This window comes from Budorcas taxicolor, chromosome 14 (assembly GCF_023091745.1).
Source record: "Budorcas taxicolor isolate Tak-1 chromosome 14, Takin1.1, whole genome shotgun sequence".
In the NCBI taxonomy this organism is placed as follows: domain Eukaryota; kingdom Metazoa; phylum Chordata; class Mammalia; order Artiodactyla; family Bovidae; genus Budorcas; species Budorcas taxicolor.
The window spans coordinates 10,390,476-10,678,833 of NC_068923.1; positions in this window are offsets into that span (position 1 = coordinate 10,390,476).

The window sequence follows — 288,358 nt, forward strand, 5'->3', positions numbered from 1 at the left end:
GGTTCAGGATTGGGAACATGTGTACACCCGTGGCAGACTCATGTTGATGTAAGGCAAAACCAATACAGTTGTATAGTAAAACAAACAAACAAACAAACAAAAACTTTAAGTCTAATACTTTTGCAATAATCCTAATTTATTTTAATCACTGAAAAATTAGTAAATGTTCAATATATTTGTACCATGTAAAAATTATATTTTCATTAAATAACTAAACATGCAAATATGATAAATCAATAATATTTTAAAAATTCTTATTTTTTTCCATAAGACTTTGTAAATTTTAAGATGATAAATCATATAATTTCATAGTTTATTTTCATCTAATATAAATATTATGTAGCACTAGTTAGAATTTAATTATTGAGATATATTCTGGATTATTTTTACCTGCTATATTTAATTCTGGCCTCTCAAAATCCTTTTACAGTCTATATAAAATATAAATGTACTGGGATTGAGTAGAAGCTATGCAAATTCTTATCTAAAAAAAAAAACAAAACAAACAAAAAAAACACTGTTCTATTTTATTCCAAAGCATAATAAGTTGAAATCAAATCTCAATTTGAAAAAGAAAAAAATATAGAGTTAAATGAATATAAAAAAAGATGGTTGAAAAACATTGATTTATTATAAATCCTTTTCAAAAAGTTAGAAATAAAAGGGAAATATCAAACATAGTGAATACGGAAATTAGAAGTGTTTAAAAAGAGTAAACAAAGAAGCAGGAAACAAATATAAAACATAGAAATACAGAAATTATCAAGCTTTTGAACTGTGGTTTTGGAGAAGACCCTTGAGAGTCCCTTGGAATGCAAGGAGGTCCAACCAGTCCATTTTAAAGGAGATCAGCCCTGGGATTTCTTTCGAAGGAATGATGCTAAAGCTGAAACTCTAGTACTTTGGCCACCTCATGCGAAGAGTTGACTCATTGGGGGCAGGAGGAAAAGGGGACGACAGAGGATGAGATGGCTGGATGGCATCACTGAAATAAAAAGTTTAACAAAGGCATTAATATTTTACAAGAATGATCAAAGAGAAAAAAAATCAAAAAGAACAGAAATATCAGGAACAAATTGATGAAAAAAATTCTAAAATGTTGCTAATTGCAAAAATACAAAGATATTAAACACCTGGAAATATAACTAAAGTGGTATAAGATCTCTAGAAAACAATACAAAAATCTAAACATGTTTAAGAGAAATTAAAGACTAACAAGGATCATGGATTCATGAGTTTGAGTGCAATATTGTAAAGTTGTTAATTTTTGGTGAAGAGCCTAAAGATTTAATGAAATTCACAATGAATTCCCAGTCAGCTCAGTTCAGTTCAGTCGCTCAGTCGTGTCCGACTTTTTGTGAACCCATGAATCGCAGCACGCCAGGCCTCCCTATCCATCACCAACTCCCAGAGTTCACTCAGACTCACGTCCATTGAGTCAGTGATGCTATCCAGCCATGTCATCCTCTGTCATCCCCTTCTCCTCCTGCCCCCAATGAGTCAACTCTTCGCATGAGGTGGCCAAAGTACTAGAGTTTCAGCTTTAACATCATTCCTTCCAAAGAAATCCCAGGGCTGATCTCCTTTAAAATGGACTGGTTGGACCTCCTTGCATTCCAAGGGACTCTCAAGAGTCTTCTCCAACACCACAGTTCAAAAGCATCAATTATTTGGCACTCAGCCTTCTCACAGTCCAACACTCACATTCATACCTGACCACAGGAAAAACCATAGCCTTGACTAGACGGACCTTAGTCCGCAAAGTAATGTCTCTGCTTTTGAATATGCTATTTAGGTTGGTCATAACTTTTCTTCCAAGGAGTAAGCGTCTTTTAATTTCATGGCTGCAATCACCATCTACAGTGATTTTGAAGCCACCAAAAAAAAAGTCAGACATTGTTTCCACTGTTTCCCCATCTATTTCCCATGAAGTGATGGGACTGGATGCCATGAGCTTCGTTTTCTGAATGTTGAGCTTTAAGCCACCTTTTTCGTTCTCCTCTTTCATGTTCATCAAGAGGCTTTTTATTTCCTCTTCGATTTCTGCCATAAGGGTGGTGTCATCTGCATATCTGAGGTTTTTGATATTTCTCCTGGCAATCTTGATTCCAACTTGTGTTTCTTCCCGTCCAGCGTTTCTCATGATGGACTCTGCATATAAGTTAAATAAGCAGGGTGACAATATACAGCCTTGATGTACTCCTTTTCCTATTTGGAACCAGTCTGTTGTTCCATGTCCAGTTCTAACTGTTGCTTCCTGACCTGCATACAGATTTCTCAAGAGGCAGGTCAGGTGGTCTGGCGTTCCCATCTCTCTCAGAATTGTCCACAGTTTATTGTAATCCACACAGTCAAAGGCTTTGGCATAGTCAGTAAAGCAGAAAGAGATGTTTTTTTGGAACTCTCTTGCTTTTACCATGATCCAGCAGATGTTTGCAATTTGATCTCTGGTTCTTTTGCCTTTTCTAAAACCAGCTTGAATGTCAGGGAGTTCACAGTTCACATATTGTTGAAGCCTGGCTTGGAGAATGTTGAGCATTACTTTATCAGCGTGTGAGATGAGTGCAATTGTGCAGTAGTTTGAGCATTCTTTGGCATTGCCTTTCTTTGGGATTGGAATGAAACCTGACCTTTTCCAGTCCTGTGGCCACTGCTGAGTTTTCCAAATTTGCTGGCATATTGAGTGCAGCACTTTCACAGCATCATCTTTCAGGATTTGAAATTTTGTTTTATAAAAATTGCATACTAATTCTACCATATACATGAAAATAAAAATTACTGAAAATAATAAAAAAATAAAAATTATTTACCACTCTTGCATATGTAACAATCTTATGAAATTTCGAATATTAAATAACAGAGACAAAATCCAAATCTATTTCTGTCTCCTGCCAACTCTCATGTTTTTAACCACCATTTATATAGCAATCTCTCTAGGATTTTTCCGAACTGCTACATTAATGGATATAAAGTACCTGAATGATGAAAGAAAATCAAACTGCTCTTTCCATACCTCAAAGCACATGGAAAATTTCTTAAACCTGAAGGTTATTAACAAACCACTGGGTGACTTAAATGGAAAAGGAATTTAAACCGCCCATTCTGGGACATATTCAAGGAAGGAGACACTTTGTAAAGAGAATATAGAAGGACTCCTTGTAGGAAAGTTATTAGAATTACTTGAATTCATCCCAAAATATAGGACCAGGTCTTGTGGTGGAATCTACAGATAAATGAAATGACTCATTGAATCACCAAAATACTGTAGGATATCAAAAGTATTCCATGCCTGGGGTTGTATAAGCAGTCTGAATAATTATCTATATCACATATTTTCAGTGAACCACCTAGTTGATTAGGATTCTCAGGGCTCTAGGGAAAACAGAAAGCTTGTTTAAAGAGCATTGCTTGCAAAGTAGGGTATCATTTCATTACCATCAGATTCATAGGGATGCTTGAAAGAAATGGTGATATAGGAACCCTATCTAAATCCATGAACTTTCCTGGTAGGTCAAATGGTAAAGAATTTGCCTTCAATGTGGAAGGAGAATCAGATTCTATCCCTAGATTCAGAAAGTACCCTGGAGAAGAGAATGACAACCAACCCACTCCAGTATTCTTGCTGGGAAATCCCACAGAGAGGAGTCTGGTGGACTACAGTCAATGGTTTGTAAAAGTGACTAAACCACTACCACCATTAGAATATATTAGCTTTTCCTGCTTTAGGGAGAATTGACTACAAAAGTGAATCATATTATTTTGAAATTTAAATATCATTTATATTAATTCAAAACATTTTAAGAGCTTGGAATTCTTCTCAACAGATTTTTTTAATTCAATATTGTTTATTGTCCTATAGCATTTTTGTTTTTTTTAATATAAATTTATTTATTTTAATTGGAGGCTAATTACTTTACAATATTGTATTGGTTTTGGCATACATCAACATGACACAAATGTGTTCCATTTTGTGGCTAAATAATATTCCATTGAATTGTACCACATTATTGTACCACAGGTTCTTTATCCATTCATCTGTCAATGGACATGTATGTTTTTTCCATGTCCTAGCTATAGTAAATACTGCTGCAATGAACATTGGGATACATGAATCTGCCACAGGTAAGTACAAAAGTTTCATATGGCTCCCATAAGCCAAATTAACACCAACCACTGATGTGAATTATCTGTACCATGTACACTCAGAGTGTCTGTGTGTGTATGTGTGTATATATATATATATATATATATATATACACACACACATAAAGGTCAGTTTTACAGTAACTACATTTAAAGATTCATCATTATTTAATAAGTAAAACAGAAAAATTCTAAGATTTACATGTACTTCAACAACATAGAAGAATAATAGTCTTTATAAAGTGTGACTTTTTTGAATGACTGAAAACACCTTACTTCAAAAAATGACAACTCAAAAAAAAATTCTGTCTGCAATGCTTGTGAGCACTAATATCCATTTGCTTTCATATTTAATGCACTAATTCCCTTGCAAAGAAAAAAAAGTCTATATTTGATTCTGAAATCAATCAGTATTCAACTGGTTAATAAACTATAACCACCTATCATAGTTTATTTTTTGCCATCAAACCAGTATACTTTGAAACACCTTCTTTAGAAATTATAACTACTATTACTTTGAGTTGTAAACTAATATGATTACATTATAAAATATTTTTAAATAGGATGAAAAAAAATTGAAGTAGAAAAAAACTAGCTTAGCTTACCAGAAATAATCTTCTCCTCTTCCCTACCTCTTAACCAGAAAATTTGCCACACTAACAGCTACTTAAGGTGTATTAGCATTGCCATAGTGAAATGGTGCTGTATTTCAGCAATTGGAGGAAGAACAGTCAAGTTACAAAATTCTGTCTCCTGCTGAGTCTTGTTCACTTTTGACCCCAAACTGTCCATTCCCACCAATCCCAAAACAGTTCTTGAGAGTGAGCCCCTGTGTCCTCAAACAGTAAACCTCTTTTGTTTGTTTATTTTCTCCGTCTTCTCATGATATTACTTAATACAAGAATCTCAGAGTCAGTCTCCATTTTTTCCTTCTCTTCACCTTCCTCATCCAGGTCACCAAAACCCCTGTTTATTCTCTCTCCAAAACTTAGATCAAGTTGTCTTGTTTTCCACACTTCCAGTGCAAGCCGTTAGCCCAGGAAAACAGAATCTCTTACCTGAACTTGGAAAGGAAATCTTGCCCGGGAGTCTGCACCTCTCATCTCCTTCATATAAAACTGTATTTCCCTGCCTACACTTCTAGTATCTTCCCATTTAGCTTTAGAAATAAAGACCAAAGACACATTCTGAATTGCTTATGTTTTTTTTTTTTTTTCCTTTTGTAGCATTTTTCCTTTAGTTACTAAATACTGCATTATGTTATATGATTATTTTAGTATGTCTCCCAAAATATAATGTAAGTTCCTGAAAGCAAAGATTGTTTTTGTCTTATTCACTCTGTAGATGCTCACTAGTTTTTCTGTTTATTTATTTATTTTTGCCTCATCTCATGGTATTCAGGATCTGAATCTTAGTTCCCAGAACAGGGATTGAACCTGTGACCCCTGCATTAAAGTCTGGAGTCTTTACCACTGAACCGCCAAGGAAGTCCTAATCCTCACTAGTTTTTGAATTATAGTTGAACGCACGATGACTTCTAATACATTTGCATATTTAATCCAGTTTTTCTCCTTGTTTATATTTCAAGTATTCTTGTGGTCATGTCATAATATATGTTCACTTAAACTTTTGAGCTATAAAAATGCTAATAAATATCAATTATAGGTGACATATTGGTTATTCTGAATACTATGCATAGAATATATTTTTAGTTTATTAACTTATAATGTTTCCTAGTCATCTGCATACATTTTAACTTTAAAATAATTTGTAAATTACAGCATATTTGAAAAAATAATACAGAGCTCCTGTATACCCTTACTCGACTTATCCTAATGTAAAAATTTTATATAACCATAGTAAGTTTTATTCTAATTTCACCATTTTTTCCACTAATATCTTTTTTCTATTGCTGAACATAAGAATCCAACATTGCATTAAGTTGCTATGTGTTTTGATCTGCTATAATTTTTTATAAACGTTTATTTTGTATTGTTTGTAACAAGCAATGTTGTGACAGTTTCAGGTGAACAGCAAAGGGACTCAGCTGTACATATACATCTCTGTTAAAAGTCATGTAGCAGTGTGTATGGGAAGGGGATTTGGGGGAATGGATATCCTACAGTTTTTGACACTCTGTTGGCCTTTGACTTTTGAGAACTTAATACTTTTGAAAAAACTTTAGTCAGTTCTTTTACAGAAGGTGCCTCAATTTGCTTTTGTCTGATGTTTCCTTGAACTTAGATTGAAGCTTTGCATTTTGGCCAAGAATGCCCTAGAAGTCGTCACTGTAAGAACAAGTCATATTACTGGTAATCTTAATCATTTGAATAAAGTTATAATCCAGTGGTAACATTATATCATTTTTATTATCATTATTATTATTACCATGACTACTATTGCTACTACTACATACTACATAGAGAGTTATATTTATGACCTTTGGAAGCACTTTGAGTTCGGATCCTATTTTCTGTAGACAAGCCTCCATCCTTTCTTAAAGAACTCCCTCAATGTTTGGCACTACATATGTTCCAGACTCATATGTTAAGGTCCTGCTATGCATATATGTATATATAATTTTTGAGATTCATATGTTTCTAGTGATATTAGGGGGCACAAGCACAAAAAATATAACTTTGTTCTTCTTACAACATAATCAACAACCAGAACAACACTGCAGCATCAGTCGCTTAAAAAATGACCCAAGAAGAGCTGAATACAAAAACCTTACCCAGGTCTAAATGCTCATCTATATTTCATTTCTGTATGTATCTTTCTATTTGTCTATCTATCTATGCTTGATTCAACACTATAAGTTCCTTCCAGCATTCCTCCTTTGTTTATTTTCAATTTCATTCTCTGGCAGTGAGAAATCTGGTTTAAAATTCTTTTAATGTTAACACTATTCTTGGTATAATAATTTTTAGCATAGCTACAAATATCAATAATTCCTAGATTGAAGAAAAACTTAGAAAACTAAGCACTTACACTTGTTAATTTTCCCAATTAAGGGCAAAGTTACTTATATACTCATGAAACTCAAGTTTAAAATTACTAGCAATTACTTGGGGTTAAGAATTTTCTTGTCTTAAGCAAAGGGTACATTATGGCATTTATAATATAATGTGACCTTTTTTATGTAGGCAACCATCTACTTTATTTTGCAGCTATGTCTACACCACATTGGGCCTCCCCTGCTGGCTCAGTTGGAAAAGAAAAGCAGGAGACCACAATCAATGCAGAAGACAGCGAGCAAAGCAGGAAACCTGGGTTGGGAATATCCCCTGGAGAAGAACATGGTAACCTACTCCATTATCCTTTCTTCAAAATTTTATTTTGTTTACAATTGAAGTATGATTATTTTTCAATAGTGTTATGGTTTCTGCCATACGTCAACATCAATCAGCCATAGACATACATATGTCCCTTCCTTCTTATTTTTTTTTTAAATTTATTTATTTTAATTGGAGGCTAATTACTTTACAACATTGTATTGGTTTTGCCATACATCAACATGGATCCGCCACGGGTGTACACGTGTTCCCAATCCTGAACCCCTATCCCACCTCCCTCCCCATACTATCCCTCTGGGTCATCCCAGTGCACCAGCCCCAAGCATCCTGTATCCTGCATCAAACCTAGACTGGCGATTCCTTTCTTATATGATATTATACATGCTTCAGTGCCATTCTCCCAAATCATCCCACCCTCTTCCTCTCCCACAGAGTCCAATAGACTGCTCGATACCTCTGTATCTCTTTTGCTGTCTCACATACAGGGTTATCATTACCAGCTTTCTAAATTCCATATATATACATTAGTATTGTCGCTTCCTTCCTGAACCTCCCTCCCACCTCCCTCCCCATCCCATCTCACTAAGTTTTCACAGAGCATCAGTTTTGGATTTCCTACTTTATACGTCAAATTCCACTGGCTATCTATTTGACATATGGTAATGTATGTTTCAATACTGCTCTCTCAAATCATCCCACCCTTTCCTTCACCCACTGTGTCCAAAATCTGTCTGTATATCTGCGTCTCCATTGCTGCCCTACATATAGGATCAGTATTATCTTTCTAGATTCCATATAAAATTCCGTGGACAGAGGAGTCTGGCAAGCTACATTTCATGGGGTCACAAGAACTGGATACAATTTACCTAGTAAACCACTACCACTATGCCACATTGAGCCCCAACACAGACGTGACAAAGAAACCAATGATCCTGTCCCAGAAAGGAACAGGTCCAGTGTAGGTGACTTTTTTTTTTTTTTTTTGAGAGTGTGGGGTGGTGTCGGGTGTTAGTTTTCACAGTGAAGGGGAAAGGAAACATACTGAAGAAGAATAGACATTCCTCGTCACTCCTGTTTCAGAGTCTGAGTGATGCATGTAGAATTTAAGCTCTCCTTAACTCTCTTTTCTCAGTCATTCGATGCTCAAGTATGAACTCTGGGGTGGATGGGTCAACTGAACTTGGGCAAAACAAGAGAGCATTGTTTAAAATAGCATCCACACAGTGCTGCCCAAAATAGGCAAAATGTGGTTTTCCATTGCTCTTTTTTTCTTTTTTTTACTTGTTCTAGGAACTCTTAAAAGTTTAGATGGTATCAGAATTATACCACCACAATCACTTCACAGCATTGACTCAGTGTAGAATAATCTTGTTTAAGAAAGACAATTCACAAAATATACAGGGCACAATAGACTACATTGGATGATACAAATATAAAAACACAATTAAAGTTCCTTTATGTTTATTTCTTTTCAATTATGACCCCACAGAACTATGCAATATATAATGAAGACTGAGAATATCTTCTTTATGTTAAAATCAAATATTTAAATCTAGTTCCTTCTTTAAAATTGGCATTTAACAAATTGATTTTTGCTCCTGTGTTTTATTTTTGAGGTGTGTATGTGCATGTTCAGCCATGCCCATCTCTTTGCAACCCCATGGACTACAGCCTGCCAGACTCCTAAACCCTTATGCACTTACTTCAGTACTTACCTCTTCCCAAAAGGGATGAGAAGGCTGTAAGCAGTCTTTGTCTGGGGACTCACCAGGTCCACATTCTGCCTCTCTTTGACCAGTGTGATAATGACAACCTCAGGCAGATTTAAAGGCATAGAGTCATAGCTGGGGGTCAGGGTAGTTGGCAGGAAGGCCCCCTGACAAAATTTGGTTGTATGCTGTTCCTAAAAGGAGAAAAAGCCTTCATGCAATAAGGGAGGCATTTTTTTTTTTTAATTTTAAATTGTATTTGTTATTCTATTTTTTAATAGAAGGCACATGTTTAGGCTTTTCTTGTTATCAGAAGTAAACAGGTCCTTATGCGGCCAGTAGTCTGAGAACCAAGAATGGAATGATTCTTGTAAATATGGAGATTTATAGATTAAAAGAAAAAAAAAAAGTGGCCATCCTCATCTGGGTGGGCCAAACATGGCCTCTGCTGGTAAATTTCCCTCTTGTTCAGGAAACCTCAGCAGGGGGCTCCCAAGCTGTCAGGGAGCTGCCAGGATGTAGTGGCTTTGGCAGTTTGGGAAAAGAAGCTGCACCTGAGAGAGCCCACTCTCTTGACTGGATGCACACTGAGATACTGGAGCCCAGTAATGGACATATGTGGATGCCCAGAGGCCATTTCCAGCTTGAAGAAGGAGGCCACATGAAAGAAGAGGGTGCTCTCTGGGTTCTGAAGTTTAGATTCTTTTCCAGAACTGTGTAAGAGCTCAGCCTGGCCAACATTTAATTTCAATCTCATGAGGCCATATACAGGGAACATATCAAGCACATCCAGTTTCTGACCTACAGAACTGTGAACTAATGAATGGATGCTTAAGACAACAAGTGGTAGATAATTTGTTAAGCAGTAGTTGAAAGCTAATACAAATTGCCTCTTAGCATTCCAGCTGTGGCTTCATCTAAGAAAATTTCAATGGCCTAGGATTTTGGTTCAAGCCGATAAACCATGTGGCAGGGGAGGGAGTGAAGGTGAGGTGTAAGGAAGAAAAAAAAAAAAAAAAAACAGTCTAGTTACTCTGGTGTGAAATAATTATATATATATTGATCTCTTGACATGATCTTGATGCAGAGCTCCTAAGCTCTTTATAAAGAAGGCTGACAGGAGACTCTTTCGTTCTAACTTTTAGTCCTTCATCCCAATTGTTGGCACAGAACTCATGAGACTGTTGAGATTTCCTGAGTGATAAGAACATCTGACACCATGCTCCTAAATCCCTTGGAGTTTCCTGGAGTGTCTTTTGTTATAATGAAGTGACTCTTCCTAGGTTCCTGGAAGGGAGTTTGTCACCAGAAAGACCAAGCTATAATTAAAAATTTGGGTCTTTCAGCCCCATCTTTCATTCCGTAGAGAGAAGAGAGGGATTATACATGGAAATAGTAATTGGTCATGGCTCTGGTATGAAGCCTCAATAAAATCCCAATAGTATGAAGTTCAGAGAACAGCAGGGTTGTTGAAGACATCCCTGTGCCAGAAGGGGGGCAGCCCAACCCACTTGCTGAATGTCAGCTTCTGTGCTCCTGAGAGGCTCAATGTATCTTTTATCTAACAAGTCCTTATGCATCCTCAATGTGTTCTGGGCTCAGCAAAGAAGATATAAGCCTTCCCTGCTGGCCTGCCATCTGGGTAGGTCACAAAGAGGATGCATTCCTTCTCTCCAGTGATCAGGACATGCTTTCCAAAAAAGGTTCCTTTCTCAGATGTGCCCATGGGAGAAAGCCCCACACGCAGGCAATGACTTGACATTCCTTGCAAGAGAAATCGAAGAATGTCTACAAGAAATTCTTCACCTGCTTGCATCATAAACCCAACTGTAAACTTGTCACCCCATGCAATATCTATTGCTGTGCAATGCCAGGTCTCTGAACTCCTCACTCAAACACCTAGCTAGAACATCTCTACTCCTTTAATCCTGGGATTTCAAACTGTTGCACTTCCTTTGGCAACTTTGAGTTCTTTTAAGAATTCTGAAATATCTTGACATGAAGGCTGCCAAGATGAACTCAAATCATTGACTATAGTCTCATTATCAATAACCTTGCTGCAAATACCACTTTCATATTTATAATTTACTTTATCTGAATCTGAAATCCTGTGATTATAAGGTTCGGAAACTATTGCTTAGATTAAGTTCCTCAAGTTCCTCCACCCACTGTCCACTCATCCTGCACCTGCATCAGTTTAGTTTAGTTCAGTCTCTCAGTCATGTCCGACTCTTTGCAAACCCATGAATCACAGCATGCCAGGCCTCCCTGCCCATCACCAACTCCCGGAGATCACTCAGACTCACGTCCATCAAGTCAGTGATGCCATCCAGCCATCTCATCCTCTGCCATCCCCTTCTCCTCTTGCCCTCAATCCCTCCCAGCATCAGAGTCTTTTCCAATGAGTCAACTCTTCGAATGAGGTGGCCAAAGTACTGTAGTTTCAGCTTTAGCATCATTCCTTCCAAAGAAATCCCAGGGCTGATCTCCTTCAGAATGGACTGGTTGGATCTCCTTGCAGTCCAAGGGACTCTCAGGAGTCTTCTCCAACACCACAGTTCAAAAGCATCAATTCTTCGGTGCTCAGCCTTCTTCACAGTCCAACTCTCACATCCATACATGACCACAGGAAAAACCATAACCTTGACTAGACGGACCTTAGTCAGCAAAGTAATGTTTCTGCTTTTTAATATGCTATCAGGTTGGTCATCACTTTTCTTTTAAGAACTAAGAGTCTTTTAATTTCATGGCTGCAGTCACCATCTGCTGTGATTTTAGAGCTCCCCAGAAAATAAAGTCTGACACTGTTTCCACTGTTTCCCCATCTATTTCCCATAAAGTGATGGGACTAGATGCCATGATTTTTTTTTTTTTTTTCCTGAATGTTGAGCTTTAAGCCAACTTTTTCACTCTCCACTTTCACTTTCATCAAGAAGCTTTTTTTTTTTTTTTAAATTGAACAAAACATAATGAAAGCTTTTTAGTTCCTCTCCACTTTCTGCCAGAAGGGTTGTGTCATCTGCATATCTGGGGTTATTGATATTTCTCCCAGCAATCTTGATTCCAGCTTCTGTTTCTTCCAGTCCAGTGTTTCTCATGATATACTCTGCAAATAAGTTAAATAAGCAGGGTGACAATATACAGCCTTGACGTACTCCTCTTCCTATTTGGAACCAGTCTGTTGTTCCATGTCCATTTCTAACTATTGCTTCCTGACCTGCATATAGGTTTCTCAAGAGGCAGGCCAGGTGGTCTGGCATTCCCATCTCTCTCAGAATTTTCCACAGTTTATTGTGATCCACACAGTCAAAGGCTTTGGCATAGTCAATAAAGCAGAAATAGATGTTTTTCTGGAACCCTCTTGCTTTTTCCATGATCCAGCATGGTGGACCCCAAAATGCTGGATCCCGAGGAGGCCTGGCTGAATAGAGACTTGGTTGGACCTGGAGTCCCTTGCTTATTTCAGTACCAGCATCACCACCCTCAAAACCACACCTATGAAATTTTAAGAAACAAAAACAAAAACATAAAGTATCCGTCATTCAAAAGAAGAAACGGAGTGTCTATAACTATTTTCAATTCAAAAATCCTAGATTCATATTCATCAGGATTGTGAGTATTGTCTGGGTATTATATGTGTGTGTGTTGTCTTAAACTGTGACAGAAGTAAAGGAAAAATTAAGCTTGAAGTGGCTACAGGGAGCAAAAGGGATATTAACCTTAAAACAGAATGGAAATGGAATGGATTATGTCTTGGCAGGCCAAGATTTCTTACTGCAGTAAATAGAAAAGAGAAGAACACATTAAAACAAAAAAAAGAAAGAAAGAAAGCATTTTAAAAACATTAGAAATGAAAGTTAGTAACTGTCCATGGGATCATAGAATTGGATATGACTTGGCGACTGAGCAAGACATAAAGGAAACCCCATTCATGAAGGGTTCCTCTCATGATCTAATCACCTTCTAAAGTCCCCGCCTCCTAAGACAATCACCTTGGATAGTAGCTTTTTCACATATGAATTTGATGGTGGGGGGTAGGGATCATAGCAGGACACATCTGTGGATTTGGAGAAGAGACAGTGCTCTGAGTCTATCCTGAAAACCTGCCTAACCCTGTTCATTTTCCTTTTAGAGTGCCGTTATTGGCCCTTATCCTATCTACCCCATCCTAGAAAGTGTACACCCTACTCTGGAGGTGATCTGAAGCCTCTATAGTCAATTCTATGTATGTGGTTGTTGATTCTACATCTGAGTCAACATGTTAAATGTTTTTGCTTCTACTTCTTATTAGTATCAGAAGTAATTCCTCAAACTGAGAAAAAAAAAAAAAAAGGCACATGTAGACAGTTGCTGGGAAATTTGGGGTTTACATCATTAAATGAAGATTATAGGTGTCTTCTCTGGGTCCCACTGCTCTCACAATCCTTAGAGCTGTGAGTCTCTGTGCTTGATGATGTTGATGATAGGCACCTCAAAAATGGGAAGGAGTCCCTGCCTTGAGGATCTGAGCTCATTATATCCCTGGCATGACAAATGGTCACATTCATTTTCAAAGTCACCCATTAGCTTATTATTAAGCTTTTGTATAAACAGAGCATGCTTCTCATGTGGTGCATTGGTAAAGAATCCACCTGCCAATGCAGGAGATGCAAGAGATGCAGGTTCAATCCCTGGATCTGGAAGATCTTTTGGAGTAAGAAATGACAACCTGCTCCAGTGTTCTTGCCTGAAAAATTCCATGCAAAGAGTAACCTGATGGGCTCCAGTCCCTGAGGTGTCAAAGAGTCGTACACAACCAAGTGACTGAGCACAGCACAGCACAACCTGAGCACATGTACCATGGTCTTGCAACTGCTGAGATGCAAGACCTTTTTGAGATGCATTCCTTTCTGGGGATAGATCAACTCAGGCTCAGTGATTAACAAAGAAACTAGGACCAGGAACTTAGCTAGTCAAACAGAAAAGTTATATTCAAAAACACTTTATTTGGCCCCAGTGACTCCTCAATATTTTTTGTGAAAAAGTGGCAACTATCTTATGAAGGAAAATTTCATGTCCATTCCATTGACTGGAGCAAAGCTGGTCCTCAACAAGGCCCTTAACTCACAGAGCTTCACTGTGCTTTGGCCAAGATGGAACTTGATGGTGTCCACTAGGCTGCTGCACTCTTCTATTCTACACAGTAGAGAAAGGCATGATTTTTATTTAACAAGCCCAGTCTAAGGCTGTTCTTATTTATCTGGCCAATTCTACCCTTGATTAGCCTATTATGTGTTTGGTGTGCTTGAGCTATTTCCTCAGAGATCCAGTTCCAGTTTAGTTTCACACTCAGCAAACTACAGATTGGGGAATTAAAGATACCACTTTTGGAAGACGCATATGGCCATCTTCCAAAAGATGAAATTCCACATGTGAGATAAATGTCAGAGTTATTAGATCATCACATAATGGCCACACTAAGAGCTGCTTAACTGAAGAGGCCAAATGCAGTCAAGCTCCTGATCAAGAGACTTAAAATTCAAATTGTTGCCACTATTGTCTTATGCTCATAATTGTGTCAGATATGGCAACAAAACTACTCTCCTAGACTAGGCACAAAGTAAAGAGATCTGTGTGTCTGATGCAGAGGCCAGCAGTGCCTGCCAGATGTGTGGCTCCTGCCAGACTTGTGGCTCTTTTTTGATCTATTTGTTTCCTAACAACATGATAGATTGTGGCCCTGGTCACTCTTGACTGCCAGAATCTGATCACCCTCATGACTGGTGAGGTCACACCAAAATGGGCACTTATTCAAGTCATGGCGCTGCTGTTCTTGTGTGATCAGCTGACTTTGGCCATATTATCTTGGCTTTCAAAACATTTGTTTTCAGTTTCCTGACAATCTCATGTGCTAATGAATCACGCTTTTTCACAGAAGCTAATGAACAATGGTCTGGTAATCAACATTTTCAATAAACTTTTCATGTACCTTAATAGCTTGATTATTGAAGCATCCTCCTCAAAATTCATAATAATTTATGGCTCTGTCTCTGTCACTTGCTCCTAGTCTACATACCTTAGTAGGGCAGATTGGTCATGAATGGAGCTGTCCTCAGAGAAAGGCCATCTCCACTCAGTGACTTTCTAGATAATGATCAGAATGAAAGGTGTGGGATTTCATATATACCTATTTTGATTTGGTAGAATGGCATTGAAACATGTATAATATCATATATGAAACGAATTGCCAGTCCAGAGTCGATGCATGATACTGGATGCTTGGGGGCCGGTGCACTGGGACGACCCAGAGGGATAGTATGGGGAGGGAGGAGGGAGTGGGGTTGAGGATGGGGAACATGCGTACACCTGTGGTGGATTCATGCTGATGTATGGAAAAACCAATACAATATTGCAAAGTAATTAACCTCCAATTAAAATAAATAAATTTACATTAAAAATAAGAAAGTCTGGAATTTTTCTCTGCTTGATTTTGGGCAGATCCTTTCTCTACCCCAATTTCTTCCCTAAGTGGAACTGGGTGGTAACTTTTCTGACTGGCAGCTCAGCTAGACAGTGGCAAAAATGCTAAATGAGCTACCTGGATCCTCATGATGACTTGATATAATAATAGAGCAAAAAGAAAAGGAACACTTGATCATGTATGATGATTGCTACCCCCTCAAAAAAGTGGCCTAAACAGAAAAGGGACAAAAACATATTCTTATATGTTGTTAAAAAAATATTTTTCCTTTCCACACATGGTTTTGGATAAAAGAGGTCATTTCCAGTAAATGCAGATTGAAGCTATTGGGGCTTGAGGATTTGTGGTCAATAGAAGAAAAGCAACATTTCTGATTCCTGGAAAAGGAATACCTCATGGAGTTACAGGAGAGTGAGGAAGTATTGATAACCTTTTTCTTTTGCAATCATCATATAAAGGAGAATACCCTTGGGCAGCTCTCCCAAATCACAGCAAGATCCTTATATTTAACAGGTTGCTAGGTCTACCATCTCTAACTAAACAACTTTGACAAGAATTAATCAGTATTTTCCTTAATCTAACTGAGATGAACATTACAGACAGAAAGAGATAGGCCCAGATTAGTCATCCTCTGAAATACTTGAGGGAACATCACCTGTCAATCATGCATTTGAAGCTCTCTGCAAAATTAAGCAAAACTACCTTTGGTTCTTTAGGGAAGACTCTGGTAGAATGTGTGTGCTTTAAGCATCAGTCTCTCCCTTTCATATTCTCCAAAACAATGAGAGACAGCAAAAGAGACACAGATGTATAGAACAGGCTTTTGGACTCTGTGGGAGAAGGAAAGGGTGGGATGAATTGGGAGAAAGGCATTGAAACATGTATAATATCATATATGAAATGAATCACCAGTCCAGGTTCGATGCATGATACTGGATGCTTGGGGCCGGTGCACTGGGACGACCCAGAGGGATAGTATGGGGAGGGAAGAGGGAGGGGGGCACAGGATGGGAAACATGTGTATACCTGTGGCGGATTCATATTGATGTGTGGCAAAACCAATACAATATTGAAAAGTAAAGAAAAAAGAAAGAAAAGAAATAGGATGAGTGACCATGCAGCAGATTGTAGAAGAGAACTGAAAATAAATAAATAAGATATTCTAACAAAAATAAAATAACATAACATAACATAAAATAAAATGTATCCCTAATAGTGCAAAAACAGCATTGTTCTTAATGAAATAAATATATTAACTGAAAGAAAAATGATTAAAAATAATTACTTGAAACTGTAAACACACTTCCCATAAAAATGACATTATTAAAAATAATAATAAAATGCAAGACGTGTGCCTATTGAAACTGGGTCTATGACTAGTGGCTAACTGCTTGCTTGTTTGTAGCCAAGGAGTCTTGAGGCAGAAGGAGCGGAGGAGTTGGAAAAAGATTTTGCCAGCACAGTGATCCAGGGCTGGCCACTGGTAGCAACCTAAATGTATACAGATCGTCTTTGACATTCAGAAAGAAAGATTATAGGGAGGCATGTGACTTTCTCACCTTGGGCATACATTTTAAGAAGTTGTCTAAAACTTAAAATAAAAGACATCATTTAAGGAAGTTTTTTTTAATTGTTTTTATTTATTAAAATATACATCAGATTGACAAAGTAATGTCAATCTGCTGGACACTGATTCTCATAATGAAACTTATTGGGATTGGGGGTAACCTCCCAACTAAATGCATAAGCTTCTTTCTCATCTCCTGGGAACAAAACACTGTAAAATTCAGCCTCTTAGATTGCCCCAGGGTGGCCAATGGCAATGGTTAAGCCAGAAAACACTCCCCTCCTGGGCATTCTCCAACTTCAATTGGCAGCAGCCAACAACTCCAGCAGGGCCTTTGCCCAGGCCTCCAGACAGCAGCACATTGACCAAGACACAGTGGCCACTGAAGGTATACACACTCAAGAGGACCAGCTGTGGAACAAACAGAGCACCAGGCATGTCCTCTGGATACAAGAAGCAGCTGAAAGGCTTGTCCCTGCTAGTCAGTGCCTGACAAAATGTGGTTCAGTAGAGAAGGGAACGGCAAGCCACTTCAGTATTCCTGCTTTGAAAACCCCATGAACAATATAAAAAGACAAAGATATATGACACTGAAAGATGAGCCTCCCAGGTTGGTAGTTGCCCAATCATCTACTGGGGAAGATCAGAGAAATACCTCCAGAAAGAATGAAGAGGCTGAGCCAAGGCAGAAAGGACACCCAGCTGTTGATGTCTCTGGTGGTGAAAGTAAACTCTGAAGCTATAAAGAACGATATTGCATAGGAACCTGAAATATTAGGTCCATGAATCAAGGTAAATTTGACATGGTCAAACGGGGGTTGGAAAAAGTGAACACTGACATTTTAGAAATCAGTGAAATAAAATGTATGGGAATGGGCAAACTGAATTTAGATAACCATTGTATCTACTACTCTGGGTAAGAATCCCTTAGATGAAATGGAGTAGCCCCATAATCAACAAAGGACTCTAAAATGCAGTACTTAGCTGCAATCTCAAAAATGACAGAATAATATCAGTTCATTCCTAGGCAAAGCATTTAACATCAAAATAATCCCAGTTTATACATCAATTATTAATGCCAAAAAAGACGAGAGTGAATGATTCTATGAAGACCTACAAGACCTTCTAAAACTAAAACCATAAAAGGTGTCCAGTTAATCAACAGTTAATACAGTTAATACAAAAGTAGGAACTCAAGAGATACCTGGAGTAACAGGAGAATTTGGCCTTGGAGTACAAAATGAAGCAGGGAAAAAACTAATAGAGTTTTGCCATGAGAACACATTGGTCAAAGAAAACGTGCTCTTCCAACAACACGAGAGACAACTCTATACATGGACATGACCAGATGGTCAACGCCAAAATTAGACTGATTATATTCTTTGCAGCCAAAGATGGAGAAGCTCTATAGAGTCAGCGAAAACAAGACCGGGAGCTGACTGTCACACAGATCATGAACTGTTTATTGCCAAAATCACAGTTAAATTGAAGAAAGTAGGGAAAACCACTAGAACATTCAGGTATGACCTAAATCAAATCCCTTATGATTATACAGTGGAAGTGAGAAATAAATTTAAGGGACTAGATCTGATAGACAGAGAACCTGATGAACTATGGATGGAGGTTTGTGACATAGTACAGGAGACAGGGATCAAGACCATCGCCATGGAAAAGAAAGGAAAAAAAAGCAAAATGGCTGTCTGGGGATCCCTTACAAATAGCTATGAAAAGAAGAGAAGTGAAAAGGAAAGGAGAAAAGGAGAGGTATAAGCATCTGAATGCAGAGTTCCAAAGAATAGTAAGGAGAGATAAGAAAGCCTTCCTCAGCGATCAATGCAAAGAAATAGAGGAAAAGAACAGAATGGGGAAGACTAGAGATCTCTTCAAGAAAATTAGATACCAGGGGAACATTTCATGCAAAGATTGGATCCATAAAGGACAGAATTGTTATGGACGTAACAGGAGCAGAAGATATTAAGAAGAGGTGGCAAGAATACGCAGGAGAACTGTACAAAGAAGAAATTCACGACCCAGATAATCATGATCATGTGATCACTCACCTAGAACCAGACATTCTGGACTGTGAAGTCAAGTGGGCCTTAGGAAGCATCACTACAAACAAATCTAGTTGAGATGATGGAATTCCAGTTGAGCTATTTCCAGTCCTGAAAGATGATGCTGTGAAAGTGCTGCACTCAATATGCCAGCAAATTTGGAAAACTCAGCAGTGGCCACAGGACTGGAAAAATGTCAGGTTTCATTCCAATCCCGAAGACAAGAATGCCAAAGAATGCTCAAACTATGGCATATTTGCACTCACCTCTCACGCTAGTAAAGTAATGCTCAAAATTCTCCAAGCCAAGCCTCAGCAATACATGAAGTGTGAAATTCCAGATGTTCAAGCTGGTTTTAGAAAAGGCAGAGGAACCAGAGATCAAATTGAAACATCGGCTGGATCATGGAAAAAGCAAGAGAGTTCCAGAAAAACGTCTATTTCTGCTTTATTGACTATGCCAAAGCCTTTGACTGTGTGGATCACAATAAACTGAGGAAAATTCTGAAATAGATGGGAATACCAGACCACATGATCTGCCTCTTGAGAAATCTGTATGCAGGTCAGGAAGCAAGTTATAACTGGACATGGAAAAACAGACTAGTTCCAAATAGGAAAAAGAGTATATCAATGCTGTATATTGTCACCCTGCTTATTTAACTTATATGCAGAGTCCATCATGAGAAACGCTGGGCTGGAAGAAGCACAAGCTGTAATCAAGATTGCTGGGAGAAACGCCAATAACCTCAGATATGCAGATGACACCACCCTTATGGCAGAAAGTGAAGAGGAACTAAACAGTCTCTTGATGAAAGTGAAAGACGCGAGTGAAAAAGTTGGCTTAAAGCTCAACATTCAGAAAATGAAGATCATGGCATCTGGTCGCATCACTTCATGGGAAGTAGATGAGGAAATAGTGGAAACATTGTCAGACATTATATTTTGGGGCTTCAAAATCACTGCAGATGGTGATTACAGCCATGAAACTAAAAGACACTCCTTGGAAGGAAAATTATGACCAAACTAGATAGCATATTCAAAAGCAGAGACATTACTTTGACAACAAAAATCCATCTAGTAAAGTTTAAGGAGAAGGCAATGGCACCCCACCCCAGTACTCTTGCCTGGAAATTCCCATGGATGGAGGAGCCTGATAGGCTGCAGTCCATGGGATCACTGGAAGTCGGACACAACTGAATGACTTCACTTTCAATTTCCACTTTCATGCATTGGAGAAGGAAATGGCAACCCACTCTGGTGTTCTTGCCTGGAGAATCCCAAGGACGGGGGAGCATGGTGGGTTGCCATCTATGGCGTTGCATAGAGTCAGCAACCACTGAAGCGACTTAGCAGCAGCAACAGCAGTTAAGGCTATGGTTTTTCCAGTGGTCATGTATGGATGTGAGAGTTGGACTGTGAAGAAAGCTGAGCACCAAAGAATTGATGCTTTTGAACTGTGGTGTTGGAGAAGACTCTTTAGAATCCCTTGGACTGTAAGGAAATCCAACCACTCCATTCTGAAGGAGATCAGCCTTGGGTTTTCATTGGAAGGACTGATGCTAAAGCTAAAACTGCAATACTTTGACCACCTCTTGCAAAGAGTTGACTCATTGGAAAAGACCCTGATGCTGGGAGGGATTGGGGGCAGAAAGAGAAGGGAACAACAGAGGATGAGATGGATGGATGGCATCACCAACTCTGTGGACATGAGTTTGAGTAAGCTCCAGGAGTTGGCAATGGACAAGGAGACCTGACGTTCTGTGATTCATGAGGTTGCAAGGAGTCGGACATGACTAAGCAACTGAACTGAACTGAACAGTGTTTCTACTGGGCAGTGTTACTTGAGATGGCTGAATAAGAAACTCTTGAAACGTATGTATATCCACCTGAAAGTTTTGTTCTTAGGTTTTGACTGTATAACAGTAAAGTACTGAGTTTATGGCTTTATTAAAGGGAGATGAATGTCCTCTGAGCCCACACAGTTGGGTAGTATTTTGGTTTAACATACATAGAAATCAACCCCAACTTTCAATCTATTTCCAGTACATTTAAATCTCAGGTTTTTAATTCTTCAGGTGCTATTTTGAAATTTTCACATTTCCTAAAATCTGGAGTTCATGTGGAGTTGTTGGTTTGTTTCTGCAGCATTTATCATGGCAAAGGCAGCAGCAATATCTCTGACATGAGGAGTGAGGGAAAGGACCAGATATGAATTGTGGTTGGACATGAGGATTTGTAATTTAGGAGTTTATTTGAGTAAGGCCCTTATAGAATACCTATTTCTACTGTGACCCAATGGAGCTTAAGGAGTGCAAATTAGTGAATGGAAATCCACATTGGTGTTACTTATGAAGACAATCTGGTGATTACAGGTTTGCTGCACATCATTTCTATTGTAAAATCAATGTTTCCTCTATGTGTAATGACACCGGCAGGAAATCTCATGAAATGCTGCCTGGTAAACAACAATGAGAGGACTAATATTTTTTTTCTACTACTAAAGATTTGTTACCTTCAGTATTAAGGCAGTAACTACATTAGTATTAGTGAAATAATATCCTTATGAGTCCTTTTTCTACAATTGTGAGGGCCTCATATATATATTTTTAAGATTGTTATATTTTTATTGGATTGTAAAATAGCCATCCTGGAGACAAGTGGTAAAACAATTTTTAAGGTACTGAGACTTATATCACATGTCAAGTGATTATTTTTCAAGGAGCAAAAATCAAATTCAGTCTGCTATGCAGCAGGATGGTATTTTATGATAATAGAAAACACTTGCAAACATGTCATTGTCACTTTAGAAATTAGAGAGTTCTCTACCTCTACCAAGTCAGTGGCATCACTGACTCAATGGACATAAGTTTGAGTTAGCTCTGGAAGTTGGTGATGGACAGGGAAGCCTGGCATGCTGCAGTCCATGGGGTCGCAAAGAGTTGGACACCACTGAGCGACTGAACTGAACTGAACTGCCTCTGAATATCACCTTTATAAATGATCCATCAATGGCTGTTGCAAACATCCTCTCTCCCCACTTATTTAATTAGCCGCTTCTCAGTTGCTTTTGATTCTGGTATCTAGCAATCTTATAAAAACTTGAGGTGCTGCAACTGTTAGAGGCTGACATGTCTATAGGACCAACCAAAACACCACATGTCCTTGTAATTCAGCCCTTTGGTCATCCTTTTCCAAGGACCAGAAGAATTATTTTCCATCTTTCTGTGTGGCCTAGGAACTTAAAAAAAAAAAAAAAAAAAAAAAAAAAAAAAAAAAAAATTCTAGGGAAAAAAAAAAAAAAAGTAAAAGATTGATTCATGAAGAAAGACAAGAACCCTAAATGGAGAAGTAAAGATACTTCATGTTCCCAGAAACCTGTACCAGACTAAATATGACTATATTCTACATGTATTTATGATTAGAAAACATGAAAGAAGAGGAATAATACATATATTTGGGAATGAAACTGTCAGTAAGATAAGACAAAATACTGCCTGGGAAACTCATCCAAGTCAACCTGAGTTACTATGGAAATGAATCACAGAAAAGTGTAAGTGTGGCTTCTTCTTAAAAAAATAATATGAGTGAGAAACTATGAGTTATCCTCAGAAAGTGAGACCAAACAACCAGGTCAGAAGCAGCAACATTAGCCTCATTTAGAGAGCTGGAGTTGACGCAGATATGATTTAGTCTGTCACACGGTAATACCTTCCTGTAGGAACAACTACTTTCCCATCCATCAGAATACTCCTTAAACTTAAACCAAGGCCCTGGAGTGTGTTTGTGTATGTGTGTTTCTTTGTGGAAATGTATATGGAGTCACGATTGTTTATACAGGTTAGAAGACAGGAAACTCTCCAACTTACTTGACTACAATGAAGACGAATATCACAGTGGCATGAACCAGCAAGAGTTTTTTTCCTCACTTGTGAAAGGCATGTTAAGGAGGGTTAGTAAGATATGTATTTTTGAACCCATATAAGAAAATACTCAAGAAGACTCCCAAACTCATGCTACCAGGCCACAATCACCCTGATACCAAAACCAGACAAAGATATTACAAAAAAGGGAAGTTACAGGCCAATGTCACTGATGAACATAAGTGCAAAAATCTTAAGCAAAATATTAGCAAACAGAATTCAACAACACATTGAAAGGATCATGCATCATGATCAACTAGGATTTATCCCAGGGGTACAAGGATTCTTCAATTTATGCAAATCAATAAAATGTAATACTTCATATTAAAAAAATTGAATACTAAAAGCTATATGGCCATCTCAGTAGATGCAGGCATAGCTTTTGATAACATTCAACACCCATTTATGATAAAAGCTCTCTAGAAAGTGGACATAGAGGAAACTTACTTCAACTTAATAAAGGCAATAAACATCATTCACAACACTGAAAAACTGAAAGCATCTCCTCGAAGATCAGGAATAAAATAAGGATGTCCTCTCTAGCTACTCTTATTCAACATCATTTTGAAAGTCCTAGCAATGGTAATGAGAGAAGAAAGTGAAATAAAGAAATCTAAATTGGAAAAGAAGTGAAACTGTCACTATTTACAGATGCCGTGATACATAGAAAATCCTAACATACCCCTAGAAAAATGCTAGAGCTAATCACTTAATTTAGTAAAGTTATAGGATATGATATTAATACATAATTTTGCATTCTTATACACTAACAAAGAAAGATCACAAAGAGAAATTAATAAAACAATCCCTTTTACCATTACAACAAAAAGAATAAAATTCCTAGGAATAAACCTACCGAAGGAGACAAAAGGCCTCTACTCAGAAAACTATAAGGTACTGATCGAAGACAACACAAACAGACAAACAAATATACCATGTCCTTGAATTGGAAGAATTTATATGGTGAAAATGATTGTATTACCCAAAGCAATCTATAGATTCAGTGCAGCCATTTCAAATTACCTTTTTTTTTTTTTTTTCCACAGAATCAGAACCAAATATTTTACAATTTGTGTGGAAACACCAAAGACCCCAAATACCACAATCTTGAGGCAGAAAAACAGAGCTGAAGGAATCAGATTCTGCATCTTCAGATTATACTACAAAGCTACAGTTATCTCTACAGTTGATTACTACAGTAATCACTACAATATTTTACTGGCACAAAATGAAATATAGATCAATGGTACAGGATAGAAAACCCAGAGGTAAACCCATACACCTACGTATGGAGGTTCATCGACTGTAATCTGTGAAAAAGGAGGCAAGACTACACAATAGAGAAAAGACAGCCTCTTCAATAAGTAGCTCTGGAAAAACTGGACAGCTGCATGTGAAAGAATAAAATTAGAAGATTACCAAACACCATACACAAACATAAACTCAAAATGCATTAAAGACCTAAATGTAAGGCCAGACACTATTAAACACTTAGAGGAAAACACAGGCAGAACATTCTTTGACATAAATAAATCAGAGCAAGATATTTTTTACTCACCTCCTAGAGTAGTGAAAATACAACTAAACAAATGACACCTAAATTTAAAAAGTTTTTGCATAGCAAAGGAAACCATAAATAATATGAAAGGCAACCTTCAGAATGGGGGAATATAATTGCAATCCAAGCAACTGACAAGGGATTAATATCACAAGTATACAAACCACTAATGGAGTTCAATATAAATATAAATAAATAAACAATCCAATTTAAAAAATAGCAGAAGACCTAAATAGACATTTTCCAAAGAAGATAAACAGATGACCAATAAACACATGGAAAGATGCTCAGCATTACCAAATATTATCTAGCTGCCCATTAAATGAGCAGTGGATAAAAAAGATGTGGTACCTATATATATATAAGTGTTAGTCATTCAGTCTTGCCTGACTCTTTGTTACCCCATAGACTGTAGCCAGGCAGGCTCCTCTGTCCATGGTATTTTTCAGAGAAGAATACTGGAGTGGGTTGCCATTATCTTCTCCAGCGGATCTTCCTGACCCAGGGATCAAACCCAGATCTCCCAAATTGCAGGCAGACTCTTCACCATCAGCACTAGTAGGGAAGCCCATATATAAACAATTATGTGTGAAATAGATAGCAGTAACCTGCTGTATAGCACAGGAAGCTCGATTTGCTGCTCATTGATGACCCTGCTTATTTAACTTATAAGCAGAGTCCATTACGAGAAACGCTGGACTGGAAGAAACACAAGCTGAAATCAAGATTGCCGGGAGAAATATCAATAACCTCAGATATGCAGATGACACCACCCTTATGCCAGAAAGTGAAGAGGAACTAAAAAGCCTCTTGATGAAAGTGAAAGTGAAGAGTGAAAAAGTTGGCTTAAAGCTCAACATGCAGAAAAGGAAGCTCATGGCATCCGGTCCCATCACTTCATGGGAAATAGATGGGGAAACAGTGGAAACAGTATCAGATTTTATTTTTGGGGGGGCTCCAAAATCAATGCAGATGGTGATTGCAGCCATAAAATTAAAAGACGCTTATTCCTTGGAAGGAAAGTTATGACTAATCTAGATAGCATATTCAAAAGCAGAGACATTACTTTGCCAACTAAGGTCCATCTAGTCAAGGCTATGATTTTTCCTGTGGTCACGTATGGAGGTAAGAGTTGGACTGTGAAGAAGGCTGAGCACCGAAGTATTGATGCTTTTGAACTGTGGTGTTGGGGAAGACTCTTGAGAGTCCCTTGGACTGCAAGGAGATCCAACCTATCTATTCTGAAGGAGATCAGCCCTGGGATTTCTTTGGAAGGAATGATGCTAAAGCTGAAACTCCAGTACTTTGGTCACCTCATGTGAAGAGTTGACTGATTGGAAAAGACTCGGATGCTGGAAAGGTTTGGGGGCAGGAGGAGAAGGGGACGACAGAGGATGAGATGGCTGGATGGCATCACTGACTCGATGAAAGTGAGTCTGAGTGAACTCCGGGAGTTGGTGATGGACAGGGAGTGCTGCGTGCTGCGATTCATGGGGTCACAGAGTCGGACACGACTGAGGAACTGAACTGAACTGAACTGAACTGATGACCTCGAGGGATAGGATGGGGGTGGGATGGGAGTGAGGTCCATGAGGGAGGGGATAAATATAAATATATATTTATGTGTGTGTGTGTGCTAAGTCACTTCAGTCGTGTCTGACTCTTTGAGACCCTATGGACTATAGCCTACCAGGCTCCTTTGTCCATGGGATTCTCCAGGCAAGAATACTGGAGTGGATTCCCATGACCTTCCCCAGGTGATCTTCCAGATCCAGGGGTTGAACCTGCATCTCTCATGTCTCCTGCATTGGCAAGTAAGTTCTTTACCACTAGTGTTACCTGGGAAGCCATATAAATATGAATTTGGGTTTATATTAGACATGGGTTTATACACACACACACACACACACACACACACACACACACACACATACATGCCTATAGCTGATTCACTTTGTCATACAGCAGAAACTAACACAAAGCAATTGAAAAACAATTATACTCCAACTGAAAATAAAAAAAGAAATTTGTCAGTAGACAAAGCATCTCACTTGTTTAGTCAAGATCAATTAGTTGTTGACAGTCTAGAACTATGTTCCAGGCGCATGACCAAGTCCCTGGGGATTTGATAAAAAGCAACAAAAATAAATAAAAAACAGTTTACAGCTGATAAAACTTTTCCATTCTCATGGGAGTAAACATGTCTTCAGGAGTTCTTTCACAAATATAATTATTTGTATTTAAAAAAGAGTCTTTGAAGATTCTTTTAGAGTAGAAGATATATTGCATATATATATATACAGGTTTTGTAAACCGAAAGAAAGAAATTAGGGAAACAGGTTTTTGCAGAAGTCTGTCTGCTTTATTATTCTTAGAACTCCTTCAACACAGAATAATGTACAGAAGTCATGAAAAGTTTCTATGTGTGCAGAATTTTTGTCATGAAAACCAAAGACAAAACCAACCTTTGGGTCTGGATGACACACACACTGAATCTGAGACAACCTTCACACAGAAGAGTGCAAAAACAAGGAGGGGAAAAGATCCAACTTTGGACACAACAACACAACCACAGAACCTCTCCCTGATGAACTGCATGGCCAGGGTCGGTGGACTCTCCTTCAGTCATTCTACCTGGAGCCTCCCCACCTTATTTTTTGTTCAGTAATCCCTCAAACAGATTAAAACACTGAGAACAAAGCCTTTTCTTCCTTTGTGGATGACACTTAGGAACTTCTGAGCTAAATCCCTACAACTTTTCAATTTGTGAAAATATTATTCCCAAATATTTAGTGCTATATATGTTCCAGCCTGCTTTATTTGTACAAATAATAAAAAGTTTTAAAGTAGTTCCCATCTACTAAATAGCCCATGAGACAATTAATCTTCTGATGGAGATAAAGGTGTTTTTATTATTTTATTATTTTTATTTTTAATATAAATTTATTTATTTTAATTGGAGGTTAATTACTTTACAATATTGTATTGGTTTTGCCATACATTAACATGAATCCGCCACAGGTATACCAGTGTTTCCCATCCTGAACCCCCCTCCCTCCTCCCTCCCCATACCACCCCTCTGGGTCGTTTCAGTGCACCAGCCCCAAACATCCAGTATAATGTATTGAACCTGGACTGGTGAATCATTTCATATATGATATTATACATGTTTCAATGCCATTCTCCCAAATCATCCCACCCTCTCCCTCTCCCACAGAGTCCAAAATACTGTTCTAAAGGTGTTTTTTTAAAGCAAGACAAAATGTTAGGTTTTATACATAAGTTTATAGCTCTTCAAAATCATTAAACATTATTTTTCTCACTTCATAAAGAGTTTTTATTTTATTTTAATAATTATTTTATTATTTATTTAATTGTTGCTCTCATGAGACTTGAATGTATCTTTATGATATATACAAATCTTCAAATCGATTCTCAGAAATTTGATTCTAAAAGCCTAGTACTGTGACCATTAACAGGTTTCCTACATTATTCTTGATGTGGCTAATTTAAGTAACACATTTTAAAGTATACTGAAATCCTGATCATTTTACTTACAGTCATAGGTAGGAATATTACAGTGCCCTTTCCACCAGTTATACAATAGTTGATTTTCTTTTTTTTTTTTTTCCACACCACTGAAATTGATGATCTTCTTTTTCCTGAAGGCATTATGAAATTGCTATTATTAAGAAAGAATTTTCTTACTAAAAAGTTTAAAATGAAAAGCCACAAATAAAGAAATCTGCTAGTGGTTTTATTTGTTAGCATATAAAGTTTCTAAAATATTTCTGAATGAACTAAATTTATTAGCAAAGCTATAAATGGCCTTCTTTAACATTCCTTCTTGTGTGTGTGCTTAGTCACTCAGTCATGTTCGACTCTTTGTGGCCCCATGGGCCATAGCCTTCCAGGTTCCTCTGTCCATAGGGATTCTCCAAACAAGAATACTTGAGTGGATTGCTATGCCCTCTTCCAAGAGATCTTCCCAATGCAGGAATCGAACCCAGTTCTCCTGCATTGCAGGCAGATTCCCCATCATCTGAGCCACCAGGGAAATCCAGCATCCCTTCATATGAAAGCCTAAAATCCGAAAAGTTCACTAGACATAGGTCTGTATCTTATTAACTTTAAAGCAAAATCTATGAATACCTTTAAATAGTGTAGGTAAGTACAATAAATGTATCTTTAACGAAGGAAGTGTTGACTTGTAGAAAGAGGTAGAAATTAATCTCAAATTCAATCCTATTCCTTTGAAGAGTGCAAAGTGGTTAAATTAGACCAGTCTAGTATAAAAATGTTTATAATATTCATACAAAAATGATAAAATATGTGTAGAATAAAAACATTTTATTTTAGTAGTCCTGTAATAATAAATCATATTTATTTGTTTTATATTTATAATCTATCTGTAGTTCTATAAATGATTCTAAAGCATTTCTTCCAATTTTTTTTATCAGTACTATACCTTTCTAGTACTTAAGTATAGTACTTAAGACCCTTTGGTCTTAAGTATAAATGATCTATTCTCTTATTGAGAAATGGCAAAGTTTAGATTTTATAGTCTCAAGCTTGGAAAGGGCATTAGAGAACATCTGATCTAAAGTTCCTTTGATATTATAATCCCTTTCACTATATTTGTAGGAATTTTGCACAGTCTTGTTATGGATTCAAATTATAAGAGTATCTCCACTGATAAAAACTCCCTGAAAGAACCTACTTCACCTTTTAACATTGCTGAAAGTTAAACATTATATATATATATATATACACACACATACACACATGCATATGTATATACATATATACATACATATATAATTTTTGTTTATTTTTACTCACTTAGTGCCAAGATCTGGCTCTTTTTAGAGCTTTTTCATTGAGTCCTGATTTTGTCCTTTAGAAAATATAGAAAATGTCTCATTCCTCTTCCCTTTGAAATGAGATCAAATGTTTGAAGACAGCAATATTATGCTACCTCTTCTCTCCAGCTTCTCATTTCAAGACAATTCCTCTTTAATTCTTGCAATACTATATTATATTAGGTATCTCCAACTTCTAAGGGAAAGGGTAGATTTTGGAGTAAAAGAAGGCTACCCTGGGATTTAAGATTAAATGACTTGAAATTTCATAAAAAAAGGAACTACCTTCTACAGATAAAAGTGTTAGCTTCAGCAGTATGATTAGATATCTGAGAAAAGAAAGAAGATCTTAGGTAACAGATGTGACAAATGCAACACAGAGGCCATTACAGTTGACTAATGATTGTTATCAGAAGTGAGTTCTCAGAGACGACTTGTTTGTACTGTGCATCTTTGATGCTGTTACAAGTTATCCCCTGAAAGTCACAGTATCTAAAACAAAGGAGAGAATGAAAGAGGTTTTCTAAAGATGCATATAAGAAAGTGCCTGAAATAATTTTCTTATGATCATGAGCTTTACCACAATATGTATTTTAGGACAAGATGATTTAGACTGGTTCCTCTGTTCTCCTTTGCACTAACTACTACAATAAAGTCTAGAACTATCAAAAGAGACAAGCTGAAGAGAACTCTGGGAGCCTGTGTACTGGTCAGTCAGAGTTCTCTGAAGAAAAAGAGAATTGATGTAATTGAGTCCACTTCTGAATTCCTGCCATTCAGGTATGATCTAAATCAAATCTGTTATGATTATACATTAAAGGTGGCAAATAGAGTCAAGGGATTAAATCTGATAGAGTACCTGAAGAACAATGGACAGAGGTTTGTAACATTGTTAAAGAGGCAGTGAACAAAACTTTCCAAATGAAGAAGAAACGCAAGAAGGTAAAGTGGTTCCCTTAGGAGTCTTAACAAATAGTTGAGGACTGACGAGAAGAGAAAAGCAAGGGGGAAAGGGAAAGATAAACCAAACTGAATGCAATGTCCCAGAAAAGAGCAAGGAGAGAGAAGAAAGACTTCTTAAATGTACAGTGCAAAGAAATAGAGATAAACAATGCAATAGGAAAAACTACAGATCACTTCAAGAAAATTGGAGGTATTCAGGGAACATTTCATACAAAGGAATAGAAGAAATTAAGAAAAGGTGGCAAATATACAAAGAAAAACTATACAGGAAAGGTCTTAATGACCCAGATGACCACGACAGTGTGATCACTCACCTAGAGACAGACATCTTAGAGTGTGAAGTCGAGTGGGCCTTAGGAAGTATTACTATGAACAAAGTTAGTGAAGGTGATGGAATTGCAGCTGAGATATTTTAAATCCTAAAAGATGATTCTGTGAAAGTGTGGCACTCAATATGTCAGCAAACTTGAAAAACTCAGCAGTGGCCATAGAACTGGAAAATGTCAGTTTTATTTCCAATCCCAAAGAAAGGCAATTCCAAATAATGTTTCAAATACTGTGCTCATTTCACATGCTAATACAATTATGCTCAGAATCCTTCAAGCTAGGCTTCATCAGGATTTGAACTGAAAATTTCCAGTTATACAAACTGCATTTCACAGAGGCAGAGGAACCAGAGATCAGTTGCCAATATTTGTCAGATCATGGAGAAAGCAAGGAAATTCCAGGAAAATATCTTCTTCTGCTTCATTGAATATGCTATTCCCTTTGATTGTGTGGATAACAACAAATAGTGGAAAATACTTAAATAGATGGGACTATCAGACTACATTTTCTGTCTCCTGAGAAAACTGCATTCAGGTCACGAAGAACAGTTAGAAATGGACAAAGATCAACTGACTGATTCCAAATTGGAAAAGGAGTATGACAAGTTTGTATATTTTCACCCAGGTTATTTAAATTATATGCAGAGTACATCATCTGAAATGCCAGGCTGGATGAATCACAAACTAGAATCAAGACTGAGAGAAATAGCAACAACCTCAGATATGCAGGTGATACCACTGTAACGGCAGACAATGAGAGGAACTAAAGGACCTCTTGATTAGAGTGAAGGAGGAGAGTAGAAAAGCGGGCTTGAAACTCAACGTTAAATTAAAAAAAAAAAAAAAAAAAAAAAAAAAAACACTAAGAACATGGCATCTGACCACATCACTTCATGGCAAAAAGAAGAGGTAAAGTGGAAACAATGATATTCTTTTCTTGTGCTCCAAAATCACTATGGATGCTGACTGCAGCCATGAAATTAAAAGACATTTGCTCCTTGGAAGGAAAGCTATAAGAACACTAGGCAGTGTATTAAAAAGCAAAGATCCCTTTGCCAATAAAGGTCTGTATAGTCAAAGCTATTGTACTGATGTGAGAGCTGGTCCATAAAGAAGGCTGAGTGTTTAAGAACTGATGCTTTTAAACAGTGGCAACTGAGATGACTCTTGAGATTCCCTTTGACTGCAAGGATATCACACTAGTCATTACTAAAGGAAATCAACCCAGGATGTTCATTGGAAACACTGTTACTGAAGCTCCAAGACTTTGGCCATCTAATGGGAACAGCTGACTCATTGGAAAAGTCCTCAATGATAGGAAAATTTGAATTGAAAGAAGAAGCAGGTGGCAGAGGATGAGATGGTTAGATAGTATCATTGACTCCACGGACATGAATTTGAGCAAACTTTGAGAGACAGTGAAAGTCAGAGGAGCCTGGTGTACTGCAGTCCATAGTGTTGCTAAGATTTAGACACGACTTAGAGACAGAACAGCAGCAATAAAAATAGAAAGAAAATTAAAATACAACAATTCAACATATACAGAGTACAGCTAAAGTAGTACTGAGAAGGAAATGTATAATACAAAAATGCTTACATTAGGAATGAGAAGAGGTTTCGAAAAAATAATTTACTTCAGGAAACTAAAAACTGGTAATAGTAAAGCAAGGTATATCTATAAGAAAGAAGGAAGGAAATAGTAAAGATCAGAGCAGAAATCATTGAAAATGAAAATGGAAAACAGAGAAAATGAGTAAAAACATAGCTTTTTGAAAAGTTAACAAAATTGACAATTGTTGCAAGATTTAAAACAGTTATATTTTTATATAACAGTTATAAAATCTTAGCAGCAATTAGTTTACATAATAATTGGCCGTGCATTCAGTTCAGTTCAGTCGCTCCGTCGTGTCCAACTCTTTGCGACCCCATGAACAGCACCGCGCCAGACCTCCCTGTCCATCACCAATTCCCGGAGTTCACACAGACTCATGTCCATAGTGTCAGTGATGCCATCCAGCCATCTCATCCTCTATTGTCCCCTTTTCCTCCTGCCCCCAATCCCTCCCAGCATCAGAGTCTTTTCCAATGAGTCAACACTTCGCACGAGGTGGCCAAAGTACTGGAGTTTCCGCTTTAGCATCATTCCTTCCAAAGAAATCCCAGGGCTGATCTCCTTCAGAATGGACTGGATGGATCTCCTTGCAGTCCAAGGGACTCTCAAGAGTCTTCTCCAACATCACAATTCAAAAGCATCAATTCTTCGGTGCTCAGCCTTCTTCACAGTCCAACTCTCACATCAACACATGACCAAAGGAAAAATCATAGCCTCAAATAGATGGACCTTAGTTGCCAAAGTAATGTGTCTGCTATTGAATATGCTATCTTGGTTGGCCATAACTTTTCTTCCAAGGAGTAAGTGTCTTTTAATTTCATGGCTGCAGTCAACATCTGCAGTGATTTTGGAGTCCAAAAAAATAAAGTCTGATACTGTTTCCACTGTTTCCCCATTTATTTCCCATGAAGTGATGGGTCCAGAACCCATGATCCTCATTTTCTGAATGTTGAGCTTTAAGCCAACTTTTTCACTCTCCTCTTTCACTTTCATCAAGAGGCTTTTTATTTTATTTTATTTTTAATTTTTTAATTTTTATTTTTGCTTTATTTTTCTTTTCAATACTGTATTGGTTTTGCCATACATTGACATGAATCCACCACGGGTGTACATGCGATCCCAAACATGAACCCCCCTCCCACCTCCCTCCCCACAACATCCCTCTGGGTCATACCCGTTTACCAGCCCCAAGCATGCTGTATTCTGCATCGGACATAGACTGGTGATTTGACTCTTACATAATAGTATACATGTTTCATGCCATTCTCCCAAATCATCCCACCCTCTCCCTCTCCCTCTGAGTCCAAAAGTCCACTATATACATCTGTGTCTTTTTTGCTGTCTTGCATACAGGGTCACCATTGCCATCTTTCTAAATTCCATATATATGTGTTAGTATACCATATTGGTGTTTTTCTTTCTGGCTTACTTCACTCTGTATATTCGGCTCCAGTTTTATCCATCTCATTAGAACTGATTCAAATATATTCTTTTTAATGGCTGAGTAATACTGCATTGTGTATATGTACCACAGCTTTCTTAGCCATTCATCTGCTGATGGACATCTGGGTTGTTTCCATGTCCTGGCTATTATAAGCAGTGCTGCGATGAACATTGGGGTACATGTGTCACTTTCTATTCTGGTTTCCTCAGTGTGTATGCCCAGCAGTGGGATTGCTGGGTCATATGGCAGTTCTATTTGCAATTTTTCAAGGAATCTCCACACTGTTCTCCATAGTGGTTGTACTAGTTTGCATTCCCACCAACAGTGTAGGAGGGTTCCCTTTTCTCCACACCCTCTGCAGCATTTATTGCTTGCAGAGTTTTGGATCGCAGACATTCTGACTGGTGTGAAGTGGTACCTCATTGTGGTATTGATTTGCATTTCTCTAATAATGAATGACGTTGAGCACCTTTTCATGTGTTTGTTAGCCATCTGTATGTCTTTTTTGGAGAAATGTCTATTTAGTTCTTTGGCCCACTTTTTGATTGGGTCGTTTATTTTTCTGGAATTTAGTTGCATAAGTTGCTTGTATATTTTTGAGATTAGTTGTTTGTCAGTTGCTTCATTTGCTATTATTTTCTCCCATTCAGAAGGCTATCTTTTCACCTTGCCTATATTTTCCTTTGTTGTGCAGAAGCTTTTAATTTTAGTTAGATCCCATTTGGTTATTTTTTCTTTTATTTCCAGAATTCTGGGAGGTGGATCATAGAGGATCCTGCTGTGATTTATGTCAGAGAGTGTTTTGCCTATGTTCTCCTCTAGGAGTTTTATAGTTTCTGGTCTTACATTTAGATCTTTAATCCATTTTGAGTTTATTTTTGTGTGCAGTGTTAGAAAGTGATCTAGTTTCATTCTTTTACAAGTGGTTGACCAGTTTTCCCAGCACCACTTGTTAAAGAGATTGTCCTTAATCCATTGTATATTCTTGCCTCCTTTGTCAAAGATAAGGTGTCCATATGTGTGTGGATTTATCTCTGGGCTTTCTATTTTGTTCCATTTATCTATATTTCTGTCTTTGTGCCAGTACCATACTGTCTTGATGACTGTGGCTTTGTAGTAGAGGCTGAAGTCAGGCAAGTTGATTCCTCCAGTTCCATTCTTCTTTCTCAAGATTGCTTTGGCTATTCGAGGTTTTTTGTATTTCCATACAAATCTTGAAATTATTTGTTCTAGTTCTGTGAAAAATATCGCTGGTAGCTTGAAAGGGATTGCATTGAATTTGTAAATTGCTTTGGGTTTTATACTCATTTTCACTATATTGATTCTTCCAATACATCAACATGGTATATTTCTCCATTAGTGTCCTCTTTGATTTCTTTCATCAGTGTTTTACAGTTTTCTATATATAGGTCTTTAGTTTCTTTAGGTAGATATATTGCTAAAACCGTGGGACACTATAAAAGCAGTGCTAAGAGGAAAGTTCATACCTCAAGAAACGAGAAAAAAGTCAAATAAATAACCTAACAATCAAGAGGCTTTTTTATTCCTCTTCACTTTCTGCCTTAAGGGTGGTGTCATCTGGATATCTGAGGTTATTGATATTTCTCCCAGCAATCTTGATTCCAGCTTGTGTTTCTTCCCATCCAGCGTTTCTCATGATGGACTCTTCATAGAAGTTAAATAAGCAGGGTGACGATATACAGCCTTGACGTACTCCTTTTCCTATTTGGAACCAGTCTGTTGTTCTATGTCCAGTTCTAACTGTTGCTTCCTGACCTGCATACAGATTTCTCAAGAGGCAGGTCAGGTGGTCTGGTATTCCCATCTCTCTCAGAATTTTCCACAGTTTATTGTGATCCACACAGTCAAAGGCTTTGGCATAGTCAATAAAGCAGAAATATATGTTTTTCTGGAACTCTCTTGCTTTTTCCATGATCCAGCGGATGTTGGCAATTTGATCTCTGGTTCCTCTGCCGTTTCTAAAACCAGCTTGAACATCAGGAAGTTCACTGTTCACATATTACTGAAGCCTGGCTTGGAGAATTTTGAGCATTACTTTACTAGCTTGGAAGATGAGTGCAACTGTGTAGTAGTTTGAGCACTCTTTGGAATTGCCTGTCTTTGGGATTAGAATGAAAACGGGGCTTTTCCAGTCCTTTGGCCACTGCCAAGTTTTCCAAATTTTCTGGCATATTGAGTGCAGCACTTTCACAGCATCATCTTTCAGGATTTGAAATAACTCAACTGGAATTCCATCACCTCCGCTAGCTTTTTTTGTAGTGATGCTTCCTAAGGCTCACTTGACTTCACATTCCAGGATGTCTGGCTCTAGATGAGTGATCACACCATCACGATTATCTGGGTTGTGAAGATCTTTTTTGTACAATTATTCTGTGTATTCTTGTCACCACTTCTTAATACCTTCTGCTTCTGTTAGGTCCGTACCATTTCTGTCCTTTATCGAGACCATCTTTGCATGAAATATACCCTTGGTATCTCTAATTTTCTTGAAGAGATGACTAGTTATTCCCATTCTGTTCTTTTCCTCTATTTATTTGTATTGATAGCTGAAGAAGGCTTTCTTATCTCTTCTTGCTATTCTTTGGAACTCTGCATTCAGATGCTTATATCTTTCCTTGTCTCCTTTGCTTTTCGCCTCTCTTCTTTTCACAGCTATTTGTAAGGCCTCTTCAGACAGGCATTTGGCATTTTTGCATTTCTTTTCCATGGGGATGGTCTTGATCCCTGTCTCCTGTACAGTGTCACAAACCTCTGTCCATAGTTCATCAGGCACTCTATCTGTAAGATCTAGGCCCTTAAATCTATTTCTCACTTCCACTGTATAATCATAAGGGATTTGATTTAGTTCATACCTGAATGGTGTAGTTGTTTTCCCTACTTTCTTCAATTTCAGTCTGAATTTGGTAATAAGGAGTTCATGATCTGAGCCACAGTCAGCTCCTGGTCTTGTTTTTGTTGACTGTATAGAGCTTCTCCATCTTTGGCTGCATTAAACAAATTTAAATCTAGACCTGTATGTCATTCAGAACATGGATACACATACCTTCTTTTGGTTCTTTTTAAAACGATTGAATGAGTCATCTCTATAGCAAAAGCAGCCATTGTATGTGTTTTCAGTTACATCTATTCACAGCAGAAATTTAAAGCATATGGCAAAATTTGTAGAATATTGCAGCTTTTTCTAGAATATCTGAGTATAATTTATGATTCAAAATTTGTACTCCTCAATTGTCAAGTCATGCCGTAGTCTCTGAGACCCCATGAACTGCAGCATACGAGACTTTCCTGTCCTTTGCTGTCTCCTTAAGTTTGCTCAAACTCGTTTCCATTGAATCAGTGATGCCATCCAACCATCTTAGCCCTTGTTGCTCCCTTGTCTTCTTGTCCTCAATCTTTCCCAAAATCATGGTAGGTTCTTTGCATCAGGTCGCCAAAGTATTTGAGCTTCAGCTTCAGCATCAGTCCTTCCAATGAATATTCAGGGTTAATATCCTTTAGGAATGATGCAAATATAAAACTACTATAAATAAATAAATAAATTAATTAATTAATAAAAGGCCTAAATGCTAAAATGTTAAAAAAAATTAAGGATATATATTTTTTGGGAATGTTTACTTTATTAGTTTATCCCATTTATTTTCAGTACCAAATATACTTCAGTCTTTTAGAAAGTAATTCTTATAAAATTCTATTTGAATTTTGAAATATTCAAGTCTATTTGTCATGACAGTTATCATTATTATACACAAATAATTTTGAAACCTTAAATTACTTCCACTACCCCTTTCTTTAGCATTTAATTTACCAGAAAATTTAAATTTATTATATGGTTTTAATTTACCTGAGTCAAATAACTACCATATTTGTAATCTCTCCAGTACTGCTTATATGAAATCTTCAGAAATATGTCTCTAGTTATGCACAATTAAAAAAAAAAGGCTAGGTAAAATAAAAACTATAAGACAATTTGGTTCAAATATTCATATTTTGAAACATTCATTGTCGAGAAAAAATTGTGACTTTATTCTTCCAGATAAATATAAATTAGAAGTAACTGTTAAACAAGGGTAATGTATTCACACATGAGGCAAAGAAGACTGGTATCTGAGATCTGAACAGAATGCCCTCTGGCAATAAAGCTTCACCTTTTATGAGCTGGAAAGGAAAAATGACTTTTCAACCTTTACAAATTGAAAACTCCAGCTGAAGTGATGCATGGCCAAACGTCCTGGAGCTCCATTTTTCTCCTTCGGTTAATACACTATGAGGAAATAGCTGACAGATTTTCAAAGCCAAACTTTCAATGTTGTATTTGTGCTTTCTCTTTTCTATGAATTGTATCATTTTCTGCTTCACTTTTTTTTTTTTCTGTATGAGTTATGTTGACTGATTTAAAATTTATGGAAGCTTCAAATACATGTGGAAATGTTAAACACCATGTAAAACTGTTTTCTGTAAGGAATTATGCTATGGGATGCTTCTGGTATTCTTATTTTTTTAGAATATTTTTCATTTAACAGTGCCAAGATTTATTCTTTGTAACATTATGTTTGTAAGGATGTACTTAAGTATAGCATGAAAGTAAATATGAATTTAAACATGCTATTTTCAAGTAGGACTTCTCAGAACCTTTATTTTGTATTAATTTTTGTTTATCAGAGTATAGTTGTTTTTGTTTATCAGAGTATAGTTTTTTTTTACCCTCTTGTGTTAGTTTCCTCTAGAGCAAAGTGAATCAGCCATACAGATACACATGTTCGCACTTTTCAGATTCCCTTCCCATTTAGGTCACCACAGAGCACTGAGCAGAGTTCCCTGTGCTATACATTAGGTTCTTATTAGTTACCTAATTTATACAGAATACTGTGCATGCTGGTTCACTTCAGCCATGCCTGACTCTGTGCAAACTTATGGGCTGTAATCTGGAAGGCTCCTCTGTCCATGGATTCTCCAGGTGAGAATATTGGAATGGGTTGCTATTTCCTACTCCAGGGATTCTTACCCACCCAGGGATTGAACCTAAGTCTCTTATGTTTTCTGCATTGGCAGGCGGGTCATTTACCACTAGTGTAACCTGGGATATATAAATGTCAATCCCAGTCTCCCAATGAATTCCACCCCTCTTCTTCCATTGGTATTCATACATTTGTTCTCTATGTCTGTGTCTCTGTTTCTTCTTTGAAAATAGTATCATCTTCACCTTTTTCTGGATTTCCACATATATGTCTTAATATATGATATTTTTTTTTCTTTCTGACTTACTTCACTCTTTATGACAATCTCTAGATCCATTCATGTTTCTCCAAGTGCACAATTTTATTCCATTTGCCTAAGTAATATTCCACTGTACATGTGTACCACATCACATTTATCTGTTCCTTTGTTGATGGACATTTAGGTTGCTTCCATGTCCTGGCTTGGAGAAGGCAATGGCAACCCACTCCAGTAATCTTGCCTGGAAAATCCCAGGTACAGGGGAGCCTGGTGGACTGCTGCCTATGGGGTTGCACAGAGTCGGACATGACTGAAATGATTTAACAGCAGCAGCAGCAGCATGTTCTGGCTATTGTAAAAAGTTTTAACATTAACCTTGGGTTGCATGCATCATTTGACTATTATTTTCTCTGGGTATATTCCCAAGAGTCAGATTTCTGGGTCATAAGGTTGTTTTATTTTTAGTTTTATTAACCTCCATATTGTTCTTCATAGTAGCTGTATCAATTTGCATTCCCACCAATGTAAGACAATTCTCTTATTTCCACATTCTTTCTAGCATGTATTGTTTATAGATTTTTTGATGATAGTCTTTCTGACCAGTGTGAGGTGATACTTCATTATAGTTTTGATTTGCAATTCCAGTAATATAGTGATGCTGAGCATCTTTCCATGTGTTTGTTGACTATTTGTAGATCTTCTTCAAAGAAATGTCTAGGTCTCCTACCCACTTTTTAATTGGATTGTTTCTGTTTTGATATTGAGCTCCAGGAGCTGTTTATATACTTTTGATATTAATCCTTTTTTGGTTGCTTAATTTGCAAATATTTTCTCTGATTCAGAGTTATTTTTCACCTTGTTTATGGCTTCCTTCGCTATGTAAAATTTTTATTATTTTATTTTTTTGTAAAAGCTTTTAAATGTAATTAGGTCCCATTTGCTTAGTTTTGGTTTTTATTTTCATTGCTTTAGGAGGTGGATCAAAAGTATCTCACTGCAGATATTTTTGAGACATCAAAAATATCTTACAGAATACTTATCAAAGAGTGTGTTGCTCATGTTTTCTTCCAAGGCCTTAATAGTGTCTAGACTCCATCTCAGTGTTCTATGTGTTTTGAGTTTATTTTTTTGCATGGTATTAAGGAACGTTCTGAACTGAAGGAATGTTCTAATTTCACTCTTTTACATGTAGCTGTCCAGTTTTCCCAGTGCCAATTATTGAGGTGTCTGCCTTATCTGCACTATATTACCTTGCCTCCTTTTTCATAGATTAGGTGATCATAGGTGTGTGGGTCTCCCTCTGATCTTTGCATCCTGTTTCATTGATTGACATGTCTCTTTTTGTGTCAGTATAGTACTCTCTTAATTACTGTAGTTTTATAGAATAGCCTGAAGTCAGAGAGTCTGATTCCTCCAAATGTTGTTTGTTTATCATAAGACTGTTTTGGTTATTCAGGGGTTTTTGTGGTTCCTTATTGTAAAATATTTGGTTCTAATTCTGTGAAAAATGCCACTAGTAATTTTAAAGGGATTGAATTGAGTCTGTAGACTGATTCTTCTAGTCCAAGAACATGGTATATCTCTCTATTTGCACTGTCTGATAAGTATCTTATAGTTTTCTGAGTAGAGGTCTTTTGCCTCCTTAGGTAGGCTTATACCTAGGAATTTTATTCTTTGTGACAATGGTAAATGTAATTTTTTTTAATTCCAATTTTACATATTTATTTTTGTGACATTTCCTTGTTGCTATATAGGAATGATAGATTTCTGTGTATTATTTTTGTATCCTGCAACTTTACTAAATTAATTGATTAGCTCTGATAGCTTTCTGGTGGCATGTTTGGATTTTTTATGTATCACAGCATCTGTAAACAGTGGCAGTTTTACTTCTCTTTTCCAATTTAGGAGGCTTACCTAATGGCTAAGTAGGTAAAGATTCCACCTGCAATGCAGGATATGTAGGACATGCTGGTTTGTTTACTGGGTCCAAAAAATGTCCTGGAGAAGGAAATGGCATCCTGCTGCTAAGTCACTTCAGTCATGTCTTATTCTGTGCGACCCCACAGATGGAAGCCCACCAGGCTCCCACATCCCTGGGATTCTCCAGGCAAGAACACTGGAGTGGGTTGCCATTTCCTTCTCCAATGCATGAAAGTAAAAAGTGAAAGTGAAGTCGCTCGGCCGTGTCTGACTCCTAGCGACCCCACGAACTGCAGCCCACCAGTCCCCTCCATCCATGGGATTTTCCAGGCAAGAGCACTGCAGTGGGTTGCCATTGTCTTTTTTCCTGAAAAGTCCTACAGACAGGAGAACCTGATGGGGTAATCTGTGAAGAGTGGCAGTTTTTCTTTTCTAATTTATATTCTTTTTATTTAATTTTCTTCTCTGATTGCCATTGCTAGGACTTCCAAAATATGTTGAATAATAATGACTAGAGTGGACACCCTTGTATTGTTTCTGATCTTAGAGGAAATGTTTCAGTTTTTCACCATTGAGAATAAAGTTTGTTCTAGATTTGTCGTGTGTGGCCTTTATTATGTTGAGGTAGTTTTCCTCTATAGGCATTGTCTATTATTTTCTTTCTTTCTTTCTTTCTTTTTTTTTTTTTTTTTTAATGATAAATGGGTGTTAAATTTTGTCAGTATTAACAGATGCTTATCATGCATCTATTGGAATAACCATGTGTTTTGTATTCTCCATTTTGTTAATATGATTCATCAGATTGATTGATTTGCATCTATTGAGGAATTCTTACATTCCTGGGATAAATCCCACTTGATCCTGGTGTATGATCCTTTCAATGTGTTGTCAGATTCTGCTTTCAAGTATTTTGTTGAGGATTTTTGTGTCTATGTTCATCTGTGATATCAGCCTGTAGTTTTCTTTTTTTGTGATATCTTCCTCAGGTTTTGGTATCAGATTGATGGTGACCTCATAGAATGAGCTTGGGAGCTTTCCTTCCTGAAGACATGAAGCTTCCTCTTCAATTTTAGGGAAGATTTTGAGAAATATAGGTGTTGGTTCTTCTCTAAATGTTTGCAGAATTCACCTGTGAAGTACACTGGTGTTAGATTTTTGTTTGTTGGAAGACTTTTGATCACAATTTGAAATTCAGTAATTGTGATTTGTCTTTCCATATTTCCTATTTCTTGCTGGTTCAGTATTGGAAGATTGTACTTTTTTAAGAATTTGTACATTTCTTCCAGGTTGTCCATTGTATTGGAATATAGATGCTTGTAGTAGTTTCTAATGATCTTTTGTATTTTTGTGGTGTCAGTTGTAACTTCTTTTTTATTCCTAATTTTATTTGTTTGAATTGTCTCCCTATTTTTCTTGATGAATCCATCTAAAGGTTTATCTATTTTGTTTATCTTCTTAAACATGCTTTTATTTTCACCAGTATTTAATAATTTTTTTTTCCTCATCTCTATTGCATTTATTTCTGCTTTGATCTTTATAATTTCTTTTTTTCTATTAGTATTGGGTTTTGTTTGTCATTTTTCCCTAGTTGCTTTGGGTGTGATGTTAGTTTATTTGAGCTTTTTCTTGTTTTTCTTTTTTGAGGTAGGATTGCACTCCTATAAATGTTCAATTTAAATCTACTTTTGTGGTGTCCCATAGGTTTTCCATTGCTGAGTTTTCATTGTCATTTGTTTCTAGGTATGCTTTGGCTTCTTTGATTTATTCAGGGATCTCTTAGTTATTTAGTAGCATATTGTTTAGTCTTCAGGTGTTTGTGTTTTTACTGCTTTTCTTTTCTGCAATTGCTATCTAATCCATTAGCATTATGCTCAGAAAAGATGCTTGATATGACCTCAATTTCTTAAATTTACCAAGGCTTGATTTTTGACCAAATGTGTGATCAACCCTGGGGAATGTTCCATGTGAACTTGAGAAGAAGGTGCATTCTGTTGCTTTTAGATGAGATGTCCTATAAATATTAAGTCTATTGGATTTAATGCCTTTTTTAAGGGTTATGTTTCCTTAATAATTTTTGTCTCTTTAGTCTACTCATTAGTTTATGTGAAGTTTTAAGTCCTTTATTATTATTATGTTAATGTTGATTTCCCCTTTTATGACTTTTAGCATTTGCCTTATATATTGAGGTGCTCCTATTCTGGTGTGTTAATATTTACAACTGTTATATCTTCTTCTTGGATTGTTACTTTGATTATTAGGTAGTGTCTTTCTCTGTCTCTTGTAAAAGTCTTTAAAGTCTATTTTGTCTGATATAAATATTGCTACTCCAGCTTTCTTTTAATTTCCATTTCATGGAATACTTTTCCCATCTGTTCACTTTCAGTCTATATGTGTCCCTAGGTCTGAAATAGGTCTGTGATAAGACAGCATATATATGAGTTATGTTTTTGTATCCATTCAGCCAGTTTCTCTCTTTAGATTGGAGCATTTAATACCTTTACATGTAAGTTAATTATCAATATGTATGTTCCTATTAGCATTCTCTCAATTATTTTGGGTTTGTTTTTGCAGGTCTTTTCTCTTCTGTTCTTTCCCATCCAAAGAAATTCCTTTAACGTTTGTTGTACAGCTGGTTCGATGATGCTGATTTCTCTCTGCTTTTGGTTTTCTGTGAAGCTTTTGATTTCTCCACTGGCTTTGAATGTGATTCTTGCTGGTTAGAGTAATCTTGACTGTGAGTTTTTCCTTTTCTTAATTTTAAATATATCCTACCATTCCCTTATGGCCTGCAGTTTCTGCTGAAATATTAGCTGATAACAGGATGGGAATTTCTTTGGACATTATTCGTTGCTTTTCCTTTTCTTATTTTAATAGTTTTTATTTTAAATTTTTTGCTAGTTTGATTAATATTTGTCTCAGGTGTTTCTGCTTGGGTTTATCTTGAGTGGGACTTTCTGTGCTTCCTGTACTTGATGGCTATTTTCTTTCTTATGTTAGGGAATTTTCCACTAGAATCTCTTTGAATATTTTCTTAGACACTTTCTATTTCTCTTCTTCTTCTGAGATTCCTAAAACATGAGTGCTATGCTTTTAGTGTTGTCTCAGAGGCTTCTAGGACTGTCCTGATTTCTTTTCTTTCTTTCTTTTTTTTTTTTTTAATTTTACTCTGTGGCAGTTATTTCCACCATTGTAGCTCACTTATCTATTGGTCTGCCTCAATTATTCTGGTCTTAAATGCTCCTAGTATATTTTTCATTTCAGTTACTGTGCAGTCACCACTGATTGTTTTGTTCTTTAATTCTTCTGTCTTTGTTAAACATTTCTTATATCTTCCAATCCATGGTTTCATTTTACTTCCAAGATCTTGGGTCATCTTCACTATTAACACTCCATATTATTTTTTTGAGTAGATTGCCTATTTCCTCTTCATTTATTTAATCTTGTGGCTTTTTATTTTGTTTCTTCATCTGAAACATGTTTTTCTGTCATTTCATTTTGTCTAAATTGCTGTATTCATGCTTTTCTTTCTGCAGGCTACATAATTCTTTCTGCAGGGTCATAGTTCTTCTTGTGTCTGTTGTCTGCCCCTTGGTGGGTGAGTTTGGTCAAGGGGCTTGTGTAGACTTTCTGGTGGTGGGAACAGTGTCTGTACTCTCGTAGATGGGGCTGAGCTTTTCCCTCTGATGGGCAGGGCCACATCAGGTGTCTTGTTTAGAGTTTACATGAGCTTAGTATGATTTTAGGCACCCTGTCTATTGATGCATGGGGCTATATTCTTATCTTGCTGGATTTGGCATGAGATGCCCAGTATTGAAACCTGCACACAATTAGGTGGAGCTGGGTCTTGGTGTTGAGATGCACACCCCGAGAAAATCACACTTCAAATAATATTCCCTGGGCACATGGATTCCTGGGCAGTCTTGCATCCTGGACTTGGCAGTCCTACCTAAGAGGCCAAGGTCTGATTCATGACTGGGAACAAAGAGTCATGCAACAAGGCCAAAGAGAAAATAAATGAAAAGAAAAATAAAGAAAGAAAGTGCCGGGAGCCAGCATGAGGAACTCCGCCCATGGCAAAGGTCATGAGGAAGGAGGCTTGGCATACGCAAAGGCGTGATCAAGCCTCAGGAAACTCCCTGTTCCCGAGCATCTACACCCAATACCAGAGTCTATCTACTTTACTGTTTCATGCACTCGCCCACACCTCTGACTTTATGGGGGGCTGTTCCCCACCGGTTCTCTCGGAGAAGGAGTAAACATGCAGCTCCAAGTCAATAAAAATTCCTGGGCGTGACAAGAGTGTTTCAACTTACGGACTCCTCTGAAGGTTATCTAGCCCACCAGTGTAGGTTTGTCCAGACACATGTGATTGTTTACAGCCTCCCAACCTGAGAGGCACGAGATGTTTTAGACTTACTAAAGGCAAATTCTTTTGGAAAGTTAGAAATTATTAGTATAGTGGGTTGGTTAGGAATTATATTGGTGAAGGGTTTTTCATTTGTTGTGCCAATAATTGCTGCTAATTCCCTGCCATGGGTGGGACAAGGGTGTCTCAGGTCAAACCTCTCTGCCAAAAACTAGCTTGTGTGACAGGATTATCCATACCCCTGCCAAGCACATGATTGTTTACTACCTCTCAACCATAAACAGCACAGAGAGTTTGGAGTATCTTGAGAATCTTAATTAGCATAGGGCTTTTCTCATTGTTGAGTCAATGATTGCCACCAGGCCTCCATATCCTTAGGCACCTGGGAATATATTAATCAATGTATTTGGAATATAGAAAAGGAAATATAGTAGTTTTTAAGGTTAGAAATACTAGACTTTTTGAGTTAATGAATTTTCTATTTTGTAATAGATCACTGTACTTTGTTATAAATCACTGTGCCCTTGCTATGTAAAAATGTAACTTTATCACTATCTTAAGACTAAATAGATCTTAAGGGGAACATTGGTGAAAGGATTTTCATTTGTTGGGCTGATGTTTGCTGCTAAATCTCCATATTCCCTGCCCTTATAATGAATATAACTAGCATATAGGAGAAATAAGTATTAACCTTTAAGATTGATCATGTTAACCTTGGGTTAAATAAATTCCTTTCTTGATTGTAACTCACTACACCCTCACCCTATAGGAAAGCAACTTTATTTGGAGGGTGGTGCCTAGTTTGAGAAAAAACACCCTTGGAAAAAAGTTTTTGGTTATCAGAAAGAAAGGGTCGTAAAATGTCAGCAGGCCTCATGGCCAGAAGATGATGTAAAACCCCTAAGATCTTTTTTTATGTAAAGCACCTGATTTTGATAAAGGTCAGGACTGCTGACCCCATGTGACTCTGTATTCATCCCTATGTGTAACAAAAGGTATATAAGCAAACCCAAAAATAAAGAAATCGGATCAGTTTCCGGAAAGACTGATTCCCCCATGTCGTTCTTTCTTGCTCCCCATTTTTCTGGCTGAATTCCCATCTGGAGCGTGGGTGCTCACCATGTCTACTTACTTGTCCCGGCTTTCAAGCCCACGAGAGAAGGAGCCCAAGGAGGGGCACCTTCTGATATTCAAGTGGAGCCCATGGCCCAAAGTAGATGGTGCAAATTCCTTGTCTTGGAACTTTATTGGTATCCCACATAAACCAAGTTATTCAGCATCTTTTTCTCTCCTACTATTTTCTGGCTGAATTCCCATCTGGTGCATGGGTACCCACCACACCTGCTAATTTTGCCTGGGCTTCTAAGATCAGACTGGGGGGATGGGGCTCAGTGCCTCCTCTCCTTCAGGAGAACAGGAAGACGCCTGTGGCCTACGTAGGTGGTGATTGGTATTCCATGTAAACCAAGTTATTCAGCCTCATTTTCTCTGCTAATTTTCTAATCACTCTCTATCTGTAATTAAATAAGTTATTTCCAAGGACACCAATTCTGTCCCCACCTTCGAATCACCCTGGATCCACCAGGGCTGGACCCTGGCAAGAAAGAAAAGAAAAGAAACCTATAAACAAAATCCAAAATCAAAACAAACAGAAACAATAACAACACACACACACACACACACACACACACACACACACACAAATCAAACTGACAAACCAACACCTAGGCAAATGAAAAAAAGTCAAGCAGAAGCAAAGAAGCATACAGAAAAACAAATAAATAAAACAAATAGGAAAACAAACCAAAGAAACTAAAAATGAAAACAATTGATAAATGCTATACTTATAAAAACAAAAAAATGAAAAATGGAACAAAAGTAGAAAGCAAACAAAAAAAAAGAAAGCAAATGTTAAAAAAAAAACAAATATGGTAAAGAATGAAAATTAAGAAAAAATACAAAACAACAGCAACATATAAATATATATTTAAACTTAATAAAAATTAAAAAAAAAATTAACAACATCAACAACTAAGCAAAATGAAACAGACAGGAAAGGTATGATAGTGATAAGATTTTCCTGATGTCTTATCTATCAGTGTCCTAGTTCCCATAACATCCCACAGCCAATCCCTGCCTCCTCAAGAGGCCCTCCATTTTCTCTATAGAGGTCTCTGAACCTGCTGTGGGATCTGTGGCATCAGCTGGCACTCTGACTTGGCCTAACTCCCACATGTATTTGCCCCCAAAACCCACTGCTGCTAGAGCTAGACTGGTTTCAGATGCGGGAACACTTATTGTCTATTTAGATATCCCACAGATGCATGATTTAACAATCTGATAGGTGGAACTTAATCCATGGCTTGTGCAGCTGCATCAAGAGATTTCTCTTCCTTTCCTTAATTGCATTGCCTGTGGGGCTCAGGTTTGATTTTTGGTCCCATCTCTGCATATGGGTCACCCTCAGATATCTGTTCACCACCCAGGCAAGAGACAAGAAAAGTAACAGCAGATTGGGCCTCACTCAGGCTGAGGAGGATTATGGTGGCCACAGCTGTTGTGTGTGGGAGTCTCCTGCAGCAGTGTAGGCTGGCAGGCAGTTGCGATAGTCTGGGGTTTGCTTGCTCTGGTGGGATTTTCTCACAGTGCTTGTGGAGACAGGGACTGGGGTGTAGGAGTCGTGGTGGTCTCACTTCCTGCACACCACTCAATACTGACACCTTGTTTCCCAGGCAGATTATATTTACTCTAGGGGTATTTCAGGCGTGGTGGAACCTGTCACTCCTGTTCTTTCTGTTTTATCCGAGCAGCCAACAGTGGTTTTCTCCCTGAATCTGCTCTCTCAACCTCATGTTTTAGCACACAGCCACTGCCAAAACTGGCATTCCTGTCTCAGGCAGCATTCCCAAGAAGGCTTTGGGATGGACAGTACACAAGACCCCAGAGACTACATAGGTGGGAGAGGCCTTGCCTTGAGGAACAGGTGAGCCTGCTTAGATGGGTGTCCCTCACAATGATCTTGGAGGCAAAAATCAGTGAATGGGGAAGGGCATTAGAGTGGTGCCTGGCCCAATCCCTTGCATACTGCTCAACTATAACACCTTCCTTCTGTGGTATCCTGACTTTTTCTGCAAACCTTCCCAGTTGTGGAGTTCCTTACTCCTGTCCCTTCAGGCTGTCTTTTCACAGCCAACAGCTGTCCCCTCCCTGGGTCTGTGCTCCAAAGCCACTTTCTAGCACCTTAGCCCCCTTCCACAATAAGAGATCCATGACTCAGGTTGGGGTGCACTGTTCTGTAGTACAGACCATGCACATAGCTCTAACTTTGTCCTGCGTTCTGCAGACCTTCTGCAGAAGGTCTCCTTTGATCTTCCAAAGGTCTCTTTCAGCTCCAGCTGATTATCCCACTGTGAGGGCATTTTTCTCCTTCTTACCTGCAGTTTCACATCTTGCTTTTTCTGACTTTTTTTTCTTTCTTTCTTTCATCCTACCTGGCTGCAAGGGGTTTTTTCTTGTCCCTTTAGGTGTCCAAAGACTTCAGTTAATGCTCAGCAGGTGCTCTGTGAGAACTGGTCCATTTGCAGAAGTATTTTTGATGTAGTTGCGAGGAAGGATGGATTCTATGTCTTCTTATTCCATCATCTTGACTCCTCCTGTAATATTTTTAAAACCCAGTGTTAAAGGTAAATATTTTTAAATCGGTATTCAACTAGACTGTGTTCTGTTGAAATATGACTATTTCTGCAGGTTAATTTAAAAAATTTAAAACTAGGCAAAAAACATTTTAATTCTTTGTAAAAGAGAAAATGAAAACCTATTAGCTTTAATTGAAAATGGAAATTCAGAAAGCTCTTTAATATGGTCAGTGATTTCTGCAACACAATTTAAAAATGAAGAGAAAGGCATTAAGAGGCATTTTTTCCATGACCTTTGAATAGGTAATTATTTCATCTACTTACATATCTATTTACTTTTCTAACTTTTGAAGTCAATGTAGAATATCCACTTCATTAACATTAAGATTCTAACAATAATAATCAGATATGTGTAATACTGGGCTAAACATGTAGATCATTATTTTTATAGTCCAAATATTCCTTCATGTTTTTTGTCTAAATTTAGTAACAAAAATCATTATGTGAAAATATATAGCCACTTTCTATTAAATATTTTTGAACACTACATCATTTAAGATATGTTTTATAAATAAAGATGGTCTCAGTATAGGAAGAGGGAGCTGGAGCTTGGTCTATGGTGTATCAAAATTCTCCTTTATTTCATGTTTTGATTGCAATTATGATTAGGGAGGCATGCTCTGCTACACTTAACACTTTTGACCAAGGGGAAGCTCTGATAAAAATCCCCAAACCGCTTCTGACAGCAGGCTGAGTGAACAGCTTATTGAATGCTAGCAAATAATGAACAGCAAATGCTTCTGGAAAATTTGACTGTTGGGCAAACAGTACATAACCAAACGTTTACGTTTCTGAAGTCCCCTCCTATCCTGTGGGATCCTAGGATGTGTCCGTACTGTGGAAGAAAAGTAGCTTTTCCCATAGTATAGAAGGGTACTGAGAAATGCTTCTTGAACATGGGTTGTATCTCTAAACTTTGCATCTGGATGGGGCTATTTGAATAATATTTCACTAATAGTGGTTGAGGAGAAAATTCATGCATCACATCTAGTTTTGGGTCAATAGCATCTCCCACACTACTCTCCTTTTTCTCCAGCCAATAAATCCCTCAGTACATTCTTACTCTCCTCTCCTTAAATCCACAGTGCTACCTGTTTGCCTGCCCTGCCTCATACAGCCTATACTTCCTTATGTGATCAGGTTATCATAACACAATGAAAGGTTTGGTGCTGTCTTTAACTTGATTAGATCTTGCTCAGTCCTTGAAGACCAACAAAAAACTGATACAAATCATGTGTCTATCAAGGTTCTGTGATGAAAAACAAATGTTATTTATTAACACATATATATGGAATCTAGAAAAATTATACAGATGAACCTATGTTCAGGACAGGAATAGAGATCCAGATATAGATAACTTCATCAACAAAGGTCAGTCTAGTCAAGGCTATGGTTTTTCCCAGTGGTCATGTATGGATGTGAGAGTTGAACTATAAAGAAAGCTGAGTGAAGAATTGATGCTTTTGAACTGTGATGTTAGAGAAGACTCTTGAGAGTTCCTTGGACTGCAAGGAGATCCAACCAGTCCATCCTAAAGGAAATCAGTCCTGGGTGTTCATTGGAAGGACTGATGTTGAAGCAGAAACTCTAATACTTTGGCCACCTGATGCAAAGAGCTGACTCATTTGAAAAGACCCCAATGCTGGTAAAGATTGAGGGCAGAAGGAGAAGGGGATGACAGAGGATGAGATGGTTGGATGACATCACCGATTCAATGGACACGGGTTTGGGTGGACTCCAGGAGTTGGTGATGGACAGGGAGGCCTGGTGTGCTGCAGTTCATGGGGTCACAAATAGTCAGACACGACTGAGTGACGGAACTGTGCTGAACTATAGAGAACAGACACATAGACACAGAGGGTGGGCTGAAGAGGAGGAAGGATGAATTGGCGGTTGGGATTGACAGGTGTACATTGTCTTGTGTAAAACAAATAGCTAGTGGTAACCTGCTTTGTAGCACATGGAGCTCAGCTCACTGCTCTGCAATGCCATTATTGGGAAGGATAAGACAAAGTTGGAAGGGGATCTAAGAGAGGAGATATTTGTGTGCATATATATGTGTGTGTGTGTGTATGTGTGTGTGTATCTGATTCATTTTAAAAAGCAGAAACTAACTCAGCATTTTAAAGCAACTATTCCCTGACATTCTAGAAATCAGCGAATTAAAATGGACTGGTGAATTTAACTCAGATGACTATTATATCTACTACTGTGGGCAGGAATTCATTAGAAGAAATGGAGTAGCCATCATGGTCAACAAAAGATTCCAAAACACAGTACTTTGATGCAATCTCAAGAGCAAAATAATGATCTCTGTTTATTTCCAAAGCAAACCATTCAATACCACAGTAATCCTAGTCTATTCCCCAACCAGTAATGCTAAAGAAGCTGAAGTTGAATGGTTCTATGAAGACCTACAAGACCTTTTAGAACTAAAACTCCAAAAAGATGTCCTTTTCATTATAGGGGACTGGAATGCAAAAGTAAGAAGTCAAGAAACACCTGGGGAAACAGGCAAATTTGGCCTTGGAATATGAAATGAAGCAGGGCAAACACTAATAGAGTTTTGCCAAAAGAACACAGTAGTCATAGCAAACACCCTCTTCCAACAACACAAGAGAAGACTCTACACATGGACATCACCAGATGGTCAACACCGAAATCAGATTGATTATATTCTTTGCAGCCAAAGAAGGTGAAGCTCTATACAGTCAGCAAAATAAGACCAGGAGCTGACTGTGGCTCAGATCATGAACTCTTTACTGCCAAATTCAAACTTAAATGGAAGAAAGTAGGGAAAGGCATTAGACAATTCCAGGTATGACCTAAATAAACTTCCTTATGATTATAAATAGATTTAAAGGAATAAATCTGATAGACAGAGTGCCTGATGAACTATGAATGGAGGTTCGTGACATTGTACAGGAGACAGGGATCAACACCATCCCCAAAGAAAAGAAATGCAAAAAAGCAAAATGGCTGTCTAAGGAGGCCTTACAAATAGCTTTGAAAAGAAGAGAAGTGAAAAGCAAAAGAGAAAAGGAAAGATATAAGCATCTGAATGCAGAGTTCAAAAGAATAGCAAAGAGAGATAAGAAAGCTTTCCTCAGAAATCAATGCCAAGAAACAGAGGAAAACAACAGATTGGAAAAGACTAGAGATTTCTTCAAGAAAATTAGAGATATCAAGGGAACATTTCATGGAAAGATGGGCTCGATAAAGGACAGAAATGGTATGGACCTAACAGAAGCAGAAGATATGAAGAAGAGGTGGCAAGAATACACAGAAGAACTGTACAAAAAAGATCTTCATGCTCCAGATAATCACGATTATAGTACTATAATTGTGCAACCTAGATAGCAACCTAATTATGCAACATAGGTAGCATATTCAAAAGCAGAGACATTACTTTGCCAACAAAGCTCCACCTAGTCAAGGCTATGGTTTTCCCGGTGGTCATGTATGGATGTGAGAGTTACAGTGTGAAGAAAGCTGAGCACTGAAGAATTGGTGCTTTTGGACTGTGGTGTTGGAGAAAACTCTTGCAAGTCCCTTGGACTGCAAGGACATGGACAGATTATAAAACTAAAGTATAGTATATGATATATGTTTGTGTGTGTATATATGCATTTCAGTGTTAAAATGCTCATAAAATGTGTGGTCAACTATAACGTCAATCATTTTACTCTCCCAACCACACAATCCCTTGTCTTCACAATCTCTCCTGTAAGGTGAAGTGAAAATTATCTCAACAGGTGACATTTATATTTCTAAGTCTTGATTTCTAAAGACTATGAGCATAAACTACCTAGAAACAAGAAGTCATTCTCATAGCCACCTTATCTTTTTCCTCTCTTTCACTCTCTCTCTCACCCACACCAACACCCACACATGATTTTACTCAGAGAAAATGCTCTAAATATAGTAGTAAATTATAACAGAATTCAAAAATCATCTTACTGTTTTTGAGGCTGAATAGGGACAGGGACTCTGGGTGTGGGTATGGCATAAGTCCTCTTGGAGGAGGTCACTATTAGGACCACTATAGAGCTGCCCAAACTTACATAGGACTGGGAAATAGAGTCTTGGAGGGCACAACAGAACCTTGTGCACCAGGACCTAGGAGAAAGGAACAGTGACCCACAGGAGACATGCCTGTGGGGTTTCTGGGAATCTCCAGTGAAGGTGTGGGTCGGTGGTGGCCTGCTGAGGGGTTGGGAGCATGGACAATAGTAGTACATGCCTGGGATCTTTTGAGGGAGGTCACCATTATCTTCACTAAATCCATCATAGTTTGGTGGTGGTTTAGTTGCTAAGTTGTGCCCGACTTTGTGGCCCCATGGACTGTAGCCTGCCAGACTCCTCTGCCCATAGGATTCTCCAGGCAAAAATAGTGGAATGGATCGACATTTTCTTCTCTAGAGAATTTTCCCAATCCAGGAATTGAAACTGGGTCTCCTGCATTGCAGGCAGATTCTTTATCAACTGAGCTTCAAGGGAAGCCAACCATAGTTTGGCTCCAGGTAAATAGCAGGGAGGGAACACAGATCCACCCATCAACAGAAAATTGGATTAAAGATTTACCGAATATGGCCCTGCCCAGCAGAACAAGACCCAGTGTCCCACACAATCAGTCTATACCATCAGAAAGCTTTCATAAGCCTCTTACCCTAATCTGTTATACCCAGCTGTGGATGTGACTGGTGATAGAAGCAAGGTCCAATGCTGTAAAGAGCAATATTGAATAGGAACCTGGAATGTCAAGTTCATGAATCAAGGCAAATTGGAAGTGGTCAAACAAGAGATGGCAAGGGTGAACGTCAACATTCTAGGAATCAGCGAACTAAAACAGACTGGAATGGGTGAATTTAACTAAGATGACCATTATATCTACTACTGGGGGCAGGAATCCATCAGAAGAAATGGAGTAGCCATCATGGTCAACAAAAGAGTCTGAAATGCAGTACTTGGATGCAATCTCAAAAATGACAGAATGATTTCTGTTCATTTCCAAGGCAAGCCATTCAATATCATGGTAATCCAAGTCTATGCCCCAACCAGTAATGCTGAAGAAGCTGAAGTTGAACAGTTCTATGAAGACCTATAAGACCTTTTAGAAGTAGGACACAAAAAAGATGTCCTTTTCATTATAAGGGACTGAAATGCAAAAGTAGGAAGTCAAGAAACACCTGGAGTAACAGGCAAATTTGGCCTTGGAATAGGGAATGAAACAGGGAAAAGACTAATAGAGTTTTGCCAAGAAAATGCACTGGTAATAGCTAACACCCTCTTTCAACAACACAAGAGAAGACTCTACACATGGATATCACCAGATGGTTAACACTGAAATCGGACTGCTTATATTCTTTGCAGTCAAATGTAAAGAAGCTCTATACAGTCAACAAAAAGAAGACCAGGAGCTGACTCTGGTTCAGATCATGAACTCATTATTACCAAATTCAGACTCAAATTGAAGAAAGTAGGGAAAACTGCTAGACCATTCAGGTATGACCTAAATCAAATCCCATATGATTATACAGTGGAAGTGAGAAATAGATTTAAGGGCATAGATCTGGCAGATAGAGTGCCTGATGAACTATGGACAGAGATTCATGACATTGTACAGGAGACAGGGATCAAGACTATCCCCATGGAAAAGAAATGCGAAAAAGCCAAATGGCTGTCTGCAGAGGCCTTACAAATAGCTGTGAAAAGAAGAGAGGTGAAAAGCAAAGGAGAAAAGGAAAGATATAAGCATCTGAATCCGGAGTTCCAAAGAATAGCAAGAAGAGATAAGAAAGACTTCTTCAGCGATCAATGCAAAGAAATAGACAAAAAGAACAGAATGGGACAGACTAGAGATCTCTTCAAAAAATTAGAGATACCAAGGTAAAATTTCATGCAAAGATGGGGTCGATAAAGGACAGAAGTTATGTGGACCTAACAGAAGCAGAAGATATTAAGAAGAGGTGGCAAGAATACACAGAAGAACTGTACGAAAAAGATCTTCACAACCTGGATAATCATGATGGTGTGATCATTCACCTAGAGCCAGACATCCTGGAACGTGAAGTAAAGGGGGCCTTAGAAAGCATCACTACCAACAAATCTAGTGGAGGTGATGGAACTGAAGTTGAGCTATTTCAAAACCTGAAAGATGATGCTGTGAAAGTGCTGCACACAATATGTCAGCAAATTTGGAAAACTCAGCAGTGGCCACAGGACTGGAAAAGCCCTGTTTTCATTTCAATTCCAAAGAAAGGCAATGCCAAAGAATGCTCAAACTATCGCACAATTGCATGCATCTCACATGCTAGTAAAGTAATGCTCAAAATTCTCCAAGCCAGACTTCAACAATATGTGAACTGTGAACTTCCTGATGTTCAAGCTGGTTTTAGAAAAGGCAGAGAAACCAGAGATCAAATTGCCAACATCCCCTGGATCATGGAAAAAGCAAGAGAGTTCCAGAAAAACATCTATTTCTGCTTTATTGACTATGCCAAAGACTTTGACTGTGTGGGTCACAATAAACTGTGGAAAATTCTGAGAGATGGGAATACCAGACCACCTGACCTGCCTCTTGAGAAATCTGTATGCAGGTCAGGAAGCAACAGTTAGAACTGGACATAGAACAACAGACTGGTTCCAAATAGGAAAAGGAGTACGTCAAGGCTGTATATTGTCACCTGCTTATTTAACTTCTATGCAGAGTCCATCATGAGAAAAGCTGGACTGGAAGAAGCACAAGCTGGAATCAAGATTGCCGGGAGAAATATCAATAACCTCAGATATGCAGATGACACCACCCTTAAGGCAGAAAGTGAAGAGGAACTAAAAAGCCTCCTGATGAAAGTGAAACAGGAGAGTGAAAAAATTGGCTTAAAGCTCATCATTCAGAAAACGAAGGTCATGGCATCTGGTCCTATCACTTCATGGGAAATAGATGGGGAAAGAGTGGAAACAGTGTCAGGCTTTATTTTTTTGAGCTCCAAAGTCATTGCAGATGGTGATTGCAGCCAGGAAATTAAAAGACTCTTACTCCTTGGAAGACATGTTATGACCAACCTAGATAGCATATTCAAAAGCAGAGACATTACTTTGCCAACAAAGGTCCGTCTAGTCAAAGCTATGGTTTTTCCTGTGGTCATGTATGGATGTGACAGTTGGACTATGAAGAAGGCTTAGCATTGAAGAATTGATGCTTTTGAACTGTGTTGTTGCAGAAGACTCTTAAGAGTCCCTTGGACTGCAAGGAGATCCAACCAGTCCTTTCTGAAGTCAGCCCTAAGATTTCTTTGGAAGGAATGATGCTGAAGCTGAAACTCCAGTACTTTGTCCACCTCATGCGAAAAGTTGACTCATTGGAAAATACTCTTATGCTGGGAGGGATTGGAGGCAGCAGGAGAAGGGGAAAACAGAGAATGTGATGGCTGGATGGCATCACTGACTCGATGGATGTGAGTCTGAGTGAACTCTGGGAGTTGGTGATGGACAGGGAGGCCTGGTGTACTGTGATTCATGGGGTTGCAAAAAGTCAGACACGACTGAGCGACTGAACTGAACTGATCTGATCAGAGGGCAGACAGACTGAAAACCACTGTCAAGAAAACTGACCAATCTGATCACATAGAACAGAGTCTTGTCTAACTAAATGAAACTGTGAGCCATGGCCTCAATGGCCACCCAAGACCCTCGGACAGGTCATGTTGTAGAATTCTGACAAAATGTGGTCCACTGGAGAAAGAAATAGCAAACCACTTCAGTATTCGTGCCTTGATAACCCAATGTACAGTATCAAAAGGCAAAAAGATAGGACACTGAAAGATGAACTACCCAGGTCAGTAGGTACCCAATATACTACTGGAGATCAGTGGAGAAATAACTCTAGAAAGAATGAAGAGATGGAGCCAAATAAAAAAAATGACATCCCATTGTGGATGTGACTGGTGATGGAAGCAAGGTCTGATGCTGTAAAGAGCAATACTGCATAGGAACCTGGAATGTTAGGTCCATGAATTAAGGCAAATTGGAAGTGATCAAACAGGAGATTACAAGAGTGAACATCAATATTTTATGAATCAGTGAACTAAAATGGACTTGAATGGGTGACCCAGGGATCAAACCTGGGTTTCCTGGTTCCAGGAAAATTCTTTACCACTGAGACACCAGGAAGATAATTTTAATACTTAATATTTATTGATTATCTACTATATGACAGGCTGTTCTAATTTTTTCAATTGAATTATCTCTGAAAAATATTTATCTTCATTATTCCTACTGTCTCAGCTGAGAGAACTAGGGAACATGGAGTTAATAAGTGATGGAGACTGATTTCAAAATCTGAGCCTAATCCAATATTGTTTTCAACCTATAGTCCATTCTCACATGTTGGATTTTCACTTTCAACTTTCTGGAGAGAGATTAAAAGAAAGTCTATTTGCTTGGGGATTTCCCAAGTCACTCAGTTGTAAAGAATCTGCCTTAGTGAAGGAGATATGAGTTCATTCCCAGGATCAGGAAGACCCTCTGGAGGAGGAAATGACAACACATTGCAGTATTTCTGCCAGTATAATCCCATGGACGGAGGAATCTTGTGGGCTATAGTCCATGGGGTCACAAAGAGTCAAATATGATTGAATAACTGAACATGAGCACATATTACTTTTATATACTTACATAGAGGTCAAAATGAGTGATAAATCTAGATCTAGCTATTAATATCTGTATCTCAAGAGTGGTACTGAAAAACAGAGCAATAACTTCACATAAAGATAGAGCAATGGTAATATTTAACGTGAATTTGAAATAATAGTATCAAGTGGTGAGTGTCTAAGAAGAAGCATTATGGGTTCAAACAGTTATTCAGAGGCAGCATCCCAACAGAGTTGGCATTCCAATAATATTCTTACATTTCATTATTGTTAAAGCAACATGTTATCTAGCATAAGCTGTTATAAGATATGCATGTGGGGAATTCAGGACAATAAAATACAATCTGGAAGGTTCAGTGATTTAAAAAAAGAGAGAGAGAGAGAGAGAGAGAGAGAGAGAGAGAGAGAGAGAGAGAGAGAGAGAGAGAGATGGGAAAGCAGGTCCATGGGAATCTAAAAAAGCTCTGAAAAGTCTCAGGCATGGGAGACCAGACTTACATTATACATTGGCATGTATGGGAATATTCCCTACAGTATCCCAGATCCTGTGTAATCTTTTTATTATGAAAGTTATTATGGTTTTAAATCAATTTTACACAGGGATTCCTTTGAGTTTTTAGGAATTTGATCTCCTTTGGGGGAAAAATTAATTACTTTTCCCTCTTTCAACAGACATTTTCTACCTGATATAAAACACTTCAACTTTCTGGGAACCAAAAGGCAAAATATAGAGGTCAAATAATTCATATTCAGTTTAGAGTTTAAAAAAAGAAAAAAAAAAGTCATGCTCTTTGTGTCAGGTAAACCTTATATTCACTCAAAAAAACTTTACTGCAGGTCACAAAGTCTAATAATGTTAGTGAATCTTATCCCCTAGGCAGAAACCTGCAGAATTATCTGCTGATGGAGAGTCAAAGAGCTTTAAAAACAGTGAGAATGGGATATCCTGGGATAGTTCAAAAGTCATTGCCACCCCACGTGTCAGACTTTCAGCTAAAGATCCCTGGCTGTGGCAGACCTGAGGAAGAGATGAATTTTCAAGTGCTACAGCACATCCATTCCAGTATTGGAGGCTATTTCCTCTACATAGTTTAATTTAAATAAAAGAACAAAGGAAGCCCTTCTCAGTGATTTTCAAACCTTAAAATTTAAGAGAAGTATCTTTTAGTTCCTTCAGGCTGACTCTGGGAAATGTGAATCCCATAAGGTTTTAATACTCATTTTCTTCATTTAAAAAATGAAGTAATTTACAGATTCAATGCAATTCTTATCAAGCTACCAGCGGTATTTTTCACAGAACTAGAACAAATAATTTCAAGATTTGTATAGAAATACAAAAAAACTCAAATAGCCAAAGCAATCTTGAGAAAGAAGAATGGAACTGGAGGAATCAACTTGCCTTGACTTCAGGCTTTACTACAAAGCCACAGTCATCAAGACAGTATGGTACTGGCACAAAGACAGAAATATACATCATTGGAACAAAATGGAAAGCCCAGAGATAAATCCACACACATATGGACACCTTATCTTTGACAAAGTAGGCAAGAATATACAATGGATTAAGGACAATCTCTTTAACAAGTGGTGCTGGGAAAACTGGTCAACCACTTGTAAAAGAATGAAACTAGATCACTTTCTAACACTGCACACAAAAATAAACTCAAAATGGATTAAAGATCTAAATGTAAGACCAGAAACTATAAAACTCCTAGAGGAGAACATAGGCAAAACACACTCCGACATAAATCACAGCAGGATCCTCTATGATCCACCTCCCAGAATTCTAGAAATAAAAGCAAAAATAAACAAATGGGATCTAATTAAAATTAATTGCTTCTGTACAACAAAGGAAAATATAAGCAAGGTGAAAAGACAGCGTTCGGAATGGGAGAAAATAATAGCAAATGAAGCAACTGACAAACAACTAATCTCAAAAATATACAAGCAACTTATGCAGCTCAATTCCACAAAAATAAACGACTGATTCAAAAAAATGGGCCAAAGAACTAAATAGACATTTCTACAAAGAAGACATACAAATGGCTAACAAACACATGAAAAGATGCTTAACGTCACTCATTATTAGAGAAATGCAATTCAAGACCACAATGAGGTATCACTTCACACTAGTCAGAACGGCTGCGATCCAAAAGTCAGCAAGCAGTAAATGCAGGGGAGGGTGTGGAGAAAAGGGAACCCTCCCACACTGTTGGTGGGAATGCAAATTAGTACAGCCACTATGGAGAACAGTGTGGAGATTCTTTAAAAAATTGCAAATAGAACTCCCTTATGACCCAGCAATCCCACTGCTGGGCATACACACCGAGGACACCAGAATAGAAAGAGACACATGTACCCCAATGTTCATCGCAGCACTGTTTATAATAGCCAGGACATGGAAACAACCTAGATGTCTATCAGCAGATGAATGGATAAGAAAACTGTGGTACATATACACAATGGAGTATTTCTCAGCTATTAAAAAGAATGCATTTGAATCTGTTCTAATGAGATGGATAAAACTGGAGCGTATTATACAGAGTGAAGTAAGCCAGAAAGAAAAACACCAATACAGTATACTAACACATATATATGGAATTTAGAAAGATGGTAATGATGACCCTGTATACAAGAGAGTAAAAGTGACACAGAGGTGTATAACGGACTTTTGGACTCAGAGGGAGAGGGAGAGGGTGGGATGATTTGGGAGAATGGCATTGAAACATGTTTACTATCATGTAAGAAACGAATCGCCAGTCTAGGTTCGATGCACGATACAGGATGCTTGGGGCTGGTGCATGGGGATGATCCGGAGGGATGATGTGGGGTGGGAAGTGGGAGGGGGATTTATGTTTGGGAGCTCATGTACACCCGTGGCGGATTCATGTCAATGTATGCCAAAACCAATACAGTATTGTAAAGTAAAAATAAAAATAAATAAAATAAAATAAAAAAATGATTCAGTTACCTTACTGAAAATACTGGCTTGTTGTATGTGAGATGATGGTATTTTTTTTTTGGGGGGGGGGGGGGCTTCTTAGGACAATGCTTTAACATTAAACTCTTTTTAGTTCCTTTGGACAACATGAGAACAATAAGCAGCCAGCAGTGACCATTTTCAGCCATTTTCAAATCTTAGTCCTTCTCTCCTCCATTGAAGGGATAAAATGGGCAGTCTTATAAATGTCTATTTAGTCTCATTGCTATGTTGCTTAGCATAACATCCTTTGCATATTTAAAAACACTGTGTATTATGTGATAGCTATCTTAACAAAATATCCCTCTAGTAGTCTATATGCTGCCACCTTTTTTGCTTAGTGAATACCTGCTATATCATACACGCCATGACAGAGCAAATATCTGGAGACTTTATCATGAGCGTCTGTCCTATTCAGTCACCTTTTGGATAAAATAACACAAATAAAAATAGCAATGTTTAGAAACTCACCAAATGACCAAGCAAGTGCTTTGGCATGTATGTATATGGATTTACATTAATATGAAAAATATAATATTTATTACATGAGCATACAGAACCTTCCCACCAAAATCACAATCTAGTTAAGCACTGAGTCAAAATTCAAACTCAAGTTGTTTGACACAGTCTACCTTTAACTTTTATGAAACTGTATCTCTAAATTCAAAGTCCTTACTATTTCCTGTAAACGCACCTGCTTCATTTTCTCCCATGATGCTTATCTCATTGTTTTTTCATCACTACTCTAATAATGTGAATATAATAGGCACTCACATTTGCTCATTGTTTTGCTTTTTAATGGAATAATGCTTTAAAACACATACTTTCTTCTTCTTTTTATTTTTCTCCCTCTTAAATCTTGTCTCCTTTGGAAATTTTAAATATTCCAGGTTCTCACTACTCTCAAAACCCCAGAACATTTAGCTTATGATTGTGAAGGAAAAGATTTAGAGAGATGACAAAAAAAAACCAAAAACATTTAACTGTGCCATCAATCGCAGCATCAAGGAGCCAATCAGAAGAAAGAGGTAGGAAAACAGACTTCCAGCAGGGGAGTGCTGCCCCAGCCCTGCTCCTGGCTCAGAGCTCCCTCCGTGGTCCTCAGTGCCTTACTCATTGGGACCCTGTGGACTGTGACCTGCCAATCTCCTCTGTCCATGGTACTCTCCAGGCAAATATAATGGAGTGTGTTGTCATGCCCTCCTCCAGGGGATCTGTCTTCCCAACCCAGAGATCAAATCTGGGTCTCTTGTATTACAGGCTCCTGCAGTGGCAAGAGGATTCTTTACCAGCTGACCTGCAAAGCCACCGGGAATACACACCCACCCACACCTCCACCCCACCACTGGGAAATAAAAATAAGAGGAGCAGTTTGCTTCCTGTCCATCCCACCAGGATAAAAAAAAGGCAGGTAAAAAAGGAGCTCCAGAAGCAACCTTAGACTACAGTGAGATACTAACTAGCCTGAATTTTTTCAGTGGTCAAGACATTTTGGTCAAGGTTTTATGTAGGGTCCAGGGTACAAAAGGAATGAAAGTGCAGCCCCAGGACCTGAGCCAGTACACAAAGGCAGCAATAGTGAATCTGTAGCATTTGTGAGACTAGCAGCCCAAGAACGGAATCAGCATGGAGGCCCAGTGTCTCTGGAGGGCAACACCGTCCACAGTGGTGGCAGCATCTGGGCAGAAGGCTCCCAGGTAACCTGGAGCTCCAGGCAGAAACACTGGTAATGCCAAGGATTCTGAATTTGGACCAGACTGGGTAAAGGAGAGACATTACTCTGCCGACTAAGGTCCGTCTAGTCAAGGCTATGGTTTTTCAGTAGCCATGTATGGATGTGAGAGTTGGACTGTGAAGAAGGCTGAGCGCTGAAGAATTGATGCTTTTGAACTGTGGTGTTGGAGAAGACTCTTGAGAGTCCCTTGGACTGCAAGGAGATCCAACCAGTCCATTCTGAAGGTGATCAGCCCTGGGATTTCTTTGGAAGGAATGATGCTAAAGCTGAAACTCCAGTACTTTGGCCACCTCATGTGAAGAGTTGACTCATTGGAAAAGACTCTGATGCTTGGAGGGATTGGGAGCAGGAGGAGAAGAGGACGACAGAGGGTGAGATGGCTGGATGATATCACTGACTCGATGGACGTGAGTCTGAGTGAACTCCGGCAGTTGGTGATGGACAGGGAGGCCTGGCATATTGCGATTCATGGGGTCGCAAAGAGTTGGACACTACTGAACGACTGAACTGAACTGGGTCTAGCTGATACTACGCTATGGTAGAAAAATACATTTTGTTACAATTTTCCACCTCAGTTTCTACCTGACAGAGACTGATAGAAAACAAACAAACAGAAATCCTTATTACTGCTGCTGATGAAGTTCATGCACATTTTGAATGCATTTACACATCCATTTATATGTTTTGTAAATTTTGTGAAAGTCATAGCCATATTTCATTTATTTGCTCATTAAACATTTATTGAAGTCCTACTATGGAATAACTATATACACAGTAGTTATATGTTTCCTGTTTTTATTGAGACTAAAGTCTAGGAAACAATCATTGTAAGTACATACATACATTAAATATAATCACAAATTGTGATAAGGTGAAGTGAAGACCTCAGTAGGAGAACAGGGAGCAGTGATGAAGAGAGAAGGTAGGAGGTATTTGAATAAAGACATAAGGATGTGGTCTCCAGGCTGAGAATGGTGGCTTTGGAGTCAAGCATTCTAGGCAGGATTAGGTTAGGAGAAGAATGGGGCACTGTGCCTATGAAGAGAAGAAGGATGCTTGTGGAGAGGAGAGCCCGAGAGGGTAAGGACGAAGTGCAGGTGGTGCTGAGTGCTGCAGGGCCCAGGGTACCAGAATAAGGATGGTAGATTAAGTGGGAGAGGAGCTGAGGGCACACACTGACAGCAGACTTTGCAAGGAAAGCCCACCACTGTTAAGCTGTGTAACTTTTAGGAAGTTACTTAACTTTTCTGTACTTCAGATTTTTCACTTTTAAGTATGAGAATAGAAATAGAAATGAAGCGGGACTTTATGATCCTTGCCACTACCCACCCCCCAACCCCACCATGTCTTCTGCCTGCCTTTTGCCTGTGGAAAGCTTTAATCAAAGAATAACTTTAATCAGATAAATGAGAAATGCTGAAACAAAGGAAAACAAGTCTAAGGAGACTAAATAATAATAATTTGGTCATAGTCAAGGACTTTTAGTTCTTTCTCAAGTGCTATAGATAATATTCTGAGACATATCATGTGAGCTGTCTTATAGATACCAAAACACCAGGTGGAGAAGTTACCTACATGATGACTAGGCTATTCCCAGAACATGAGGGTGCAACAATTCCGAGAACTGACCACAAAGAAATGGTGCACCACAGAACTGAAGATTAACTGTTAAGATGATTCTGGTCAGATCACCGATGCCAGTTTGAAGACAGCTGTTAGAGATGGCTATGTTTTGGCATGCAGTGCCTTCCGCTCCCTGACTCTGTCCGTAAATGCTCTCACCCCTGCTTTTTGGCTGGGGTAGAGGAGTGGGGGAGAAGGGGAGTCAGCCTTTGGACAGATGTCTGCCACTCTCCCCCCGACCCCCATTGCCATTATCTAAAATGAAGGAAACTTTCTTTTCCACCTTTTGGCCTGTTTACTGGCTTTTGAACAGTGAGGACCCAGACCCACTACACCTAAATTTCGTTAACAATAGCAACTACTTCATAGAGTTGATTTGAGTAATATTTGAGTTAATAAATGCAAAATACTTAGATTAGTGTGTTACTCATTTCTTGTGTGTGTGCATATGTGTGTCTGTGTCTGAGAGAGAGGAGAGATGGAGACACAAAGGTTTTAATCAGGAGGGTGATAGATCAGAGTTGTGTTTTAAAGGTAGAACCTTGCCTGTTGAGTGAAAATGGATAGGGAAGTGAAGAATTGACTTGAGAAAGGTAAAAATTTGATCACAGTGTCATAATAAAGTGATCAGATGGCATTCACTAATTATTCAATATATTCTAGTTCACATTCTCCCTTTTTTTCTCTTACTCTAAATACTTTTAACTTGCTTGAATATTTAATATGTCATAGAAATAGTATAGTGACAAAAACATTTTGAATAGTTTTGTCAGCTTTAGAAGAATGATTGTACAGACTAGTATTTGTTTTATTAAAATGAAAATATTGGGAGCAAAATCATTCCTAATTAATTCATTTATTCAGCAAATATTTGTTGAAAACTAATTACATTAAATATGTCAGGCAATCTTCTAGGTGTTTAGAATGTTGAGCAAACACAAGCCTACCTTATGAACTTTATATTATCTTTGGCAAGCAAAGCAGTGAGCTGACATAGTTGAAAACTCAATACCTGAGAAATAGTGCAGTATTAATATTTCACTCTATTTGATAAAATTTAGATGGACTTTTTCCTGAGTCTGAACACTTAACTCTCTTTTCTTAGGACATTTTCTTTAGAAAACTTGTAAATTTAATATTTTTCTCTGAGCCTTTTAGGTGCAAATCTTAAGAGCCATTTTGACAATTTTATGACCCATGTATGTCTCTCTCTCTTGAACCTAGAAGCCATTTCTTTGAAATGTAATCATCAAGAAAGGCTGTGACACCGTGTGAAGGGTGGGAGCCTTGTTTTTGACCAGCAAACACTGATGGTCTCAGCACAGAGAAGAATGTTTGCAAATGCAGGAATATATCAATGTGAGACATGCATCTCATTGGTCAACTTCTTTCAAGAACTTTATCACTAGTTCCCAGCAGTTGAACCTTTCCACTTTTACCCCAACAGAGGTGGATTGATAGGGGTTCTGCTCTCTCTTCTGTACTGCTGTAGCCTTATAAAGCCTTTCTTACTGATTTAAATTTATCTGGTGCAAGTTTTCCCTTGACATACCTACATAAAGCTTTAGCACAATTTACAGATGATTGAGGAAGTGCAATGTTGTTGAAGAAGTTAATACAATTAACTAAACACGAGATCTGGGGAAAACTTGTATATATATTTATGTGTGTTGGGGGAATACATAGTGTGTAAAACATGATCAAAGTATATTAGGAGAAATAATTAGTTGATATCTGAATTTTCTGGAGAAAAATTGAAGTTTAATAAAAATTAAAAGGAGTCTTTATTGCTTAAAATAAGATGAAAAAATTCCAAGAATTATTTAAAACTGCACTTGAAAATATCTGTCAAAAATGAAAACTAAGAAAAACATATCTATAAAGAGAAGTTGCCATTTATGAGGATTTTTTAAAAATTATCTTTCTAGGTGTCAATGTACACCAAAGCATCCTGGAAGTGTGGTGTCTAAATTCTGCTAGCATGGGGATAAAATGTTTCCAGGTATTGAGAGTAGTTTTAAATCAATGCATTTGTCCAACAAGTAGTCAATGGGAAAATTTAATCACAATTAAATGAATGCTTATTATCCTATCTTAAAATGAAGTCTATGTAGTACTCTGAGTCAAATTTCCATATACATTAGACCTTATTCACATGGTAGACAAAAAGTACATTAATTTGTCCTTTGGGAGATAATTTCAGGATCTAACTTTTTAAGTTAAAAAAAAAAAAGCACATCCATAAATTATAACATGAATGATAATGGGTAAATAAACTTCAGTGTTACATGAAAAAGAATCCAAACCATAAAATATTATCCATTATCTTGCACAGCCAGGTTATTAAGATTCAGTTGAAATTAGCTAAATAAACAAACATATACAGAAAGATCCAGGAACTAAGTTTTCCTTCTTTTAAGTGAGATGACTTTTCAGGTGACATTACTGATTTAATATCTAACAGATATTTCTGTAGTGCTAGTGATTTATCTCATCTATCAGTGAGGAGTGGAAAAGTAAATAAATATTATATCTGCATGACAGTGATAAAGACAATTCAATTTCTGCATCTATGATGAGAGTAGAAAGACCTGGTAGAAACTAAAATTAGACACTTATTTACATGAATATGTCCATAAATGTAGCATATTAATTCAACTGTGTTCTTTTCTGAGGAATTCATTGAATTAAATTGTATTGAAAAGATGTTTTTCAAATGTTTATATCTTAGTTATTTTGTAATCTGGTGTTTAAATAGTATTTAAATATACATCAAAATCAGATTGGACACCTATTAGGGAAGAAAGTATTCATGATATCCTAAATAAATCATCAAAACAAACTAAAAATAAATTTTAACAGATCTTTTCATGATGAGGAAAAACTGAATATAATCTTATGTGTACATGTGAAAACTAGAGATTATTTGTGACCTTCCATTGCTGCATTACATTTCTTAATACTGGTATTTTGCTAGAGTTTGTCTATTTGTTGTATGTTTATTTTACATTAAAATCTACTAAGAAGAAGCCCAGTCATAAAGGTCTTCCATTGTGCATTGTCTATAATACTTTTAAAATCTATCAAAAAATCTCCTTCAAATATTAATCCATAACCATAAAATTGGCTCTGAATTGCATTATTTAAAAAAAAATCTCCTAGACATAAGAAGCTCACAAGCTAGACATTGTTAGCTAATCTAGTTTTCACCACATTAGTTTCAATATGAAAGAGAGGATGACAGATGTATAGCATGGAGAATCACTGTGGATGAACGTGATTCTGTAGGGAACAACCTAGTGGTAGGGAGCAGTAAAGAAGAGGGTGATGGTTTGGGAAAATGGAATTAACTCAAGGTGGGGTGGATGGTGAAGGAGGGCTTTACAGATGAACATGATTCACTGAAAATGCTTAATCATTTTCCCGAGATTAGTATCTAGCTAAATACATTTTAACTTTTTTGTTTATGTTTGTGTATTCATCTTGGAAAATAATATATGGTTTATCAAACAGATTAAGAATAGGCTGTGTAATTTGTGCCTTCCTGATACAACGGGAAAAATATAAATTCCATAATCATTAACATGAAGGTTAGAAGTTCCCTTTATTTTTGAAATAAGGCAATATTAGGAGAAAATTATCTTCCCCAGAAGCTTGTAAATATTGTGATTATTATTTTCATGGCTAGGAAATCCCAGATGGATGCATTCTGGAGATATTTAAAATGTAGATAAAATTACATAAAACACTTCTCATTTAAAATGTATAAGCTGTACTAATAAAATTAACTCTGATCATTTTCCTAAAATTGTATAAATAAGTAAAAACATAGTTAAAGAAATGACACTCTGTTATGGGGTATATGTATATTTTAAAGGAATGTGTGTGTTAGTTGCTCAGTAGTGTCTGACTCTTTGTGACCCCATGGACTGTAGCCCACCATGTTGCATTGTCCATGGGATTCTCCAGGCAAGAATACTGGAGTGGGTTGCCATTTCCTTCTCCAATATGATAATTTAATATAATCTATGCATTGTAAAATGGTTACCACAATCAAGTTAATTATTACATCTATCACCTCACATACTTATATTTTTCTTAATGTATGGTGAGGAAACTTTACGTATACTCTTTTAGCACATTTCAAGTGTATAGTATGATATTATTTAGTACATTCACCATGCTGGACAATAGATCACATGAACATCTTATAACTGAAAGATGCACACTTTGATCAGTCAGTTCAGTTTAGTTCAGTCGCTCAGTCTTGTCTGAGTCTTTGTGACTCCATGAACTACAGCACACAAGGCCTCCCTGTCCATCACCAACTCCTGGAGTTTGCCGAAACTTATGTCCATTGAGTCGGTGATGCCATCCAACCATCTCATCCTCTGTTGTCCCCTTCTCCTCCTGCCCTCAATCTTTACCAGCATCGGCGTCTTTTCTTTTTTTTTTTTTTTTTTTTTTTTTTTTTTTAATTTTTATTTTTTTTTTAATTTTAAAATCTTTAATTCTTACATGTGTTCCCAAACATGAACCCCCCTCCCACCTCCCTCCCCATAACATCTCTGTGGGTCATCCCCATGCACCAGCCCCAAGCATGCTGTATCCTGCATCAGACATAGACTAGCGATTCAATTCTTACATGATAGTATACATGATAGAATGCCACTCTCCCATATCATCCCACCCTCTCCCTCTCCCTCTGAGTCCAAAAGTCCGTTATAGACAGCTGCGTCTTTTTCCTGTCTTGCATACAGGGTCGTCATTGCCATCTTTCTAAATTCCGTATATATGTGTTAGTATGCTGTATTGGTGTTTTTCTTTCTGGCTTACTTCACTCTGTATAATCGGCTCCAGTTTCGTCCATCTCATCAGAACTGATTCAAATGAATTCTTTTTAACGGCTGAGTAATACTCCATTGTGTATATGTACCACAGCTTTCTTATCCATTCATCTGCTGATGGACATCTAGGTTGTTTCCATGTCCTGGCTATTATAAACAGTGCTGCGATGAACATTGGGGTACATGTGTCTCTTTCAATTTTGGTTTCCTCGGTGTGTATGCCCAGTAGTGGGATTGCTGGGTCATAAGGGAGTTCTATTTGCAATTTTAGTCAGCTCTTTGCATCAGGTGGCCAAAGTATTGGAGTTTCCACTTCAATATCAGTCCTTCCAATGAACACCCAGGACTGATCTCCTTTAAGATGGACTAGTTGGATCTCCTTGCAGTCCAAGGGACTCTCAAGAGTCTTCTCCAACACCATGGTTCAATAGCATCAATTCTTCAATGCTCAGCTTTCTTTATAGTCCAACTGTCACATGACCACTGGAAAAACCATAGTCTTGACTAGATGGACCTTTGTTGACAAAGTAATGTCTCCGCTTGTTAACATGCTGTCTAGGTTGGTCATAACTTTCGTCTCCAATTAGGAGATACTAATCAGACACTTTGATCAGCATCTCCCAATTCACCCTAATGCCTGCCACCAAGCTCTTAGAAGTTACCGTTCTACTCCTTGTTACTATGCTGCTGCTACTGCTGTTAAGTCGCTTCAGTCATGTCTGACTCTGTGCGACCACATAGACGGCAGCCCACCAGGCTCCTCTGTCTCTGGGATTTTCCAGGCAAGAACACCAGAGTGGGTTGCCATTTCCTTCTCCAAGGCGCAAAAGTGAAAAGTGAAAGTGAATTAGCTCAGTCGTGTCTGACTCAGCGACCCCATGGACTGCAGCCTACCAGGCTCCTCTGTTCATGGGATTTTCCAGGCAAGAGTACTGGAGTGGGGTTCCATTGCCTTCTCCCTGTTACTATGAGTTACACCTTTTTAGATTCTACTAATAAAGTGACATCAATTTGTCTTTGTCTTGTTTATTTCAGTTAGAATAATTTCCTCTAGGTTCATATATAATGTTGCAAATTGAAGAGTTTTGTTTTCTTTTTATGGTTGAATTTGTCATTGGATTCATGTGTCCTTAGCTTAACTGTTATGGCTAATGCTTCAGTGAACATGGGAGTACAGATAGCTCTTTGAGATAGTGATTTCTTTTCCTTTGGATATATACAAAAGAGTGGGGTTGCTGTGTCACATGGTATCTCTATTTTTAATTGCTTTTGAGAAGCCACTAAATATCTTTAACAGTGACTATACCAATGTACATTCCTAACAACAGTATAAAAGTTAGCCCTTTTCTTCTAATCTTCAACAGCATGTATCTCTTTTCTCTTTGACGGTAGCCATTCTATCAAGTGTGAAGTGATATCTCATTGAGGTCTTGATTTGCATTTCTTGGATTATTAATGATATTGAACACATTTTCACATTTGGGCATTTATATGTCTTCTTTGGAACAATGTCTATTCAGGTTCTTGTTCATATTTTAATGTTTTTCTCGGCCTTTGGCTGAGATTGCAGACAATAAAGCGTCTGCCTACAATGCGGGAGACTCGGGTTTGATCCCTGGGTTGGAAAGATTCCTTGGAGAAGGAAATGGCAATCCACTCCAGAACTATTGCCTGGAAAATCCCATGGACAGAGGAGCCTGGTCGGGTACAGTCCATGCGGTCGCTAAGAGTTGGACACGACTAAGAGACTTCACGTTCACGTTCATGTTCACGTTCTCTTGAATTATATGAGTTTCTTATATATTTTGTATATTATTGCTGAATGAGATATATGACTAGCAAACAGTTTCTCCCAATCCATAGGCTGTATTATTGCTTTGTTGATTGCTTCCTTTGCTGTACAGAGCTTTTTAGTTTCATATAGTCCCACTGTTCTGTTTCATTGGTTTATGTACCTCTTTATCAGCTAGCATTATAGTGTTTTTGATACCATAGCTTTGCAATGTAATTTGAAATTAAGAAGTGTGATGCCTCCAGTTTTGTTCTCGTTTCCCAGGATATCTTAGGCTATTTGGGTCCTTTTGTGGATGCAAACATATTTTGGGATTTATTTTTCTATTTCTGTGAAAAATGCTATGGAATTTTGATAGGGATTGCAGATTGCAATGACTCTTTAGGTTCCTATGGGCAGTATGGATATTTTAATATTATTAAATATTCTAATCAATGAATACAGGATATCTTCTCATTTACTGGCATTTTCAATTTCTTTCTTCAATGTCTCATAGCTTTCATCAGATAGTTCTTTCACCCCCTTGTTTAACTTTTCCCTAAATTGTTTATTTTGGTCAATGCTATTATATCAGTAAAGCTCATGTTTTTCCTTTTTTCTTCACTTTCCATTATCTGAATGGGAAAGCATGATTCATTCAATTGAGTAATTCTTGTATTTTTGTAAGATTCTGTGTTAATAAGATCAAATATTTAATACAATTGCCTTGAATGCTGAGTCTTCAAAATATATCCTAGAAAGGCTAGCTCATTCATAATGAAGTACATTTCATATAGTTCATAAAGATTTAATCACACAAATATATGGGGAAGTGTGCTATTTAAGAAAAAAGCCCATATTATCAAGGGAAGTGGCATAATTAGACTCTTAGATTATTTTTTAGTTAAAAAGAAAAATCCTGCTTGTTGATAAATTTAGTGGATAGTAAGGTGCTTAATCTAGACGAGAGTAAATAAACCCAAATAAGATAATTATTTTTCATAGTAATGTAAGAAAAATGTGGCTTCTCTTGACAACTGAAAAAAAGATGGTGAAAGGGCAATGCAGGAGATATGAGCAGTTACATCAAATACAGGCTGTGGAAGAGGGCCAAGAGGAAAACTTCTAAATGAAAAATGGTCAGTAAAATGTAGTATGAGGCTTACATTCAGTTTTTAATTGATGCTTATACAGCATAATGCTGTTAGTTTTCATCATTTTCCTAAAATCTTCAGTGAAATGTTGGTCCACAGTGTTGTTTCAATGGTATTTTGAAAAGTTAAGAATTGCAAATAATGTCCCCTGGTGATCAACTTGGTCTGAAAACCTAACAACAATAAAGATAAAGATATGGATGGAGCATTTAGTGGAAGTAAAAACAAACAAATGAACAAACAAAAAACGAAACCGGGGGGAGTCACAAGGAAAAAATATAAGGAATCATAACCATTCCCATTCTCAATACTCCCAGAAAAGCTTTATGGAATATTCTTGCTTTCCCAAAACATAAAATGCCAAGCGAACTTGATCCCTGGGTCAGGTAAATCCACTGGAGGAGGGCATGGCAACCCAGTATTCTTGCCTGGAGAATTGCAAAGACAGAGGAGCCTGGCAGGCTACAGCCAAAGGGTCAGAGAGAGTCAGACATGACTGAAGTGACTTAGCAAGCACCCACAACCTATTACAATAGGAATAATGAGTGACTGTTCAATATCTAGGTCAATAATAATAAATGTTTTACTGAAGCCTAATCATTACCCAACGGTTATTAGCCACAGCTCTTCCTGTATTTAGGTGGAGAGTGGAGAATAACAATATTCTTATAGAAAGAAAATTTTTCTAAAAATAAGTTAATTTTTTCTAAATTTATCAATTCAAAATATAAAAGGAATTAAACTTGGAAATCATTTTATGTGTTTATCCCAGTGAAACTTATAAGGATCTTTTCAAGTGTCAATTGTTTATTTAAAACTTTAATGATTTCACTTGAAATATTCATCCATCTTCTTAATACTCACTTTTATGCCAATGTCTATATTACATGCCATGGGAAAATTTTCTAAAAGGGTTTTCTTTTTTTTTTTTTTTTACTGTTTCTTTAAGCAATTATTTCACACTTTCATATTAAAAATGCAAATACTTGATTTTAGCATTTGGTTTTGAAATAAAAAGCATTTCAAAGCCTTATATAAATTTACATATCACAAAAACAGATGAATTCTAAATCTGCAGAAAAGATTTATGGCTTTCATTATTCATATGTACAAAGATTGCTACAATAGTACAGACTTATTGAAAATAATACAGATTGTTAAAAATTAGTTCTTGCTATTCCAAGGTTGTAATACTTGTTTGTCACTTCAGTTCAGTTCAGTTCAGTTGCTCAGTCGTATCCAACTGTTTGCGACCCCATGAATGGCAGCACACCAGGCTTCCCTGTCCATCACCAACTCCCGGAGTTCACTCAGACTCAGCTCCATCCAGTCAGTGACGTCATCCAGCCATCTCATCCTCTGTCCTCCCTTTCTCCTCCTGCTCTCAATTCCTCCCAGCATCAGAGTCTTTTCCAATGAGTCAACTCTTCGCAAACTCTTCTCAACTCTTCGGTGGCCAAAGTACTGAAGTTACAGCTTTAACATCATTCCTTCCAAAGAAATCCCAGGGTTGATCATCTTCAGAATGGACTGGTTGGATCTCCTTGCAGTCCAAGGGACTTTCAAGAGTCTTCCCCAACACCACAGTTCAAAAGCATCAATTCTTCAGCGCTCAGCCTTCTTCACAGTCCAACTCTCACATCCAAACATGACCAGAGGAAAAAACCATAGCCTTGACTAGACGGAGCTTTGTTGGCAAAGTAATGTCTCTGCTTTTCAATATGTTATCTAGGTTGGTCATAACTTTTCTTCCAAGGAGTAAGTGTCTTTTAATTTCATGGCTGCAATCACCATCTGCAATGATTTTGGAGCCCCCCAAAATAAAGTCTGACACTGTTTTCACTCTTTCCCCATCTATTTCCCATGAAGTGATGGGACCAGATGCCATGATCTTCGTTTTCTGAATGTTGAGCTTTAAGCCAACTTTTTCACTCTCCACTTACACTTTCATCAAGAGGCTTTTTAGTTCCTCTTCACTTTCTGCCATAAGGGTGGTGTCATCTGCATATCTGAGGTTATTGATATTTCTCCCGGTAATCTTGATTCCAGCTTGTGTTTCTTCCAGTCCAGCGTTTCTCATGATGTACTCTGCATATAAGTTAAATAAACAATACATTAATGAAATAATATTTAAAGGAATAATAATGTTTCAGTCACTTTAATTATAGAATATCATCAATTTTAAAAAATATAGATATGTCTATATACTTTTCCTAAATATAATAAAATATAATCTTAACATTTTATAGGAAATGAACATAATCAACTATCAACTTCTTTATAAAAATTATATTAAATTTTATTGTGGATTTTTAAAATTTATTATATTTAATTGGTGAATTATTTCTTTACAATATTGTGTTAGTTTCTTCGGTACAACAATGTGAACCAGCCATAAAGTATACATATATCCCCTCCCACTTGAACTTCCCTACCACCCCTAACCACCATCAACTCCTCTAGGTAGTCACAGAGCACCATGCTGAGTTCCCTGTGCTATGTATCAACTTCCTACCAACTGGATATTTTACACATTATAATATACATGTCAGTGTGTGTGAAATTTTTAAATGGAACATACTAGTAATGTAAAATTAGGTGGCAATTTGCAGTTAAAAAACACTGGTCAACCATTTCTTAAGAATGTTGCTAATCCTTCAACTCTGGCTCAATTCCAATTTAAATAATTGTTTATACATTTTGTTTTACAATTTCCTTCCAATGAACTAATCTTCAAAATCTGCATTAAATCACAATTGGCATTTTCTTTTTTTGCTTGCTTATTATAAGCCAAAAAGGATATTTATTACCTTGTAAAAAAAATTAAGCTAACTTCAGGCATTGATATATCCACATGATCAAAAAATAATATCATATATATATATTTTTTAATCTTTCATACCTGTTTCTTTTGTGTTGGTATTTTTTAAATTAAGAAAACAGGTTTCTTACCTGGCAGCCTATATAGATTTGTCCCTGGCATTCACTTTCCATGGAGGAACACTCAGGTTATCAAGGTATCATAATCTTTCTACTAAAAATGCAAAGAAAGCAAATCAACAATTTCCTGAATAAAAGTAATTTTAAAAATCTGTGTTTTCTTACGACTATCTACTTACTGTATAGACATTCCATTTCTAGCTGAATTACATTTACCGCTAAGCTAAAACACACATATGTTTGTTACTTGTGTTTCTAATAACCCCCCAAAATAGCTTGAATATTCTATTAAAAAACTGACAAATACAAGTCATGAAAACCAGTAAATGTCATTAAATATATGTTGGAATATAGAGAACAATATCTTAGTGAATCTTAAATGTTTAACTTCCTCCAAATAACACTGCTATTGCCAGCAAGAGAATTAGATACAACCCATATTATGAAGTTGGATTATGATTGTCCAATCAGTAGTTCCAATTTGAACTACGGCGTATTATTTAGGGTCAATTATCTGATTATTAATTTACAATGCTATTATTAATACTTACTTTATAAGATTGTTTTGAGGATAAAGTGGTATATCTTGTAAAAATGTTAGCATGAAACACGATAAAAATCACATATTGGAAATTATTCATTTTTATTTTTTTTCTTCTAACAATTTGATTTTTTTTTTAATTTTAAAATACACAACTATTTCTAAACCTCTTTCTAATATTAATGAGAATGTTTAAATAATCATATCTTTATTGAAATTTTCTTCCTAAATTACATAATTATTGATATATGGATAAGTATTGTATTTTTACATGTTGAAGTCAGTAACACAAATATTAAGGGATATGTGTATGAATGGTTGTGATGGTTGATTTTACGTGTCAGCTTGATTAGGCTACAGAATGACAACATATTTATTTATTTTATTTATTTTTTTAACTTTTTTTTTTAACTTTATTTTACTTTATAATACTGTATTGGTTTTGCCATACATTGACATGACAACATATTTAATCAAGCATTGTTCTTGATGTTTACAGTTGAGATTAACATTTAAACAGGTAGACTGAGGATTGTTCTCCTGAATGAGGTTGGGGATAATCCAATCAGCTGGTGGCCTAAATAAACAAAAAAGGCTTACCCTCTCCTGAGTAAAATAATTATTCTGCCTGATTGCCTCTGAATTGGGCCAATGACTTTCTCCTGAATTTGGACTCAAACTGAAATATTGCTCTTCTGGGTCTGTCATCTGCGATTCTTCAGGCTGAAACCACTCCATTAGCTCTCCTGCTGCTTGGGCCTTTGGATTCTGAATGGAAGTACACTCTCAGCTTCCTGGTTTCCAGCTTGCCAACTCACCCTGCAGATCCTGGAATTTGTCACCTTCTATAAGTGGAAGGAATCAATTACTTATAGTAAATCAAATCATATATATATATGATCATGGACAGAGGAGCCTGGAGGGCTACAGCCAATGGGGTCACAAGAGTCAGACATGACTTAATGACTGAACAACAAAAAAATATGATCTCATAGTGGTTCTGCTTCTCTGGAGAACCTCACTTATAAAATGATGTTTTAGGTAGTTTTTGAAAAGCCGTATTTATCAAATTATAATTTACATCCATAAATCCCAAGTCTACAAAAGAGACATGCATTCCTGTGCATGTCTCTGTTTCTGTGTCTGCCTCTACAAGTTTTCTTTTTCTTTTTCCAGAAAGTTGTTTACACAGGTTGGTATAGTAATAATATTTGAGGATGAGTAGACAATATAACTGAAACGAGATTCAAAGATGGATGACAAGGTAGTTGCACTTTATGGACCTTGGAAGCAGATGCCAAGTTTGTCTTGGAAGTGATATAATACTGCAGAGAGAGCACAGATTTTAAAGTACGTAATTCCAAAAAATGAATTAAAAGTCCTCTGTTCTTACATAGTCTGCTTAATCTTCCTGACATTCATTTGAGAAATGAGAGGAAATACTCACTATATTCTCTTAATCTATAAACATCTATCTATTGTTTAATAGAATAAAAAAATATTAAGAAGATGATTAAGTAATACCACAGGCAATGAAAGGTTGTACAAGATAATGACCACTTTGATATGGAGAGTGACCTGATGAGAACTATTCTTTAATGTAAAATTAATTTGATGCTAAGATATTGGATATTAATTTGATGTTAAGATGTTCAAAAATGCTCTTCAATATTTAATACTGATCAAATAATGACATGCTTTGTCATAGTTATACTTGGATTCATGGCAAGAGAGGAGTTGAAATAGACTTGATTAAGACTTCTATGCAAATGCCAAAAATGAAGAATTAATTTTTTATCAAGATGAAGATATTCATTTGAGCCAGATAAAATTTGAAATTATAGACCTAGATTATCAATACAGTGAAATAGGTCAATAGGAGAGAGACTGGGAAAAACTGAGGGTTAGTCACATGGTGCCATTAAAAATGAATTAACTTCACTTTATATACAAAAACAATGCTGGAGCAGTGAAAGACAGCCAAGGGAGTTAGTTGGAGGGTGTAGAGTCTGAGAAGCCAAAGGAATATATTCTCAAGGAGGGATTCAGAGCCAAAAGATTTAAGTCAAAGGAAGGAAGGTAAAATAAACATATTGAAAAAGTAATATAATTTTTTATTGGTGTTTTATTATATTGGGTGTTTTCAGATATATTTTAAAACAATTCTGAGAAGTAAAAATCTGAGATTCACAATATTGTAATAGGTTGACCAAAGTCATACAACTAATGAAATGGAGAGCTAAAATTCTATCCTAGATATTAGAGAAAGAGAGACATATAGGACCTTTTGAAGTGGTCATAAGGAGAATGTTGGACATCTTTAAAAAGTTATTTTAGGAGGAAAATGGAAGCATGAGGGAGATTTTTAAAAAATAAAAAGTGAACAGACAGTGAGAAAATGGTCTTTCAAGTGTTAAAAAAGAGGAGACCAAGATAGTTAACTCAAGGGATTAACAGTGTCAAAGGGGAGATCTCCAGAGGTAGATCAAATTATAATTGCTAGTCAAAAAGTGTCAGAGAATAAAACTTTCAGAGCAATCAAATATCATCACTTTCTGGAATGCATTTCTGTAGCTGACAATGGAAATATATATATTTAAATGTTTTTGAGACCTTGAAACAAGGGGAAGCACTATTGTTTTACCTCTTAGCATTGTTTGAGACACATAAGAAAGATCTGTGTGCGCTCAGTCACTCAGTCGTGTCCAACTCTGCCACCCCATAAGTTGTAACCCACCAGGCTCACCAGTCCATGAAATTTTCCAGGCAAAAATGCAGAAGTGGGATATTATTTCCTACTCTAGGGCATCTTCCTGACCCACAGATCAAACCTTTTGCATCTCTTGCACGGACAGGAGGAATTTTTACCACTGAACTATTTGGGAAGCCCCATAAGAAAGGCAAGGGATCCCTAATATTGTAAAAGTCCTACTTTGTTGTGGGTGGAGCCTTATTTCTTGTGTTTGCCCTGTGTCTGTTTGACAAATGTTTGCCTATATTTTAAGCATGTCTGTGGTCTGGGGGGGGGGGGGGGGAGTTGGGGGTGGGTAGTGGGAGCTTTGCTTTTTTTCAGGCAATAATTGCAGAAATGCAGGCTGAAAGAGTAGAACATAGAGACCATAGAGATGTGCCTTCATCTCACACTGTCAAGAAACCATAAAATCATTTGACATCATTCCAGTTAATATACATTGAATGTTGGCCACGTACTAAGTGCCTTTTCTATGCTTTTGCATGTTTAATCCTCTTCACAGTCCTCCAATCTAGGTATTACTATGATATCAAATTTATAAAAATTAAAAATCTATAATTTGCCTGAAATCACAAAATAGTAATTACAAGAGCTAGGCTTGAGTTTTGGACTTACAGCTTCAAAGCCAAGTTCTTAATGACTTTGACCTAATGCTTTTGGAAAACAGACACTGTAGGGAGAAGTCACAATCAGATGATTATTCTTCTGGGGCAGCCACAAAAATTTCCCATGTGTGAGAGATTTTTTTTTTTTTTTTCAGATATGGTTATTCAAGATGATCTGGGAGGAGGATAATATTGGGGTGAAAAAATAAGTTTTGGATCTACCTTCCAAATGACAGTTCCGTGGACCACATGATTGTGGCAAGATGGTTTAGTTTTCCCAGGTATTATATTAACAAGATGTAAAACTGTGACTGTACCAATCCCAATCACTCTTATGCGGAATATCCAGGGAAACTACGTAATTAATGGCAGTTACCTTGGGCTTTTGAGTTCCAAAACTCAGCTTATGAATAAGAATACAATACTTGGAAAATTTTTATATTGAGAAAGAATATTTTCCCTAACTTTCAGGCTGAAAGAGATGAGAAAGAAAATAGTTTCCTTTTAAAATTTAGGGGACAGAGAATAGAAAGCCACTCTGATCTTACTCTCATCAAAAATTTTATGCTACAACTAAAGATCCCATGTGGCTTCCCTTGTAGCTCAGTTGGTAAAGAATCTGCCTGCAGTGCAGGAGACCCGGGTTCGATCCCTGGGTTGGGAAGATCCCCTGGAGAAGGAAATGGCAACCCACTCCAGTATCCTTGCCTGGAAAATCTCATGGACAAAGGAGCCTAGAGGGCTGCAGTACATGGAGTTGCAAAGAGTCGGGCACGACTGAGCAACTAACACTAACACTAAAGATCCCATATGCCACAATAAAGACTGAAGATTCCTCATACCGCATAACTGGCACAACCAGATAAATAAATAAGAATTTTAAGACTTGTCTTCTTTACCACATCTTACCACATATGCATGGGGACATAAAGTATAGAGAGTCCCATGGATGCAAGAACAGAGCAGCATTGAAGTATTGAATTGTGCTTCCTTTGACTGCTGGGCCAGCATGGGATTCTGACCCTTTCTGCAGCTCTGCAGGATGATCAGAATGACTGTTGTCCAGTGTTCTCAAATCTATATGCAGCATATGTCACAAATTCTCCTTCTTAAAATGCCTTCTTATCCTGCCTTCTGGGACTCCACTCCTTCTCCCTCCCACTTCTTTGTATTTTCATTTTCTGATTCTTCATTTCCATCATCTTAAATGTTGCCATAATGTACAAATTAAAATTTCAATTATTCTCAGAGCTTCATAGATGATCTCCATTAAAATAACTCTTAAATTTATATCAATAGTTGAATCCCTTCTTTGACCTCCAAACGACAATATTTGTTTTCACAGCTTCATTGCTTGACAGTTTAGCAAGTTTTATCAAACTTAAAATGTCAAGAACTAATGCTTGAGTGCCTTTCCTACTCCGTCCCAAAATTGCTTTTCCCATATTCTTTCCCCACTAATAACTCAATTTCCCCATATTTCAGTTTATAAAACTTACAATCATCATTCTTTCATTTACTTATCCAGCAATATATGGTGGTGGTGGTCGTTTAGTCACTAAGCTGTGTCCTACTCTTGCGACCCCATGGACTGTAACCCTCCAGCCTCCTCTGCCCATGGGATTCTCCAGGCAAGAGTACTGGAGTGAGTTGCCATTTCCTTCTCCACAGCAATTTATATATATATATATATATATATATATATATATATATATATATATACACATGTACACACACACATATATATCGAGCACCTACTAAGTTCCACATACTGTGCTAAACAATTGCACAACAGTGAAGAAAACAAAGATGCCTATCCTCTTGATGATTATAATTTCAAAAAATAAACAGAAATATTAGTTAAGTAGATTGGGAGACCAGCAAGGGGAGCTCTCATGCCCTGTGACGACAGCTGAGTCAGTGAAAAGCATTCTTGGTGAGGACTCAGCCAGGGACCAAACCACAGATTCTTTGTGTACTAGAGCCCCCACACAACCTTTCTTTCCTCTCTTTAAAAGCCTTCTCCTTCCCTTTGCTGTTTGGGTCTTAACATGTGGTTCACCATGATTACAGATCTCAACTTGCCATTCTCTGCTGATTCTGAGTAAGTCCATCTTGCTGGAGAAATCTGTCAGTCTGTTCACTTCAGGTCAGTATTTTGCTGGCCTGCACTAGGACCCTAGAGGAGCCTGAACATCTGCTTTGATGAGCAAATGTGTGTGATCCCCACAATGGAGCCCACTGGTATTTACTGCTTTTCTTGTCAACCCTAGAGTTTGAATATGTCTAATACAACAAAGCTCACATTCTTTTTGCTTTTTGAAGCTCTCCAAGTTAAATGGCAACCTACTCCAGTGTTCTTGCCTGGAGAATCCCAGGGACAGCAGAGCCTGGTGGGCTGCCATCTGTGGGATCGCACAGAGTCAGACATGACTAAAGCGACTTAGCAGCAGCAGTAACAGCAAGTTTTATTCAAGATCTATTTAAAAGTTTCTTCTTTTTAGTTAAAGCCTTGTTCTCCATGTGAGTACTCATTTGGCACTTTGGTCTGATTTGAGACCAGATTGTTTCACTGAAGCTGGCTAACCTTCATCCCATTTCCTTCCGAACACGAACTGCTTATCCTGAAACTGGCTAGTCTTCAACAGATTCCTGTGGGAAGATGAGCTATTTCTCTGAAACAGTGCCAGGTTTTTCAGCTTTCAGCTCATTCTTTTGGAAAGGCTGTCTTCTGGAGACTTGCAAAAAAAAAAAAAAGGAAAGGAAAGAGAAAGCTTTCAGCCTGACTCTACTGGGACCAAGATCTCTCCTTTGGACTTGCTGGATTTATTTGCCAGCTGTTTGAATTAAACCATGTGTGCTGTAGGCTGTTTGAAAATTCTTCTTTACTCAGGAGGGAAAGACTCTAAGAAATGGAATTCCAGTGATTTAAATATTTTGAAGCCCCCATTCCCCCCACCCCACACAGGAACTCTGTCTTATTTTAAGCTTAAAATTGTGTTTGTTTTTATTCACATTTCTAACTTTAGTTAGACTGACCTGAGCAAAAGCAATTTAGAGTATCAGTGGCCATCATAGGGAACTTTTGAAATCGTCAAATTTAATTTCCTTAAAACTGAAATGGACTACAATAGCTGAAAAATTTTCAGAACTGAGTGAAATGCTTATTTTAATTGGTACTTTGAACCTTCCCAAAATTATCAGGAGTCTAAAGTTGCCTTTCTGAAAAACGAGATCTTAAGGTTAACCAAGGCAGACAAGTAACTAGTGAAAGATGAAATGGGTCACAAAGTCTCAGGCTCTTTTTTTTTGGATTCTCATCTCAGGCTTCCAACCTGGCACCATCTTCCTCTCCCCAGGATCCTTATGGTCAGACTCCACCTCTGGAACCATATACTCTTCCTTACTTTCTGTACTACATACACCTGTAATATATCCTTAACATCTTCCCACCTCATGCTAATTCTCTGGGCTTCCTTGGTGGCTCAAATGGTAAAGAATACCCTGCAATGAGGGAGACATGGGTTCAATCCCTAGATTGGGAAGATCCCCTGGAGAAGGGAACATCTACCCACTCCAGTATTCTGGCCTGGAGAATTCCATGAACAGAGGAGCCTGGGTGCTACAGTCCATGGGGTTGCAAAGAGTAGGACAAAACTGAGTGACTGAGCCACAGAAATTGTCAGTGAAGGCCAGACACAACATTAAATAAAAACCACTAACTGGGATAGTCTCTAGAATCAGTCTACTAATTTGTTATATTATCAGGCTTGAGCAATGGTCAATAAGGACATTATCAGGCTGATTCCTAGGGCTCTTCCAAATTCTTGTGATTCAGGCTTTCACACAAAAATTTAATAAACTAGTTCATGACTATTAAAATTGACTTCAGATTCTTTTTAAAGAAAATTTGTGGAAGGGATTACTCAGTGGTCCAGAAGTTAGGGCCCCACATTTTCACTGCCAATGTGTGAGTTCAGTCACTGGGCAGGGGACAAGTCACACACAGCAAGACCAAAGCAAATTAAAACACACACACACACACACACACACACACACACACACACACACACAGAAAATTCTGGTCTTCCTTTTCTTCCTTTAGATATTGATTCCATTTGTGTAGCTTTTAACTCTATGTTTATTAATGGACTGAACAAAGGCCTTCCCCCTTTTGATAAAGAAAGCCAGAGGGGAATGGGAAACTGTCCATCCCAGATTTCTCTCACACTCTGGATGAGCCACCTTCAATGAAAGTCATCAAACTTCTTAATATCCAACAGCATCAAATGAAGCCTCCTAAGTGAAACAAAACCCCTTCTTGTTTCTGCTATGGTTACAAAGAGCCAGGTCACTGGAAAAGCGATTTTTAACAAATTTAAGTGATTTGGACACCTTCAGCCTTTTCAGTCAGTTCAGTTCAGTTCAGTTGCTCAGTCATATCCAACTCTTTGTGACCCCAGGAATCTCAGCACGCCAGGCCTCCCTATCCATCACCAACTCCCAAAGTTCACTCAAACTCACGTCCATCAAGTGAGTGATGCCATCCAGCCATCTCATCCTCTGTCATTCCCTTTTCCTCCTGCCCCCAATCCCTCCCAACATCAGAGATTTTTCCAATGAGTCAACTCTTCGCATGAGGCAACCAAAGTACTGGAATTTCAGCTTTAGCATCATTTCTTCCAAAGAACAGCCAGGAGTGATCTCCTTCAGAATGGACTGGTTAGATCTCCTTGCAGTCCAAGGGACTCTCAAGAGTCTTCTCCAACACCACAGTTCAAAAACATCAATTCTTTGGAACTCAGCTTTCTTCACAGTCCAAATCTCACATCCATACACGACTACTGGAAAAACCAAAGCCTTGACTAGATGGGCCTTTGTTGGCAAAGTAATGTCTCTGCTTTTCAATATGCTACCTAGATTTGGTCATAACTTTCTTTCCAAGGAGTAAACGTCTTTTAATATCATGGCTCCAGTCAGAATCTGCAGTGATTTTGGGGCCCCAAAAAATAAAGTCTGACACTGTTTCCATTGTTTCCCCATTTATTTCCCATGAAGTAATGGGACCAGATGCCATGATCTTCATTTTCTGAATGTTGAGCTTTAAGCCAACTTTTTATTCTCCTCTTTAACTTTCATCAAGAGACTTCTTAGTTCCTCTTCACTTTCTGCCATAAGGGTGGTGTCATCTGCATATCTGAGGTTATTGATATTTCTCCCGGCAATCTTGATTCTAGCTTGTGCTTCTTCCAGCCCAGCATTTCTCATGATGTATTCTGCATATAAGTTAAATTAGCAGGGTGACAATATACAGCCTTGATGCACTCCTTTTCCTATTTGGAACCAATCTGTTGTTCCATGTCTAGTTCTAACTGTTGCTTCCTGACCTGTATATAGGTTTCTCAAGAGGCAGGTCAAGTGGTCTGGTATTCCCATTTCTTCCAGAATTTTCCACAGTTCATTGTGATCCACACAGTCAAAGGCTTTGCCATAGTCAATAAACCAGAAGTAGATGTTTTTCTGGAACTCTCTTGCTTTTTCAACGATCCAGCCTTCCAGCCAGGCTATTAAAGTCTTCTCAACTCTCAATGATGAGACTTGGAGGAAATCTAGGTGCTTTTCCCAATATTTCCCTTCAGACAGCTTGAAGAAACATTTTTCCACATTCAGGATCATTCTCTTCCAGTCCTGACTGACTGAAGCCACAATGTCAGTGCTTAATCCCACTACCATGAAAGAGCTCCACCTCATATTATTATAACTGCTTAAATCATGGGGATTGATCTTTAGTGAACCTCAAGATGCTCCTGTTTCTCAATCCATTTTCTCTCTCTCTCTCACTCTTTTCCCCAGTTCTTTTGAGAGACACATTCTTTCTAGTTTATCCACCATAACCTTTTATTAGGGTAAAACTTCTTAGAGAACAAGCATGCTTACATTTCCTTCTCTCAAAAGAGGTAATTAATCCTAGAATTTTATAGTAGTCATCAACATAACCAACTAAATAATATAAATGACTCTTTGACAACTTTTATTCTATCTCTGACAGGACTAGAATTGCTTCTGGAAGCACTGAGCTTTGGTCTTATTGACTCAGCTTTCACTTTTCTTAGACAAAATCTCAGACTGATTTGAGAAAATTCACAGTGTACCTCCTATCATGATTCAAGTGGGCCCGACAAGGCATCTTTCCAGAGTTAATCAATTCCCATAAATAAAGATGTCTTTCAGTACATGAAACCAATAATAGACTATCACAAGGCTCATCATCTCTGTACTAGCCTCTGCAATACTCCCATTACACTTGCTAGGAGATCTAAGAGCTAAGCCTGAAGGTTTGTCCAAGAGCTCTGAGGGATAAACAACATTGTCACCCTTTGACACCTAGTTGTTTCTAACCACATATATTACCTCTATTCCCATTTGAAGTAGCAAATTCTTCCCTGTAATTGATTTTTTGGTGTGTGCTCTTTAGTATTGCAGTTGATAAAGATAGTCAACTGTTTTTTGCCTTCACTTGGGAAGAAAAACAATTCATGTGGAAACACCGCACAATTGTACTGAGAATTCTTATTTCTCCCAAATCCTGAGGTTTGATTTGGATAACATAAAATTCCCTGCAGTAAAATTCTTTGCCACCTCTTTGTAGATGGTAATTACCAATGTGTGGATGGATGATTTGCTTCTTTGCTCTCCTTCTCAAGCCTCTTCATGCAAAGACAGCATTCATTTGCTAAAAGATTTTAGTCTTAAAAGAACATCAGGTTGGCAAAGAAAAATTGCAATTGCCCAAACCCAGGTTTTAAATTTAGGATATTTTATATCAAACAAGTACTACATCTAGGTCCATAAAGACTGTACAGTGTCTTAAGTTTCCCAAAACCAAAAATTAAGTGCCAATGGAGAAGTTTTCTTTGGTTAGCTGGTTATTGTCTAAAATGTGTTTCAAAACCCTTTCTTATGACCAAACCTCTCTATGTTTTACTCAACAATAAAAAAAATCCAATCCAATTTAATGAGGAAATCTGGGTAGCATAAAATTCATATTCTTAAAGAAGAGTTTAATAAACCTACCTGTTATTGGTCTTCCCAATTATCAGATTCCCCTTTTCATTGTTGTATATAAAAAGGAAAGAAATGCCACTGGGCTGCTTATTCATATCAGGGGAATGAATAAATGTATTCCCTTATACAAGGAGTAAGTCTCCTTACCCAAAAGATCCTTCAACCAGTAACTGGATCATGTGACACAGGACACTGTCTTGCCTTAGAGTCATTACAGCCACTGCTTTTTTGGTTAAGGTCACCAAGAATATTGTTGTGGTAGCCTCTTTAATCATTCCTGTACCTAACAAAGCAGAGCCCTCCAGAATTCACATAACGCTCAATGATTCTCAGCCAGTTGCTTCACCTCCTATGAAGTTATTCTGCTAATTGCTTTTCACATAATTATCTTCTATTATAAGCACCTTCATGTGGCCACTCTTCTCTCCTCCATTACACATGGAGTCCTTTCATGACTTCTTCTTGCTGATGAACCACCTCCTGACTCCTTCTGGGGATCTACAGGAAATTCCACTGACATCTCACTGGAGGTTCTTATTTAAAAGGCAATAATAGCAGATGCCATGCTGGATGTGCTATTAAAATATTATTTTGATTTTGTCAAGACAGTATCTTTAGTAATGGATTCCTCAGCCAACCAGTCTAAATCACACACTCTTACACGAGTTTGTACTTTAGACAAGAACAAAGCTACAAATATTTATCCTGATAGTAGATAAACTTTCAGAGTAGCTCATAATTTCAGAATGTTGCGGAAGCAACATGAATTACTAACTTCCAGGGAAAATAAAATTCCTATGCTCAGGAATTAGCAACGGTGGTACTTTTACCAGTACCAGACACTTTAGCTATTAAGATTCTAGACACACTAAACTTGATTTTCTGGAAGCTAAGGAAAATTGCTGTTATATCTACAGGGAATGCTGCCATTACAGAGACAAACTGCAGCCAAACTTCTATTGTGGTGCAAAGGGTTCTTTCTTCAAATAATAATTTAGGAAAACTGGTTAGAGTAGACTAACAATTGGCCTCAGAAAAATAAAAAATAAGATTTGCAATTACTGGCCTGATGAAAAAAGAGAAAGCTCTGCCATGGACCAAGTAACCACTCTGACCAAATACCAGAGACTCAAAAACTCCCACTCCTCAACCTTATACACACATTAAACTACTGGTTTATTGAGAAAAGTATAACCTCCATCAATCAATATAGGTGGAAAAACAGTAACCAGGCCATAAAAAGCACTTCCTTCACTTGCCCCACTTATCCAAACACAATCCATGTAAACTCATATTGCTCCAGACATTTTAAACTATTGAATGGGCAAATTGATGCCTGGAAAATAAATTTCAAATAATTTCCTCTTCCTAGTGGACATATGTATATTTCAGTCATGATCCGTACTTTTTCATTGGGCTAAAGCCTTCCCTTGTAGCCAGGCTAGTGCTTCTTCTATGAATAAATTCCTTTTGGAAAACACTACCTTAAGTTGGGGAATGTCTCTTGAACTTCATGATGATGGAGGAACCCATCTAACTGGCTAAGTGCTTTGATAAGTCTCTTCTGTTTGGCTTGTTTTACACTTTATCTGAACTTCCCAACATGAATCCCCTGTTTTACTTAAACACAGTAGCAACGTTGTTGAGACTCAATTGGCAAAAGTGAAAGAGGACCTACTTTGGCCAAAATGTTGCCTTTGGTCCTTCTAAATTTCAGATATACTTCTGTATCTCATAAAACTTCACCCTATGAGATAGTCACAAGATACTCAATGCCCTTGGTTCATGCCTCTTTTGATCTACAACTAATAAAAGGAGAGATGTTCCACTATTGCAAAGTTCTACTTCCTTCTATTAAAAGTAGCCATGCTTTAGTAGAGGTATCTTTTCACAGTATCCTCTTGGGAGATAAAGACCTTACATAAGAACCATATAACCTGAAGATTTGTCTTTTGAATTAGACATCTCCAGAAAATGTTTTTTCAGTCTTATCAGAAAACCTCCTATCAAGTTATTCTAACCAATGCCTGTGCCACTGAACTCCAGGAAATACATTCTTAGATTCATGTGACACATGTAAAGAAAGTATACAGGTCTGACTGGACCAACACTTTACCTGATGGCTTGAAAGTAAAGATTCCCTTAATTGAATTAGATGTCATTTAATGAGACAGATTTTCCAAGATATCTGAAAGAGGTCTGTTGGGATTTTAGTTCCAAACCTTTCATGATTATATAGCAGATACTCTCTAATGTCTATGATTTTAGAAACATTGTTGATGTTGTCCAGTCACTTAGTCGTGTCTGACTCTTTGTAACCCCATGGACTATATAGTCCTTTACCATCTCCTGGAGCTTCCCTAAACTCATTCCAATGAGTCAGTGATGCCATCCAACCATCTAGTCCTCTGTTTTCCCCTCCTCCGTCTGCCTTCAATTTTTCCTAGCATCATCGTTTTTTCTAATGAGTCAGCTCTTCTCATCCGGTGGCCAAATTATTGGAGCTTCAGCTTCAGCATCAGTCCTTCCAAAGAATATCAGAGTTGATTCCCTTTAGGATTGACTCGTTTGATACACTTGCAGTTCAAGGGACTCTCAAAAGTCTTCTCCAACACCACACTTCAAAAGCATCAATTCTTCAGTGCTCAGTCTTCTTTATGGTCCAAATCCCACATTCGTACATGACTACTGGAAAAACAATAGCTCTGACTTTTTTGATCTTTATTGACAAAGTAATGTCTCTGCTTTTTAGTGTACTAAGTTTGTCATAGCTTTTCTTACAAGGAGCAAGCATCTTTTAATTTTATGGCTGCAGTCACCATCTGCAGTGTTTTTTGAGCCCAATAAATAAAGTATTTCATTGCTTCCTAATCTGTTTGTCATGAAGTGATGGTAACAGATACCATGAACTTAGTTTTTTAAAATATTGAGTTTTAAGCCAGTTTTTTCACTCTCTTCTTTCACCTTCATCAAGTGGCTCTTTAGTTCCTCTTCACTTTCTGCCATAAAGGTAGTACGTCTGCATACCTGAAGTAATTGATAATTCTCCCAACAATCTTGATTCCAGCTTGTGCTTCATCAAGCCTGACTTTTCACATGATGTACTTTTCATAAAAGTTAAATAAGCAGGACAACATTTTACAACCTCGAAATTCTCCTTTCCCAATTTGAACCAGTTCATTGTTTCATTTCTGGTTCTAACTGTTGCTTCTTGACCTGCATACAGATTTCTCAGGAGGTGAGTAAGGCGGTCTTATATTTCCATCTCTTGAACAATTTTCAACAGATTGTTGTTATCCACAAGTCAACGACTTTAGCAAAAGTAGAGGTTCTTCTGGAATTCTCTTCCTTTTTCTATGATCCAATGGATGTTGGCAATTTTATCTCTAGTTCCCCTGCCTTTTCTAAATTCAGCTTGAACATCTAGACGTTTTCAGTTCATGTACTGCTGGAACCTAGTGATAGCTTACGGTGAAGGTTGTTGGATTCATGATCTCCAAAGAAGATTTAGCTTCACGACCAGGTACCAGGTTTGATCACACAAGACGTTTTGTGTAGCAGCATTTTATTACAGTCTAAAAAGGGAGAGAGAAAGCTTCTGACATAGACAAGAAAGGGGATGAAGAGTGCCCCACTTGTTAATCTTATCAAGGCCTTATATGTTTTTATCAGACCCACTCCCACAACAGAACAAGATAACAAGATTAATCAGATGGTTCTTGTTAAGGAGAAATATGCCCTTAATACAAGATACATTATTATACTGACTAAGACAAAGCAATGTAGAAAACCAACCAACCAACCAAACCTTTGTCCTTTTCTCTTCCTTGAGAACCCCAGACCCATATCTCTTCCTTGAGAGCCTCAGACCACTTCCTCTTCCTTGGGGACTCCAGACTTCTTAAAAAGCTACTTAAGAATTGACTCTCTCAATATCTTGGAGAATTTTGAACACTACTTTCCTATCATGTGAAATAAGTGCAATCATGTGGTAGTTTGAACATTCTTTTGTATTGTCCTTCTTTGGGATAGGAATTCAATCTGACCTTTTTCAGTCCTATGACAACTGCTGAGCTTTCCAAATTTTTAGGCATATTGAGTGCAGTCTTTTATTTAACCAGTGAAGTTCCTCAGTCTCGTCCGACTTTTTGCGATCCCATGGATAACCAGGTTGCTCCATTCATGGAATTTCCTAGGTGAGAGTACTGGAGTGGGTTGTCATCTGACCCAGGGATCGAACCCAGATCTCCTGCATTACAGCAGTAGCCCTTTAACAGGATCATCTTTTAGGATTTCAAATAGCTCAACTGGAATTTCATCAACTTCACTAGCTTTATTCATAGTGATACTTCCTAAGGCCACTTGACTTTTCCTTCCAAGTCAAGTTTGGATGTCTGTCTCTAGATGAGTGATCACACCATCATGGTTATCTAGGTCATTGAGATCTTTCTGAAGAGTTATCCTGTGTATTCTTGCCACATTTTCTTGCTATCTTCTGCCCCTATTAGGCCCATACCGTTTCTGTCCTTTATTGTGACCATCTTTGTGTGAAATATTCCCTTGATATTTCTAATTTTTGCAGAGATCTCTAGCCTTTCCCATTCTATAATTTTCCTGTATTTCTTTGTACCGTTCTCATAGGAAGGCTTTCTTATCTCTCCTTGCTATTCTTTGGAACTCTGCGTTCAGATGGGTATATCTTTCATTCCCTTCTTTGCCTTTTGCTTCTCCTCTTTTCTCAGCTATTTGTAAGGCCACCTTAGATGGCCATTTTGCCTTTTTGCATTTCTTCTTCTAAGGATGGTTTTGATCACCTACTCCTGTACAATCTTATGAAATTCTGTCCATCATTGTTCAGGCACTGCAATCTATCAGATCTAATCTCTTGCATCTATTTGTCACTTCCACTGTGGAACCATAAAGGATTTCATTTAGGTCATAATTGAATGGCCTAGTGGTTTTCCTTACTTTCTTCAATTTATGTCTGAACTTTTTAATAATTCAAAATTATTATAAAATATATTATAAAATATAAATTATCACAATGATTATTATATTTAATTTTATAAATAAAATTATATTTATATTTAGTATAATTAAATTATTATAAATTATTACAAAATTTGAAATAATTCAAAATCTAAGCCACAGCCAGCTCCTGGGATTTTTTTTTTTTTCTGACAATATAAAGCATCTCCATTTTCAGATGTAAATAATATAATAGAGGCAGTTCTAAGATGGTGGAGGAATAGGACAGGGAGACCACTTTCTCCCCAGCAAATTCATCAAAAGAACATTTAAACGGTAAGTAAATTCCACAAAACACCTTCTGAATGCTGGCAGAAAACATCAAGCACCCAGAAAAGCAGCTCATTGTCTTCAAAAGGAGATGGAGAAGTCTTGAGGTTACTGTAAAAATAAGACTGAAAACCAGAAGCAGGAGGCTTATGTTCAAATCCTGAGGACACCAGAGAACTCCTGACTCCATGGAATATTAATTGACAGGAGCTTATCAAATGCATCCACACCTACATTGAAACCAAGCACCACCCAAGGGCCAACAAGTTACAGAGCAAGACATACCATGCAAATTCTCCAGCAACACAGGAACACAGCCCTGAGCTTCAATATACAGGCTGCCCAAAGTCACTTTAAACCCATTGACATCTCATAACTCATTACTGGACACTTCATTGCACTCCAGAGAGAAGAAATCTAGCTCCACCCACCAGAACACCGACAGGAGCTTCCCTAACCAGGAAACCTTGACAAGCCAACTGTACAACCCCACCTACAGTGAAGAAACTTCAGAATAAAGAGAACTCCACAAACTGCCAGAATACAGAAAGGCCACCCCAAACACAGCAATATAAACAGGATGAAGAGACAGAAGAATACCCAGTAGGTAAAGGAACAGGATAAATGCCCACTAAACCAAACAGAAGGGGAAGAGATGGGGAATCTACCTGATAAAGAATTCCGAATAATGATAGTGAAAATGATCCAAAATCTTGAAACCAAAGTAGAATCACATATAAATAGCCTGGAGATAAGGATTGAGAAGATGCAAGAAAGGTTTAAAAAGAAAGGTTAACAAGGACCTAGAAGAAATAAAAAAAAGAGTAGGTATATAAAGAATAATGCAATAAATGAGATAAAAAACACTCTGGAGGGAATAAATAGTAGAATAACGGAGGCAGAAGATAGGATATGTAGAAGACAGACTAGTAGAAATAAATGGATAAGAGAGGAAAAATGAAAAACAAATTAAAGAAACGAAGACAATCTCAGAGACTTCCAGGGCAGTATTAAATGCCTTGACATTCGATTCATAGCAGTCCCAGAAGAAGACAAAAAGAAAGACCACGAGAAAATACTTGAGGAGATAATAGTTGAAAACTTCCCTAAAATGGAGAAGAAAATAATCACCCGAGTCCAAGAAATCCAGGGAGGCCCAAACAGGATAAACCCAAGGCAAAACTGACAGAATATGGTCCACTGAAGTGAATGGCAAATAACTTCAGTATTCTTCCTTTGAGAATCCCATGAACAGTATGAAAAGGCAAAATGATAGGATACTGAAAGAGGAACTCCCCAGGTCAATAGGTGCCCAATATGCTACTGGAGATCCGTGGAGAAATAACTCCAGAAAGAATAAAGGAATGGAGCTAAAGCAAAACGAATACCCAGTGGTGGATGTGACTGGTGATAGAAGCAAGGTCTGATGCTGTAAAGAGCAATATTGTATAGGAACCTAGAATGTTATGTCCATGAATCAAGGCAAATTGGAAGTGGTCAAACAGGAGATTACAAGAGTGAACGTCGACATTCTAGGAATCAGCAAACTAAAATGGACTGGAACGGGTGAATTTAACTTGGATGACCACTATATCCACAGCTGTGGGCAGGAATCCCTTAGAAGAAATGGAGTAGCCATTGTGGTCAACAAAAGAGTCCAGAATGTAGTACTTGGATGCAATCTCAAGAATGACAGAATGATCTCTGTTCATTTCTAAGGCAAACCATTCAATATCTCAGTAATCCAAGTCCATGTCCCATCCAGTAACTCTGAAGAAACTGAATTTGAACGATTCTATGAGGGCCTACAGGACCTTTTAGAACTAGGACCCCAAAAAGATGTCCTTTTCATTATAGGGGACTGGAATGCAAAAGTTGGAAGTCAAGAAACACCTAGAGTAACAGGAAAACTTGGTCTTTGAATACAGAATGAAGCAGGGCAAAGGCTAATAGAGTTTTTCCAAGAGAACTCACTGGTCATAGCAAACACACTCTTCCATCAACACAAGAGAAGACTACATATGGACAAAACCAGATGATCAACACTGAAATCAGAATGATTATATTCTTTGCAGCCAAAGATGGAGAAGCTCTATACAGTCAGCAAAAACAAGACTGGGAGCTGATTGTGGCTATGATAATGAGCTCCTTATAGCCAAATTCAGACTTAAATTAAAGAAAGTAGAGAAAACCATTAGACCATTCAGGTATGACCTAAATCAAATCCCCTATGATTATACAGTGGAAGTGAGAAATAGTTTTAAGGGACTAGATTTGATAGATAGAGTGCCTGATGAACTATGGATGGAGGTTCATGACATTGTCCAGGAGACAGGGATCACGACCATCCCCATGGAAATATCCCAAGACACATATTAATCAAATTAGCAAAGATCAAACACAGAGAACAAATATTAACAGCAGCAAGGGAAAAACAACAAATAACACACGAGGGGATTCCCATAAGGATAACAGCTGATCTTTCAATAGAAACTCTTCAGGCCAGGAGGGAATGCCAGGACATAATTAAAGTGATGCAAGAAAATAACTTTCAGCCCAAATTACTGTACTCAGCAAGGATCTCATTCAAATATGAAGGAGAAATCAAAAGCTTTACAGGCAAGCAAAAGCTGAGAAAATTCAGCACCACCAAAACAGCTCTCCAACAAATGCTAAAGGATCTTCTCTAGACAGGAAACAAAAAACGGGTGAACAAAATCGAACCCAAAACAGTAAAATAAATGGTAAGGGGATCATACTTATCAATAATTACCTTAAACATAAATGGGTTGAATGCCCCAACCAAAAGACAAAGACTGGCTGAATGGATACAAAATCAAGACCACTATCTATGTTGTCTACAAGAAACCTACCTCAAAACAGGAGACACATACAGACTGAAAGTGAAGGGCTGGAAAAAGGTATTCCATGCAAACAGAGACCAAAAGAAAGCAGGAGTAGCAATATTCATATCAGATAAAATAGTCTTTAAAACAAAGGCTGTGAAAAGAGACAAAGAAGGACACTACATCATGATCAATGGATCAATCCAAGAAGAAGATATAACAATTATAAATATATATGCACACAACATAGGAGCACCACCATATGTAAAACAAATGCTAACAAGAATGAAAGGGGAAATTAACAATAACACAAGAAGAGGGGGAAATTTTAATACCCAACTCACACCTATGGATAGATCAACTAAACAGAAAATTAACAAGGAAACAGAAACTTTAAATGATACAATAGACCAGTTAGACATATTCGATATCTATAGGGCATTTCACCCCAAAACAATGAATTTCACCTTTTTCTCAAGTGCACATGGAACCTTCTCAAGGATAGATCACATCCTGGGCCATAAATCTAGTCTTGGTAAATTCAAAATAATTGAAATCATTCCAGGCATCTTTTCTGACCACAATGCATTAAGATTAGATCTCAATTACAGGAGGAAAACTATTACAAATGCTAACATATGGAGGCTGAACAACACGCTGCTGAATAACCAACAAATCACAGAAAAAAATCAAAAAAGAAATCAAAGTATGCATAGAAACGAATGAAAATGAAAACACAATAACCCAAAATCTGTTGCACACTGTAAAAGCAGTTCTAAGGGAAAGGTTCATAGCAAAACAAGAAAAAAGTCAAATAAATAACCTAACTCTACACCTAAAGCAACTAGAAAAGGAAGAAATGAAGAACCCTAGGGTTACTAGATGGAAAGAAATCTTAAAAATTAGGGCAGAAATAAATGCAAAATAAACAAAAAAGACCATAGCAAAAATCAACAAAGCCAAAAGCAGGTTTATTGAGAGGATAAATAAAATTGACAAACCATTAGCCAGACTCATCAAGAAACAAAGGAATAAAAATCAAATCAATAAAATATAAATGAAAATGGAGAGATCACAGCAGACAATACACAAATATGAAGGATCGTAAGAGAGTACCATCAGCAATTAATGTCAATAAAATGGACAGATTCATAGAAAAGTACAACTTTCCAAAACTGAACCAAGAAGAAAGAGAAAATCTTAGCAGACCCATCACAATCACAGAAATTGAAACTGTAATCAGAAATCTTTCAGCAAACAAAAGCCCAGGTACAGAGGGCTGCACAGCAGAATTCTACCAAAAATTTAAAGAGCTAACACCTATCCTACTCAAACTCTTCCGGAAAATTGCAGAGGAAGACAAACTTACAAACTCATTCTATGAGGCCAACATCACCCTAATACCAAAACCTGTCAAAGATGCCACACACACACAAAAAGAAAACTACAGTCCAATATCACTGATGAACATAGATGCAAAAATCCTTAAAAAATTCTAGCAATTAGAAACAAACAATGCATTAAAAAGATCATACCTCATAAACAAGTGGGATTTATCCCAGGATGCAAGGATTCTTCAATATCCACAAACCAATCAATGTAATACACCACATTAACAAATTGAAAAATAAAAGCCATATGATTATATCAATAGATGCAGAGAAAGCCTTTGACAAAATTCAACATCCATTTATGATTAAAAAAATCTTCAGAAAACAGGAATAAAAAGAACATACTTCAACATAATAAAAGCTATATATGACAAACCCACAACATTATCCTCAATGATGAAAAATTGAAAGCATTCCCTCTAAAATCAGGAAGAAGACAAGGGTGCCCACTTTCACCACTACTTTTCAACATAGTTCTGGTAGTTTTGGCCCTAGAAATCAGAGCAGAAAAAGAAATAAAATACTTAGGAATATATCTACATAAAGAAACTAAAGACCTATATATAGAAACTATAAAACACTGGTGAAAGTAATCAAAGAGGACATTAATAGATGGAAAAATATACCATGTTCATGGATCGGAAGAATCAATATAGTGAAAATGAATATACTACCCAAAGCAACCTATAGATTCAATGCAATCCCTATCAAGCTACCAATGGTACTTTTCACAGAGCTAGAACAAATAATTTCACAATTTGTATGGAAATACAATAAAAACTTCAAATAGCCAAAGCAATCTTGAGAAAGAAGAATGGAACTGGAGGAATCAACCTGCCCGACTTCAGGCTCTACTACTAAGCCACAGTCATCAAGACAGTGTGGTATTAGCACAAAGACAGAAATATAGATCAATGGAACAAAATAGAAAGCCCAGAGATAAATCCACACACCTATGGACACCTTCTCTTTGACAAAGGAGGCAAGAATGTACAATGGAGAAAAGACAATCTCTCTTACAACTGATGCTGGGAAAACTGGTAAACCAATTATAAAAGAATGAAACTAGAACACTTTCTAATACCATACACAGAAATAAACTCAAAATGGATTAAATATCTAAACATAAGACCAGAAACTATAAAACTCCTAGAAGAGAACATAGACAAAAAACTCTCTAACATAAATCACAGCAGGATCCTCTATGACCCACCTCCCAGAATATTGGAAATAAAAGCACAAATAAACAACTAGGACCTAGTTAAAATTAAAAGTTTCTGCACAACAAAGGAAACTATAAACAAGGTGAAAAGATAGCCTTCAGAATGGGAGAAAATAATAGCAAATGAAGCAACTGACAAACAACTAATCTCAAATATATACAAGCAACTCCAGCAGCTCAATTCCACAAAAATAAACGACACATTCAAAAAGTGGGCCAAAGAACTAAACAGACATTTATCCAAAGAAGACATATTGATGGCTAACAAACACAGGGAAAGATGCTCAACATCACTCATTATCAGAGAAATGCAAATCAAAACCACAATGAGGTACCATTTCATGCCAGTCAGAATGGCTGCAAACCAAAATCTACAAGCAAAAAATGCTGGAGAGGGTGTGGAGAAAAGGGAACCCTCTTACACTGTTGGTGGGAATGCAAACTAGTACAGCCACTATGGAGAGCAGTGTGAAGACTCCTTAAAAAAACTGGAAATAGAACTGCCATATGACCCAGCAATACCACTGCTGCACATACACACCAAGGAAACCAGAATTGAAAGAGACACGTGTATCCCAATGTTCATCACAGCACTATTTATAATAGCCAGGACATGGAAGAAACCTAGATGTCAATCAGCAGATGAATGGATAAGAAAGCTGTGGTATACTAGGCTCCATTTTCAATAGTGTAAAGTAATTAACCTCCAATTAAAATAAATAAATTTAGATTTAAAAAATTATAAAAAATAAAAAAAAAATAAAAGGGAGATGATAATCTGATTATATAGGAAAAAAAGAAAGAGAGAAAGCCCTGGTACATATACACAATGCAGTATTACTCAGCCATTAGAAAGAATGCATTTGAATCAGTTCAAGTGAGGTGGATGAAACTGGAGCCAATTACACAGAGTGAAGTAAGCCAGAAATAAGAACACCAATACAGTATACTAACATATATATATATATATATATATATATATGGAATTTAGAAAGATGGTAACAGTAACACTGTATGCAAGACAGCAAAAGAGACACAGATGTTTAGAACAGTCTTTTGGACTCTGTGGGAGAAGGTGATGATGGGATGATTTGGGAGAATGGCATTGAAACATGTATATCATATATGAAATGAATCACCAGTCCAGGTTCGAGGCATGGTACAGGATGCTTGGGGCTGGTGCACTGTGATGATCCAGAGGGATCATACATGGAGGGATGTGGGAGAGGGATTCAGGATGGGGAACACATGCATACCCATGGTGGATTCATGTTGATGTATGGCAAAACCAATACAATATTGTAAAGTAATTTGCCTCTAATTAAAATAAATAAATTTATAATATAAATAAATGTAATAAACCTAATTTCAATATTAACCATCTGGTGATATCCATGTGTAGAGCTGTCTCTTGTGTTGTAGGAAGAGGGTATTTGCTATAACCGGTATGTTCTCTTGGTAAAACTCTGTTAGCTTTTTCCCTGCTGTATTTTGTATTTCAAGGACAAACTTTCCTGTTAACCCAGGTATCCCTTGACTTTCTACTTTTGCATGCCAGTCCTCTGTGATGAAAAGGGCTTTTTTTTTTTTTTTTTTTTAATGTTAGTTATAAAAGGTGTATAGGTCATCATAGAACCATTCAACTTCAGCTTCTTTGTCATTAGTGGTTGAGACATATACTTGGATTACTGTGATATTGAATGGCTTATGTTGAAAATGAACAGAGATCATTCTGTCCTTTTTGAGACTGCAACCAAGTACTGAATTTTGGACTCTTGTTGACTATGATCTATGCCATTTCTCCTAAGGGATTATTGCCCACAGTGGTAACTATAATTGCCATCTGAATTAAATTTACCATTCAAGTCATGCTGTGTCACTGATTTTTAAAATGTTGATGCTCACTTTTGTCATCTCCAACTTGATCACTTCTAATTTTTCTTGATTCATGGACTGAACATACCAGATTCCTATGCTGCTGGGAGCCAGCGTGAGAAATCCTGCCCATGGCAAAGGTCGTGAGAAGGAGGCCTGACATACGCAAAGGTGGGATCAGGCCTCAGGGGTACCCCTGGACTTTCTCGAGCATCTACCCACAAAACCAGAGTCTGCCTGCCTTACTGTATTATGCTTTTCGCTTATGTTTCTGACATCAACAGGGGCTATCCCCGATCACCTTTCTCTAGAGAAAATCAACTTAGGGCTCTAGCTAATAATTCTCCTGGACATGAGAGGAATATTTTAAATCTAACCCTCTCTGTTAGCATTCTAGCTTGCTTGGCAGGTTTATCCAGACTCTTGCAGCTATGCATATGATTATTCACAGCCTCCCGTGGTAGGCATGGGAAGCCTAAAATATAGAGCCTTTCAAAGAGTTAAAAGTTAGTAGAGTAGTGCTGGTGTCGGATTTCATTATTGGGCCAATGCTTGTTGCTAAGTTCCCATATCTCTTATCCACTGTGCACCTGAGAGTGCATTAGTTAACATAGTTGGAATGTAAGAAAACAAAATAGTAGCCTTGAAATTAACCACATCAGACTTTTGAGCTAATTAGTTCTTTCTTTGCTGTAATGTACTACACCTTTGCTCCTTCAGAAATGTAACTTTGTTTGATGCTTTCTGAGGCTGACATAGATTAGCAATATAAAGAAAAAATACTTTGAGGGAAAATAAGTTTTCTGGTTGAGCAGCCTTTATCAAAAGAGGGTCATAAAATGTCCACAGGCCTCCAAGGCCAGAAGATAATGTACACAACATTGTTTATGGAAAAGGTATACAGAAAAAAAATCCTGGTTTTGATAAGGGCAAAACTGCTGGGATGTTTGGGCTGACTCTGTATGACCTTGTATCTTTCATTCCCCATATGGACACATTAAGGTATAAAAGTCCCTTTTTAAAATAAAGTAATGGGCCTCGTTCAAAGAAGCTTGGTCACCCCTTTTTTTTTTTTTTTTTTCTTTTTCTCTCACTTACTCTTTTTTTAGGCTGATCCCTTGGAGCATAGAGGATCCCTGTGTTCAATTATCTACCTGCGTTTCTAAGACCTGAAGGGAAGATATTCTGCATCTTCACTCCCTCGGGAGACCGGGAGGGCACCTGTGGGCTCTGTGAACAGGGCAAGCTCCTTGTCTCGGGGCTTTATTGGCTTTTTATGTAAACCAAGGAATATCAGCCTCTTTCTCTCCTCTATTTTCTTGTCTATAGCATTCTTTCCTTATCTTTCTCTAAATCAATTGCTGACTCCACCCGCGCTTCGAATTACCCTGGATGCAATGGGGCTGGACCCCGGCACTATTGTTCTTTACAGCATTGAACTTTTCTTTTACCACCAGACACATGCACAACTGGGCTTTGTTTCCACTTTGGCTCAGCCTCCTCATTCCTTCTGAAGCTATTTCTCCACTCTTCTCCAGCAGCATATTTGTCACCTACAGATCAGTGAGTTCATCTTTCAGTGTCATATATTTTTGCTTTTTCATACTGCTCATGGAGTTCTCAAGACAAGAATGCTGAAGTGCTTTGCCACTCATTTCTTCAGTGCACCAGGTTTGGTCAGAACTCTTCACCATGAACTGTCTGTCTTGGGTTGGCCCCACACAGCATGGCTTATCATTTTTTTTTTTTTTTAATTAGACAAAGCTGTGATCCATATGATCAGTTTGGTTAATTTCCTATGATTGTGGTTTTCATTCTCTCTGCCCTCTGATGGATAAGAATAAGAGGCTTGTGGAAACTTCCTGATGGGAGGGACTGGCTCTAGGGAAAACTGGGTCTTGCTCTATTGGGCAAGGCCATGTTCAGTAAATCTTTAATCCATTTTTCTGCTGATGAGTGGGGTTGTGTTCCCTCCATGTAGTTTGTCCTGAGGCCAAACTGTAGTAGGGGTAATGGTGACCTCCTTTCAAAGGACTTATGCCAGCAAGTTGCATCTCCTAGGGCTGGTGTAGTCAGTACCACTGACCCTGTGGCAGGCCACTGTTGACCCACATCTCCTCCAGAGACTCCTGGACAGTCACAGGCAAGTCTTGATCAGTGTCACATGGGGTCACTGCTTCTTTCTCCTATGTTTTGGTGTGTATAAGGTTTTGCTTGTGCCCTTCAAGTCTGTTTCCCCAGTTCTGTGGAAGTTCTATGATCCAATCCCACTGTCCTTCAAAGTCCAATTCCCTGGGGGTTCTCAGTCACTTTGCCAGATCTCCAGGTTGGGGAATCTGTTGTGGGCTCTAGAACTTTTGCAACAATGTGAGAACTTCTTTGGTATAATTGTTCTCCAGTTTGTGGGTCGTTTGCTCAGCGGTTCTATGGTGGGGCTAATGGTGACCTCCTCCAAGAGGACTTAATGCACACATTGCCCCTCCCAGGTCTGCTGCAGTCAGAGCACCTGACCCCATGGCAGGCCATTGCTGATGGGTGCCTCTGCAGGAGACACTCAAACACTCAAGGCAGGTCTGACTCAGTCTCTTGTGGAGAGGTTACTGCTCCTTTCCCTGGGTCCTGGTATGCACGATTTTTGTTTGTGACCCTGAACTTCTCTAATGGTAGGAGATTTGATTCCAAATGCAATTCCACTCCTCTTACCATCTTTTTGATGCTTCTCCTTTGCCCATGAACATAGGGTTTCTTTTTTTTTGGGATATCCAACATTCTCCTGCCTATGGTTGTTCAGCAGCTAGTTGTGATTTTGGTGCCCTCACAGGAGAAGATGAGTGCATATCATTCACAGACTTTAGATAAAAAGTGCCTCAGAAGTCTCCATCCTACTCCTTCTCATTATGCAAATGTGACCTAAAGATATTACTAATATGTGAACTGCTTATCTGATGTGAGACAGTATACCTAGGAAACCTTCCTCCTGATATAGAAGAAGTAAAACCTGATGAAACTGGAAAACCTGGTTTTTTATCAGTGAGGCTTTCAGAGAAAGAACTTGATCAAAAGCATAAAATGTGAAAACAATTAAAATAGAAACCTCAATTAAATAGTTAGGAGACCAGCATGGGGAGCTTTCATACACTTTAAACTTAGCAAAGCCTAACATGCAGAAGGGAAATTCCTTTCCTGGCAAAGGCTTATATAATAGAAAGCCATGGACTGTTTGCTTACCACAGCTGCTCAATTTCATATTCATCTCCATTAACCATTCTTCTCAGTTGCAATTCTCTGCTGATCCTGAATACACTCATCTTCTCTGGGGAAATATCTGGCAAGCTGTTTGTTTCAGGCCAACATAACCCAAGAAGACAACAAACAGTATACATAATAATAAGCAGATAATACAGTATCTCTAAAGATAATGAGTACAAGCAAAAAAATTAACTAGAGCAGGTTGAGGTAGATTTAGAGGAGGAACATTTGTTGTAATATTAAATGGAAGGTTAAGATAAGCTTCACTGAGAAGGTGAGAGTTACTCAAACATTTGATGGTGAGACAGTTCACCCAAGGTGATTAAGATAGCTGGGGAAAGGAGTATTCTAAGAAAAGGGATGGTGAGAAGACAACTAAGGAAACAACATCTTGGCAGTTTTGAAACGTAGCAGGAGAGCATTGTGTCTAACAAAGAGTAATCAAGAAAAGAAGATTGGCAATGCAACAGTCAGACTCTGAGATGCCTTTGAGGGTCATTGCCACTACCATGGCTGTTTAGATGAGATGGGAAACAACATAAAATTTGAGTAGATGTTTGACCCTCATGCCTTAAGTTTAAAAGGATCACTCTGTGTACTCTCCTGAGAATAAACCTGGAACAGTTTTGGTGAAGATGGTTTTGACCAGGGTGGTTGTGGTAGAAGTGATATGAAGTGGTTAGATTTGGAATATATTTCTCTCATGCCCCATAGTAAAGCCTTTCAACTCATCTGTCAAATCTGTATTAAATTATATTCAGAGTCTGATTTTTTTTTTCTTTTGTCATTATCTCTACCACCTTCTTCATCAAGGATCATGTTTAACCTGTGCTTCCTACATGGCTCTAGTCCTTGCCACACACCCTTCACTCCAGTCACCATGTAAGAATTACAGTGATTCCGTAACATATGTCAGTCATGTCTTCTTTTCAAAATTTCCTGGAGCTTTCCATTATATTTAGAATAAAAGCTGAAGTCCATAAAATACTCAAGAAAAACATATTTAGGCTTAACCATGATACCTCCTTTGTCTCTTTGCTTCTCTACCAATTGTTTCTACTTTATTCTTCTCTAGCCCACTCTAGGATATGCATACTCACTTATCCTGCTGCTTAGGTATCTCATCCATAGATGTTTGAATGACCCATTTCTTCCTATGTTCCTCTTTATTTTTGATCTGATATCATCTTATTAGAGATGACTTAACAAATAATTAAAAAAAAGGAAGGAAAGGAGAATGAAGGAAGCAGGAAGAGGTGGAGAAAGAAAAGAGGGAGAGGGAGAAAGAGAGAGGAAAGAAAAAAAGGAAGAAGGAAAAATAAAAGAGTAAAAGACACACTTCTTTATTAAGGGAATTTGAACTAAATTACTACTAGCTTTATGAAAAGTGAGATTTACTGAAATGTTTTCTACATATTAAAAGCATGATTTACAGCTGAAAAGTCTTCTAGATGTCAGGCGAGTATATTCTCCTTGGTTCTGTCTCGTCACAACAAAGATTTGGAGTGATGGATATTAAAGCCCTCGGCACATCACAACTCTCAGGTCTTGGACAGACCATGTTATAGCTTTTAGACAAATCAGTGTTACATCTCCGTGTTACAGCCCTATTTTATTGAGAAAATAGCAGGAGAATCCATCCTCGAGGCATGAGGGCATGCCAACCTAAAGACACGAAGAGAAGAGAGTAGGGGAGTGTGCCAACGTGCAGGAGAGAGAGAGAGAGAGACATTTGGCCCCTCTTTTTATATGTTTTTTCCTCCTCCTGGGACTGCCCTGTGTAAATTGGGCTAGCCAGGAGGGCTGTTTGGTCTACCTGAGGTCCTCACTTCGGTCCTCAGACCTTCCTTTGTTTTATTTTAACAGACTTCTCCCTTCCTTGACTTTTAACCACAGCCATTCTGGACTCCTGTTTTCTATTCTAAATACCTACTATGCTCCTCCATCCGTGGGATTCTTCAGGCAAGAATATTGGAACGGGTTGCCATTTCCTTCTCCATGAGATCTTCCCAACCTGGGGATCGAACCCAGTTCTTCCACATTGAAGGCAGACGCTTTATCATCTGAGCCACCAGGGAAGCTCATGACTACTTAACATAGATATTAATGGACATGTGCATTATAATATTATGTGGTGTTTGTAAATGGATCAGTGTCTTGGGAGACCTCCATGCAGTTACGAGTAACTCATTTCCCTAAGTCAATAACTAACATTTTTTTTCATTGGATTATAAAATTTAATAGCACTTTAATTCATTAAAAATGCACAAGTATAATAATTTATAAGCTATATAAAGAATAAAAACTACTACAATATTATAAAGTAATTAGCCTCCAATTAAAATAAATAAATTAATTTAAAAATTGAAAAGACACCCAGTCCTTCAAAAAATAAAATAAAAACAAATATAGCTATACTTTGATTTATTGCCACAAACAGAAATAAACTTTCTTCTAAAGTACAGTTTTCCTACTTTAAATTGTATTACTTTCATTAAAAGACAAGTAAAAATATATTTTTCACGTACTTACTGCAGGATCAATATAATAGAATGATTCATGCTGAATTCCGTAATTTTAAAATATAAAGAGAAAATTACAGCAAGTATTCAGACAGCACTGCAGGTTCAGATACACTAATGCGACTTTAATTTGACAAAATTCTATAGCATCCAGTATTTCCTGTTTCTTTCTGTAAACTTACAGATAGAAGTGAGATTCCATTTATTCTGCCTTACAAGGATATAAATTCCTTGTGGTCTTCTTTATTATAGTTCTATAATTCTTCTTTAGAAAGAGACAGAGTATGCATTACTTCCTTTATAAAGATCATTGGAGAATCTATAAGTAACATTCTAAATTCATTCTTTACATCAGCAGGCTCCCTTTCTGTTCTCTCATCCTGACAGACTTTGCTGTATTACACCACCTGAGGTTGTCACTAAATCTTCAGCGTCAGGTTTCCCTAGCAACGCAAGACGTTTTACTTTCTTTCACTGTCTATATCTGAATTAAGAAAAAAATTCAATTTGTAATAATCCTTAAAAACACAAGAAAGCATTCAGTCAGACATATGAAGTCTGCAATGAAAATCGTGAGTTACAAATGCAATTAGAAATAATTAAATTGTAGAGGAATATTTTGCTTATGGGTTTACAGAAAACTCCAGATGGCGGCTTTCTGTATCCATTTTCAGATTAGCTAAATAAAGGCTAAGTCTTACGTCATACTGCACATGGCTTTCATGAGTTTACCCTTATACTGCTACAGGATAGGGCTTTTAGTGCTCCAGTTTGGAAGCCCCATATAGAAACCTTATTATATTAGCATTCTGTTAAACAAAGTGATACAGCCTAGTCATGTGCAGACAGTAATGGTAATCAGAAGCATCCCAGGTTGGCAAGCTTCTTTTGTTAATGGTTGAAAATCAAGGATAAGTTGTATTTGAGTCCACCTAGAAATTACTATCCTATTGAAAGTGAAAGTGAAGTCACTCAGTCGTGTCCGACTTTTTGCGACCCCATGGACTGTAGCCCACCAGGCTCCTCCATCCATGGGATTCTCCAGGCAAGAATACTGGAGTGGGTTTCCTTCTCCAGGGGAATCTTCCCCACCCAGGGATTGAACCCAGGTCTCCCACATTGCTATCCTATTACAAGATAACAAAACTGCTTAGCTAAATAGAACCAGAAATATCTCTAATAGTCATTAAAAGTTTTTTCTTAAATCAACTGTTTTCACCTGTTATCTACAAAACCTTTGGTAAAATCTTCTTTGTCATATTCTTAAGGATATTCATTCTATTTAAGTACAGAAAAAAAATTTGCTTTGTATTCTTTAAATCTGCAAAAAAGACTGTAATTTTCATCTCCTCTGAGAAATGGAATCTGAGGGATTGCCAGAGAGTCTTTAAAGTGCTTACGATTGCTTGAATTTTTTAAAGATTTCTCCCATTGTCTACCAGCATACATAGTACTGTAAAATGTCAATTGCAAAATAAATCGTACAGTTTTCAGACCTTGTTTACAATGTTAATCATAAATCTTGAAATACTTAAACCAGTGTTTAGTAAATGCCATTAATTATCATGTTAATGCTCTCTAGTTTTCCTTCCTTGATGATACTCTAGAGATAGTTTTTCTTTTTGATGCTGTTATTAATTTCACTTTCCTGTAAAGGATCAGATATTTATTTTTAAAAAGAAAATGCAAAAACATATCAAATGTCAAATACTGTTACTTTATTAATACTCTACTGATCTCATTTTATTATTTAAGTGATTTGTGGTTTAATAGGAATCATCAGCACTAATAAACACAAGAATTTAGTTAACTCAAAATGTTTGCTTAATAATTGAAACATTCAAGAAATCATGTATTTTGAACCATTAATAATGGCTTAGCATATGATATTAAAATGGCAACACTGTTTCTTAAAATAAGTGTGAGTTTTATTTTACAAATTAATAGAATTTATAAAATATTGTCACAGGGACTCATATAAGTATTGTCTATTCTGCCTAAAATTGATTATATGTTGAATTTCATAAAATATGTATGATGCAAAATATTTATATATGCATATAAATCTTGTAATGTAGTTATATTCTATGTTATCATCACTAATAAATATTTCTTAACATTTAATATTCTGGTAATGATAATGTCATTTTATATTATTAATAAGGTTCAGGTAATACAATTTTACTACTGGATTAAGTATGTCTATGTTCTCAAGAAAAAAAATATGGTTGTTAATAATGCAGGTTTTTTAAAATTGTTAACAGATTATTCCAGTCTGGGATATGAATTTACAATTATAATTCTAATTGGTTTAAAATGGACCTTACGAAAGGATATTCAAACTACCACACAATTGCAACCACCTCACACACTAGCAAAGTAATGCTCAAAATTCTCCAAGCCAGTCTTCAATAATATGTGAACAATGAACTTCTAGATGTTCAAGATGGATTTTGGAAAGACAGAGGAACCAGAGAGTAAACTGTCAACATCTGTTGGATCATTGAAAAAGCAAGAGAGTTCCAGAAAAGCATCTATTTCTGTTTATTGACTATGCCAGAGGTTTTGACTGTGTGGATCACAACAAACTGTGGAAAACTCTTAAGGAGATGTTAATATCAGACCACCCTAACTGCTTCCTTAGAAATCTGCATGCAGGTGAAAAAGCAACAGTTAGAACTGGACATGAAGCAACAGACTGGTTCCAGATTGGGAAGGGAGTACATCAAGCCTCTATATTGTCACCGTGTTTATTTAACGTATATGCAGAGTACATCATGTGAAATGCTAGACTGGAGGAAGCACATGCTGGAATCAAGATTGCTGGGAGAAATATCAATAACTTCATATATGCAGATGACACCACCCTTATGGCAGAAAGTGAAGAGGAACTAAAGAACCTCTTAATGAAAGTGAAAAAGGAGAGTGAAAAAGTTGCCTTACTACTCAACATTTAGAAAACTAAGATCATGGCATTTGGTCCCATCACTTCATGGCAAGTAGGTGGGGAAACAGTGGAAACAGTGAGAGACTTTGTTTTTAGGAGATTCCAAAATCACTGCAGATGATGACTGCAACCATGAAATTTAAAAAAACACTTGCTCTTTGAAAGAAAAGTTATGACCAACTTAGACAGCATATTAGAAAGCAGAGACATTACTTTGCTAACAAAGGTCCACCTAGTAAAAGCTATGATTTTTTCCAGTATTCATGTATGGATGTGAGAGTTGGACTATAAAGAAAGCTGAGGACCAAAGAATTGATGCTTTTGAACTGTGGTGTTGGAGAAAACTCTTAAGAGTCCCTTGGACTGCAAGGAGAGCCAACCAGTCCATCGTAAAGGAAATCAGTCCTGAACATTCTTTGACAGGACTGATAATGAAGCTGAAACTCCAGTACTTTGGCTACCTGATGTGAAGAACTGACTCATTTGAAGACGTTGTTGCTGGGAAAGACAGAAGCAGGAGGAGAAGGGGAAGACAGAGTATGAGATGGTAGGATGGCATCACCAACTTGATGGACTTGAGTTTGAGCAAGCTCCAGGGTTTGATGATGGACAGGGACGCCTGATGTGCTGCAGTCCATGGGGTCACAATTAGTCTCAACTGAGCAACTGAACTGAGCTGAACTGTAAACTAAAGAGATGTTTAGAAAACTTTATATCTACTTAGAAATGAAAAAGTCACAATCTTGATATAATTTTCAGTAAAACTATTTTATACTTAATAATAAATTTTTCTCAGTGTTTAAGATCTCAAACACTGAAATGGGGAAACTTCTATGTTGTAGCAGCAAAGATAAAATAAAATAAATTAAACTAAATAACAACAGGGCAAATTTGTAAATTTTATGCATTATAGTCTACTGGATAATAATGTTTGTGAGACCAAGGAACAACCACAACTCCCCTGTTATCAGTGAAAACTCAAAACTTAACAACAAAAATGTCATTTAGAAGGATTGAATAAATATTGAGTTATGTTTAAAAAAAAATACATTGAGAAACTCGGTTCCAATTTCCACTTCTACTGCTGTCTTAAACAATAGTAAGTTTATCTTAAGGCCTTGAATATAGTTCCCTATACTATTCAGTTATGACTCTGTGGTATAATCAATTTATATATAATAGTTTGCATCTGCTATTCCCAAACTCACAATCCTTCCCTCCTGCCTCCCCCATTTCCTCCCTCAGCAACCCCAAGTTAGCTGTCTTTGTGAGTCTGTTTCTACTTCATAGATAAGTTCATTTATGTCATGATTTAGATTCCACCTCTAAGTAATTTTATATGGCATTCGCATTTCTCTTTATGATTTATTTCACTTAGAATCTAAGAATGATAATCTCTGGTACATCTATGTTGCTGCAAATGGCATTATTTCATTCTTTTATATACTTCAATTTAAAAAAAAATACTGTTAATTATGCAAAGAAAAAAGAGAGAGAGAGAAAAAAAGAAATCAACAAAGGAAGGGAAACATTCCTGGTGGAGAGTCCCATAGGAGTGTTGTTGAGCATGTTATGTGTGTCCTCAGCCATTCCAGGCTGACATTTTCACCTTATGCGGCCCATGTCCTTAGATTTCTGTCAGGTTCTTGCTCTAAAAAGAAGCATGCAAAGTGCTCATTGCTCTCCATGTGTGGTCTAAATTGGTGGGAGGCTAATCTCTTAATAATTTCAATAAAAAGCATGTACACTTCTTGGATTATATGGAATTTTCATTGGTGTCCATAAATCCTTGGAAGAGGTAGTCTAATCAAATTTAAATCTTTTGGCTACTTTCTTTCCCAATTGATAAAAGTACACGTGTTATTTAAATTCTATCTCTATATAATGAGATTCAAAAAGTGAAAATATTAAGATACCACTTCACAAAAAATTTATGTGTTCCCAAAGGAAATTCTTGAAAAGTAATAAAAATATTTCTGAAAGCCTTCTTGAAAATAATGCTGAAGGAACAATCCTTATCTTTGAATAAACAAAAGAAAAAGGGATTATTTAATAATGACTCAGATGATAATATTGAGTTTGGCTTAACGAGAACTTAGATGGCATCATCATCTTGAAGAGTTGATCAGCTTCTTTGTGTTCCCAGAAAACTCATTTGAATTCATAGCATGGTGGGTCCCATTTTCCAGGTCATACTCATTCTAAGCAAGCACATTTTCTGATATGGAGGATAAATAATTACTTACTAAATTTGTGATAAAGAATCCGATTGTGTCTGTCTTTTGGCATTACAATTAATCTATTCTGGAAAGCTGTCCAGAAATCAAATATAATTGAAGATTAAATTATAAATTTGTGTCATCTTCCTATTTAACAACAAGAAATAGAATGGCATCATCATATAACATGCATACTCTTCCTGTGAAAAAGAAATGTAAACTTGAATTATTATCATAACTATATTCATTTAATTTAAAATGCAAAAAAGGGAAATAATAGTTTGCCATGTAGTTGAGTATGTGCTCTGAAGTCAGACACAACTGAATGGAAACTCTTACTTCGTCACTCATTACCTTTGTAATTTTAAACAAATTACTTTTTGCCTTCCTGGCTTCTTTTCTGCTTCCTTCTCAAGGATCCCCATTTCCATTCCACTCAGTCTTTCTCCAGATGCGACCACTTTGCCTTAATGAAATTAAAGCTGGATCAGACAGTCTAGGAAGACACCTTTAAAGTGACCCCATAGCTCCATGCTAACCTAGGACATGATAAATTTATACTAACTGCTCAGAAGGCAATTCATTTGTTTGTCCCCAAACCTTGTGTAAAACATCATTTACACTTTCCACATATCAATAATATATTTTACTCATGATAATACCAGTTCACAATTTTAGGTCAGCACGTTTATCAAATCTCAAAGAACTTTCTTTCATCACTTTCAAACTAATAATTTGGCATCCGTAGCATTATATGTTAAATATAATGCATGCAATAAATGGTTATTTTCATATTTTTAAATATGAATAGAAACTCAATTTTTATTTGGAGAAAATAAATAGATATGAAATCAATACATTTTGATATTTCAAATTGTTGAATGGGATATATTTGTAGCATAAATTTAATACTACTATAACTTATTTAAATGTTAGTAGATAGTATTAAATAGACAGTATTAAAACAATTATTAATGGATAAAACAATTTATGAAAATGTTTCATTCAAACTTTAGGATATAAATTTTGAAGTCATCTAATATAATTTAATTTGGTAAAAATTTCCACAAGTAAATAATAAAATAATATAATAATAATTTTATATATAAATATTTACATATGGGCTTTCCTAGTGGCTCAGATGGTAAAGAATATGCCTGCATTTCAGGAGACCTAGACTCAATTCCTGAGTTGGGAAGATCCCCTGGAGAAGGAAATGGTTACTCACTCTAGTATACTTGCTTGGAGAATTCCACGGACAGAGGAGCCTGAGGAACTACAGTCCATGGGGTCACAGAGTCAGATATGACTAAGCAACTAACACGTTCACATATGTATGCATATATATGTGTGTGTGTGTGTGTATATATGCATGTATATCTTGGTCAGTATATAGCTGGCTGCAGTATAGCAGGCTGGAGATGTATGGGACAGGTAATGAGGGAGCTCTGGGTCTTTAAGCAGTATTAATGGAGGATTTCTCCTGTGAGGCATCTCAGGATTTTCTCTTAAGGCCTTTAAACGATTGTGTGTGACACATTGTCAGGAAACATTTAACAGGAGGCTTCCTGTGTGCTGTTTTGGATCTGTCAGGAATTCTCTGCTCCTTATTAATTCCTGAATACTCAGGAATTAAGAGGAGAGGCAAGCCTTTCCCAGTGGCTGAAGAATTCAGGCAATTTCTTCATTAGTTTTTTATACAGTGAGAAGTACCCTCTTCCTTCTTGTGAACCATATGGTAAAAGTGACTGTTTACAACTTTCTCTCTCTTTAATATGGATCCCCTATGTTTTGTAAGCCTGGAATTTTAATCTTTATCTTTGCTGAAAATAACTACCTTGTAAGACAGTATATATGCCCACACCATGTTGATTAAGACACCTTTGCTCCATCAGAGCTCTGGTCCCCGTGTCTTTCTCTGTCTTTCTCTCTCCCTCTCTTTCTCTCTCCCTCTCTTTTTCAGGCTGATCCTGTGGAGTGCAAAGGCTCTCTGAGTTCACTTTCCTGCCAGGCTTCTAAGACCCCCTCAAGAAGGTGCTCTCCACCTTCACCTCATCAAGAGGGTCCCTGAGGACTTCGTGAACAGAGCAAGCCCCATGCAGTGGCTTTATTGGCTTTCTGTGTAAACCAAGGAATATCAGCCTCTTTCTCTACTTTCTTATCATTGACTCCTGACCACCAGGTTCCAGTCCACCACCACCCAAGTGGTGCCCAAACAGGAGCCTGGTACACTTGGCAGATCGGACAGAGTGACCTCGAGGGCCTATTGAGGCCAGTAAGTACTAAGACATGGGTCAAACGGCTGGAAAGCCCCATCACTTTTCTACTTTACTTCATCACTTATTTAACGTTCAGGCATCTAATGAAACGTATGCTGATTTTTTAGCTAGATTAGAAACTGCTATTTCCCGTACTGTAATTGGAGAAGAAACCAAAAGACAACTAGAGAAATTACTTGCTTATGATAATGCAAATCAGGAATGTCAAAAAGCTATAGCTCCAATTCGTGAGAAAGGGACTATTATTGATTATTTGAAGGCTTGTCGCAATCTAGGATTAGAAACTCAAAAGATGCACATGGCAGCTGAAACAATAGCTGCTGTGTAAGAAAGAGAAATAAAAGATACTTTACATGTGGAAATAAGAACCATTTAAAAAGGGACGGCCCTAAGAAAGCTAAAAAAAAAAAAAAGAAAGAAAGAAAAAAGAAAAAAAAGAAAAGAAAAGAAAAGTAAAGAAAAATATATAAAAATGAAAAACCTCCAAAAATCTGCCCTCACTACCATAGAGGAATGCATTGGGCCAAAGATTGTAAGTCTAAATCTGACATTGAAAGAAAACCTATTCTGAAAACCTCCAAGCAGGGACCCGCCAAGTCCCCTTCAACAAAAACCAGGGACAAATTCCATCTTTTACCTGAAACCCTCAACATCTGGCAGTGCTCCCATCGATATAACAGCTTTGTTTTGAAATAGTATGAAGTTAATGAGCTCTATTTAAATTCAAATTCACATGAACTGAAAAATATTAAATATATATATTTATTTAAAAATAAATATAATTTAAATATAATTGTTTACTAATCTAATTAAGGCATGTCTTAAGTCATCAACATTATATAATACTTTTATTATGCCTAGGTTTAAAGTAAACTAAATTTGTCAACAAGAAGGTAACTCTTTATATATATATAAATATATATATATATAAATGAGATAAAAACTTTTAGACAAACTATTTAAATAATTATATTTTTAATAAAATAATCTATTATTATAGTCTGTTATTATGATCTAAAATAATCTCAGGATTATTATTATCCAATCTCAGGATTGGAATAACTTAAATTTCTAGAATTGTACTAAACTAAATAATAAAAGTTTATTAAATAGCTAGGTCATTTCCAAATAAAATAAGATTTTAAAACATTAATCGTTAAACATTAACTTCCTCTTACAAAAAGTTTTTTTTACAGAAAAACTAAAGAGACTTTAAACTATTAATAAATATATTATATAATTTACAATATATTGATATAAATCTATATTTACATGTAATAAATATATATTATAATATAATAAATATATTCACCAATCTATAAAATGCTAATATACAAGACACTTCATAGTTGCTAAGGAAAAGTAAGATATATGCTTTTAATAAAAAGATATAAGATGTGACAAACTCAAATACACATTCCACATCTTTCCTGGGGGCCACTGCTCATTTAACAAACAATTATTAAAATAACCTGGAAATGTGTCAAGCCTATTTGGACAGAGAAGTGGCCCCTCACAAAAGAGAAATTACTGGCAGCAAAGGAACTTATAGATACACAACTAAAATTAAAGCATATTGAAGAATCTTGTACTTCTTCAAACTCTCCTATTTTGTCATAAAAAAAATAAAAATCTAACAAATGGTGTCTCCTAACAGACCTTAGAAAAGTTAATGCATCTATGAGAACTATGGGTACATTACAACCAGGAATCCCACCACCTACCACTATTCCTTAAAATTGGCATATTATTACTATTGATTTACAAGATTGCTCTTTTAATATACCTTTACACCTTTAGACCTAGAGAGATTTGCTTTCTCTCTCCCTTATCCTAATCATATTAGACCTCATAAATGGTACCAATAGACTGCACTGCCACAAGAGATGATGAATTCTCCCACCATGTGTCAGTACAACATAGACAAAGTCCTTGAGCCTCTGAGAAAGCAATTTTCTAACTTTCTTGTTAGTCACTATATGGATGGTATATTGCTTTCAGCTCCATCTATCTTAAAAATTGAACAAATGTTTGATATAGCTCAACTATGTTTTGAAACTCTAATCATTGCCCCTGAAAAAATTCAAACCTGGACACCTTACCATTACTTGGGGTTCGTTGGAATAGGCAAAACATTACTCCCCAACTAACTCAGATCCGTACCAATAAATTATTAACCTTATATGATTTTCAAAAGCTCTTAGGTGATATTAATTGGATTAGACCTTCTTTTAGTTCAGTTCAGTCACTCAGTCGTGTTCGACTCTTTGCAACCCCATGAATTGCAGCACACCAGTCCTCCCTGTCCATGACCAACTCCTGGAGTTCACTCAGACTCACTTCCATCGAGTCAGTGATGCCACCCAGTCATCTCATCCTCTGTCGTCTCCTTCTCCTCCTGCCCCCAATTCCTCCTAGCATCACAGTCTTTTCCAATGAGTCAACACTTTGCATGAGGTGGCCAAAGTACTGGAGTTTCAGCTTTAGCATCATTTCTTCCAAAGAAATCCCAGAGCTGATCTTCTTCAGAATGGACAGGTTGGATCACCTTGCAGTCCAAGGGACTCTCAAGAGTCTTCTCCAACACCACAGTTCAAAAGCATCAGTTTTTCAGCACTCAGCCTTCTTCACAGTCCAACTCTCACATCCATACATGACCACAGGAAAAACCATAGCCTTGACTAGACAGACCTTTTTTGGCAAAGTAATGTATCTGCCTTTGAATGTGCTATCTAGGTTAGTCATAACTTCTCTTCCAAGGAGTAAGCGCCTTTTAATTTCATGGCTGCAATCACCATCTGCAGAGATTTTGGAGCCCCAAAAAATAAAGTCTGACACTGTTTCCACTGTTTCCCCATCTATTTCCCTTGAAGTGATGGGACCAGATGCCATATTCTTCGTTTTCTGAATGTTGAGCTTTAAGCCAACTTTTTCACTCTCCACTTTCACTTTAATTAAGAGGCTTTTTAGCTTATCTTCACTTTCTGCCATAAGGTTGGTGTCATCTGCATATCTGAGGTTATTGATATTTCTCCTGGCAATCTTGATTCCAGCTTGTGCTTCTTCCAGTCCAGGGTTTCTCATGATATACTCTGCATATAAGTTAAATAAGCAAGGTGACAATATACAGCCTTGATGTACTCCTTTTCCTATTTGAAACCAGTCTGTTTTTCCATGTCCAGTTCTAACTGTTGCTTCCTGACCTGCATACAAATTTTTCAAGAGGCAGGTCAGGTGGTCTGGTATTCCCATCTTTCTCAGAATTTTCCACAGTTTATTGTGATCCACACAGTCAAAGGCTTTGTCATAGTCAATAAAGCAGAAAGAGATGTTTTTTCTGGAACTCTTGCTTTTTCCACGATCCAGTGGATGTTGGCTATTTGATCTCTGGTTCCTCTGCCTTTTCTAAAACCAGCTTGAACATCAGGAAGTTCACGGTTCATGTATTGCTGAAGCCTGGCTTGGAGAATTTTGAGCATTACTTTACTAGCATGTGAGATGAGTGCAACTGTGCGGTGGTTTGAGCTTTCTTTGACATTGCATTTCTCTGGGATTGGAATGAAAACTGACCTTTTCCAGTCCTGTGGCCACTGCTGAGTTTTGCAAATGTGCTGGCATATTGAGTGCAGCACTTTCACAGCATCCTCTTTCAGGATTTGAAACAGCTCACCTGGAATTCCATCATCTCCACTAGCTTTGTTCATAGTGATGCTTTCTGAGGCCCACATGACTTCTCATTCCATGATGTCTGGCTCTAGATGAGGGATCACACCATCATGATTATCTGGGTCGTGACGATCTTTTTTGTACAGTTCTTCTGTGTATTATTGCCACTCTCAATAGCCTATTTAATACTTTAAAAGGAGATCCTGATTTAAATAGCCCTCGTTCACTTTCTCAAGAGGCAGGAGAGGAACTCTATTTGGCGCAAAATAAATTACAAAAGCAATTTATTGATCACGTCAAACTAGATTTACCTCTAGAATTGTTTATACTCCCCTCTCCTCCTTCTCTCACAGGACTTCTTGCCCAACAAAAACACCCAGTAGAATGGATCTATACCCGTTTTAGGGAAATAAAGTCATTTACATCCTACCTTGATTTAGTTGCTCTAATCATTATCAACAGAAGAAATAGGACTAAAACTCTAACTGGCTCTGATCCTTATAAAATTGTAATACCTATCAGTAAATCTCAATTTGAGAATGCTTTACACATTTCTACCGATTTCCAAATAGCTTTTCTGGAATATTTTGGAGAAATTTCATTTCATTATCCTTCTGGTAAGCTGTGGAATTTCTTCAAAAATACTGAATTTATTACTTCTCACATTATCAGCTCACAGCCTATACCACAGGCTGAGGTTTTTTATATAGATGGGACTAAAAATACCAAAGCTTCTTTCTGGTCTCTTAAAGAATATAAAATCTTTTATACCAAATTTCATTCTGCTCAACAAAATGAATTATATGCTCTTATTTATTTGCCTGCATCCTTACCACATTAATATAGTCTCTGCCTCTATATAGTCTGTTTTTGTATTAAAAAATATAAAAACCTCCTCCATAAACTCCAATCAACCTATTGTTCAACAACTCTTTTTCGAACTACAATCTGTTGTTAGAAACCACAATTCTCCCATTTATATTACACATAATCGAACACATTCTTGTCTTCTGGCCCCATGACTTATGATAATGAACAAGCTGATAAACTGATTTCCTTTGCTGCTCCAGAGGAACTGCATGCTCTATTACATAACAATGCTGGCTCCCTACACCAGCTATGAAAAATCCCATACCTCCAGGCTAAAGAAATTATTAGTAATTGCTCTACTTGTAGACCTCTACCCATCACACAAGGTATTAATCCTCGCAGTTTACAACCTAATGGACTATGACAAATGGATATAACTCATTTCCTGAACTTTCTCCATTTTCTTTCCTACATGTCTGTATAGACACAAATTCCTCTTTTATCTGGGCCACACCTCTTCATGGTGAAGCTACACAACGTTATACCCTGCTTATATTTCTAGACACTTCAAACAATTTTTACAATCTTTCTCTATTATACATATTACAAGTATTTCTTATAATCCACAGACACAAGACATAGTCAAACAAACACATCACACATTAAAGTTACAAATAAAAAAATTAAAAAGGGGGAATACACAGGTGCACTACTGTTTTCCTTATCTAAAGCAGACTTTACTAGATTCTAACATATTTTCTAAACCTATAGCTATTGTTAATACAGCTTTATTTGTTTTAAATTTTTTAACCTCTTCTTAAGATTTGACCCAAGAGGGCCCCCTGCATTCAAAATGGAGATGAAACAAGAACCCCAGGAAGAAGAAATTCCAATATGGGCTGTCTGCTGTAAAGAACTCCAGAAAGCATCGCCCTCGGTGGCATCACCCCGATGATCTACTCACTTGGAGACAAATAAACAGCCTACTAATCTGAAAATTTGGTCTCTCAACAGGGATTGCCTCCGAGTCCTGAATACATTCTCCTGCCAATGCCCAGTCTTTTGTCCTGTATCTCCCCCAACTTGAGCTCAGACTAATACCTAACCCCCCTCTATTACAGGTGGTCGAATGGATGGAGAGAGGACCAATCATTTCAAATAATGACACTATATATATGCTTTCTCCCTAGTACATGAAAGGGCCATCACAACATGGCCAGGAAAGAAAACTAATTAACATTTCTTTAGGCTATGAAATCCTTCCCTTGTGCATGGGCCCAGCAAAATTGTGCATAAACATCAGCAGACAAACTTGGGCTTTTGTCCTGCCTCCACATTGCTTGGATTATTTACTGCCCTTTCTTTGTCTGTAAACCATATTTATACTACTGAAACTCTAGGGAAAGAGTTAGGAAAGGAACAAAGAACATTATACAAAGAGTTTACTTATAAAAACTTTACTTATACTCCCATTCCTTGGGAAAAATGTCAATCCAAATCAAGAAAATTAATGTTTGTGCCTAATCAATTGTTGATTGGGGACCCCCATGGTATGTGGTAATCTGACTGCTCAGATGATATTAACAACACTGTGTGTGATATGGAAGTTCACTGACACTGCGATGGAACATTACTATGACAAAGGAATTCTTGAGTGGCTTGACCGTGGATTAGCCCCACCTTGTCCTAGGATAGTCCTCGATAATCAGAATGGGCCTGAACAATGCTGCAAGCGCCAGAGAATGGAGGAACTTGGAACTTGGACCTGACATTTCATAGGGACCAGTCGTGGTCATAGTAACTATTTCTTTTGCTATAATCAGTCATATTTTATACAGGCCTATGTCCCACTTACTTTTGTTATGTTGCTGCTACTGCTGCTAAGTCACTTCAGTCGTGCCCAACTCTGTGTGACCCCAGAGAGGGCAGCCCACCAGGCTCCCCCATCCCTGGGATTCTCCAGGCAAGAACACTGGAGTAGTTGTCATTTCCTTCTCCAATGGATGAAAGTGAAAAGTGAAAGTGAAGTCGCTCAGTCGTGTTCGACTCCTAGCAGCCCCATGGACTGCAGCCCTCCAGGCTCCACCATCCATGGGATTTTCCAGGTAAGAGTACTGGAGTTGGGTGCCATTGCATTCTCCATCCTTTTGTTATAACCATAGAAAATTTACAATTTAATAAGACTTTTACATTCTGTAACTTGTATTAATTGCAAACTATATACTTGTCTTATCTCATCTTTAAGTTACTCAGTTTTGTGTAACTTCTGTCCAATTCAATCACAGTGCCTACAACTGGGAACAAATCAAATTTCATTTACAAAATATACATTATAAGGCCTCTATGAATGTACAATTACTGCAAAAGAAAATCTTTAAAACTTTTTCTAAAAATCTGTCCTCTTCCCCTAATTTGGAAGCTTTAGCTGAACAAATTACCTGGGCTAGACCCACGAGGATGGTTTCAAAGTATTACCCACAGTATCGGGTCTGGAACTATATCTTTGGTGATTGTCTTGATAATTATATTTGTTGTTTACCATCACCTTTCTATAAGGTTGGTTAATACTAACCAAACTCATTTGGTCAAGATTTTTTTTTTTTTTTTTTTTTTTTACAAATATAATAAAATAGGGGGAGTTGTCAGGAAACATTTAACAGGAGGTTTCCTGTGTGCTGTTTTGGATCTGTCAGGGATTCTCTTCTCCTTATTAATTCCTGAATATCAGGAATCAAGGGGAAAGACAAGCCTCTCCCAGGGGCTGAAGAATCCAGGCAATTTCTTCATTAGTTTTTCTATGCAGTGATGAGTACCCTCTTCCTCCTTGTGAACCATACAGTAAAAGTGATTGTTTACAGCTCTTTCTCTCTTTAATATGGATCCCCTATGTTTTGTAAGTCTGGAATTTTAATCTTTATCTTTGCTGAGAAGAACTACCTTGTAAGACAGTATATATGCCCACACCATGTTGATTAAAACATCTTTGCTCCATCAGAGCTCTGGTCCCCGTGTCTTTCTCTCTCTCTCTCTCTCTCTCTTTCTCTCTCTCCCTCTCTTTTTCAGGCTGATCCTCTGGAGTGCTGAGGCTCTCTGAGTTCGCTTTCCTGCCAGGCTTCTAAGACCCTCTTGAGAAGGTGTTTTGCACCTTCAGTCCATCGAGATGGCGCCTTAAGCCTTCGTGAACAGAGCAAGCCCCGTGCAGTGGCTTTATTGGCTTTCTGTGTAAACCAAGGAATATCAGCCTCTTTCTCTCTTTTACTTTCTTATCGTCTACTCTGGACCACCAGGTCCTGGTCCATTAAAGGATCTCAACAACCCATCAACATTAGGCAGGGATAAAAAACTTTATTCAGAATCTATAGATTTAAATGTAGTCACATCTAAAATATGTCTTCCAACAAAAGAGACAGGTATAAAGAACAGACTTTTGGACTCTGTGGGAGAAGGCAAAAATGGGATAATTTGAGAGAATAGCATTGAAACATGTTTATTACCATATGTGAAATTGTTGACTAGTCCACGTTTGATGCATGAAATAGGTCACTCATAGCTGGTGCAATGGGACAACCCAGAAGGATGGGATTGGGAGGAATGTGAGAGGGATGTTTGGAATGGGGAGACACATGTACACCCAAGGGTGATTCATGTCAAGGTGTGGCAAAAGCCACCACAATATTCTAAACTAATTAGCCTCCAATTTAAACTAATTAATTAAAAATAAATTAATATAAAAAGAAAATTAAAAGTCTCTATAATGTCATCTACCAGCAAAATAAATAAATAAATAAATAAAATAAAATATATCTTCACTGCAACATGCAGATTGGTGTTTGCTTCAAAGCAGGATGCCATGATTTAGCCAAGTTAACACATAAAACTAACATACACATATATGCATATATGTATGTAGAGGTACCCATTGTCACCCGAGTGATAAGCTAATTTGTCTCTTTGCTATTATAAAAAATAATATATTTGATCATGTCAAATCAGCATAAATATTATGTAAGTAAGCTCAAATTAATATAACTTTTTGGCTTATCAATTATACCTTATTTTGAAACTGGTATAAATTTAATATAATTTTTAACTAGCTCTAGTAAACTGAAATCAGAGAAGACAATGGCTCCCTACTCCAGTACTCTTGCCTGGAAAATCCCATGGATGGAGGAGCCTGGTAGGCTGCAGTCTATTTGGGTCACACAGAGTCGGACACGACTGAAGCGACTTAGCAGCAGCAGCAACAGCAGCAGTAAACTCAAATAAAATTAATAGGAAAAGACCCTTTTAGTTTTGGGAAGAAATCAAGGAGACAAGATAGAGATGTAATCCTTATAGAACAACAGGGAACCAACGCAAACAAGGTGGGGAGAAAACTTCTTCTAATCTCCACAGGACCTATGCATGGAGAGCATCACTTCTGAGACACCAGTTACTAGTCTAGAGGGCATGACATGTTGAGAGTATCTTGTTGGCCACAGTTTGATGTTTAGACTCTCAATATGCCTTTGTAGATTTAAACTGGATCTAGAGAAGTATGTTTAAAACTAAAGGAATACAACTAAAGACATTATGAACTATTTCTAAACTGTGATGAAATTACAAAGCTTTCTACTACAATGTTTGACTCATTTATTTACTTATTGAGCAAACTGTTGTGAGCATGTGTGTTCCTTAAACTGTTCTAGGTTCTAAGAAAACAGGAATTAGTTTGTCAAGAAAAGACTCTAATCTTGTTAAGCATTTATTTGTGAAAAGGAGCAGAAAAATCAACATACAAATACATTCTGTATTTATAACAGCAATACATTCTATAAAACAATATTTCCAGTCTAGTGAGGAGCCATTGCCTGAGTAGGTACTTTAGAGTGAGTAGACAAAAGGTGCCTGGAAAGTTGACATTTAAGCTTAGATCTTAATAAAAGTGAGGTTTTGGTTGCCAAATAGAAGAAGACAGAATGTGATAATCAACTGTAGCACAGCCTGTATCAGAGAAATCAGTACTGGAGACATTTTAAGAGAAGGCAGGAATCAGAGCCTACTCTAAACCTTGGCAAGAGATCCGCAGGTACTAGAATGGGTAAAGGAAAGTTATGAGATATTCTTTTAAAATAAATGAAGTGCATTATTTATCAGTCTTCTAAAAATTATCAGTATGGTATTTGTGAGAGGAATGGATTATAGAGAGATAGGCAAATTGAAGAAGGATGATAGAGGAGCGAAAAAAAAAAAAAAAAGAAGAAGGAGAAGAAGGAAAGATATCTTATGGATTCTTGTATGTTTGTTTGTTTGTTTGTTTGTTTTTTTTTTCCCCAGTATTCATGTGAATTTATTTATTCTTAATCTTTGACTATTTTCCTTGTGGAATTCATTTTGATGTAAGAAGTAAAATAGACATCCATCTTATTACTTGTGGACATGGTTAACCTCTTGCCTTAGTGTTGTTTATTGAATAATTCAAGGATTATGTGTAGATATCAGTGGATGAAATGAAATTATTCAATACTGAGAAAAATGAGTTTAAAAGTGCACACAAGTACTACTCTCATGAATACATATCTCAGGGTAATTCTTGCTAAGATACATGCAAAGATGCTGCATATGGCAACAGAGAGCTGGAAGAAACCTGTGGATTTAAAAAAAAATGTAGTAAGTCACACTATGAAATGCCACATAGCATAACAAGCAATAAACCAGATATGTGGCATGGATCAGTCCCTAAATAAGGTTGGATTAGACAACTAGGACAGAGGCAGATTTCCAAAACCCTAATAGAATTAAAACACACAGAAACTGACCCATATTTTTCACAAGGATACATCTAAGCTTAAAAACATATTTTAAGCACGTTACAAATGATTTCCTCTGAGAGAAAGGCAGGGATTAGGGGAAAGTAGGGACAAAATAAAACATGACAGGCCTTGTGATGAGCAGTGATGTCTTAACATTAAGGATACATGCAAGGTGCATTCTAATATCAGACATGACAAATGTGGAAAGTGTGACCTAGATATGATGACATATGAAAAACATTACAGTTTAATATAGGATAGGAAAGGGCATTTCATGCAATACAACTATAAGATTTAAAATATGTCTTAATATTTAAATATGTTTTAAAAGTTAAACTGTGATGAGATTTTTAACACATTTGTGGCCATGGTCTCCCATTAAACCTTAGGATACTCCTGTTTTAACTGATGTTTCTGTTTTACCTTGGACCTGTTATTTTCAGTTGACACAAGCAGAGTCTCCTCCTGGTCTCTACCACTAAAATTTATTCTCTTCCACATCAGTGGTACAGCCTCAGTACAAATTCTTAGCCCTCATAAGGACCGTTGGTTTTCTTAATTGGTCTCATTGGGTCTGGTCTTCTCAGCAGCTACAAAATTGCATGATTTTTCCAAAAAGCAAATGTGATTAACTCCCTTTGTGATGTTTATTCATTGCCTCAAGAATAAAATTTAAACTCAGCTTGCAAAGTACTTGACCATCCTTGCCTGATCTTTGATTCCAATCCTTTCCCTGAATCTCACCGTGTTCTTCCCAGGCCTCCCTTCTCCAGTTATTCTCATAGCTTATAATTTTTTCTCGTGTTAGTGAAGAATGCCAGAATTTCAGTCGTGTCTGACTCTTTTTGACCCCATGGACTATGGAGTCCATGGAATTCTCCAGGCCAGAATACTAGAGTGGGTAGCCTATCCCTTCTCCAGGGGATCTTCCTTGAACCAGGAATCAAACTGAGCTTTCCTGTATTGTGGGTGGATACTTTACCAGGTGAGCTACCAGGGAAGCTCTTCTTTCACAATGAAGAATGCAGAATTTACCCTTCTGTCACATCAGTGACTATAACTTAATCAGTTAAAAGCGCTCAGTGCCTTAGGATGAATACGTGGTGCAGACCAGGTTGTTTAGCACCTATTCTATGCACTCACCCATGTCAGATAATCTATGTGTATGCAATTAGGGTCTTACTCCTTCTCATCTCTTTGCTTCTGTGTCTGTTTATTTTACTGTGAACTTCAAAGCAAGATTTGCATCTGTTTTTTCATTGCAATCAACAAGTACCTAGTAAGATACATAATATAAAGCAGAATTCAAAAAACTATTTATTTAGTAAAATAAATATAAAGTTATCTTCAATTAAAAATAAAATGCATTTTTAAAATAAAAAAGCAAATGACTCACAAAATACCAATACACAGCTTTGAACCATTTTGGAAATGATAAATTACTAGAGGAGTGAAACTTTGCAAAGGTCAACTTCATCATGAGCACAAATAAGCATCCAAGAAACCACATTAACATATTTAAACAATAACAATCAAAATATAAACATGATGATAAATAAATATGCAAGTAAAATATAATAAACTAAAATTATTTTATCCAGCCTAAATCAAGTGCTATTGTTAACATTAATTTAAAGGCAAGAAAGTTCAAAGAAGCATTTAAGAAGGAAGCAAAGTTAACTGATGAATTAGCATATATAAGACCCATGATCGATCAAAAGTGAGCTCTCAGGTGATTTTGTTTAACCTACTCTACTAGTTTGAAGAAATATGTATTATGCTGTTATCTTAAAATAACATAAATTTTAATAAAAAATAAAATATATATGGTTCTTCTCTGGTGGCTATAATGGTAAAGAATCTGTCTGAAATGTGGAGGTGAGGTGAAGTCGCTCAGTCATGTCCAACTCCTTGCGACCCCGTGGACTGTAACCTACTAGGCTTCTCCATCCATGCGATTCTCCAGGTGGAGTGGATTGCCATTTCCTTCTCCAGGGGATCTTCCCGACCCAGGGATCGACCCGGGTCTCCTGCATTGGAGGCAGACGCTTTAACCTCTGAGGCACCAGGGAAGCCTGCAATGTGGAAGATGCAGATCGGATTCCTGGGTCAGGAAGATCCCATGGAGAAGGAAATGGCAACCCACTCAAGTATTCCTGCCTGGAAAATTCTATGGACAGAGGAGTCTTGTAGGCTACAGTCCATGGATCCACAAAGAGTCAGACACGACTAAGCAATATATATATATATATACACATCTATGATATTTCTTGAAGAGATTTCTAGCCTTTCCCATTCTGTTGTTTTCCTCTATTTCTTTGCATTGATCGCGGAAAAGGCTTTTTTATCCCTTCTTGCTATTCTTTGGAATAGCAATGGTGGATATAAGCACCATTCAGATGCTTATATCTTTCCTTTTCTCCTTTACTTTTCCCTTCTCTTCTTTTCACAGCTATTTGTAAGGCCTCCCCAGACAGCCATTTGGCTTTTTTGCATTTCTTTTCCATGGGGATGGTCTTGATCCCTGTCTCCTGTACAATATCATGAACCTCCATCCATAGTTCATCAGGCACTCTATCAGATCTAGTCCCTTAAATCTATTTCTAACTTCCACTGTATAATCATAAGGGATTTGATTTAGGTCATACCTGAATGGTCTAGTGGTTTTCTCTACTTTCTTCAAGTTAAGTCTGAATTTGGGAATAAGGAGTTCAAGATCTGAGCCACAGTCAGCTCCCAGTCTTGTTTTGGTTAGCTGTATAGAGCTTCTCCATCTTTGGCTGCAAAGAATATAATCAATCTGATTTCAGTGTTGACCATCTGGTGATGTCCATGTGGAGAGTCTTCTCTTGTGTTGTTGGAAGAGTGTGTTTGCTATGACTAGTGAGTTCTCTTGGCCAAACTCTATTAGCCTTTGCCCTGCTTTATTCCATATTCCAAGATCAAATTTGCCAGTTACTCCAGGTGTTTCTTGACTTCCTACTTTTGCATTCCAATCCTCTATAATGAAAAGGACATCTTTTGGGGGAGCTAGTTCTAAAAGGTCTTGTAGGTCTTCATAGAACCATTCAACTTCAGCTTCTTCAGCGTTACTTGGATTACTATGATATTGAATGGTTTGCCTTGGAGACGAACAGAGATCATTCTGTCGTTTTTGAGATTGCATCCAAGTACTGCATTTCAGACTCTTTTGTTGACCATGATGGCTACTCCATTTCTTCTAAAGGATTCCTGCCTGCAGTAGTAGATATAATGGTCATCTGAGTTATTTTCACCCATTCCAGTCCATTTTAGTTCACTGATTCCTAGAATGTTGATGTTCACTCTTGCCATCTCCTGTTTGACCACTTCCAATTTGCCTTGATTCATGGACCTAACATTCCAGGTTCCTATGCAATATTTCTCTTTACAACATCAGACCTTGCTTCTATCACCAGTCACATCCACAACGGGTATTGTTTTTGCTTTGGCTCTTTCCCTTCATTCTTTCTGTAGTTATTTATCCACTGATCTCCGGTAGCATATTGGGCAGCTACAGACCTGGGGAGTTCCTCTTTCAGTATCCTATCACTTTGCCTTTTCATATGGTTCATTTGGTTCTCCAGGCAAGAATACTGAAGTGGTTATCCATTCCCTTCTGCAGTGGACCACATTCCGTCAGACCTCTCTACCATGATCCGCCTGTCTTGGGTGGCCCCCCAGGGCTTGGCCTAGTTTCATTGAGTTAGACAAGGCTGTGGTCCTCGTGTGATTAGATTGACTAGGGTTTTCTGTGATCATGGTCTCAGTGTGTCTGTCTTCTGATGCCCTCTGGCAACACCTACCACCTTACTTGGCTTTCTCTTACATTGGACGAGGGGTAGCTCCTCACTGCCACCCCTCCTGACCTTGAACGTGGAATAGCTCCTCTAGGCCCTCCTGCACTGGTGCTGCCACTGCGCTTTGAACATGGGGTTGCTCCTCTTGGCCTCCACCCTTGACCTCAGGCATCGGGTAGCTCCTCTTGGCTTCTCCTGAGTTGTCTCAGCCTGGCATTCTCAGCCACTGCTCCTGACCTTGGATGCGGGCTATCTCCTCTCGGCCGTTCCTGAGCCGTCACAACCTGGCACTTTCAGACGCTGCCCCTGAACTCGGACTCAAGGTAGCTCCTCTTGGCCACTGCCCTTTGAGGATGGGGTCCTCCTGGCTTCTGCCCCTGACCTTGGACGTGAACCATGAACTTCCAGATGTTCAAGCTGGTTTTAAAAAAGGGAGAGGAACCAGAGATCAAATTGCCAACATCCCCTGGATCATGGAAAAAGCAAGAGAGTTCCAGAAAAACATATATTTCTGCATTATTGACTATGCCGAAGCCTTTGACTGTGTGGATCACAATAAACTGTGGAAAATTCTGAAAGAGATGGGAATACCAGACCACCTGACCTGCCTCTTGAAAAATTTGTATGCAGGTCAGGAAGCAACAGTTAGAACTGGACTTGGAACAACAGACTGGTTCCAAAAAGGAAAAGGAGTATGTAAAGGCCGTATATTGTCACCCTGCTTATTTAACTTATATGCAGAGTATATCATGAGAAACACTGGGCTGGAAGAAGGACAAGCTGGAATCAAGATTGCCAGGAGAAGTATCAATTACTGCAGATATGCAGATGACACCACTCATGGAAGAAAGTGAAGAGGAACTAAAAAGCCTTTTCATGAAAGTGAAAGAGGAGAGTGAAAAAGTTGGCTTAAAGCTCAACATTCAGAAAACGAAGAATATGGCATCTGGTCCCATCACTTCATGGGAAATAAATGGGGAAACAGTGGAAACAGTGTAAGACTTTATTTTTTGGGGGGGAGGGCCTCCAAAATTACTGCAGATGGTGATTGCAGCCACGAAATTAAAAGACTCTTTACTCCTTGGAAGAAAAGTTATGACCAAGCTAGATAGCATATTCAAAAGCAGACACATTACTTTGCCAACAAAGGTCCATCTAGTCAAGGCTATGGTTTTTCCAGTGGTCATGTATGGATGTGACTGTTGGACTGTGAAGAAAGCTGAGTGCTGAAAAATTGATGCTTTTGAACTGTGGTGCTGGAGAAGACTCTTGAGAGTTCCTTGGACTGCAAGGAGATCTAACCTGTACATTCTGAAGGAGATCAGCCCTGGATGTTCTTTGGAAGAAATGATGCTAAAGCTGAAACTCCAGTACTTTGGCCACCTCATGCAAAGAGCTGACTCATTGGAAAAGACCCTGATGCTGGGAGAGATTGGGGGCAGGAGGAAAAGGGGATGACAGAGAATGAGATGGCTGGATGGCATCACCGACTCGATGGATGTGAGTTTGAGTGAACTCCGGGAGCTGGTGATGGACAGGGAGGCCTGGCATGCTGCAATTCATGGGGTCACAAATAGTCGGACACGACTGAGCGACTGAACTGAACTGAACTGATATTTTTTTTTTTTTCCAAGTGCTTAGGAAGATAGCAATTCTTTATGAATAGCTCAGATGTCACTTGCACCTCTGTCTGACAAATGAGTATTATCTAGATATATTATTTGAAATACTAGAATTCTTCCCTAAGATAATGATCTATACACCATCTTCCCTCTCTGGGACACACAAATCATATTACTGTGATAGTATAAGAGGCTCATCTGATGGGAAAAGTATTTTAGCATGTCTTTTAAAAGTGTAAGTTTTGTAAGTTACTTATTATCTTGTGTATTAATTGTACTAGTAGCAGTGTCTTTGAAATGTTGCATATTGACTTGATTTATAGTTCCTGAAAACATATTCTTAAAAAAAAAAAAAATTGGTGGTCTGTGAAAATGTGTTTTTTTGCCTTAAAACCTTTGGCTCTACACGTGTTCCCCATCCTGAACCATGTTGATGTATGGCAAAACCAATACAATACTGTAAAGCAATTAACCTCCAATTAAAATAAATAAATTTATATTAAAAACAAACACAAAATTTTTGGCTAGGGATACAAATATTTAGGCTTGAACATACCGATAGGTTGTAACTAAGGTAGATGAGATGGCATAACGATTTCCTGTCTTCACTGATGAATGCTTGGTGCTGGTTTCACCACCTAATTGTACTATTTCACAAGCCAGGCTCTTCTGCCATTTAGGATATTATTATTATTATTATTATTTAAATTCTAACTGCCTAAGACCTAAACATCTGGTAAGAATTTAGTAAGAAAAAACAAACAAACAAACAAAACTATTGTCGGAAAGGGTTGTTTTTAATCTGGTGGAAAAAATGCTTATGTCAGACAAAAATAAATTGCGTAGTTGTAGTATTTCTCTTTGTAGGCTTGTAAGCATTTACTTATTATTATTATTATTTTTTACAATGAGTCTCTTAAGATTAGAAAATCAAATTTCTGAATGACTGATATCTGATCTATTGAAACCTGCTTTTGTAGACAGTCTAGCATGTCAGACCCTCCCAGTCACTCAAGCCTGACAATCACATATGCATTGTGAAGCATGCTTGCAGTGGAAACTTACTGTAAAAACTACCTTTTGTGAAACTGTGCTTAATGTGTATTCCACTTTAGCTTGGGAAAGATAGTTTTAAAAATATATTTGAAAAAATATATGATGAAGCAACTATTTATAATGATGAATATATTTTTAACATTGGTTTATTAAATTTAATTGTTAGTAATTATTAATCATACTTTTAAAACTAATAATATAAAAATATATTTTTATCCAAAGTGAATTCAGTGGCATATATAAATGACACACAAGTTATATATAAATATATGGTCTATTTTAAAACTAAACATATGTACTATTTATTTGATCTTAATTTTAAAGGAGGAAAGAATATAGAATAAATAGCAATTTTATATTCTATACATCCTGAGAGATTCATATATTTTCTTGAGAAATATTTTAAATTCTCAATACAATTTTACTGTAAGCAACATATGTTGTTTTATTATAACTTAAAAAGAAAAATAATTATTGAATTGCTTTGTGAAAATTATTTTTTTTATTTTTATAATATACAAGATTCATGGACCATTCTACACTTGCCAGTGGGATAAATTGTACTGTACTTTTACATGTTTTATAAATACTAATAATTAAAATCTTAGGAAAATATATTCTTAGTTCTCCACATGTTTTTCATTAACTTTTATTCATTTATTTCTCTAATTTTTCAGAAAGAGAGAAAATGATTTTAAATAATGTCAACAAGTAAGAAAATCAAGACTTTTGTTAAAATGTATTATACAAAATGCATACATGTGCAAAGAGATTACTTTCAAAATAGATTATAAAATCAGATTAAAATTATTTACTTTCAGAATTTTCTAATAGGCATATAACATTTGTGTAATATTAAGTATATATTAAATTGTACTTTATTATCAGCTTTCATTGTGAACCAAATATGGTAATAATAAAAAAGATACTCAGGTAAATTATATAGGATTGTTTTACTTTTTACCAGTACATAATATATTTTAATAAACTTCAGAAAATTCACTTGAGAGTGTTTATTGTGATCATGGATGTTGGCCAGGGAACCAAAGTCAGAAATTGAGAATAATGCAATATAATTTTTAACTTTCATTCAATATTCACTGGTGGAGGAAGAAGGAACCTTTGTTTTATAAGACTGTTGATTTGGAAAGAAATCTGTGAGGTCATCTTTTAATTTTTTTTTTTTTTTTTTTTGGCCAAAGTAGGATAGATCATGCCCATGTACTATAGTCACTATGTGTTGTAAAAGAAGCCCCTTATGAGACTAATCCCAATTGAAAGCTAGAATTTAATGAAAATCTAGCATATTTTATGCCAAATTTAATACTAAAATGTCAGAAGTATAGTTAAGCTGTGAGTTCTAAGCATTTTCTACAAATACAGAGTTCTGTGAGTGTGTGAGTATTCACAGATATAGAATCAAAATGCTAATATATATCTGAATAATTATGTTTGTATAGCTCCATACTTGACTATTTTCCATTGTCAATAAATAGTCTATCATAAAAAATCAATATAAAATCAGTTTCCTTATAGAGTTTTATCACTTGTGCATATATGTCCTTTTAAAATAAATTTTCTGATAGAGTTTTATCATCTATGCAGATATGTTTTTATACAATGGACCTAATTCTTCGTGTGTGTGTGTGTGTGTGTGTGTGGTGTGTGTTTATAATACATCCAAGATGGATAGGTTATGGTGGAAAGATCTGAGAGAATGTTGTCCACTGGAGAAGGGAATAGAAAACCACTTCAGTATTCTTGCCTTGAGAACCCCATGAACATTATGAAAAGGCAAAAGGATAGGACACTGAAAGATGAACTCCCCAGGTCGGTTCAGTTCAGTTCAGTCGCTCAGTCATGTCAAACTCTTTGCAACCCCATGAATCACAGCACACCAGGCCTCCTTGTCCATCACCAACTCCAAGAGATCACTCAGACTCATCTCCATTGAGTCGGTGATGCCATCCAGCCATCTCATCCTCTGTTGTCCCCTTTTCCTCCTGCCCCCAATCCCTCCCAGCATCAGGGTCTTTTCCAATGAGTCAACTCTTCACATGAGGTGGCCAAAGTATTGGAGTTTCAGCTTCAGCATCACTCCTTTCAATGAACACCCAGGATGGATCTCCTTTAGGATGGACTGGTTGGATCTCCTTGCAGTTCAAGGGACTCTCAAGAGTCTTCTCCAACACCACAGTTCAAAAGCACCAATTCTTCAGCTCTCAGCTTTTTTCACAGTCCAACTCTCACATTCATACATAACTACTGCAAAAACATAGCCTTGACTAGATGGAGCTTTGTTGGCAAAGTAATATTTCTGCTTTTCAATATGCTATCTAGGTTGGTCATAACTTTCCTTCCAAAGAGTAAGCATCTTTTAATTTCATGGCTACAATCACCATCTGCAGTGAGTTTGGAGCACAAAAATATAAAGTTTGACACTGTTTGCACTGTTTCCCTATCTATCTGCCATGAAATGATGGAACCAGATGCCATGATCTTCGTTTTCTGAATGTTGAGCTTTAAGCCAACTTTTTCATTCTATTCTTTAACTTTCATCAACAGGCTTTTTAATTCCACTTCACTTTGTGCCATAAGGGTGGTGTCATCTGCATATCTGAAGTTATTGATATTTCTCCCAGAAATCTTGATTCCAGCTTGCGCTTCTTCCAGCCCAGCATTTCTCATGAAGTACACTGCATATAAGTTCAATAAGCAGGATGACAATATACAGCCTTGACATACTCCTTTTTCCTACTTGGAACCAGTCTGTTCCATGATCAGTTCTAACTGTTTCTTCCTGACCTGCATATAGGTTTCTCAAGAGGCAGGTCAGGTGGTCTGGTATTCCCATCTGTTTCAGAATTTTCCACAGTTTATTGTGCTCCACATTGTGTCCGACTCTTTGCAACCACATGGAGCATACAATCCATGGAATTCTCTAGGCCAGAATATTGGAGAGGGTAGACGTTTCTTTCTCCAGGGGATCTTCCCAGCCCAGGGATTGAACCCAAGTCTCCTGCATTGCAGGCAGATTCTTTACCAGCTGAGCCACAAGGGAAGCCCCCCACCCCAGGTCGGTAGGTGCCCAATATAATACTGGAGATGAGTGGAGAAATAACTCCAGAAAAAATGAAGGGATGGAGCCAAAGCAAAAACAACACCCAATTATGGATGTGACTGGTGATGGAAGCAAAGTCCAATGCTGTAAAGAGCAATATTACATAGGAACCTGGAATGTTAGGTCCATGAATCATGGCAAATTAGAAGTGGTCAAACAGGAGATGGCAAGAGTGAACGTCGCCATTCTAGGAATCAACAAACTAAGATGGAATGGATGAATTTAACTCAGATGACCATTATATCTACTACTGTGGGCAGGAATCCCTCAGAAGAAATGGAGTAGTCATCATAGTCAACAAACGAGTCTAAAATGCAGTACTTGGATGCAATCTTAAAAACGACAGAATGATCTCTGTTCATTTCCAAGGCAAAGCCGTCAATATCACGGTAATCCAAGTCTATGTCCCAACCAATGCTGGAAAAGCTGATGTTGAATGGTTCTATGAAGACCTACAAGACCTTTTAGAACTAACACCCAAAAAAGATGTCCTTTTCATTATAGGGGACTGGAATGCAAAAGTAGGAAGTCAAGAAACATCTGGAGAAACAGGCAAACTTGGCCTTGGAGCACAGAATGAAGCAGGGCAAAGGCTAACAGTTTTGCCAAGAGACACCACCCTTATGGCAAAAAGTGAAGAACTGACGAGCTTCTCGATGAAAGTGAAAGAGGAGAATGAAAAAGTTGGCTTAAAGCTCAGGCTTAAAGCTCAACATTCAGAAAACTAAGATCATGGCATCTGGTCCCATCACTTCATAGCAAATAGATGAGGAAATAGTGGAAACAGATTTAATTTGAGGGGCTCCAAAATCACTGCAGATAGTGATTACATCCATGAAATTAAACAATGCCTACTCCTTGGAAGGAAATTTATGACCAACCTAGACAGCATATTAAAAAGCAGAGACATTACTTTGCCAACAAAGGTCTGTCTAGTCAAGGCTGTGCTTTTTCCAGTAGTCATGTATGGATGTGAGACTCGGACGATAAAGAAAGCTGAGGACCAAAGAACTGATTCTTTTGAGCTGTGGTGTTGGAGAAGACTTTTGAGAGTCTTTTGGACTGCAAGGAGATCCAACCAGTCCATTCTAAAGAAGATTGGTCCTGGGTGTTCATTGGAAGGACTGATGTTGAACTGAAAACTCCAAAACTTTGGTCACCTGATGCAAAGAGCTGACTCATTTGAAGAGACCCTGATGCTGGGAAAGATCGAGGGCAGGAGGAGAACGGGACAGCAGAGGATGAGAAGGTTGAATGGCATCACCAACTTGATGGACATGAGTCTGGGTAAACTCTGGATGTTGGTGATGAACAGGAAGGCCTTGTGTGCTGTGATTCATCTGGTTGCAAAGAATCAGACATGACTGAGTGACTGAACTGAACTGAATTGAAATATGATTATTACTCAACTTTCTCACTGCCATCAGTCACCTTTTTTTTTTTAACATTGAAAAGTTTATTATCCCAATACATGAAGAAAAATGTAAAGAATATATTAGATCTGAGGTATATCCAAAAAATTAAGTAATATTTCTTAGAATCTCTAAATTGAAGTGAGTATTTGAAGTGATAGAAAAAATAATAATAACAAGAGAACTGTCTTTAAAAATACAGAATTGTCTGTCTCCATTCCTTGTTAGCTATATATCTTCTGAGACTTTCAGGACATATAAATAATACTACTCTAAAATTATTTGTCACAAAATCTCACCAAACAAAATGATGAATACAATGAGTTTTATCTTTTAATTTTCCAATTTATACTTAACATTGCTATGAAGTTGATATTTAAATATACACACATAACTCTTTCAATGAAAACCCCTCAGTGTTGCCCCATCATCCAAGGAGCAGAATATACACTTATTTCTAAGCAGTTGGCCCACTCCTTTGCCTTTGCATGTGTGCATGTATGCTAAGGGGCCTCCGTATAGCTCAGATGGTAAGGAATATGCCTGCAATGCAGGAGACCCTGGTTCGATTCCTGGGTCAGGAAGATCCCCTGGAGAAGGGTATGACAACTCACTCCAGTATTCTTGCCTGAAGAATCCCACGGACAGAGGAGCCTGGCAGGCTAGAGTCCATGGGTTCGCAAAGAGTCAGACACGACTTAGTAACTAACACTACACTACTACTACTCTGTATACCAAGTCGTTTCTGTCGTGCCCCAGTTCTTTGTGACCCTATGGACCCTAGCCCACCAGGCTCCTATGTCCATGGGTTTCTCCAGGCAAGAATACTGGAGTGGGCTGCCATGCCACACCAATCTTCCCAACTTAGGGACTGAACTGTCTCCTGTGACTCCTGCACTGTAGGCAGATTCTTTATCGCTGAGCCATCAGGGAAGCCCCCTTTATCTTTGAAGAGGACGTTTATTCCAGCAACACTCCAGTATTACCAAAGAAAAATAACTTCCCTTTAAAGTGCAGATTTTGATCTTATTATATTGTCTGCTATTTCAATTCCTTCTAATCTTTCATATTTCACCTTTAATTCTCCCTTAATCTGAAATCTTCTCAGACTTCACTAGGGGATTTAAGGAATTTTCCTGTCATATAATTATAGTGAATTTTAGTCATTATGGCAAATTTGACACTTTGTTATCATTTTTCTCATGTAACTATCTCTTCTGAGATTAAAAATACGTTGAAAGTAGGGTATGCTTATTTTCTTCTTTATATTCCCAAACTGACATAGGAGGACAAAATATAGGTAAATAATTAATGTCTAAAAGCTTTACACAGTTTTTTTTTTTTTTTTAAAGTTCATAGCAACCAATGACTTATCTAACTTTTAGTTAACACCTTTCCGTGCAAGTTCATCAATCTGCAGAATTTTAAGAAACCAGTCAATATTGGAATGGAGATTCCAAGTTAAACAGGCTGACTTCAAAGTATAAACCCAATGGTATTTAGAATTAAGGTTACCTGAGCCTCAACACTGCTGATTACTCAAGGGCAATCTTCTCAATCTAGAAATTAATATTATGTAGGGATAGGAATACATTAGTTTGTCTAAGTGCAAATATTTACCTCTCTTTTTGAAAGCACTTTACTGAGTGCTGAATAGCACACAATAATCCATTCATAAAAGTTGATGAGTCTGGAGATAAGTACAGTGATGAAACTATCAGGCAATCAATGTCATAAATATATCACCCATAAAAGACTCTTCTAACCTCATTTTTATTTTTTTTTTTTTTTTGGTGATAAGAACACAGCATCCTTGGCAAATTTTTAATTAGAATGTATAGGGTTGTTTACTCTAGGTGCTATGATGTACAATAGATCTCTAGCAATTATTCTTCCTGCATGACTAACACTTTCTACCTTTGGATCAATACCTTCTCATTTTCCCTTGTACCCAAGCCCCTGGCAATGACAATTCTAGTCTCTGCTTCTCTGAAAACATTTATCTTTAAAACAGAAAAATATCTGAATAGGTAGGTTTCATTGAACAATAGCCAGATGTTAAATTTATATCACAACTTCAAAGGAAAAAATAAATTATAAAAGCCAAACAACACTGTAGTTAGACTTCATAAGTATTTGATACTGGATGCTTGGGGCTGTGCACTGACAACCCAGAGGGATGGTCTAGGGATGGAAGAGGGAGAGGTGTTTAGGATGGGGAACACGTGTATACCTGTGGCAGATTCATGTTGATGTATGGCAAAACCAATACAATATTGTAAAGTAATTAACCTCCAATTAAAATAAATTTATATTAAAAATAAATAAAAATGCTTAACTTCCAATGTATGCAAATTGAATGTTTTATTTTCCATGCTTTTTAGATCACCCTTTTTAATACAGAATAATGTTGCAATCCTTGTGTTGATCTTGGATATTGTCTTCTTTCTTTATGCACCCTCTGGTGTTCCATGTTGGTCCATAGCAAGAGCATCCATATGAGAACATTCTTGAAAGCAATAAACACTAAAGCAATTAAAACAGAGACAAATTTGTAGGACAACTGGTATTAACAAGAATTACACTGGGTGAGCTGGACTAAGTGGTCACCATATGCAGTTTCTCATGAGTAGTGACTACATATGCATGAATCCTTCCAAATCTCATTGTATTTATTTAATGCCCCCTTTTAAAAGTGAAATCTAAACTCAAATGCTGAAAAGGAAGTCTTTACAGCCCGTATTATTCTTTCCTAACTTTATCTCATCATCTTTGTACTTAGAAATTGACATTATTTTCTAATCTTAATACTTCTCCAATAGTAATTATCACACTTGTGACTTCATATTTTACTATAATTTTTATAGAACTTCATTTCAAAAATAAAAATGATACTAGGAAAAATGCCCCTTAAAAGCCATATCACTTCTTTTCTTTAACCCTGTGTAAATCGTAACTGCTACAGCTCTGTTTTTTTAAACTATGGCTCAAGTCTTAAGAGAGAAGAAAAGGAAGAAGAAGGGGAAGAAGGAGAAAGAAGGAGAAGGATGTAGAGCCAAAGAAGGAAGAGGGGAAGGAAAGAAGGAGAAAGAGGAGAACCAGAAAGGGGCCAATTTTTGAGGTCTGACTCAAACAAAGTTTCAATTCCAACATATCTTCCTTAATTTCAAAACGTTAAAGGGTTATATAAAACCTCAAACTTACACGAGCATATATCCATCATAGAAATATAATTAAGGAAAAAAGGAAAGCAGTGTTGAAGAAGGAAAGAGTGAAGAAAAGGATGGAGGAAGTAATCATACTTTTTGAATTATTACTGTTGGAAAAAGAGGTCAAACACTGTATAGCCTTCTCTTCTATGATGTTCTTCGTAGGGAATAAATAATTTGGCAAAGCTATCTATTCTGCTAATATGTACAATCACTCTTGGTCTCCATAGTAATTATTTAATAGATTGCTGAGAATCTAATTATCTTAGGAGTCAAGACTTAGATAAAAGGAGGGAAAACTTACCTTCAACAATATGATTATTGTATCTAAAACCCTAAAACGTGAAACATACAACTCTTCCCTATGGTTGAAAGTTAATTTGGATTGTATAGCTTTTAAACACTTACCATAATGCAAAGAATTGAAAGTAGTTTTCCCATTTATTTTTTAAAAGTGTGCAGCAGTTTGCCAATTTATTTTAAAGCAAGGCTTTGTGTATCACCAGGACTGGAATTTCTACACGATTTTACTTATTATAGGTTTTGTTAGCAATGAATAATCAAATGTTTTTAGTTCTTTTGTAGTTCTGTATGGAAGAAAATTCCTATGAGTAATAAAATTCCTATGAGTAATTGAAATGAATGCATTTGTACATTTCTCATTACATTGACATCTCACAACAATATGACCAAAAAAATACCCACTTTCACTTTCAACTAGGGCACAAGTTTCATAGGATCTTTGCCTAACAAAGTAAGCGCCTCTAATACAGACTGAATAATTTTATGATTTTTTTTCAGTTTTTCCGTATTCATTATTTTTAAAAATTGATTTTTTTAAAGAAAGATTATTAACAGTTTATGTAAACTTGGAAACAGAAAGAAAGTGAAGTCATTCAGTCATGTCCAACTTTTTGCGGCCCCATGGACTGTAGCCCACCAGGCTCCTCCATTCATGGATTTTTCCAGGCAAGAGTACTGGAGTGGGTTGTCATTTTCTTTCCCAGGGTATCTTCCTGACTCAAGGATCAAACCGGGGTCTCCCACTGTATACAGACACTTTACTGTCTGAGCCACCAGGGAAGGACACCCTGGAAACAGAAGGAAGCATTCTGGTCCAGGAGGGCGGGTTTTGCCACACCTCAGGTCACCATAAGTACTGAGCCCCGGGACCTGGGGGCAGCCTTGGCTGCTGAGCCCACTATGTAGATAGTAACTCTACTTGCTGGTCCAAAGTGGATGTCAAAGGAAAGCCCGGGGAGGCCCACTGCATAGGCCAGCACTGGAACCAAATATGTGTCATCACATTGCAGGGTCTCATCCAGTCCTCTACATGGATAAACAGTGAAAAAAAAAAAATATATATATATATATATATTTTTTTTTTACCAAATCTGTACAAACTTCAGAACAAAGCCTGGAAAATTTAAGCCAGAGGCACAGTTTCTAAAAGAACTGGCATCTCTTTGTATGATTTACTGCTCATATGAAGAATATACTGTATCTATTATGGCAGAAAGTGAGGAGGAAATAAAAAGCCTCTTGATGAAAGTGTAAGAGGAGAGTGAAAAAGTTGGCTTAAAGTTCAACATTCAGAAAACGAAGATCATGTCATCTGGTCTCATCACTTTGTGGGAAATAAATGGGGAGACCGTGGAAACAGTGTCAGACTTTTTTATTTTTGGTGGTGGTGGGGGGCCGGGGGGAAGGTGGTGGAGTGATCCAAAATCACTACAGATGGTGATTGCAGCCATGAAATTAGAAGACGCTTACTCCTTGAAAAGAAAGTTATGATCAACCTAGATGGCATATTAAAAAACAGAGACATTACTTTGCCAACAAAGATCTGTCTAGTCAAGGCTATGATTTTCCAGTGGTCATGTATGGAGGTGAAAGTTGGTGCAAGGCTGAGTGCCGAAGAATTGATGCTTTTGAACTGTGGTGTTGGAGAAGACTCTTGAGAGTGCCTTGGACTGCAAGGAGATTCAACCAGTCCATTCTAAAGGAGATCAGTTCTGGGTGTTCTTTGGAAGGAATGATGCTAAAGCTGAAACTCCAGTACTTTGGCCACCTCATGCAAAGAGCTGACTCATTGGAAAAGACCCTAATGCTGGGAGGGATTGCGGGCAGGAGGAAAAGGGGACGACAGAGGATGAGATGGCTGGGTGGCATCACTGACTCGATGGACATGAGTTTGAGTGAACTCCGGGAGCTGGTGATGGACAGGGAGGCCTGGCATGCTGCAATTCATGGGGTGGCAAAGCATCGGACACGACTGAGCAATTGAACTGAACTGAGCTGTGTTAGAGTTGGTGGAAGTGAGGGAAAACATTCTCCATATACCACCTATTCTTCAAGCAAAGCCATCCACTGAAGTCTACTTTTCAATTGTGTTGCTCAAATTTGAAGACAGTAAAAGTGTAACAGAAGGGTTACTGACACAAAAGCAGTATGAAGTCATCAAAGCCACAGCATCTACCTCATGAGGGATGGGGATTGAGATGGTGTAAAAAGCCTCCTGATCCTAACCTGGCCTAACAGTCAGTGCACTAAGGGAGGACAAGCATGAGTGAAGCATTCTTCACACCCGGCCACCTGCAGGGAGACTTGCTCTTAACATCTGACCTAGTTTTCCTTCTTTGTCTGACATAAGAAGCCTTGCTTCCATTTTGTCTTCAACCTCCCAGATCTCCCCCTCCATTTACTCACTCTGTTCTTCGCTTCCTTTACTCTGACAACTGACAAGTGAGAGATGTTTTTCTGATTATGAATTAAAAAAAAATGCATGTTGAGGAAAATTTGAAAAGACAGAAGAGTAAAAATAATTTACCCATCATCCCACTAGTAATTTTCACACTAGTAAATAATTTACCCACTAGTAAATACTACTTTTTGAACAAAGCAACAACAAAAAATTGGTAACAGGATGAAATAATATAATGCTGTTTATCACTAAAATATATATACATGCATATAAAACCAAAAGTGAAAATAGGATGATTGCTTTCTTACTTATAAATTTAACTTAATTTTCTTAAAAAAAAAAAAAAAACTTTATATTTATACATTTAGGTTTCTCCCACTAACAGGTTTGTTTAGTGCTAGGAAAATAAATAATACATTAGTTGATTGATTAACTTATCTATTAATTAAATTTTAAATGATTCAAACTTGTGGAGTCTTCAACCTGGATACTTACCTAAGTTATTAACATTTTCCCATTGTGATTCATTTCAGCACATGTGTGACATTTTAAATGAACTGTTAGTTTTATAGATCTTGAAATATTATATTGAATTTATCTTTTCCTTGACTACATAACCTTGTAAAATTTTTAGGAAGTTACTTTTTAAAATTGTATGTAGGTTTTCAGGGGGTGGTTCTAAGATGGTGTAGGAATACGAAGGGGAGACCACTTTCTCCCTCACAAATTCATCAAAAGAACATTTGAACACTGAGTAAATTGCACAAAACAACTTCTGAATGCTGGTAGAGGACATCAGGCACCCAAAAAAGCAGCCTATTGTCTTTGAAAGGAGATGTTGTATCAACAGCACTGTATGGATGGAGAAGTCTTGAGGATACTGTAAAAATAAGACTGAAAACCAGAAGCAGGAGGTGTAAGTCTAAATCCTGAGATCACCAGAGAACTCCTGACTCCAGGGAACATTAATCAACAGGAGTTCATCAAACACCTTCATACCTGCACTAAAACCAAGAACCTCATAAGGGCCAACAAATTCCAGATCAAGATATACCGTACAAATTCTCCAGCAACACAGGAACATAGCCCTGAGCTTCAAAATAGAGGCTGCCAAAACTTGCTCCAAACCTACTGACATCTCATAACTCATTACTGGACACTGCATTGAACTCTAGAGAGAAGAAATCCACTCCACCCATCAGAACTCTGACACAAGCTTCCCTAACCAGAAAACCTTGATAAGCCACCCGTACAACCCCACCCACAGCAAGAAAACTCCACAATAAAGAGAACTCCACAAACTGCCAGAATACAGAAGTTCAGTTCCGTTCAGTTCAGTTGCTCAGCCTGTCCGACTCTTTGCCACCCAATGAATCACAGCACACCAGGCCTCCCTGTCCATCACCAACTCCCAGGGTTCACTCAGATTCACGTCCATTGAGTAAGTAATGCCATCCAGCCATCTCATCCTCTGTCGTCCCCTTCTCCTCCTGCCCCCAATCCCTCCCAGCATCAAAGTCTTTTCCAAAGAGTCAACTCTTCACATGAGTTGGCCAAAGTACTGGAGTTTCAGCTTTAGCATCATTCCTTCCAAAGAAATCCCAGGGTTGATCTCCTTCAGAATGGACTGGCTGGAACTCCTTGCAGTCCAAGGGACTCTCAAGAGTCTTCTTCAACACCACAGTTCAAAAGCATCAATTCTTTGGTACTCAGCCTTCTTCACAGCCGACTCTCACATCCATGCCTGACTACTGTGAAAACCATAGTCTTGACTAGATGGACCTTAGTTGGCAAAGTAATGTCTCTGCTTTTGAATATGCTATCTAGGTTGGTCATAACTTTCCTTCCAAGGCGTAAGTGTCTTTTAATTTCATGCTATCTATTTCCCATGAAGTGATGGGACTGGATGCCATGATCATCATTTTCTGAATGTTGAGCTTTAAGCCAAATTTTTCACTCTCCTCTTTCACTTCATCAGCAGGCTTTTTAGTTACTCTTCGCTTTCTGCAATAAGGGTGATGTCATCTGCATAGCTGAGGTTTTTGATATTTCTCCCAGCAATCTTGATTCCAGTTTGTGTTTCTTCCAGTCCAGGGTTTCTCATGATGTACTTTGCATATACGTTAAATAAGCAGGGTGATAATATACAGCCTTGACACAATCCTTTGCCTATTTGGAACCAGTCTGTTGTTCCATGTCCAGTTCTAACTGTTGCTTCCTGACCTGCATACAGATTTCTCAAGAGGCAGGTCAGGTGATCTGGTATTCCCATCTCTCTCAGAATTTTCCACAGTTAATTGTGATCCACACTGTCAAAGGCTTTGGCATAGTCAATAGAGCAGAAATAGATGTTTTTCTGGAACTCTCTTGCTTTATCCATGATCCAGTGGATGTTGGCAATTTGATCTCTGGTTCCTCTGCCTTTTCTAAAACCAGCTTGAACATCAGGAAGTTCACGGTTCACTTATTGCTGAAGCCTGGCTTGGAGAATTTTGAACAGTACTTTACTAGCATGTGAGATGAGTGCAATTGTGCGATAGTTTGAGCATTCTTTGACATTGCCTTTCTTTGGGATTGGAATGAAAACTGACCTTTCCCAGTCCTGTGGCCACTACTGAGTTTTCCAAATTTGCTGACATATTGAGTACAGCATGTTCACAGCTTCATCTTTCAGGATTTGAAACAGCTCAACTGGAATCCCATCACCTCCATTAGCTTTGTTCATAGTGATGCTTTCGAAGGCCCACTTGACTTCACATTCCATGATGTCTGGCTGTAGATGAGTGATCACACCTTCGTGATTATCCGGGTCATGAAGATCCTTTTTGTACAGTTCTTCTGTGTATTCTTGCCTCCTCTTCTTAATATCTTCTGCTTCTGTCAAGTCCATACCATTTCTATCCTTTATCAAGCCCATCATTTCATGAAATGTTCCTTTGGTATTTCTAGTTTTCTTGAAGCGATCTCTAGTCTTTCCCATTCTGTTGTTTTCCTCTATTTCTTTGCATTGATTGCTGAAAAAGCTTTCTTCTCTCTTCTTCCTATTCTTTGGAATTCTCCATTCAGATGCTTATATCTTTCCTTTTCTCCTTGGCTTTTCACTTCTCTTCTTTTCACAGCTATTTGTAAGGCCTCCCCAGATAGCCATTTGGCTTTTTTGCATTTCTTTTCCATGGGGATGGTCTTGATCCCTGTCTCCTGTACAATGTCATGAATCTCATTCCATAGTTCATCAGGCACTCTATCTATCAGATCTAGTCCCTTAAATCTATTTCTCACTTCCACTGTGTAATCATAACGGATTGGATTTAGGTCATACCTGAATGGTCTAGTGGTTTTCCCTACTTTCTTCAATTTGAGTCTGAATTTGGTAATAAGGAGTTCATGATCTGAGCCACAGTCAGCTCCCGGTCTTGTTTTTGTTGTGTATAGAGCTTCTCCATCTTTGGCTGCAAAGAATATAATCAATCTGATTTTGGTGTTGATCATCTGGTGATGTCCCTGTGTAGAGTCTTCTCTTGTGTTGTTGGAAGAGGATGTTTGCTATGACCAGTGCATGTTCTTGGCTAAACTCTTTTAGTCTTTGCCCTGCTTCAATTTGCATTCCAAGGCCAAATTTGCCTGTTACTCCAGGTGTTTCTTGACTTTGTACTTTTGCATTCCAGTCCCCTATCATGAAAAGGACATCTTTTTTAGGTGTTAGTTCTAAAAGGTCTTGTAGGTCTTCATAGAACCATTCAACTTCAGCTTCTTCAGTATTACTGGTTGGGGCACAGACTTGGATTACCATGGTATTGAATAGTCTCCCTTGGAGATGAACAAAGTTCATTCTGCCATTTTTGAGATCGCATCCAAGTACTGCATTTCGGACTCTTGCTGACCATGATGGCTACTCCAGTTTTTCTGAGGGATTCCTGCCCGCAGTAGTAGATGTAATGGTCATCTGAGTTATTTTCACCCATTCCAGTCCATTTTAGTTAGCTGATTCCTATAATGTCGATGTTCACTCTTTGCATCTCTTGTTTGACCACTTCCAATTTGCCTTGATTCATGTACCTGACATTCCAGGTTCCTATGCAATATTGCTCTTTACAGCTTCGGACCTTGCTTCTATCACCAGTTACATCCACAGCTTGGTATTGTTTTTGCTTTGACTCCATCCCTTCATTCCTTCTAGATTTATTTCTCCACTGACCTCTAGTTGCATATTGGGCACCTACTGACCTGGGGAGTTCCTCTTTCAGTATCCTATCATTTCACCTTTTCATACTGTTCATGGGGTTCTCAAGCCAAAAATACTGAAGTGGTTTTCCATTCCCTTCTCCAATGGACCACATTCTGTCAGACCTCTCCACCATGACCCGCCTGTCTTGGAGTTGCCCCACAGGCATGGCTTAGTTTCATTGAGTTAGACAAGGCTGTGGTCCTTGTGTGATAAGATTGACTAGTTTTCTGTGACTATGGTTTCAGTGTGTTTGCCCTCTGATGCCCTCTTGCAACACCATCTTACTTGGCTTTCTCTTACCTTGGGCGTGGGGTATCTCCTCATGGCTGCTCCAGCAAAGTGCAGCCGCTGCTCCTTACCTTGGATAAGGGGTATTTCCTCACCACCACCCTTCCTGACCTTCAACATGGGATGGCTCCTCTAGGCCCTCCTGTGCCCACGCAGCCACTGCTCCTTCAACGTGGGGTTGCTCCTCCGAGTCGCTGCCCTGGCCTCGGGCATGGGGTTGCTCCTCCAGGCTCCCACCCCTGGCCTCAGGCGCCACCCCTGGCCTCGGACGGGGGGTAGCTCCTCTTGGCCGCCATCCCTGGCCATTTGTGTGTGTGTGTGTGTGTGTGTGTGTACAAGCATAAACACACGTGCAGAACACCTATTTATACAATCATGTAACCACACTGACTCCATTAAGTGCACTTCCTTACTGTTTGATCACAGGACCATTAGAACTACAGAGATGATAACTATTATTCCATACAGAGTATTGTGATAAATTTTTACTTATCTTGGAGAAGGATATAACATAAATCTTTTCTGTCACAGGTTGAATTCAAGAGGCAGAAATGGATGTTGATAGCAAGTCAGAGCTGTTGGGGTCAACACCTGTAGAAGATCAGGGAAAGAAACTGAATTGACTACACAGAGTAGATGAGTTTTGATAGAGTTTGAATATTGACTCCTCAAAATATCAGATTGGTTAAGTAGAGCAGAGGAGAACAGAATATTTCCTATATCTACAACCACCTGTCATTAGATTCAGGCTGTTGCCAGGAAAAGCAGCAGTCTTTATCAAGGCAACAGTCTTCAGTTGCAATAATGCCCAAAGTTCAATAACAGCTGAGAACTACTGGTTAGGGCACTTCTAGCAGCTAGGGAATAAATTCTTTGATCCTTAAGTGCTTCTGTGCTGTGCTCAGTAGTGTCCAGCTCTTTGTGAGTCTATGAACTGTAGCCAGCCAGGATGTTAAAGCCATCTTGATTAGAAAGCATGGGGAACTGATTTCCATGCTGCCTATTAGGCTGTGAACAGTAGTCTTTATCTTTGGCCCAGGAGTCCAATGTCTGATGCCAGCACAACTTGGATAAAGGATTGAAGCCTACAATTGAAATTAAGCCATGCAATAGCATAAATATCATAACATAAAACATCTGTCCCCTTATTGAATTTCCCTTCTTCATTCATGTTTAGCATAGACCTTTTACAGTTGACTTAATTTGAATAAATTTTTCTTCAAAGATAGTTCTTCCTATGTAGAGATAATAAAGTTAACATATTTGATTTTGAAATAATATATTGTTAGATTTAATTAATAATGACTTTTCTTAATTGTCAGTAATATTAAATGCTATACAACAAAACTATGATATAAAGAATAAAATATGGATCAACTTACAATTGGATAATCATTTATTATTAGGTTATATAATGACTGAAATAGATTTAGAATGAGCCAGTTTCTGTTACTGCCATTAGTAGACATTTATACTCTTACTTATAGATGAGTAAAATGATGATGCTTTTGATGAATCACTCAGCCATCAAAAGAATACGTTTGAATCCATTCTAATGAGGTGGATGAAACTGGAGCCGATTATACAGAGTGAAGTAAGCCAGAAAGAAAAACACCAATACAGTATACTAACATATATATGAAATTTAGAAAGATGGTAACGATGACCCTGTATGCGAGACAGCAAAAGAGATACAGATGTACAGAACAGACTTTTTGACTCTGTGGGAGTGGGAGAGGGTGGGATGATTTGGGAGAATGGCATTGAAACATGTATAATACCATATAAGAAATGAATCGCCAGTCTAGGTTCGATACAGGATACAGGATGCTTGGGGCTGGTGCACTGGGATAACCCAGAAGGATGGTATGATGAGGAAAGTGGGAAGGGGGTTCAGGAGTGAGAACTTATGTACACCTGTGGTGGATTCATGTTGATGTATGACAAAACCAATACAGTATTGAAAAGTAAATAAATAATAAAATAATAAAATAATAAATAAAAACTGATATTTTTTTATATTTAAATTGATGTTTATTTGAGATTGAAAAGAAACAGGGTATGATCATTAGGATCATATTCTATGCTATTCTTTGAACTTTCAAATCTACTTCATACAGTGACTGATCTGTAAGTAACTGTACTTAGTTGCGTAGAGTTGAAGGTTGTATTGATTATCAAGTATGATCTGCAGGATTGGGATAATTCAATAAAAATATATGACCGGCATTTTTAATCAAGATCTAGATTTAAGATATAATTTTAATGCCAATGAATGTAGTTTTACTTAATAATATTTACTTTTTGAGTGTATGTAGGGGAACTCAAGCAATAAATATACAGTTGACCTTTGAACAGTGCATATGTTAAGGGTGCAAAAATGTCATGCAGTTGAAAATCCAAGTATAACTTATAATTTGACTTCAGTAAATGCAGTTCCTCTGTATCTTCCGTTCCACACCTCTGACTTTAACCATCCATGGATCATGTGGTACTGTAGTTTTTTTCCCATTGGAAAACTCTGGGTATAATTGGACCTGCACAGTTCAAATTCATCTAGTTCAAGAGTCCACTGTAAATACAAACCTTATAAAGCAATGGCATTTGAGTTTTTGTGTGCATATATTTCACCTGGGAAGTCTATGTAAAATGTAGATTCCTGGGATCCATTCAACATGATTCTGATTTAGTATGTCTGGAGATGTCCTTAGAAGCCAGAGTTTTGATTCTGATTAAAGTGTATAGAGAATACCTTGAGACCAATACTGTAAAACCTGGGATTAAATACAAAATTTCAGCATGTTCACAAATAACTCATGTGTATTTTAGCACCCACTTTATTTTACTGCTTTCCAGTTCTTTTCAAATTGTAAAGAGACATGTATGAGAATCTACTAAAGATATTTTTTAAACCAAAAATGATTTTTTATTCCATACCTATATTTTCCCCATCCATATTAATCCAATCCAAAGATTTCCCTACAAACAAGGACTGGATTTGGGTTAAGAAAAGTGTGCATCCTTTAAAAATCAATATCCATCCTGAACATGGGTACTCCCATGGAAGATTCATGTTGATGTATGGCAAAACCAATACAATATTGTAAAGCAGTTAGCCTCCAATTAAAATAAATAAATTAATATTTTTAAAAATAATAAAATAAAATAAAATGTATGTTTTTCCATTAAAATAAATCAATACATAATAATAATTAATATCCATGGGCTACTTATAGTGACCTCTGATTCTTACCTTCTACCACATCAAAATCTGGTGCAGCCTCTAGGTTGGTTTAGGAAATTTTAAGCTGTGTGACTTCAAAATACTTGTGATGTAAGGAAAGGTAATTTAAAATAAGCACAAAATTGCTGTTATGAAATGTTTTTGTAATGTCTTGCTCCGTATCAGCTGACCCCAAATAGTTATAATAAAGTAAAACTTGCATCATCCTATATCTCTTACAAATAGTGGGATTTTGAATCTAGTCTGATATGGGAAGTGATATCCTTCAGTTTTAAGGACAAAATAAGAACTGACCCTCTGTTGATACGCAGGCACAGAACAAAGAAGTAAGTGACTTGTTCAAGGCAGTTAGCAATATAGGTAAGAATATAATACACCTGTATTCTCTATTTTAAAAATTATACTGTTAACTTGAACACCATTGCTCAGATAAACCAATTGCTCATTTATTTGATTCTCCATTATTTTAATATACTGTACTGTATAATATTTCATTGTTAGAAGAGCACTATGAAATAGGACAACTTATACAATAGATCAAACTATTGAAAAAAACATGACTTCAGGTTGCTGAGACTGGAACTAGAATTTTGGTCACCTAATCAATAACCTCAGATATGCAGATGACACCACCCTTATGGCAGAAAGTGAAGAGGAACTAAAAAAGCCTCTTGATGAAAGTCAAAGAGGAGAGTGAAAAAGTTGGCTTAAAGCTCAACATTCAGAAAACAAAGATCATGGCATCCGGTCCCATCACTTCATGAGAAAGAGATGGGGAAACAGTGGAAACAGTGTCAGACTTTTTTTTTGGGGGGGGGCTCCAAAATCACTGCAGATGGTGATTGCAGCCATGAAATTAAAAGACGCTTAAACCTTGAAAGGAAAGCTATGATCAACCTAGATAGCATATTCAAAAGCAAAGACATTACTGTGCAGAGTAAGGTCCATCTAGTCAAATCTACGGTTTTTCCAGTAGTCATATATGGATGTGAGAGTTGGACTGTGAAGAAGGCTGAGTACCGAAGAATTGATGCTTTTGAACTGTGGTGTTGGAGAAGACTCTTGAGAGTCCCTTGGAGTGCAAGGAGATCCAACCAGTCCATTCTGAAGGAGATCAGCCCTGGGATTTCTTTGGAAAGAATGGTGCTAAAGCTGAAACTCCAGTACTTTGGCCACCTCATGCGAAGAGTTGACTGTGATGCTAGGAGGGATTGGGGGCAGGAGGAGAAGGGGACGACAGAGGATGAGATGGCTGGATGGCATCACCGGCTCAATGGACGTGAGTCTGAGTGAGCTCCGGGAGTTGGTGATGGACAGGGAGGCCTGGCGTGCTGCAATTCATGCGGTAGCAAAGAGTCGGACATGACTGAGTGACTGAACTGAACTGAACTATGAGTATAGGAATTTTTAAATTTTATTTCAGCTAGGGGAAATATCAATAATTTCAGATATGCAGATGACACCACGGTTATGACAGAAAGTGAGGAGGAACTAAAAAGACTTTTGGTGTAAGTGAAAGAAGAGAGTGAAAAAGTTGGCTTAAAACTCAACATTAGGTTGGCTTAGTGCTCTTAGATCATGGCATCTGTTCCCATTACTCCATGGGAAATAGATGGGGAAACAGTGGAAACAGTATCAGACTTTATTTTTTGAGGACTCCAAGTTCACTGTAGATGGTGATTGCAGCCATGAAATTAAAAGATGCTTGCTCCTTGGAAGAAAAGTTATGGCCAACCTAGATAGCATATTAAAAAGCAGAAACATTACTTTGCCAACAAAGGTCCACCTAGTCAAGGTTATGGTTTTTCCAGTGGTCATGTATGGATGTGAAATTTGGATTGTGAAGAAGGCTGAGCACCGAAGAATTGATGCTTTTGAATTGTGGTGTTGGAGAAGACTCTTGAGAGTCCCTTGGACTGCAGGGAGATCCAACCAGTCCATTCTAAAGGAGATAAGTCTTGGGTGTTCTTTGGAAGGAATGATGCTAAAGCTGAAACTCCAGTGCTTTGGCCACCTCATGCGAAGAGTTGACTCATTGGAAAAGTCTTGATACTTGGAGGAACTGGAGAAAAAGGAGAAGGGGATGATAGGATGAGATGGCTGGATGACATCACCGACTCAATGGATGTGAGTCTGAGTGACCTGAGGGAGTTGGGAATGGACAGGGAGGCCTGGTGTGCTGCAATTCATGGGGTCACAAAGAGTCGAACATGACTGAGTGACTGAACAGAACTGAACTGATTGTGTGTCTGTCAGACCCGGTTTTCCCATTTATCCTGATGCTTGATATTTTCAATGTGCTATTCGATTTGGAATGCTCTTGCTTTGTTGAAGGTTTTTTGCATTGATATTTATCAGATCTTCAGTTTTCTTTCCTTTTTTTTTTTTTTTTTTTTGCAATGTTTTTATCAGGCTTTCCTATGACAAAACTACTGTCCTCATAACGAATTTGGAAATGTCTTTTGTTCTTAAAATATTTTGAAGATTTTGAGAAGGGTTTCTGTAAATTCTTGTGTACATGATTGATAGATTTCTCCAGTGAAGCCATCTGATACTGAGTTTTTCTCTGCTAGGATGTTTTCAATTACTGGTTCAATTATTTCAGTAGTTATTGGTCTGTTTAGATTTTCTATTTATTCATAATTTAGTCTTGGTAGGATATATGTTTCTTGGAATGTATCCATTTCTTCTAGATTATCTACTTTGTTGGCGTATAATTTTGCATAATAACCCCATGCTGTTGTTGTTTTCATTTCTTTGGCCTCATTTATAATGTATCCTGTCTCATTTATGATTCTGAGTCTTCACTCTTTTTCTCCCTAGCTAATCTAAATAAGGCTTTCTCAATTCTGTTTATCCTTTCAAACAACCAACTCTTCATTTTAAACAAATTTATTTTTCAATTCTCTATTACTTATACTTTATTTTTTTTAATTTATATTCTTATTTTTATTGTTACCTTGCTTCTGTTTAGTTCTTCTTAACTGAGTCTGTTTTGCTGCTTGATTCTGTATGTCCATCTCATTACCCAGTCTGATAAATTTTCAGCCATTATTAACTCAAATAAGATTTCTGTTCCATTTCCCTCTCATTTTTCCTACTGAAAATTCCATAATTTTTATTTTAGTCTTCTTTATTATCTCCTATAAACCAATTAGACTTCCTTATTTTTTTAACTTCATCACATTTTTTTTCTTATTGCTTCTTTAATTGAATTACTTAAAGTGACTTGTTTTGAGTTCATAGATTCTTTCTTGTACTTGATCAAATCTGCTGTTAAACCCCTCTAGTAGATTTTTAATTCAAGTATTGCATTCTTCAGTTCTAAATTTATTTGTTCTTTATATCTCTTTGGTGGTATTCTCATTTTATTTATTCACCGTTATCTTGAGGTCATTGAACCATCTTTCTTCTAAGTATTTTGGATCTTTCTCAGGTTACTTATAAACCTTCATTCCTTTAGTGTTAGTTTTTGGGGATTTATTTTGTTCCTTTGTTTGGGGCACATTATTCTGTTTTGTGTATGTGTATGTGCATTGTTATTTTTTGTTAGAATTCATGCATTTTGGGAAGTGTTTCTCTCTCCCAGTCTTTATAAATTAGCTTCATAGGCAGACGATCTTCACCAAACTGGAAAATCTGGACATTTCTTAAACCTTTTCTGTGAATTATTTTTCTCTGAATTTCTGTTTGGAAATTTCCAATTAGAGATGTTTTCCCAGTTTAATTTTCCAGGAGCCTGTAATATCTCACACCTCACCCTGTCTGTCTGCAGTACTACAGGCTTTCTACAGCAGCCACAAACACTGGTTTCTGTTGTTGTTGTTCTCAGTGGCCTCCAGGTGTTTAGAGCTCACAGGTCTGTGAGTGTTCTGAGTTGGGCGGACTGTGCACTGAGCCAAAGGGAGGGGTAGTTGCAAGAGAGAGTCATGCTGGTACAAGCCAACGTCTCTGCCCTTCGTGCTCCTTCCTGATGCCTTCCTGTAGTACCAAGGTTCATACAGGATAGAAACTTGTGTGTCACACAGCCTCTCAAAGAATCAGAATGTTCCAGTCTCTTCTTTCCCTCTCCAGGGGCAGTCTGAGTTGGCAGTTTTCTTTTGAATGTGACTTGTGAGCCAGGCAGAAGGGCTTGGCAAGCAAGTGCCACAAATTTAAGCACTTGCTTTGATGCAGCTGGCTTCATGCTCACCTGTGGTACTGAAGCCTCTTGACTCACTTCTGGTCTTATAATGGGAACTTGTTTATGTAATATTGAATTTGTATACCAGTGGGAAAAGAAAGTATCGGGCTTCCTATTTCATCATTTTGCTGATATCATCTAATGAGGGACAATATTTTGCTGGACTTTTATTCTGATTTATTTTTGTGTCAAGAAATCTATCAAATTTTTTCAACAATATGATATATAGAGTATCATATTTGGTATTATTTTTCTGTTCATAGTGTAAATTACTTAATACATTTTTAGTAAATTAATCTTCAAAAACGTTTATCCAGTCAAACATTACAACTCTCCAAGGTAAGTTTAATAGAGAAAAAAAATAAAAATTCACAGGTATAATCTGTTTTCAAAAGTTAAATTATATGCTCAAGTTAAAAAACAATGGTAATTAATAAAAATTACAAAAAATGTCATTTTAATTATGAAAATATCATTTTATTTCATCATTGAAACTAAAATAAAATTGATTTGAACTTAATGATCATATTGCCATCTGGCAATTACAATTTGGTAATCTCTAAAATTTCCATAAGATGTTAGAGGCAGAAAAACAGAAAGTAGTTGCATACAATTCAATATAACAAGACAAAGACTCTTTAATTCTGAGTACACCATTACTACAATAAAGATTATTCCAAGATGTGATTATCAGACAAACTGATTTTTAATAATATGTGAAGATATGTTTACTAAGATTTTATATTTCCTTTGTGCTTCAAAAGAGGAATTGTTCTAGTGTGTTTTAGTTAAAAAGAATATAGGTACCTGTAACATGTAATGTGCTTTCTTCTCTGTGGGACAGCTGTGATTTTGGCTAAGGAAACAAGGATAGAAATCCATTTGCTCTTTTTCATGCTAAATTAATATTGCTTCCAAGTGTGAAATAATCATGAGAAAATATTCTTGTGTAGAACGAATCAGGGATTGAAAATGGTTAATTTTGGAAAAGAAGAGAAATTATTTCTTGAGATAAGTAACAAGCATCTTTTCCTGAAATGCACATCTGGTCATATAATTGCTATTAGTTTCCAGTTACCATTCATTGTTGATCAAATTTCTCAATACCTTGCCTGTATTAAACCTTCAAAAGAATTTCAATAATTAAAATCTTAAAAGCTATCAGTCTAGCACTCCACTGACTTCATGAAGCTCACAGGCATCCATGTCTGTCATGTTCCTGGGATACTGCAGAAGCACAGACAAGAGAGTTTAAATGTGACATTTCAATGAAGGAGTAAGGAAAAATATACAGGATGATTAAATACCAAATAATTAGCAACAAGGAAAAACCCTACCACCTCAAAGAGGCAAGTGGAACCAAATTCTGGATACATGCAAAAGAAGCCACATAGCAGAAGTTATGTAGTTCCATAATTTATTTTTAATGAAAGAATATTTACATCTCTCAGGAAAGATCCAGAAAAGAGCAACTAGTTGAAAAATGAATACCATTCTATCAGAAGGCATAGAGAATAAACGTTAGAGAAAAATGGTCCTTAGATAGTAAGAAATAAAATCCAAGGAGAGACAGAAGGCCCTCATGGATTAATCTTGTGGAATAAGTTCTACTCTCTCAGTTGAAAGGGTAAGACAAGTTTGAGAATGATGATGATGAGGATGGAGGGAGCATCGCTGTGACAACAACTCATTTATTAAGAATCACTGTATGCTAAATTCTATTAATATTATCATAAATGCAAGTGGTAGGCTTTATTATCATCATGCATGTATGTGTGCTAAGTTGATTCAATTGTGTCTGAGTCTCTGAGATCCTACAGACTGTAGCCCACCAGGCATCTCTGGCCATGGGATTCTCCAGGCAAAAATATTCAAGTGGGTTGCCATGCCTTATTTTAGAGGATCTTCCAAAGCCAGGGATCAAACAGGCATATCTTAGTTTTCTGCATTGGTAGGAGGGTTCTTTACCCCTAGTTCCACCTGGGAAGACCAGAGTATCTAGAGTGCAGAACAACTGGGAAGGAATATCTGCACAGACTGGGCTTCCAAGGTGGCACTAGGAGTAAAGAACACATCTGCCATTGCAAGAGACATAAGAGATGTAGTTTGACCTCAGGGTCTGGAAGTTTCCTTGGAGTCGGTCATGGCAGCATCCTCCAGTATTCTTGCCTGGAGAATCACGTGGACAGAGGAGCCTGGTGGGCTACATTCCATAGAGTTGCAAAGAATCAGACACGAATGAAGCAACATAGCATGCATGAATGTCTGCCCAGGCTAGGCTTCTACTTTAGGGTTTATCCCAACGTCAGAGTCAAATGGAGTCTAGAGGAAGTAGGTAACTCAGGAATTTTGATCAACCTCTGCCTTCCAGACAAGATTCCTGATTTCTGAAAGCTGGCTTTGGTGCAATATCCAGAATCATTGACTGGGTGTGAAGTCAGGTCATGATAGTCTTCAAGGACAAATTGGTTGGTAGTAAGTGATGTGATATTATCAGTTAGTAGTTGCTAAATCAAACAGGGACACATGATTCAAGTGAACTGTCCCAGGAGGAAAAGAGAATACAGGTAAGAAGCCAGTGGACACACAAACCAGGGAAATCTGATGAAAGGTGATTTGAAGCAGAAGGTAAGAAGCATAATTTAAATAACTCCTGGGCCAACACACCAGAGGGCATTTTCTTTACTCTGGGTGTCAGCAGTTGGGGTGAAGAAAACAAAGGGTTTCATTAAGTTAGAAACCCTCCTACAAGTATAGCAAAATGATTATAAATCATTTTTTTTTGTTCCTTTGTATCTCAATCTTAATTTTTACACTTTGATCATTTTTCTGGTATCTCAGACAGTAAAGAATCTGCCTGCAATGCAGGAGACTGGGGTTCAACCCCTGGGTCAGGAAGATCCCCTTGGATAATAAATGGGAACCCACCTCAGTATTCTTGCCTGGGATATCCCATGGAAAGAGGAGCCTGGCAGGCTACAGTCCATGGGGTCACAAAGCATTGGACATGACTAAGTGACTAACGCTTTCACTTAATGATCAATTAATTTATATGTTGTTAATGAAGGTCCAATTTGGTTCTAATACTTAGTAACCACTACTACTCAACCAAGGTAGTTCTGAAGTATGGATATTTGCCATTCTTAAGTTCTCAAAACCAATGCTAGTGTGAATCTTGACTCTTAGTAATAAAATAACTATCTTCACGTAAACTTTCAAGGTTATTCTGTAGAACAGATTGTCCTGAATTCAATAACTCTGTCCATGAAATTCTCTAGGCAAGAACACGGGAGTGGTTTGTCATTTCATTCACCAGAGAATCTCCCTGACCCAGGGATCGAACCTAGGTCTCCCACATTTTAGGCAGATTATCATCTGAGCCACTAGGGGAGTCAATAATTAATAGTCTCAGTCTCAAAGCCCTTCCATGTCACCTTTCTCCAATATGATGTCTCTAGTGCTGAATGAGATTTCAGATCTGGTTGAAAGCTTTCCCACATTTATCACATTTATATCGTTATAATTATTATATTATATTGTTATTATTATCATCATCATTTTACAAAATAGAATTCTGAGGAGAGAGTGTAACCCCTATCCCCAGGTCACTCATGTGGCAAAACCATAGTCACCCCACATATTACCAACAGGAAAGGTTCCTAACCACTCCCTTTTGATGCACAGTTTTAAAATAACTATAGCACTGAAGGAAATAATGACTTGACTGGAAAATGAAGCAAGTTTGTCTCAGCATATTAAGGACTCATTGAATGATAATGACCATGAATTTAGTATGGAACTGATATCCTAGCTCTAAACTGTGACCTAAATCAAAGTGGCCTGTGTGTAGGCAGAGAAGCTGCCAAGAAGAGATCAGAGTGACCAGTGACATCCTGAAGGACAAAGCAATCTCTGACATTTTTATTTTTCCTCTGATCTGAGCTGTAGCTAATATTTTTGAAGGGCTAAAGAGGACAGAAACCCTATTATAGAAAGGAAAATTTCTGTCTTTGTAAGCTCTACTGTAAAGAGAGCTTGAAGCCTTTGAACATTTTAAAGTTTTTATTTAGTTAAGTTCTATGCTTCTGAGAAAGAGCCTATGTTTTAAATCAAATTCATTTTGACATGGCTATATCAGCCGCACCATAGGAATTCACAAATGAGTCCACAATTTTTTCAGCTATAGTTTGGGGACGGATATTTCAAGAACATACCTTTACCTGTTGTGGGTAAAAATTTAAACTTTCCTCATTAAATGAGGGCTCTTTCTATTATCACAAATAATGATATTTCAATTAATAATGAAAGTATATTCTAATTAATAATGATAGTATATATAAGCATGTATATGCTAGTATAAACATCATATACTTAAGCTTTTTAAAAATAATTTACAGTTCTTAGCTGTTTATATATTATGTTTACAAGCTGTGTACAGCAGCTGTGTGCCATAAATTGAAGACTTCTTTTTTAGGTATAAAGTTGTTTTGCAATGAAAGTAATCTCCCTCCCCTTTAAAGAAACTAATTGTTCCTTTGAAAGCTTAAAATAACATTATCTACTAAGTCACACTGTGGTTTATTGGCTAACTGCTAAGCTAATGCATGACTTTTTAATCCTTACAATCTGTTGCAATTGTTCTGCTATTATATTAAACCAGCCATAGATGATACATAAACAAATGGTTTGGTTGTGATTCAGCAAAAATATATTTCTGAAAACAAGTGGCCAGCTGGATTTGCTTCATGAATTGTATTTTTCCAAGCCCTGAAATAAAATATTAAGTTTTTGCCTACTTAATATGATGATGTAATACTCATAAAAAAGACATTTTGAAAAAGCTAAATGAGGCTTTCACTTTAAAGAAACTGATTTAGGGAACTATTTAATAAATATGTGTGAATAATCATGTTGATCATAGCAGCAATTTCTACTGATTAAGTAACAGCAAAATTAATAATTTAAATATATTATCTAATTATAAGACAGTGAACAATGGTGAAAGCCTGAAATAAAGCATGAAAAAAGGAATCCAGAGGAAGGGCCAGATGTGAAGCTCATGGAAGAATTTGACAGTATATACAATTTAGTGATGAACTGATTGTGTATATTATTTACATTAATTCCATGATGTTTTCTGATCCTTCTGTCCACACTTACTGTTTTTAAATTGATCTTGTGTTACAATACATTCCAAATTGTGAAGAGTGAGTAAACATCCCCCTGCTCCTCCTGCTCATCATGATTGAATATTCTTTTCCCAACATTTAAAAAAAAAATCATGCAGACAAGCTTATCTTTTAACTCATATCTCTTTGTTCAGACCTTAAACTAATAAGAATTGTGATAGTATCATTTAGGAAATAATATTCTGAGTGCTAGAAATACACAGAAAAAAAAAAAAAAAAAGGTGAACAATTTCTTGATCACAGGGATCTTGCAATCAACAGGCAGGGGAATGAATGAATGAGGCTTTCAGAAACTAATAAGTGCTAAGACAATACAAGAATGGTATGACTGACAATTATTATGGTTTTGCTGTTGATGATTGCAGAAGATATCTGAAGGAGATATCTGAAGGAGATATCATTAAGTTAACATGTAAATTTCAAGACTATCACAACTGCACTAAAATCCAGGTCCAGAGCTTTCCAGGCAGAGGAAGCGGCAAGTATAAATTGTCTTTCCTGGGAATGAACATAAACATGTTCCAAGAATAGAAAAAGTTCTGGGTGAAACATAAGGAACTATTGATAGGAAGACAGTGAGGGATCAATGTTCAGGGGAGAGTGTTAAGCAAGAAATAGATTAAAAAGTTTTTGTAAACTCTGATGAAAAATTTAGGTTTACTTTATGTGTAATGGAAGCATTGAATAATTTTGAATGGCTCAGTCACATAATCTATATCATGTTTAACAAAAAGCATTCTGGCTGCTGTGGGGATAGTGAGATATAGAAGGGAGGTGGGCTAAGAGATGTGGTAGTCAATTGAACAAGAGGTTAATCATATGTTACCCTTTTGCTAGTCACTTTACCTTTTACTAACAATATTTTTAAAATTAATTTTATCTGTGTTTTAGAGTATTCCTTCTAAATATTCTCAGTGGAATTAAATGAAATAACAAACAGTACACTAAGAACTTTTATTCTAGAATTCCAGAAGAAAATGACTATGGAATTACTTTATATTCAAATATGGGTTTTCCTTTAGCATGAGCCCACCAAGTCTATTGTTTAGAATACTTTACTATGTGTCAGGTAAGTAAATTTTTAAGTAATCTAAATATTTAATTATCATCCATAAAGGAGCAGAGAAGAATATATTACTAAATTGTCCCTCTTAACAACCAGAAGTTAAGAAGTATTTATTATCTGACAAAAAAAATTGCTGGAAAATTTAGTTATACTAACTCATTTAATTATTATGGCAACTATTTAATATATAATTGATAACGTTTTAAGATTGAGAAAACCAAGACAGAATAAAGTTATGAAATTATAAACATCGAGGCTGCTGCTGCTGCTGCTAAGTCACTTCAGTCGTGTTCGACTCTGCAACCCCATAGACGGCAGACCACCAGGCTCCTCTGTTCCTGAGACTGTCCAGGCAAAAATACTGAAGTGGGTTGCCATTTTCTTCTCCAGTGCATGCGTGCATGCTAATCGCTTCAGTCGTGTCCAACTCTATGTGATCCCATGGACAGTAGCCCACCAGGTTCCTCTGTCCAGAGGATTCCTCAGACAAGAGTACTGGAGTGAAAACATTGATGGGTATGTAGTAAATAAGACTTGGAGACAGGGAACTAGCACAGGTAATCCTGATTCCAAAGCCCCTGCTCTTAAGTGCTATTGCCCTTATACACACACATACGTTTGCACAGAAGACATTAGCTCATTTAGTTATAGATGTTATGAGAATACTTTATAGATATAATGGTAATACTTTGGCCACCTGATGTGAAGAACTGACTCATTGGAAAAGACCCTGATGCCAGGAAAGATTGAAGGCAGGAGGGGAAGGGGCCAACAGAGGATGAGATGGTTGGATAACATCTTTGACTCGATGGGCATGAGTTTGAATGAGCTCCAGGTATTGGTGGTGGACAGGGAAGCCTGCCGTGCTGTGGTCCATGGAGTCACAGAGTCGGACACGACTGAGTGACTGAACTAAACTGATGAGAATAATGTTTGACAATATGGAAGAATATACACTAACATATGTAAAGGAGACAGCTAATAGAAATTTGCTGTATGATTCAAGAATCTCAAACTGGGGCTCTGTAACAACCTAGAGGGGAGGGGAAGGGTGGGAAGTAGGAAGGAGGTTCAAGAGGAAGGGGGCATTATGTACACATATGGCTTCATGTTGATGTGTGACAGAAATAAAACCAATATTTTAAAGTAATAATCAATTAAAATTAAATAAATATAATTTTAAAAATCAAATTGGCACAACCCTCCAATGTAAAAAGAAGTAAATTTCTACAGACTAACAAATTGGAGGTTCTTTGGAAACTGGAAAAAATATTACCGTCTTTAAATTTGAAAACACCAAGTACAAGAGGTAATACCAGTACTAATTACTGGGAATGTATATGTTTCATGAAGGAATGGACCACATTAAATTATGAATGTTGTGTGTACCTTGGGACTGGAACATCCTTAAAGTTATTCATTCTTCCTTTATTCAGAGACTTGTTTATTGTGGTTATATACTTTTAGGACTGGGATCAAATGATTAATTTATAGAGTAGCGATCCCTAGAGTTTCCTTTCATTCTCTGAATTTTTTATACAAATGATGAATATAAGAACAGAAAACAATAAAAAACTCACAATTGCTCACTGGAGATCACTGCACATTTTTTAAAGTATTGTGAGACAGTATAAATACCAACATTTCTACAATGTAGAACCAAAGATTGATAAGCAGCATATTTTGAATATTTAGTATGTCAGGTAGCACACTAAATACTCAACATTTCTACTTTATTTAATTTTCATAAAAACACTATGCCATTTTAAAGGAAATAGCCTCATTTTATTGTTGAAGAAAGTGTAATTTACCATGGATGACTGCTCATTCCTTACTTAAGAAGTCATGGCTATAGCTGAACAAATCTTGTACTGAAATTCTAACCATCATCCCCATGGTCTTCAGAGCAAGTTTTAGAGAGTTAAGTGAGGAAAGGAAGTATATCTTATCTGTACTAATTTCTGAGGGGTTTAATGATATCCCCCAGTACAAATAAGATTTCTTCCTTATCCTTAAATTCTTATACTTTAACCTCTTCCTGTAGATTTTAGATATTTGGGTGTAAAACATTATGGCTTATATGCCTTTAATTATAACTGAAGTATAATCATAAAGAGTTCAGATTAATTTATTTTACTTATTAACCCATTTATGAAGATTTCAAAAAAAGAAAAGAACTGCTGTCTCTGTTTCACTTGTAGGCAAATTGTAGGCAAGTTTGACTACAAAAAGCATTATCCTAAAGTGCTGATACCCCATTTCCTTTTGGGTAGACTACAAAGAGAGAGAACCATGATATATATTGTCAAAGACCTTGAGCTACCTATTGTGATAGAAAGAAACAGGAAACTGAAGGGGGAAAACAGCAAACTCTAATCTGCTTAACCTCAATATTTTACCTACTAAATAGGGTGACCATATATTCTAGTACATCCAAGTTGTGCATCTCTTACCACATCATAATTATTAACAGAATCCTTGCTTAATCTCCCTAAACATATCCTCTGAACAACAAATTATTATTCTACTTGTCTGCTGTTGTTTAGTCACTAAGTCACATCTGATTCTTTTGCAAGCCCCTGGACGCTGGCCCAACAGGCTCCTCTGTCCATGGGATTTTCCAGGCAAGAATACTGGGGTGGGTTGTTATTTCCTTCTCCAGAAGAATTTCTTGACCCAGTTATGAAACCCTAGTGTTCCACTTTCAGGCAGGCAGTTTCTTTCCCACTGAGCTATATGTGAAACACTTCTATCTGTTTACTGATGAGAAGATGAAAGGGAGATAACTGGCTTAAGGTCAAATAACTTGTGGACAAAGAAGCTTCATAATGAACCAAGTAAGTTGGCCTCTGTCTGTTATCTTTTCTCTGAAGTCTATGGCACACACTTATTGTTAGTATATTTTTTATACATTTTTAGTAAAAATATGTGAAGATATATGACTTTACATGCTCATCATATGCCCATAAGTGTTTAGATTATTTTGTACCAGGATTCAAATAATGACAGATACATTTAAGAACTTCTTTGTTGAAAATTTGAAAATAAATTGGAATTATTACCCTCATGTGTCCACTAAATCTGATATGGAATATTTTCAGTGAATTTTCTATGGACTAAATTTACTGTTTGTTTTTTGCTTGTTTGTTTGTTTTTCATTTCATTTTTTGATACAACTTCTTGACTACACTTCAGTTCAGTTCAATTGACTCTTGACAACCAAAGGGACTGCAGCATACCCTGCTTTCCTTTACATCACCAACTCCTGGAACTTGCTCAGACTCATGTCCATTGAGTCAATGATGCCATCCAACCATTTCATCCTCTGTCGTCCCCTGTTTGTCCCGCCTTCAATCTTTCCCAGCATCAGGGTCTTTTCCGAATAGTTGGCTCCTATTACCAGGAGGCCAAAGTATTGGAGTTTCAGCTTCAGCATCAGTCCTTCCAATGGATATTCAGGACTAATTTCCTTTAAGATTGACTGGTTTGATCTCCTTGTATTTCCAGGGACTCTCGAGAGTCTTCTTGAACATCAAAGTACAAAAGAAGGTAAGAGTCTTTGCTGGGGTCTTTCCCTGGTGGATCCAGGGTAATTCGAAGGTGGGGATGGAATCGGCATCCTAGGAAAAAACTTATTTAATTACAGATAGAGAGAGATTAGAAAATTAGTGGAGAAAAAGAAGCTGAATAGCTTGGTTTACATGGAATACCAATTACCACCTACGTAGGCCGCAGGCGTCTTTCCATTCTCCCGAAGGAGAGGAGGCACTGGGGCCTCCCCAGTCCAATCTTAGAAGCCCAGGCAAAGTTAGTAGGCTTGGTGAGTACCCAAGTACCAGATGGGAATTTGGCCAGAAAATAGTAGGAAAGAAAAAGAGGCTGAATAAGTTGGTTTACGTGGGATACCAATAAAATTCCAAGACAAGGAATTTGCACCATCTACGTTGGGCCACCAGCGCCACTTGAATATTGGAAAGTGCCTCTCCTTGGGCTCCTTTTTGTGTGGAACTTAAAAGCTGGGGCAAGTAAGTAGATGTGGTGGGCACCCATGCTCCAGATGGGAATTAAGCCAGAACAACGGAGAGCAAGAAAGAAGCGACAAGGGGAATCAGTCTTTCCAGGAAGTGATTGCATTTCTTTATTTTTTAGGTTTGCTTATATACCTTTTGTTATACATAGGGATGACTACAGAGTCAGGCAGGGGTCAGCAGTCCTGACCTTTATCAAAATCAGGTGCTTCACATAAATGTATAAAAAAAGATCTTAGGGGTTTTAATTCATCTTCTGGCCATGAGACCTGCTGACATTTTATGATCGTTTCTTTCTGATAACCAAAAAACTTATTTCTTCCAAGGGTGTTTTTTCTTAAACCAGGCACCACCCTCCAAATAAAGTTGCATTCCTATAGGGTGAGGGTGTAGTGGGTTACAATCAAAAAAGGAATTTATTTAACCTAAGGTTAACATGATTAATCTTAAAGGATAATGCTTATTTCTCCTATATGCTAGTTATATTCATTATAAGGGCAGGGAATATGGATATTTAGCAGCAAAACATCAGCCCAACAAATGAAAACCCTTCACCAGTGTTCCCCTTAAGATCTATTTAGTCTTAAGATAATGATAAAGTTACATTTTTACATAGCAAGGACACAGTGATTTATAACAAAGTACAGTGATCTATAACAAAAGAGAAAATTCATTAACTCAAAAGTTCTTGTATTGCTAACATCAAAAACTACTATATTTCCTTTTCTATGTTCCAAATACATTGATTAATATATTCCCAGGTACCTAAGGATATGGAGGCCTGGCGGCAATCATTGATTCAACAATGAGAAAAGCCCTATGCTAATTAAGACTTTCAAGATACTCCAAACTCTCTGTGCTGTTTATGGTTGAGAGGCAGTAAACAATCATGTGCTTGGCAGGAGTATGGATAATCCTGTCACACAAGCTAGTTTTTGGCAGAGAGGTTTGACCTGAGACACCCTTGTCACACCCAGGGTAGGGAATTAGCAGCAATTATTAGCACTACAAATGAAAAACCCTTCACCAATATAATTCTTAACCAACCCACTATACTAACCATTTCCAACTTCCCAAAATAATCTGCCTTTAGTAAGTCTAAAACATCTCGTGCCTCTCATGGCTGGGAGGCTGCAAACAATCACATGTGGCTGGACGAACCTGTACAGGCAGGCTAGATAACCTTCAGAGGAGTTCGTAAGTTGAAACACTCTTGTCATGCCCAGGAATTTTTATTGACTTGGACCTGTAAGCTAGCTCCTTCTCCGAGAGAGGTAATGGAGGTCAGCCACCCGTAAAGTCAGAGGTATAGGTGAGAGCATGAAACAGTAAAGTAGGTAGACTCTGGTTTGGTGGGTAGATGCTCGGGAACAGGGGGTTTCCTGAGGCTTGATCATGCCTTTGCATATGCCAAAGCCTCCTTCCTCATGACCTTTGCCATGGGTGGAGTTCCTCACGCTGGTTCCTGGCAAGTCTTCTCCAACACCACAGCACAAAAGCATCAGTTCTTCAGTGCTCAGTTCAACTCTCACATACATACTGGAAAAAGCATAGCTTTGATGGAACTTTGTTGGCAAAGTAATATCTCGGCTTTTTAGTATGCTGTCTAGGTTGGTCATAGATTTTCTTCGAAGGAGAAAACATCTTATAATTTCATGGCTGTAGTCACCATCTGCAGTGATTTTGGAGCCCAAGATACAGTTTGTCACTGCTTCCATTGTTTCTCCATTTTTGCCATTAAGTGATGGAACCAGATGCTGTGATTTTGTTTTTTGTATGTTGAGTTTAAGCCAACTGTTTCACTCTCCTCTTTCATTTTCATCAGAAGATTCTTTAGTTCCTCTTAACTTTCTGCCATAAGGGTGGTGTCATCTGCATATCTGAGGCTATTGATATTTTTCCCGGCAATCTTGATCTCGGCTTACGCTTTATCCAGCCCAGCATTTCACATGATATACTCTGCATATAAGTTAAATAAGCAAGATGACAATGTTCAGCCTTGACATACTTCTTTCCCAACTTGGAACCAGTCTGTTGCACCATATACTGTTATAACTGTTGATTTTTGATGTGCATGCAGATTTTCCAGGAGGCAGGTGAAGTGTTCTGATAGTCCCATCTCTTGAAGAGTTTTCCATAATTTGTTGTGATCTATACAGTCAAAGGCTTTAGTGTAATCAATAAAGCAGAAGTGGATGTTTTTCTGAAATTGTCTTTTTTTTTTTTTTTTTCATGATCCAGCAGATGCTGGCAATTTGATCTCTGGTTCTGCTGCTTCTTATAAACCGAGCTTGAACATATGGAAGTTCATGGTTCTCATACTGTTGAAGTCTGTCTTGGATAATTTTGAGCATTACTTTGCTAGCATGTGAGATGAGTTCAATTGTGCAATAATTGGAACATTTTTTTGGCATTGCCCTTCTTTGGGACTGGAGTGAAAACTGACCTTTCCCAGTCAGGTGGCCACTGTTGAATTGTCCAAGTTTAATGGCATATTAGGATTTGAAATAGCTCGACTGGAATTCTGTCACCTCTACTAGCTTTGTTGGTAGTGACGCTGCCTAAGACCCACTTGTCTTTTCATTCCACGATGTTTGGCTCTAGGTAAGTCATCACACCATCTTGGTTATCTGAGTCATGAAGATCTTGGAGAAGGCAATGGCACCTAACCCCAGTACTCTTGCCTGGAAAATCCCATGGACAGAGGAGCCTGGAAGGCTGCAGTTCATGGGGTCGCTGGAAGTCAGACACAACTGAGTGACTTTACTTTTGGTTTTCACTTTCATGCATTGGAGAAGGAAGTGGCAACCCACTCCAGTGTTCTTACCTGGAGAATCCCAGAGATACGGGAGCCTGGTGGGCTGCCATCTATGAGGTCACACAGAGTCGGACACAACTGAAGTGACTTAACAGCTGTGTATTCTTGCCACCTCTTCTTAATATTTTCTGCTTCTGTCAGGTTCATGCCATTTCTGTCGTTTATTGTGCCTATCTTTGCATGAAATTTTCCCTTGATATCTCTTAGTTTCTTGAAGAGGTCTTTAGTCTTCCATTCTATCGTTTTCCTCTTTTTTTTTTTTTTTTTTTTGCACTGATCACTGATAAAGTTTTTTCTTATCTCTTCTTGCTACTCTTGCAAAGTCTGCATTCAGATGGGTAAATCTTTCTTTTTCTCCTTTGCCTTTAGTTTCTCTTTTTTTCTCAGCTATTTGAAAGGACTCCAGCTGCTGCTGCTGCTGCTGCTGCTAAGTTGTTTCAGTCTTGTCCAACTCTGTGTGACCCCATAGATGGGGGCCCACTGTCTCTGGGATTCTCCAGGCAAGAATACTGGAGTGGGTTGCCATTTCCTTCTCCAACGAATGAAAGTGAAAACCGAAAGTGAAGTTGCTCAGTCATGTCCGACTCTTAGTGATCCCATGGACTGCAGCCTACCAGGCTCCTCCATCCATGGGGTTTTCCAGGCAAGAGTACTGGAGTGGGGTGTCATTGCCTTCTCCAGAGACAACCATTTTTGCTGTTTTGCGTTTCCTTTTCTTGGGTATGGTCTTGATCACTGCCTCCTGTACAATGTCAGGAACCTCCATCTATAGTTCTCAGGCTCATCCAGGCACTCTATCTATCGGATCTAATCCCTTGAATCTATTGTCACTTCCACAGCATAATCATAAAGGATTTGATTAAGGTCATACTCACTTCAATTAAAGCCTGAATTTGCAATAAGAAGTTTATGATTTAAGTCACAGTCAGCTCCCAGTCTTATTTTTGCTAACTGTATAGAGCTTCTCCATCTTTTCTTGCAAAGAATATAATCTAACTGATTTTGGTACTGACCATCTAGTGATGGCCATGTGTAGAGTCTTCTCTTCTGTTGTTGGAAAAGGGTATTTGCTATGACCAGTGTGTTTTCTTGGCAAAGCTCTGTTAGCCTTTGCCCTGCTTCATTTTGTACACCAAGGCCAAATTTGCATGTTATTCTAGGTAAATCTTTACTTCCTACTTTTGCATTCCAATCCCCTATGAAGAAAAGGACTTTTTTTTTTTTTTTTTTTAATTGTTAATTCTAGAAGGTCGTGTAGCTCTTCATAGGACCGTTCAACTTTAGTTTTTTTCAGCCTTACTGGTCAGGAGATAGACTTGGATTATTGTGATATTGAATGATTTTCCTTTGAAGCAAACAGAAATCATTTTGTCATTTTTGAGATCACACCCATGTACTGCATTTCAAACTCTTTTGGTGACTATGGTGGCTACTTCATTTCTTCTAAGGGATTCTTTCCCACAGTGGTAGATACGATGTTCATCTGAATTAAGTTGATAGATTCCAGTCCATTTGAGTTCACTGATTCTTAAAATGTCGATGCCAGTGTCCCTGCAAAGCAGATGGCAGAGTAGAAGGATATTCACTCATCTTCTCCTGTGAGAACTCCAAAATTACAACTCACTGCTGAACAATCATTGAGTGGAGAATGTTGGATCCCACCAAAAAAAAAAAAGATAGCTCATGTCCAAGGGCAAAGGAGAAGCCCTGACAAGACGGTAGAAGGGGAAAAATTGCATTTAGAATCAAACCCCATACCCACCAGAGAAGCTCAGAAGGCTCAAACAAAACCTGGTGAGCACCAGGACCCAGAGACCCCACAAGACTGAACCAGACCTGTGTTTAAGTCTCCTGTGGAGTTACGGGTCAGCGGCAGCCTCCCTTAAGGGGCAGGGATTCTAGGTTCAGCAACCTGGGTCACACAGCCTGTGGCATAAGCCTTCTTGGAGGAGGTCACCACCTCCCCACCATAGAGTCACCAAGCAGATGACCCCAAAACTGCAACAATTATATGAAAGAAATTATCTCACTGTTAAAAGAGTTCTAGGACCCACAACAGGTTTCCCAACCTGGGCATCTGGAAAACAGACTGAGCACCCACAGAGAATGTGACTACACTTAGGTTTGCTAATTACCCTTCACGTCACTAAAAGGGGGTAATTATATTTCTATGCTGTCACTTGAAAGATGCCCTTTAGAAGGTGTCTTTTAAAAACTCTAAACACTGAAAATAATATGCTTTCTCAATATGTAATTTATAAATAATAATTAACTGTATAGCACATGAAATGAATAAGAGACATTATGATTACCCCCATGGCTATATTGCTGCTTTAATGAGCTATCAGAATTCTTCCAAAATGTTATTTTAAAATATTTTGCTTATATATTGTTGGCCCTTTTTCACTAAACCCTAATCATGCACTTACACTACCTATTTTTACATTTCAGAGATGATCCATTCTCTTTCTTGTACTGACTATCTTTACACTGTATTGCCAGGACCGAATTATCTCGAAGGGAAACTTGATTATATTTGTCTTTATCTTCTTATATTTTATAAAACAAGTTTGACCAACTATCTATGTTTCCTCCATTTTCCATTTTATTTCCATTCTGTAATTCTGCTAGATAGTTAAGATAACACTTGCACATACTAAAGATAAAGCCCCAAATCTTAGTACTAAAAATAATCACAATTTAGCACTCGCTAACCAAAATGTCAAAATCAGGTTTGTTAACTGTTGCTGTTTAGTCTCTAAATCATGTCCAATTCTGTGACCCCATGGTCTGAAGCACACCAGTCTTCCTGATCTTTTACAATCTCCCAGAGTTTGCTCAGACTCGTGTCCATAGAGTCAGTGATGCTTTCCAACCATCTCTTCTTCTGTTGCCCCTGCCTCCTCCTGCCCTCAATCTTTCCCCACATCAGGGTCTTTTTCCAATGAGTCAGCTCTTCACATCAGGTGGTAAAAGTATTGGAGCTTCAGCATTGGTTCATCCAATTAATATTTAAGGTTGATTTCCTTTATGATTGATTGTTTTTATCTCCTTACTGTCCAAGAGACTCTCAAGGGTCTTCTCCAGAACCACAGTTTGAAAGCATCAATTCTTCAGTGCTCAGTCTTCTTTATGGTCTAACTTTCATATCCGTTCATGACTAATGAAAATAGCTTTGACTCTATGGACTTTTGTCAGCAAACTGATGTCTCTGCTTTTTAATATGCTGCCTAGGTTTGTCATAGCTTTTCTTCCAAGGGGCAAGCTTGCTAATTGGTGATACATTAATTAGTAACTCACATTATAACTCATTACTGTCTTTGATTAAGGCTTCCAAGACCACCCTGCATATGGGTATAAGAGAAGATAGGGCAAAAAGCAGATGGAGGGTTAATTTTTTAAGAATAAATTTTATATACAAGACATTCTAAAGAAGATTAAAGAAAAATAAGTGTTTATTACAATGTTTTAAATATCTAACAATGAAAAATAATTTATTGAATCTGTATTTTCATTTAACATTTATATTCCTACTGTATTTGGTATAAAACACTATATTTCAAGGCTGATGTGTTTTTAAATGAGAAAAGGCATAACAATATCCTAATGTGACTATTTGATCATATATTGGCTGATAAAAAATTAAACATTGCCTTGGAGATAAGCCATGTCATTAAGCCACAGTGGACTTCTCTTTTCAGCAAATCTGAGTGGAATTTAAATGTTTGCTAGAAATGCATGGTGAACTTTTGTGAAACTTTCAGAATTGCTGTCTTATATGCGCCCCCACCCCCCTGCAGCATTGTCATATGTGCATAATCCATTTCAGTATTTACTTATTCCCACTCTTATTGACTTCTTATTTTATTCTTTAACCAAACTTTGCGTATGTATGCACAGATTTTATCACCTTCATGCGTATGTCTGTATAATGATAATATTGCCTAGCAAAAGAAGTACAAATGAGATTTTTCTTATGAAACCATCCCAGTTTCCAAAGAAAATTGCCTTACCTTCCTCTGTTCTTACAAAGCAATTTATTTATACTTCAACTATAGAAACAGAGCATACCACCGTCCCTTTCTTGTCCATGAAAGTAGTAAGCATCATAGATGGCAAGAAGAGTACATTATTCAAAACTGAGTTCTTATTAGAGGCCAAGAGTGACTGCTAAATATGTATTATTATAGTTAGCTAAATATAAAACTACACTGAATTATAAAGCACTATAAAATATTGTAGCATTGGAGTGTAGCCCTATATAAGCTTACATTAAGTTTACATATCCACTCTCAGTCTCATTTCCCCCATTGTGAGTAGTAAACAGCAAAGCAAAACAAAAACAAACACTGAACATATCAAAAATTTCCAAGTGCTTTGATAGAGCTTCAGCAAATAAAGTTATCAAACAAGATGTCCATTAGAATAATTATTTAACACTTACTATCTGTATGTGGTGGTTATAAATACCTAAATAGGTGTAGCTCTCAGAATTTGGGATGTCTCCCTAGGTCTGGAACAGGATAATCATATCTTTGGTAAGGCAGACTCTTTTTCCGTTATTAGCATTTCATGAATACAATCTGAAAGGCATTTAGGACTTTCAGCAAAATATCAAATAAAAGACACTGCACAGAATATGAGTAACTCTGAGTAGTTAGCATTTATGCTTTGCAGACTGTATTTTACTGTTAGTTCATTTCAGCATTCAATTCATGTTATCAGATAGCTTTTCACTCATTGTTATCTTCATAATCATGCTCACACTAGTTCCAAGTAGTAAGAGTATTAAAATAATTAGACAGGAATAATAAAGAGGGACATAAGCAACAAGTAACATACAAGGGAAACCCCATACACTTAACAGCTGATCTTTCAGCAGAAACTCTGCAATCCAGAAGGGACCTGCAGGATATAATAAGCACTGAAAGGGGAAAATCTACAACCAAGTTTACTGTATCCAGCAAGGATTTCATTCAAAATTGATGAAGAAATAAAAAGATTTTCAGACAAGCAAAAGTTAAGAGAATTCGTACCACCAAACCAGCTTTACAACAAATGTTAAAAGGACTTATTTAATCAAGAAATACAAGAGAAGAATAAGATCTACAAAATCAACCCCAAGCAATTAAGAAATTGCTAATGGGAACATATATATCAATGATTACTTTAAATGCAAATGGAGTAAATGCTCCAACCGAAACACAGAGTGGCTGAATGGATACAAAAACAAGACCCGTATATATGCTGTCCACAAGAAACCCACTTCAGACCTCAAGACACATATAGACTGAAAATGAGAGGATGGAAAAATATATTCCATGCAAATGGGAAGCAAAAGAAAGCTGGAGTAGCAATCTTCATATCAGACAAAATAGACCTTAAAATAAAGAGGATTACAGGAGATAAGGAAGGACACTACATAATGATCAAGGGATCAAACCAAGAGGAAGACATAACAATTGTAAATATCTTGTTGCCCAACATAGAAGCATCTCAATACATAAGACAAACACTAACAGACATAAAAGGAGAAATTGATAGTAACATAATAATAGTAGGAGACTTTAACACCTCACTCAGCCAATGGACAGTTCATCAAAACATAAAATCAACAGGAAACACCAATATTAAATGATACATTAGATGAGATGAATCTCATTGATATCTTCAGGACATTCCATCCAAATACAGAAGAATATACCTTCTTCTCAAGTGCACACAGATCATTCTCCAGGATAGACCAAATCTTGGGTCAGAAATCAAACCTCAGTAAATTTAATAAAATTGAAATAGAATCAAGCATATTCTCTGACCACAATGCTATGAGACTTGATATAAATTACAAGAAAATAACATGTAGGAAACACAAACACATGGAGATTAAACAACACGTTTCTAAATAACCAGCAGGTTACCGAAGAACTCAAAAGAGAAATCAAAACATTTTGAGAGACAAATGACAATGAACACATGACAACTGAAAACCTATGGATGCACCAAAAGCAGTTCTAAGAGGGAAGCTTAAATCAATGTAATCCTACCCCAAGAAAGCAAGAAAAACATTGAATATCCAACCTAAATTTACAGCTAAAACACCTGAGAAAAGAACAAAACAAAACCCAAAATTAGTAGAAGGAAATAAATCATAAAAATCTGAGCAGAAATAAATGAAAAATAAATGAAAGAAAAGATAGTAAAGATTAAGAAAACTAAAGACTGGTTCTTCAAGAAGATTTTTTAAAAAAAAATTGACAAAACTTTACCCAGACTCATCAAAAAAAAAAAAAAAGTGAGAGAGAAGAATCAAATACACAAAAGGAAAAAATAAATAAATAAATAAACAATAGTAAAGATTAATAAAACTAAAAGCTGGTTTTTGGAGAATGTAAACAAAATTGAAAAATCTTTAGACTGACTTATCAAGAAAAAAATATCAAATCCACAAAATTAGAAATAAAAAAGGAAAGGTTACAACAGAAAATGCAGAAATACAAAGGATTGTAAGAGACTATTATGAACAACTATATGGCAATAAAATAGATAACCTGGAAAAATTGATAGATTCTTAGAAAAGTTCAATCTTCCAAGACTGAACAAGGTAGAAATAGAAATTATGAACAATCCAGTTACCAGAACTAACATTGAAGCTCTGATAAAAAGTCTCCCCAAAAACAAAAAGCCCACCCTCAGCCCGATTGCTTCACAAGAGAATTCTATCAAACATTTAGAATAAAACCTAATGCCTATCCTTCTAAAACTCTTTCAAAAAATTGCAGAGGAAGTAACACTTCCAAACTCATTCCATGAGGTCACCATCACCCTGATACCAAAACCAAATAATGACAACACAAAAAAATAAAACTACAGGTCAATATCACTGATGGACATAGGTGCAAAAATCCTCAACAACAACAACAACAAAAATATCAGAATGCAGCAACACATCAAAAAACTCAAACACCATTATCAAGTTGGGTTGATTCCAGGGATGCAAGGATTATTCAAAACATGAAAATCAATCAATGGGATATACCATATTAACAAATTGAAAGATAAAAACCATATGATAATCTCAATAGATGCAGAAAAAGCCTTTGACAAAATTCAGCACCCCCCTCTTCAAAAAATGGTCATACAAGGAACCTAACTCAACATAGTAAAGGCCATATGATAAGCCTTGCAAGCATTATTCTTAATGGTGAAAAATTGAAAACATTACCCCTAAGATCAGGGACAAGTAAAGGGTGTCCACTTTCATGGCTAATATTCAAAATATTTCTAGAAGTCTTAGCTACAGCAGTCAGAGAGGAAAAATAAATAAAAGGAATCTAGATCAGAAAAGAACAAGTAAAACTCTCACTCTTTTCAGATGATATGATACTGTACCTAGAAAACCATAAAGATAGCATTAGAAAATTACTAGAGCTAATCAGTGAACTTAGCAAAGTTTCAGGATACAAAATCAATACACAAAAATCACTTGCATTTCTAACAAAGAAAAATCAGAAAGATAACTTAAGGAATTAATCCCATTTACCATTGCAACAGGAAAAAAATAAATAGCTAGGGATAAACTTACCTAAGGGGACAAAAGAACTGGGCACAGAAAAGTATAAGACACTAATGAAAGAAATCAAAGACAGCATAAACATTTGGAAAAATATTCTATGCTCCTGGGTAGGAAGAATCAATATTGTGAAAATGACTGTACTACCAAACACAATATACAGATTTAATGTGATCCTTATCAAATTACCAATGCTGTTTTTCACAGAACTAGAACAAAATATTTCACAATTCATATGGAAACACTAAAGACCCCAAATAGCCAAAGTCGTCTTGAGAAAGAAGAATGGAGCTGGAAGAATCAAGCTTTCTGACTTCAGATTATACTACAAAGGTACAGTCAAGACAGTATGGTACTGGCACAAAGGCAGACATATAGATAAATGAAACACGATAGAAAGCCCAGAAATAAACTGATGCACCTGTGGATACCTTATTTTTGACAAAGGATGTAAGAATATATAATGGGGCAAAGACAGCCTCCTCAATAAATTGTGCTGGGAAAACTGGACAGCTACATGTAAAAGAATGAAATTAGAACACTTCCTAACACCATACACGAAGATAAACTGAAAATGGGTTAAAGACTTAAACGTAAGACCAGAAACTATAAAACTCTTAGAGGAAAACATAGGCAGAACACTAGATGACATAAATTAATCCTCTGTGGCCCACTTTGTAGAGTAATATAAATACAAGTAAAAATCAACATTTGGGACCTGATTAAACTGAAAAGCTTTTGCAGAACAAAGGAAACTGTAAGCAAGGTAAAAAGATAACCCTCAGAATGGGAGAAAATAATAGCAAACGGAACAACTGACAAAGGATTAATTTCCAAAATATATAAGCAGCTCATATAATTCAATTTAAAAGTGGCAAAACAACCTAAAAATACCTTTCTTCAAAGAAGACATACAGATATCATATCTAACAAACATGAAAAGATGTTCAATATCACTCATTATTGGAGAAATGCAAATGGAAACTACAATGAGATATTACCTCACATTGGTCAGAATGGTCATCATCAAAATGTCTGCAAACAATAAATGCTGGAGTGGATGTGGAGAAAGGGGACACTCTTGCACTGTTAGTGGAAATATAAATTGATACAGCCACTATGGAAGATGATATGGAGATCCCTTTAAAAACTAAGAATAAAACCAGCATATGATCCAGGAATCCCACTTCTAGGCATATACCCTGAGGAAACCAAAATTGAAAGATTCACATGTATCCCATTGTTCATTGCAGCACTATTTACAATTGCTAGAACATGAAGCAACCTAGATGTCCATCATCAGATGAATGGATAAAGAAGTTGTGGTATATATACATAATGGAATCTTACTCAGCCATAAAAATAAATGCATTTGAGTCAGTTCCAATGAGATGGATGAACCTAGAACCTATTACACAGAGTGAAGTAAGTGAAAAAGAGAAAGATAAATACAGTATTCTAATGCATATATACAGAATCTAGAAAAATGGTACTGAAGAATTTATTTACAGGCAGCAATGGGGAAACAGACATAAAGAATGGACTTATGGACATGGGAGAGGGGAGGAGAGGGTGATATGTATGGAAAGAGTAACATGGAAACTTACAGTACCATATGTAAAATAGATAGCCATTGGGAAATTGTTCTATGTCTCAGGAAACTCAGACAGGGGCTCTGTATCAACCTAGAGGGGTAGGATGGGGTGGGAGATGGGAGGAAGTTTCAAAAGGGAGGGGATATGTGTATACCTATGGCTGATTCATGTTGAGGTTTGACAGAAAACAGCACAATTCTGTAAAGCCATTACACTTCAATAAGAAATAAAATTTAAAAATTGATTGGATATTTAAACGAAATGAAAGAAAAGGTACCAAAAGAATAGGGAATAATTTTGTAATTCTAATTATCACTGTCCCCACTCATTGGCAGGCCTTCTGGGCCTGTGACATGTGCAGTTTTACAGGGCCCATTACTTAGAAATGCCCACTCTTAATTTCAAGCTTGTCTGATATCATTAAAATCCCAAAAGTAATTTGAACAAGGGGCCCTGTGTTTTCATTTTGCACTAACTCCTGCAAATTACATAGACAGCCTGTCTCCAGGCATGGGAGAAGCCTGTCTGTGTAGTTAGTCAATTAACAAACAATTATCAAAATTCAGGAACAGTTTCCATTCTCCAGATTGGACTCCCCAATATCCTTTTATTCTAAGTAACTTGAACATTACTTAATCATTTAATTAATTAATAATCTAAACAAACACAAAGGAAATGCATTTTCATTGCACAGAAATGGAACAGAACACACAGAATGAAAAATTGGTAACAAAGTTGGTAAGAAATATCCTTGTGCACATTACATTAGAAATGGAAAGTTTGGTAGCTAAAAGGACAATGAAATATATGCTATAGCACATGAGATCAAGGGAGTATTTTCAATTTTCACTGTGGTCTTATGTCTCTAGCAGCTCATATATTTACAAAAACTTCCAGGAACACTACATATATATTAACAGAAAATTCTTCAAAAACCTAATGATGTTTTTAAAATTTTGGTGACAATCCAAGTTCACAGCCTAAATCATTGATATCATCAACATCAGACACAATATGGGGCACATGGTGTTACATTTCAACAGCTCACGTTCTGGTATTCAATTATATTTTTCTCACAGAGTACACACTATTTGAATGTTATATGGTTTGATTTCAGAAAACTTTTATAAAAGTACTAAACTTCACTTCTGCATAAAACCTTGACTGTGGAAAACAAAGTTTGGCTTTGTTTTTACATTAATTCATTTTAATTGGATGATAATTACTTTATCACATCATGATGTTTTTTCCCATACATCAATAATGAATCAGCTATAGGCATTCATGTGTCCGCTTCCTCCTGATCCCATTTCCTACCTCACTGTCTCACATAAATCACAGTAAGATCCTCTAAAACCCACCTGCTAAAGTAATGGAAAAAAAATAAAAAAATAAACAAGTGGGACCTAATTAAATTTGAAAGATTTTGCACAATGAAGGAAACTATAAAGAAGGTGAAGACTGCCATCAGAATGGGAGAAAATAATAGCAAACAAAACTGACAAAGTATTAATCTCCAAAATATGCTTTGCTTTTTATCATAAAAATATAAAAGAAACTTTACTATTAGTCACACACATGTGTGTTTATTGTATGTGACATATGCCGCATACGACACAGCAAGACAAAGTTATCTACACGAATATCTTCCTTCTTTAAAAGTCAAAGCTAAACAAATATGTTCACATTATTCAGCAGATGAATGACTGTGTAAGCATAAATTAGAAGGTCAAGAGAGATTTAAACTGGTTACAAAAGCATTAGGACCTAGATGGACCAAGAGTGAAAGGAAGATGCACCAGATGGGCTGGGAAAGAAAAGAAGAAACATCTATGTGGCTGGGCATATTTTGTTCTTGATCCATCTTGACAAGGATATTTTAATTTGGACATATTTAAATATGTGGGAGTATCCTTGACTTGCTCTTTTTATAATTTATTTTTCTTTTTCTTAAAAAAATGAATAACCACAGTGCTATACCTCATACTTGATTGTTCATTGCTCAGTAACCCAATACTGAGAAACCAGTGTTTGGTAAAAGGAAGGATAGGGTATATATATACATATATATATACTTTTTTTTTTTTCTGTTTTTTTTTTTTTCCTGATCTCTGGCAGGTCAGTGGCATGGAGTGAGACCCCAGCCCTGTAGTCAGCGGAGCACAAATGAAGGGGCAAGAGAAATAGGAATTTCTGGGGATGGGGCCTCAGGAGATCAGGGAAGAGAGTTCAGGACTGGGTGGTCATTTTCTAGAGAGGCCAGGGAGAGCTAACAGAGGAAAGAAGGCAAATATATGCAACCAGAGGGCCCTTTCCTTGGAGAGGTGGCAGAGGGTGGCCTAGGGGCTACAGGAGGTGGGGCGGGCAGGGGGAAGAGAGGGTGGAGCCTGGGCCAGGCACGCTGGGTCAAGGGGAGGTTTGGGAAAGATAGGTTTATTGAGGAAGCTGCCAACCCTGGGGAGAAAGAGGACTCATATCCCAAAGAACAAATTCCCCACAACCAATTATGGAGTAAGAACGTTTAGAGGGGACTTTCAGTGTGTACAGAAAGTGAGTAAGGCTAAGTGCAGAATGCATGGTCAGCTCCAACAATCATTAGCATCATCTTGATTGTTTTAAGCACAGCTGATTTTCAATTCCAGAATCAGTTTCTTTCCATTTCTTTCAGACTAGTTTTGTTGTTGTTGTTTTTAATTGTACAAGATAAAGAAGCTTATGTTATGCCGATGGTCTGGCTATCATGGTAAATTCTTCCACCTGGTGAGAGTTCCAGTATTAGCAAAATGGTTCGAAGGACATAGATCAGAATATTATCTATAGCTTTTGAGCAGAAAGTGAAGAAGTCTTTCTTGACTTTTTTCCTTTCTTTTTTGCATTTTCTATTGTCTCTGATTAAATGTATTCTCTACTGAAGTTTTTCTATAAACAGGAGGCACACAGAGGACATGGGGCGTGGCAGGTGTTTGTCCTGGGAAGGCTCCATAGCGTTCTGCTCCATTACAAAGCAAGTTGATTCCTAGTACTGCCCTGTGCCTCTCATAGCTGCACTCCCAAAGCATTCCTTTTAGAGACTTACTTTTGTGAGGAACAGCTTTAATTTCTTTCTTTCTTTTTATTTTTTTTCTTATTGACCATTTCTTGACTCAATTCAATGGACAATAGTTGTAAGAACTGTGTAGCCTTTCTAATGGATTCTCATCTGGTGTAGAGATGCTACTATAAATTTCTGAAACCTAGTAACATGTAGCTCAGAATGTTTACCATTTTTGATAAATTTCTGATATCTACAAGTTGAGAGAAAACTGGATTAAATCTAGAGCAGCAAATCTAAAACTAGTAAGCCACTATCTCAAAATCTGTGGGAAACGATTCTCACAACAGTAAATTTCACAAGAGTAAACAAGATAACAGTCTATTTATTAACCATTTGGGAAAAAAAAAAAAAAAAAGCTCGTGAAGGATGTCACTTGTAAAATCTTATCTATTCCAAACTATAAAAGTAGCCAATTACTGTAGCTCTGGTCTGCTTGTAACTGTTACAGAAGGTAAAGGAAAACAGCATGCAAGAAACAGGCACACATATGCACCAACATACCATCAACTTATAGGCTATTTCTATCTCAATTAATTTTCATGCTACTATTTTTCATAAACTTCTGCATTTTAAGAAAATAGTTTTGAGAACTAGTAAGTAATGAATAAGATAAAGTCAAATGATTGTCCAGGCAATTCATGACTAACTCGTGTATGTTTTAGTGGAATGCTTAAAATAAAACACATATTTCTAATGATCTTGTGACATTTTATACCAATGAAATTTATTTTTCTTGTGTGTAAGGAATTGTCATGTCTCCCTGGCAGTAAATGAAGATGAGAACTCTTGGATCGTAGTGACTATATTGACCTCAAGGGTGATGGAAGAAGATATAGATACATCTTTGCTGTTGGTAGTTACCTTCTTTGTCTGTCCTTATGAAAGGCAAAAAGAGGGTGAAACAGGGGATTCTTTGATTTTATGTTAACAAAAGGTACTAGTATCTGGCTATTCCCTAGAACTTTGTTTAGAATAAAGTTTTTAACATTCAAAACTGTTTCCTTACCTAAAAATATCTGACTATATTTTCTTTTTAAAAAATATATAAATTTGTTTATTTTAATTGGAGGTTAATTAATTTACAATATTATATTTCTTTTCCCATACATCAGCATGAATCTGCCACAGGTATACACGTGTTCCCCATCCTGAACCCCCCTCTCTCCTCCCTCCCCATACCATCCCTCTGGGTTGTCCCAGTGCACCAGCCCCCAGCATCCTGTATCATGCATCAAACCTGGACTGATGATTCGTTTCATATATGATATTATACATATTTCAATGCCATTCTCCCAAATCATCCCACCCTCTCCCTCTCCCACAAAGTCCAAAAGACTGTTCTATACATCTGTGTCTCTTTTTCTGTTTTGCATACAGGGTTATCATTACCATCTTTCTAAATTCCATATATATGCGTTAGTATACTGTATAGAGACACATGTACCCCAATGTTCATTGCAGCGCTGTTTATAATAACCAGGTCATGGAAGTAACCTAGATGTCCATCAGCAGAAGAATGGATAAGAAAACTGTGAAAACAATGGAGTATTACTCAGCCATTAAATATATATATCAGTTTTAATGAGGTGGATGAAACTGGAGCTTATGATACAGAGTGAAGTAAGCCAGAAAGAAAAACACCAATACAGTATACTGACTATATTTTCTCGCCTCTGGTATATTACTGCTGAGCATAGACTGATTCTGGATAGGAAGGACAATTCACCAAAGCAACTCAGAAATTTTCCAGACTCATACAGTTAAGATATATGTAAAAGTCTGCCTACCCCAAGACCAGTTTAAAGATAAGGGACTTAGAAATACTATGAGATCTGAACTAATCAAATGAACACATGAGATTAATTTATTTGGCAACATTGTTATCCTAAGGGAATTCTGAAAGTGAAAAAGAAAGTCACTCAGTCCTGTCCAACTCTGCGACCCCATGGACTATACAGTCCATGGGATTCTCCAGGCCAGAATACTGGAGGGGGTAGCTTTTTCTTTCTCCAGGGGATCTTCCCAACACAGGGGTCAAACATAGGTCTCCTGCATTGCAGGTGGTTTCTTTACCAACTGAGCCACAGGGAAGCCCAAGAATACTGGAGTGTATAGCCTATTCCTTCTCCAGCGGATCTTCCCGGCCCAGGAATTGAAATGGGTTCTCCTTCATTGCAGGTGGATTCTTTACCAACTGAGCTAAGAGGGAAGATCTGAATCAGAGTGTAAATCAGAGCTAAGGCTTGGATAATTGTTTCATGGCAACTGTATTGTTAATTTATAATTCTAGAGTCACACTTCTTATCCTCCCTCCCCCATATAAAAGTTGTGCCCAACCTGAATGGATTTGACCTTTTTTTTTTTTTTTTTCCTTTCCCTACTCTGCTCTGTGTAACAGGAGTTTTAATCCTCTATTTCCCAGGCAACCCTATAATCTGCTTCTGGAGGGTTTGGACAATGGAAGGTCAGAGAGCAAATGATGAAAAAAATTGAGAATACTGGTTATCCCCCTATACCTACTTTTTTTCACTGAGCTGAGCCCAGCATCTCTGTCTTCTGTGGTTTCTGCCCTTTCAGGATATGTTCATGTGTTTGTAAGTATAACACTGCTCCCTGGTTTGGGTTAAACTTCCTCTTCATTTTTTCCCTCATAATTGGGATCAGAAATTGTTTCCTGGTGTTTGAGTTTCAGTTTCTCTACAATCTATGCAACCAAATTAAAAGAGCTGTGATTGAAAATACTTGAAGTGGTTTCTACTATCTTGGTAGTTCTGAATGATTTGAAATGAAGTGATTTATTAGAAGTACAGTCTCATGATTCACTTAACTAGGCTCAGGTTAATATATGTAGCATATCTCATCTGAGTCTTGTCTGTCTTAAAGATCTAGATGACATTGTTTGAAAGCTTTTCTGCACTTCTAAGGAAAGGTCTAGTTTTCTCTCTGGGATGTCTTTAAATTTTGGAGGTTTTCTTTGTGCAATGACCTCTAGCTCAGAGCTTCATCTCCTACTGAATTATGCAAGCTGATTAACTCTCTCTCTCCACTGAACAGGGCATGCCTATGTTTGTACTAACTACTCACAAATGGATCAGCCCTTTCTGTGAACTAAATGCATATTAAAATTTTCAAAATATTCAAAAGCTGATATGAAGAAGCCATCAACCATATTATACTTTTCCAGAAAATGCTCTCTTCCTCCCCCACTTCCATTTTTCCCCTCTAGTTTCATTATATATACTTTTCCCCAAATTGCTTCAGTGCATGTCTAATTGGTTTCCCTATATTTCCCAAAGCAATATAATTTAGAAAGTAAAAAATAAAACTACTTTTTCATCAACAACTCAATCTTGTTCTCCAATGAGAAAAAAAAGCAATAATAATAATCATCGCTTTGTAGTAGCTACACAATTTAGTAAGGAGTTTTGCTTACAAAAGAAATGTGCTCTTCCATTTCATATGAATTCTTTTTTAGACTATCTTTTATTTTATTTTGAATAAATTTATTTATTTTAATTGGAGGCTAATTACTTTACAATATTCAGGTGGTTTTGCCATACATTTACATGAATCAGCCATGTGTACATGTGCCCCACATCCTAAATCCCCTCTCACCTCCCTCCCAATCCCATCCCTCAGTGTTGTCCCAGTGCATCAGCTTCGAGTACACCATTTCATGTATTAAATTTGGACTTGTCATCTATTTCATATATGGTAACATACATGTTTCAATGCTGTTCTCTCAACTCATCCCACCCCCACCTTCCCTTTTGGCAACCATTTTTCATTTACTCTTTTGGAAACATTCTAGTTTCTCTCCAGCTGAAAACACATATTTTAACAAGTATTTTAATTATTAATATGTGTTGCTATTGCTTCTTTGGATTCTATGTATTCTATGTCAAGAAAATAATTTTTCTGTTTTCCTAATTATTTTCAAATAAGATGGGTGCTAGAGATTTAGTGTAAAGCAATATATATATATATATTTTAATTTCCAGACGTTTTAAATTGAATACATTGCTGCATAATAAGTTATCCCAAATCACAGAGGTTTCACTTTAGTTCAGTCACTCAGCCGTGTCGGACTCTCTGCTACCCCATGAATCGCAGCATGCCAGATCTCCCTGTCCATCACCAACTCCCGGCATTCACTCAAACTCATGTCCATTGAGTCGGTGATGCCATCCAGCCATTTCATCTTCTGTCATCCCCTTCTTCTCCTGCCCTCAATCCCTCACAGCATCAGAGTCTTTTCCAATGAGTCAGCTCTTTGCATGAGGTGACCAAAGTACTGGGGTTTCAGCTTTTACATCATTCCTTCCAAAGAACACCCAAGACTGATCTCCTTTAGAATGGACTGGCTGGATTTACTTGCACTCCAAGGGACTCTCAAGACTCTTCTTCAACACCACAGTTCAAAAGCATCAATTCTTCGGCGCTCAGCTTTCTTCACCCAATATGCTACTGGAGATCAGTGGAAAAAAAAAACTCCAAAAAGAATGAAGGGATGGAGCCAAAGCAAAAACAATACCCAGTTGTGGATGTGACTGGCGATAGAAGCAAGTTCCAATGCTGTAAAGAGCAGTATGGCATAGGAACCTGAAATGTTAGGTCCATGAATCAAAGCAATTTGGAAGTGGTCAAATAGGAGATGGCAAGAGTGAACATCAACATTCTAGGAATCAGAAAACTAAGATGGACTGGAATGGTTGAATTTAACTCAGATGGCCATTATACTACTACTGTGGGCAGGAATTCCTTAGAAAAAATAGAGTAGTCATCATGGTTAACAAAAGAGTCCGAAATGCAGTACTTGGATGCAATCTCAAAGACGACAGAATGATCTCTGTTCATTTCTAAGGCAAACCATTCACTATCACAGTAATCCAAGCCTTTGCCCCAACCAGTAACACTGAAGAAGCTGAAGTTGAATGGTTCTATGAAGACCTACAAGACCTTTTAGAAGTAGAACACAAAAAAGTTATCCTTTTCATTATAGGGGAATGGAATGCAAAAGTAGGAAGTCAAGAAACACCTGGAGTAACAGACAAATTTGGTCTAGGAATACAGATTGCAGCAGGGCAAAGGCTAATAGAGTTTTGCGAAGAAAACACACTGGTCATAGCAAATACCCTCTTCCAACAACCTAAGAGAAGACTCTACACATGGACATCACCAGGTGGTGAACACTGAAATCAGATTGATTATATTCTTTGCAGCCAAAGATGGAGACGCTCTATACAGTTAACAAAAACAAGACTGGGAGCTGACTGTGGCTCAGATCATGAACTCCTTATTGCCAAATTCAGACTTAAATTGAAGTAAGTAGGGAAAACCACTCGACCATTCAGGTATGATCTCAATCAAATCCCTTATGATTATACAGTGAAGTGAGAAATAGATTTAAGGGACTAGATCTGATAGACAGAGTGCCTGATGAACTATGGACAAAGGTTCATGATATTTTACAGAAAATAGTGGTTTACACAACAATATCTATTGTTTTATATTTTCTGTAGGTCAGGAATCCAGATCCAGCTTAGCTGAATCTCCTGTCTAAGGGTCTTTTACAAGATTACAATGATCTCAAGCCTCAGTTGGCATCTGCATCAAGTTTACACACATGGCAATCAGCAGGATTCAGATCCTTGTTGGTTTTGTTCCTTTTAATGGCCAGAAGCTGCTATCAATCAAGTCCTTTACAACTGGGTTTCTATTGAGGGCAGTTCTCAACTTCCTAGTTTTTTTTAGAGTGAGCAAGTGAGAAGAGCCAGAGACAGTACCAATAAGATGGAAGTCATTATCATCCATATCTTAGTCTAAGAAGTGACATGCCATCAGTTTTTCTATATCCTGTGCATCAGAGATCCAGCCCCATCTAGCCCTGTTTCAGAGGAGAATGAAGAGTGAGTGCCAGGGAGCTGGTAGTATCAGGAGCCATTCCAGAGACTGCCCGTATGACTGTCTTACCACAGTACCTGTATGAAGGAACAGGAAATTATAAAATAGCATGATGACACTGTATCAGAATGAAATATAGGAAATCAAGATGTCAGAGAGGTAGAGCACCTCCTGCTTATGCACAAAAATGGAGAGGAAGGCTTCAGGGAATGCTTCAGTTCACACCGGATATACTTTTGTACTTCCCATTATCTCACAGGTCAACACATTTTTTTAAATTTAATTTAACTTTTATATACTTTTTTAATTTGTATTTTTACTTTACAATACTGTATTGGTTTTGCCATACATTGACATGAATCCACCACGGGTGTACATGAATGAACAGGGAATGTCTAGGTGAAGACAAAATGAGTCATTTTCATTTTGTTCTTTTAGATCTCTTATTAAAGTTAAAATGGTGTTAAATGGTCTCAATTCACTCTTCATATGATATAGACACCAGACCTCAGAGAAATTAGTGTGGTTAGAGAGACCGAGTACAAGCTGCAGCTGAATGCCAAACTGAATGGTAGTAGAGCCTGGATTTCAGCCACTTTTTACAAGAAAGGAGAAGAGTAAAAACACACTAGTTAAAAACACTCTAATATTCCTCTTTGGAATATTACCAATCATTAAGACACAGATGTATAGAACAGTCCTTTGGACTCTGTGGGAGAGGGAGAGCATGGGATGATTTGGGAGAATGGCACTGAAACATGTATAATATCATATATGAAATGAAACATCAAAAAAAAAAAAAAGAAGAAGAAGTACATTTGGGATTGGAGGGGGAAACAATGAGTTGTATTTTTGAAAGTTTAAGTTTGAAGTATCTATAAGACATACAGATGGAAAGAAATAAAATTAGACACAGGCTTGAATCTCAGGAAATGTGATATATATATATATATATAGTTCTAAGTTCCATTATTTTATATATATGTATAGTTAGAACTTTATATATAACTTTTATATATGTATATAGTTCTAAGTTCCATTATTTTTCTATATTACATTTCCTGAGATTCAAGACTGTGTTTAATTTTATTTAGTGTTTCTGTATGTGTGTGTAATATACATACAGAAACACTATTTCATAAATACAGTCTCCAAAAAATTAGCATTTTTATAAAAATAATTCAACCTTTCTTACAAGCCTGAATTTTCTGGCAGTAGCATGAACAAAGCAAACATATTTTTTCCCATTATGCAATTTTTTTTTTTTTTTCAGATGAAATAATTTGAACAAGGCCTTTAGGTAAAAACATACAAGACCTTTTCCTGGAAATGATTGGCTGCTTCAATTTCTATCCTGTATGGATTGGCTTTCTCCAATGCAATTCATAATTGCTAATTCTAAAATATTGCTGAATTCTCACTGGGCTTTTGCCATTATATATTTTAATATTAATACAGACATATTTTACTTCATATAAAATAATGTTCATATTTAAATTTGTTGGGGATTCTATTGTGCTGTTGTCAAAAAATCCTTATTTTCACAACATCACTGAACTGAATCCCATTTCCTTGAGCTTCAGCTCTCTGAAGCAAACTAAATGATAAAATGATCCCTCCTAAGGAGTTAATGACTGATCATGAAGTCAGTGTCACTTCCATTTAGCTATTATATTCACATTTTGAGAGGACTATTTTAGAGACATTGTTGTTATTCAGATGTTAAATTTTGTCTGTCTCTTTGTGACCCAGTGGATTGCAGCACACCTGGCTTGTCTGTCCTTCACCATCTCCCAGTGTTTGCTCCAACTTATTTCAATTGAGCTGGTGATGCTATCTAACCACCTCATCATCTGTCACCCGCTTCTTTTCCTGCCCTCAATGTTTCCCAGTATTAGGGTCTTTTCCAATGAATCTACTTCATATCAGGTGGCCAAAGTTTTGGAACTTCTGTATCAGTCATTACAATGAATATTCATGGTAGATTTCCTTTAGAATTGACTGGTTTGATCTCTTTGCAGTCCAAAGGATTCTCAAGAATCTTCTCCAGTGCCACAGTTTGAAAGCATTAATTCTTCAGCCCTCAGTCCTCTTTATTCCAACTCTCACATTTGGACATGACTACAGGAAAAACCATAGTTTTATTATTATTATTTTATTTATTTGCAATATAAATTTATTTATTTTTATTGTAGGCTAATTACTTTACAATATTGTATTAGTTTTGCCATACATCAACATGAATCTGCCACGGGTGTACACATGTTCCCCATCCTGAACCCCTCTCCCACCTCCCTCCCCATACCATCCCTCTGGGTCATCCCACTGTACCAGCCACAAGCATCCTGTATCATGGATTGAACCTGGACTGGCGGTTCATTTCCTATATGATATTATAAATATTTCAATGCCATTCTCCCAAATCATCCCTCCTTCTCCATCTCCCACAGAGTCCAAAAGACTGGTCTATACATCTGTGTCTCTTTTGCTGTCTCACAAACAGGGTTATCATTACCATCTTTCTAAATTCCATATATATGCGTTAGTATACTGCAACGGTGCTTTTCTTTTTGGCTTACTTCACTCTGTATAATAGGCTCCAGTTTCACCCACCTCATTAGAACTGATTCTAATGCATTATTTTTAATGGCTGAGCAATACCCCATTGTGTATATGTACCACAGATTTCTTATCCATTCATCTGTTGATGGACATCTAGGTTGCTTCTTCCATGTCCTGGCTATTATAAACAGTGCTGCAATGAACACTGGGGTACACGTGTCTCTTTTGATTCTGGTTTCCTCAGTGTTTATGCCCAGTAGTGGGATTGCTGGATCATAAGGCAGTTCTATTTCCAGTTTTTTAAGGAATCTCCACACTGTTCTCCATAGTGGCTGTACTAGTTTGCATTCCCACCAACAGTGTAAGAGGGTTCCCTTTTCTCCACACCCTCTCCAGCATTTATTGCTTGTAGACTTATGGATAGCAGCCATTCTGACTGGCATGAAATGGTACCTTACTGTGGTTTTGATTTATATTTCTCTGATAATGAGTGATGTTGAGCATCTTTTCATGTGTTTGTTAGCCATCTGTATATCTTCGTTGGAGAAATGTCTGTTTGGTTCTTTGGCCCATTTTTTGAATAGGTCATTTATTTTTGTGGAATTGAGCTGCAGGAGTTGCTTGTATATTTTTGAGATTAGTTGTTTGTCAGTTGCTTCATTTGCTATTATTTTCTCCCATTCTGAAGGTAGTCTTTTCATTTTGCTTATAGTTTCCTTTGTTGTGCAGAAGCTTTTAATTTTAATTAGGCCCCATTTGTTTATTTTTGCTTTTATTTCCAGTATTCTGGGAGGTAGATTATAGAGGATCCTGCTGTGATTTATGTCGCAGAGTGTTTTGCCTATGTTCTCCTCTAGGAGTTTCTGATCTTACATTTAGATCTTTAATCCATTCTGAGTTTATTTTGTGTATGGTGTTAGAAAGTGTTCTAGTTTCATTCTTTTACAAGTGGTTGACCAGTTTTCCCAGCACCACTTGTTAAAAAGATTGTCCTTTCTCCATTGTATATTCTTGCCTCCTTTGTAAATGATAAGGTTTCCATAGGTGCATGGATTTATCTCTGGGCTTTCTATTTTGTTCCATTGATCTATATTTCTGTCTTTGTGCCAGTACCATAATGTCTTGATGATGGTGGTTTTGTAGTAGAGCTTGAAGTCAGGCAGGTTGATTCCTCCATTTCCATTCTTCTTTATCAAGATTGCCTTGACTAGACAGACGTTTCTACTTTGTAATATGCTGTCTAGGTTTGTCATAGCTTTTTTCTCAAGGAGCAATCATCTTTTCATTTCTTGGTTGTAGTCACTGTCCATGGTGGTTTTTCAGCCCAAGAAAATAAAATTCGCCACTGTTTCCACTTCACCTTCCTTTATTTACCATGCAGTGATAGGACCAGAGGCCATGATCTTAGTTTTTTGAAAGTTGAGTTTTAGCCAACTTTTCTGCTCTCTTCTTTCACCCTCTTCAAGAAGCCCTTTGATTGTTCTTTGCTGTCTGCTATTATGGTAGAATTATCTTCATATCTGAGATCATTAATATTTCTTGTGGAAATCTTTATTCTAGCTTGTGATTCATTGAACCCTGAATTTTGCATGAGGTACTCTGTACATGAGTGCATGTGCACTTATATATATAGCCTTGATGTATTCCTTTCCCAACTTTGATCCAGCCTGTTGTTCAGTTTTTGGTTCTAACTGTTGCTTCTTGATCCAAAAACAGGTTTCTCAGGAGGCCATTAAGAGGTCTGGTATTCGCATCTCTTTAAGAATTTTCCACACTTTGCTGTGACCCGCACATTCACAGGATACGTGGTAGTCAATGAAGCAGGGGGTTTTCTGGATTCTCTAGGCCGTAACACTGGAGTGGGTAGCCATTCCCTTCTCCAGGAGATCTTCCCAACCCAAGGATTGAACTCAAGTCCCCTGTATTGCAGGAAAATTCTTTACCAGCTGAGGTACAAGGGAAGCCCTAGATTACTAGAATGGATAGCCTATCCCTTTTCCAGCAGGTCTTCCTGACCCAGGAATTGAATTGGTGTCTCCTGCATCGTAGGCAGCTTCTTTACCAACTGAGCTATCAGGGAAGCCCAAGAAAGAATGAAAGACAAATGTAAAAAATCACAGGCTACTCTTAGCATGTCTTATGGAGCTGTCTTCTCTCTATGCCTAGATTTACCTGGACCGTTAGCAAACTTTGTTTCCCCAAAATAAAGCATTCTCCTAAAAAACCTATAAAAGTGGACATTAACAAAAATTTCAGATGCACGAGCAGATGGACAAGAATTTTTCGTTCATATTTGCTTGTCAAACATAATGAGAGAAAGGACACACAGACTATTGTGTAACCATCCTGCACTATCTCTAATCCACTGAAGACCTGGCAATACATTCCAGTAAAAGGATCAAAGTGCAATAAAATAAATATATTGCTGCTCTGCCAATAAACCAGCCTAATGCAAATTGATGCTTTTGAACTCTGGTGTTGGAGAAGACCCTTGAGAGTCCCTTGGACTGCAAGGAGATCAAACCATTCCATTCTAAAGGAGATCAGCCCTGGTTATTATTTGGTAGGAATTATGTCAAAGTTGAAACTCCAATACTTTGGTCGCTTCATGCAAAGAGTTGACTCATTGGAAAAGACTCTGATGCTGGGAGGGATTGAGGGCAGGAGGAAAAGGGAATGACAGAGGATGAGATGGCAGGATGGCATCACCGACTCGATGGATGTGCGTTTGAGTGAACTCCAGGAGTTGGTCATGGACAGGGAGGCCATGTGCTGCGATTCATGGGGTGCTGCGATTCATGGGGTCTCAAAGAGTCAGACAAGACTGAGTGACTGAACTGAACTGAACTGAATGCGTTAAATAACATTGGTCTCTTTAAACCTAGTAATGTGTATATGTCAGTTCCGATCCACCAGCTTATACCGCCCCAACTTATTCCCTAGTAATTATTTAAAATAGCATAACAGTATAAATCAACTTTAGTCTAATATTTTTTTTAATTAAAGAAATAAATAAACCTAGATTTCAGTTTGTGAGGTTGAGCATCTATTGTGAAGCATATAAACATATAACCTTGTACCTTTCAAGTATCAGAGACAGCATCTGTGCTGAATGGGAGAGCCAAATTTTGGCTTCATATACATAAATATATTCAGCTTATGGATGTATAACAAAAGATTATGCTTTCTGTGTATAATTTTATGACTCTCTCTCTCTATATATATATGTACACAGAAAAAAAATTCATTAAATATTTCCTCTCTATTGTATCTGCCTTCATTCAGATTAATTTATTTAGCCATATAAAAATTTACATAAAACACAGAAAACATGAACAAGCTGATTCCTTGCAAATGGATCCATTTCCATACATTTAACGAAATTTATAAATAGTTCTTGAGTTTATACCATGGACTACAGAGTGCCAAGCTTCCCTGTCCATCACCAACTCCCAGAACATACTCAAACTCATGTCCATCGAGTCTGTGATGCCATCCAACCATCTCATCCTCTGTTGTCCCCTTCTCCTTCTGCCCTCAATCTTTCCCAGCATCAGGGTTTTTCCAATGAGTCAGTTATTTGCATAATGTGGCAAAAGTATTGGAGTTTTCACTTCAGCACTTTACATTCCAGCTCTCACATCCACACATGACTACTGGAAAACCATAGCTTTGGCTAGATGGGCTTCTGTTGGCAAAGTTATGTCTCTGCTTTTTAATATGCTGTCTACGTTGGTCATAGTTTTTCTTCCAAGGGGCAAGAGTGTTCTAATTTCATGGCTACAGTCAAAATCTGCAATGATTTTGGAGCCCCCCAAAATAAAGCATCTCACTGTTTCCAAAGTTTCCCCATCCGTTTCCCATGAAGTTATGGGACCAGATGCCATGATCTTAATTTTCTGAATATTGAGTTTTAAGCCAACTTTTTCATTCTCCAATTTCACTTTCATCAAGAAGTTGTTTAGTTTTTTTTTTTTTTTTTTTTTTTTTGCTTTCTGTCATAAGGGCGGTGTCATCTGCATATCTGAGGTTATTGATATTTCTCCCAAAAATCTTAATTCCAGCTTGTGCTTCATCCAGCCCAGCATTCCAGGTGATGTACTCTGCATATAAGTTAAATAAGCAGGGTGACAACATACAGCCTTGACATACTCCTTTCCACTTGGAACCAAACTGGTGTTTCATGTCCAGTTCTAACTGTTGCTTCTTGAACTGCACACAGATTGTTCAGGAGACAGGTCAGGTGGTCTGGTATTCCTATTACTTTAAGAATTTTCCACTCTTTGTTGTGATCCACACAAACAAAGACTTTTATGTATTCAATAAAGCAGGAATAGACATATTTTTGGAATTCTCTTGCTTTATTGATGATCCAATGGATGTTGTAAATTTGATTTTTGTTTCCTTTGCCTTTTCTAAATACAGCTTGAACATCTGAAGTTCATGGTTCATGTACTGTTGAAGTCTGTCTCGGAGAATTTTGAGCATTACTTTGCCAGTGTGTGAGATGAGTGTAATTTATATTCTTTGGTATTGCCTTTTTTGGGGATACAAATGAAAACTGAACTGTTCCAGGACTATGGCAATTACTAAGCTTTCCACATTTTCTAGCATATTGAGTGCAGCACTTCTTTTAGGATTTGAAACATCTCAACTGGAATTCCATCACCTCGACTAACCTTGTTCATAGTGATGCTTCCTAAGGCCCACTTGATTTCACCTTCCAAGATGTCTGGCTCTAGTTGAGTGATCACACCATTGTAATTATCTGGATCATGAAGATCTCTTTTGTATAGTTCTTCTGTGTATTCTTACCACCTCTTAATATCTTCTGCTTCTGTTAGGTCCATACCATTTCTGTCCTTTATTGTGTCCATCTTTGCATGAAATTTTCCCTTGCTATCTTTAACTTTCTTCAGCATTACTTGTTGGGGCATAGACTTGGATTACTGTGATATTGAATGGTTTATCTTGGAAACAAACAGAGTTCATTCTGTCATTCTTTAGTTTGCATCCAAGTACTGCTTTTCAGACTGTTTTGTTGACTGTGATGGCTACTCCATTTCTTCTAAGGGATTCTTGCCAACAGTAGTAGACATAATGGCCATATGAATTAAATTTACCGTTTCGAGCTCATTTTAGTTCACTGATTTCTAAAATGTGGATGTGCACTCATGCCTTCTCCTGTTTGCCTTGTTTCATGGACTTAACATTCCAGTTTCCTATTAAATATTGCTCTTTACAGCATCAGACTTTGCTTCCATCACCAGTCACATCCACAACTAGGTGCTGTTTTTGCTTTTGCTCTGTCTCTTCATTCTTTCTGGAGTTATTTCTCCACTGATCTCCCATAGCATATTAGGCACCTACCAACCTGAGGAGTTCATCTTTCAGTGCCCCTTATCTTTGCCTTTTCATGCTTCATGGGGTTCTCAAGGCAAGAATACTGAAGTGGATTGTCATTCCCTTCTCCAGTGGGCCATGTTTTGTCAGAACTCTCCACCATGATCCAACCATCTTGAGTGGCACTACATGGCATGGCTCATAGCTCCATTGCATTAGACAACTCTGTGTTCCATGTGATCAGTTTGTTTAGTTATCTGTGATTGTGGTTTTCATTCTGCTTTCCCTCTGATGGATAAGCATAAGAGGCATATGGAAGTTTCCTGATGGCAGTTACTGACTGAGGGAGAAACTGTGTCTTGTTCTGATGAGTGGGTCCATGCTCAGTAAATCTTTAATCCAATTTTCTGTTGATGAGTGGGACTGTGTTGTCTCCCTTTTGTTTGACCTGAGGCCAAACTCTGGTGGAGGTAGATAATGGTGACCTCTTTCAAAAGTTCCCTTGCATGCAGTGCTAGACTCTGTGCCCCCAACCTTGTAGCAGAGCACCATTGACCCATGCCTCATGGACACTTGTGGGCAAGGCTGGTTCAGTTTCTTGTGGGGTCACTCATTGCTCCTTTCTCCTGGGTCGTGGTGCACACTAAGTTCTATTTGTGCCCTCCAAGAGTCTGTTTTCCCAGTCCTGTGTAAGCTCTGGTGGTTCTATGGTAGGGTTAATGGTGACCTCCTCCAAGAAGGTTTATGCCACACCCAGGTCTGCTGCCCCCAGAGCCTCTGCCTCTGCGCCAGGCCACTGCTGACCTGTATCCTAAATATAACATATACCATATACATAAATGATATTTTATGTATGTGTTTTTCAATTTAACATTACTTTTGTATGTGTGTGTGTGTTTAACAGTATTTAATTACTTACTAAGATCTTTCCTTGTGCTCAGCAGTAAAGAAACTGCCTGGCAATGCAGGAAATGAGGCTTTGATCCCTGCACCAGGAAAATCCCTTAAAGAAGGAAATGGAAACTCACTACAGCATTTGTGCCTGAGATATCCCATGGACAGATGGACCTGGTAGTCTGTAATCCACGGGGTCACAAAGATCTGGTTTTCAGAGGGATTCAGTTCAGTTGCTTAGTCGTGTCTGACTCTTTGTGACCCCATGAACTGCAGCATGCCAGGCTTCCCTGTCCATCACCAGCTCCTAAAGCTTGCTCAAACTCATGTCCATTGCATCAGTGATGCCATTCAACCATCTAATACTCTGTGTCCCCTTCTAGAGAGATTGAATCTCATTATAATCTTTATTTATAATCCAATATCTTTATTTTGGAGTCCATGAAGATCTAAATAAAACAGTGTAGTAAATATTACCTGATACTGTCTGATTTAAATCCCCTATGTTGAGATGCTACCCATACTATTACATTTTCCTTTGTGATTAAGGAACTAAAAAATGTATTCCAGAACTTACAGAATGAGTTTTTAAAAATGAGGTTTTCTTCATATTTTCAATTCTTGACTTTCTCTGTTATACTGTGTGAATCAGTACACATTGTCTTCCACAGACAGATTTTGGCTCACTCTCTTCTTTGTGATTACTTTAGTGACAAAAGTGTTAGGGGCTCAAATTAACACCTGGAGAGGAAGAGCAGTCATTCCTCCACACTTAATTCTTGAAACCTCACAGGAATAAACTAAACAGTTGCAATTAGGGAAAAGGACAGAATCCAGCAACAGTCTAAATAAAAAAGAATGAGATATTACTTTAAGGAAATCACAGGTAGACTTTAATTTGAATTTATCAGCATTTCATAGATCAATCCTACTTGTCAAACATTAGCAAACGATCTTCATAGCTGCTGTTATTGGTTTTATCTTATGAAATTATATTTAGCTTACTAATTAAATGGGTAAATGATGATAATTTTGTGTTTGGTGAAAAGCAAGGAAGTTCATTATATTCCTATTAATCAGCTTTCTTGAGTTTTAGTCATTGTAAGTGTCTGTGTATGTATGTGTGTGCATGTGCATGTATATGTACTAAGATTGGGCACATCTTCAGGACAGAATGCATGCTATGTATATTCTTAAATACCTCTCTTAGAATAACATGAAATTGTAGAACATGTTGAGTCTTGCAAGTGCTGTCAATTTTTACCATCTAAATTATTCTTGAAGACATTTTCCAAAGGCTCAGTATTTCTTGTGATGGCAGATCAGGTTATGTGAACCAAGCTTTAATTAAATATTTCTAAAACTGTATATTGGAAAAGAAAAAAAAAAAACTTAAAAGAACCAGATATTCTATCAGTAAATTTGAACATTTATTTTGACATATCTGCGGGAATAAAGAATAAAGACTAGTTTCTACAGAAAGAAAGGAATCTAGTAGGAGAATGCTCCATAATAAGCTGCAGTAAATAATACACCTTTGGGACAAAAGTAAACAACAAAAGGACTAGACTTTTGCAGAATTACAGTGTGGTGAGTATAAGATGAGGCCAGGGTGATAATATGGCAAAGTTGGGGATAGGAGATGGAGTTGAAGGCACTGTGCTTTGTAGGTCATTATTAAGACTGCTATTTAAGAAGGACAGCAAGTCATTGAAACATTTTGAGCAGATAAATGATATTCTCCTTTCATTTATACTGTTCTGGCTGTGGTATGGAGAAAAGGCTAAATGAAACATGGATAGGAGCAAAGAGAAAATGTAGGAGGCTATTACAATAATTCAGAAGTTTCCCCTGGTAGTTCAGCTGGTAAAGAATCCACCTGCAATGCAGGAGAGCCTGGTTCGATTCCTGGGTCAGAGAGATCTGCTGGAGAAGAGATAGGCTATCCACACCAGTGTTCTAGGGCTTCCCTTGTGGCTCAGCTATAAAGAATCTGCCTGCAATGCCCAAGACTTGGGTTCAATCCCTGGGTTGGGAGGATGCCCTGGAAAAGGGAACAGCTACCCTCTTCAGCTACCCATTCTGGTCTGGAGAATCCTCTGAACTCTATAGTCCATAGGATTGCAAAGATTCAGGCATGACTGAGCAACTTTCACATTTTCACCAAAATAATCCAAACACATACAATGGTAATGAGGAGAGGATAGTGAAGAAAGCTGAAAATCTGGATATATTTTGATTGGGTGTTAGCCAGATTTCCTCAACTGTTGAATATAGAATGAAAAAGAGACAAATCCAAGGTTGTGGTGAAAACAGCTGAAAGTATAAAATTTCTGTTATCTAGATTGAAGAAGAAGTCACAGGGCTCATGTTTTGAAACTGCCAAATTTGAAATACTGTTGAGCATCCAAGTAGAGTTCTGAGTAGTAAGTTGGATTTATGACTGGCTATATGATATATTTAAGACTAATCATCATGTAGGTAGAATCTGTATTCATGAGACTAGATGAGATTGCCAATGGAGTGGAGGTAGATAGAGGAATAAAGGTGATTGACCCTAGATAGAGTAAGTAGTAAGTGACCATAATTGCAGCCAGCATATTATTATGACTCCAGTACATATCAGTGCATTCATTAGAAATGTTTTTATTGCCAGAAACAAACAACTTTTAAAGGGATAGGGAGATCTTTATACCAGGAAGTCCAGGACTGCTGCTGCTTCTGAGGTTGCCCCACAGTGAAATTAGTTGGCCAGGCTCTTTTCTTTCTCATACCCAAACATTGTCTGACCTTATGCTTGAATTTAAAGTAGTTATTGCAAGTTCATGTGAAAAACAGAAAGAGAGAAGGAAGGACAGGGAAAGAAAGAAAAGAAGACATGCTAGTCAAGTCTATCTTTTTAAAAATCATTTTCTGGAAACCTCAAGCAGAAATTTCTGCAGCTTCTCAAAGTAGCAGCTGCAAGATAGTCTAGAAATGGATTTCAGCTTTGCCTGGCCTATAGAAGTGGTCAGCAAACTTTCAATGCAAAGGGTCAGAGTAAGTATGGCATCCATTTCATGCCATGTGGTCTCTGCCCCAGCTACTCAATGTTGCCACTGTAGTGTAAAAAACAAAAACAAAACAAAACAAAACAAAAACAAAAAACAAAACAAAACAAAACAAACAAACAAACAAACAAAAACGATGAAGAATATCTAAGTGAATGAGTGTGACTGTGTTTTAACAAAATTTGTTTATAAAACAAGCAGCCCTCCAAATGTGGCCTGTGGGTGGTAGCTTGATGATTCCTACTCATTTAAGTAAAAGGAAAAAAAAAAAAAAGGAGACTGTTTTGGGGCTTTTTATGGAGACAGTGGGCAGGGAGGTATTTTACAGTGTATACTCCAGGGAGCTAATATATAGTAAGGATAATCTGACACTAATAGGAGGAATACTAGATAATAGAGAGAAAAAGCAGACTTACATTCAGCTCTAGCACTTAATATCAATGTGACCCTGAATCAGTCACTTAACCTTATAGTGCCAAGTTTTCTCATTAATGAAATGAAGATAATAAAATCTGTCTCGCCTAACTCTACAGATTGCTGGGAAAATTGAATCAAATAATGAGATGTGAAATGAAAGTGATTGAAAACTGTCTGTTGTTCACAGGTATATGATACTTAGAGGCCAGGCCCCCAACCCCTCCAAAAAAAAAGATCCATTGTATCAAGTATACTGAACTCTTTTGAAAGTATCTTTTTTATACAATCACAAAATGAAACATAACACACTGCAGGAAGATAAGATGTTGCCTTTGTAGCCTATTCCTGCTGAGAAAAGTGAGGAGAGGAAAGTGAACTCATGTGAATTATTGGAAGGTGTAGATGAAAAACGAATAGATATATAAAAATTAGAAGAGTAAGGCTTATCATATATAGTTAACAGAAAATATAATTCTAATAATAGTTTGGAGAAAAATTCATTATATGATATCATTAAACTAGCACATCTTTATAAATGCTTATTTATTATATAAAATGCAAGCAATGACTTTCTATATATAGACATAATTTTCTGGGTTACTTTGATATTTTTCTTTTATTGAATACAGAGCCATTCGGGACCTAATCTTAGACATCTTTAGTTATGGCCATAAACTCATCTTCATTTCTCAGTTTGCTCTAAAACTCTCAGGAAATTATTTCACTTATCTTGGATTCAGTTTATTCCTGTGTGGAATGTGGACATTTAATTAATCTTTGTTGTTCATTGCTTAGTTGTTGTCTCCCTAAATTTGCTGAAAATCATGTCCACTGAGTAGGTGAGGCCATCAAACCATCCGATCCTCTGTTGTTCCCTTCTTCTCCTTCCCTCAGTCTTACCCAGCATCAGGGTCTTTTCCAGTGATTTGACTCTTTGCATCAGGTGGCCAAAGTATTGGAGCTTCAGCTTCACCATTTGTCTTTCCAATGAAAATTCAGGGTTAATTCCCTTTAGGATGGACTGATTTTATCTCCTTCCTGCCCAAGGGACTCTCAAAATCTTCTCCAGCACTACAGTTCAAAAGCATCAATTATTCTGTGTTCAGCTTTCTTTATTGTCCGACTCTCACATCTGTTCATGACTACTGGAAAAACCATAGCTTCTAATATACAGACCTTTGTTGGCAAAAAGATGTCTCTGCTTTTTAATATCCTGTCTAGTTTTGTCATTGCTTTTCTTCCAAGGAGCAAGTGTCTTAATTCCATGGCTGCAGTAACTGTCTGCAGTGATTTTAGAGCCTGAGTGATAGTTTATAGTAAACTTTGCTTTCTATCATCATTTTGTAGATTGGCAAACATAAATCACCCAAAGCTATGCCATTTGTAAAAGCAACTTCACAATGTCTATGTTAATTAGATCAATAAACAAACATCAATACCAGGTATCAATTCACTAGTGAATATCCCCCAGTTCACACATGCCTGAAATTCATTTCAGTTTAATTTTCTTGAATTGGAATTGTCTGGTTTGCAAGCGCCTAATTCTCTTTAGGCCAATTAAATAGAGCTCATTGACCAATTAGCCTTGAGCAACGTTGTCCACGGATTAACACACACACACTGAGACACACATAAATCTGGACAGTCAGAAACCTCACAGTTTTCCATTTGAAATTTAAAATGTCTCTTTGCCTTTTTTTTTTTTTTTCCCTCCCTTGGCCTGAAGTTCTTCTAAAAATTTGCTCATGGCTGGAGTCCCAGACAGAGTGGGTGGTGTATCTCAAGGACATGGTAAAAGTTAACTTCAGGTTTTTTTCCCAACATGCTTCTGTTTCTCAGGCAGGATCACCAAAAAAAGTATTTTAACAAGCCAGCTTTTTCCTAATTGCATGTACAAGAAGAACCGGTTTTGCAATTCCAAAAAGATTTCATTTTAACCGATTTTCTCCAGAGTCTAAGGAATATCATGGCCATTTGTGTCAAAAATGTCATCTCTCCTTTTTGTAGCCATAGTATTAAAGCTGAAATTTGAACCAGAAAGTGTTCAAATTGGCTCTGATGACAGGGGTAGACTAACTGATAAACCACTGTCCCAGCAGTGATTGTCTCTCAGGAGGGGAGGTCTTCTCTTACAGCAAAGAAAGCCTGCATATAAGGGAATTTTTAGGCTCTGGGGATCAAACTCATCCCATTTTTTCCAAGATACACTTCAAAAGTTTGGTCCTGGAATTGTTAGCTCCCACCTATAAGAGAGAAAAGTGTGGTGCTCAGTGCCATGGCTTTTTTCCTGCCAGAGGTGTCCCTCCCTGCTTTAGATGGGGGTGGAGACCGGTCTTCCACCCAAGTTTCCTTCCCTGGCCAGAGTTAACCCATCTCTTACCAGTGCAGGTGTCCCAGTAACGTCCCCCCTCATGTTACTACTGAGGTGGGGTGGTGATGCATCAGGGGTAGACCTGATGGCATCCCAGATTTATGTCCAGTTCCCCACCATTAACACCTTGGTTTGATTTCCCCTTTTATTGTGTTGCCACCAGAGGCAGAGTAGTCTTCCAGAATGTCTTCCAAGCAAGAGACCACTAGGGGAAACATCTGTCTTTTACATGCCTCTACACATTCCTGAGCATATTCCTGACTGCAGTAGAAGTGGTAAGTCCATATCAGACTATGTGATAGCAAAGAGGTGCTGGAGGGCCACCCTATGAGGGAAATAATAATAATGATAATACTCTTTCCTGTTCGTGGAGTGTCAAAGTCAGCCTTCCTATTCCTGTCCAGCAGATTGTACCAAAAGAATATCTAAGGAGTTGAGACAGGAGCCCTCAGAGGACTTTTTCTGGTCTGTTAAAAGCTAGTGCCTCCATGGGAAGAAGCCCACTGCATTACCAGTCTGCCCAAACATGGGGTTGCTCCAATCTACAACCTCAGGAAATCCACATTCACCAGCAATACCTCTATCCATATAGTCAAGAGTCATTGCTGTGACAAAACCTTGCCTCTGGGTCCCTGGGGTCAGAATGGTGACTTCCAGCCTGAGAAATGTCCCGTGTTTCTGTCTTCAGTGTCCTATAAAATTTGGAATGGGATCCTGCTAGAAAAACACAATAACAGCATGGATTGCAAGTCCCCTGAAAGTCTACAATCAGTCAGGCACACTATATTAATAGCTTTAATTCCCCAAGCAGTTATAAAATGGTCAGAGAGGCCAGAAAAAAACTGTCCGGGGAAAAGAAGTTCAGTCCATATGCTTCTGAGTTAGTAAGAAGAGACATTACAACAAAAGAGAAAAAGAGATCCAGCTCTGAGTATTCTTACCTTGTCTTGAAGATTCGAGGTAAGCCACCAAGATGACAGCTTATGGTGAATGGGGAACAGTGCTGCCGAATTAGTGGTCTCGGAAAAAGATTTAACTCTGAGACCAAATGCCCAGACTCAGATACTCAGCTTACTGCAGATTTCAGTTAAAGTGAAAGTGACAGAAAAAGTTTCTAACATACATATCGAAGGGGGCAAGAGTACGTGTTGCACTAGATTGAGTTCAGTTCAGTGATTCAGTCATGTCCGACCCTTTGTGACTGCCTGAATCGCAGAATGCCGGGTCTCCCTGTCCATATCCAACTCTCAGAGTTTATTCAAACTCATGTCCATCAGTATGTGATGCTATGCAGCCATCTCATCCTCTGTGACCCCTTCTCCTCCTGCCTCCAATCCCTCCCAGCATCAGAGTCTTTTCCAATGAGTTGTCTCATTGCATGAGGTGATCAAAGTATTGGAGTTTCAGCTTCAGCATCAATCCTTCGAAGGAACAACCAGGACTGACCTCTTTAAGATGGACTGGTTGGATCTCCTTGCAGTCCAAGGGACTCTCAAGAGTCGTCTCCAAAACCACAGTTCAAAAGCATCAATTCTTCAGTGCTCAGCTATCTTCACAGTCCAACTCTCACATCCATACATGACCACTGGATAAACCATAGCCTTGACCAATAGACCTTTTTTGGCAACATAATATCTCTGCTTTTTAATATGCTATCTAGTTTGGTCATAACTTTCCTTCCAAGAAGTAAGTGTCTTTTAATTTCATGGTTGTAATCAACATCTGCAGTGATTTTGGAGCCCCCCAAAATAAAGTCTGACACTGTTTCCACCGTTTCCCCATCTATTTCCCATGAGGTGATGGGACCAGATGCCATGATCTTCGTTTTCTGAATGTTGAGCTTTAAGCCAACTTTTTCCCTCTCCTCTTTCACTTTCATCAAGAGGCTTTTTAGCTCCTCTTCACTTTCTGCCATAAGGGTGGTGTCATCTGCATATCTGAGATTATTGATATTTCTCATGGCAATCTTGATTCCAGCTTGTGCTTCTTCCAGTCCAGCATTTCTCATGATGGACTCTGCATAGAAGTTAAATAAGCAGGGTGACAATATACAGCCTTGATATACTCCCTTTCCTCTTTGGAACCAATTTGTTGTTCCATGTCCAGTTCTAACTGTTGCTTCCTGACCTGCATACAGGTCAGGTGGTCTGCTAGTCCCATCTGTTTCAGAATTTCCCACAGTTTATTGTGATCCACACAGTCAAAGGCTTTGGCATAGTCAATAAAGCAGAAATAGATGGTTTTCTAGAACTCTCTTGCTTTTTCTATGATCCAGCAGATGTTGGCAATTTGATCTCTGGTTCCTCTGCCTTTTCTAAAACCAGCTTGAACATCAGGAAGTTCGCGGTTCACGTATTGCTGAAGACTTCCTTGAAGAATTTTGAGCATTACTTTACTAGTGTGTGAGATGAGTGCAATTGTGCAGTAGTTTGACCATTCTTTCTTATTGCCTTTCTTGGGGATTGGAATGAAAATGGACCTTTTCCAGTCCTGTGGCCTGCCGGGGGCCAGCGTGAGGAACTCTGCCCATGGCAAAGGTCATGAGGAAGGAGGCTTGGCATACGCAAAGGCGTGATCAAGCCTCAGGAAACCTCCTGTTCCCGAGCATCTACCCCAAAACCAGAGTCTGTTTTATGCTCTCACCTACACCTCTGATTTTACGGGGGGCTCTCCCCCATAACCGTTTCTCTCGGAGAAGGAGTAAACGTGCAGCTCCAAGGCAATAAAAATTCTTGGGCGTGACAAGAGTGTTTCAGCTTATGGACTGCTCTGAAGGTTATCTAGCCCACCTGTATAGGTTAGTCCGGCCACATGTGATTTACAGCCTCCCAATCTGAGAGGCACGAGATGTTTTAGACTTACTAAAGGCAAATTCTCTTGTGGAGTTAGAAATTATTAGTATAATGGGTTGGTTAGGAATTATATTGGTGAAGGGTTTTTCACTTGTTGTGTTAATAATTGCTGCTAATTCCCTGCTCTGGGTGGGACAAGGATGTCTCAGGTCAAACCTCTCTGCTGACTGTGACAGGATTATCCATACTGCTGCCTCTAGGCACATGATTGTTTACTACCTCTCAACCTTAAGCAGCACAGAGAGTTTTGGAGTATTTTGAAAGTCTTAATTAGCATAGGGCTTTTTCATCTTGTTGAGTCAATGATTGCCGCCAGGCCTCCATATCCTTAGGCACCTGGGAATATATTAATCAATGTATTTGGAATATAGCAAAGGAAATATAGTAGTTTTTGATGTTAGCAATACTAGACTTTTTGAGTTAATGGATTTTCTCTTTTGTAATAGATCACTGTGCTTTGTTATAAATCACTGTGTCCTTGCTATGTAAAAATGTAACTTTATCATATCTTAAGACTAAATAGATCTTAAAGGGAGCATTGGTGAAAGGATTTTCATTTGTTGGGCTGATGTTTGCTGCTAAATCTCCATGTTCCCTACACTTATAATGAATATAACTAGCATATAGGAAGAAATAAGTATTAACCTTTAAGATTAATCATGTTAACCTTGGGTTAAATAAATTCCTTTCTTGATTGTAACTCACTACACCCTCACCCTATAGGAATGTAACTTTATTTGGAGGGTGGTGCCTGGTTTAAGAAAAAACACACTTGGAAAAAATAAGTTTTTTGGTTATCAGAAAGAAAGGATCATAAAATGTCAGCAGGTCTCACTCATGGCCAGAAGATGATGTACCTTTTTTTATACATTTATGTGAAGCACCTGATTTTGATAAAGGTCAGGACTGATGACCCCCGCGTGACTCTGTATTCATCCCTATGTGTAACAAAAGGTATATAAGCAAACCCAAAAATAAAGAAATCGGATCAGTTTCTGGAAAGACTGATTCCCCCATGTCGCTTCTTTCTTGCTCCCATTTTTCTGGCTGAATTCCCATCTGGAGCATGGATGCTAATAATCCAAGTTATTCAGCCTCTTTTTCTCCACTAATCTTCCTGCTACACTATCCATTTCTAATATCTCTATATCTGTGATTAAATATGTATTTTTCCAAAGACGTCGACTCCGTCCCCACCTTCGAATCACCCTGGATCCACCGGGGCTGGACCCCGGCAGTGGCCACTGCTGAGTTTTCCAAATTTCCTGGCATATTGAGTGCAGCACTTTCACAGCATCATCTTTCAGGATTTTAAATAGCTCAACTGGAATCCCATCACCTCCACTAGCTTTGTTCACAGTGATGCTTTCTAAGGCCTACTTGACTTCACATTCCAGGATGTCTGGCTCTAGATGAGTGATCACACCATCATGATTATCTGGGTCGTGAAGATCTTTTTGTACAGTTTTTCTGTGTATTCTTGCCACCTCTTCTTAATATATTTTGCTTCTGTTAGGTCTATACCATTCCTGTCCTTTATCGAGTCCATCTTTGCATGAAATGTCCCCTTGGTATCTCTAATTTTCTTGAAGAGATCTCTAGTCTTTCCCATTCTGTTGTTTTCCTCTATTTCTTTGCATTGATCACTGAGGAAGGCTTTTTATGTCTCCTTGCTATTCTTTGGAACTCTGCTTTCAGATGCTTATATCTTTCCTTTTCTCTTTCGCTTTTCATTTCTCTTCTTTCACAGCTATTTGTAAGGACTCCTCAGACAGCCATTTTGCTTTTTTTTGCATTTATTTTCAAAGGAGATGGTCTTGCTCCCTTTCTCCTGTACAATATCATGAACCTCTGTCCATAGTTCATCAGGCACTCTGTCTATCAGATCTAGTCCCTTAAATGTATTTCTCACTTCCACTGTATAATCATAAGGGATTTGATTAAGGTCATACCTGAATTGTCGAGTGGTTTTCCCTACTTTCTTCAAGTTAAGTCTGAATTTGGCAATAAGGAGTTCATGATCTGAGCCACAGTCAGCTCCTTGTCTTCTTTTTGCTGATTATAGGGGACTGGAATGCAAAAGTAGGAAGTCAAGAAACACCTGGAGTAACAGGCAAATTTGGCCTTGGAATGTGGAATGAAGCAGGGCAAAGACTAACAGAGTTTTGCCAAGAAAATGCACTGGTCATGGCAAACACCCTCTTCCAACAACATAAGAGAAGACTCTACACATGGACATCACCAGATGGTCAACACCGAAATCAGACTGATTATATTCTTTGCAGCCAAAGATGGAGAAGCTCTATACAGTCAAAAAAAAAACAAGACCAGGAGCTGACTGTGGGTAAGATCATGAACTCCTTATTGCCAAATTCAGACTCAAATTGAAGAAAGTAGGGAAAACCGCTAGACCATTCAGGTATGACCTAAATCAAATCCCTCATGATTATACAGTGGGAGTGAGAAATAGATTTAAGGGCCTAGATCTGATATATAGAGTGCCTGAAGAACTATGGACAGAGGTTCGTGACATTGTACAGGAGATAGGGATCAAGACCATACCCATGGAAAAGAAATGCAAAAAAGCAAAATGGCTGTCTTCAGAGGCCTTACAAATAGCTGTGAAAAGAGAGAGGTGAAAAGCCAAGGAGAAAAGGAAAGATATAAGCATCTGAATGCAGAGTTCCAAAGAATAGCAAGAAGAGAGAAGAATGCCTTTTTCAGCGATCAATGCAAAGAAATAGAGGAAAACAACAGAATGGGAAAGACTAGAGATCTCTTCAAAAAAATTAGAGATACCAAGGGAAAATTTCATGCAAAGATGGGCTCCAAAAAAGACAGAAATGGCCTGGACCTAACAGAAGCAGAAGATATTAAGAAGAGGTGGCAAGAATACACAGAAGAACTGTACAAAAAAGATCTTCACGATCAAGATAATCATGATGATGTGATCACTATCTAGAGCCAGACATCCTGGAATGTGAAGTGAAGTGAGTCTTAGAAAGCATCACTACAAACAAAGCTAGTGGAGGTGATGGGATTCCAGTTGAGCTGTTTCAAATCCTGAAAGGTGATGCTCTGAAAGTGCTGCACTCAATATGTTAGCAAATTTGGAAAACTCAGCAGTGGCCACAGGACTGGAAAAGGTCAGTTTTCATTCCAATTCCAAAGAAAGGTAATGCCAAAGAACGGTCAAACTACTGCGCAATTGCACTCATCTCACACGCTAGTAAAGTAATGCTCAAAATTCTCCAAGCCAGGCTTCAGCAATACTTGAACTGCAAACTCCTTGATGTTCAAGCTGGTTTTAGAAAAGGCAGAGGAATCAGAGATCAAATTGCCAACATCCACTGCATCATGGAAAAACCAAAAGAGTTCCAGGAAAACATCTATTTCTGCTTTATTGACTATGCCAAAGCCTTTGACTGTGTGGACCACAATAAACTGTGGGAAATTCTGAAAGAGATGGGAATACCAGACCACCTAACCTGCCTCTTGAGAAATCTGTATGCAGGCCAGGAACCAACAGTTAGAACTGGACATGGAACAACAGAGTGGTTCCAAATACTAAAAGGAGTACGTCAAGGCTGTATATTGTCACCCTGCTTATTTAACTTCTATGCAGAGTACATCATGAGAAATGCTGGGATGGAAGAAACACAAGCTGGAATCAAGATTGCCATGAGAAAATATCAACAACCTCAGATATTCAGATGACACCACCCTTAAGGCGGAAAGTGAAGAGGAGCTAAAAAGCCTCTTGATGAAAGTGAAAGAGGAGAGGGAAAAAGTTGGCTTAAAGCTCAACATTCAGAAAATGAAGATCATGGCATCTGGTCCCATCACTTCATGGGAAATAGAAGGGGAAACAGTGGAAACAGTGTCAGACTTTATTTTTTGGGGCTCCAAAATCACTGTAGATGGTGACTGCAGCCATGAAATTAAAAGACGCTTACTCCTTGGAAGAAAAGTTATGACCAACCTAGATAGTGTAGTCAAAAGCAGAGACACTACTTTGGCGACTAAGGTCCGTCTAGTCAAGGCTATGGTTTTTTCTTGTGGTCATGTATGGATGTAATAGTTGGACTGTGAAGACGGCTGAGTACTGAAGAATTGATGCTTTTGAACTGTGTTGTTGGAGAAGACTCTTGAGAGTCCCTTGGACTGCAAGGACATCCAACCAGTCCATTCTGAAGGAGATCAGCCCTGGATTTTCATTGGAAGGAATGATGCTAAAGCTGGAGCTCCAGTACTTTGGCCACCTCATGCGAAGAGCTGACTCATTGGAAAAGGCTCTGATGCTGGGAGGGATTGGGGGCAGGAGGAGAAGGGGACGACTGAGGATGAGATGGCTTTATGGCATCACGGACTTGATGGACGTGAGTCTGAGTGAACTCCGGGACATGGTGATGGACAGGGAGGCCTGGTGTGCTGCGATTCGTGGGGTTGCAAAGAGTCGGACACGACTGAGCGACTGAACTGAACTGAACTGAACCCATAGAGCTTCTCCATATTAGGCTGCAAAGAATATAAATTAAGCTGGACTTTATATACTTCTCACCTAGCTGCTGAGAATGCATTAAAAAATGCCTCAAGTCTGTGAGAATTTTGCCCAGACCTTTTCCCATGACATTCATCCTGGGATGGCATCAGCACAAGATTATCCAGAAGAAACAGGTTAGCTCAGATCTCAATGCTGTGGAAGTTTTTACTCAGACCTTTTCCCATAACACACATCCAAAGCTCAAAAAAAAAAAAAAAAAAAAAAAAAAAAGAAAAAGAAAAAAGAAAAAATGTGCTTGAACAAGATACCATTGCCTATAAGGCCTATTTGTCTAAGGCCAAAGAATGTGAAAAAGAAAGAATGTTTACCTCTTCCTTAAAGGGGTCTTAGGCTTGAACTCCTTATCAACCTGCCTAAGTAAACTCTCTCACAAGAAAACAAAATCTCTCACTGTTTCCACTTTTTGCCCTTCTATTTTCCATGAAGTGGTGGGACCAGACGCCATAATCTTAGTTTTCTGAATGTTGAGTTTTAAGACAACTTTTTCACTGTCCCCTTTCACCTTCATCAAGATGTTCCTTTTTGCTTTCTTGCCATTAGATTGGTGTCTCTGCCTCTGAGGTTATTGATATTTCTCCCAGAAATCTTGATTCCAACTTGTGCTTCAACTACCCCAGCATTTCTCATGATGTACTCTGCATGTAACTTAAATAAGCATGGTGATGGTTAACAGTCTTGATGTACTCCTTTCCCAATTTTGAACCAGTCTGTTGTTCCATGTTCAGTTCTAACTGCTGCTTCTTGACCTGCATACAGGTATCTATCTATAATTTGTTTAGAAGTTCCATCCACCAAATTCATTGTGAAATTCAATATTTTTCTCACATATAATTTTGCTAAATAAATGTTGCATTATATTTTTAGATTTTTTTCCAGTTATATATTGACCAAACAATAGAATCAAAGACTTACAAAGTCTTTAACGTTTGCATATAAAAAGCAGAGATACAGTATATCAAGAAAATGTTAATGAAAGAATGTCCTATCAGGTTTAGCTGTATATTTTCCCTGCCTTCCCAAGAAAGAAATTTGAAATTCCTACCAGTCTCGATATCTAACCAAAGCCCAGGCGTTCTCAGTGATGTGTTGGTCTCTGGATGAAATCTGGATGTTAATTCTCTTGATTAGAGATCAATGATACACATTCCTTACCAAATAGTGAATGGTGAAGGAGACACAGGAAAATCACCATGAATGCATGAAATAAGAACAGAAGACATAAAGGCCATTGGTCAGAAGCAAGTGCAGTATCCAGCTGTGCTGAATTTGTGAGGGGCTCATGTGTTTCCTTGATCAGAACCTGATTCCATTTCCTGGCATTAGCATCCACATACATTTCTCTTCATGTTTTGAATTTGACTTCAGGGAGTTCCTTTTTTGTTTGTTAGTTTTGTTTTATTTTTTATCCTTCCTGACTACATCAGAACAGAGGATATGAAAATTTCCTTTCTCTTGAATTAATGCAGGTTTTAATTTTTTTAACCTTTTTCACATTTTCAGAAAATTTGGGTCATTGTAATTCTTAGTCACAGAGATTCAGAGAGGAAGAGATTTTATGGAGCATCTCCATTAAAGTTATATCTTAAAAAAAAAAAAGATAAATGTATTTATTTATTTATTTCATTTATTTATTTGTGGTTGTTATGGTCCTTCATTGCTGCATGCAAGCCTTCTCTAGTTGTGGAGAAAGGGGGTACTCTTCTTTGCAGTGAATGGGCTTCTTATTGTATTGGCTTCTTCTGTTGCAGAGCACAGGTTCTAGGCAAACAGACTTCAGTGCTCAACAGCATGTGGGCTCAGTAGTTGTGGTCCATGGCTTTGTTGCTCTGTAGCATGTGAGATCTTCCTGGACCAGGGATCAAACCCATGGATCCTGAACTGGCCAGTGGATTCTTAACCACTGTCCTACCAGGGAAGTTCCTAATTCTTTTTCATGATTCCAGGAAAAGATAAAAACTTTTTAAAAATGATTCAATATGTAGCTAATCTTGTTCTTACTATTATTGTTCACTCCACATTTAGGCTGAGATACTTGTTATTGTATCTTACATATGTCATTTTCTGAATTACCCTTTCCCCACTGTTGCTAACTCATGTTCTCATCACTCCATTCCTGTTCTGCATCATTAATTTAATCCATATTAAGGTCTATGTATCTCTGGCCTGTGGCAGCTTTAAATAAATATTGAATTTCTCTGGACAGAGGATCCATTCTGCCCCTGAGTCAAGCACATGGGTAGTGGATTAAGATTCTGATTATTTATTCTCTCTCCTCCTACCTGGAGTCTTACTCTTGGGAAGATCCCTGTGAATCCCATAGTACATTGATTAGGCTTTTGAACATTCTAGACCTTCAAATATCATGAGACTATTGGAAGCATACAGGAGATGACAAAAACAAAAAGAAAAATTAAAAAAAAAAAAAAAAAGAAAAAGAAAGGAATATGATCTGGCCTTAGAATACATCCCAACTGTAGGCAGTGGCACTGCTTTAATTTCAAAAGTGTAACAATGTCTGAACCAGAAATAGGAACCCAAAAGGATTTGATTACTTGATAACCTGAACAGCAAATAGTAGAACAAGAAAACTGTTGTTAGATCTTGGGCCATACAATCTCCCGGAATTAAGCAACTTGTCTATAAATGTCTTGCCTCGTGGTTTCTGAAAGTACAAAAAGTATACGTGAGATGACATATGTGAAATCCCCTTGGTACAGCCAGGTACTGCACAAGCCTCGGTGACTTTGAAAATGGTTACTAACTGGACACCCAGCTGTTATCTGGGAGCTGTGTTTGACAAGTCTGTAATAAAGGGATTCAAATAATAATTTTAGGACATTCTCAAGAAAGTTCAATAAACATCATTTTTATAACTGACACATATTATTATCTTTGCAAATGATTATTTCAATGTAGAATTCTAAGTACAATTTTAAATTAACAATAACCACATTTAACTTTAAGGACTATATTATGAATTTTCTTTTAGGGAAAGTCTTCTTGTTTAATGGTTTTAGAGTTAGATGGAAATGACTGTCAGCAGAATTTCTAATTTAAGAAAAAATGAAAACAGATTCAACTAATTAATGATGTAAATTCTTATCTAGAATATAAACAATTGCATTTAAACTTCAGAAACTTACTTCAAACTCTTTAAATTGGATTTCAATGGTCAACTTGAAAATGTAACATATTTATGTTCTAATTATGTGAGAATATTTACAACTTCTTTTGCTTAAAATATGTGGTAGTATATTAACATATTCACACCAGAGTTGTCCTTATTTAACAAAGAAAAGTCACAGAATTAAACATGTTTCTCTTGTTTCATTGAAATTATCTGACAGAAAGCAAACAAAAGGAGCAAAAATGTGTAATTCTGAATTTTCCATTATGCCTGTGTTAATTTCCTGTTTCTTCCACAAGAAATCACCACAGATTTAGTGGCATAAAATGACACATTTCTTATCCTACAGCTTTAGTAAGGTCTGAAGTTAGATGGGCCCAGACTCTCTTTCAGTCTGCCAGGGTTGAAGCCAGGGTGTTGGCAGGAGGGTCTGTTTCCCTGGGGCGTCTGTTTCCCTGTTCACTCAGACTGCAGCCAAGTTCAATCCGTTGTGCTGTGAAACTGAGGACTTTCTTTTCTGACTGCTTGTAGGTGAGGTCGCTCTTGGTTTCTGGGGCTGCCTAAATTCCTTGACTCATGACCCATTGCCTATTTAAAACCAGTAACATAAGGTTAAAACCTGATCAGGCTTGAGTCTCTCCTCCTCCCCTTTTCCCATGGCATATTTTTACTTTATTTATAATTTTTTAAAGGCTTGAGTAATTAAATAGTGGGCTTCCCTGGTAGCTCAGTTGGTAAAGAATATACCTGTAATGCAGGAGACCCGGTTCGATTCCTGGGTCAAGAAGATCCCCTGGAGAAGGGATAGGCTATCCACTCCAGCATTCTTGGGCTTCCCTGGTGGCTCAGACAGCAAAGTATCTACCTGCAATGTGGAAGACCTGTGTTCAATTCCCAGGTTGAGAAGGTCCCCTGAAGAAGGGTGTGGCGACCCACTCCAGTATTCTTGCCTGGAGAATCCCCAAAGACAGAGGAGCCTGGTGGGCTACAGTCCATGAGGTTACAAAGAGTTGGACAGGACTGAGCAATTAAGGACACACAGTGGTTACATTGTACCATGTAGACAATTCATGATAATCTTACTGTCTTCAGGTCCAAACCCTTAATCGCATATATAAATTTTATTTGCCACAAAAGGTAACATTCACAGTGTAACATATTTATCACATCAGGGGGTGAAGATTAAGAAAACCAACTCCTGAATATCCCAATACTTATCACCCTATAATGCAAAGTCTGGACTTAAAACACATTACACTTACTGACAGAAATGCTCAGAGAAACTCTCATTGCTCTTGCATGAGTTTGAGATATCTACATACCTTCTATGCCTGATATCATAACTTTTAAAATAATATTTTCTTTAGTTCCTAAACTGTACTATGAGGTATTGAATTAGATATTAATTTTATTTTGATATATTTTCCTAGTATAATATCTATCTATAATATCATTCATTTATCTCACTCATTCATCTATAATTACTATCCTAAAAATAGCAAGCATTAATTATAGACTGTAATATATTCTTGCAAGTTTTTACACTCTTATTTCCTGGTCCATATGAACGTATATTCAAGAAAGGTGAATTATGTTTATTGATACAAGAAATTCACAAGGATATTAGCCATCCTTTGTTCCATTCTATTTTAAAAGTAAACTGAATGTATTATTCATTGTTCAATGAATGTCTATTGTGTACTAGGCATGTTTTCAGAAATTCACATATGTTACTTTTAATTCACAAATAATTGCACATTTGGTTAACTATGAATCGATTCAAGAACCTAAACTGATTAAGTGTATTTATTTAGATACCTATTTGGCACCAAAGTGCCTTTTCCCTCCAATTATTCTTTAAAATAAATTTATTGAATGCCTATCATGTGCCAAATGGCACCCCACTCCAGTACTCTTGCTTGGAAAATCCCATGGATGGAGGAGTCTGGTAGGCTGCAGTCCATGGGGTCGCAAGAGTCGGACACGACTGAGCGACTTCACTTTCACTTTTCACTTTCATGCATTGGAGAAGGAAATGGCAACCCACTCCAGTGTATTTGCCTGGAGAATCCCAGGGACGGGGGAGCCTGGTGGGCTGCCATCTATGGGGTTGCACAGAGTCAGATATGACTGAAGCGACCTAGCACCAGCGGCAGCATCATGTGCCAGACTCACTTCTGGTTTCAACAGCCCTGTACTAAGAAAACATAAGTATGACTTCATCAAAGTCATGCCTGTCTGTTATGTTCAAAGACAAATGGATTCATTCCAAGTAGCTGTTGAAAAATTGCCCAAGTTATTTTGAGCTATGGAGGCATCTGAAATATCTGCATTAAATTTCGAGGTGACTGGTTTCAAGGTATAAACATCAATTTACAGATAAGAGACTTAAACATTAAGGTGATTAATTTTCAAGTAGTAATACAACTACAAACAATTTCTCATATTGGTTCCTCCTTGACAATGACTCAGCCAGCCTTTGTCCTTTTGCCTGTTCTCATGAAAAGAGAAGAGCAAATGCAGCTATATTGTCAGAGAGGGGTTGTAGATGATCAACTACACCAGTTCCTGGGCCCAGCACTCAGGTGGTACTCCTGTCCAGTTTTGTAGTCTAAACCTCATCCCACAGACAAAGTGTTAGAACAGAACTGTTACTCCTAACTGGTAAGAAAACTCATTAAGTAGTTTCATTTCAAACTGCAACAGCAGCTTGAAAGATACTTCCTTTAAAATTTCTTTATATATCATGAGAGTCTATTAAAGAACATATTTTCTCCTCTGTATTTTAATCTATAAAATATATATTCACCTTAATATGAATAGGTATATAACAAAATTACTAAATATTTGAGAACATGAATGTATTTGCTTTACTTTTGATTTCTCACTCTGAAATTTTTCTTTGTAGTGTTTATTCTTTACCTTGAAAATACTGAAAACCATGCAATAATTTAGAAATAAATGAAATCCTTTTTGGCCAAAAGATAAACAAAAAAGCAAATGTATTGACAATAAGTTGGGACCACATTTCTCACAAACTGCTACCTGCATATTATTAACATATTTCATAAATATTTGGAAATTTGATAAGGAAAATTATATTTTATAATTAACTTCTTATTTCCTTATTAATGATATTAAACATATTTTCACATACTATTCAGCTTTTCTATATCTTCTTTTATGAACAAAGAGTTCATTATATTTTCATATTTTCTCATTGGATCATTTTTGTTTTCATCATAATCTCTGTTATTTTTATACAGTAATTTATAGCTTTGTGATATGATTTTAATAAATAGTCATACTTATTTTGTATGCCCTTTAATTTCATTTACATTTTAATGCATATTAAATTTTTAAATGCTTAAATATGTGTATTCTCCTCCCCAACTAACCCATGATGTCAAAAAGTCTGAAACTATCTTACAGTGCATTTCTCTTCAATAGAATAATTCAAATCAGGCATCCTAAATATTCATTTTTAGCATTTCAAGGAAAGATAAATCTGACATCACTCGCATAAAACTTTTGTATAGAACCAAAATAAGTAAAAATAATCATTGAAATAATGCATATATTTGGGAACTTAAATGCAGCTCCTATCACTATTTTTATCACATAACAATTAATAATAAGAGATGCTCCTAAGGACAACTGAATATAACAGCAAAAATTATTTTGAAATCTCTAAATGAGGAAAGTAATATAAAAGCCAACATACTCAAGATAATTTTAGTTTTCACCTTAATTACAAGTAACTTATTGCAGGATGAATGTATTCAGTGTGACCTGCATAAATGGAGGGAAAACAAAGTCAAAATGAATTTCTGATCTGCAAAGACACTCTCTGCTTCCAACCATTAAGAAGGAAACAACAGATCCAGCTAACTACTGGGAAGATGTAAAATGCGGACTGGACAGTGTCACCTGGAAGAACACTGATTCCACCTCATTCTCATCTCAATGTAGACATCCCTTTACTACTGATATAAACCTTAAAAGTTGTTCAGTTACGTTTATAGTTCTCTTTCTCTCTTCTGCCTGGAGGCTTAGGAACTGCTTGCTTTCTTTATGTCCCTTCTATAACTCGCAACAATATTTGCCACAAGGGGAGGAAAATGACAACATAACACTGCAGCTTGAAAATATCTGGTGAGTCAGTCAGCTTCAGTCCCACAGTGCTGTCATGATCTGTATTTGGATGACTCATAATATTAAAATTCAGAAAAGGAGACACACTAAGAAAATATTTTAAAATGAAAATTTTAATAATTGACTACAATCTTATGCAAGATATGCATTGCTAACTTTATCTAATTTAAATTCAGGTTTCTTAAGCAATTTTTTCCCAATGGAGGTGTGCTAGGAAAATTTCTTAAAACAATAACAAACAGTTTTATCTTAATTCTGCCTTCTTTTCATTGAAGTTTAAATGATTTATGATGTTTCAGGTAAACAGTTTGTTTATATATATATATAAATATGACTGAAGAATATATATATATATTTATATGACTGAAGAATATTTCTCATATTATTTTCCATTATAGGTTATAACAAGATATCCTTGTTGTTTGTTTATTTAATATATAGTAGCATGTATCTGTAAGTTCCAAACTCCTAACTCATCCCCTATTTCCCATTTGAGAACCATAATTTGTATGGTTGTGAGTCTGTACCTTTTCAAATTAGAGTATTATCCAGCTATATGCCCAGAGGTGGGATTGCTGTATCATATGGTAACTCTATTTTTAGATTTCTACATTCTTAATGTTATCAGGAAGCTAAATTTTCAGTTCAGTTCAGTTCAGTTGCTCAGTCATGTCTGACTGTTTGCGACCCAATGAATTGCAGCATTCCAGGGCTCCCTGTCCATCACCATCTCCCAGAGTTCACTCAAACTCATGTCCATCGAGTCAGTGATGCCATCCAGCCATCTCATCCTCTGTCGTCCCCTTTTCCTCTTGCCCCCAATCCATCCAAAACCAGTCTTTTCCAATGAGTCAACTCTTTGCATGAGGTGGCCAAGACTGGAGTTTCAGCGTTGGCATCATTCCTTCCAAGGAACATCCAGGGCTGATCTCCTTTAGAATGGACTGGTTGGATCTCCTTGCAGTCCAAGGGACTCTCAAGAGTCTTCTCCAACACCGCAGTTCAAAAGCATAAATTCTTCAGCGTTCAGCTTTCTTCACAGTCCAACTCTCACATCCATACATGACCACTGGATAAACCATAGCCTTGACTAAATGGACCTTTGTTGGCAAAGTAATATCTCTGCTGTTCAATATGCTATCTAGTTTGGTCGTAACTTTTCTTCCAAGGACTAAGTGTCTTTTAATTTCATGGCTGCAGTCACCATCTGCAGTGATTTTGGAGCCCCAAAAGACAAAGTCTGACAGTGTTTCCACTGTTTCCCCTTCTATTTCCCATGAAGTGATGGGACCAGATGCCATGATCTTCATTTTCTGAATGTTGAGCTTTAAGCCAGCATTTTCACTCTCCTCTTTCACTTTCATCAAGAGGTTTTTTAGTTCCTCTTCACTTTCTGCCATAAGAGTGGTGTCAATCTGCATATCTGAGGTTATTGATATTTCTCCCGGCAATCTTGATTCCAGCTTGTGTTTCTTCCAGTTCAGCGTTTCTCATGATGGACTCTGCATATAAGTTAAATAAGCAGGGTAACAATATACAGCCTTGACATACTCCTTTTCTGATTTGGAACCAGTCTGTTGTTCCATGTCCAGTTCTAACTGTTGCTTCCTGACCTGCATACAGGTTTCTCAAGAAGCAGGTCAGGTGGTCTGGTATTCCCATCTTTTTCAGAATTTTCCACAGTTTATTGTGACCCACAAAGTCAGTCTTTGGCATAGTCAATAAAGCAGAAATAGATGTTTTTCTGGAACTCTCTTGCTTTTTCAATGACCCAATACATGTTGGCAATTTGATCTCTGGTACTTCTGCCTTTTCTAAAACCAGCTTGAACATCTGGAAGTTCACGGTTCACGTATTGCTGAACCCTGGCTTGGAGAATTTTGAGCATTACTTTACTAGCGTGTGAGATGAGTGCAATTGTGCAGTAGTTTGAGCATTCTTTGGCATTGTCTTTGGGATTGGAATGAAAACTGACCTTTTCCAGTCCTGTGGCCACTGCTGAGTTTTCCAAATTTTAAATCACTCATAAAAAATTTAACGGGTTCATTCATTAAGTTCTTAACTTATATTATTAGTCTGGTCAGTTAATATTAAATACATCCAAAATCACTGCAGATAGTGATTGTAGCCATGAAATAAAATGACACTTACTCCTTGGAAGGAAAGTTATGACCAACCTAGATAGCATATGAAAAAGCAGAGATATTACTTCGCCAACAGAGGTCCATCTAGTCAAGGTTATGGTTTTTCTAGTGGTCATGTATGAATGTGAGAGTTGGACTGTGAGGAAAGCTGAGCACCGAAGAATTGATGCTTTTGAACTGTGGTTTTGGAGAAGACTCTTGAGAGTCCCTTGGACTGCAAAGAAATCCAACCAGTCCATCCTAAAGAGATCAGTCCTGGGTGTCCCTTGGAAGGACTGACGCTGAAGCTGAAACTCCAATACTGTGGTCACCTCGTGCGAAGAGTTGACTCATTGGAAAAGACTCTGATGCTGGGAGGGATTGAGGGCAGGAGGAGAAGGGGACGACAGAAGATGAGATGGCTTGATGATATCACCGACTTGATGCACATGATTTTGGGTAGACTCTGGGAGTTAGTGATGGACAAGGAGACTTGGCATGCTGCGATTCATGGGGTTGCAAAGATTTGGACATGACTGAGAGACTGAACTGAACTGAACTGAACAGGTTAAAAGTAAAAGTTTTTCCTTTTCTCCAAGCCAATATTTTGGTTTAATGTTCAATATTTATTTATTTGTTTTAGTTGGAAAACTACCAATTTATTTAGTCCATAACAATAGTACAAAAATGAAGCAAATTGTAATAATGAAAACAACATACATAATCAATTTCCTATGACTGCAAAGACAAAAACATCTTTTTTTTTTTTCAAGTAAAGTTTATTCTACCAGAAAAAAAATCAAGGAAAGCATCACTTAAAGGAAAATTTTTTATCCATCAACCTTAAATCCTACCCACTTTATATCTGCCAGCTTAAATCAGGACCTCTACTCAGTGTTCTGTGGTGACATAAATGGGAATGAAACCCAGGGTGAGGGGATGTATGCATGCATATAGATGTCTCACTTTGCTGTACAGTAGAAACTAACACAGCACTGTGAAGCAATTATACCCTAATAAATATTAATGAAAGTAAAAGCAAAAACAAAAGACAGCATTGATGACATTCTTTCAATACTACCAATATTGGAGAAGGAAATGGCAACCGACTCCTGTATTCTTGCTTGGAAAGTTCCAAGGACAGAGGATCCTGATGGGCTACAGTCCTTGGGGTTGCAGAGACTCAGATTGGGCTGATCTCTCATGCAAACCCTACAAATGTAACAACTATTGCTTCACCTTCAGAGCCAAAGGAAAAGCAATTATTGCCTTCAGGAAATAAGTATTGATGAATTGTAAAAGTGAGGAAAAAACACTGAACTTTTCTCTACAGGCAAATTAGATTTAAGGTTGATGTTCAATATTTATTGATACTCAATAAATATCTGTCAACTAACCTCATTAGAGTTACTATCACCTAAACCAAAGGTCAAATCATATGTAAAATTTTCTCTTTCCATTAAAAAAATCCTAATATTAGAAATCATTTCTTGTAACTGTATATAGTTAGTTTTTTGTTTCAGTGTTTTTGTACATGCTCAATACTGAATTATTTTAAATACACGTTAAATAAAGGTAATTATTTATTTTTTTTAATGAAGACATTTGTTGAAACATAGAGGTAAAGAATGCCTCTGACTCTTGCCAAAATTAGTCTCAGAATTGGTTTAACTTGTAGCTTTATTATTTGAAGCAAACAAGTCTGATTAACACATCAGTTGCCTTAAATAGAGCTCCAATTATTTGCAAGAGTAATGAATTTCTAGAGGCTGAGTAAATAATTCAGAAGAGCAAAACATCAGAATAAATTAGTGAATAAACTCAGAGGATAGAAATACTTCACATGACTATTATCACTAGAAAAATTACTTTTGCATGATAAAAACAAAAAATATGCAGGATAAATGCAGAATAAAATCTGACTTCTTAAATTAGATATTAACCTTTTATTACACTATGATACAATTTCATGAAAGTATTTAAAAATTAAACAAAAATCTTATAGTAAATCTTTAATACTTGATGCTATTCTAGGTATTGTCTTTTTTAAATCAAAAGAGTTTATGTGAAATTAATTTCTGTTCATAGTATGTTAAACCATTTTTCTTTAAGTAACCATATCTGAGAATTCTTATAGGGATGACTTCGGGGATAAATAGGTTTTTAAAAATAAGTGAATACACCTGATCTATGAGAAATGTAATTTTTTTTTACATGTAAATATCATCATTGTCTGCTTTGTGCTTGCCTGCTCAGTTGAGTTCATCTCTTTGGTGACCCCATGGACTGCAGCCCACCAGGCTCCTCTGTCCCTGGGATATTTCAGGCAAGAATACTGAACTTGGTTACCATTTCCTTTTCCAGGGAATTTTCTCAACCCAGGTATCAAACCCGTATCTCCTGTGTCTCTTGCATTGCAGGCAGATTCTTTACCTGCTGAGACATCAGATCTTCCTATACTATCACCATTATTATTCCCCAAATAGTAAACAATACAGCAGAGCAAACACTGATTAACTTTGTGTTTACATGCATAATGCTATTTATACACACACACACACATACACACACGTGTGTGTGTGTGTATATATATATATATATATATACATATATATATACACACATACATTTTCTGTAAATATTTAATCACAGTTTTGAATATTAAAACTGGAATAAATTATTTTTCTCAGTGAAAGTGAAAGTCGCTCACTCATGTCCAACTCTCTCCAGACCAGAATACTGGAGTGTGCAGCCTTTCCCTTCTCAAGGGGATCTTCCCAGCCCAGGGATCGGACCCAAGTCTCCTGCATTGCAGGTGGATTCTTTATCAGCTGAGCTATCAGGGAAGCCCATTTATTTTTTATACTCAGTTCATTTAAATTGGTCAATATTCATTTAACACCTAATACTTGCTAGTATTGTGCAAGAGATAACAACTAGATAATAACTTCAATTTTAGTTCAAAGTATTAGTCAATAATGTAGAGATGAAATTCAAATGAAGAACCAATGTGTTTTACAGCACTTATTGTTAAGCAATTAATTGAAATCAATGATACAAACTACTTGCAATCTAGTTACTAAGCAACATTTTCAAGATTATGAAATAACCCGTAAAATGATTAAGGTTCATCTTTGGTGTATTTTAGAGTTTTGTTTATGATTCTGCACAGTAGAGAGGGATCTAGTATATGTGAGTAAAGAACAATGTGTTTCTCTCTTTTCTCTCTTTCAAGGATGCATACCTGTATGTGCATATGCATAATTGTATAAAATCTTGCTGGATAACTTTAAAGACTAGTACAAAATGCTTAAAGGTTTTATATTGTATGTAAGTAGCATATGAATGTGCTGATAATATTTCATTAACCATTTTGCCACTGAGATGATGACAGATCAAAAAGAAACACTGTTGTATTTGCTACAATTGATGCAATCACTTTCTAATCATATAAATGTTTTTCTTGTCAAAAAGAGTAAACCCCAGTTGCATTTGGAGTACACCCAGTTCATTTTTATGCATTTCATTACAGATGCACACACGTGCTGAGGCAATTAATGATCCTCTATGCGGAACGTGGGTTCCTAGGGCTTTGGGTGAGTCATTACAGTCACTGGACTTCATACAATTTGCTAATATAAGTAATTCTAGATGTTTTCACAGGTATAGATGCTGCAAGGTTGCAAGATTTTCTAGAATTTTTTTTTTTTTTTAATGCATTGTCATTTTCACCATTAGTTCAGTTCAGTCGCTTAGTCCTGTCCAACTCTTTGCGACCCCATGGGCTGGAGCACATCAGGCTTCCCTGTCCAGGAGCTTACTCAAACTCATGTCCATTGAGTCGGTAATACCATCCAACCATCTCATCCTCTGTTATCCCCTTCTCCTCCCACCTTCAATCATTCCTAGCATCAGGGTCTTTTCATTTTCACTGAATATATAGCAAAAAAGAATGGAGTCTTTCACTCCAGGCAAGAAGCTTCATTAATTAGACTGGAATTCGACTTTTACATAGTCCTGTGTATTTAAGTGAAGTTGTAGCTAGAACAATTTTTTGCTTTGTAGTCTAACTTTTTAGCATCTTACCATCTGTTTTTAAAGTACATATTTTCAAAAACAAGTCATAAGGCATAGTTAGGTAATATTGCAGATAATGATTAAAATTGAAGGTAATCTCTGTGAGATAAACCTAAAAACAATGGAAATTGAAATAAGAAAATATTTTAAAATATCTCAACTTATATCCTATGGTACTGATATTTTGGTAATAAATGAATTTGCTCTAATTATGGGCACCAAGTTATCTTTAGTGACTAAATTATTGTTTGCAGTTTTCTGTCAGAAAAGTCTGTGAAAGTTACTGACTCCATTAATTTAGATTCCTTTATTTCATAATCTAATGAAATAAATTTGCTTATAACCATAATCCACCTAAACAAACATCAAAAATTATATTTGAAGATATAAAAGTACAAAATCAAATTACAAGTGGAAATATATCATGTGTTAGGTGGGGGCCAAGGTAGTGATTTTTTCAATCAATTTATCAGTATCTATATAAAAATAATAAGTATTTAATTGACAAACAAAAGTGCCAGGATCCTTACTTTCTGTTGCTCATATGACTTAAAGTCAAAGAAAGTTTTCTCATTATTTTATAGGATCAATATTCTACTACCCTAAATCTTGCAAACCTATTTTACTTTAACAGATTTAAATGAATTCTGTTTGACTAGCAGTCAGATCATTTACTTGAATTCCTGCCAATATTCATGCACAGAATCTTCTTGACTTCAGTTCTTTCTCACTTTCCCACTTAAAAATGATTTCACTCAGCTGCACCAGAGTTAAAATAATGTTTCAAATGCAAATTTCCAACATCATGGATTTTTCCCCCTTTTAAAATACTTATAATCACTATAGCAAAGGATTAAGTATTGACAAGATCGCTGGAAAAATATTCCTGAAAAGAATTCACCTAGGTCTCCTGCCCCATCCTTTGAGAAGTCATCTTATTAAATAATGAAATGAATTAATTAAAAAATGTATTACTTCTAATACTTTGAACATCTATTGCATGCCACATGCTGCTGATTTATTATATTTACACTTCAAAAACATTAATCAATATCTTAAATGCACTATTATACTCAGGATAAAGGCAAGAAAATGAAAATTATGAGAGAGAAGTAAATGGCTGAAAAGTTAATATGCTCAAAGTTATCTCTGCTCCTAAACCAAACTGCTTCTGGATATAGTTCATTTAAGGAGAGGAAGGGATGTTTGTGCTTCCCTGGTGATGCAGATGGTAAAGAATCCACCTACAATATGGGAGACCCAGATTTGATTCCTGGGTCCAGAAGATCCCATGCAGTATTGTTGCCTGGAAAATTCCATGGACAGAGGAGCCTTGCAGGCTACCGTCCATTGGATCACAAAGAGTTGCTGCTGCCGCTGCTGCCAAGTCACTTTAGTCGTGCCCGACTCTCTGTGACCTCTTAGATGGTAGCCCACCAGGCTCCCCGTTCCCTGGGATTCTCCAGGCAAGAACATTGGAGTGGGTTGCCATTTCCTTCTCTAATGCATGAAAGTGAAAAGTGAAAGTGAAGTAGCTCAGTCGGGTCCTACTTTTACTGACCCCATGGACTGCAGCCTACCAGGCTCCTCCGTCCATGGGATTTTCCAGGCAAGATTGCTGGAGTGGGCTGTCATTGCCTTCTCTGAGCGCAGAGATGGACACGACTAAAAGTAACTTAGCATGCAGGCAGAGAAGTTTAGAAATAAACAACTTGAAGTTTTGAGGTTTTTATTTACTTTACATATTTATCTTGTTCATACAGTATAACACAATAAAAAATCCTCATCTAAATATCTCTGATATTTTTCATAAAAACTGGTGAACTTTTCTTCTAAGAAGAAAATGTTATGTGAGTAAATAATTTCAAAGAGAAAGAATAAAATGAACATGCTCTTTCCTACAGAATATTGCAGTTTTTAATTTACATGCGATTATTTGCATATCTTGGAGAAGGAAATGGCAACCCACTCCAGTGTTCTTGCCTGGAGAATTCCAGGGACGGTGGAGCCTGGTGGGCTGCCATCTATGGGGTGGCACAGAGTCGGAAATGACTGAAGTGACTTAGCAGTAGCAGCAGCATTTGCATATCTTAAGTCCTAAGAAATAATACACAAGAATAAAGATTAATCTTTTTCTATAATATACATGAAAAGAAACTATCCATGATTAATACTGCAAAGATAATTGATTATGTAATACCATAGTCCACAATACATTTTAATTAAATGACATTAACATTTCATATTTTGGGGTATATAATTGTTCCCTAGTTAACTCACAATTTCAATCATTTAAATTACAGTGTTTTTTTCCAGGGGTCAGAAATTTATTTATGTGAAACACTTTTATTCTACTAAACAGTTATTAAATAAAATTAAGATTATAACTTAAAGGGATCAATTTAGTCAGTTCATAATAAATTTAGTATATTTGTCTGGTTTTCCTTTGAGCAGTGATCAGCTAGATAGAACATACAAGAATCTGAATCAGTATCAAGGAAATTTAATTCATTAGATTTCATGAGCTCTAGATTATTTTTTGATTAAAAGAGTAGTTATCTAACACACACATATATAGTACATATAAGTAATCATGTATGACCATTCCATGAATATAAAGTATATGTACATGTACTCATCCACACAGATATATAAATAATCATGCACACATGGTTTAAGGAATATTCAAATGATATTGTCTATCTTGAGGCACTTAGTTTCAATTATTTTACCCGATTGTATTTGCTGTGTTCTTAGTCACTCAGTCGTGTCTGACTCTTTGTGACCCCATGAACTGTAGTCCACCTGTCTCTTCTGTCCATGGGGAATCTCCAGGCAAGAATACTGGAGTGGGTTGCCATGTCCTTCTCCTAACCCAAGGATCAAACCCAGGACTCCTGAATTGCAGGCAGATTCTTTACAGCCTCAGCAACCAGGGAAGCCATACGACTGTATTTAGCTGTTTATAATTCTGGAAAGATGTACCTAAATCATTTGATATATTTTATACCAATGAGAGTATTTATTTTTGAGCTTATCAGTGAAATTATTAAAATAATTAGCTTAGACAGGGCTTTTATCAAGTGTTTTACTTATGACTAAAAGGTTTCCTTCATCACTAGAATGAATTAATAATAAATGTAACGAATATAAAGGAAATGCTTAGTTTGCATTTGTTTAGATTATAGAGTTATTTTAATGGGTTTCCCTGGTGGCTCAGAAGATAAAGAATCTGCCTGCAATGCAGGAAACCTGAGTTATTTTCATAAATTTCTTGACCATCGTTTGTTCTTGGTTTCACTTTAGAAACACTTGGTGAGTTTTCAAAATACTGATGAGCAGCAACACCCTAAGTAACTCAGAACTGCTGGGTGTTGGGTCCATATATTGATATTTTTAGGAGTCTATGGGAAATTTCTGTGTGCAGCCAATGTGGAGAGACACTGCTCTGGAGCAACAGGAGTCCATGATAAATTGATAAGTCCATGCTCTCACAATCTCATAAATTTAAACAGGGAATTTCAACAGATCAATCAATGTAATTTTTACAATAAATTCAATCCAATGCTGAATCTTTTAAAACAGTATTTCCTGCTTGCTCTGACTTAAGACTTAAAGGAATTTCCCAATATGAACAAAAGTAAATATAAAACTTAAAATGAGAAACTTAATAAACAATCTTCCTAACACACATGTGTTAGAGCAATTAGAAATGCAGCCTAAATTAATATGTTTTCAAATAATCCATGTAATGCTTTCTGTACAAAGAGCTTCATCAAAACTGGTAGAAAGTGTTCTGCTAAAAGTGTTAAATTGCAATTGCATAGAAGATGAACTTATGTATGTTGAATATTCTCCATTCCTGATCATAATAAGTGAAGGAGATACATAAAGATAAAGAGAAACCAAGAACATAAACCTTTTTTTTCCTTAAAAATTCTAATTATACCTACACAACTATCTGATTCAAAAGAGAACAGGGAAAACTTTGCAGTAAAAATGTATGAATTATTTCCTGGGCATTAGTATATTAAATTATCAAGTCAGAAACCAACGGGGCCCTTTGGGTCAATAGACCACTTAAGCATTTAGTTAAATTTATATGAGTACAATGCTAGAAAGATAATTGTGATGATATAAAATGATTCGGTTCAATGATTCCAGTGTGGCTTAAAGATAATGAATCTTTTGTATCAGTCATCTTGGGAATATTAACATTATTGAATCCTAAGCTTGCTAATGACCTTTTTGCTAGGAAAAAGTATAAATTACACTGAGTGATATTTTCATTATTATAAGCATGGTATTTAAAAAAGTAATTAGTATGCTTGTGAATAAATAGTAGGATTGGAATTGACTTTGATCACAGGAAGATGAATATTGAAGCCATCATAATAGTTTGTGAAAATTAATATGTTACCAAAACTAGAAAAGTTATAGACATTTAGCATAAAATACAATTAATTTATTTTGATTTAAGATAATGTCAGTTACAGAGATGGCATGGGACATGTGAATGGAAAGATTTATTTTATTTACTTTATATGTGCTGTGCTCTCCTATATTAACAGCACATGGGTTAGGAAACTAACAATGGAAAATGGACCTCCTGAGAGACAGAGAAGTAGAAGGTCTGGAATTTATAGCTCTAAACACTTTTAAAATTATCATAACAGGAAAATATAAAAATAAAATAAATCTAAATGATTAAACAAAATTTATATCTACATTCTCCTCTGAACTTGGACTTCTTCAGATCACATTGCTAGGGACTGACAATAATAAATATAAATAATTCCTGTGCCTCTTCAGGTTTAGGTAAATGAAGCTGAACCTGCAAATCTGACGTATGTATGCATATATCAGACAGATTTCGAGGTATGAGGAATAGTTTTGTAGGCTCTGAATTTGCTTGGGAATCTAACTATTGCCTGTTTAATGGTAGGGTTTAGCATAGGGTTTAGCACAGTCACTGACACAGAATAGAAACTTAGTAAATAAATATGACATTGATTCAAGAAGCTAAATATTAATGACTGAATTTGATTTTCATTGGAAGTGACAAATAACTGTGTCAAATTTGTCCAAGATTGTTTATCCACATATCCATGGTCTGGATAAAACTTACTGAATTCAAACGATAAGATCTTTTTTTTTCATCCATAAAGAAAGAAGAACAGTATGTCATAGTTATAAAAACAGGGTTTAAAAAATTAAAAATTTACAACAATAGAATGCTGTAATCTACAGAAAATAAAGTTATCTGTAGATTTCTATAGGGCAACTGTAAGACATAAAGTGTATCCAGATAATGAGGAAGATGTAACTGACACCTCACACACATTTCCACACACATCTCTGGGACCTTTGCGGATTTTCACAACTTTGGGGGATTCGTTTCTATGAGGTTAGACTTACTTTAGGTTTTCTGTCTTCCCAGCCTCATAATCCTGCTCTCTAGGATTACTGTCAATAAACTATTAATTTCTGCAACCTAGTCTTACCACAGTTGCTGCTCTGAGGAGGGAGGAAACAACATTTGAGTCACTAGGAAATGTTGACAATCTTTCCAGCCACCCCCGCCCCCTCAAAAAAAAGTGTCTTCTCAGACAGACAAACAGACAGATATGGTTTGGCCCTGATTCTTTTAGCAAAGACAACTTTAGATCCACTCTCTCATGCATACTAAAGTCCATCTACATAGACCGGGTTGTGCTGAAGGGAAGCACAGCATTTATTGAAGGCACCAGGCAAGGAGAACAAGCACTTCATGATCAAAACACTTGAATTTTCTGAAGACTTTCAGGGAAGAGAATTTAAAGATAGTATAAGGGAAGGGGTTGAAGGGTGTGTGATCAGCTCTTGCACAATTCTGTTTGGTTGGCATCAATGTGAAGTTACAAGCAAAATCAACTTTCTGATTTCAAATTTCTGGCCTAGGGCCTAAGTATTTGTGGTCCACAGTTTTCATCTGGCTGGGGACTTCTTCCTATAAAAACAGCATAGGGAATGTGTGTTTGACTTTTATCTATATCTTTCAGGTGACTGAGTGTTCAGTAACTCTATGTGGCAGGTTTACAGTCTAAATTATTTCCAGTTTCCTAACCCACCAACTTTTCATTGTTTCTACATCTTATTTCCTAATAGATTACTCTTCAACCACCCTTCAGAGACTCATTGGAGGCAACGAAGATTAAAGCAAAAGCCTTTAACCTCAGACAGGGGCACAGGGACTTGCATATTGTTTCAATCACCCTCCCCATTTCTTTAATAGTCCTCAATCTTGAGGGTAACAGGTTCAGGAAAATCAAGGGAGTAAAAGTTGTAGATGGAGAGGTTAATCATAAACTCAGCAGAGGAATTCAGTTTTAAGGGGTCTAAATTTCAATTTCATTCTAGATGTGATTTTAAGAAAAGTCATTTCCATTTGAGCAGGTGGCTATGGAGCACCTGATGTGTTACATAATCCAGGGTGCAGTAGTGAATGCAAGTAAGGAAGCAGCTTCATACCAGAATGAGGCACTTTGGGAGAAAGCACAAAGGCACTGATATGAGAGTGTTTCTGGTGCAGGTGAGAAGTGCAACTCGTGTGACTGGAGCACAGAGAAGAGAGGGAGAGAAAGTGAGGTCTAACCAGTAATGCATATGCTTTGATACTTTGGTTACTTTGTCTCTTATTACTGAGTTGTATCTATCTTGTATTTATTCATTCATTTTTGTCCACACCGCAGGGCTTATAGGATCTTAGTTCTCTGACCAGGAATCCAGCCTGGGTCCTTGGCAGAGAAAGCCTGTAGTCTTAATCACTGGACTGCCAAGGAAGTCAAATTATTATTGCATTTTAGGTCCTATTAGAGGATGTGATTCCTCTTTTCTGTGTCAAAATAAGCTTTCTGATATCTCCATTCTCCCCCTAAATAAACAAAACAAAACAAACCAATATACCCTGACCTGGTACCAAGTTTGTGCTATTTTCCATAGCCTAGACAGTATTTTTGGTAAAATATCTACCTTTAGGAGTCTGATAAAGAAACTTTCAAGTAAAAATTATTTATAATAGCCAGGACATGGAAACAACCTAGATGTCCATTAGTAGATGAATGGATAAGAAAGCTGTGGTACATATACACAATGGAGTATTACTCAGCCATTAAAAAGAATACATTTGAATCAGTTCTAATGAGGTGGATAAAACTGGAGCCTATTATACAGAGTGAAGTAAGCCAGAAAGAAAAACACCAATACAGTATACTAACACATATATATGGAATTCAGAAAGATGATGATGATAACCCTGTATGCGAGACAGCAAAAGAGACACAGATGTTTAGAATGGACTTTTAGACTCTTTGGCAGAAGGAGAGGGTGTGATGATTTGGGAGAATGGCAGGATGATTTGGGAGAATGGCACTGAAACATGCATACTATCAGTTAAGAAACTAATCGCCAGTCTATGTTCGATACAGGATACAGGATGCTTGGGGCTGGTGCACGGGGATGACCCAGAGAAATGATATGGGGTGGGAAGTGGGGGGGGGTGTTCAGGGTTGGGAACTCATTTACACGCGTGGCTGATTCATGTCAGTGTATGGCAAAACTAATACAGTATTTTAAAGGAAAATAAAGTAAAAATAAAAATTAAAAAAATATTTCACTCCTTGCACTTCATTCTTTTCAAAATGTAAGGTATATGTTTTAAAACCACTATCTTTAAAAAATATCCTTATCATCAAACAATTAATATTATTTTAAGAGTTGTAATTTAATCATAAGCATATTTGTCTTGAACTAGTGTCATAAAAATTTACTCAAATAATGTTAGTGATAGCATTTTTAAATCTATAAAATCCAAATGATTATAAAAAGTAACTGATGATTTTTGTGGCTGATGTATATATTTAATAGAACTTAGAAGTGTTAATAAGTGTTCACAGTTACATGTTTTTAAAAAGATGAATCTCAGGATACAGGATGCTTGGGGCTGGTGCACGGGGATGATCCAGAGAGATGATATGGGGTGGGAGGTGGGAGGGGGGTTCAGGATTGGGAACTCATGTACACCCGTGGCTGATTCATGTCAATGTATGGCAAAACCAATACAGTATTGTAAAGCAAAACAAAGTAAAAATAAATAAATAAATAAAAAGATAAATCTATTTTTTGTGTGTAATTATAGAACTTCCTGGAGAAGGAAATGGCAACCCACTCCAGTATTCTTGCCTGGAGAATCCCATGGACTGAGGAGCCTGGTGGGCTGCAGTCCACGGGGTCACAAAGAATCGGACACGACTGAGTGACTTTACTTACTTGCTTACTTAATTATAGAACTTATATCTCAAAAGCTAAAATTCAATGCTTTGAGAAAGATAAATTTATATACATGATCTGGGTCTTATAATTTTACATATCTTCATATAAAGTGATGTGGGCCTTATAATTTTACCAGCATAACAATTTAACTTTATATATTTTTTTATAAACTGGAAACACACTTAGATTATAAGTTTGGTTCAGAAAAGCGAGATATAGCTAGAATGTTCTCAGAGAAAGCAATTTCTTAAAGAGATTTTTGACACTAATGTTTTGACTGCAAGGAAATATGAACTCGAATTGCCCGATGAGATATCTGATAAAGAGTGAACTTAAAATATAACATTATAACAATCTGCCAGGTGCAATTTAAACCTTTCCAAGAATGTGAGATAATAGAATAAATGAAATGAAAGATGATATTTGGTATAAATGAAATAGCATTAAACTAAATGAGAACCTCCTGCTAGATGATTTGAAATTGAGATCATATTTTTTGCCTGAGTAAAAGGAAGTCTACAGAAACATTAAGAAGGATGAGGAAATACTCTCTATTTAAAAAATTCATATATTTTAAAATTAAATCTAATACTGTTCTTAAAATATTGATATTGGATATTTATAGTGATTTTTTAATCTATTATCCTAAATATTACAGAACCTGTTTCCCAACAAAAGAAATTTTGAGACTAATGTTACATATTCTTATTTTTAGAATAGTAAATAATATATTTATATTTACAGAATATATGAATATGAAAAAGAAATAAAATATGAATATGATATCATAATTTTAACATGTTTTTCTTTTGCTGTTTTCTACCATTCAGGGAAAGCTACTTTGCTGTTCCACATAATGTCTCATTGAGAGATTGACCCATAAGATGAAATATAATTTTCCAACAACTACATTTTTCACCTGAACTGTAAAAATGGCATTTATTTTTGTGCATATGAAGTCTGCAATGTACAGAAAATCTGAAAAATACATTTGTTTGCTTTTAGATATCATTAACTTTCATTGCTATTATTTAACCTTAAAAGATAAGTTTCATTCTATAATATTCCAAATAGATTAGCCCAGAGATTGATATATACTTTTAAATATGTAAAACAAAATAAATCTAAGATTAACTTTGAGTCATCAAACCTCTAAAAATATTAAATTCTTTAATATTCAACAGGTGATGAGAAAGACACTGTAAGGTCATGAGGTGGTTCTATTTTTGAGAAATTTGCTGCCTAACTAGACAGACATATAAGGAGAAGTGAGGAAAATCCCAGCAGGAATTTTGGTAGTTCTATCTATTCTGATGGGATTTGCAGAAGAGTTGTCCGAGCACAAAAAGTGAAAAAGTTGAGAAGTTGCTGTAGTATGTGTCAGCTGTGATAGGGTTTTTGTTTTTGTTTTATTTTTTAATGAATAGAAGAGAAAAAGAATGAAAAGCAACTTCTTTGCCTTTTCAATTTTGTGTGAAGACTGGCAATTTTCATAAAGAACTGAAAATTTGATATAAAATGAAATCTCATAAATGAGATTCTAGAGACAAGTTTGACCATCACTGATGACTGATAGCTAATTAATTAAATTGCAAGTAGTTAAGAGAGAAATTTTAATTTTGTGCAAACATTACCTTCACAAGTTTCACAAGGAATTAAATTGTAATTACTAAAAAGGCAAACATCTAAAACAAGTGCATTTTTTAAGATCATTTGTATCAGTTACTCAGTCATGAAAACTGAATCTCTCATACTTCATTTTCATTCCAGGAGTACTTTTCCTGCTTCAACATTATATCTCATAAAATAATTTATTTCAGTTCAGTCTCTCGGTTATGTCTGACTGTTTGAGACCCTGTGGTTTGAAGCACACAAGGCTTCCCTGTCCATCACCAACTCCCACATTTCGCTCAAACTCATGTCTATTGAGTTGGTGATGTCATCAAACCATCTCATCATCTGTCATTCCCTTCTACTCCTGCCTTCAATTCTTCCCAGCATCAGGGTCTTTTCAAATGAGTCAGTTCTTCTCATCAGGTGGCCAAAGAATTGGAGTTTCAGCTTTAGCATCGTTTGTTCCAAAGAACACCCAGGACTGATCTCCTTTAGAATGGACTAGTTGGATCTAACTTAATTTTAGATATGATTTAAATACATTCTATAGATTAGTATACTTCTCTTTAAATACTTTGTTATTGATTTCTTTAACTAGAATTCAAAATGCTATTTTCTTTAGGTGTAAAATATACATACAATGAAATGTACAAGTCTATGTGTATTTTGACATTTACATGCATATATGCTCAGTTGCTTTAGTTGTGTGTGACTCTTTCCAACACCATGGACTTTAGGCTCCTCTGTCCATGGGATTTTCCCAGTAAGAATACCAGAGTGTGTTGCATACCCTCTTTCAGGGAATCGTCCTGACCCAGAGATCCAACTCACACCGCCTGTGTCTCCTGCATTGCAGGTGGATTATTTATTGCTGAGCAGTGGGGGACTCCCTTCTGAGATGTAACAGATACCTAAATCTATAACCAAAACTTTAACAAGATTATAGAAATGACCTTTGAGCCTCTGCATTTCTTAAGCCTTTAACTTTCTCATGTTTCTTTTTAAATTTGTAATATCTTGCTAAAATGTAATTAATTGAATGGATTTTTTTTCTTTCTTTTATGGTTTCTGCTTTTTGAATCTGTCCTAGGATGTCTTGCACATTTAATTATTTATTTTGCTTTCTGGTAAGTATAATTCAGGTGTAATTACATTGAATGGTATTCATCCTGCTTTATTGGTAAGCTGAGAGAAACAATCACAACCAATTATTACTGCCACCAACTCCCTCCCGTATTTGAAACACGGTGCAAAATGAACACTATTTCATGAGTACTAACTAAAAGCTGAAGTTACCCCCAAGAACCTCTGTAAAAGAAGATGAAAATCTTTTTTTTTTTTCTTAAGAGAAGTCTTGAGATCTTACTGTATCAGCAGTACAAATTTTTTCCAAATATGTTGCCTAAAGAGCACAGTGTAAAAATAATTCACATATAATTATCAGAACTTATATATTTTGTCACCTTTCAGATTTGTCCTTGTCTTAAGTGACACATTTTGGCAAGGATAGATCTAAACGTTCAACAAACATAAAGTTAATGTGTAACATTTGGTGATGCCATCCAGCCATCTCATCCTCTGTCATCCCCTTTTCCTTCTGCCCCCAATCCCTCCCAGCATCAGAGTCTTTTCCAGTGAGTCAACTCTTTGCATGAGGTGGCCAAGGTCCTGGAGTTTCAGCTTTAGCATCATTCCTTCCAAAGAACACCCAGAGTTGATCTCTTTTAGACTGGACTGGTTGGATCTCCTTGAAGTCCAAAGGACTCTGAAGAGTCTTCTCCACACCACAGTTCAAATCATCAACTCTTGGGTGCTCAGCTGTCATCACAGTCCAACTCTCACATCCATACATGATCACTGGAAAAACCATAGCCTTGACCAAATGGACTTTTCTTGGCAAAGTAATGTTTCTGCTTTTCAATATGCTATCTAGGTTGGTCATAACTTTTCTTCCAAGGAGTAAGCGCCTTTTAATTTCATGGCTGCAGTCACCATCTGCAGTGACTTTGGAGCCCCCAAAATAAAGTCCAACACTGTTTCCACTGTTTCCCCATTTATTTCCCTTGAAGTGATGCGACCAGATGCCATGATCTTCGTTTTCTGAATGTTGAGCTTCAAGCCAACTTTTTCACTCTCCTCTTTCACTTTCATCAAGATGCTTTTTAGTTCCTCTTCACTTTCTGCCAAAGGGTGCTGTCATCTGCATATCTGACAGAGGATGAGATTGTTTGATGGCATCACCAACTCGATGGAAGTGAGTTTGAGTGAACTCCGGAAAGTGGTGATGGACAGGGAGGCCTGGCTTGCTGAGATTCATGGCGTCGGAAAGAGTCGGACACGACTGAGCGACTGAACTGAAGTGAACTGAACATTCTGTATGACAGCTCTTCTACCTGATGTTTGTAATAAAATAAACAAGAAAAATTTTCTTTTAAAAAGTGAAAAAATGTACTTCAAAACTGGAACACAATTTACTAAGATAATTGTTTTCAACAGGTTGTATTAAATAATCTCTTTGAATACATTTGGCAAAAAAGAATGCAGTCTAAAATATATATGGCCTTTTTGGGAGATTTTTAATAATAATCATGAGGAAAACTCTGGGGTTTATTAGAAACAGATAATAAAAGAGCATATTACTGAAAATCATAGAAGGTTATTTACATAGTAATGGATACTCTTTAGTGTTATATGTGTTAAAATGTTTCCAAGTTAACACACAAAGACCACATTACTTTCATTTCAAAACAAGTTGCATTTTCATGTGAAATGAGGTTCAAAGACATGTTAATAGGTGATATTATACAAATATGTTTCCAGAGGAAACCATATTGTAAGTGATTTATGAAGGGAAAATCCATTTTTATTCTTCAGTATTAAAAGCTCATCAATATTAAGAACTACAGTGATAATAGCTGTTGCCATATGATGGTCACTCACACCCAAATTCAAGCTCCAAGTCCAATCACTCTGTGAATCCCTTAGCTATCTCAAGGATAGAACTGAATTTATCTTCCTTTGGTGTTCACTTTCACATTGACAAGTACACTGGGATTTCCATTTTTATGCATGGTGTTTCCCTGGCGGCTCAGTGGTGAAGAATCTGCATGCTAATGTAGGCAATGTGGGTTTGATCCCTCCTTCAGGAACATTCCCTGGAAAAAGAAATGACAACTCATCCCAGTTTTCTTTCCTAGGAAATCCCTCACACAGAGGAGCCTGATAGGCTACAGTCCATGGGTTGCAGAGTCAGACATAATTTAGCAACTAAAAAACAGCAATAATTTTTATGCATATATTTATACACCTAATCCCTTTATAATGGGCTCTAACCCTGAAGCATGAAGTGGTAGATCATACTCCTGTTTGAATTTCTGAATATTAAATATTACTGTAAGTGGATAGACTGCATGAAAATACAGATTAAAAAGGAAAATACTTTGGTATATTTTTTATCCCATTATCCACATTTCTGGGCTTAATCCAGATGCAATGAAAATACTTCTTTGCCTGGCCATTTCAATGTTTTTACCTTAGCGATTTTCCTCATTATTGTTAAGTGGAAAAATGCTACTCAGTGAGAATGTCAGGATACGTGTAATATGCAATGTTCCTAACCAAACTGAAAAGCATGCCACAAAACAGAGCTTCCACTTCAATGGGACTTTCTCAACTGTTCCCATAACATACTCCTCTGTTCATTCAGATTATTAAAATCTGCACTTAGTCTGTGTTTTGATATGTGGTGAAAAGCTTATTGAAAATTTCACAAAAAAAGAGATCTTTCCTTTCTTGTTCAGTATACTCCACCCCACTAACATAAGAAGAAAATGTCATTTTTCATTCCAATCTCAAAGAAAGGCAATATCTAAGAATGTTCAAACTACTGCACAATTGCACTCATCTAACAGGCTAGCAAAGTAATGCTTAAAATTCTCCAAGCTAGGCTTCAACAATATGTGAACTGAGAGCTTCCAGATGTTCAAACTGGATTTAGAAAAGGCAGAGGAACCAAAGATCAAATTGCCAAAATCTGTTGGATCATAGAAAAAGCAAGATAATTCCAGAAAAAAAAAAACATCTACTTATGTATTATTGACTACACTGAAGCCTTTGACTGTGTGGATCACAACAAACTGTGGAAAATTCTTCAAGATATTGGAATACCAAACCACCTGACCTGCCTCTTGAGAAATCTGTATGCAGGTCAGGAAGCAACAGTTAGAACCAGACATGAAACAATGGACTAGTTCCAAACTGGGAAAGGAGTATGTCAAGGCTGTATACTGTCACCCTGCTTATTTAGCTTATATGCAGAGTATGTCATAAAAAATACCAGGCTGGATGAAGCAGAAGCTGAAATCAAGATTTCCAGGAGGAATATCAGTAACCTCAGATATGCAGATGATACCACCCTGATGGCAGAAGGAGATGACGAAATAAAGAGTCTTGGTGAAAGTGAAACAGGAGAATAAAAAAGCTGGGTTAAAACTCAACATTTAAAAAATGAAGATCATAGCATATGGTCCCATCACTTCATGGCAAATAGATGGGGAAATAATGGAAACTGTGAGAGACTTTATTTCCTTGGGCTCCAAAACCACTGCAGATAGTGATTGCAGTCATGAAATTAAAAGACACTTGCTCCTTGGAATAAACGCTATAACAAATCTAGACAGCATATTAAAAAGCAGAGACATTACTTTGCCAACAAAATTCTGTTTATTCAGTGCTATAGTTTTTCCAGTAGTCATGTATGGATGTGAGAGCTGGATCATAAAGAAAGCTGAGCACAGAAGAATTGATGCTTTAGAACGGTGGTGTTGGAGAAGACTCTTGAGAGTGCCTTGGACTGAAAGGAGATCAAACCAGTCCATCCTAAAGGAAATCAGAACTGAATATTCATTGGAAGGACTGATGCTGGACCTGAAGTTCCAATCCTTTGGCCACCTGATGCAAAGAACTGACTCATGAAAAGATCCTGATGCTGGGAAAGATTGAAGGTGGGAGAAGGGGATGACAGAGGATGAGATGGTTGGATAGCATCACCAATGCGATGGACATGAGTTTGAGTAGCCTCCAGGAGTTGGTGGCGGACAGGGAGGTCTGGTGTGCAGTCCATGGAATAACAAAGAGTCAGACACGACTGAGCAACTAAACTGAACTGAACATTAAATTTAGATCTATAGAAGAAAATGAAATACCTTTATAGACATCAGGTGTGTTGAATACATTGGAGTAATAACTGATTTAAAGACCCATTGAGTCCAGGACCCTGGGATGAGGCCCTCCTGGCAGGTTTACCTGAACCACTGAGGTATAAGTTGTACATATCTGGCAGTGCCACAGGTTTAGGCATAAAAGGCCATAAGTTAAAATCTTCCTAATCTACCATTTGTTCCAGAATGAGTTAGGCACCAAAACTCACCAGGAGGTTCATGGGGGCATGTAGGTCAGAGGTCCTTGCACAAATTTTAGTGAAATAAACACCCACCCATCTCAGCTGGAAGAAAATGAAACATAGCCAGACTTCCTTAGTGATGGGGACAGTAAGAGAAGTTGAGATGAAGCCCAGTAAGTCCATGACCACTTTCACAGTCTTTCTAAACTGAGAGATCCATATTTGGACAGCATCAGTGGTCATTGCTGGCTGGTGTCAGCGAAACATTAGCAATCTTTGGAATACAGTTTGGAATCTATAGGAACCTGGTGACACAGCAAGTACTTAAGGACCCAATTTAAAAAATTTCTCTACCACCATGAAATCTTATAAGATATGGTTTCCCCTGCCCCATGAATAGATAACTTCTTAGGGAGACAAAGAGGATTGTCTCAGGAGACACTGGACATCTACAAAGGTTAAGTGACTCCTTCAAGGCCACAGAGTCAGTAAGTGGCAGAGTTGAAATCTGAACCTAAATAGTTCATTTCTAGATACCATATCCAAACTACCATACTGGTACTTCTTTTGTTGCAGATCTGGGCCCAGTTGAGAAGGTACTGGTAAGCCTGCAGTTTCTGGTATGGAACAGAAACTAGAATGCAATTTATACAGAAGAGATCTGTGAAAGGGCCGAGATAGAATCCTCCTGGAATGAAAAGGCTGCCTAATGGAGTAAGGCAGGCATCTAAGGACTGTGTTTCAGTGTAGATTAGGGTTCTGCATCTCCGTATGTAATCAGCACCTGAATATATATATATCATGTGACTTCTGGCTTCAGGTCCTCTTATTGGCCCGGGACATGGTGGATGGCATAAAACACGATTTTGGGACTACTTTGTTTCTTAAAATCTGCTATTGCATTTGATATTTAAATAGAGTCGCTCAGATTTTCTCTGAGTCTCAGAGAAGTCCATGTTTGGTTTTAACTTAAAACATTTTAAAGGATATTTGCCTTAATTCTTGATGTTTGTGGACTTCTCTAGTGGCTCAGAGAGTAAAGCATCCGCTTGCAATGCGGAAGACCAGGGTTCAATCCCTGGGTCAGAAAGATCCCTGGAGAAGGAAATGCCAACTCATTCCAGTATTCTTGCCTAGAGAATCCCATGGATTGAGGAGCCTGGTAGGCTACAGTCCATGGGGTCACAAAGGGTCAGACATGACTAAGCGACTTCACACACTTTTGATATTTGTCACTATTAGTTTCTTCTCATATCAAAGATTGTTTGAAACAATGGAAATAATGATAATATATATAATCTTTAATAGATTCTTAAAAGTTTAGTAGTGTTAAGTAACTATTAAAAATGAAAATTGCCCTTGCTCAAAAAAAATCATTTATTGAAGCAGGCTACAGTTGAAAATAATATATGGATGCAGGTAGCTGATGTTTTTGTTTTTTGTTTTTTGTTTTTTTTTTTAACCAGTTCAGAATTTGATTTAAAATTTATATTCTAGTTGGAAGAATCATCTTAGGATTTAAAGCAGGAAGTGATATGGCCAAGTTTGCATTTTGTATGGTCTTCTGGCATCATGATGGAGAAGGAAATGACAACCCACTCTAGCATTCTTGCCTGGAGAATCCCATGGAACAGAAGCCTGTTGAGGCTACAGTCCATGTGGTCACAATAGTCGGACTCAACTTAGCGACTAAACCACCACCACCACTGGCATCATGAGAGCAAGGTGGCAGAGGCAATAAAAGTACAGCTGCCAGTTTGAAAGGCTGCTTGAAGTCCCCCTAAGAAGAAATTGTATGCAAAGTCAGCAGTGGACCAGGTGTAAAAACATGAGCAGACTTGAGAAAAGAAAGAAAAAGCAAAGAAAGAAAAACTGAATAGGACTGAGTAACTGAATTAGCTAAGGGGAGTAAAGAAGGTGACGAAAACCCAGGGTTGTGGCTCCTCACATCCGATGCACGGAAGAGACAAATTCCCTCACAGACGTTGCCACCATGAGATAGGTTCCAGGGGACAATGGGGTGGTTGAGTCCGGAATTTCAGAAAGCACTGGTTCTAATGGTAAGAAACCACTAACAAGTGAAAGGAATAGAATAGGAAAGCCCTGTCCTCTCTTCCATAATTAATATTGTTATATCTCCAATGATGTTATTACGGTATCCATGTTTCCATCCACTCACTCAGTAATACTTGCTCTATGCAGCACTGAGGATTAAAGGAAAGTAGATCAAAGTGATTCCTTCCTTTTGTACCTTATGCTAAAATACATAACTGAATTTCTAATTTTTTGTTCTATAGACCACTGCTCTGGGCAAGGCTACCTGTTCAGCCTTCACAAAATGTCTGAATGCTGAAATAAATGTGAGCAATACTGTTTCTTAGCTATCTTGCATGCATAATTTAAAGCAATAGGGAACACTACTGGTAACAAGTCTGTCTAAACAGAATATTTGAATATGAACCATTTTTTTGAGAATTATACCTCAGTATATCTTACTAGGTATAAAACAAGCTCAGAACATAATGATATCTATTTGTATGTGTTACTTCACCTTTTACCTCAGCTCCTGTGTGAATCTGCTTCAAATTTAAATTGCTTAACTTCCCAGGCTTCTCTTTCTGTTAAAATCAGAATCTCATCATTCTAATATTATTGAAGGACAATTTTTCCCTAATTAAGGACTTTGTCCTTTAGAATTACTGAAACAAAAACCATATCATCTTACTAAATAGCTGGAATAAAATCTTAACAATATTCCTTTATCCCCATCAATTTTAAAATATGAAATAATTTAAATGAATGTCTATAGTTTTGTGAATGAAATGGAAGACAAATGCCTTTCCTTTTGGGAATCAGATAACATATTTGCTATATTCAGGATAATTATCAATTATTTTTATCAAAAGTTTCTCCTGCTTTTCTGCTTAGGACATGCTTTGGAAAATTGCCTTGTGAAAGAAACACTGCTACATAACAAATCCTTTAATTTGTAGTGGTCTTTCTGCATTTATCTTTCATTTGGAGGTTTATATGGGTCACCATATAATATATATATATAGATATAGATATAGATATAGTCTAAACATGATATTTATACAAAAGTCAGGTTTCTCAAATATTCAGTAAAATAAGCTTTTTTTTTTTTTTTTTTTGGTCTTAATGTATAGCTGAAGAAGTCTTTATCTATTTGGAGTTTTTGCTAACATTCCAAAAATGAATTTTATGTGTATTTTAAAGTCAAAATATAAATAACTAGCGATCTATCACTGTATTACAAAGTATCCCAAAACAAAATGTCTTAAAGGTAAAATGTTTTTTTATCTCACAGTCTGTGCCTGTGATTTGTCTGAGTTCCTCTGACCCACGCTTGCTGTTGAGCTTGAAGTGTATTTGCTCGTCATGGTCATCTCCAGCTTGCATGCCTGCTAAGTTGCTTCAGCTATGCCTGACTCTGAAACCCATGGACTGCAGCCCACCAGGCTCTTCTGCCTATGGGATTATGCAGGCAAGAATACTACAGTGGGTTGTCATTTCCTTCTCCAGGGGATCTTCCAAACCAGGGATCAAACTTGTAGCTCCTATATTGCAGACAGACTCTTTACTTCTGTGTCACTGGGGAAGCCCCATCTCCATCTTGCCTGAAGGTAATTCACTCCCAAGGTCACTAGCAGGACTGACACATTCACTGGGCTGCAGGCAACCTCAGGTTACTGCTAGCTGCGGTAAAAGCCACTGGTGATGCCAGCAAGGTTTCCTCGCAGAGCAGCATTCAGATTCCACTGACAGAAAAGTGCAAATGGTTAGCAAGACTAAACTGCCAAAACCAAAACCACTGTATTTTTCAGAACCTATTCTAATAGTAAAATCCCATCACATTGCTATGTTCCATTCATTAAAAGCAAGCCTTTAAGTCCAGCCAAGACTCAAGAGGAGGGAATTAGACACCAGCAAGAAAATCAAGCAGCAGAGATCACTGTAGACCTGCTGTATGTGGTGGTCAGTCCTGTTCTAATTCTAAAATGTTAACAAGTGAAAACGTTGCTCATGTACATTTTTCCTGAGAGATGAGCTATTGTATTACTACTTGGGTTTTGTTTTTAGAACTTTAAGCTAAGATGTTCAATAGGAAACAAACTCAAAAGGAAAGAAAAGGAAAACAAATGTGCCTTTTAATTCCATAAAGATAGATCATTAAATTGTAAATAGATATACACATTGAATTCAGTTCAAAGTGGCCACAGTTTGAGAACTAGTGTGTTAAGTAATACACAAGATACAAAATGATTAAGAAACAGCCCTTGATCCTAAACTTGGGTCTTACTTCAAGCTCATCTGCTTACCGGCTCTGTGACTGGAAGAAGTTGTTTAGGATAATGTGTTTCTATTTCATGGAATTATTGTGAGAATATAGTGTTTTGAGGATAAAATGAATCATGTACAAATACACATCTATGTAAAGTCTTTAGTACAATGCTTAGCACACTAGTCATTGCACAATTAAGATCACCAGTGATAATGATCATGCTGATTCTAGCCAATTATCTAACCCTTTCAATATGCCAGAAGGTGTTTTAAATGCTGTATTAGCTTCAGTTTCTGGGGTTGTATCCTGATTGCTACCTAACAGCTGAGAGATTGGCATTATGGTGGTTCAAATGGTAAAGAATCCTCCTGCAATGCGGGAGACCTGAGTTTGATCCCTGGGTTGGGAAGATCCCCTGGAAGAGGTTATGACAATCCACTCCAGTATTCTTGCCTGGAGAATCCCATGGATAGAGGAGACTGGTGAGCTATAGTCCATAGGGCTGCAAAGAATTGGATATGACTGTGTGACTAATGAAGATATACACATAAATACTCCAAATTCCTCTTTTGTAAAATGAAGATATTAATAGAGCTTCAAAGAGTCAGTATTGGTAAAAGTGTTGAGGACACAGCCCCATACATTCTGCTAATTTTTAGGGTAAAATACTATTATTTTATCATAATTATGAGTATGACAACTATAACACCTGACAGAAGCATTTCCTAAAGAGAAGGACACAATATAATGAGGGTTTGTCTCACTGTATCTCACTGTACGCACTGTTCACTGAAACCAGGGTAGGTAAGGCAAGAGCAAGGAAACTGGAAGAAAATGTGAAGAGCTGTAGGAACTGTAAACACATTTATTCTCTCCTAGCTGGCATAACAGCTATAGCAGCAGACATGCCACATTTTCTCTTCTCTTGGTTGACCCAGCAGACACAGCCATGATGTAACCTCACTGCCATAACACAGCCATAGCAATGCAGCCTCAAGGGCTTGTCCAGGTGGAGCATAAGCTTACAGAACAAAAGTAGGCCATGGCCAAGTGAGTACCTCATGACACGCATGCACATTGCTATAAGTGATCTCAGCTGTTACATATATTTACAACATGCAGGGTGAGAACAAGGGCTGTGGGGCAAAAGAGTCTGATCACATCATCTTCGCTAATTTGCTGTCTCCCTACAGGGTTCAAATGATTTCTTCCTAATATCTGCAGGGAAAATGAGGAAGTGGTATCTTGGGAAATTCATAAAATTTCCTATAGAGGATTTGGTAGGTATATGTGATTCCAATATGCAGAGGTAGGAAGTGTATTTAAGTTAGAGTTGATGACAAAACTGAAATTTTCAAAATATGAAACACTAGCATGCTGATAACAGAAATGTATAGCTCTGAAACAGAGTACTGCTTGGTGAAAGAAAGCAGAATGAAATTTGCCATATGAGGTTTTAGTGGCTGTAAGTCTTGCTTGTCTACCATCCATTCCTTCTTTCTTTTAAGAATAGGAAAAGTCTACTTTCAGACTTCATCAATATCTGTCCCTGAGAAGGATTCAGTTCATGTAAACAGAATATGACATCTCATAGAACACAGAGTTTTAAAGTTTGGTATGGGGACCAGCAGCAGCAGTATCAACTGGGAATTTACTAGAAACACACGTTTCCAGACCCTTCTCCCAACCTGTTGAGCCAGAATCTTGGGTGAAGCCCAGGAATTTGCAATTTAGCATGCCTTTCAGGTAAGACTAATCAAAGCTAATACTTGGAATGACTTAGAATAGTTATTTTGGAAGGGACTCAAGATTCTGATTGGAGAAGGCAATGACACCCCACTCCAGTACTCTTGCCTGGAAAATCCCATGGATGGAGGAACCTGGTGTGCTGCCGTCTATGGGGTCGCACAGAGTCAAACACAGCTGCAGTGACTTAGCAGCAGCAACAGCAAGATTCTGATTACTCACTGCTTTAGAGTACTTTTTATCAGAGAATGCATATTTAAAGCACCTGGAGAACTTCTGAAACTAAAAACACCTGGCCCATCCAACTATAACAAATATCCTGAGATGTACCACAGTCTTTGTGTACTTACGAACTCCCCGGTGATTCTAATATGTAGTCGCACTGAAAAGCACTGCCCCAGGTCTTGATTTTCAAGTCTTAGCTGCATCAGTCACTTGGAACTGCAGAAAGGAGAAACTAAAGTGTCGCCCAAGAAGTAATCAAAGGTAGTAGAGAAACAATGAGCCTCAATTTGGTCTGTAAGATGACCACTGCAGATGGTAGAGTTGGTCATAAAGAGGATATGTCCACTGGATGACCCACAAGCTGACCATAACCAAGACTAGAGACACTGTATTCCATCTTCTTCCCACAGTTTCCACAGTGGGGGCCATCTGAAGGCTGCAGCCTTTAGAAAATAAGGTGTTATTGAGACCATCTGGACAGTGCACATGAGTGAAACTCATAAAGGTTTCTGTATAGACTCAAGATTCTGGTGGGCAGATGGAGAGAATTATTCATCTTGTGGCAGCCAACATAAGCCTTGTATGTAAGTTCCCTTGCCTATTAAACCTCTCACTTACAGATCTGGGGTTGTCTGCTTCCTTTACTAGTCTCTTTTTGCCCTCCAAATAGAGAAGGTAATTTCAAATTTCACTCAGGGGGCTCGTGAGTTTTCCAACCAACAGAAGAATGTGGGTTATTTTTTCCTATTATGTATAAAAATAGCTTATACTATTGTAAAGTAGTTAAAAGGAAGTTGTTGTTGGAAATAACTAGTTTGTGAAAAGGTAGAAAGGAATTTTCTCTAGAAATTTGGATTTCTCCAGAAATTATGTATTTCTAATCAGTACAAATTTCATGATTATGGGTCACAGAACAAAAATAGGGGGAAAATAAAGGACCTATTGGACTGTGTGAAAATAACTTATTCGCCTTCCTAGCTTATTTAGGAATTTAGTTTATTAATTTGCGATCATTTCCATATTGTCTTCAATACTGACTCCTATCTCGGGAGTTCTTGGAAACAGGGACAGAAGTAAAACTCAGCTTTCATGTTGTCATATATTATGTGTTATGTTTTAAAACTGGTATCGGGTTTCACTTATTTTAATGATGAAAATGTAACAGTCAATTACACTGGGAAAGGAGCTTTAGTAAAATCAGTCATTCTTCTTAGTTTCCTTTTTTTCTTTTCTTTTGTCTCCATGGATTTCAAAGATATGTGCTTTAATATTAAGTTGTGCTTAATTCAGTAAAGTACTGGTACATTATGGAAAAATCTTGTGCATTTAAGTTAGATCCATTTTTGATTACTCAATACCTAATTACAACGGCAGTTTTCTTATGTCTAAATAAGCATAGAAACGTTTGCTCAATTAGATTGTTGTTGTTTAGTTGCTAAGCCATGTCGGACTCTTTTGCCACCCAAGGGGCTATAGCCTGCCAGGCTCCACTGTCCAAGGGATTTAGTAGACAAGAACTGGAGTGGGTTGCCATTTCCTTCTCCAGGGGATCTCCAGAGCAAGGATTGAATCCATGCTTCCTGCACTGGCATGTAGATTCTTAAATCTGTGCCACCAGATAAGCCCACTCAATTAGGTTGTTGAGGGTTAAATAAGACAACCTACTCCACATGTACCAATAAAAGATATTAGCTCTGGGTTGTATTATTGTTTTTACCTTCATTTGAAGATAACTGGTAGACAGAGTGCCTGAAGAACTATGGACAGATGTCTATAACATTGTACAGGAGGCAGTGACCAAAATCATCCCAAACAAAAAATATACAAGAAGGCAAAATGGTTGTCTGAGGAGGGTTTTGCAAATACCTGAAGAAAAAAAAGAAGTGAAAGGCAAGGGAGAAAGGCAAAGCTATACCCAACTGAATACAGAGTCCTAGAGAAAAGCAAGGAGAGATAAGAAGGCCTTCTGAAATGAACACTGCAAAGAAATAGAAGAAAACAATAGAATGGGAAAGAGTAGAAATTTTCTTCAATAAAATTGGAGATATCAAGGGAATATTTCATGCAAAGATAGGCCCGATAAAGGACAGAAATGATAAAGACATAACAGAATAGAAGAGATTAAGAAGTGGGAGAAAGAATACACAGAAAAATGATACAAGAAAGGTCTTAATGACTTGGGTAACGAAAATGATCTGGTCACTCACCTAAAGCCAGACATCCTGGAGTGTAAAGTCAAGTGGGTCTTAGGAAGTATTACTGCAAACAAAGCTAGTGGAGGTGATGGAATTCCGACTGAGCTATTTAAAATCCTGAGACCATGCTGGTAAAGTGCTGCACTCAGTATGATAGCAAATTTGAAGAATTCAACAGTGGCAACAGGACTAAAATTGTCAGTTTTCATTCCAATCCCAAAGAAGTATAACTCTAAAGAATGTTCAAGCAACTGTACATTTGTGCTCATTTTACATGGTAGCAAGATTATGCTCAAAATCCTTCAAGTTAGGTTTCAGCAACATGAAATGAGAAGTTCCAGATGAACAAGCTGGGTTTTGAAGAAGCAGAGGAAGTAGAGGTCAAATTGCCAACTTTCACTGGATCATGGTAAAAGAGAGAATTCCAGAAAAAAAAAAAAAATACGTCAGGTTCATTGATAAGGCTAAAACCTTTTACTCTGTGGATCACAACAAACCATGGAAAATTCTTACAGATGGGAACACCAAATCATAATTCATGCCTCCTGAGAAGCCTGTATGTGGGTCAAGAAACAACAGTTAGAACTAGACATGGGATAACTGACTTCAAAATTTAAAAAAAAAAAAAAAAAAAAAACTACTACAAGGCTTCATATTGTCACCCTGCTTATTTTGCTTATATGAAATGTACATCATGTGAAATAAAAGGCTGAATGAATCACAAGCTGGAATCAAGATTGCTGGGAGAAATATAAAAAACCTCAGATGTGCAAATGATACCACTCCAATGGGAGGAAGGAAAGAGGAACTAAAGAGCCTCTTTATTTATTTATTTATTTATTTATTTATTTGTTAACTGGAGGACAATTGCTTTAAAATATCCTGTTGGTTTGTGACATGTTTCTGGTGTTTTAGTTACTAAGTCGTGTCAAACTCTTATGACCCCATAGACTATAGCCTGCCAGACTCCTCTGTCCATGGGATTTCTCAGGCAAGAATGTTGGAATGGGTTGCCATATTCTTCTCCATGGGATCTTCCTGACCCAGGGATCAAACTTGCATCTCCTGCATTGCAGACTGATTATTTACCACTAAGCCAAAGAGAAAACCAGTTTTTGCCATATATCAATGTAAATCAGACACAGTTATACATATATCACCTCCTCCTTGATCCTCCTTCCCCTTTCCCTAGCCCACCTCTCTAGGTTATCACAGAGTACAAGGCTGGGCTCCCTGTGTTATACAGTAACTTCTCACCGATTATCTATTTGATGATGTTGAAAGACAAGAGTGAAAAATCTGGATTGAAACTCAATAAAAAAAAAAAAAAAAGCAGCAACTAAGATCATGACATCAGTCTCATCAGTTCAAGGCAAATAGAAGGGGACAGAGTAGAAGCAGTGATGGATTTTATTTTCTTGGGCCCCAAAATCACTGTAGACAGTGACTGAAGCCATGAAATTAAGACACTTGCTCCTTGGAAGGAAAACTATGGCAAACATAGTGAATTAAGAAGCAGAGACATCTCTTTGCCTACAAAGGTCCATATAGTTGAGGCTATGGTCTTCCCACTAGTCATGCATGGATATAAAATTTGGACTCATAAGGCTGAATGCAGTAGAATTGATGCCTTTGAACTGTGGTGATAGAGAAGATTCTTGAGAATCCCTTGAACAGCAAGGAGATCAAAGCAGTCAATCCTAAAGAAAATCAACCCTGAATACTTATTGTAAGTACTAATGCTAAAGCTGAAGCTCCAAAATTTTGGCCATTTGATGTGAAGAGCCACGTCACTGGAAAAGATCTTGATGCTGGATAAAATAGAAGGCAAAATGATAAGGGGGCAGCAGAGGATGAGATGGTTAGAGACCATCACCAACACAATGGACATGAATTTAAGCAAATTCCAGGAGATAGTGGAGTACAGAGGAGCCTGACATGCTACACTCCATGGGATCACACAGAATTGGACAGAACTTAGCAACTGAACAACAATGATATGCATTTGAATGATAAAATTAAATACAATGTACTAAAATGTATATTCTTAAAATTACTCATCAAGGATATTAACTTTTGCTCTTAAATTTTAGACAAATTATACATTTCTCATATAAATTCAACAAATAATTTGGAACAATGTGCGTGTGCTAACTCGCTTCAGTCTAGTCCAACTCTTTGCAACACTATGGACTGTAGCCTGCCAGGCTCCTCTGTCCACGGGATTCTCTAGGCAAGAATACTGGAGTGGATTGTTGTGCCCTCCTCCAGGGCATCTTCCTGATCCAGGGATCAAACCCAAGTCTTTTATATCTCCTGCATTGGCAGCTGGGTTCTTTACAGATAGTGCAACCTGGGAAGCTCCTAAGTAACTATCTAATTAGCTATAGCTATGCAAAATTCAGCCATATACTATTGTGTGGTTTATCAGACATAGACAAGTAAAACTAATACTAAATCAATTAATTTTATTACCTTTGACTTAAACCCTTGTGTGTTATTAGAATAGCTGATAATGCTTTTGTTGTTGTTGCTGTTCAGTTGACCAGTCATGTCCAACTGTTAGTGACCCCATGGACTGCAGCATGCCAGGCCTCTCTGTCCCTCACCATCTCCTGAGGTTTGTCCAAGTTCATGTGCATTGCATTGGTAATGCCATCCTATCATCTCATGCTCTCATGCCCCCTTCTCTTCCTGCCTTCAATCTTTCCTAGCATCAGGGACTTTTTCAATAAGTCTGCTGGTCACATCAGATGACCAAAATACTTGAGGTTCAGCTTCAACATCAGTCCCTCCAAATGAATATTCCAATTTGATTTCTCCTAAGATTGACTGGTTTGATTTCCTTGCTGCCCAAGGGACTCTCAGGTGTCTTCTCCACCATCGCAGTTTGAAGGCATCAATTATTTGTCATTCTGCCTTCTTTATGATCCAGCTCTCACAAGCATACCCCATCTTTCTTAAGGTGATAGCTTATGGTGAACAATGCCAGATTTGTGATCTCCAAAGAAGAAGATTTAGCTTCAGGACCAGGGACCAGGCTTGATCACTCAAGATCTCTTCTATAGCAAAATTTTATTAAAGTATAAAACGGGAAAGAGAAAGCTTCTGACATAGATATCAGAAGGGGCTCAGAGAGCCTTAGCATGGGAATTATATACTTTTTAGATTTATTATGATAAATCAAAAGAATGCCTCAGGTTGTAAAAATCTTACTAGACCCACTCCCATGATATACATTTTAAGATAACAGGATTAACCAGAAGGTTTTCAAGAAGGAGAAACTGTCCTCAAACAGGATGCATTGTTGTTATATAATCTTTAATACAGAGTATAAACTGAGTTGTTTGCTGTGTAATCATCAGTTCCAGGCTTAAAGAAAATAAAAGCAAAATACATTTTATGTGACTAAGACTAAGGAATGTAGAGGAAGAGAAAGGAAAAAAAAAAAGGAGGGGGCATTTGTCCTTTTCTCCTCCTTGAGAACTCCAGCCCCCTCTCTCCTCAAGGACCCCAGACTTCTTGTCAACCTGCCTAGGAATTGACTCTCTCATCCCCCCACCCTTTTTCTTTTAGGATAATTATTTTGCCAACGGAAAGAGGGATCAGTTTTGTTCCATAACTACTTCCTGCTATTGAGGGGCATATTCCCTAAATTGTTGAGGCAACATATTCTCCTAGCCTTCATATTGAGGATCTCCAATCCAGGGGCTGCAAGTAACAGTTGGAGGAGGCTGTGGCATGCATAGGAGCCTGAACAACCATTTGTAACCTAAATAGTTTCACATGGTTAGAAACAAACCACATTATACAGTTACAGATGTAAGGCAAAATAGTCATTAAACCAAGCTAAAACTTAATAAAAATTAAAAGTTACATTATGTCCATAGTTAGTCCATCTTAGGATTGCTAGACATCATCAGATCAAAAAGAGGTGTCACGTGTGATTGTTGTTGGTGAAGGTATTCACAAAGCTGAAGAAAATTCTTTCCTTGAAATGGAGAAACCCACCTTATGAAGCCTTCAATTGATGAGGAGGGGAGTGCTCCATAGACCCACCAATTAGACCAATTATGGAAGCTGGGCCAGGGGTTCACCTCCCAGAGTTCTCATAATGTCTGTTGGAAAGCTGAAAACTGAGTCACAAAGATAATTCTAAATATTCAGGATCTATGACAATATCTGTGTACCAAAATAGTCTGTCATAGAGACAGTCCATTCTTCTTAGGGGCAGTTCAATCCCTCACAAAGGTATGGGTAAATTTTTAAAATAACTGTTTTGTGTTTCCTGAGTTAGCTTACCAGGATGTCTTTTAACAATGTCATTAGCCTTTATAACTTTTATTTTTTATTTTTTGAAAATTGGAGTCTCCAGTAACAGTATAAATGATCTTTTATTCCTAGAACTTTTGACACCCCTTGAGTTACAGCAACTTTAAAGTCAGAGCCATTGTCACTCTGAACTTTAGAGTTTAAGATCCCACTTACATCTTGAGAAGTCAGTACAGTAAGATTTTCAGTTCAGTTCAGTCGCTCAGTCAAGTCCGACTCTTTGCGAACCCATGAATCGCAGCATGCCAGGCTTCCCTGTCCATCACCATCTCCCAGAGTTCACTCAGACTTACGTCCATCGAGTCAGTGATGCCATTCAGCCATCTCATCCTTGGTCGTCCCCTTCTCCTCCTGCACCCAATCCCTTCCAACATCAGAGTCTTTTCCAATGAGTCAACTCTTCGCATGAGGTGGGCAAAGTACCGGAGCTTCAGCTTTAGCATCATTCCTTCCGAAGAAATCCCAGGGCTGATCTCCTTCAGAATGGACTGGTTGGATCTGCTTGCAGTCCAAGTGACTCTCGAGTCTTCTCCAACACCACAGTTCAAAAGCATCAATTCTTCAGCGTTCAGCCTTCTCCACAGTCCAACTCTCACATCCATACATGACCAGTGGAAAAACCATAGCCTTGACTAGACGGACCTTTGTTGGCAAAGTAATGTCTCTGCTTTTGAATATACTATCTAGGTTGGTCATAATTTTTCTTCCAAGGAGTAAGCGTCTTTTAATTTTATGGCTTCAGTCACCATCTGCATTGATTTTGAAGCCCAAAAAAATAAAGTCTGACACTGTTTCCACTATTTCCCCATCTATTTCCCATGAAGTGATGGGACCGGATGCCATGATTGTTTTCTAAATGTTGAGCTTTGAGCCAACTTTTTCACTCTCCACTTTCACTTTCTTCAAGAGGCTTTTTAGTTCCTCTTCACTTTATGCCATAAGGGTGGTGTCATCTGCATATCTGACGTTATTGATATTTCTCCCAGCAATCTTGATTCCAGCTTGTGTTTCTTCCAGTCCAGCGTTTCTCATGATGTACACTGCATAGAAGTTAAATAAGCAGGGTATATACAGCCTTGATGTACTCCTTTTCCTATTTGGAACCAGTCTGTTGTTCCATGTCCAGTTCTAACTGCTCCTTCCTGACCTGTATACAGATTTCTCAAGAGGCAGGTCAGGTGGTCTGGTATTCCCATCTCTTTCAGAATTTTCCACAGTTTTTTTGTGATCCACACAATCAAAGGCTTTGGCATAGTCAATAAAGCAGAAAGAGATGTTTTTTTGGAACTCTCTTGTTTTTTCCATGATCCAGAGGATGTTGGCGATTTGATCTCTGCTTCCTCTGCCTTTTATAAAACCAGCTCGAACATCAGGAAGTTCACGGTTCACATATTGGTGAAGCCTGGCTTGGAGAATTTTGAGCATTTCTTTACTAGCTTGTGAGATGAGTGCAATTGTGCAGTAGTTTGAACATTCTTTGGCATTGCCTTTCTTTGTGATTGGAATGAAAACGGACCTTTTCCAGTCCTGTGGCCACTGCTGAGTTTTCCAAATTTGCTGGCATATTGAGTGGAGCGCTTTCACAGCATCATCTTTCAGGATTTGAAATAGCCTAATTCTTGTAATACCCCAGAATCTCTCAATTGTCTTAAAGTCATATGCAGAGAATGTGTCTCATTCAGGAATTTCAGATAATAAAGTATAAGGAGTGGGCACTTATTATTTGTATATCTTGAAAAATTTTTGACTTATCATTTGACTTTTTTAGACCCAAAATAGAAGTGTTGCATGGAGTATAGGAAATTGACAGTTTCTTGTTCTTTTAAAATTTTAACATGAGTTTTAATTCTTCCTTAATCTCAGGCTTTAATGGATATGCTTTTGATGTGGCAATAAATGAGTGTCTTTGAGCTTGATACAGACAGGAACAGTGTTTTGTGCTCAAACCACAGTTTTTCCATGAGCCCACACTTTAGGATTTACCTTTTATTCAATTAATTGGAGGGAAAGAGCAGGTTCCATATTTATGAAAATAGCGGCCTGGACCTCATTCAGTATATCCATCCCCAGAAAGGGTGAGGGAAAAACTCCTGAGAAAATATCACAGAGTTCCAGTTGCAGCTTAAAGGATGACTAAAACAATAGCATTTGGCTCGTCCAGACAACCCCATTGCAATAGTGGATCCAGAGGAAAGTGGACCAGGGTCTTTAGTGAGGACAGAAAAATTTGCCCCAGTGCTCAGAAGGAAATCGACTGATTGACCCTCCACAGTTATTAATATCCAGAGTCCCTCAGGTGTTATTAGGATAGGAGTTTGTGTGGGGATCCCTGGGCACCTTCAGTCCTGATTGCCTTGGGAGTCCAACCCCGGGGACCTATGCCTCAGAGGGCATTCTCTCCTCCAATGTGGTCATTTGCAGACCAGAAATGGAGCCAAGGGTGGCTTAGATGCCTGAGGGCAGTCCCGCTGGAGATGCCCCTCCTTTCCACAGTAATAACAAGCTCATCCCTTTTTACCTGAGTCCCTCTGGGCATTCTTTTTCAGGCTGTTTAGAGCAGATCTAACAGCTATTGTTGGGGCTTCAGTCTTTTGCCTGTTTCTTTTTTGTTGATGATTTTCCTCCTCATGTTCTCTAACATCATCTGAGCCAGCTGCAACAGTTTTTTTTAAAGGCTGATTTTGTCCGAACACCCATTTTCATATCTTATAACAAATATCTTGAGCTGACTGAGTGATAAATCTATCTTTTAAGATCATTTTTTCTTTTGAACTTTTGGAATCAATGTCAGTAACTTGTGGAGAGCCTCCCATAGTCTATTTAGGGATTTACCAGGAGTTTCCTTCTCTGCCTGTTCTATGTCAGCCAACTGAGCATAGCCTAAAGTCAATGTGCTTGCCTGAGTCCCAGAAGAATACATCTAGCAAAGTGGCTCTGTTATGGGGACTGCTTTTCTTCCAATAGGGAGAAGGGCTATTTCATATTCCCTCTTTCCCCTTTTCTCACGTTCAAACCATTCATCTCCAAAAGTAGTGGCTTCTCTAAAACTTTAGTTTTTGAGTCAGGAGTCAGGATCTGTCTCAAGACATGAATTATATCTCTCCAAGTAAGCTCATAAAGGAAAGCTAGTCCCGTAAAGCCTTCTATGTACTTCTTGGATCCTCTAAATAGTCTTGACTGCAATTGGGACTGTTTGAATTTCTACCAAGACTGAGGCAACCCCTCCTGGAAGGGTGTCCTGACTCTCACCCTGTTCATTTGGGAGCCCCAGATACAGGGGCAAAGTAAGAGGACAGGGGAGAGCTGAAGGTTTCACATCCCAAATCTGCACCCTTAAGACATAAGTCTGGCATGTCTCATAGAGGGAAGAGAGCAACAAATGTGTCACTTCTACCCATTTCCCTTGTTTTCTACATAATTTGTCTAGTTGTAAAACAGTATTACAGTTAAGAGACCCTTCAATTGGCCAGCATTCCCCATCTTCCAAAGGATATTGTGGACATTCAGTATCACAGAAGATCAGGCATGTCTGTTTTTAAATTCTGGGGATCAAACTTGTCCCAGATTTTTAAAATGCATTTTAAAGGAGTGGTTCTGGAACTGCTAGCTCCCATCTGTAACAGAGAAAAAAGCAAAATCCACAGCTCTGACTTCTTTCCACCAGAGGCATCCCTCCCTGCTCTAGATGGGGACGTAGGTCAGCATTCTAATTTCTCACGCATTTACACTAAGAGACTAGGAAAAGCTGACCAAGAAAGGAAAGTTCAGTCCACACACTTTCTCCATTTTTGATCACTCTCTTCACAGGGATGTTGGATGTGTCTTGGCATTGGCAGATTGGTATAAACACCTGACATGGCTTTCCTTTTTGGGGCTGCCTTCAGTCATTAAGAGGCACCACAGAACTGCAAAGCAGGGTGTGTCATTCATTCACACAATCACACTGTAGAGTTAGTAAAGTAATGAGGAAAATGTGTACACTGAGAAAGCAGAGAGGCTAGAGTTCTTCAGTGTTTTTACCTTGTCCTTAAGATCCCATATGAGCCCCCCGAGATGATAGCTTACTGTGAATAATGTCAGATTCATGATCTCTGAAGAAGATTTACCTTTGGGACCAGAGACCAGGGACCAGGCTTGATCACTCGAGTTTTATTAAAGTTTTATTAAAGCTTTCTCTGTCCCTTTTTATACTTTAATAAAACTTTGCTATATAAAAACTCTTGAGTGATCAAGCCTGGTCCCTGGGCCTGAAGCTAAATCTTCTTCAGAGATCACGAATCTGTCATTGTTCACCATAAGCTATCAGACATATGATTGACAAATGCATATTGCATACAGTCCCTTAACTGTGTACTCTGTACAACTTAATACTTTGATGTAAAGTATATGTGTGTACATTGTGAAATAATCACCACAATTTAGCTATCATGATTAGTATTTTCATTTTCAAGTGTATATATGTGTGGCAAAGTCACTTAAAATCTACTCAGTTAGCAAACTTCAAGTATGCAAAACTGTTGTTAACTATAATCACATTAGAAATCTAGAAATGATTCACTGAACATAACAGGTTCTTACACCACTTGGTCAATTATTTCCCAAGTAATTGCTCCTCCAAATCCATCCCAACCATCACTTGTTATCTACTTCTATAAGTTTTACCATTTTATATTCTACATAGAATTATATCATGCAGTATTTCTGTATCTTGCTTACTTCTTATGACCTTAATTAGATATGGCTAATATCATAATGTCCTCCAGATTCACTCATGTTGTTATGTGAGTCAGGATTTCTTATAACAATGGATTCTATCATCTATCAATCCATAAAATTCCTACCCATATTTTTAATACATTAATTTGTCATTGGGCATATTTTGGCTTCTTTGAATAATAATTCAATGAACATAGTACTGGAGATATTTCTTTGAGACACCAATTTTATTTCATTTAGATATTTATCCAGAAGTTTGATTGCTGGACTATAATTATATATATATATATATTTAATTTTTGAAGATGTACATAATATTTTTACATAATAGTTGCAACAATGTGCATTCTTATGAACAATATGCAATGTTTTCTTTTTATTATATTCTCAACAACAATTGTTTTGTGTCTTTTTGATAGTAGTCATTCTAATAGTCATCAAGAGATATCTAACTATGGGTTTGATTTGCATTTCTGTGATGTTTAGCAGTTTTCAGGACCATTTATTATATCTGCTTACTATTAGTATATTTTCTTTGGGGAAATGTCTAATAAATGTGTTTGTTCATTTTTTAGTCAGATGAACTGCTTTAAAGTATTGAGTTACATAAGATGCTTTACTGGCATCTCGAGAAATTTTGGGTTCATTCAGTTCCAAATCACTACAACAGAGAGAATGTTGGAATAAAGGAGGTCACACAGATATTTTGCTTTTTAGTGCAAATAGACATTATGTTTATACTAAGCTGTATCCTATTAACTGTAATAGCATTATGTCAAAAAATGTATATACCTTAATTTAAAAACATTTATTGCTAAAATATTGCTAAAAAGTCATTTCAAACCTCAGTAAATAGCAGTCTTTTTGCAATACAAACATCAAATAACACATATCACTATTAAAATATAATAATGAAAAAGTTTGATATATTGCATGAATTTAAAATGTGACATAGACACGAAATGCACCAATGTTATTGGAAAAAATGATGATACCAATAGACTTGCTTGATACAGGGTTGCCAGAAATCTTCAATTTGTAAAAATGTAATATCTCTAAATTACCATAAAGCACAAGATATCCCTATATGAATTTTAGATCTTAACACTTCATCAGGTATATCGTTTGTTCAGTTTACATTTGCATATGTTCCACAGCTTGTCTTTCACTCTGTTGATTTTTTTCTGTGATGTCCAGAACTTCTTAACTTTTTTTTTTTTTTTTCCTATTTTTGCTTTTGTCACCTGTGCTTTTGGAGTCATATCTAAAAAGGTCTTTGACTGGACAATGACAAGAAATTTGTTCCCTAGTTTTACTGTTTCATAAAACTAGTCTTTAGTTCATTGAATTTATATCCAGTTTTCTCAATATCATTTATTAAAACAAAGAAAAACTATCTTTTCCCCAGTGTGTGTCCTTGGCACCTTTTTCAAAGAACAGCTGACTACAGTACATAAATTTATTTGTAACTATGCTGTTCCATTGGTCTACATGTCTGTTTTTATGCCAATAACATACTGATTTGATTAAATTTTGAATCAGAAAGTATCATAATTTCAGCTTTGTTCTTCTTTCTCAAAATTGGGTAGGATATTTGTGAAATTATTTGTGTTTGTGTGTGTGATCTAATGTGCATTTTAGATTATTTTTCCTATTTGTATAATGATTTCCATTGAGATTTTGCTAGGAATTGCATTAGATCTTGTACCAATTCATGGACATGGACTATCTTTCCACTTAGCTGAGTTTTCCTTAAATTTTCTTCATTAATGTCTTATTATAAGTGGAATTCTCTTTTTGTGAAGTTTGTGTTTGTGCATAGAAACACCACCAATATCTGGATGTTGATCTTATATCATGTGTCACTGAATGTATTAATCTGACAGTTTATTGTTGTTGCCATTGACTTGCTAGGCTTTTCTATATTACGTACATGAATCTACAAACAGATCATTTTAGTTTAACTTATGAAAATATTATTTTTAGAATTTTTTTCAATTAATTCTAAAATATTAAAGCTATAAAATGGAAAATATTTTGAAAAAAAGAGCAAAACTAGCTAATAGAATTATTATAAAATTTGTAATATTGGGGCTATGTATTATAATAATGAATATATAAGTGCTTCAAAATTTTGGGTTTCAAATACACTACAATCAATTTTACATGCTTATGCCATATAGATGTGGCGTAGCTCTTCCCGGCTGCGGCCCCTGGTCTCGGGCTGGGGTAGTTCCTCCCGGCCACCGCCCCTGAACTCGGACATGGGGTAGCTCCTCTGGGTCGCGTTTGTGCACTGCCCGCACTTGTGGCTTAAAGCTCAACATTTAGCAAATGAACATCATGGCATCTGGTCCAATCACTTCATGGGAAATAGATGGGGAAACAGTGGAAACAGTGTCAGACTTTATTTTTTGGGCTCCAAAATCACTGTAGATGGTGATTGCAGCCATGAAATTAAAAGACGCTTACTCCTTGAAGGAAAGTTATGACCAACCTAGATAGCATATTGAAAAGCAGAGATATTACTTTGCCAACAAAGCTCCATCTAGTCAAGGCTATGGTTTTTCCAGTAGTCGTGTATGGATGTGAGTGTTGGACTGTGAAGAAAACTGAGCCCCAAAGAATTGATACTTTTGAACTGTGGTGTTGGAGAGGACTCTTGAGAGTCCCTTGGACAGCAAGGAGATCCAACCAATCCATTCTAAAGATCAACTCTGGGTGTTCTTTGGAAGAAATGACGCTAAAGCTGAAACTCCAGTACTTTGGCCACCTCATGAGAAGAGCTGACTCATTGGAAAATACTCTGATGGTGGGAGGGATTGGGGGCAGGAGGAAAAGGGATGAGGATGAGATGGCGGGATGGCATCACCGACTCGATGGATGTGAGTTTGAGTGAACTCCGGGAAATGGTGATGGACAGGGAGGCCTGGTGGGCTGTGATTCATGATGTTGCAAAGAGTTGGACACGACTGAGCGACTGAACTCAACTGATCTGAACTGATACCATTTGGACCTACTATGTGCTCATTATAATATTGTGTTCACTAGTGACTGGAGACACATAACACGTGGCATTTCTTTTTGTGTAACTTAAATTCCTTCTAAATATATGCAAATCATTATATTTTCAGCTTTTCTTCATGTTAAGCATGTAAAATATGGTAGTGTATGTAACTGTTGGGCCTCACCCAGATGAGATATGGGGAACTTTTTCACCAAAAAGGAACATTTCACGTTAGATCTGAAGAACAATTAGTATATAATCAGGCAGAAATTAAGGATTAATTTTTTTTTTAGGCAAAAAGAACTGTGTCTTCTTCCAGAATGGGAATTAGATTAGTAAATTCAGTGGAACATTTTAGATTATTTGCAGCTTCAAAAAAACTAGTCAGAGCTGAATAATAAAGAAGCTAGAAAATTAAAAAAAAAAAAGAATGAGAGACACAGAGAGAAGAGAGAAACTGGAATTATGAAATGGTTCACATTCTTTCAACTAAGAATGAGAAGAGTTAAGAATACACAGTCAATGTGATGTGTAAGTAAAGACTTTGGTCAAAGCTGTATTGCACTCACTAATTCCATGGGCCCTTCGCATGTGATCTCCTACCTTATAGAAAAGCATTATAATGAAAACACACACAGGTGTGCACATAAAACACACAGATGAATAAATAGTAATCAGGAGCAGGACCACATAGGTCTAATCACTTCCACCATGTGAGCAGATCTGGAGAGGTGTGGTTGGGGAAGATGTGGATGTCTACCTTGATGCTATAATTCTTTCTTTGGATTCTTTAAAAATTCAGTATGCTTTTAGATAATTTTGACACACGTTTTGTTTTAAGTCATGTGCTCTGAAAATTTTCTGGTGAGGTGTATGCACAATAACTGACTTCAAAAATGTCATACATTAATAGACCTTATGGCAAAGTTAAAAAAAAAAAAAGGCCATTATCATCAAAGAAAATTAACTTTTTTTTCTGATATATTAGGAAATTAGGATGCTGGGAAAATGGTAAGATTATTATGGTGTTTTTATTGTTTTTGAAATATTATAAATATTAATGATTATATACTTTTAAATAACATGTCAGATTATAAAATTTATACATCCTGGTTTAACTTCCTAGGTATTCTAAAACAGTAGTTGTTATTGATCACTTGCTAAGCCATGTCTGACTCTTTGCTACCCCATGAAGTGCAGCATGCCAGGATTCCCTATCCATCACTATCTCCTGGAGTTTGCTTAAGCTCATGTCCATTGAGTCAGTGATGCCATCCAACAGTCTTATCCTATGTCACTCACTTCTCCTTTTGCCCTCAATCTTTCCCACCATCAGTGTCTTTTCCATTGAGTCAGCTATTAACATCAGGTAGCCAAAGTATTGGAGCTTCAGTTGTAAACTGGAGAATAATAGTAAATTCCAAAAAATAATAATTTGGGCCTTTAGTATAGAAATAAATCCACATGTAATTTATAAGTTGGGGTTTGGGAAAACAGCTTAATTTTTTTTTTCAGAAACTAAGCAAATTATAGATTCATAATTCTATATTAGGACATATGAGAATAGAAAAAAAAAATGCCAGGTGGAAAAAAATAAAATCAAATAACTCCTGTTGGGGTTAATATTTCAACTTTAGTACTTGCCAATGATTACTGTGATGGATACTTAGGGTGACATGTGCTATGTATTTTCTAGAAAACATTATAAATGTTACTTTTAAATATTGCAAATTATAATTAAATATACTATTAGTGATATTTAAGCACATATTCACATATCAGCAGAGTAAAACCATAGAGTTTTTATGAAGTTTGCTGGTTTGCTTACTTACAGTGTTTTAAAGAGCTTTTCCACATCACATATATCAAAGTAAGATGCAAGAAAGTTTGTTAGCTGCCATTTAAGGAAAAGGAAAATTCCAAGGCAGCAATAACAGAAGGTAGTCATAGGCCTGGAACTCATATTTATATTCTCCATGATCCTTTAGTGCTGCCTGCCTGGGTGTCTAACACAGAGCAGGAAATTACCACACAGGAGAGTTCCTCAGTGCTTTCAGATATGCAATCATTCATAAGTTGTCTCAGAACTTGCCTATATGCTTTTGAATGTAGAATGTCTACAGCATATAGAATTGTATATGTCTACAGACATATAGAATGTCTCTATATGCTTTTGCTTATTCAGTGAATGCATTTTTATTCCAAAATCAGAAATTAGAGCTTGTTTTTCCCATGTGTGTGGCTTAAGTAGCACTTTTTATAAAAAGTGCATCAATGACTGAGAAAAACACCTGCCATCAGCTAGAAAATACAGAGAGAACTGGACAGGCACACAAATAAGAAAACTAATCCTTAGTAATGAGTAAACCCCAATGGTGAAAATCTTCATAGAAAACTGGAGGGAAACAAACCCCATCAACCACACAATTCCAAAACATTCTTATTTAATCTGACTTTTGAGAAATTTAAGGAAAATTGTGTAGCTTTGCAGTGAATAATACTCAGAATATTAGTATTTCACAGTAGACATGGTTGTGGTGATAGTGAAGGACAGGGAAGCCTGGCATGCTTCAGTTCATGGGGATCCACTCACAATTTAGTGACTGAACAAGAGCAATGATTGAAATACTCTGATTGATCAGAAAAATGATCAGTAGAACTGAACACACACTCTGGGAAGGAGAGACAGACATATGGAGAGAGAAAGACAGGGACAGAAGCATAGGAGAGAAAGGCAGACTTAATGACAAAATAAATCCAATTAGACATACCTGGATGAAGGTTTCACTCACCATTCCTAATTTGGGCAGAAAATTTAGTGAATGCTATGGGTAAAGTAAGCAAGCAGCATGTTTTACAAGGATAAACTCAAATAGCTTATTTCTATCAAACAATTGTATGTGTGACTTAAAATTTAAATTTTTAGGCTTAAAATCATATAAAATATATTGAGCAGTTGATATATATGTTTTATAAGGACAACTGAAATGCATTAACAATCCTTAAGGGAATAGTAACCTTTTGGCAGAGGATGATCCTTCCAAACTCACTATAACATATGTATGTGATATGCTTGTGTACTACTTATATATAGCATATATTTCATGCATAAAATATGTATACATGTACATGCATATAATACATAATAAGTACATGAACATGTACTTTATAAATGCATGAATTTTAATGTTAGGATACAAGAAGAATTTAAGGCAGGAATCAGCTATCTCTGCCGAGAGATATGGAATGAGCACACATACGTGTGCCTGTGTTTGTACAAGTGTGCATACCTGAGTGTATGAGGGCAAGTGTCAAGAGGAGAGAGAACTTAAAGGAAATGCAGAACCAAAAGTGAGATTTCAGCTGGAGGAAAAGAAGTAAGGGGAACTGAGCCTGAGGGAAGAGTCTGAGGACACTGTGAAAGACCAGTCAAAATGGAATTCAGATTGGTGTGCTCTGACTCGTTCACCTGTGAGGGGGGCTGGTGCACTGAGGGTCTCTTGAGTCTGGAGTCCAATGAGCCTGGACCTGGCCAGAAGACCATCTTTATGGATTTGAAGTCAAAGGAAAAGAGTTTCCACTCAAGGGTGGTCAGTGAGACCAGATCTTGCTAGGAGTCAAAGGGCATGAGAAACAAATCTAGGAGAGTCCCACTGGACAGTTGAGAGGATAAGGGAAATTCAAGAGATGCGAATGGGGAGAAACTAAGCTTTATCAGGAGGTGAGGAAGTGGAGGTATGAGCTTCCACAGATGGATAAGTACCATCTAAGAAGCTCACATGTTTGAAAAAACTTAATTTAGGAATTTTTAAAATTGCAAAATAATTTACTTGCCATGCAGAATGTTTATTTTAAAAATAATTTTATTGATTGATTGATTGGTGTGTAGTGCTGGATCATCATTGCCATATGAACTTTTCTCTAGTTATGGCCAGTGGCAACTACTCTTATTTCATTGTGGGGTTTCTCATTCTGGTGGATTTTCTTATTCTGGAGTGCAGGTTCTAGGGTACACAGGCTTCAGTAGTTGAGGCATGTGTACCTCAGTAGTTTCAGTTCCCAGGCTCTAGAGCACAGACTCAATAGTTGTCACAAAGGCTTAGTTGTTCCGTGGCATGGGGATCTTCATAGATCAGGGATTGAGATTGTGTCCCCTGCATTGACAGGTGGATTCTCTACTACTGAGCCAACAGAGAAGCCTCTATTTTTGCTTTAAAAATGAAGCTTATTTCGTATATCCTATTAGCAACTTTGGTAAGTTATTTAATATCTCTCTTCAATACATTAACATGATACCTGAAGACTGTGAGGTTTAAGGTAGATAGACTCCTAAAAGAGACACATAATTATGATGGATTCTGTTCCATTTATTTTTATACAATTGTGTCAATGTAGTTTTCAAAAGGATTCTTTTAAAGAATGATCTTTCTTTGAGAAATGGAGTCTCATTATTTTCCCCTTTGCAGATTTTTTCTCCTTTCTTTCTTTTTAAGAAAAATCCTGAGAGTCTGGTAATAATATATTTCAAATGCCAAGGTATGATAATTAAAGGAAGAAGTTTTGGAAATACCTGAAATTGATACGGAAACAGACAGGTAAGTGTGTGTGATCGATGCCAATTTGCCAAGACCTCAGAGACGTAAACCTGGCTCCACCATTTCCACACCTGTGAGGGGCTCAGTGGGTACCTTCCCAGATCTTGAGTTATCTCTAAGGGCAAAGTGACATCTCTTTCCTCATGTTAGCCTCTTGGATTTTATAGGATGTGTCATAATATGGAGAATGATCTGTGAGAAAAACAAGTAAATGAAAATATTAAATGAATTAAGTACAGGTTTATAATAAAAAGAAAACACAAAATAAAAATAAGACAGTATAATTGATACTGTTCAGAGAAAATGAGGTAAGGCTTTTAAGTAGATGGTATGTGAAATATGTAGGGAATTTTATCATCTAATTTAATACCTTTAATTCCTTTCTGGATAATTTTTTTCAGAATTTAATCACTACCACAAAATTATTCCTCTTAACATCTCTTTTATAGGAAAATTTAACACCATTTTTCTCAATCTTTTCTCAGAAGAAATGTAAATAACCAGCTGGACATGAATCCCAGAATGATTTATGCTTTCAGCCTAAGATGATTAAGGCATCAGTTTAACGTCTTTAAGTTTGATAAGGAAAGCTGAGCTATTTCAAATCCTTAGAATTTTATCCACATGTCTTATTTTATAAAATTGCAAACATAATGATGAGTTATATCTAACATAAACTTACCTTGTGGCTCAGTGATAAAGAATTCACCTGCCAATTCAGGCGACAGGAGTTCAATTCCCGGTCCAGGAAGATCCACCATGCCACTGAGCAGCTAAGCCCCATGTGCCACAATTATTTTGCCTACACTCTAGAGTTCATTAGCCACAACTCCCGAGCCCATGTTCCACAACCACTGTATCCCATATCCCCTAGCGTCCATGCTCTGCAACAAGAGAAGCCACTGCAATGAGAAGCCCATGCACTGCAACTGGAGAGTAGCCCCTGCTCACTGCAACTAGGGCAGAGCCTGTGGAGCAAAGAAGACCCAGCACAGCCTAAATAAACAAATACAAAATTAGAACATAATAAAAATATAGTTATATGTACAATTTAAAATTTTTGATCAGATTTACTTTTAAATGAAGATTTATAGTTGTTTATTGTTATTGTTGTTTCTTGGAATTCTTCCTTCTAGAGTATGATATTCAAATAGAAAGATTTATTTTGGACCTATGAGTTAATCTCATTAAAATTTGCATTAGAACCTATAGGGGTGCTACAATAAATAAAAGACTGAGTCCATGGATCATTCTAAGGAAGATGATTGCATCAGTACAATGAGTAACAATGTGAATGACCCTACAGTAGTAACCTGTCATGTGGAACAGGTAATCCACAAAATAAGCTATTTATACCAAAACACTTAGATTTTAATAACTGTTGACTTGTGATCATTGAAAATAAAAGCATATATTTAGAGTCAAGTAATCAAATACTTGAATTTTAAAATATGTTTATAAGGGAAAAATATAATGAGATCGCCAAGGTGATTTATTTTTTTAAGATTTTTTTAAAATGTGGACTGTTTTTAAAGGCTTTATTGAATTTGTTACAGTATTGCTTCCTTTTTATGCTTTTGGTTTTTGGGCCCTGAGGTATGTGGAATTCTCTGACTAGAGATCAAACTCACATCCCCTGAACTGAAAGGCAAAGTCTTAACCATCACTGGACTGCCAGGGACGTCCCTAAGGCATTTTGATAGAAGAAAAATTGCATCTTAATTAAAAGAACTTAAGATCATGGCATCTGGTCCCATTACTCCATGGGAAATAGATGGGGAAACAGTGGAAACAGTGTCAGACTTTATTTTTGGAGGCTGCAAAATCACTGCAGGTGGTGATTGCAGCCACAAAATTAAAAGACGCTTACTCCTTGGAAAGAAAGTTATGACCAACCTAGAAAGCATATTGAAAAGCAGAGACATTACTTTGCCAACAAAGAGCCATCTAGTCAAGGCTATGTTTTTTCCAGTGGTCATGTATGGATGTGAGAGTTGGACTGTGAAGAAAGCTGAGTGCTGAAGAAATGATGCTTTTGAAATGTGGTGCTGGAGAAGACTCTTGAGAGTCCCATGGATTGCAAGGAGATCCAATCAGTCCATTCTAAAGGAGATCAGTCCTGGGTGTTCTTTGGAAGGAATGATGCTAAAGCTGAAACTCTAATACTTGGCCACCTGGTGTGAAGAGTTGACTCAGTGGAAAAGACTGATGCTGGGAGGGATTGAGGGCAGGAGGAAAAGTAGACGACAGAGGATGAGATGGCAGGATGGCATTACCACCTCAATGGACATGGGTTTGGGTGAACTCCGGGAGATGGTGACGGACAGTGAGGCCTGGTGAGCTGCAATTCATGGGGTCGCAAAGAGTCGGACACGACTGAACTACTGAACTGAACTGAATTGATACCTGTATTGGAAAGTATAACGTCTCTACATTTATACTTTGCTATAGTAAAATTTGACAGAGAATGAGGTACTCAAGATGTCAATTGGTTTATCCTTTACTTCAAAATTCCTTCATTCCCCCTAGTAAAACATATTTTTTTTTCATCAAAATTATATTATTTTAATTCTTCAATGCAATTCTTATCCAGTGAAGGGAGTAACCACTTCACATTTTTTTAGTCCCTGTAACCTAACTGTTATCGCCAAGAGTACTAGGTGCTCCCAAGTGTCTCCGTTCAGTTAAGTCACATTTATCTCTGAAAAACACCTTAGCAAGTTAAAATAATCAGTTACACTTTACATTGATGAGTGCTCCCTTAGTTATACCATTGACTGTGTTGCCTAAGATAGTTCCAATATTTCAAAAACCTCCCCTTGTGGTTATGAAATTATTTATAAAATTTAATAGCAAACCTTAATTTTTAATTCTTATTTAAATACCAAATCAATGTCAGAGCAGAGCATACTGTTACACTTATTATATTATATGAATTATCTTAATTTGAAACTTCCTATCTTTTGTCATTACTCTATAAATGTCTCTATTTGGTCAAAATCTACTTTAACAATTCAGAATGTATACAGCTTTAAGAGAAGCTTTTTTGATTAAAGGGGGCTGAAGAACATGCATGCAACCAAACATTCTTCTCCTGATTCTTCTCCTGTAGACATTCTTAAGAAACCTTAAAATAGAGCCTAAAAGTCACCAAATAATAGGCTGGCAGTATAACACTAAATTGGTAATTAAATATCTTGATTTTTTCCTAAAAATGTAGTTTAGTAAGAAGCAAATCCATATTGGATATTTATTAAACATTTTAGAATTGTTCCTTCCAAATGAAGTATAAAATAAAAGTAAGCATCTATTTTAGCTCTTGGAATAATTATACTAAGACTCTCATATGGTTTAGTTTTACTAAAAAACTACCTTTAATAAAATTTTATTCTAGGTAACACTGATTCATTATTGAAATGTAATATACACTATGCAGTCATGTGAATTCATAATCTCACACGGTAGATAAAAATTGTCCTTTCGTTATGAGAAAGTACCTGATAACATTTTAGCTCCAAACAGTACATTAGAAACTATAATTGAAATAACACTAAATTTCAATATATTATTTATTTTTTGTAATAATGTTTTATGTCACTCTAAATTTTTGCTTAAAGAATAATTCACTTATTCTGTACATTTTAACACACTTTTTAAAATTATTTCTAGCATTATAAATTTTTTTATGCAACATACATTTAAGAATTGAGAGTTATTGAAGCAAGTCCTAAATTCATTCAGTCATCCATGAAAATGATTCAGTCTTTTCATTTCCTTCGTTCATTCATTTTAATAAATAACTGTACTTTGTCAAAGATGAATACATTAGTAATAGTCATTCAAAAGGGCTATACATCTGGAAAATACTGAAAATAATCAAATGTAATGGTTTATGTGACTGCTTAGACATTTATTTCTTACTGTGAGCCATTTCATGTATTTACATTTTGACATTTTTAAATTATTAAAGTAGTGCTTTAGTCTAAACATTTACTAAGAAATTAGAGTCATATTTTTTATTTTTCCTGTTGGTCTTCAGACTATTTAAAATTTAAGATTTCAATAAAGGAATTAGGAACAAACTACATTTCAATTTTTAAAAATAACTATATAGTTGGCTGCATCAAATATAATTAAATTAAGTTAAATTAATTAAAGTACATTTGTATTAAAGATTACTAATTTACATATTTGGGGACAAAGGAAGATAAAAGAATGAAATACTAAATATGATATACATGTGTATATATATAATCTCTACAAAGCATTGTTGATAGGTTTATACATCCTTGACAAATATATCTTCATCTGTAAATGTATAGGCTTCTCTAGTGTCTCAGATGGTAAAGAATATGCTTGCAATGTAGTAGACCTGAGTTGGATCCCTGAGTCGGAAAGATCCCCTGGAGAAGGGAATGACTATTCACCCCAGTATTATTCTCTGAGGAATTCAACAGATGGAGGGACCTGGCAAGATACAGTCCATGGGGTTGCAAAAGTGAGTGACTAACACGCGCACACACACACACACACACACACACACACCTGGCAAGATACAGTCCATGGGGTTGCAAAAGTGAGTGACTAACACGTGCACACACACACACACACACACACACACACACGTATACAAACATGTACATGTATATCTTTCTACAGTGCTGAATTCTTAATATGTTTATAAGTAAGTAGTATTTGTATGTATGTGTATACAAAATATACATTATTTATGCTTTAGATATAATTTAAACTGGATTTTAAAATGAATATATATTGTGTATACCATTCACATTAACACAATTCTGCAGGAATGTGAGATACATTTTTATTGCAAGACTAGATCCATAAATATCATAAACATTGAAGAGAGCTCCACATTGGAAGGCAGAGGATTAGCCTTAACATAGTACTCTCAGAGGAATAATCAACTTGAAACTATTGATATTTTATAGACAGATTCTAGCAGGAAAGTTTTGATCATAAAGTTATTGCTTCTTCAAACTTTTGTTTGAAAAAGCCTAATTAGTAAAGAGACATTCCCACCCTTTTCTGTACCCTATGCTAAAGAATGAACCCCAAGGAATGCAACCTAAAATCATATAGAGATCATAAATATAATTTAATCCAGAGACTCTTCACCTCAAAATTACAGGCATTGGAAACTGGGTAATTGTGTAGGGCTGTCCTCTGCAGTGTAGAACTTTTAGCAGTATCCTTGGCACCTATCTACTAAAGGTATCTCCACCCTGCTCCTGCCCCTTTATGATACCAAATATGTCCTTGGACATTGCCAAGTATTCTATAGGGGCAAAATTATTTCAGTAGAAGACCAATAATATAAAACAAGCTCCTTATTGTCGAAGAGGTAGGACTGTAATGCAGAGACATGGAGTTACCTCAGTTCACACAGGTAATAGAGGCTGAGTAGTGAGCAGAGATGACTGGGATTCCTCCTTTGTTGTTCTTTTCCCTATTTGGGGCAGATGGCTGTAATACAGCTCCTACTCACCTGTCATACAAATGCAGGAACAAGGTTTCTGTCCCCATTTCTCCTTTATTTCATCTGAAATTATACTTTTTATTAGATATTAACAATCTATCAAAATTCCCTTTTATGTAAATCATGAAACCAAACATCATATCGCCTACTTATGTGGCTGACTATAAATAAAAGTCCACTTGTATTTATAGGTAACTCAGTTATTTAAAGAGAATAATATTAAGTCCAGTTGCATGAATTGCATCATTAATGCAGTGACCACTTAATGCTGCTACAGTAGTAAATTCATGTTATTAATAAATTAGTGGTTGATTTGTTAGCAGTTGAGGCTTTCTACATTTTTTGGGGTGTGGTTATTCATTTCAAATTATACAGACATTAATGCAAATGGGATTCCAAAGCTACTCACATGAAATGACAGAATTAAAGGTACTTTGCAGGTGAACAATCAATCAGGTTTACCTTTTTCTTTTTGATTTTTGCACTCTTTAGGTGACTGTGACACAACAAATGCTGACCATTTAGTAACAAACAATTCATGCTGGAGAAGTACAGTGGTTGCCTTATTGAAAACATAACATAAATACATCATTAATGCAAATCATTCCCTGAAATTTTGTACTTAATACCCCTTTATAGAATTGCTCTTATGACAGATTAGGAGAAGCAATGTTAAAATAAACAGACTTTAATCTCTACATATGGAGTATTTCAATCTAGATTTTCCTCTGGAGAAGCAGGAGAAAAGGAATGAGAATTGTGAGGAAGTAGAACATAACAATGAAAGCAATCTTATTTGAGTTAGAAGCCTTGTATTCAAATCTCTTTTCTGTCACTTAAAAGCTATGTAAAGTCAGCATCCCTTATTTATTTTTTAAACGCTAGCATAGGGATCAGTAATATAGTCATCTAACTGTTATTATATTTACAGGACATAGTACATTATTGTCATGTTAGCAGTTATTATTAAACTATTGTTGGGGATTCCAAGTTAAATGATTAATATTTTTATAGAATAGCATCTTTCAAAAAAGTAAGAAATGTTATCCATGAAATAAAACAAAACATTTCCTAGACTCTTTCTCAGAAAGACGTCTTTCTCCTACGTTTATTCCAGATGTCATAACTTTTCTTTGCATAGAATCTTCCAAACTTTGGTTGTAATATTCTAAGTCTGTAAAAATCGCTCTATTAGGAATAGCCTAAATGTAATTCCTTCATTCTACAGAATCATGAAGATTGTATTGCTGATGTTGGGAGAGTGTGTTGGCATTTTTTTAGGGAGGGGAAAGATCTTATTATTTTTTTTAGTATTTTAAATAATAGGGATGTATCCTTTAGCTCTTTCAATTAAAAGAGAAATATTTCCGTGGTAGAAGTTGGTGTACAAAAATAAATACAGATAACATGAGGTGTAGATTTTATTCTTTGAAATATAAACTCACTAAGCCTGTATAAACAATTGAAGGATAAGTCAAAAATTCACAGGGCAATCTTACAATTGAGTTTCTATATATTAAGTTATCTGTGGAGATTACAAGTGACAATGGTAATATCTTAATATGGAATAACATAAGTGATATAACATAACATCTATATGTATAAGATAAAAAAAATATTTATAGAAATAAAATGAATTCATAGTTCTGCTTGTTTTTCCATTGCTGAGTCATGCCCAGCTCTCTACAACCCTATGAACTCCAGTACAACAGGCTCCACTGCCCTTCACAATCTCCTGGAGTTGGCTCAAATTCCAACTCCAGGCTGGAGTTGGTGATGCTAACTATCTCATTTTCTGACATCTCCTTCTCCTTTTGCCTTAAATCTTAATCAGCAGCAGGGTTTTTTGCCAATGAGTTGGCTCTTTGCATCAGATTCCAAAGTATTGGACTGATTGGATCTCCTTGCTGTCCAAGGGACACTTAAGATTCTTTTCCAAACCACAGTTCAAAAGCATCAGTTCCCCAGTGCTCAGCTTTCTTTAGAGTCCAACTCTCACATCCATACATGACTACTGGAAAAGTCATAGCTTTGACTAGATGGGGCCTTTGTTGGCAAACCAATGTCTCTGCATTTTAATATGCTATCTAGGTTAGTTGTATCTTTTCTTCCAAGGAGGTGACATCTTTTAATTTCATGGCTGCAGTCACCATCTGCAGTGATTTTGGAGCCCAAGAAAATAGTCTTTCACTGTTTCTATTGTTTTCCCATCTATTTACCATAAAGTGATTGGACCAGAAACCATGATCATAGTTTTTTGAATGATGAGTTTTAAGCCAGCTTTTTCACTCACATCTTTCACCCTCATCAAGAGACTCTTCAGTTACTCTTCACTTTCTGCTATAAGGGTGGTGTTTCTTACATATATGAGGTTATTAATATTTATCCCAGCAATCTTGATACCAGCTTGTGCTTCATTTGGCTCAGCATTTCACATGACGTACTCTGCAAATAAGTTAAATAAGCAGGTGACAATATACAGTCTTGATGTACTCCTTTCCCAATTTGGAACCAGTCTGTTGTTCCATGTCTAGTTCTGTTATTTTTGACCTGCATACAGATTTCTCAGGAGGCAGGTAGGTAGTCTGGTATTCCCATCTCTTTAAGAATTTTCCACAGGTTGTTGTGGTCTACATTGACTTTCCATATATAGAAAGTCAATAAAGCAGGAGATGTTTTACTGGGACTCTCTTGCTTTTTCGATGATCCAGTGGATGTTGGCTATTTGATCTTCATTCCTCAGCTTTTTTTAAACCCAGGTTGAACACCTGGAAGTTATCAGTTCATGTACTGTTGAAGCCTAACTTGGATAATTTTGAGCATTACTTTGCTAGTGTGTGAGATGAGTGCAATTGTGCAGTAGTTTCAACATTCTTTGGCACTGCCTTTCCTTGGGATTGAAATGAAAATGGACCTTTTCCATTCCTGTGGCTACTACTGAGTTTTCCAAATGTGTGAGAATATTGAGTGCAGCACTTTCACAGCATCATCTTTAAGGATTTAAAATACCTCAGCTTGAATCCCATTGCCTCTGCTAGCTTTGTTCATACTGTTGCTTCCTAAGGCCCACTTTACTTTGTATTCCAGGATGTCTGGCTCTAGGTGAGTGATCATACAAAATCATGGTTATCTGGGTCATTAATTTTTAAAAAAAATAATTCTTCTGTGTATTATTGCCACCTTTTCTTAATATCTTCTGCTTCTGTGAGGTCTATACAATTTCTGGCCTTTATTGTGCCCATCTTTGCATGAAATGGTCCTTTGGTATCTTTGATTTCCTTGAAGAGATTTCTAGTCTTTCCCATTCTATTTCTTTGTATTGATCACTGAGGAAGGCTTTCTTATTTCTTTTCACTATTCTTTGGAACTCTGCAAGCAGATGAGTATATTGTTCCTTTGCTCCTTTGCCTTTATCTTCTCTTCTTTTCTCAGGTATTTATAAGGCCTCCTCAGACTACCATCTTGTCTTTTGTATTTCTTTTTCTTGGGGATAGTCTTGATCACTGCCTCTTATACACTGACACAAAGTTCTGTCCATATTTCTTCAGGCATACTGTTTATCAGATCTAATCCTTTGGATCTGTTTTTCACTTCGACTGAATAACTGTAGGGGATTTAATAAACTTTCTTCAATTTAAGTTTGAATTTGCAATAAGGAGTTCATGTTCTGAGTCACATTCAGCTCCTTGTTTTCTTTTTGCTACATGTATAGAGCTTCTCCATCTTTGGCTGAAAAGAATAGAATCAACCTGATTTAGGTATTGACCATCTGTTGATGTCCATTTGTAGAGTCTTCTCTTTTGTTGTTGGAAGAGGATGTTTGCTATAACCAGTGTGTTCTCTTGGCAAGACTGTGTTAGTCATTGCCTGCTTCATTTTGTACTCCATGGCCAAATTTACCAGGTTTTTCTTGACTTCCTACTTTTGCATTCCAGTCTCCTATAATGAAAAGTACATCTTGTTTTGGTATTAGTTCTAAAATGTCTTATTGGTCATCATAGAACCATTCAACTTCAGCTTCTTTGGCATTAGTGGTTGGGGCATAGACTTGGATTACTGTGTTTTTGAATGGTTTGCCATGGAAACGAACAGAGATCATTTTGTTATTTTTGAGATTGCATCCAAGTACTGTATTTCATACTCTGTTGTTGACTACAAGGGCTACTCCATTTCTTCTAAGGGATTCTTGCCTACAGCAGTAGATATAATGGTCATCTGAGTTAAATTCGCCCATTCCAGTCCATTTTAGTTCACGGATTCCTAAAATGTCTATGTTCACTCATGCCATCTCCTGCTTGACCACTTCCAGTTTACCTTGATTCATGGACTAATAATTCCAGGTTCCTATGCAACAGTACTCTTTCCAGTATCGGACTTTCCTTCCTTCACCAGCCACATCCACAACTGCATGTTATATTTGCTTTGCTCCATCTGTTCATTATTTCTGTGTTTATTTCTCCACTGATCTCTGGGAGCCTACTGTGCAACAACCGACATGGGTAATGCTTCTTTTATTGTCCTGCTTTTTGCCTTTTCATACTATTCATGGGGTTCTTAAGGCAATACTGAAGAGGTTTGCCATTCCCTTTTCCAGTGGACTACATTTTGTCAGAACTCTCCACCATGACCCATCCATCTTGGGTGGCCCTACATGGCATGGCTCATAGTTTCATTGAGTTAGACAAAGCTGTGGTCCATGTGCTCAGTTTGGTTAGTTTTCTGTGCTTGTGGTTTTCATTCTGTCTTCCCTCTGATGAGTAAGGATAAGTAGCTTATGGAATCTTCCTGATGGGAGAGACTGACTGTTAAGGAAACTGGGTCTTGTTATGATGGGCTGGGCCATGCTCAGTAAACCTTTAATCCAATTTTTTGTTTATGTGTGGGGCTGTGCTCCTTCCCTGTTGTTTGGACTAAGACCCAGGCCTCCACTGAAGACTCCTAGACACTCACAAGGAAATCTGACTCAGTCTCTTATGGGGGCACTTCTCCTTTCTCCTTCCTCCTGATATGCACAAGATTTTGTGCCCTCCAAGAGTCTTTTTCCCCAGTCCTGTGGAAGTTCTGTAATCAAATCCCAGTGGCCTCTGAAGTCAAATTCCTTGAGATTCTCAGTCCCTTTATTAGATTCCCCAGGCTGTGAATTCTGTAATTTGTCCTAGAACTTTCTTAAGATACAAGGTTAAGTTTCCTACTTGATGTCTTTCTTGCCTCTTGAGGTGGGTTTGTATTACTATAAGCTTTTCTCTTAGAATAGCTTTTGTTTCATTCCATAGGTTTGGGTGGTTATGTTTTCATTGTTATTTTCTCTAGGTATTTTTTTTAAATTTTATCTTTGATTTCTTCAATGATCTGTTGTTTATTTAGTAGTTTTTTTTTTTTTAAACCTACATGAATTGTTTTTTTTTTTTTTTAATTTTTCCTGTAATTGATATCTAACCTCATAGTGCTATGTTCAGAAAAGATGCTTGATTCAATTTAAATTTTCTTAAATTCACCAAGGCTTGATATGTGACTCAAAATGTGATCTATTCTAGAGAATGTTTGGAGTGGACTTGAGAAAATATTGTCTTCTGCTGCATTTGGATGGACTGTCCTGAACATATCTATTAGATGCATCTGGTCTAATGTGCATTTAAGGCTTGTGTTCCCTTATTAATCTTCTGTCTATATGATCTGTCCATTGGAGGTTATTTTCAACTACCTTTTTTTTTTTTTTTTTTTTTTTTTAATCTGGTAGTGTTTGCCTCATGTAATGAAGTGCTCCTATTTTGGGGGCATAGATATTTTCAGATGTTCTGTCTTCTTCCTGGATTGATCCCTTGATCATCATGTGGTGTTTCCTACTTGTCTCTTGTAATATTCTTTATATTAAACTCTATTTTATCTGATGTAAGAATTGCTCTTCTGGCTTTCTTTCTATTTCCATTTTCATGGAGTATCTTTTTCCATCCTCTCACATTCAGTCTAAATGTGTCCTTAAGCCTTAAGTGGGTCCCTTGTAGACAGTATATAATAAAATTTAAATGTATATATTAAACAAACAAACAAAAAAACCAAAAATCTACAACTAGGAAAGGTGCTTCCCAGGTGGCTCAGCGGTAAAAAAAATCTACCTGTCAATGCAGGGAGCACAGGAGATACAGGTTTGATCCCTGGGTTGGGAAGATCCCCTGGAGTAGGAAGTGACAACCCACTCCAGTATTCTTGCCTGGAAAATTCCATGGATAGAGAAGCCTGGTGTGTTGCTGTCCATTGGGTGTCAAGAGTCAGACACGACTGAGTAACTAAGCATGCATGCACAAAAAAAGAAGCAAAACAAATAAACCAAAACTCAGAAAGCCTAAGTAGAGGTAGAAACATACAAAGGAAATAAAAATGTTGTAAAAAAGTTCCCCAAATCCTAATTTGAGATACCAATAATATAAACAACAACCACAACATAGGGAAAAAAAAACAAAAAAGAAAAAGAAAAAAAAAATCCAAAACCAACTATCAGTTCAGTTCTGTCACTCAGTCGTGTCCGACTTTATGTGACCCCCTGAATCGCAGCACGCCAGGCCTCCTTGTTCATCACCAACTCTCAGAGTTCACCCAGACTCGCGTCCATCGAGTCAGTGATGCCATCCAGCCATCTCATCCTCAGTCGTCCCATTTTCCTCCTTCCCCCAATCCCTCCCAGCATCAAAGTATTTTCCAGTGAGTCAACTCTTCGAATGAGGTGGCCAAAGTACTGGAGTTTCAGCTTTAGTATCATTCCTTCCAAAGAAATCCTAGGGTTGATCTTCAGAATGGACTGGCTGGATCTCCTTGCAGTCCAAAGGGACTCTCAAGAGTCTTCTCCAGCACCACAGTTCAAAAGCATCAATTCTTTGGCGCTCTGCCTTCTTCACAGTCCAACTCTCACATCCATACATGACTACTGGAAAAACCATAGCCTTGACTAGACGGAGCTTAGTCAGCAAAGTAATGTCTCTGCTTTTGAATGTACTATCTAGGTTGGTCATAACTTTTCTTCCAAGGAGTAAGCCTCTTTTAATTTCATGGCTGCAATAGGAATCAAAGCATAAGGATAGTAACAAAATTTCTTCTCAGGTCTCAGCTGTCATCGTTCTTTCTCTGCATCCTGTCCCTGCTCCCTAGGAGGTCCTGGGAAGTAGACTGATCTCTGGACCTGCTGTGGGGAAAGCTGAGACTCTAATCTGACCCTACTTCTGTATGTGCTTGCCTCCAGTGTCCATAGCTGCCAGAGACAGAGCATTTTCTTTTGTGAGAAAACTCATCATCCTTTTATGTTTACATATTCCATAGACACAGAATCTACCTAGTTGATCCTGTGAATTTAATATGCTGGTCATATTGGTGGAAAGGTTTTTGATGTTATTCCTTAGTTGTGCTGCTCCTGGAGCTCAACTGTGGTTTTATCCCCACCTTTGCATGTGGACCATCCACAGGAGTTTCCTCCTGAGGTTGCCCTCAAAGATTTGGGTCTGCTGCAGTGAGAACTAGGCATGGAGGTAGCATGACTGCTCAGGTGGCAGGGACCTCAGAAGCATCAGGTACGCAGGGGACCTGACACCCATAACCACAATGGATATGGGCCTATTAAGATTCTTTTCTAGCCTCTGGCAGCTGACATTTAAAGGACCTCTCTGCTTGCTTCTTCTCTATTGGTCATTTGTCAGCAATGGCTTATGGGGAGACACAGGTTGCAGTGAGTGCTACAACTCTTGCTCATGACTCAGTAGTAGCACCCTGTCTCATGGACACATGGCTTTCCTCAAAAGCCATTCCCTGCTGCATATTTCCTCCATCCTGTCTCCTTCGGCCAGCTCCCCAAATTCATTAGCAATTATTACACCATGATTGCCTTCCAATCTCCACGCTCCAGCTCCCAGCTGCCATGAATTCCAGTGGACTCAAATCCCTGTCCAGTATAGGTAGGGCCATTGCACAGACCTCTTGTGTGGTTTTCATGCTCAGACTATCACAAATCAGCTGTCTTATTCTCTGGCAACCTTAAAGTCTTCTGTTCTGTTCAAACTGATTTCCCCGGATTCAGGGATCTCTTCCTTGCTACAGCTCCCCAACCCTCAGGTACAATTCCAACCCCACTCATTCTGGTGTTCCTTCTCCCTTCATCCCTTCATCTTACTGAATTTTGCATGGTTATACATTCCTTTCTGGTGATCAGGGACTCCTTGTGGTACTCAGCTGGTTCTCTGTGAGAACTCTACATCCGAAGATTTGTTCCTGATACATCTGTGGAGAGAGATCCTCCACATTCACCTATTTTCCTGCCATCTTGTTGACCCGCAGCTTTACTTTTTTTTTTTAATTAAATTTTGCATTCAACTGGAATTAATAGAAGTTACAAAATAGTAGAGAGTGAGAAATTATCCCTTCTTTGTTTCTTGACTATACAGAACTCCTTCCTGAAGGCAAGAGTTATTGCAGTTTCTGGCATATCCTTCCAGAGATATTATTAATATATGTATTCATGCAAACAGCAACGTGTTTTTCATTTGCTATTTTTCCTGCTAAAATTGTACTTTGGAAAGTTTTCATTTCAGTACACATAAAGCTGCCATATTCTTATTTCAAGTCACTCAGATGATTTTAAGTTATATCTCCTTTTAGATACATCAAGTGAAATTATTATTATTTTTCCCCCTAAGTACTTGGTATATTAGTCTGCTTGGCTTTCATAAAAAAACAAACAAACAAAAAAAAAAAAAACCATAAAGCCCACTTGGCCATGATGTATGATCTTTTTAATGTGTTGTTGGATTCTGATTGCTAGAATTTTGTTGAGGATTTTTGCATCTATGTTCATCAGTGATATTGGCCTGTAGTTTTCTTTTTTTGTGGCATCTTTGTCAGGTTTTGGTATTAGGGTGATGGTGGCTTCATAGAATGAGTTTGGAAGTTTACCTTCCTCTGCAATTTTCTGGAAGAGTTTGAGTAGGATAGGTGTTAGCTATTCTCGAAATTTTTGGTAGAATTCAGCTGTGAAGACGTCTGGACCTGGGCTTTGTTTGCTGGAAGATTTCTGATTACAGTTTCAATTTCCGTGCTTGTGATGGGTCTGTTAAGATTTTCTATTTCTTCCTGGTTAACTTTTGGAAAATTGTACTTTTCTAAGAATTTGTCCATTTCTTCCACGTTGTCCATTTTATTGGCATATAATTGCTGATAGTAGTCTCTTATGATCCTTTGTATTTCTGTGTTGTCTGTTGTGATCTCTCCATTTTCATTTCTAATTTTATTGATTTGATTTTTCTCTCTTTGCTTCTTGATGAGTCTGGCTAATGGTTTGTCAATTTTATTTATCCTTTCAAAGAACCAGCTTTTGGCTTTGTTTATTTTTGCTATGGTCTCTTTTGTTTCTTTAGCATTTATTTCTGCCCTGATTTTTGAGATTTCTTTCCTTCTACTAACTCTGGGATTCTCCAATTCTTCCTTTCTAGTTGCTTTAGTTGTAGAGTTAGGCTATTTATTTGACTTTTTGCTTGTTTCTTGAGGTATGCCTGTATTGCTATGAACTTTCCTCTTAACACTGCTTTTATAGTGTCCCACAGGTTTTGGGTTGTTGTGTTTTCATTTTCATTATTTTCTATGCATATTTTGATTTCTTTTTTGATTTCTTCTGTGATTTGTTGGTTATTCAGAAGTGTGTTGTTCAACCTCCATATGTTGGAATTTTTAATAGTTTTTTCTCCTGTAATTGAGATATAATCTTAATGCATTATGGTCAGAAAAGATGCTTGGAATGATTTTGATTTTTTTTGAATTTATCAAGTTTAGATTTATGGCCCAGGATGTGATCTATCCTGGAGAAGGGATGCAAGGATTCTTCAATATCCGCAAATCAATCAATGTAATTCACCACATAAACAAATTGAAAAATAAAAGCCATATGATTATCTCAATAGATGCAGAGAAGGCCTTTGACAAAATTCAACGTCAATTTATGATAAAAACTCTCCAGAAAGCAGGAATAGAAGGAACATACCTCAACATAATAAAAACTATATATGACAAACCCACAGCAAACATTATCCTGAATGGTGAAAAATTGAAGCATTTCCCCTAAAGATAGCAACAAGACAAGGGTGCCCACTTTCACCGCTACTATTCAACATAGTTCTGGAAGTTTTGGCCACAGCAATCAGAGCAGAAAAAGAAATAAAAGGAATCCAATTTGGAAAAGAAGAAGTAAAACTTTCACTGTTTGCAGATGACATGATCCTCTACATAGAAAATCCTAAAGACTCCACCAGAAAATTACTAGAGCTAATCAATGAACACAGTAAAGTTGCAGGATATAAAATCAACACACAGAAATCCCTTGCATTCCTATACACTAATAATGAGAAAGTAAAAAAAGAAATTAAGGAAACAGTTCCATTCATCATTGCAACGAAAAGAATAAAATACTTAGGAATATATCTACCTAAAGAAACTAAAGAACTATATATAGAAAACTATAAAACACTGATGAAAGAAATCAAAGAGGACACTAATAGATGGAGAAATATACCATGTTCCTGGATCAGAAGAATCAATATAGTGAAAATGAGTATACTACCCAAAGCAATCTACAAATTCAATGCAATCCCTATCAAGCTACCAACCATATTTTTCACAGAACTAGAACAAATAATTTCAAGATTTGTATGGAAATACGAAAAACCTCGAATAGCCAAAGCAATCTTGAGAAAGAAGAACGGAACTGGAGGAATCAACTTGCCTGACTTCAGGCTCTACTACAAAGCCACAGTCATCAAGACAGTATGGTACTGGCACAAAGACAGAAATATAGATCAATGGAACAAAATAGAAAGCCCAGAGATAAATCCACACACCTATGGGCACCTTATCTTTGAAAAAGGAGGCAAGAATACACAATGGCGTAAAGACAGTCTCTTTAACAAGTGGTGCTGGGAAAACTGGTCAACCACTTGTAAAAGAATGAAACTAGATCACTTTCTAACACTGCACACAAAAATAAACTCAAAATGGATTAAAGATCTAAATATAAGACCAGAAACTATAAAACTCCTAGAGGAGAATATAGGCAAAACACTCTCCGACATAAATCACAGCAGGATCCTCTATGATCCACCTCCCAGAATTCTGGAAATAAAAGCAAAAATACACAAATGGGATCTAATTAAAATTAAAAGCTTCTGCACAACAAAGGAAAATATAAGCAAGGTGAAAAGACAGCCTTCTGAATGGGAGAAAATAATAGCAAGTGAAGCAACTGAAAAATAACTAATCTCAAAAATATACAAGCAACTTATGCAGCTCAATTCCAGAAAAATAAATGACTCAATCAAAAAATGGGCCACAGAACTAAATAGACATTTCTCCAAAGAAGACATACGGATGGCTAACAAACACATGAAAAGATGCTCAACATCACTCATTATTAGAGAAATGCAAATCAAAACCACAATGAAGTACCACTTCACACCAGTCAGAATGGCTGCGAACCAAAAATCTGCAAGCAATACATGCTGGAGAGGGTGTGGAGAAAAGGGAACCCTCCTACACTGTTGGTGGGAATGCAAACTAGTACAGCTACTATGGAGAACAGTGTGGAGATTCCTTAAAAAATTGCTAATAGAAATGCCTTATGACCCAGCAATCCCACTGCTGGGCATACACACCGAGGAAACCAGAATTGAAAGAGACACATGTACCCCACATGTACACATGTTCATCGCAGGACTGTTTATAATAGCCAGGACATGGAAACAACCTAGATGTCCATCAGCAGATGAATGGATCAGAAAGCTGGGGTACATATACACAATGGAGTATTACTCAGCCGTTAAAAAGAATTCATTTGAGTCAGTTCTGATGAGATAGATGAAATTGGAGCCTATTATACAGAGTGAAGTAAGCCAGAAAGAAAAACACCAATACAGTATACTAACACATATATATGGAATTTAGAAAGATGGCAATGATGACCCTGTATGCAAGACAGCAAAAAAGACACAGAGGTGTATAACGGACTTTTGGACTCAGAGGGAGAAGGAGAGGGTGGGATGATTTGGGAGAATGGCATTCTATCATGTATACTATCATGTAAGAATCGAATAGCCAGTCTATGTCCGACGCAGGATATAGCATGCTTGTGGCTGGTGCACGGGGATGACCCAGAGAGATGTTATGGGGAGGGAGGGGGGGGGGGGTGCGGTTCATGTTTGGGAACGCATGTACACCCGTGGTGTATTCATGTCAATGTATGGCAAAACCAATACAGTATTATAAAGTAAATTAAAGTAAAAATAAAAATTAAAAAAAATACCATAGACTGGGTATTTTAAACAACAGGAAGCTATTTTCAACAGTTCTGGAAGTTGTGAAGTCCAAGATCAAGGTACCAGCTAATTCTGTTCCTGCTGAGACTCTCTTCCTGGCTTATAGATGGTTCCTCCTCACTATGTCCTTACATAGTGGGGATAGAACTCTTGTGTTCCTTTCTCAATTTATTGGATTAAGGCCTCACTCTTATAACTTAATTTAATGTCTATCACCTTCTCCTAGACCCTATATCTAAATACAGTCACACTGGGGATGAGAGCTTCAATATATGAGTATAGTAGGGACACAAATATTTATTATATAATACTTCATATATTTCAGTAGAAAAAAGAAAGAAAATGAGAAAAAAAATATATAAGCAAAGACTTCCCAGGTAGCACTAATGGCAAATAAACTGCTTGCCAATGCAGGAGACCCAAGAAATGTGGTTCAATCCCTGGGTCAGAATGCCCCCTGGAGGAGGGTGTGGTAGCCCACTCTGGTATTATTGCTTAGCGTATCCCATGGACAGAGGAGCCTCGCAGGCTACAGTTCATAGGGTTGCAAATAGTAGGACAAGAATGTTGTGATTTAGTATGCACACGCATGATATAATCAACAGAATAGTGACAAAAAACTTCTGATTAGTCAATGTTGAGTTTGTCGTTATTAGAAGCCTGTCATATTTGATGAAAATGTAATCCACTTAAGTCAAGAGCAACTGAAATTATAAGTTTAGTGTACTGAACTTATTCTAACATAGCTTTGGATTATTATTTGAACCAGACATGTAGAAATAAAAGTAGCTTTAATCACTCAGCTAAATGCTGCATGACCAAAGGAAAACAGGACATGCTGCAAACTTGATGTCTCTTTATCTACAAGCACAGATAATATGCAAGAAGATCAAATAGAAGATTAATTATATACTTACACTCAAATTTATGAGGTTACATTGTTAGAAAAGTCAAATTAAATACTTGGACTTCAGTTAATTTTCTTGATCCTCAATGCCTATAGTAAAATAATCATTAAAACTAAATTATACATGTACAAGAACACAGGTCAGATCTCAAGGTCTCACAAAAGCTTCTCTCCTTAGTTCATTGAAATGAATTGTTCATCATCTTATTAGCATCTACCAGAATAGCAGGTAAGGGCTCCTGGGCAAAAAATGAAATTTTTTATTTTTTATGGGTACTATATTTGAAACTCTTATTTATATACTTTGCCAAATCTTTTATATAGAGTTTTTTGTATTAAAACATAAGACTAATAGGGAAAAAATAAACATTTTATATTTCTTTATTTTCCACACATGTATCTAAGTAAAAGTAAATATAATACATTCTCCCTCTTCTCCACGAGTCAAATTGAGTAAAAAGTATCTCCTACAAGTTATAATGCCATTTAATTTTCTTTAGCAGTGCCATGATTTTTTAAATTTAATATTTTGAAGTATATTTGACTATAACATTATATTATTTATAGGTATACAACATAGTAGTTAAATATTTTTATATATTACACATCATGTTAATATCTTACAATATTCAGTTCAGTTCAGTAGCTCAGTCGTGTCTGACTGTGCAACCCCATAAATTGCAGCATGGCAGGCCTCCCTATCCATCACCGTCTCCCAGAGTTCACTCAAACTCACGTCCATTGAGTCGTTGATGCCATCCAGCCATCTCATCCTCTGCCGTTCCCTTTTCCTCCTGCCCCCAATCCTTCCCAGCATCAGAGTCTTCTCCAATGAGTCAACTCTTCGCATGAGGTGGCCAAAGAACTGGAGTTTTAGCTTTAGCACCATTCCTTCCAAAGAACACCCTGGGCTGATCTCCTTTAGAATGGACTGGTTGGATCTCCTTGCAATCCAAGGTATTGACTTCATATTCATGCTGCATACTATATCCCTGTGACTTATCTATTTTATAGGTGATTTTACACCTCTAATCTCCTTCACCTATTTTGACCACCACATCCCCTTTGGCAACTACTACTTTGTTCTTTGTATTTGTGTTTTTCTTTCTGCTTTTTTATATTTATATGTGTCTTTTGTTTATTTGTTTTAGATTCCATATATAAGTGAAAACATACAATGTTTGTCTTTTCTTGTCCTAGTCTATGTCACTTGTCCTGATTCTAGCTCTATCCTTGTCACAAATCGGAAGATTCCATTACTTTTAAAAGCTGGTTAATATTCTATTGCACAGTTGACACAAACAACATGGGTTTGAATTGTATGAATCCACTTACAGTTTTTCTTTCTTTATTCTTTTTTAGTAATAAATACTACAGTAACACACAATCTATTGATAGTTTAATATTTGGATGTGGAACTGTGGACATGATGGGATGGTGAATAAGTAGGGAAGATTGTTAGTTATATGGAGATTTTTGACTGCTCAGAGGTTGGCACCCCTAACCACTGCCCCATTCAAAAATCAACAATATTTGTATATACCACACATTCTTTATCTGTTCATCTGATATGGACACAGATTACCACCATATCTTGGCTATTATAAATAATTCTACACTGAACATTGGGGCACACACATCTTTTTAAGTGTTCTCATTTTCATCAGAAAAACACCCAGAAGAGGAATTGCTAGGTCATATGATAGTTCTATTTATGCTTTGAGAATCCTCCATACTGTTCTCCATAGTGGGAAAATCAATTTACATTCCCACTAACACTGCATGAGATTTTCCTTTTTTCTTTACATCCTCTTCAACATTTACCATAGCTTGTCTTTTTTATGACGGCCATTCTAAGAGGAGTGAGCTAATATCAAATTATGGTTTTGATTTGCATTTCCCTGATGACTGATAATATTGAGTATTTTATCACATATCTCTTAGCTACTCTTTATATTGTCTGTGGGGGGGGGGGGAAGGTTATTTTCCTATGTTTTGATTGCCATAACTTTTATTTTTTTTATTTTTTTTAATCTATTTTTTATTTTTTTATTTTTTTTAATTTTAAAATCTTTAATTCTTACATGTGTTCCCAAACATGAACCCCCCTCCCACCTCCCTCTGCGTAACATCTCTGTGGGTCATCCCCATGCACCAGCCCCAAGCATGCTGTATCCTGCATCAGACATAGACTGGCGATTCAATTCTTACATGATAGTATACATGATAGAATGCCATTCTCCAAAATCATCCCACCCTCTCCCTCTCCCTCTGAGTCCAAAGTCCCTTATACACAGCTGTGTCTTTTTTCCTGTCTTCACAGGGTCGTCATTGCCATCTTTCTAAATTCCATACATATGTGTTAGTATACTGTATTGGAGTTTTTCTTTCTGGCTTACTTCACTCTGTATAATCGGCTCCAGTTTCATCCATCTCATCAGAACTGATTCAAATGAATTCTTTTTAATGGCTGAGTAATACTCCATTGTGTATATGTATCACAGCTTTCTTATCCATTCATCTGCTGATGGACATCTAGGTTGTTTCCATGTCCTGGCTATTATAAACAGTCCTGCGATGAACACTGGGGTACATGTGTCTCTTTCAATTCTGGTTTCCTCAGTGTGTATGCCCAGCAGTGGGATTGCTGGGTCATAAGGTAGTTCTACTTGCAATTTTTTAAGGAATCTCCACACTGTTCTCCATAGTGGCTGTACTAGTTTGCATTTCCACCAACAGTGTAGGAGGTTTCCCTTTTCTCCACACCCTCTCCAGCATTTATTGCTTGCAGATTTTTGGATCGCAGCCATTATGACTGGTGTGAAGTGGTACCTCATTGTGGTTTTGATGTGCATTTCCCTAATAATGAGTGATGTTGAGCATCTTTTCATGTGTTTGTTAGCCATCCGTATAACTTTTAAATACTGACCCTTAAAGATATTATTTCTTTTATTATTGCATTTTTTTAAATATGTTTCTGTTTAGAACAATGATATAGATTTTAAAATATTTTTAACATATTACATTTTACATGATGCATTTAATTTACCAAAAATTAAATTTGAGAGTTTTATATATATTTTTTTCATATGTGTGGATATACTGTAGTCCCAGAATATTTTATTGAAGAGTCTACAGTTTTATTTTTCCAGCAGTCATGTATGGATGTGAGAGTTGGACCATGAAGAAATCTGAGCAGTGAAGAATTGATGCTTTTTAACTGTGGTACTGGAGAAGACTCTTGAGAGTCCCTTGGACTGCAAGGAAATCAAACCAGTCCATCCTAAAGGAAATCAGTCCTGAATATTATTAGGAAGGACTGATGCTGAAGCTGAAACTCAAATACTTTTGCCAACTTATGCAAAGAGCTGATTTGTTAGAAAAGGCCCTGATACTGTGAAAGATTGAATGCATGAGAAGGGGATGACAGAGTATGAGGTGGTTGGATAGCAACACTGAGTCTATGGACATGAGTTTGAGTAAGCTCTGGCAGTTTGTGATGGACAGGGAAGCCTGGCATGCTGCAGTCCATGGGGTCGCAAAGAGTTGGACACAACTGAGTGACTGAACTGAACTAATAGCTTTCTTACTGATCTGTGTTGCCATATTTATAATGCTGTTCCATTAGTTATTTAACAAGAACCCCCTGGAGTGACATTACTTTGATATTTGCTAGGGTAAATTTCCCTGGTTCATCTTAGCTCATGTTCTTTTACAAAAATATTATTTTATTTTTGGATTTTGTTTTTCTTTATATGTATTTGATGATAAGATTTTAAAATTCTACAGAATGCCTGTTAAAAGTTTCATTGGAATTTCTTATAATCTACATATCAATTTATGGATAATATTCAATATATTAAGCTTTTCCATCTATTAGTACTTCCTTGGTGGAAAGTTGGTGAAGAGTCTGCTTGCAATGAGGGAGACCTGAGTTCGATCCCTGGATTGGAAAGATTCCCTGGAGAAGGAAATGGCAATCCACTCCAGTATACTTGCCTGGAGAAGTCTATGGACAGAGGAGCCTGGTGGGCTACAGTCCAGGCGGTCTCAAAGAATCAGACACAATTGACTGACTAACACACACATGTTCTCATTGATTTAAACCTTATTTACTGTTTACCATTTGTTGTTGTTGTTGTCTATAAAAGTTGTGCACATATTTGTACTTCCACGTTCTTCTCAAGAGTATTTTGAAAATTTCACTATTCAGTCATTCTTAAGGTTTAGAAAAATAATTTTTCTGAGCTTATTGAATTGTCATTAAGAATGCTAGCTTAATCATTTTAATAATAATAATATATTGTCTTTCTTGGTATTTGGTATACAAAGTCATATCTACTTGCTTTCTTGATGGCTCTCAAAACTTTTCTTTTTTCTCATTCTCTTTATAACTGGATTGATTATAAAATAAGATTTTTAACTGAAATGATGGTAGCAGTTTGTCTTGTATTATTCCTAATTTAATGTTATCAATGTTACTATTTTAATTTTTTCACAATTAAAACGGATACTCCTATGAGATTCTTACAGATGAAGTGAAGTCGCTCAGTCGTGTCCAATTCTTTGTGACTCCACGGACTGTAGCCTACCCGGCTCCTCCATCCATGGGATTCTCCAGGCATAAATACTGGAGTGGGTTGCCATTTCCTTCTCCAGGGGATCTTCCTGACCCAGGGATAGAACCCTGGTCTCCTGCATTGGACACAGACACTTTAACCTCTGAGCCCATTTCTCAATTAAAACATTACATCTCAATTTATAGATTACATATTATAAAAGCACCTTTCTAAATCTTGATACATAGGGTGATATCTTTAAGCATGAAACTTTAATTCTTTTGAAGTTTACAAATAAAATGTATCATGAAAGCTAAAATACCAAGAAATAAAAACATTTTTCAGTGTTAATCCAAGTTGGTAGTAGTAACATAAACCTACTTCATGATCTCATACTTTATTTTGTTTGATTTATATTTTGTTTAGCATTTCCATCAGTATTTATAAGTAATTAGTTATTAAATTTCATTATGCTGTCTTTAGATATTTTTAGAATCAAGTTTATAAATTAAAATGAGTTAGGGCAGGTGAGGTCAGCATCATAGTATATTGAGGTGTTCCTTTTGTCTCTCTCCTTCAGTCTACAACCAGCAAAACATGCACAGTGCAAGAAAGGTGCGTCTGGATCACATAAAGACTTGGAGAATTCCACACTTCACTGTCTGTAAGTGCGGATGGCCTGGAGCACATTGAGGAAGTAGAAACAAAGAAATAGCTGAGGCGGTGCCTTTACTCCTCTTCCTCTTGCTGTAGCAGCAACTGAAACCGCAACCCCAGATAACATGGAGTTAGTAGTGGAGGAAGTGCAGCCAATTCTGGCTTCCTAGCAATGGTGGCACCCACCACCACAAGCAAACGGGCAGAAGCAGCTGCAGTGGAGCCTGGGACCCTTTTCATCAACCACTGAGGCACCCACATTCCAGTTTCCCATCCCTTCACCCCGTCAGCAAAGCCTGAAACCTTACAGCACTAGAAACAGCAGAGACTACCTTGCAACCACGGTTTTTCTTTACCCTTTTCATCCCCCTACCCCGAGAACTGGATCTTGTAACTAAGGGGATCATGGACTGAGGGAAAAAAAAAAAAAAAAAAAAACACAATCCTAGTTCCTTGGATGGTGGCAGCAGCAAGGCACCAATGACTCCTGAGGCACAAACAGTGATAACTAGGACATGACGTAGCACCTCTGACAGGCAGTGAAGGATGGAATGTAAGGACTATCGAATATTAAGCCAGAGGTAGCCTATGCTAGAAACTAAATATTTGTGCTATCTCACCACCTCCAGGAAACAGAAAGAACGTCCTCTAATTTCTAATATGTTGCATCTTTAGAATCAAAAGAAATGTGTTCATTATAAACATGCCAGCAGAGGAAAAACTCATCAACTGCCATGAAGAATCAGAGTAACATAGTACCACAAAAAAGAAAATGACAGAGCTCCAAAACTAAATTTAAAACCATGGTATATTACAATTTAACTGATAGAAAATTCAAAATAAGTCTCTGGGAGAAACTCAGTGAGCTGTAAGAAAACCGAGAAAGTGAATTCAATGATCTCAAAAACAAAATTCATGAACAGAATAAATACTTTGCCAGAGAGATTAAATCTTCGAAAATAAAGTAAACAATTCTGGAGGTGAACAACAAATTCACAGCAAATTCTTTTTTTTTTTTTTTCACAACAAATTCTTGAGGTTAACAAGAGAAATAATACATTAGAAAACACTGGAAACATAGTAGAACACATGGAAGAGTAAATTAGAGAGCTGAAGGATAAAAATCTACTAAAGATGAGGTAGAAGAGGAGAGAGAAATGACATATAAAAATAAGGAAATCGTATGAGACTTATTAAACTCTTTTAGGAAGGGTACCATTAAGATAATGTGTATTGCAGAAACTGTGGAGAGAGAGAAGAGAGCAGATAGTTTATTTAAAAAAAGAAAGAAAGAAAGATGAAAAAAACTGAGAATATCACAAATCTGGGGACAGAATTTGACATGCAAGTCCAAGAATCTAAGAGAACATTTAAATATTTCAATGCAAAACGATCTTCTCTGTGACACCTTAAAATGCTAAGACATATTAAGTCAATGACAAAGGAAGACTTTTAAGGCAACTGGAGAGGAAAATCTCAACATTCAAAAAAAAAATAAGATCATGGCATATGGTCCCATCACTTCATGGCAAATAGATAGGGAAACAATGGAAACAGTGACAGACTATTTTCTTGGGCTCCAAAATCACTGCAGATGGTGACTGCAGCCATAAACTTAAAAGACACTTGTTACTTGGAAGAAAACTTACGACCAACCCAATGCAAGTGAAAGTCGCTCAGTCATATCTGACTCTTTGCGACCCCATGGACTATACAGTCATGTAATTCTCCAGGCCAAAACACTGGAGTGGGTAGCCATTCCATTCTCCAGTGGATCTTCCTGACCCAGGAATGGAACCAGTGTTTCCTGCATTGCAGGCAGATTCTTTAGGAATTGAGCTATCAGGGTACAACCAACCTCGAGAGGATATTAAAGCAGACTTTGCCAGCAAAGGTCTGTATAGTGAAAGCTATTGTTTTTTCAGTAGTCATGTATGGATGTGACAGCTGGACCATAAAGAGTGCTGAGTGCTGAAGAATCGATGCTTTTGTACTGTGGTGTTAGAGAAGATTTTTGAGAGTCCCTTGGACTGCAAGATCAAACCATTCAATCCTAAAGGAAATCAGTTCTAGATATTCATTAGAGGGAGTGATGCTGAAACACCAGTTCTTGGCCACCTGATGAGAAAAAACTGATTCATTGGAAGTGACCCTGATGCTGGGAAAAATTGAAGGCAGGAGAAGGGGATGAGAGAGGATGAGATGGTTGGAAGGCATTGCTGACACAATGGACATGAGTTAGAGCAAGCTCCGAGAGTTAGTGATGGACAGTGAAGCCTGGTATGCTACAGTCCATGGGATCGCAGAATTGGACATGACTGAGTGACTGAACTGAGAGGAAAGAGGACAATAACCTATAGAGGAGGTTATGCTATGGGTTGAAATCTCAGCAGAATCTCTAAAGGCCAAGATGGTGAAATGGCATTCTTACATGCTGAAAGATAAAACCTGTCAGTCAAGAATATTCTATCTAGCAAAGTTTTCTTTTAGATATGAAGGACAAATAAACACTTTACCAGGCAAACCAAAACTAAAACACTAATCAATAGTTCAGTTCAGTTCAGTCCAGTCACTCAGTAGACTGAAAGACAGAAAGATCTCATCTTTTCCATAATTTCCTATATTTCTTTGCACTGATCCTTGAGGAAGACTTTCTTATCTCTCCTTGATATTCTTTGGAACTCTCCATTCAAATGGGTATATCTTTCCTTTTCTCCTTTGCTTTTGGCTTCTCTTCTTTTCACAGCTATTTGTAATGTGTCCTCAGACAGACATTTTCATTTTTTGCATTTCTTTTTCTTCGGGATGGTCTTGATCAGAGTTTCCTCTAAAATGTCATCAACACTAGACATGCCTAATAAGAAATATTGAAAAGAATTCTTCCATCTGAAATGAAAATACAAAATGTTATTCAAATATTGTACTGTACTTCCCCTTCAGTGCATACAGTGTTGTATGTCAATTATATAATAATAAACCTGGAAGAAAAAATAAATATTATGTTTTTGATAAAATTAAATAATGCTTTGAGACAAAATTAGAAAATTACAATATTTCATCAGCATAAGTTTTTAAATACTTTATTGAAGTTTAAAAGAAAATAGCAGAAAAGTAACTGTCAGTTCAGTTGCTCAGTCATGTCTGACCCTTTGTGACCCCATGAAACGCAGCACACCAGGCCTCCCTGTCCATCACCAACTCCCGAGTTTACTCAAACTCATGTCCATTGAGTCGGTGATGCCATCTAACCATCTCATTCTCTGTCGACCCTTTCTCCTCCTGCCTTCAATCTTTCCCAACATCAGGGTCTTTTCAAACAAGTCAGCTCTTCCCATCAAGTGGCCAAAGTATTGGAGTTTCAGCTTCAACATCAATCCTTCCAATGAACACCCAGTACTGATTTCCTTTAGGATGAACTAGTTGGATCTCCTTGCAGTCCAAGGGACTCTCAAGAGTCTTCTCCAACACCGCAGTTCAAAAGCACCAATTATTTGTTGCTCAGCTTTCCTTATAGTCCAACTCTCACATCCACACTTCACTACTGGGAAAACCATAGCTTGACTAGATGGACATTTGTTAACAAAGTAATGTCCCTGCTTTTTAATATGATGTCTGGATTGGTCATAACTTTTCTTCCAAGGAGTAAGGATCTTTTAATTTCATGGCTGCAATCACCATCAGGAGTGATTTTAGGGCCCTCAAAATAAAGTCAGCCACTGTTTCCACTGTTTGCCCATCTATTTCCCATGAAGTGATAGGACCAAATGCCATGATCTTAGTTTTCTGAATGTTGAGCTTTAGGCCAACAGTTTCACTCTCCACTTTCCTTTTCATCAAGAGGCTTTTTAGTTTGTCTTCACTTTCTTCCATAAGGGTGATATCATCTACATATTTGAGGTTATTGATATTTCTCCTGGCAAACATGATTCCAGCTTGTGCTTCATCCAGCCCAGTGTTTCTCATGATGTACTCTGCATATAAGTTAAATAATCAGGGTAACAATATACAGCCTTGATGTACTCCTTTTCCTATTTGGAACCAGTCTGTTGTTCCATGTCTGGTTTGAACTGTTGCTTCCTGACCTGCATACAGGCTTCTCAAGAGGCAGGTCAGATGTTCTGGTATGCCCATCTCTTTCAGAATTTTCTGAAGAGTGAAAAATTGTGATCCATACAGTCAAAGGCTAGACATAGTCAATAAAGCAGAAATAGAGGCATTTTTGGCACTCTCTTGCTTTTTTGATGATCCAGTGAATGTTGGCAATTTGATCTCTGGTTCCTCTGTTTTTTCTAAGACCAGCTTGAACATCTGAAAGTTCACAGATCACGTATTGCTGAAGTCTGTCTTCGAGAATTTTGAGCATTACTTTACTAGTGTGTGAGATGGTGAAATTGTATCCTATCACTCCATGGGAAATAGATGGAAAAACAGTGGAAACAGTGTCAGACTTTACCTTTTTCAGCTCCAAAATCACTGCAGATGGTGATTGCAGCAATAAAATTAAAAGACGCTTACTCCTTGGAAGAAAAGTTATGACCAATCTAGACAGCATATTCAAAAGCAGAGACATTACTTTGCCAATAAAGGTCCATCTAGTCAAGGCTATGGTTTTTCCTATGGTCATGTATGGATGTGAGTGTTGGACTGTGAAGAAGGCTGAGCGCCAAAGAATTGATGCTTTTGAACTGTGTTGTTGGAGAAGACTCTTGAGAGTCCCTTGGACTGCAAAGAGATCCAACCAGCCCATTCTGAAGGAGATCAGCCCTGGGGTTTCTTTGGAAGCAATGATCCTAAAGCTGAAACTCCAGTACTTTGTCCACCTCATGTGAAGAGTTGACTCATTGGAAAAGACTCTGATGTTGGGAGGGACTGGGGGAAGGAGGAAAAGAGGACGACCGAGGATGAGATGGCTGGATGGCATCACTTACTCGATGGACGTGAGTCTGAGTGAACTCTGGGAGTTGGTGATGGACAGGGAGGCCTGGCGTGCTGCGATTCATGGGGTCGCAAAGAGTCGGACACGACTAAGTGACTCAAATGAACTGAACTGAACTTATGCATTCTTTGGCATTGCTAAACAACACAAGAGAAGACTCTACACATGGACATCACCAGATGGTCAACACCAAAATCATATTGATTATGTTTCTTGCTACCAAAGATGGAGAAGCTCTATACAGTCAACAAAAACAAGACTGGGAGCTGACTATGGCTCAGATCATGAATTTCTTATTGCCAAATTCAGACTTAAATTGAAGAAAGTGGGGAAAACCACTAGACAATTCACGTAGGACCTAAGTCAAATCACTAATGATTATATAGTGGAGGTGAAAAATAGGTTTAAGGGACTAGATCTAATAGACAGAGTGCATGATGAACTATGGATAAAGGTTCATGACATTATTCAGGAGACAAGGATCAAGACCATCCCCAAGAAAAAGAAATGCAAAAAAGCAGGATGGCTCTCTGAAGAGGCCTTACAAATAGCTGTGAAAAGAAGAGAAGAGAAAATCAAAAGAGAAAAGGAAAGATATACCCATTTGAATACAGAGTTCCAAAGAATAGCAAGGAGAGATAAGAAACCCTTCCTCAGTGATGAATGCAAAGAAAAAGAGGAAAACAATAGAATGGTAAAGACTAGAGCTCTCTTCAAGAAAATTAGAGATACAAAGGGAACGTTTCATGCAAAGATGGGCTCAATAAAGGACAAAAATGTTATGGACCTAACCGAAGCAGAAGATATTAAGAAGAAGAGGTTGCAAGAATACACAGAAGAACTGTACAAAAAAGATCTTCATGACCCAAATAATCATGATGGTGTGATCACTCACCTGGAGCCAGACATCCTGTATTATGAAGTCAAGTAGGCTTTAGGAAGCATCACTACGAACATAGCTAGTGGAGGTGATGGAATTCCAGTTGAGCTATTTCAAATCCTGAGAGATGATGATGTGAAAATGCTGCACTCAATATGCCAGCAAATTTGGAAAACTCAGCAATGGCCACAGGACTGGAAAAGTTCAATTTTCATTCCAATCTTTTTTCCAAACAAAGGCAATGCCAAAGAATGCTCAAAGTAGCTATAGCTACATAATTTTGGTAACCATTGAAATATGAGGAGTAATTTGAGAGTCAGAAGCTCAATAGGAGTAAAAGAAAAGGATGAAACACATATAGGAAAATGAAGAAGAGACGATATTAGAAGAAAAATGACTATTTTATCTTTGAAACCTCATTCTAACTATAAAATTTTTTTTTCAAAGAGAAAACTGAGAAAAAAGTCATAGAACTCTACAAAATCAAATATAGCAAACAAGAACACAGAGAATAATAAGCAATGGAGATATTGAACAACCAAGAAATAAA